Raw genomic sequence first — 267,249 nt, forward strand, 5'->3', positions numbered from 1 at the left:
ATCGGCGGATGTTTTGCTCGGTCGTCACTAAACTGCAGATGTTCAAACTTTACATGTTTGTGAGCACTTTCAGGAGGGTTTGTAGCTTGTTCTGCAGCTTTCTACCACATCACATGGTCTTCATGATGAGATGCAGTTTGCTCAGTTGTCATGGAGCTGTGGAAGTTCAAACTTTCCTTAAAGTGCTCACTAATATATAAAGTTTGAGCAGCTACAGTTTAGTGACAACTGAGCTAAACATCTGCTGATGAAGCCCATGAGAAATGGTAGAGAGCTGCAGAAGAAGCTCATAAGTGGACCTTGAGTTGAGATTTTTCTGTCTTGACTGTTTACAAATTTAAAAAAAAATCAACATGTGAAACAAAACATGAGGTCGAATGTGAGTAAAATCTTTTCTTTCTTGCTGACGACGATAAAATCGTCATAATTTTTAACGTCTGATACAAACAGATGAAAATAAACTGACAGGATGTTTCAGTTTATTCTCTGTCATGATGTTCACTAATTAACTGTGTCGCACTGACACACAAACATGATTCTTGATGTTCAGACGTGTCACAAACACAAACACACACACATGATGATGAAGAGGATCAGTTAAACCTGCTCCAGTTAATCCGGGTTTATTCTGATCGTGAGGTGATTAAATCTGCCGATCAGACTGCTGACGCTGGTGTGAGAGTCGCAGTGTTTGGGTGTCAGACGCTAAAACATCCCAAATAATCTGATTTATCATCAGACAGTCTGGACGACTCGTCTGAGCTTGTTGTTTTCCGCACGTGTCAGCAGTTTATAGAAGATTCGACTGTTTTTACTGCAGTTTGAGACATTAAAAGCAGGATTCCTTCTATTTATTTATTATTTTTATTTATTGTAATTCTGTTCATCTTGTATAAACTTTTAGCTTCTTACTTCCTTCTTCTGTTTGTTTAAATTCATGTACAACTGAATATATGGAAGTCAAAGTGTGACTTTGTGCACAAATATAATAATTTTAATGTGCAAACAAGTAAAATAAAAATTAAAAGGTTGTTTGTTGAAATTGATTAGTGTGATGCAAAAGTCAGACTCATTAATAATTAATAAGACTAAATTAATTGATCGCAGTTCAATAAGTGTACGTTTTTAACTCAATGACTTTCAAGGATTGCCTAAAAAATATCCCATAACCTCTTGACTTTCATCCCTGCAGATGTTTATAGGCTAAATCCAGGTTATCAATTTATTTATCAGTTTCTTATAGACCTGGAACCTCCTCAAGGATTCCTGGAACATCCTTAAAGACATCCAGAGACCTTCAAGGACCTGCAGAACTATTTCAAGGAACTTTGTAGAATTAAAATACTTTTGAAATTTCCTGGAATCTCCTGAAGATCCCATCAAGTTTTAGTTTTTTACAACTAACTGAATAATAAATCTGACATGTTGACTTAAACAGATATTGATTACTGGTTAACTGAACTTTTTGTTTTCTGATCAAAATGTTTAAAATGTTTTTACAGCAAAACATCAACATCTGAGGCAGGAAACCACAAATAACAGGTTAGTTTTTCTTATGTTGAAAGACTTAAAGATCAATAATATATATATATATATATATATATATATATATATATATATATATATATATTTATATTGAGTATATATAGACTTTTCAAGGACGGTCAGATGAACTCAATGACTCCTGACTGTTGAAGTAACGTTAAATAAAAGACCTTTAAGGCTCTTGTTCACTTCCAAAAACCTTTCCAGGATCTCATTTATCTCCATGGCAACTACTGACCTTTCCTCAGCACACCTGGACACAAGAGGCCCTCCAAGGACCTGTCCAATTGTCTCAAGGATCCTTGAAACAATTGGACAAAAACGTTAAAAGTTCACATAAAAGACCCTTGAAAATACTTAACAGATCCTGGAATCCAAGTTTCAATCTCAGTATTTAAACCAACGTGGACGAAGTTCTTAAAAATAAAGCTGCAAATAATCATAATAATCATTATTATCATTATTGTTAGAATTTCCCAGAGTGAAAGTGACGTTTTTATGTCTTATTTTGAAAGACCAATTTTATTTTGAAACCAACTAATTTTTTTGGCCTTTTTGCTTAAAATAACGACGCTGATCAACTAATTGTTGCAGCTCTGCTTCGACTTCATCTGCTGATGAAAGTTATTTGTATTCAGAGATTAAAGATCAATAATCAATGGGAGCAGTTGACCTGACTCAGTTCCAGCTGATTTATTCAGTCGTCAACATACAGACAAAAGTTTATCGCAGTTTCCCCTTCTGCTACAAAAAAACTTGGGGATGGTCCTTTATTTTTATTTTTTTCCTTTCTTTTCTTTTATATTGCACAAAAATAATGAGCAAAAAACAAATATGTGCCGCTGATGATACAAAAAAAAAATAATGTAACAGAAAATCCAGTTTCTCTCCTGCTATCAGGGACTCACTCACACCAAATATACATAAACTCCTAAATCTCAACTATTTTACACAACATATACAATCCTGCTCTGGTACCGTTTATCCCAAACTGTCTGTCTTACACTCCTTTAAAACAACAGCAAGGCATTAAAGCAAGGCAGGCGGCTGGGATCTGAACCCTCACATGCTCAGTAACAAATAATAATCTTCAAAACAGTCAGAATGAAAAGTGGTAGAAGAAGAAGAAGTGCCTGAAAACACCTTTGACATTCCCTTTGACTGTACAAAAATATGCCTGAAAATAGTTTTACTTCTTGATTTTTTTTTTTTAAAAAGATGAGGTATGTTTGGTTATGTAGATATCAAAACATGCTTCCTGTCATACCTGTGGGGTTCAGGGTTTTAAACTCAACATTTTATGATGTTTCCCCAAACCTGGAGGGAGCCAGAAATAATAAAATAATATAAAAAAGGGAGGTTAAAGGTGGGGTTTCACATAAAATAGTCCTGCAGTTATAGTCCTGGTGCTGGGGTGGGGGTGGGGGTTAACCATCCTGATATTAGTGTTATTTAAAGTCATTGTGGGTCTGGACGGGAATGCATAGTTCGGGTTCTGGTTCACACCCGAGCAACAGAAAACTAAATCCATAAAACCCTGTTGAGGTGATTTAAATTCATTCATTTTTGCAGAAACACCGCTGTGTTCAGTCCGGGGATCTCCCAAAGCAGCTCCCCGCCTCCCCCTCACTGAGCCCGAGCAGCACCTGCCCCACCCCCCCGGTCCCTGACTGGCTCTGGAGCTCCAGAACCGGCTCCGGAGCAGATGAGGCGGGTAATAATAATAAAAAAAAAGATAATCCTTCCATCTGCTCGGGTCTGGTATTGATAACCCTTCTGTGGATCAATAAGTGAACACCAGGTCGGAGAAGTTGGCCTCCAGCCAGTCCCCGGCGATCATCTCGCTGAGCTCCGGGGTGCAGTGATCCGGGAAGTCGAAGTGGGAGCCGAGGCTGCCTTCACTGCCGCACGAGTCCAGGTCTTTATCCACCAGCGACAGGCTCAGGTTCCCCGCGGCCGAGCTGCACGACGAGGTCCACGGCTCGGAGGAGGCGTGGAGGCCGGCCAGGAGGCTCAGGGAGAAGTCGGCGCCCTCCCCCGGGAGGAGATCATCCAGGTCCTCCCCGCAGCAGGAAGAACCGCAGCCGGAGCGGGAAGAGGATGCTGGGGAGAGGGACGCCGGGTAGGAGGTGGTTCCGGAGCCCTGCCGGGTGATGTTCTTGAAGCTGTAGAAGAGTCGACCGGACGGCTCGTACATGCCGGTTCCCTCCGGTTCGGCCGCCGGGACCTTAGCGAAGCTGTACCGGGCCGGCTCGTCCTCCTCCTCCACCTTAAACTCCTGCTCCTCCTCAGAACTCTCCTCGTCGTCGTCCTCCTCCTCCTCGGAGTCGGTAAAGTCCCGTTTAACGAGCTTGCTGGTTTCAAAGCTGGTGGTCAGCACGTACCGGTACCGGGGGTCCGGGTGCTGGGGGAGGTGGCTGCCCGCTCTACCGGGACCGAGCACCGGTTTAACGTTACTGGGTTTCAACTTCGAGAATTTCTTGGCGGCGGCGGGGTTTTTATTCCCGGGTCTGACTGTAGTTTTCTCCGGGGACTGAGCGGCTGGTTTCCCTGCAGCAAACGCGGCACAGCCCTCCGTCTTGGGCTTCTTTTTGGGCCGGTACTTGTAGTCCGGGTAGTCAGCCATGTGCTTGAGCCGGAGCCGCTCCGCCTCCCGGATAAACGGCGTCTTTTCGGCGTCTTTTAACATCTTCCACCGCTTCCCGAGCCGCTTGGAAATCTCGGCGTTGTGCATGTCCGGCGACTGCTCCATGATCTTCCTCCTCTCTATCTTGGACCACACCATGAACGCATTCATCGGCCGTTTGATGTGACCAGACGCTGTTTTACACCAGTCCGGCTTCAGCGGCACCGGGCTGCACGCTGAGGCCGCCAGAAGCTCTCTGTCGTCTGGGTCGGTCACCTCGCGGGACCCGGTGTTAATCCCCGCCCCGCCGTGCTCCGTCTGCTGAACCATGGTCCGAATTTATGTTTAAAACGGACTAAAACTTCCCCCCTAATACTTTCACCACTTTATTTCTCGTTTTTACTTCTTTAGTTCTCGCTTTTTCGTGTTTTCCAGCCTCTACTCGTCTTCACACCGAGAGCATCTCTCTCTATTCAAACTTCCAAACCGGCGTCTTATTAACCGGCTGATCATGCGCGCAACGTTACCGCCCTCAGCCAATCACCACTCCTCTTCTCCAAAACCTTCCCGCCTCCGCAGGACTCTCAGCCAATCACAGCTCTCATACTCTCCCGGCGCGCCCGCCCACCAACGTCTAGCCGTTACTTTAATTCGATTTCAATTGATAAATCATTACAGTGAAAGTAATGTGTTTTTATTGGTGTTTAGCGGTATTAAATCACAGGATCAATATTTAAAAGCCTCCGGCTCAAAGTAAACACGTTTAGACGGAATTTCCTCACTTCTTCCACGTTTTTTCACCCTGTTTGTGTGACAGTTTATAAGCAAATTCAGCCTGTGTGACATGAAAGATTAGATGGAGTGGAAATAATGTAAATATTCAAATTTTTATCATTTTTTTTATGTTGAGTGAAGACACAGAATGTATCTTAACAGCTGAGGAAAGGAAAAATAATACGATTAAATGCTGAATTAAACATAAAATCTGATATTTTGTGCAGTTTTTTAGGATATAGTTCACCAGTTGTTCCCAAAATGGCGTCCAGAGACTTCCAGGGATCTGTGAGCAGATTCCAGGAATTTAAATAAGCTTTAAGTCCTGCAATGATCCTTGAAAATGGTTGTAAGGGTCCTTGGGGCCCCTCCGAATGTTCTTAAGGATGTTTCAGGAGTCCTTGAGGAGGTTTTGGAGGTTTTGAAGGGGTTTTCTGTCAGCAGGTGTCTGAATAAAGCTTTACCAGACAGTTTATTCCCAGGCTGAATCCAGGACGTCCTGATGTGAATCAACCAGGTTTCCTCCAAAAACCTCCTGCAGCTTTCACCAACAGAGGGCGACTAGAGAGAGAGAGAGAGAGAGAGAGAGAGAGAGGTAGAAACAGATGCTTGTTTTACCTCCGTTAATGAGCTCATTAATGTCCTGCAGTGATATGATCTTTATCGTCTGGATGTTCTCATTCATCATCTATTTGCATGTCTGTGGATCATAAAACACAACTTTATTATAATCAGTCATTAACAGAAATCAGATATTACATTCAAACAGTGTTTGATGCTGTTTTCATGTTGTTACTTCATAGTTTCTGGTTTCTCTCTGGTCCTTTCTTGGTGTTTATTCATCTCTTCAAGACATAGGAGTGAAAAATATAAATCAGTAAATTTGAATCCGTTTGTGTCTTTCCACTGACTTGGTATTGTTTCATATCGACTTTAGTTTTTATTTTCTGTTAAGAGCGGTCTGAGCGGCCCTCACTGTCTGCTTCTGTTGTTTTGTGGATGAAGTGTGAAACCAACACTTCAATTATAACCACAGATAAATAAACCTGATAGGAGACAAATATGAGCTCCCTGATTCCTCCCATCTTCAGTTTATATACTGGAATAAAGGTTTGCAGTCTGATAAACTGATCAACCACACGTTCATTTAGGAATATGCAACTCAAAACTGTATCCTGACGCTCTTGAAGACAAGACCACAAACTCAGGATGCACCTTAACGTCCTTTAACAGCGTTTGCTTCCAAACAAATGCTCAGTTCATTTAGAACAAACCAGTCGACACACAGTAAGACTGAGGCCAGTTTGTAATCCACCAATTAACGTGTGCTCACAGCAATAAGCTTTACGAGCAGCAGTTAGCGCTCAGTGGACTTTGTTTTCCCGGGTTTTGTGTTTCAGGCTGCACACAGGATGTCACAACCCTCCGACTGCTTGAGATCTTTGTAGAAAAGATGGAAATAAGACATTATTTGTTGAGTTTAAAGCTTCATTGTTGACATTTCAAACAGTTGTTTGAATTTTTTTTGTATAAAATAATCAAATATAAAGCAATATAAACAATTTCATCCATAATTTGATCACATTGATCGTCCAGCAAAAGGGTTGAATTTGACTTAAATTTTGCTGCAACAACATGCAGCATCATTCAGCAACACATGGATCAATGCACTGGTCAAATACATGCAAACTTGTTCATTGTGATAATTCTGCAAGTTGCCTTGTTAGCATCAAAACAGAGGTTGAAATTGTTAGTTTTAATAACTTCCCATCAGTCCTCAGCTACAATAAACTTCTTTCATAATGTTTTTAGTGTCATTATTCCTGTTTGACATATTCTGATGTTCCACTAATATAACAGCAGTTTAATTCAAATACTTTATAACACAATACTTATTTTAAATGTTCTTGCATCTGTAGAACTGCAGAGAGACTTGTTCCTGTTGAAGCTTCTCCAGCAGTAAAATTAGATTTTTACATCTGAAAACAAACTGCAGAGCAGCTGCAGAGAGACAATCACTGCTGGTAATGTGGACTATTGATTAGAGAATGTGTGTGTGTGTGTGTGTGTGTGTGTGTGTGTGTGTGTGTGTGTGTGTCCATCCATTCACATAGATGAGCCGAGCCGTTACTGTGTTAATGGGGCTGTTGTTCTGTAAGCCGTCAGAGGTCAAAGGTCGAGCTGCTGCCAGCGGAGGTGAGAAACAGACTGGTTGTACTGAAAAACAGGACATGTTGAAAAAACTAATCAAATATATTTATACCACGACCACAGAGGATACTGTACTCTGATCGGCTGCACTTTATAGTACTTTTCAAAACAAAAGTTTAAAGAGTGACACAATAAAAGCATTGAGCACATGATATTGGATACGGAGATAACGTAAAACAAACATAAAAAATCCCAAAAAACATCAGTTAAGAAAATGAGCGAAGATAAATAAGTTTGCTGTAGATGTAGATGTAGATGCACGGAGAAGGAACGCGAGGGAAGTGTCCAAGAAGGGTCATGGGTGACACCATATTTGGTCCATTATCTGGAAAAGTGCAACTGAGGGGTGACACTTGGGTTTGTACAGAAGATGTCTTAATCCAAAATGCGCCTATTTGATATGGCATACTTTAAAAACACTTTAATTAATAATAATAATAATAATGATAATGATAATAATAGTATAAATAAGTAGCTTTATAAAGTGGTGTGTATAGAAAGAGTAGGAAGAGCAATAAGATACAACAATATAAAATAATACATCATAAAAACCACTACAGAACCACATAAATGAGAGATATTTAAGAACCACTATAGAAACTCATTAATTGAGAAATCCTCATTCCTGCCACCTGGAGATAAACTTTGGGAATAGAAAATCTCTCTTTTTCCTGATGATGACCTTGTTGAAGGCCACAAGCCCAAATATAAATAAGTTTGACAGATGAGTAAGGCTGAGACTTGTCTGCATGAAAGTGAAAAGATACATTAAATTTAAAAAAAAAAGCAAATTAAAAGCGTTGAGATAGAAAATGAAAGAGGACCGAGGACAGAGCCTTGAGGAACTCCACAGTAAAGTTTATTCAGAGGTTTCTGAGAGTTATGAGCAAAAATCTACTCTGAACTGTGTCAATAACAATAACACAAATAAAACTTTATTTATATAACATATTTCATACAAAAGATGCAACACAATTTGTTTCGATATCTCATAAGAAGACAGATGAAATAAATAGAAACATTGAAAATATAATTAATTACTTTCTTAAACCAAGTGAAAAACTCTTAATTAAATAGAATCAAGTGTCATTTTTCTACATTATAGTGTTTTAACTGTCTTTTGATTATTAAAACTGATACAACATTTGTAGAAAAATATTGAAAATACTGGAAACAGGTTGATATAATCTCCTGGCAGATTATTTTTAAATAAAACTCATAAGACTCAATTATTGACTGGTTTTGTTTGTTATTTTTGGCTCACTGCCAAAAAAACAACCTTTTTTAAAATCAATTTTACAAAGAAGCAATAATGTTGTAAAGTTGTAAACAGTAAAATCTCACATAACTGTCATTATTTATTTTATATTTTTAGTTATTTAGTTTATATTTTATATTATATATTTATATTTATTCATAAGTCAGTGAGAGTCTGAGCCTTTGGGCATTAGTTGTTGTTTTAATGTCGTATATTTTTCATTTAGAAATGTGATTATTGTGAATTATCACTTTTTGTTCCTGACAGGAAGTTACTTTTATTTTCACTTTGAGAATATTGTAGAAATGAGTGAAATGTTTCATCCTGCCGACTGATGTGTTCACTCTTTATTCAGATGGTTTGCAGTTAATGTCTGTTCATCACATGCAGCGTAAAAAACCCCACAACACCCCCCCCCCCCCTCACACACACACACACACATATTTATTTAACATGTGTATAAGAGGGGGGGGGGGGGGGGGGGGCTGTTGTCAACACCTAAACCCTCCTCAAACACACCGGCTGCATTTTAATGAGCTTTTACTGCGACAGTCTGACTGAAGAGCTTCAGATCATCTGCAGGAGACGTTTATGTTTAGTTGAGTGAATCTTTCTGGTTTTATTTAATCATAAAAAAATCATAATATTTAAAAAAAATGAAAATATAAACAGGCCAGTGAACACTGAAGAAGAATGTTTGAGCAGTATATGTGACAAAATAATCCCTAACTGACGTCCACTTTCTTGCTTTTTCAGATATTTCAACCACTTGTCATGAAGACTTTGAGATGTGGTTGAAAGCTCTGGAAAAGCTCAAGTGAGAAGTCGGACAAGCCAACTCCTCCCGCACACTAAAAACCACAGGGTTAAAATTTTGACCCAGTTTGAGTCAAAATAGCAACAAATGTCTTGTTTCTTGTACAAAACGATGTGCAAACGATGACATCCAGAAGATACAGTTATTATTATTAACAATCAATAACAAAATGTGACATGTAAGGTTAAAAACAGTGGAGTAGATTATAACAAGCTTTAGTTTGGGTAAATAACCCAACAGGACAATAAAACCCTAACTGGGTAAAATGTTAACCCAGTGATTTTAATGTGAACATAAATTGGTGAACCAGTTACAGTTTCCTGTAACCAGTTAAAGAGCTTCCTGGGTCCTCGTCATCATCTGGTATTTCTCCTGATACTCTGAACAAAGCTGCTGAAGTCTTTTAATAATAGTAAGACATTGAAAAATAACTGAAAGGATTCCAAACATTTGTTGATTCATAACGTCATATAACGGTCCGTTGAGAGTCTTCCATAAAAATCTGCTCCATCCATTAAAACATGCAGCTTTTATTGTCCCTCGTGTAATAAATAAAAAGATGATGTCAGAACAGTTTCAATAAAGACAGAAAATATCTATCCCATGGTGCACTGGGGCTGCTGAGGAAGCACTTGGCTCTCAGTTCTTCTTCTTCGTGTCTTCTTCAGATTAAAGTTCAGATCCTGAATCTGCCTGAGAGGATGTATGGAGGCTGAACTCCTTATCTCAACACTAAAGGACGGTGTATTTGTCATGAAGCTGCAGCGTCTTCAGCAGCAGAAAATAACTCTAATGATGATCTGATATCTGCTCAAACACCACAAATATCTCTGGACGTCTCCTCACTCCTCTCTTTAGAAAATCCCCAAAACACAACTTCACATCTTATTCTTTTAGTGTGTTTTATATTTTATAGTTAGTGTTTGTTTCCCCTCTCTGCTCCAAATCTCATTCCTCCCCCCTTAAAGATAAAATCTTTTATCTTTTACCATAATAACAGATTTCCTCCTGCAAACTGTTTTCCTCTGGTTTGAATCCTAACAAGATACAACATGTGAACCAGACACACTTGGAGCCTGATGATGGAGGCAGACAGTTTCCCCCTGCGTCCAGTCTCTGTGCTAAGCTAGGCTAACAGTTTCCACCTGCTTCCACTCTCTGTGCTAAGCTAGGCTAACAGTTTCCACCTGCTTCCAGTCTCTGTGCTAAGCTAGGCTAACAGTTTCCACCTGCTTCCAGTCTCTGTGCTAAGCTAGGCTAACAGTTTCCACCTGCTTCCAGTGTCTGTGCTAAGCTAGGCTAACAGTTTCCCTCTGCTTCCAGTCTCTGTGCTAAGCTAGGCTAACAGTTTCCCCCTGGTTCCAGTCTCTGTGCTAAGCTAGGCTAACAGTTTCCCCCTGCTTCCAGTGTCTGTGCTAAGCTAGGCTAACAGTTTCCCCCTGCTTCCAGTGTCTGTGCTAAGCTAGGCTAACAGTTTCCCCCTGGTTCCAGTCTCTGTGCTAAGCTAGGCTAACAGTTTCCACCTGCTTCCACTCTCTGTGCTAAGCTAGGCTAACAGTTTCCACCTGCTTCCAGTCTCTGTGCTAAGCTAGGCTAACAGTTTCCCCCTGCTTCCAGTCTCTGTGCTAAGCTAGGCTAACAGTTTCAACACTTTCCGCCTTAAAGACAGAATCCTCCACGTCCACCTTAAGAAAGGTTTTTCTAACCGTCTTGTTGTTATAAAATAAACTCAAACACACACAGAGAATAACATAATGGATAATAAACAGTGCAGTGGCTCAGGTCACAGGAAAAAGTGTAAACACTGAATAAATATGCCCATAGAGCATATATATATATGTATATATGTTATATACCATGTTAAAAGCAGTGTGGTGAGTTTATTTGTAATATTAATAATAATAATCCAGCAAAAATCAAATAATTTCTTTAACCAAGTGACAGTTTGTGTTTGATTATCTCACCACACTGGCAGCTCATCTTCTTCACTTGCTGAGAAAATAAGACTTTTACGACTCAGTAATTCACTCAGTAACTTGTTGGGATGAAGATGTTTTGCAGCAGAGGTGAAGATGAGACTCACGTTTCATCTCCTTCCTCCACAGGAGCCTCGTCCTCAACTGAAACACCTGCAGCGTTTCTCCTCCTCCACTTCATCAGGACAGCGAGAGAGAGAGAGAGAGAGAGAGAGAGAGAGAGCATGATGGATGGTGTGAGTCATGGTGAGGAAGAGGAGGAGGAGGAGGAGGAGGTGGTGATTTCCTGCAGGTCGTCGCTCTCTGCTCTGTTATTTTTCATGTGAGGAGGAACAAGAAGGAGACGCACAGCAGCAGGAGTCACTCACCAGGTCAACAACACATGAGCACAAGTTATTAATAACAATAACTGTTTATGCTATTAAGTTATAAGCTCTAATATTGTGTGTAAAGTGAATCAGTTCTAAGTTTTAATAACATACATGAAGGTCTGTAAAACAGTTTCAGCACTTTAAATAAATCAGGGAGCTCATCTTTGAATCTTGAAATGCATCTTTAAATACATAAATTATTATTTAAAACAGTTTTTTTTCATTTTAGGGTCTTATTTGACTTTTTCTTCTGGCTGAATCTTCCTCAGAGCTGACTGTTGAAACAGGAAGCGTCAGATGTTCAGAGTCAGACTGACTCTCTGCGACACAAGAAAAGGAATAAAACTGCTTTTCAAACCATCTTTTCTGTGTTTCTGCTGTTTGAAGCTGCTGCTCTCTGCAGCGATCGATACCAGGATCAATACAGAAGCAGAGAAGAGAGATGTTTACACTGTCGGCATGGACTGAATCTTAATGTGTCTTCACTTCTTACAGCAGCGGCAACACTACAGGAAACCACAGACACGAGCAGAGGTCAGAGGTCACACACTTCCTGTCTGGACCGTCCTGCAGGATCGAGAGCTGAGACGAGTTTTACTTTTAGAGGACGTTGTGGTGATAAAAGAGAAGAGTCGCTGGCCGACAACACCAGAGTCGACACGTTTTAGGTCATTCTTATCAAGCTGATTGATCATTTTTCTGATCAGTTTATTTTTAATCAGTTATTTGACGATATAAAAAGAAGGTGTGATGTCATGATGGCGGGATGGCTGAAGGGGGGGCGTGTCTCGCAGGCCGTCATCCTGCCGCCTGACCTCACTGCACAGACTCTGACTCCAAATGATGTCACACAAGCAAGATGGCCGCTCCTGGAAAGATAGAGATATTTTGGCTTCACTTTTGCTCGCTTAGAACTAGAGACGCGTCGTCCATATTTATATCCAGTCAGTGGTTCTCATCAACAGTCAGACGACAAACTGAAATATTGCTTCACCTGCAAAACCTTCAGACTGTTTGGGTCAGTTTTTATTAATCTTGTATGTTGTGTTGACTTGTGTTTATTGCATCTAAACACAATGTTGACAAAAAGAGAGAGGCAGGAGATATTTTTGGTGCCGCTGGTTCTGGAAGTAAAACTAATTTAAATACAGTTTGGATCAACATGAAACTCTCCTGGTTGAATCATCACAACAAAAGATGAACGAACGACTGTGTTAGAAAATATCTGGTTGAAGGTAAAAGACTGTGGACATAAAGATTTCAGGGTAGAAGTTCACTACGACTCTCGAGGTGCATTTCAGCAAGAAACAGCCAATCACTGAGCTGAAAATTCTGTCACGTGTGTCACTAACGGCGAGCGGAAGATTAATATTACGACGCTGAGAAAACTGATTCTTTACTTTTAGTTTCTGGGTCCCTTTGAGTGAACTCAGTAACCATGACGACATGTTTTGTTTAATACTTCAGCAACGAAGCATTTTGAATTCGTTACGCTCCGATTCACACCTCTGACCGGCTTCTTCTCCATAGCAACGGCAGCCGAGGCTCATGGGTAGTCATTGTAGTATTCTCACAGACAAAACGTGATTTCTGAGAAACAAAGTGTAAATAATGTAAACTGGTGTCAGAATATAAACCTGCAGGATCTTTACATCAACCAGGAGAGTCCTGAGACTCTGTGTTCAGTAACATCGAGGAGATTAAAGAAATATTTGAAATGAGAATTTTGATTTTGAGAACTAACAACTCTAAAACACGCACTAGCATTTTACTTCATGCTAACCAGCGTTAGCTCAGGATCAGAAGTTTAAGAGACTTCACACTGCTAGCTTAACTTATCAAGCTTTTAGTTTAGCACAGAAAAGAGTTCAGACACAGTTACTGTTAACCAGCTAACTAGAGATTAATATTGTCCCATAACTTGTTGGTATTCTTTTCAACAAACACTATCAAATGTTTACCAGCAGCTGACAGCTAGCTTCATCTCTCAGTCTTATTTACAGCTTGTGTTGTGTTTATTGAACAAGTGTCAAAAGTAAAAATGGAGGTTTTATCAGCAGTTTAAAGTTCTCTGTAACAGGATCAGTTTTCATCTGATTCAGCAGCTGAATGTTTCTGTGTTTCGGTTCATTTGTCGTCCACAATGAAGAGGAGCTGTTTCTTCTTTTGTGTTCCTGTTAACTGCAGCTTCATTTGCATCTGGATCCTCCTCAGAGCTGATTACGCATCACAAACCAGGAGTCGACAGGAGCTGCAGACGGATCAGAGCTGCTGTTGTTCAGGCCGGGACCTCGCTGACCTGCCAGGGAGGAAAAACGTGAAGACAGAACATGTTGCTGGAAACTTTAAAAAACTGTTTTTCATGTAGTCTGAGCTCTTAAATATTATGTTGACTCATACACTGTCCTGCTGCCAGAAATGTGGATTCATCCACCGCTGAAAATAGTCCCCAACAAATGAACTATTTCCTCTTGTTTTAGGAAATGACTGAAGTACGACAGGAAACTACCTGCCGCCTGGTTTCCCTTCAGGTTTGATCCAACAGGAAGTCTGTAAAGTGATAAATAAAGTGTGAGGGGTCGAGTTGGGGTCAGCGTTTCCCCTTCAGACACCGTGTTTAGTCTGAGAATCATTTCTGTGGGCTCACGGTCATTTCTTTAAATCTTTGTTTGTGTGTTTTTATTTGTTGTTCCTGGTTATTTGTTGTTATTTTTTTTACAACGTATACTGCAGCAGCTGGAACCAGTTTGACTCCAGTAAATCTGCAGGATCCAGTTATTTGCTCCCAGTTTACTTACAGGCACAAAATTACACTTTGGTTTTATGGACAGGACACACACACACATACACACACGCACACACACACACACACACACACAGAAGCTTAAAATAAGAGTTTTTAATATATTGACTTTAAATAATCAGCAGCTGTTACACAAAAAGAAAAAAGAAATCAACTGAAAGACACAAGAAACTAAAAGAAGAAACTTCTCATCTTCTTGTTTCTGTCTGTTCTCAAACTTCTAAGCTGTTAAATATTTTATATTGTTAAAGATTTAGTCGTTTTTTTTGTGGTTTCCTTCAAAAAAAACTGCACTTAAAATTAAATTAAAGCTACTTGGCTTCAATAATGTGACAGAAAAATGTAAAAAAAACAAAGACAAATAAATATCCTGCATACTGTTTATTCATTAATGGACATATTGTTTTGCTTTAACTTTGACTTTTGGTCCGTTTCTGTCGGACCAGTTGTTTGTTTGATTCCAGCTGTTTTCAGTGATTTTTTTTTTTCATCAGCAGGGTTAATTGGAGGCTCATTTCCTGTCTGAGACGCTTTTAACCTGCAGAGAAATTTAAATGGGAACCACATGCTGAAACACACACACACACACACACACACACACACACACACACACAGACTTACCCTCACACTAACCTTAAACCAAAGTCTTCACCCTAAAATGATTAATTTACGTTATAGTGACTTGATTTTGTGACTGTAAACAGAGTTAAGTGTCTTTAACATGAGGTTACCTGGTATCCTGCTGCTCCAACCTCAACACCAAACCTCACTAGTCCTCCCTCACTAAACTGTGATTCTAACTGTGTGTTCAGACGCAGCCTGGTTACACACAAACTCAAAGCAAAGAGGTGAAAATTTGTGTTCTGTCCAAACACACCTTTAAGTGTTCATATTCAGCTTTTTGTGGTTTCCTGTTATTTATATTTATGTTAAACATGGTCAAAGGTCCAAAACTTGAGGTGAACGTGTGTAGAAATGCTGCCTGCAAGTCAGAACTCAGGGCTTCAACCTGCTCTGATGCTTCATTTTTGATGTTTTTTTCTACCTTGCTGACGAGATGACATCAACTTGTCGCACGTGCTCATAAACAGCTGTCTGTTCTGTAGCCTTGGTTGCTAAGGTGGTTGCTAAGGTGGTTGCTAAGGTGTTTCCATGTGTTGTTCAGCTCCAACATGTATGGATGGATTTGAGAAGTTGACATTTGGAGTAAAGAAGGAGAAAAAGAAGTGAAATCCTGCTACTATAGTTTGTTTACGTAGCCTCCGGAGCCGGAGGAAGCTTCCTGAAAGCTGACCAATCAGAACAGAGTGGGCTCATCAGGAGGCGGGGCCTTAAAGAGACAGGAGCTAAAACGGCCTGTTTCAGACAGAGGCTGAACTGAGGGGCTGCATAAAGGACCAGTAGAAGATAAATAAGGAGTTTTTATTCCAGTAGAGCCCCAGAATATGAGTCCTTTAAAGTGAGGAGATTTTTTGCAAAAATGTAAACAACTTTACTGTCTAAAAGTCTAATAGGTCCTCAGTAAGATGACCACACAGCAGTGTTTGTGGATGTGAGTGTAAAGCTTACATACTGTTCGGGTCAAATTTGACCCATTTGTACATGTGAGAGCAGTAAAAACATCCTTCTAGTCTGACATATTATGACTTTTCTGACCCACAATATAAAAAAAAATAATTTTATTTTTATTTTTGTGCAGCTCATACACATTTTGTGAGTAGAGGATGTTCCAGGTTAAATCTGAAATTCCTTGAAACCATGATGGCCGTCATGTTTTAGGGAACATCGGATCAGAGTATAGTGTGACTGTGAAAGTTTTCTCTCTCTTAATCGTTAGTTTATTAATGACTGATGGTGTTGATGAGTAGAACAGATTTGTGATTCAGCAGTTTTGATATAGAGACTCGTTACTGTGAAGGTTCAGAGTATAAACAGGCTGTAAGAGTTAAACTTTAACTCGTCTTCCTCTCTGCAGAGTTCTTCCTCAGATGTAAATCTGACCTGGAGGTCTTTTCACATTCATGATGTGGTGATAAAAGCAGCTCCTCCCTCGGTGTCATTAACATACACTGACCTGACCTGAGATCAGATATCAGCCAGCTGCTCACAGGAAACACAAACAGTTACAATAATGCAGGAAACACGTCATGAAAATAAAATAAATATCATCAGTTCTTTTGGTTCAGATTAAAACAAACAAACAAAAACAGACGAGTCAGTTCAGGACTGAGTGTTAAAGTCAAACTACAGTTTATAATTTTCATATTTCTGTCAGTTAAACTAACAACATCACGCTGTTTATCATCATGTTTCATGTTTCATGTGGAAAAAACTGAATTTTCCTTTAAGTACATTTTCTGAAACAAGCTCCTGGTTTATTGAACCTGCAGGAATAAAAACGTTATTAAAACAGTTAAATCAGTCATTTCACCTGAACTACAAACCTGCAGACAGATTCAAGTTTTACTTCAGTAAAAGTTTTTATCAGAATATGTGAGTGATATGACCTGAAAGTTGATCTTTAACGCTGTTTGTGAACAAAAAAAGCTAAATTTTTGGAGTGTGTATGACAGAAAAAGCTGCTTTTCAACTGTATTTTCATCCGTGTGTTTTAACCTGATGATGAGTTTGGTCGACCTGAAGCCGAAACATCTGCCTGGAAACACGAGAAGCTTCAGCAGAGACGCTGCAGGCAACAGAAACCCTTCAGTCTGGAGAGAAAACACTCTGACAGATTCATTTATTAGTTTCATAATTTCACTCTTTCCTGAACAGCTTTGATATAAAAAATATTCAGGAAATTATAGATTGAGATACTAACTGATTAGAGAAAACTGATGTTTGGGACGGATGGGGGTGATGTTGGAGCCTCCTGCTCTGTAAAATTACTCACTTCTGTCTCCTCCGTCCTTTTAAGTTGTTTGCAATTTTGAAATTCATGGCTGCAGAGCGCCAGGAAGTCAAATCAGATCAGCAGGAAGCTTTATCAGGAGCCCAGCGCTACGTAACTTTACTGTAGTCACAGTTTGCGTCGCAGTCGGATGATGAGCAAAGCAGGACGCTGGAAGTGTGCTAAAGCTAAGCTAGCGACCTCCGGCTACTGTTAGACACGATCTCACTGTTCGGAAACATCCTGTTAAAATCTCAACAGTGCAGCAGCAGGTTCTTCCCTTCATTCAGGATCACACATCCGTCTTTGGTGATCCGATCACAATTCTGGACAACGACGGACAGTTCTAAGTACGACAGTTGTGCGTCTGCATGAGTCTCGTGTGACCACTTGTGATCGGATATCACTTCCCTGCTCTATATGCAAATAAACACGTACATCATTTCCGTTTGCAAAGACCCGACACGTTGTGTAGAGTTTACAGGATGTTTTTTACAGTTTTTCATTAAATAAACTAACGTAGAAAATCATCTGAAGTATTGAAGTATCCAGGAACTACAATTGTTTCTGCAAAGGCAAAACTCTTGTTTGAAGTGAAATGATCCTTTAAGGCAGTCAGTTTTTATTTAGGAAGTGCAGTAAAGTGTGATAATCCCAGTGTGTGTGTGTGTGTGTGTGTGTGTGTGTGTGTGTGAGATTCATTCATGTGCGCAGCAGCAGGGAAGCAGCTGAGGTGTTATCAGCTCGCATACGAAAAGACTGAGAGCTGATTGGCTGAACCTGATTGTGTGTGTGTGTGTGTGTGTGTGTGTGTGTGTGTGTGTGTGTGTGTGTGTGTGTGGTCAAGCCTTTAATGATGTATTCTGTGTGAATATCTGAGTGTTTGTGTTTGTTTTGAGAGGATAAAAGCCTCTTTCACACATGCACTGCAACCCTGACATTTACCTGGAGGAGCCGTATGTGTGAACGCAAACGTCTGAATCAGTCGGACGAGACGTTAAACAGACTTTAGAGAAGCAGAAGCAGAGAACTGCTCGCTGCTGTAAAGGCAACAAAGTCCATCAGTGAGGGAGACGGTACGAGAGATTCATCAAACAACTGTTGAACAAGCCGCTATGTTACACATGTGACTGGATGAACGCAGCGGGCTAGCTAAGCTGCGTTGTTTTGACTTCCTGTGATTTCTGGTAAAATAAAAGCCACGTTATTTCTGATGAAAAGCTTTAAAATGTTGAATTACAGCCGCAGCGTACTTTTCCCATCATTTCCTGCCTCCTGCACCGCTCATCTAAACCAAACGGAGTATTTCCGGCAGGTGAGAACGTCTCCTGCTGTTTGCTACATGTGTGAAAGGGCAACGCCGGAAAAATGTCCGGACCTGATTCTCCAGACATTGTCACATGTGAAAATGGCAGTTAAATTAATTAAATATACAGAATATACAGACCACTTCTCTGCTCTATAAGCAAATAAACACACATCGTTTCCGTTTGCAAAGAACAAACGCGTTGTTGTTGTTGTTAACCGGCGGGCCGAGTGTAAATCAGACGGTGTGTTTCGTGTGTACTCTATCCATGAGACTCCACTAACACCAACATATCAGCCTGTTTGAACTAATATTATAACAGAAACAATAAAATCATCAGATGTGCTGTTGTAACGTCAGCTGCTGTTCTCTTTCACACGTTTTTACACATCTTTGTTTACATTTAGTCAAATTTATTCTTAAAATATTAGAACTTGTCTGCATTAAAAGTCATGTGAATCCTGTTTGCAGTGTTAAATAATGTTCAGACAACTATCACTGATTACTCACTGATCTCTCTTTTCTCTGTTTCTAAGTGAATTTATTGGGGTTTATTGGTGATTGGTGACATCAGAGATAATGATCCTGGAGAAGTGTAAGTCACACTGAATGATATCAACATGTGTTTCTTGTGTTTCTGACTCTCAGAAACCTGGTTTATGTTGCTGAACTTGTTCACTCTCACAGCATGAACACTTCAGGTTCAATAAACCAGAAAGTTCAGTTACATAATTTTAGTCCAACGTGTTTTTATTCATTTATTGATCTCTGAGTCGAGTTCGTGGCTCAACAGAAAGTAAACAAACAGATTTCTGCTGTTCAGTCGATACAGATTTATCTCAAAACAAATAATTAGTCATTTATATTTATATTGAGTCCTGATCTGAAATGATGTGAGTTATTTTGTAAATTATACCTCCAGATGTCTGACACGGTGCTGACAGGTGAGCTCCAGGTGTTACCTTCTGCTCTGAAACACCTGGAGGAGCATCACAGCCGCCCGTCCTCAGGTCTGTTTACTGAAGAACTAATGAGGCTCTGACCTTTGACCCCTGCAGCAGACTGCAGGCAGGTCAGGGCATGAAACACCTCTACACATGATCAGGAGATGGACAAAGTAACAGGAACATCTGTTAACTTTGAACCGTGATGTTTCTGCAGAGACTGTTTTTATTTTCTGACAGATCGATCTGCAGGAGGGTCGGTGGGTTCAGTTCAGACCTGATCAATACTCCTGATCAGCACGACAGAGCAGCAGGTAACATGAACACACACAGTGAGGAGAGTCCAGGAGTTTGAGCTAAATAAATAAACTAAATATTCTTTTAGTGCAGAGTGAGACCAGAACCAGAACCAAACTCATTCAACATAACAAAAATCACTCCTACAACAGTACGTTGTGTGCTTCACTCTGTTTGTCCAGATAAAGATGATAAAGTTTAAAAAAAATAATGTTTGTTTAATAGTTCAGTTTTTAGCAACTTTTAACAAACTCCATTTCCCATGAGCCCACAGGTCACTGATGTCACAGAGTCTGTTAAAAGTGCTGACAGGGCAGATAATGAATGAACTCAATGACAGTTCTGTGATAATAATAATAATAATAATAGTTTATTTATATGGCACCTACCAGACCCACACACACACAGGTCACTGACAGCGTCTTCCTAACGTACTTGCTCACAGTAATTTGGAGCAAGAAAAACTGATATAAAACATATAAAACAAGCGATGTCGCAGCGCCGAGTCTGAGTGTGTGAGATGTTTCTAAATGACGGAGCAGAGGAGCAGACAGCTGCCGAGTGCCGGGAGCTCTGGAGGAGAGAACCTGGAACAGGAAATAACACCCACGAGTCACACCGGATTCTGCTCTGATCCGGAGCCGCTTACTGGCGGGAGGAGAGCTCAGAATTTATTTTTTAAACTTCGCGCAGCAGCAACAGCGAGTGCTCCGTCTGTGTGTCTGTTAGCGCCTTTAGCAGAGCAGCAGAAACAGTGAGTGCTCCGTCTGTGTGTCTGTTAGCACATTTAGCAGAGCAGCAGCAACAGTGAGTGCTTTGTCTGTGTGTCTGTTAGCACATTTAGCAGAGCAGCAACAGTGAGTGCTCCGTCTGTGTGTCTGTTAGCACATTTAGCAGAGCAGCAACAGTGAGTGCTCCGTCTGTGTGTCTGTTAGCACATTTAGCAGAGCAGCAGCAACAGTGAGTGCTCCGTCTGTGTGTCTGTTAGCACATTTAGCAGAGCAGCAACAGTGAGTGCTCCGTCTGTGTGTCTGTTAGCACATTTAGCAGAGCAGCAACAGTGAGTGCTCCGTCTGTGTGTCTGTTAGCACATTTAGCAGAGCAGCAGCAACAGTGAGTGCTCCGTCTGTGTGTCTGTTAGCACATTTAGCAGAGCAGCAACAGTGAGTGCTCCGTCTGTGTGTCTGTTAGCGCGTTTAGCAGAGCAGCAGCAACAGTGAGTGCTCCGTCTGTGTGTCTGTTAGCATGTTTAGCAGAGCAGCAACAGTGAGTGCTCTGTCTGTGTGTCTGTTAGCACGTTTAGCAGAGCAGCAGCAACAGTGAGTGCTCTGTCTGTGTGTCTGTTAGCGTGTTTAGCAGAGCAGCAGCAACAGTGAGTGCTCCGTCTGTGTGTCTGTTAGCACATTTAGCAGAGCAGCAACAGTGAGTGCTCCGTCTGTGTGTCTGTTAGCACATTTAGCAGAGCAGCAGCAACAGTGAGTGCTCCGTCTGTGTGTCTGTTAGCACATTTAGCAGAGCAGCAACAGTGAGTGCTCCGTCTGTGTGTCTGTTAGCACATTTAGCAGAGCAGCAACAGTGAGTGCTCCGTCTGTGTGTCTGTTAGCACATTTAGCAGAGCAGCAGCAACAGTGAGTGCTCCGTCTGTGTGTCTGTTAGCACATTTAGCAGAGCAGCAACAGTGAGTGCTCCGTCTGTGTGTCTGTTAGCGCGTTTAGCAGAGCAGCAGCAACAGTGAGTGCTCCGTCTGTGTGTCTGTTAGCATGTTTAGCAGAGCAGCAACAGTGAGTGCTCTGTCTGTGTGTCTGTTAGCACGTTTAGCAGAGCAGCAGCAACAGTGAGTGCTCTGTCTGTGTGTCTGTTAGCGTGTTTAGCAGAGCAGCAGCAACAGTGAGTGCTCCGTCTGTGTGTCTGTTAGCATGTTTAGCAGAGCAGCAACAGTGAGTGCTCTGTCTGTGTGTCTGTTAGCACGTTTAGCAGAGCAGCAGCAACAGTGAGTGCTCTGTCTGTGTGTCTGTTAGCACGTTTAGCAGAGCAGCAACAGTGAGTGCTCCGTCTGTCTCTGTGGCTACTGGCTAGGTGGGCTAAGGGGTTTATATCGGTTTATATGCAGAAATATCATCATCATCATGTCAGGTCATGTGGGAAAACGTTTTTAGAGGGGATATGGAAAATGACATTTTGACACTAAAACATATGTACTTCAAACAAAATTTGAATATTCGGATTTGAAAACAGATGAAACACTACTGGGAAGCTACAGAATAATATAAAAACCTCAAAAAAACAAACAATGAACACACCCTTTAAACAGCCTGGGAGGAGGGTGAGGAGGAGGTGAGGAGGAGGGTGAGGAGGAGGTGAGGGGTGTTGAGGGGATTTTGGTGTCCTGAGGGAGCTGCAGCCTCGTTACTGCAGGGCGCAGCGACTCTGGATGTTTACTGTGGAAACATGGAGGAGCAACAACAAATAAAAACCTCTTTTGTCTGCTGAACAGCAGGAAGAAGAAGAAGAAGAAAATCACTGAACACACATAACAGAGATTTTTCTGTGTCAGATCTCAACTGTAAGAAGATGAAGACATTAAAAAAATGATAGATTCATTTTTTTTTAATTTGGTAAAAGCATCTATAATCAAATCTAATTTCAGTCATGCTCAGTTTTCCATCTGGTGAATCCAAAGATAAAAAGTGCAGACCGACAGTTTCCTGCTTCACCCGCAGCAGATGAGATTTCAAGAATACAGTGGAAATGTTATCACACAAAAGTTGTAATTTCTATAAAAGTCATAATACTAGAGGAAGTTGTCATATTTAAAGAATTATGTCATAACTTTACAGGAAAAATACGATATAATATTAGAGGTTAAAATTGTAATAAGTGAAACAATTAACATTTTGAGATTGAAATTGTATTTTTTGGATTAAAATTGTAGTAAATTTTAGATATTTATTAAAATATTGTGAAATAATTTTTTAAAAAACATTTTGAGATAATGTTTAAAAAATATTTTAAGGATAACGTGTGATATTTGAGATAAAATGGTCATATTTTGGGATAGAAATTGTGATATTTTGAGGTTAAATGTGTAATATTTGGGGTTAAAATTGTAATATTTTGAAAATGAAATTGTAATAGAAAAAAGTCAAAATTTGGAGAATCAATTTTGTGAGTAAAATTGCATATAATTCAATCAATGATTTTTTAAACTTATTATTAATATTATTCTCTGAACACACTAACTGATTTCATCCCTCAGTTTAGGAACCAGTGGAAATATGTATATATGCATATTTAAGTATTTCATGTACTGATGTATTTCAGAGTGAGACGGCGTTCATAACCAGATGAGTAAAACACACTTTTCCAGCTCTTTTTTATCCTCCCAGTGTGATACTGGGAGTACTGGGCTGATTAGTGGGGGCTCTGATGGATGTCTCCCCTCCATGAGGAGAATTTAGAGCAGCGCTGTTTCCGCGGCGACCAATTATGCGTCGGGGAGCCCAGTAACCTTGGATTTATGTTGCCATGGCAGCAGACCCCACCATGCATTATGGATGATCATTGAAATTCAACACCAGCTACCTGACATGGTGACGGGGAGCCGCATGTCTTCATGTACATGTATGATTATGAATATATATCTTTATACTTGTATGTATATTTATAAATATGTATATGTATATGATTATCATTATGTACTATATACTGTATATGTATGTCTATTTGTAATTATATATATATATAAATATACAGTATATGTATGATTATATATATTATGTATATTTGTCTTTATATATGTAAGTGTATACATATATATGAATACAAATGTGTATGTATTATTATGATTATGTACTGTATGTATGTCTATTTGTAATTATATATATAAATATACAGTTTATATAAATGTATGACTATATTTTTAAGCATATTGATGATTATGTACATATATGTACACAGTAATGTGTATATATACATATATTTATTATATAATAGTAAACTTTATATTTATATTTTTATATTTTTTATTATATATTTATATTTATGATTATATGAATGTTTGCTATATATATATATACATACAGTATGTTGTTGTATATATGGGTGGAAGTATATAATACAGATTTATTGTTGCATATATCAACTTTTGGACCCCAATATATGTATATATATATATATATATATATATATATATATACATATATACACACACACACACACACACACACACACACACACACACATATATATATATATATCAAACAGCAGAGCTACAGATTGGAGGCACAATCTGGCAAATGATGACTGGACAGGTATGTCGGGGGAGGTAATGAGGAGCAGGTGTGCAGACAGGTAGACGATCAAGTTAAACACGATGAACTGAAACATTTCAATCTAAAATATTAAAATTTTATTTTCCTCAAATAAAGAGTCCTTTTCAAGTTACTTTTTAACATTTATCTTCCGTCTTCGGTCACATTCAGGTGGATGTTTCACCTGCGTCACTCCTCTGATGCTGCACTTTGGATTCCTCCGTCACCTTCAAAGGGTCACGTGACCACTTTCAATGGCATGCTGGGAGAGCTGCTGCCCCCCCCCCACAGTAGGAGAGCCCCCCGCTCCTCCCTCGACTCCCCGCTGAGCCGGGACCTTTAGCAGCAGCTTTGAAGCCTCTCTGTGTGTCCCACAGAACATACAGTATATTATATATAATCTCCATATTTAACAACACTGTGCAGGTGATGCACACGTCATCCTAACCGTCCTGATTACCTGCATGTCCTCAGATGTTCGTCTTCATCCACAGTTACTGAGTTCCAGACAGGAAGCTCGATTAACCGTCCGATCAATGCGTCTGTCTCCTCTCTCTCTCTCACCCTGCATCCTTTTCTCTCTTTTAATGGCTGTAAATCAAAAGTCGAGGCAGCGTGCAGAGAGAAAACTGAATCATTATTCTGTGATTATTCTGTTCTGCAATTCAGGTTTTTTTTAAACTTTCTAATTGTTTCCACCCAGTTTTAACAATGAAAGCTGCAAAGCTCCGTTTTCCCCGAACACACTACAACTGCCTCCGAAATAGGTCTGTTTCCAGTGACTCGCAAAATGTCATATATGAGTGTTTTCAGCGCCCTCTATAGGATGGATGGGGACCAGACCACATAGGTCAATTGTACCTGCACTTCAGAACGACCCATAGGAGCGTAATATGCTGCTTTTCCATAATAATTATGTTTTATGGTCTATTTACCATCTAGCCATCCACCCAACCCGCCTCCTCCTAATGAGGCAAAATCATCTTGTCTTTTTTTCCAGCTTGAATTTCAGACCTATACTGTTGTTTTTCTTGTGAAGACAAGAACACAACATTAGTAATTCATTTAGAAACTGAAGTTACCGATATTTAACAGCCCTGACTCTTCATTTACTAGTTTGCAAAAAACCTGAAATAGTCATAAAAAGGCTAGCACTTACCTGTGCTTCCAGTCTTTATGCTAAGCTAAGCTAAGCTAACCAAGATCTGATGGAACTGAAATCCATCTGAAACATGCGACTCTGCAGAGGTTTAAAACATTTCCTCCACACATTAAAAATGCGCATCCAGGCAACAATATTCCACCAAACCCTGGCGTCTCTGCTCTACAGATAATCAGAAAGGTGTCTGTTTAAATAAGATGGAGGACGGCGGTGGCGGTGTGTGATTGAGGGCAGAGCAATCGGCTCTGACAGCCTCCAAACAGAAGCTGTCAAAGCTGGAACGGCGTCCAGGTTTCCAGATGAGCCGCTGATGGATTCGGCTGTCTGAATCCATTTCTGCAGCCGGACGGACAGAAAAGCCTCATTCTGTTGTAATTAACCACCGACCACTGCGACACGCCGCCGTGCAGCCGCCGCCGCAATCACCACACACAAAGACGAAAGAAGAAGAAAATTATTTTCAGCAGCGAGATGGAATATTTTTGGAGGTGCACATGAGGAGATGACCCGTCCGCTCCGAGTGGAAGAAGAGGAGGAGGATGATAAACTGAGGGGAGGAGGGAGGTGTTTGTGTGATTTAAGTGTCTGGAAATGAAAATTATACTTTTGTGAAGAAGCTGGATGTAAAACTGTCACACTGACTCAGAAAGCTGACGTGTCTGAAGTGTTTTGGGAGAGTTCAGATATTCCAGTTTCTGTCCAACTACTGCAGAGTTTTAAACAAGTCGGTTTAAACATGTCAAAACAGGGATTAAAGCAAGACAAACCAGGACATATTATTGATTAACAGGAGATAAACCAAGCATTAACCTGGATTAACTAGAAAGGACCAGAGATTAGCCTAAAACAGACCAGAGATTAACAGGATACAGATTAAAGAGTAAAAGGGGACCAAGAATTAAAGCAGGACAGACCAGATACTGACCTGAGACAGACTAAGGATTAAAAAATAGACCCTGGATTAATAGAAGATAGGCAGAGGATTAAGATTAGACCTCGCTGGCATTAACCTGGAAAAGATTAGGGGTTAAAAGGAGACAGAACTGGGATTAACTTGAGTAAATCCAGAGATTAAAGCAACAAAGACCAGGAGTTAACCTGGAATAGAACCAGGACTAAACCAGGATAAACCAGGCACTAACCCAGGAATTACCAGGGATTCATTTGGAACATACCAGAGATTATTTTAGGATAAACCAGGGATTAACCCTAGACAGATTTTAAATGAACTGGAGATAGTCCAAGGATTAAATTGGGACAAAACCTAGGACAGACCAGAGAATATTTTGGGATAAATCAGAGATTAACCACAGACAGCCTGGGCGTTAATTAGAGGTAATCCGAGGAGTAAAGAGAGACAAACCAGACATTAACCTGGGACAGATTTTGTAATAACAGGAAATAGTCAAAGGATTAAAATGGGATGAACCAGGCATCGACCCATGAAATACCAGGATTAAAGTAGGATAGACTGGGGATAAAACTGGGAAAAAACCTGGGACAGATCAGAGATTATTTTGGGATAAACCAGGGATTAACTCTAGACGGCCTGGGGATTAACAGGTGGTAGAACAAGCATACCAGATTATCTCAGGTTACACCAGAGATTAATCCAAAACAGTCAGGAATCAATAGGCGGTAGGCCGAGGAGTAAAGTGAGACAAAACAGGGATTAACTCGGGACACATTTTCGGAATCGCAGGAGATAGTCCAAGTATTAAAGCAGTATAAACCAGGGATTAAAGAAGAATTGACCAGCGATTAACCTAAAATAGATCGATAGATTCTGAATCAGGAAAAAGTCAAAATGAAATAAATCAAACATTAAACCAGAAAAGTTCAAGAACTGATTTGGGACAGAGCAGAAACTATCTCAGAATAAATTTGAGATTAACCCTAAACAGTTTTGGGATTAACAGGAGGTTGACCAATGAGTAAACTGAGACAAACCAGGGATTATTCTAGATATAGATATAGTATTAACTCGGGAAAGGCAATGGATAAATACATGGGGCAAAACCTGTGACTAACCAGATATTATCTTGGGATAAACCAGGGTTTTACCCGACACAGAATGGGGATTATCAGGTTGTAGACCAGGGATTATCCTGATACAGATCAGGGATCAACCTGGGAAAGACCAGGGATTAATTTGGAGCAGATTTTGGATGTACAGTCCAAGGATTAACCCGGAATAAACCAGACATTAACCCGTTACAGGCTAAGGTCTAAACGGGTCAAATTACAATGAAATGAGGATATTTTTAATGATTTTATTGTCGCTGTGATTTTTTTTTCTCTTGCACCCCCATCAGGACAGATTTATGCGACTGATAATGGAGAGATGTTATGCTCAGATTAGTTTTGATTTAAATGTCCAGACTGAAGCTGCAGTCTTCAGCCTGAGAGCGGAGCAGCTGGTTTTTCTAAAAACCACAAACAGAGACCAAGCTGTCAGATTAACCCTTCCCCCGCTTTCCCATCACCGTCTCTCTGTGGGACTCAGGCGGGGGGGGGGGGTGGTGGTGGATGGGGGTCTGTGGATTTAGGCCAGTGAAGCCATCCTTCACCCTCCTCCTCCTCCTCAAGACCAAGAGTTCAGCTGAGATCCCACACTTTGATAATCTGTATTAAGAGTTAAATATCTGTCATGAACTATTTTATGATTCAGACTCACAGATAATACTTTTTATTATGTTTACTGAATCCTTTGAACCCTGTAGGGTTTTTTTTTAGCCCATTTAGCTAATAATAATAATAACAACAACAATAATAATAATAATAATAGTTGTAATAATACAATTTTTATTAATTTTAAGCGCCTTTCTCCTAACCCAACAACACTTTTCATGCAGCAAAAAAACTAACAAAAATAAATACATTTAAATACATTTTTAAAAATATAGGTTAATGAAAAACTTAAATTACCACAGGAATGTCTTAATGCCTGTATGCCTGTATTTAAAATTAAAAAAAATAGTTTCTGTTGGTTTTTACCAGATTTTAGAGTCTTTTATTGCTCCAGAGATGTTTTGCACTTTGTTATCTTGTGATTTTCAAGCGTTCCCCTAATTTATACTTTAAATATTGTGGATTACTGTATTTTATCTCCTCATGCGTCTAAAAGGTAAAATAAATCCTCTTTGGTTTGATGTGACGAAGAGTCCCAGATAGACTTTGCTTTATTTTAAGGGGTCAAAAGGCAAAACTAAATTGAAATTTAGTCATTTTTTGTCTTTATCTTTATAAGTTTTCAATCCTGCACACATATCTGAATGTACAGAGGAGATTGTCAGACTTCCAGGGATGTAAGATCCATGTTGATGAGACATTTTGATCACCCTGATTGATTTGCTGGTTGTAATTGTTCTGTATCGATTAATACGTTTAGTGACATCGTTCTGATTGATGTCATGTTATGATGTCACAGTTCTTGAGAAAGAAAACAAAGTTTCCACACAGTTTCAATCAGTGCATCAAATTTTCTCTCTTGTGACACAAAATAACCATTAAATGCTTCAAAAACTATAAATATGAACAGAAATCCATGTTGACCAAGAAGAATCCAGATTTACTTTAAAAAAAAAGGGGAAATGATCAAACCTCATTTCTCCGTCTCGTCTTGTTTAAAGAGAAATAAGACAGAACCCTGACAGACAGCGGTAAACAATGATTCTGTAACGCCGCTGAAGAGATGAAGCGAGGTTTGACGAGGGCTCAGATTGATCAGGTTTTGTGTTGAAGCAGCTGAGCGACAGCGCGGCCTCGAGCTGCGTTCACAAACAGCAGGCTGCTTCCAACATAAAGAAGAAGCCTGCAGGGGAAAAGAAAAGAGGCTTTTGGGAAACAAAACACCCTCCGTCCTCCAACCAAAACCCCCGACGGGCCGCGACACACGACACGCTTTTCTTCTTCTTCTTCTTTAGTTCAGACACAAACGGGAGGAGGACCGATCTGGATTTCTGTCCTTAAAGGACCAGTGTGTAAGATTTAAGGGGGATCTACTGGCAGACACGGAAGATAATAGTATGTTGTAAATGTATGTTGTAGTGTATAATCACCTGAAAATATGAATCGTTGTGTTTTGTTACCTTAAAACAAGTTGCCATGTTTCTACAGTAGCTCAGAACCAATCATTCTCTAGAGCAACTAACTAAACTAAACATGTTCTAGAGAGGGCCGTATGTCTCCAACAGGCTTGGGGGGGGGGGGGTCGCCGCTAGATGCTACTAAATCCTACACCTTTAAAACTTTTCTTAAAGTTGCTGAAAAGTTTTCTTCACTGTTTTAGACTTGATAAATATATCTGCTGATACTTCTTTTCACTCCTCGGGAACATTTCTGTGAATGAAACGGTGCAGAACACATCGCCAGCAGCTCATCGTGAACAGGAGACGTTCATCAGGCTGAAAACAGAGAAAGAGTTTGTTGGAACAAACCTCACAGAGAAAAGTCAAGAGAGGTTTAGGAGAAGATGTTCTTACATGAAGCTCGATGTGTTTAAAACACTTCCAATGAAGGCTGGGGAGCAGAAAACACCCTCTGAAACTCAACAGTAAGAACTGCAGTCGTAGTGAGTGTTTGTTCATCTATTGGCCACAAGGGGCAACAACGAGCACATTCAACACTCGAAAACAGACTTTAACAAGCCGATAAAACAAGATTTATTCTTCATCAGAGGTGTTTTCTAACAGAATGTGTTTGTCTTTGCAAGAAAAAAAAGACTTCAGTGGTGAAATAACATAATAACAATCTAATATAATCCGACACAACAGCTCTGCCATAAATTCTACAAAGCTTAGACATTTTCAGTTTTTGTTGACATTGTCAGAAAGGTTGTAATTTAACTTTATGTTTATTATTGAGGTCGTAGTGGTGCTGGTGGAGGACTGGAGCGCATTATATTGATGTCAACAAAAACTGAAAATGCATAGGCTTAATAAAAATATAATTTATGTCAGAGCTGTTGTATTGGATTACATTAGATTGGGCTGCAAATAAAGTGCTTGAGTGTATATTTGATTTATTTTTTTTAAGAAATTATCAATCATCACTTTTTCAAAAAAATTAAACTAATGCAGTCTGAATATTTCTCCTGATATCAATAAAAATCGACTTGTTTCAAGAATTTTCTAAAATATAAAACTGAAAAGTGTCTCATTCTTGATTCTGTTGCAGCAATTCGTTGTATACTCGTTGTGCATAACAATCAAAACACACACAAAGTAAGTGAAATATATATATTTTAAGTGAATGACAATATTATTTTATATTTAAATATATACATATAGCATAGATATTGATAGGGAATGTGCAAGTGTTCACAGTTTAAACTACATGAAACCTTCTAGAGAAGAATATAAAACTTAGCAGAATAAAAATAAATCTTTTTTTTTGCAGTGTTCATGTGTTCTTACAAATAGCTCATAGATGCAGCGGGCTGATAAAGCTGCTCTGCTTCTCTTAGAGGAAGACAAAAAAAAGAGAAAAGAGGAAGGATGTGAAGAAAGGAGAGAGGAAGAAAAGGAGGAGGAGAAAGAAAACGAGGAAACCACAAGGAGCCTTTTCTTTATCAGCGACTTTCTGTGACTGAACAAACAGTCGGAGTCCCTCTGCTCGGGGCGGGTTCACCTCTGAGGGTTACAGGCCAGCTCGCTAATAAGCACCAACACAAAACCCCCAGCAGGCCGAGGTGGAGGGTGGGTGGGTGGGGGGGGGGGGGGGGGTAAAGAGGAGGAGGAGGAGGAGGAGGCAGATGCCAGACTCGGGTCCCGGCAGATGGGGCCTGATGAATCCTGAAAGGGAGGAATTGAAACCCGGCGAAGTTGCCAAGCGGCCGGCTGTAATTATCGCCGCGCCTTTGGGTTCATTGTCAATTAAAGTGGCGGTTGGGGCGAGCGACAGCTGTGGCAGATGGCGGGGGTCCAGAGAGAGAGAGAGAGAGAGAGAGGTGGGGGGGGGGGGGGGGGGGGTCTGCTCCCTGAAGATTTAAACTAAACTCTCTCTGCTCCATGATGTGATTTATCAACACACTTTTTCACACTTTTTCCACATGAAATCTGATGTGGAAAAACTAAAATGATCATTTTGTGACCTTAAAAGTTTAAAGTTTCCCCCCAAAAAAGAAAAAAAAATATGAAAAAGCTTTTAAAAAACACTTGTTTTGATCGTCAGGTCACAAATTTCAGTATTTGGAGTTTGATTTAAGAAACAAGTGACGTTTCCATCCAAATTTAGTAAAAATTTTAACCAAATTACCGCAAAAAAAAGTGAATGAACGCTTGTTTCCATCCAAGATAGCAGGCGTTGGTTATAACATGTTACTTCCTATCATTTGGGTCCCAACAAGAAATCAGCTAACATAAACACAATGTCAACAAAATGGTAATTTAGTCTAATTATGTGGAAAAACTACACTAAATTTTGGACAGAAATTGATTAATTTAAACTGAACTGCTGCAATCAGTTTACCAAACCGTTGCAGAAGAAGAGGACACGAGTAGGTGACGTGATTAAAAGAGCGTCAGTCAAAGCTCAAACGATGGAAAACCGTGTCGGAAACGTGATGAAAACATGACGTTTCTGTTTGTTTCATGTATTGATGTGAGGAAGGTTACAGTCTCATCATCATCGCTCCGCACACATCTGATGTTTTCAGCTCTTCAGTGACGTTTAAATCACATGATTCAGGTCTGTTTACATTTGCTTTTTACCTACACAGCTACTTCAACAACTCAGAGAAGCACTGAGACTGTCTACAAGAGTGAAAACAGTGTTTTATGAATCTGTAACTTACCCTGTATCTCCCCTCTCTGGTTTCCTGCATGCTGATTGGCTAATGAATAGCGAACACCAGTATTTTGACCTTCCTTCACACATAGTCAAGTTGTAAATTTTGATGTTACATCAGTTTGCTGAGAGCAGCAGGAGGAAGAAATCCACCTCAAAACCTCAGATGAGGAACTCACAAGGCATCGTTTTGCTACAAAGGACTGGTATGTCCACAGCTGTTTGGAACATCATAATATTAATTTTGTTGTAGATCTCTTTCATGTGTCCCATTTGAAAGGTTGACATTGCATATAATCATAGGTAATCTCTTGAAATGTTGCCAACACATTTGTAGAGTTTGGTTTTTGCTTTGTCTCATGTTTTTAATTTAATGGTAGAAAACAATGTGGAATTCAGTGCACATGAGCGTCGTTTTATAAAAACACGTTTATCTGCAAGGTGTTACTTTCGACCCGGTTCCCCTCTATAAACTGCTCCACAACAGAGACGTTTACACACAGTTATGAGACAGAAGTCCAAGCTACAAATACGTCTTTTTAATAAACTGTGAAATTATCATCTCATTAGAGACGAAGCTAACAAGCTTTATTCACTCTTCAATTAAAGTCTTTACTAAATGAAAAGCTGAACAATCCTGAGAATAAACAGTCCGGTACAGAAAAAGTAAAAGCAGTGGTTGAAAGTAACTGAGTACATTAACTCAAGTACTGTACTTAAGTACAGTTAGAGGTACTTGTACTTTACTTGAGTATTTCCATGTGATGCTACTTTCTACATTTCAGAGGGAAATATTGTACTTTCTACTCCACTACATTTATTTGACAGCTTTAGTTACTTTTCAGATGAAGATTGTACAGAATGGATAATATAACAAGCTTTTAAAATACAACACATTGTTAAAGATGAAACCAGTGGTTTCCAACCTTTTTGGCTTTTGACGTCTTACAAAAAGCAGTGTGTAGTCGGGGTCACATTTCACATGTCTATGAGTTGTTAACAGCTCCACCAAATAGTGATTTTTCCCTCTAAACTTCTCACATGCTTTCATTTCAATAAATGTTCAAATGATCCAATATTTCAGCAAAAATCAAAGATTAGAGAAAAAGTCCAAAAACTGAAAACAGATTTGTGTATCAGAACTTTGTTTTTTCTTCTTTCCTCTCCCATTAATCATCTCACCACCCCTCAGATTTATCTGCTGACCCTTTGGAGGGGCCCGACCCCTAGGTTGGGAACCACTGGACTAAACTAGCTAACTGTTTATAAAGTAGTGTAAACTAGCTCCACCTCCAGCAGCTACAACAGTAACATGCTGCTCTAACACTGATGCTTCACTATTAATAATCTAATGATGTCATATATAATAATATATCAGTCAGAGGGACCAAACCACTACTTTTACTGCAATACTTTAACTACATCAAGCTCATAATACTTATGTACTTTTACTGCAATACTTTAACTACATCAAGCTCATAATACTTATGTACTTTTACTGCAATACTTTAACTACATCAAGCTCATAATAATTATGTACTTTTACTGCAATATTTTAACTACATCAAGCTCATAATACTTATGTACTTTTACTGCAATACTTTAACTACATCAAGCTCATAATACTTATGTACTTTTACTGCAATACTTTAATTACATCAAGCTCATAATGCAGTAAAAGTACATAAGTATTATGGAAGGTGCAATATATAGTATATAAATATATAGATGTTCTACATATATGATGTTAAAGAGCAGCTCTTGTCTTTTTCTGTGGTCTCACTTTATTTTAATGTCAGGAAATGTTTTCCATCTCATTATGTCTGAAAATCAAGTAGTTCCTCTCCTGCTGTTTCCACTCTCTCTTCAGTCTTCAAGTATTTAAGTATATCTTTGGCTCCGCCCACTGAGGTCAGACTCAGCCAATCAGAATGCTCCGTGTCTGAGGCAGCTCTGCGTCTGAACAAAACACTGAAGAACTACAAACTGTGAAAGCACTCAAGTGTGTGTGTTTGGGACCCATCTGCTGTGTGAAGGGCCACTACTGGGGGTCAAAGGTCACTGTTTCCAATAATAGCCATTAGCAATGCTAACAGGTTGCTGTTAGCCAGGTGGCTTGGTCACCATGGCGCCACCAGCATGACCTACTTCATCATCATCATCATTATTTTTACTGATTTAATCTATTTCATTCAATATATTTTTGTTTACACTGTCATATGATGATTTTCTAGACTCTCCTGCTTCTCAGAGGATAAATCCTGATAATTTTCCTTCTTCTATAGAAATGTTGTTGCTAATCTGACAGATGGAAACATGCTAACACCAACATATCAGCCTGTTTGAACCAATATGACGACAGAAACAATAAAAGAGCACATTAAATCTCATCGGATGTGCTGCTGTCATGTCAGTTGCTGTTCTCTATCAGACACATCACATTTGTTCACATTTTATCAAACAGTCTCCACTAAAAGTCTGCTGAATGTTCTCAGTTTCTTGTATTTTGAACAAGATTTTGTGTTTGGCTTATTTATTTAAATATTTGCCGCCTCATTAGTCATCTGTCTGTTTTGTTGATTAGGTCTCAATATGTAAATGATTTATGGTACAATGATTACTTTTAGTTATTTAGCTAATTTCAAATGGAAATTTGATCTATTGACTCCTGGAATGTAAATTTGTTTTGTTTAATTTCATTTTTATGTTTATGTATTTATTTATTGTTTACGGTTATTGTAGGCTTGCTGTTGTAATTTGTTTCTTTTCCCTGGGAATGCATTGTTGTTCCTACAATCATGTGTATCATACATAGACTGTATATAAATATGGACGTAGTCACCGTGACGTCACCCTTGGATTTGGTCGTCGCCATGTTTGATTTTTGGAGCCAGAAGTGTCCATATTTGGACGAGAGGGTGGAGCTGACCATAGCACTAGCTGCTAGCGTGGTTAGCACGGTGCATTTACAATCTATGGTTAACAGTGATCATGCTAATGCTGATGCTAATTTTCACTAGCGAAAAACAAGCCTAAAACCGTTAAAACAAAACGTACTCACCGGGAAAACTGATCATCCGACTCATTGATGGGTCTTTTATTACAACCAAACGCTGAACAAGACTGTTTTTAGGCGACAACAATGTTACAACTAACTTTACTGAACTGAAAACACTCTGTGAAACAGCAGCAGCTACGTCTGTACGCAGTGGTTACGTTACGTAAGCAATGTTATCGCCAGGGTAGCGATTTGTCAATCACAACGTAGTCACACCCTAAAGCATACAGTGCTTTATCGTCAAATTTAAATTAAATAGAACCATAATTTACAAAATGAACATCATGCTGTATTAAAGAAGACTTGAAAGTAGCGACTGAGACCATAAACTCATTAGGAAACAGTTCACTGAGGTAATAAATCAAGAGAGAAGTAGGGTCATTTTCTCATAGACTTCCATACAATCGGACTTCTTTTTGCAGCCAGTGGAGTCGCCCCCTGCTGGCCGTTAGAGAGAATGCAGGTTTTTAGCACCTCCGCATTGGCTTCATTTTTCAGCCCCAGAGGTTGCTGCTTGGTATCATACAATCACATAAAGTGTAAAAAAAAAAAAAAGTCATGAATCAGCTGTTAGCAGCTCCTGTTTGCAGTGTAACATGATGGACAGACAACTATCACTGGATTATATGATACTGAAGAAGACTTAAAAATGTGATGACTCTCAGACAAGTTCAGCAGCGTCTTTTTCTCTGGTTTCTAAGTGAATGTTTGCAGAGGTTTATTGGTGATGGACATCATAGATAATGATCCTCAGGAAGTGTAAGTCACACTGAATGATATCAGTATGTGTTTCATGTCTGAGTGTTCAGATCTGACCAAGAAGGTTTTTTGACTCTTTCTCTTTTGGCTTTGTCCTGCTGAACGTCCATGTCTATTGCAGACCAGATCCTGTCATTTACCTGTGGTTAAATGCTGTCTAGAACCACGAGTTCCGTTATTTCATTCCCCACCTCCCCCTGTGATGTTCATCCATACTGAATGGGACTGAAGAATAATTGTGAATAATTGATTGTTAAAGCTCTAGGTATTTGACATTTAAAGTTTTAAATATTAATTTTCCATTGTTGAAAGTACGTTTTAACACACAGGAATAGATTCACAGTACAGTTCAGTGTTTTTGGGAAACAGTCTGAAGTGTTTAGCAGCTGTTAATGGGTTTAATTGCAGACGAGTCAACAGACAGACGTGTGTTTGTCTTTAATTAGAGCTCTGGGTTTGTTTCATTAGTCATGTTACTACACAGATCCATCAGCTTCACAGTTAATCCAGACACAGTTAGTGCTGCTAACAAACATTTATCCCCCAGACAACACAGAGTAACTTCACTCGAAATCTATTTCAGGGGTTAGTAAATTACAAGACAGTCCTCCCAAGAAAAACAACAGCATCAGTCATTTCAGCCGATACCCAACAATGACATCTGTTTATGTTCTAACGATAGAGGAATTATGACTGGTTTACTTTAAGGGATTGCTGTTAACGCTCGCTGCCGATGTGTTCAAAGACACTTTGTCATCTCAGATCAGCTCCTCCGCTCAGGAAGACTTTCTCTATTGTAGATCTGCACGTGCAATTGATGAATGAATGTATTTGTTGTGGTTTTATTGTTGTTTTGCTGTGATTTTATACTGCAGACACTACGATGTCCAAGGCAAATTTCTTATGATATGAGAGTTGCTGCAGAACAACCATTCGAAAATTGTTGTTTGTATCAGTTTCATCAAATGAAACAGATGTGTAACATAAAGAAATAGTCACATTTAAGAGTTCATATAGATGGTGGATCTCTTCATAAGTTGTTTTGTTTTTTACTGTCTTCTGTATTGTTTTGTTTCTGTGAATTGTAAATGTTGTATTTATTGCACTTTAACAAATTTTCCCTCAGAGACGTTACAGTTTATTTAATTCTCCTGGCCCCGGTGTTATGGAAACCCTCGTCTCTTCTGTCTCCATCTGAACCTCTGTGCTGCACCATAAATAACATTAATTCAGTGTTATTGGTGTGAATATTGTGCTTCTTTATCTCAGCAACACACATGTGGACCCTGAGTGAAAGTGTTAATGATTCTCATTGAGTTAATTAAGCGTCTATTCAGAAGAAGCATTGTGTTCATTATCTTCTCTTCGACGGCCCCTCCTCCTCTCAGACTGCATCATTATTAAACATTCTTCCCGCACCAATAAAAATGAACAAACTAATTGTAAAATAATAACGTGTCTGACATGCTGCTGTCTGCTGGGCTGGTGTTTGTTAGCTCCGAGCCCCTCGGCCCGGGTTTGGTATAATTACACATTCAGAGAGTCATTTATAATGGAGAGGTGCTTTGTATGGCAGAGAGCAGCCGAGCGTTTAGGAATAATGTGTCTCGTCATTCATCAGAGACGCCTTCTGAGCATAATACAAAAGGTGAATAAAGTTTAAGCTTTGTTTGAGGATCAGCTCGTTATACTCTGGAGAGAAATGAGTTCAAACTCCATGCAGGTGGACGAAAGCTTTAAAAATTAGTATCAGCAGTTAAATTTAATCAACTAACGATTTGGTTTGTGATGAGAAAATGTTCTATTTCTTTTATTTTTTTTATTGTGTATGCGAGCATTTGCATATAAAAGTGCTAAACATGCTTTGACAGCGGCAGGTTTTGATGGGATATAAGCTGATATTTCAGAACAAAAACATCTCAGCCACGAGGAACAATCAGATCTCCCTCTCACACCATCCCCACTTCCATTAGCGTTAATTGTTTTTTTTTTTGCTGACTTCAAATGGGTTCGTGTTTACTGTGTTCATGAGAAGAGTCTATATGAACACCCCCCTCTTGTGGTATTCACTAATTTTCTGAAAGCTCAGAGTTCATGAGTTTTGTTGTTGACGTCTTCAGAAATGGTGGAGGCAATGAAAGTTAACTTTTTGGTGGATGGTAAGTTAATATATTGTAATTTTAGTCGTATAGAGTTTTTCGTAGTTATTATATGTCTGCGGCATAGGTCTAAGTGTGTGGAAATCTCTTTCATTAAGTTAGGACACATAATGTGTCTGAGGATAATGTTGATATTCCCAGCGGCCTCATTATACCTTTGCATTTCCTGCATTACGTTACCCACTCGCTAGCCAGCTAAATTGTTAGCCTCAGTGGCTTCTAGACGGTGACAGTAACATCAATATTAATGACGAGAACAACGAGGAGTCTTTTGGCGTCCATGTTGCCTAGCAGTCGTGTTCTCACAACTTAACCACTTGAACATCAAGCATGTCATGTACGTGACTTCCTGTGTCGTCATCACAAGGTCACGAGTTCCATCTGAAGGCAGCATTTGTCAGATTAACTAGCAAAATATTCTGTCTTGTAGCCTGTTAGATATAAAAGAAATACTAAATTATCTAAAAAATACAACCTGGTTGATGTTACATAACGTTCAGCTGATGTTAGCCTGTTGGAGAAGCTAATATTTATATGGAACAGATTGTCAGTATATCCACACCAATTAAACTAAAAACTGAAAACCTCCTGTGTTGTGAGTGACAGGGTTTGATTTTAGTGAATTATGTGCCTAAACTCACACTGCCTTCAAAACCTAAAAGAAATTAAAATTTAGATTTTTTACACGTTCCTGCTCAGGCTAAAAACGTAACAGTGTCGTAATTTCACTGACAAACACAAAATGACCAAATATAACAAGCTAATCTTTACAGCATATTAGCTGACTTTTTAATGTTAGCATAAAGTTACTCTATTTTTTCCACACTTTGTTAATGTAGAAATGCTAGTGTTGGCTACAAGTGTCTGTTAGCTTCTCATACTTAGCAAATAAAAGAGTTCAATTAACCATAAAAGAAACTCATTCTGCCTTTACTTCACTGACAAACACAAAACCACCAAATATAACAAGCTAATTTTAACTGCATATTAGCTGACTGCTGATAGCATAAAGTAAGGATTCAACTTCATGCTAACATTAAACATTAGTCAGCCAATGTGCTCTATTTTTTCCACAGCCAGTTATACTCTTTGTCAGCCTTTTTTGAATTTTTATTACACTTAGCAGATTTTTCACAGATACAGTTAGCTTCTCATTCTGATAGTAAAGGAGTGAAATTAACTGTAAAGCAGCCTTTGGTGTTATACTTATGTGGCACAAAAGAAAGTCTGAAAGCATGAAGTCCACAGTTAGATCCTTTTGCCTTTTTTAGATCCAGTTGCTGGTCGAAATAATGACGACCCACAGGTCTAGTTGATAACTATTGTAACTGCTGAGCTAACTGCTAACATGCTAGTGCTAGCATGACACAACAGCTCTCTCAGTTATCCTGAAAACAAAAGCCGACTGTTCCGAAGGCACATTGCTCCCAAAATATACACTCATGCAATCATTTTAACCCAAACCATGATCTTTCCCTAGCCAAGTGGTTTTTCTGCCTAAACCTCACCAGACTTAACCACAGCGTTGTCACACCATAAAACATTACTTTTTAACAAGCACGTCAAAATACAGTAATATATGAATGCCTAACCATAAATAATGGCAGTGCATCATTATTGGTTATCAGACACTGATAATGTTTATTGTAATAGGGGCAAGCCCCTTTACAGAAGTAGTGCAATTTGTACCTTTGGTAGAGCACCCCAGTAAGAGAAAGAGCAGACAGCACACCAGGATAAATTGTTAAAACAATTTATCTCTACAATTCTCTAACAAGGATCCATAATAAAATGCCCTGTTCTATACACAGTGAGCATTACTTAAAATAACACAGAATGAACAATAAAAAACAAAGAAAACATGCGATTAAAACTCACTAAACTCACTTCAGTCTTAAAACAGCAGAGTTCACATCACACACATCCAATGATAAAACAGCAGCATAGCTACTAAATGTTCCTTAATTAATAGGTTAATCCAAATAGAATAAAAATGGTAACCCAACAGAGTGGGGAAGTTGGGCTAGTTTTAAATTATCACAGTAAAAACACCAACAGTACATTAAAATGCGTGCATGCAGTTAAATGGGAAAGTGTCCCAGAGCGGTTCGGCCGAGAGACTAAATGCAGAAGGATTCTCTCTCTGCTACTTAGTATCCCCTAATTCACAGAATCACAAGCACAACAGTGCCCCACAACCGAATCAGAATTATGCCCAGGATTACACTATAGCCTCCGTCTCAGTCGCTCTGGAACTCCTGACTAAAACACTGGCAGTGTTTTTGTAGAAGACGCCGACTGGTCCGCTGATTATGCCAATTCACCACAGCTGTGCCGTTTGCGGCTCGCCAGCAGACTCAGGAGGCAGGAGAGAGAATGCAGGAGATTAGTACAAGCAGGTACTAAAATTAAACACTATCCAGCTGTACCCCTTATATTATTACCTGACAAAACAGACTTTTCATATATTACTGAGGTCTTCTGCTAAATTCGGTGTCATGTTTCACTCAGTGGAACGGCGATTTAATAAATCAGCAGTTACAAAAATGTGTAAACTGTGTAGTTAAGGCAGACGAGCATTATTTGGGAAACATCATGTTTATTCACTTTACATGGAGCTAAAATTAATACTGAATTATGTTAAATGTTTGCAGAATGAGTTAGTAGATGTTTACTAGTAAGCTCTATTCATTAACAATACGTTAACAGAGGTTTTCCTCCAACAGTAGGAAGCGGTTAAAGACGTTATTTGCCTCACCGTCAGTTATTTAAAATGTAAATTAACTTATCAAACAGACTTTTGACAGTTCACTCAGTTCTTCTGATAAATGCAGCGTCATGATTCACAAAGCAGAACTCTGATTTAATGAAATCACATTCTAATAATTGCGTTGACGTGCTGACTGACGGTGTTTCAGAATGTCAAACGTTACACGTCTTACTTTAGTTTATTTAACTTAGTTCACAGAAGAGCTGTTAAATATAAGCCGAAATGTAAAGTCTGACTTCAGGAGTCATACAAAGTCATTACGTTATGATTTACATCATGATGTATGTTATCTGTTAAATAGTGTAATATGTTAGAAAAGCACTGCATGATGGTTTGTAATACTCAGAGTGGGTTTTACTCTATAACTCTTGAAAGTTATCACGCTGCAGCCCTGTTTACAAGCTGGTAAATGTGGAATGTGTTTGTATCTGTGGACCTCCAAAAAAAGTATGAGTGGAATTGCAAGTGTGTGCGTAAGACCACAGCTGTCCGTGGACACAACAAACATGGATTGGCCTGTAAAAGAAATACAACAGCAGCACGATTACTTACATCACCGTCATGTGGTTTTGTCCATATCCATAAAACTCCCCTGTCATTGTTGTTGTAATCTGTGCTGCGTAAAGACCATCGACTGTATAAAAATATGGACGTAGTTACCGTGACGTCACCCGTTGGTTTCTGAAGAGCGGTTTTGAAGCTCAAAGTGAGCCGCTCCGGCCGTCGCCATCTTGGCAGTGTGTGACGCTGCCTAACTCCCAGCCAATCAAAAATGGGCAAAGAGGCGGGCCGAATGGCTGAAACAAGCCACCTAGCGGCTGGCGGACCTGTCACTCAAAGCAGCCATGTCCTTCATTATGCAGAACTTTACGGCTTAATAAAACTTAAACAGGTGAGTTATATAAAAATTCACCCCCCGTACAGTTGTCATGAAAGAGGAAATTAGCTACAGAGACCAAAACCGTTTTTTGTACCAGGCTGTAAACATGTTTATATCTGCTGTAAAGTTGGACATTTTAACATGGGGGTCTATGGGGATTGACTCGCTTTTGGAGCCTCACGTGGCCGTTCAAGGAACTGCAGTTTTTGGCACTTCCACATTGGCTTCATTTTTCAGCCCCGGAGGTTGCCGCTTGGTAAAGACTTGTACAGTGTTTGCTCCTCTCTGTCCTGCAGTTATTACAGACATGTCTGAACTCACTAGCCCACAAACCTCTAGGACTTCTGGGTAATGATGTTCATTAAAGGCTGCTAAAAAAACATGAATATTACATACAACGATATTACATGACATAATATTGAGAACGGTTCTGATCCAAAGCTGGATTTTTAGTTATTAGCACAGTTACACATTTTAATGAGATTTTCTTACTTCTGGAACAGAAAGTTCTGAAAGTTCTGGATTGACTCCAGCTCTCTATACGTGTTGTTAGCTGGCTTGCTAACGTTAGCTGGCTTGCTAACGTTAGCTGGCTTGCTAACGTTAGCCGCTGGTAAGGCGACATTCAGGAATCAGTTGTGTGCAGTCACCGGGGCCAAGCTAACGTTAGCTGGCTGCTTGTTAAACCACGTCTCCTTTTCTTCTTTTTTATTGTGTGTCTGATACAAGATCCAAACTAGACCAATTATTTATTTTTATTATTTCTTGACCTATTTTTTAATTTGAATTTTCATTTTCTCTTTAAAACACTTTGGTCAACAGAACAATGTGCTCTATAAATAATTTGTCTTTACTTTTGGGTGTGCGGGTTATGTAGGCTAAGTTGTAAGTTATATATATTGTCTCTGACATTAAGTATTTATAATAAAAAAGTTAATATTATCATTAAGAAAGGAGGGCAGGAGGAAAAGAGGAGGTTACAGAAAAGGACAAACAAAGGAAAGATGAAAGAAAGAGGAGAAAAGAAGGAATAATTAAAGCAGCAGCAGTGAATCCTCTCCGTGAAATTGCATTCTGGGTGCTGGCGGCCTCCTGTCAGCAGCAGCGGGGTCAGACTCCGGGGCCCCCGGTGGTCCATGGCTCTTTAACCTGATTATGGGGCCGACGGCTGCTGGCAAACAGAGGAGCTTGATGAGAGCAGCAGCGATAAAGCAGCAGGCAGCTGCAGCCGCTGCCCGAGCTCAGAGATTAACATGAGAAAGCAGCAGCACTCACTCTGCAAACACACCAAAGAAGAAGAAAGAAACGCACACACGAGGCATCGAGGCGTGGAGTGTGTTTATGGTCTCAAACATAAAAGAGACTCGACTGCTGAGAGAGAACAGATTCCTCATAATGATCCAGGTCAGGACATGTTTCTACCAACACTCTTAATCTTAGTTTCTTCAAGAAACTGCGAGAACATGTTAACATCAGCAGTATGTGGTGTGAAGAGAATGCTGGACACACATTAAAGGGACGTATTCTGCTCTCTGGTCATTTATATCCTGTTCTGATGTCAGATGTTGAACATGGTCAAAGTTCCAAAACTAGAGATCAGATCAGACACAGAAACAAACTTTTGAAGCAATTCGTGTAAAATTCGTGTTTATTTGGAGAGCTGTAGGAGTCTCAGCAGCTTGCCCCCCCCCTGAATCTCTATAACAGAGCTGGAGAGCGCAAAATCAGCATGACACAGAGCCACAATGGCTGCATTTATAGGAAATATGTTAGAAAAATTCCCTCTAAAGAGACAGGAGCTCAAATAGCCTGTTTCATACAGAGGCTGAACTGAGGAGCTGCACAAACAGCCAGTACAGTAGAAGTTAAATAAGGAGTTTTTAACTGTAAATCATGCAAAGATATTCCGGTAGAGCCCCAGAGTATAAATATACATGTGGAGATGTGCAGAATATGTCCACTTTAAAGTAGAGAGATATATTTCATAGGCCCTCATTTTACAGCAAAATATAAAACATAAAGAAGTTGCAGTGAAACAGAAAATACCATATTTGCCTGAGCATAAGACAACCTGTTTTTGAAAAAGACTTTAAAGGAAAAAAAAAAGGTACAACACACTTTGACGTTCGTCCTGTTGGGAAAGTTTCCCTGAGATACTTTTAATCCAAGAAGAAGAGAGTCCTCGTCCTCGTAAAAGTGAAACACTTCCATTAAAGCAGAAGGTAAATCCCACATTTATGTGTCTTGTCTATCAGTCTCTCGTGTCTGTGGCAGAGTAAAATATAATATAAAAAATAAAATAAATAAATAAAATAGAATATATAGACTAGACTAGAATAGAATAGAATAATAGAAATATTGTCGATCTTTCTATTACATTTGAACAGTGTTGTTGGACAGAATTCAGGGTGGAATTGATGAAGTTGTTAATTAAAATTTTGTGCAGCTGCTGCATCTGTTGCATCATGATCATCATTTTCTTATTAAAGGACGTATGTAATGCATTTAAAACTACACCATTACAGACATTACATACATTTTTGTTTAAATAACTTTCATAATGCCTTTGCAACATAGTAAATATGTTGACAGCATTACATGATGAACAATATGACTGTATGGAAACGAGTTAAAGGAAGTACTTTCATCATCAAGATAAATACACTGATAGCACAGAGTCTCATTTATGATAAAACCACAATAACAAACCAACACTGCTGCTGCTGCTGCTGCTGCTGCTGCTTGAAGCTGTTTGAATCCTGTCTGAACCTTCCTGCAACAACAGACTAACCAGCAGTATATGAAGCAGATAACTGACCCCGACCTTCACCAGCTGTGTTATTAGTGATGTTTACACATTAATGCATCAATAATTATTATTCTGCATAATGAGACAAGTAGTAAACACATCTCTGACACACCTGACATTTAAAACTTGTTAGAAAACAGTTGTTTATTTCCACATCCAGCAGTTACGGAGCAACATTATCATTCATGTGGAGTCGTGTTTCTGTCCACCTGGTGAATGTGAGTCCAATATTCACTCTCTTAGCTGTTTTTACTCTCTACCAACTCCTGAGGGAAATATCTGGCTCTTTAGCTGCTAAATGTTTGCCGTTTGGTGCTGAGCAGGTCGTGTTCAGCGGCTTTTTACAGCTTTTTCTCTGAAAACGACGCTATGAGATGCTGAGAGTGAACCAGAACAGTAAAGTTGCAGCCGGACAGATAAACAACGAGCTGAAACTCACTATAAAGCTCCGTAAAGCCGAGAGGAGCTGCAGAGTCACTGATGATTCTCTGTAGGTTCATCACTACGAGCCAATAACACATCACACACTGACATCATGAAGTCAAATCCTGCAGGATGATGATGTCATCGTGAATGACTCTTTGCTGCAGAGCTTTAATCTCATCACTCGTCCGCTGCGCTGACTCTCTTCTTCTGCAGTTTAATGAGGTTACAGTCTTCTTCTTCTACATCCACTCCTGCTGGGATTCAAATGACACATTCAAGTTGAAAAGAACAAGATGAATATTTAGTTTCTCCGCAGTGTTTTCAGCAGGAACGTGAACTCCAGGGTATTCTCTCCCACACACAATTACACTTCACAACATCTGCTCTGTGATTCTCTTTGTTCTGTCTGATTTAACGGCTCGCCTCCACGTCTCACTGATGCTCGTAATGAAGGTTTGGGTTGTTTGGAAATGGAGAAATGTCAGAGGAGGCTTTTGATAATGTGACTATGCTCAACATGACAGACACAGACCCCCGAAGCTACACATCTGCATGAGACGCTTATTAAAAGGCTGAAAATTACACTTCTGCACATCACATGAACCGTCGGTCTAAAAACTTTATATTTTCTGCCAGAAACAGGTGAATTCCTACTGTTAGGTTTAATGTGATTTACAGAAATTTCACAAGAAAATTAATTATAGGATATAATTAGGGAGAGGGTTAAATTTAATGTTTTAAACCCATTATTACAAAAACAGCAAAACCTTGATTAAATAATTGTAAAAACCTTGATATTAAAATCTTCATTCATTCCCCTGTAAACATCATGTAAACATTCAAGATGATAGAGCCAGAAAGTCTCTTTTTGTGTCCTGGGAAAGTCAAAGTCACCTCCTCTGGGTCCCATATTTATCTGATCAATGCCAGTAAAAAAGAAAAGTCAATCAAAAATCAATCTGGCCTCTGAAGAACGTCTGGCTGCCGGGTGTTTCATGTCTCTGCTTGTGATGGAGCTCCTGTGTTCACTGATCCGATCTTTTAGTGACGGTTTTTTGTTTTGCCATTCAGGATATCTGCTGCTGTTTGGTGACCAGCGGACTTCCTGGAGGGGCTGTTAGCCGAGCTGCTGCTAACGTTTGTCCAGTTTATTTCTCTGATAACTTAAGATCCAGACGTCCAATGACTAAAATCCTTCTTCCGGCTAAAAGATAAAGTTAAAAACCACCTAAATTTATATGAAAATGTGGCTTAAAACTGAATAAAAGTCCATTTATAACAGTTTGTGTGGAACAACCACAACGCCGATGTATTATCTTGTATGTGTGTAAGTTTCTCTTTGGTAGACGCCATTGTAGCGGACAAACACAGCGCCGCCGTATGCATCTGGTGCGTATTTACTCTTTGGTAGAGGAGGTATGACGCCATCGACAGGCGACCAAATGAAACGGTCCGTTACTTTGATTAAATGACAGATTTCTCTGGGTTTGAACATTGTTGTAAACATTTGGGATGATGTAAGTACACAACTCAACAACATATATAACATAGGTCTAGTTGTTTTTAGACATTTTAATGTGGAATAATTACATATTATAGCTTTTAAATGGCCAAATATGTTTATACATACAAGGGATTTGTCTCCAGTTTCTAGTGGCTTAAAGTCTCATTTTACCAGAAACAAAAAGCTTTGTCCGTCCGATCACAGGTGAGTGTATAAAAAGCTTCATCACCTGTAAAAAAGACAGTCGTGTCTTTTATGTTCCTTCCTTTGGTAAAATAAATCATTGGTTTGTTGTTATAAACATCTTCTAGCTGTGGGTCATTAAGTAAAATATGCCGACGCTTAAAAACATTCTTAATGCTACTTGTGGTGCAACATAAGGGAAGATCTGCTGCTCATGCTGTTGTTTTTTTGATTTACATGTTTGAAGAGTTCCTGATTGGGCCTTTAAAATAAAAATAAAAAGAATAAACCTACTGATGTTATAAACTGCAGAGAGTTATTAAAGGAAACGTTTTCATTTATTTGCAGGTATAAAGCATCCTGTCGACAGCCTCCCCCACATACAGAAAATAAATATTGGTTTTGTTATCGCTGTAATGATTATTTATGAAGTGTGAAGGATGAAGACAGCGGCGTTATCAGTTGATGATAATCTGGTTATATGGGTTTCCAGCGGGGCGATGCATCACTGGGATGTACTGTAGCAGAGACGGAGCCGCTGTCTGATTAATGAAGGGAGAATAAAACCATCTCAACACGTTAACTACCTGCTACACTCATCATCAGTTACACTCAGCAGGAGAACATTGTCCATAAATAGTTTTTATTCCTCAGATTATTTTTGGCTGTAGCACCTTCATCACAGTGATAAACGATGCCGGTTGGAATCAGTCATGTGACTTCACACATGAAGCTGATGGTCATGTCGTAGTTGTAGGTGAATTTTTTGTGGAGTCTGTTGCTGTTTGCGTATAAATCCTCTTTATGTGCAAACAGCTGTGACGGTGGGGCCTCCTGTGCTGTAACATTATTCCTTTTTAAAATTGATTTGAAATTTTGCTGCAGAGCAAGCGATGTTGAGGCAGAACCCGTTATTACGTCATACCAGAGAGTCAAATCAAAGCTTTATCATGAGCCCGCCGCCGCCCAGCGCTACACTGAGTGCGTACGTAACTTTATTGTATTGCAGTTTGCATTGAAGCTGGATGACGAGCAAAGCAGCACACTGGAAGTGTTGCTGGTTGTTCAGCAGCTAAAAGGTCCGAACAGCCTTCCACTGGATGGAAATTTACGTCAGGAATGGCTGGGATTCATTTTTAGAGACAATCTCCGTTATTGACGAGTGGTTGTGTGTGTGTGTGTTCGGCACATTTTACAGACTCGGCACACAACAGGATTCTCTACTGTTTCATCTTCAATCTTTGGATGAAGCTTTAAAACATGGCCTCTTTCTGTTCCCCAGCTGAAGGAATATATCTGTGCTAAGCTAAGCTAACGACTTCAAGCTACTTTGTGAGGAAACTTGGACGCTATCTCACCAAAACATCCTGCTGAGTCTCAACCGTGCTTCGTAGACACTATATACTGTCTTATGTCTCCAGCTGCAGACATTACTGCAGGTAAACATGCTGCTGCATCCATTAGGTCGTATTCTGATTGGCTGGGGGTTAAAGGTAGGGGCCACAGCGCCAGCCAGTTGGAGTAGGAGCTCATTAATAATGCAGATTTTATGTAAATAGCTTCAGAAACAGCCTGCTGGAGGACAGAGGGGAATCTGGGCTGTAAGGAAAGATGGATTTAGAGAAACTTAAACAACGTTTGGTGCATAAAATGTCACAGATATGATGAAAATACACTCAGGTACAGGACCATGATACCAGATCTGTAAGAGACATTCGTTTGTTCACATGAAACAGGTGCATCTAGAGGTTTGGTGATGTACTGACGCTCACAGAACTGGTTGATTAACTGCTGTAGCTGGAGAGCTAACTGCTAACATGCTCATAATAGCTTCTAAAGATTTTCTTTACTTTCTCTGTGCTGTTCTGTGCTCCTGTATCACTCTGGAGTCACATGGTCAAACCTAGAGGTTAATTTGGAAGACTGGACAAGGCAGACAACAGATAAATTGCAAATAGACAACATAAGGTGCTAAAACATAATTAAATAGTGTAACACAGCATATGTGTCGTAGTAAATTAAATGTAGTGGAGTAGAAGTATAAAGTAGCACACAATGGAGATACTCATATAGTTATCAATATGATGTAAAATGTGCCATAAGTTGGGTGAGTCATGGAAGTCCAGCATACAAATTCTCACCCAATGTTTGGCGCATTTTACTCTGTACCCATAAGTACTTGAGTATTTCCACTTTTCCTGCTCTGGTTTATAGACGTTGACATCAGCAGCAGCAGTAAACCTCTGACTCAACTCTGAGTTAGTAGAAGTGGAAGAAGCCAGAGTAGCAGCAGCAGTAACGGGGTGAAAGCAGTCGTGATTGGACGCTAGAGGAAATGGAGCGGAGCAGGAAGGAGGAGCTGCTGATGAGGCGTGAACAGGCTGATTTATTTAAATGGACACCCGAGGGAGCTCAACCAGCCGACTCCGCCCCCGTTAGAGCGGGTCATCGCCTCCGAAAATGAAAGCTGATGTCAGGACGGAGTGAGAGTCAGTCTTCTGGCAGGAGGCCAGGAAGTGATGTCATTAAAGCCAGCAGTGCACTCAGTGACACAGACGCTCTGCAGCACATACAGCAGGGTGTGTTCATTGTGTCTGACTGTTCAGGTGTTGAACCTCTGATTCACACTGATTCTCCTCCTGCCAGACACGAGCTTCACCTCATTTCTATGAGCAGCCGCTGGTTCCTGAACTGTTTTTCCTCATCCTGCATTCCCATTTCATATGTTTCTTTGATTGATCAAGTTTATTTGTCACATGTAATCATATAAAGGTACAATCACAGTGAAATGTAATCCCACCAGTTCCTTCAATTTGTGCATTAAAAAGAGATTAAATAGAATAGGAATAGTAAAAAATACACGTGTATGATTGGAGGGGGGGGGGGTTTGGCTCTTCCTGAGCCTCTCAGTGTTCTTCTTCCTGACCGCAGCAGGGAGAAAAGGCCGTTAACTGGGTTTCTGGGATCTTTAATGATTCTCCCAGCCTTATTCTCGCAGCGCCTGGTGTAAATATCCTTTAGGGAGGGTAGAGCACCACCTACTGTTTGTTCAGCTGGACAAACCCCTCTTTTTGAGGGCCTTGCAGTCCTGTTCGATGCTGTTTCCGTACCAGGCAGTGATGTTCTGCATCAGGACTCTCAGTGGTGCAGGAGTAGAAATTTCTCAGTATTTGAGAGGATACGTGGAATTTTCTCAAGCATCTGAGGTGAAACAGACTCTGCCTTGCCTTTCTCACCACTGAGTGAGTATGCTGCGCCCAGGCCAGGCCCTCAGTGATGTGGACACCAAGGTACTTGAAGCTGTCCACCCTCTCTGCCGAGGACCTGTTGATATTACGGGGGGTGTAGCTGCTTCTTCCCAAAGTCCACTATCAGCTCCTTAGTCGGCTGACATTCAGGAGTGGGTTGTTGTCCTGACACCAGCAGGTCAGGTCCTTTACTTCTACTTCTACTACTTCATTGTTGTGATCAGGCCCACCATAGCTGTGTCGTCAGTAAACTTGATGGTGTTGGAGTCGAAAGTCGCTACACAGTCGTGTGTGTACAGGGAGTACAGCAGGGGGCCCAAAACGCAGCCCTGGGGTGCTCCGTTGTTAGGGATGAGGGAGCGTATCCACCTACTGTCACCGACTGGTCTGCCTGTCAGGAAGTCAAGGATCCACATGCACAGCGAGGTGTTTAATCCCAGATCGTTGGGCTTTGTGACAAGCCTGAAGGGAACTATGGTGTTAAACGCTGAATTGTAGTCAATGAACAATTAGCTCACACTTCCTTTTCTTGTCCAGGTGAGATAGGTTGGTATGGAGGATGTGTGCTATGGCGTCTTCTGTTGATTGTCAATGTTACTGAAGATAGAAACTCAGGACTTTCCTCGATAATGTAACGATCCTACTTTATGTATGACGTCAGTTTACATTATTTACACTCCATCTCTGAGCAATCACGTTTTTTCTGTGATTTTGGCGGATGGCTTAGGATACTACAATACCCATGAGCTTCGACTGCTGTTGCTATGGAGAAGAAGCAATGGGCGCAAATCAGAGCGTAATGAATTTAAAACGCTTTTTTGCTAAACAAAACGTGTTGCCATGGTTACAGTTTTCACTGTACTTCACACTGGGAGTCATAGTTAACGTCTACCCCAACTTTTTACCAAAGCACCAGATATTTTATAATGCAGTTGTACATCTTTTGTGGAGAGTTTTATGTTGATCCAAGCCATAAAAGTGCTCATATTGTGAGTAACCTAAGAACAGGAATTTTACTTCTGGAACATAGGGTGCCAGAACTAGCGCCTCCCACTTCACAACTCTATTATAGTTGTAAAATCCAGTATATGTCCCCTGCTGAGGTGTTGAAGGACAGTCCAGATTATGTTAACATAAATGTTTTGTGGAATGAATGAAGCTACATTTATATATGGCTCTGCAGTGGGAGGGAGGAGGTTGAGCTGGACCGTACAAGATGCAGGACTCTTGACAGCAGAGACCCGGGTTCACATCCTGAGTCCTGTGTGTGTTCAGGTTCGGTTCAGGTTAATGAAAGATGCTGCTGTGGCTTCAATGTTCATAAACATGTTGAGCTTAAAGTCACTGCAGACTGTCTGTATCAAACAGAGACCAGGATCTTTCTCTGACCTTAACCAAGTGCTGCAGTCTGAACACAACCACAAACACTTTCATACTGCTGTAGTTTCTACTAGCTAATATTTTACTGCAAGAGCAAGTATTTTGGTGTAAAAAAAAACAAGCAGGTACATTGTCTCAAACCACTCAACCTAGGGGAAACACTGTTCAGTATCAACATTTTTGCAGTTTGCCATCTTTATGTTGAGACAAAATGTGATTCAGCAGTATTATTATAGTAACATATTTGCTGTTGCAATTTAGTCGTATATGAACATAATTTCTAGGAGACAGAGTTGCATGGAGTTCCAGAGCTGAGGTGTGCTGACTGCAAAAACCTTTAGTCATGAGCCAGGACTGAGTGTAAGAACAGAGAAGGAGCTAAAAGCATGACTACCAGACAGAGCAGGTAAGATAAAGGTTCATCTTTATTTGTAGTCAAAGGCAAGGGGTCATAACAGACTAGCAGAAAAATAGATGGTGACACAAAAGACAAACTGGCAAAGTATGAGTGGGAAATGGGCCAGTATAAATGCTACTGAGCAGATTGGTGAAGTGGAAACAGGTGTGTGGGAGAGTGAGGAAGAGTCAGTTGACAGGTTACTGCAGGGCAGGTGGGTGTGAAGGATCTGGAATGACAGGAGAGTTAGTTCATGGTGTGAGAGAAAGTAAATAAGATGAGGAATAAACTAAGACTCTCTCTGGTTTCTGGATGAAACAGGAGTGATATTATCTTGTCTTGTAGTATTTGTTGAAAGCTGTGTTTTGTACCAGCTGAAGGTGTGAATTTGTTTCTTGGCTTTAAACCCAGAATACAATGAATTACAATAATCCAACCGAGACAATATAAAAGCATGTATTACCTTCTTGAGATCAGGGCCTTGTTCCCCAAAAGCATCTTAAGGCTAAAATGATGAAGATGAAGAAATGTTTCCCAAAAGCATCGTAACTGAAGGCTCTTAGAAATTATGGTAGATTAACAAGTGACTCCTAAACACTCATTCTCAGTTAATCGTGTGGTCAATAAAACATCAGAAAGCACTGAAACATGTCCATCACAACACTTCAAAACACAAGGTGATGTCATTACATGTCATGTTTTGTCCAACAAACAGAAAACCTAAAAATATCAGTTTGGTAGTGTAGACAATACAAGCAGCAAATTCTCACATTGAAGAACCTGGAGTCATAAAATGTTGAAAAATGACTCAAATGGAAATAATTAACAATTTTTCTAGTCAATTAATTGACTAATTGTTGCTGCTGTAGCTCAAAGTGCGACTGTGTGTCAGTGCTGCTCACAGAGCTGCTAGCATGGCTGTGGAGTCTCAGTCTTGTTCAGGTGTTATCGATCTGAAGCATTGTTGTTGTTTCCTTCATTAACAAGCCGGATCTGTGTTCCTGTTTATTCCTCCCTGCTGCCTGCAGGACTGGAACTATTGATTCATTAAGATTTATTCAGCGTCCACATCGCAGAGACGTGTTTATTCAAATTGAGGTTGTGGTTAAACTGCAGTCACAATTTGCAGCTCAGCCTCTGAACTGATCTCAGAATAATTTCTCTAATCTAATCAGCTCTGGTTCATACGCGGCTCAGTGTCGGGTGATGATGTGATTAGAGAATATTTTACCCTCCGGATCGACCCACAGAGACCTGAGATGACCTGATTGATTTTACTGCTGAGTTGCAGACCTGCAGAGAGGACGTTACACCACATCAACCTGAGACCAGACACACACAGACAGACTCTTAACCCTGAAGTGTCACTTCCTGTCTGCGGCATCCCTGCTGTCTGATGGGCAGCTGTCGTCACCGATTTAAAGGAGCATACCACACATGTTTTCTTGATCATTTTCTAAACCTTCCAGCAGTTTGTACATTAATTTCTTCCACACAGTGAATGGTTTCACTTTACTTACACTCGTCACAGGTATTATATACTATTCTAGTTGACATTGTTGATATATGTGATGTGCTATTGTGTGTAGTTTTGTATTCTGTATAATGTTTTCTGTGTGTTTTTTGCTTTGTACTGTTTGTTGTTGTGCTGTTGTATGTTTTGATTGTGTGGGACTGCAGATGTAAATTAGCCTTGAGCTAACTCTGGTGCAGTGCATCATTTATGTTAAAAACTGTACACTGTCCGGATAAATAAATACAATACAATACAAAATGTGGTTAATACATTAACATCACCAGTTTTATAATCTTGCCAACAAGTCCTGAGATATAAACACCTCCAGAAACTGTCATAAACTGCAGTAACAGGCATTTTTAATCACAAAACAACACATTTTGGTGACATGAGGATATGTGTGAAGTGAAATCAGTTTACTTGTTGTGTTAGTTGGAATGAAAACTGAATCTTGTGTGACAAATAATAGTAATAATAATAATACATTTGATTTTAAGCACCTTTCATAATCCAAAGACACTTTACATACAGACAGGAAAATTAACTGCGTCAAGTGGTGTGTGCTCCAAAAACACACTCTTAACACTCCGTCCTGGGTTAATTGGCGTCTAATTGTGTCTTTTCATTGACTTTGTGTGCAATCACCCTAAAATTCCTCTAAAATTCACTTTCCGTTGTTTCTGAACTTGATCAGAACAGTTAAATCATGATGTTTGTTTGTTTGTTCTGCCCAATACTTTACTGTTATAAAGCGTAATAAACATTAGAGCTGCAAATAATGATTATTTTCATTATCGATTAATCTTTGTGTTTGTAAAATGTCACTAAATACTGAAAAATGGCCATTAAAATGTCCCACATCTTCAAATGTCTGGTTTTGTCTGATCAACAGTCCAAAACACAAAGACATTCAGTTTACTGTCATGTGGGACACAGAAAAGCTTAAAACCTTAACATTTAAGAAGCTGCAACAAGCAAATATTTAGCATTTTTGCCTTAAAAATGATTAAAAAGATTCATTATTAAAATAGTTGCCAATTAATTTTCTGTTGATTGATTAATCGACTAAATTGTCGCAGCTCTAATAAACATTACAGACTCTAGTAGATGTAAGCAGCCACCTGAAACAATGAAGCAGTGAAGACAGAGCCTGCAGACATGTGGAAGAAACACTTGTGTTAACAGAAGAAGATGATGATGAGGAGGAGGAGGAGGAAGAAGGTCTGGGCTTGTTACGCACACACTCTCACAGATGAATGAATGACACTGTGAAGCACAATCTGCCTCCATATAAAACAGCAGGAAGTCTCCTTTAATGTCTCTCTCTCTCTTTTTTTGTAATTGGCAGGAAGACAAAAAGTTAATTTCACCATCTGTTTCTTGCTTCTGAACTGTGTCTGTTTCTCGAGAAGGAAGAGGAGGAGCAGAGAGGAAGAGCAGAAGACGTCACCATCAGTGTCAGAAAACAGTTGTAAGAATTACAGCACACAATACAGCATGTTATTGAATGTTGTCTGAATGGGTTTTGGCTGATGGAAAATTGATCAGTAACCATTCTGATAATCAAATAATTATTTTTATTATTTATTATTTTTTATGCAAAAATACAAATATTTGCTGTTTGCAGCTTCTCATTTGAGGAATTGATGCTTTTCTTTGTCATACATGATAGAAAACATGACGACGTCACCCTGGCAATTATAGGAAGCATTTTTCACTATTGTTTGAAATTTTATAGATAAAACAATTAATCAGATAATCAAAAATGGAAAATAATCGTCAGTTGCAAGCTTATCAAATCTTTAATGTTCTGATTTGTTGGTGACGACTGATGGAGCGAGTCTGTTCAGTCTCAATCAGATGGTTTTGATAAAATCGTAGTGTGTGATTTGAAAAGTTTTTTAAACATGTTTGATATTTGAAACCAGTTACACCATTTGTATGTCGGTAAATAAACTGAAGAAGCAGAAAGGTTTGTGTTGTGAGAGAAAAGGAGGAAAAGCTAACTGAGCTGTAAAGAGAACGAAGAGCTGCACAGCCGACCATAACATGAAGTTAGCTTCGTTTTGTCTGGTTAGAGTCCACGTCAGAGTCTTTCCAAACAGATCTATCAGAACACATCCCTGACCAACAAAACCTTCTGCCATCAGAACTACCAGAAAAGTGAAATATATAAAAAACTAATTTGGTAGAAATTTGACATATAAAACAGAAACAGTGAATTTAAAATGAGTCTTTTTAACTGACAGATACGCTGAAAGCTTTTAGTTCTTATTTTACTGAATGAAGGTGTTTGGTTTGGTTTTGTCGACCCCGAGAGCTGAATCATGTCCTCAGCTGCTTGTTGTTGGATTAAAGCGCTGGAGGATGGATTGCCTGACCTTTGACCTCCTGTGTGACCCCCCCGGCCTCCTCACACTGCTCCCGGGGCATCACCGTGTTGATCTGAGAGCTGCACAGGTGCACTATGGGAGCTCAGACCGGGTCTTAATTAACATTTCCCATCTGGAAAGACTGTTAGCTCGATATCAGTTTAAACGAGCCAATCAGGTCGTTATCGCCGCACAGAGATTAAAAATACGTAACATTCAGTACAAACTAAAAATTTCAGTTATACTTTAATATTTTGTCTTCACTTAAATCAAAAGTCTACTTACAAGTAAATTTAAGTTAATTTATGTGAGTGAATTGAATTTATTTTTCTCAATTAATAAAATTTTGATAAGTACTTAAATATGTAATTTAGAAGAATTTAAACTTTATTATAATATTTAAGTCTATTTTTTACTCTGGACAAATTAAATTACTCAAATTTTGTGGCAGGTAATTTTTAAATTTTTTCTCAAGTTAAAATATGATTCAGTACAAACTAAAAAATTGAATTATACTTAAATTTAAAACTTTACTTACAAGTAAACCAAAAAGTTAATTAAATGACTCATTTTGTTAAAGGTCATTTTATAGATGTTTCTGAAGTTAGAAATATGAACATTTGTGATTTCATTAAAATGTTTCACTTTGATTAAATCTTAATATTTTTGTTTTTCCTCAATAAAAACTTTTACATGAACACAAACCAAAACGAGAACTTACCACAAAGACGCAAGTCATCACAAAATGTTTTTGCGGTTTGTGAGAACTTAAAGGTGCAGTGTGTAATACGGACTGGGCAGAAATGGAAAATAATATTCATAAGTATGTTTTAATGAATCTATAATCACCTGAAAATAAGAATCATTGTGCTTTCGTTACGTTAGAATGAGCCTTAATATCTACAGAGTCGCACGTTTTTCGTGACCGCCACTAGATGGCACTAAATCCTACAGACTGGTCCTTTTTTAACTTCAACTTTATTATAAATTTAAGATTACATTTAAGTATATTGCTTACTTTGCACAAAGCCAATTAAATTACTTTAATTTTGTTACTGGTAATTGTATCAATTTGTCTGAAGTTCAAGTTCAAAGTTCAATTATATTATTATATTAAATATTATATATTATATATTATATATTATATATTATTATATTATATGCTATTAATTAAATTATATTTGAATTGATATTTTGTCTTCAACCAAATCAAAACTCAATTTTCAAGTAAACTTAAAAGTTAATTTATACATTTTTGGTTAATTTATTTTTCTGCATTCTGGAAACTTAATTTTTTTTAACATTGTAAAAATCTAAAATGTAATGTAATAATAAAGTAGGTTTTTTTTAGGAAATTTTATTTCTTTCCCCTGAACCAATAAAAACAGATTTGGCTTCACTTAAAGAAACAAAGATGTTCACATTTATTGTGATGTTTTCGACACGTATACAACTTAATTCCAGTTGAGAGAAAATAAAATCAATCCTTAATAATAAAAACAATTAAGAATCACAAAGAATTTACATGTGATCAGCTGTTTTTCTCCATCAGATTGTTGTTAGAAACCAAAGCAGCGTCCCTCTCTCTCTCTGTAATGTAAATGTCTCCTCGTTCTTCCATGAAATAAATTATTTTTCCACTGACCTTTTTAAATTAACGACGTCATATAAAATATCACTTAATCTGCCATTTTCCACTTTTATTACAGCAATCATATATCTGTCATCACTGCAGCCGTTTGTGTCGTACAGGCTGAATGCTGATGCTGTAAAAAGAGCGTAATGTTTTATATACAGGACTGTGTGTGTGTGTGTGTGTGTGTGTGTGTGTGTGTGTGTGTGATCAGACGAGTGTGTAATTTGAGTTTATTGTTGTAAAACCGTAACGACAGCGACACAGAGACATACGGCCGGCAGAAAATATCTCTGAAGCCTGTTTCATTGCAGAGAGGTGAGCTTCACAGTTTTTTACTGTCTCACCTCTTATCAAAATACTTCTTCTGTGGTTTTCTGTCATTCACCTGCACGTCATCATCTTTGCTAGCGTGGTTTTAGCCAGCAGACTTAAATATCTGGACAATTATTGGATGTATTTTGATGAAACACATTCATGTTCCCTTCAGCATGAATCCTACTGACTCTGTTGATGCTCTGACTTTTCATCTAGCGCCACCATCTGGTCAAAATGTCAATTATTTATGACCAAATATCTGTAAAACTAGTGACATTCCCATCAGCCTCAGCTGTACTTGTACTGTGTTAAGCACTAATTAGCAACACCTAACAAGTGCTAATTAACACGCTTAAACCAAAGTGTTAAACATGGTAAACATTATACCTGCTAAACATCTGGTTACTGTAACTCTATGCAGATCAGTAACCAGATTTCTCTCCTGCACTGATAAATGAAGCTGTTTTCTGACTTTCTTTTGTTTGTTTTTTTGGTGTTTGCACAAATGTGTCTGAATTTAGCAGTCAAATGTTCAGCTGGAAACTAATTCAGACTCCTACAGATGACTTTGTGTTGGTAGAATCATTTTAAAGTGGAAATAGACAACTTTGTTGCTTTAACTTATCATTATGAAGTAGATGTTGACGGCACAGTGTAACGGCTACAGAATAACGACACCATCTGTGTTTAGATTGGTTCCTTATAAGCCTCACTTTCACTATGCGATTCTATCTGCCACCATGTATGATCTGCTGGGAAAATGACGGTTCCATTTATGGCACAAAAGAAGTGTGTCAACCACTGCGCAACCAAAAGATGAAGAGGATAACATTAGCCATGTCGCTAACGCTACCGCTAGCAGTCAGAAAATGATCCAGGAACTATAAGGAAGCCAGGACTAGATGGTTCTGACTAGATGTTTGTTTCTTCTAACTATGTTTGTCGGTTTCACTTTAAATACGATAACGCTGATTAAAAAGCTGATTAGAAACAACGTCTTACATGCAGAATCATGACAGTTAAGTATTCAGTTTACTACAGGAAGCCGACTGTAACCTGGTTACTGAAGTGCAGGAAAACACACCTGAGAGCATGTTAGCAAATAAGTCTAGAGCAGGTCTAGACTGACGCTTTAATCTACAGAGACCCAACGTTCCTCCAGGAGCAGCAGCAGGAAAATCTCCCCTTTAACGGAAAGAAACCTCAAGCAGAACCGGACTCTGGGTGGACACCATCTGCCTCGACCAGCAGGGTTGAGAGAGAAAGGAGGGAAGGAGACACAGGGAAGCATAATAACAACAATAATGACAATAATGAGAGTAATAATAGAGATATGACGAGTAATGATAACAGCAATAACAGCAGGAGACAGTGTCGAGGCAGGACCACGCCGTCATCACTCAGACTCTGGAGTTTCCTGTGAGATGAGAAAGCATCTGATATCAGGCTGTTGTAACATGTGTTGCTCATATGGAAACTAAAGTGTTTGCTGCTGAACTTTGAATCCTGGTTGAAGAGAACAAGTGACGATTTGAGATCTGATAATATCTTAATGATGTCAGCTCAACCAAAAGATCAGTGATTGAATCTGTTTTGAAACATCAAAACTTTACTAGATCATTGCTGTAGACATAAAATATCACCATCTACATAATAACTATAACTGGTTTCAGTCATATCACACTTTTATATACTTTAAACAGCTTTAGAAGACGTTACATCAGCCCAAACACACAGCTTTATTTAGTAAATAAGGACAAACACGATTTGGATGTTTAGTGCCTAAAATGTCCTGCTAACCCTTGTTGAGCCTTCTAAGTCTTCTAACTATTATATTTCTTTATACTGTATTACAAAAGGAGTCTTTTACTGTGTGACGTACACTTGTTAATGTAGTGAAATAAAGTGCTTGAAGATAGATTCATGATCTTTTATTTCACCTGTTCAACTCCTAAAGTTTAACTCAATCATCAAAGTGTCCAAAGATCCCAAATCTGTGCGGGTGAATTTTTGGGTAAATGTATGTAAAATGAAGCAGCAGACGTGTTGAATATTTCCATCTGATGTAATGAAGCAGACATAAAAACCATGGAGTCTGTTTGAATAATTCACTGTGTGCAAGCTTCATAGAGCTTCAATGAAGAGCTGCAACAACATGAATGATGGTGTTAATTTAAGAGAAGAAAACAGTGAAGATGTTCTGGGTTCTGAGTCTGAAGCGTCTCAGACTCTTTTCATCTCAATAAAAAAGAAGAACAAACAACTTCTCATCTCTCTGAGAATAAAAATCAGCTCTTATCCGATGTTTCAGTTGACTGAGCAGGGACATTCAAACTCACTGCACTTACATAACGAAGATAAACGAGGCGGCGCGGCGCGCTTCACACTTCACACAGTAACCAGATTAATTACTCTTAATCATGTTGGATGAAGAGCTGCTCGGCTGCTGATTGGCCTGTCGCTTTGATGCATTGCCTCTTCAGAGGAGTCAGAGAGCCGCCGAGGCCTCTGGGAAACCAGCATCATTAAACAGAGGAGCTGGACTCACGCAGACCGCTTCTTTAAGGGTCTGTAGAGAACCACGCAGAACCTCCTGAACCATGATTCCACCTTAAATTCCACCTTAAGTAGCTTTAAATGTTGAGGTAGCTTTCCTTCGGACAGCACTGTAGTGTTAGTTGGTGTTTTTATTCAACCCACAGTCTATTTTACAAGAGGAAGTTGTTGTTTGATGCTTCTGAACGAAGATACGGTCATTTTGTTAATTTTGTTGTCAATGGATGAATTGTAAATGTTTCAGGGAGTAATTAAACAGTCAGTCACTAAAATCACATCCATGTTGAGTTATTGTTAGCTGACTTCTTTATCAAAACTACATCTGTGAACAGAAACACCACCAGCTCTTCTGTTGTATTTATGACAGTAGCTGCTCAGCCAGAAACCACCTTAAAACTTTGAAAAAGACGTCGACACAGAAAAGTCTGAGCCTGATCGGAGCAGACAGCTGTTCTCTCTGAGCTCCTGCAGCAAGACACGTCATGAACACGTCTCTGCCTGTCGTGGATCGTCTTCAGATGAGCAGGTGAGGGTTTTAAAGGTGCTGCGTGAGTCAGCTGCTCTTCTCTTCTCTCTCCAAGTCAAAGCCTGCCATGACATCACAGAGGTCTGACTCACCTGCCCGAGGGGGAAGTCAGAGAGGTGAGTAAAGGCAAATCTATCAGGTGACATGAGTGTGTGACTCACCGATGATGTCACCAGTCTCATCTTTAAAAAGTGAACAAGTCAGTTTAAAGAGCTGCTAGCGCCCCCTACAGGCTGCAGAGGTCATTACACACACACACAACAGGAACAAACAAACATCATTGGGTCATTAAATCTGAGGGGTTCATCCTGTGTGGAGCAGGAATCAGGAATCATCTTCATACACATTCACACTTAATGCTCGATGGTGAATCTACAGGAAGATCATAAAAATCTTCCTTTGGAAACAATTAATATATACATAAACATTTATAGCAGTTTGTTGTTAATGGTTCATATATTTTATTCACACTCTTGCTGTTATTGTCTTGAAGTCCTGTCTGCCAACCAACCAACCAGACAGCAGCTTAAAAAACGACCTGTAACTAAACGTGTTTCCGTTGTTGTTGGTTCGGCTTTTGTTTCGACTCTTCTTTTAGTTCAGTTCAGAAACTAAATTTGATCTCTGTTCAGGGGTTGATACTAAATCCAAGTTCAGATAATTTCAGGAGGGAAAAATGCAACAGCTGTGTTTCAACATGTCAAATAATATGCAGGATATGTGTTTAGATAATAACTGTGAGGAGGTGTGTTTCAGTACGCAGGTGATTATATGATTCAGAATATCTGACGTGTGGTTTTCTCTCTTGTTCTGCATTTGTCCTGTAAACTGTAGCTTTATTTTCCTCAAGAGAAAAACAAGCTGAATGGGGGACGAGGAGGAGACATGAAGCGTAACATGCATCAAAACTCTTCCTCCTCCTTTAAGTCATAACTCTGAACTGAACATTAATCTGAATATACAGACATGAAACACGTTTCAGGATTCAGGATGAATGAAACCTGGTTCTGGACGGCAGTTTTAAGCACAAGGAAATTACAGTATCTGGTCTGTAATAGACATTCAGCAAAAGCCTCCGCAGGGGAAAACTCAACAAACTCAACTCAGAGATCAATATACAAATAAATATACACATTGAACAGAAATTATATAACATACTGTCTGGTTTATTGAACCTGAATGTTACTTGTCTTCCTTCACCGAGTCATAACTCAGTACAATCTGAACACAGACATGAAACACATACTGATATCATTCAGTATGACTCACACTTACTGAGGACATCATTATCTCTGATGTCCATCGCATAGACTGTATATAAATATGGACGTAGTTACCGTGATGTCACTCGTTGGTTTCTGAAGAGCGGTTTTGAAACTCAAAGTGAGCCGCTCCGGCCGTCACCATCTTGGCAGTGCGTGACGCTGCCTAACTCCCAGCCAATCAAAAATGGGCAAAGAGGCGGGCCGAATGGCTGAAACAAGCCACCTAGCGGCTGGCAGACCTGTCACTCAAAGCAGCCATGTCCTTCATTATGCAGAACTTTACGGCTTAATAAAACTTAAACGAGTGAGTTATAAAAAAATTCACCCCCCGTACAGTTGTCATGAAAGAGGAAATTAGCTACAGAGACCAAAACCGTTGTTTGTACCAGGCTGTAAACATGTTTATTTCTGCTGTAAAGTTTGGCATTTTAACATGGGGGTCTATGGGGATTGACTCGCTTTTGGAGCCTCAAGTGGTCGTTCAAGGAACTGCAGTTTTTGGCACTTCATTCATTGGCTTCATTTTTGGAGGAGGTTGCCGCTTGGTTCATCGCCAATAAACCTTCATAAATCCACTTAGAAACCAGAGAAAACAGAGGCTGCCGAACAGCCTGAGACTCATCACTGTTTCAGGTTGTCTGTACATCCATGTTACACTAGAAACAGGATCTGACAAACAAATATAGGAAAAAAAAATCCTCCAAATTGAAGTGAGACAGGAACGTTACGTGGGAATGTAATGGTGCATTGCCATAAAGAAAAGTTCAGCCTTGAGTCACATTCAAAGTGTTACAGAAATGTTTCAGGTCCGACGTTGTAACGCCTCGGACACACAGCCTACCTCTACCTGAGCAGCGCATCACTGAGCTGTGACGGCGTCTACACAGACAGTGTTGCTGTTCCAGTGCAGCTACTGCAACTCTGTCTTTCTACATAGAGTTTGGCTTTGATAATGGCCATCAATAACTGCATATTTCAAGTCATTTCATTATAAATTTCATTTTAGACATTAAAAGGTTAAGAAGCCATAATTTGAAAAATGCTAAAAAATTGGGCAAGGGACTGGGGGGGTTTGGGGGCAGGCATGTGTGGCAGAAGTTGCTCAGTGACATAATAATAATAATAATAATAATAATAATAATAATAAAAAACAAACAGTGCAACAAATGAAGTGTACAGCTTCAGCTGACGGACAGGACAGACATTTTCAGCGGAGCTCCAGGATTAATTAATCCACGATTTAATGTTTTTAAACAAGATTTTACCAGCTGGTAACCGCAGAAACAGACAGTCAGAGAGTTGAAGAGCTGCAGGGTGAGATGCCAGGAGGATTTCTGTTGTTTATGGTTGCCAGCAGGATGGAGAGACCCCCTCCAGCAGGGCAGCACCACTGTAGCTGCCGTTAGCTCCTGAAGCTAAAACTGTCTTTCTCGACCAGTATATTTTTGAAAATGAGCGCGGGGCTGGGGGAGGCGGGCGTTATAATTCTGCCATTTATATAAATTTCATGACGTAGAGAATTCCCAAACGGTCAACTCTACATTAGCATTGGCGCCACCTTTTCAGGGCTGATTTTAAACAGCAGTTGACATTTTTAACCCATGAAATGCAGATTTTTACTGATTTGGTGTCAATATTAACACCAGCGTTGACGGGTTTTATCACAGAACAGTCACATAATTTAGTCTACAGCTCAAAAAACACATTTTAGTGTGTAGTACTACCTCTTTAAATCTCTCTTATAAACACATAACCTCACTTGTTATTATTACTGTATCAGTTCTATTGTTTAATATTTATCTGGCAATATCTCCTTTTGCTTTTATGTGTAAATCACATTGTAACTTATTTTTGAAAAGTGCTATATCACTGTTATTGTTATTCAGACATGAGATGTGGGTGTAAAACTCGTTTTCAGCTGCTGACAATAAATTAGTTTCTCTAATGATGGCTTGAAAACATCTCAGAAAACCTTAAAAATCACCATATTTTCACGAGTGTTTTTCAGTGTGTTTGAAAGCGAGCCAGATTAGTAATCAGTGATGAACTTGATCAATAACGTTGCCACAGCAGCAGGTTCAGCCGCTCCATCAAACTGCGGTTAAACTGTGGCACCATGTGAACCAAAACTGAGCTGCTGGCGATGTATTGATCGGCTCATTGATCACTGGGTGCTCCTGTGGCCGGTGTGTCGGTCAGCAGCTGCGGCCTGGAGGTGGTGTGTTCATTATCCTGATATTAACCAAATGAACAGGCTGCACTGGGGGTTTCAGGGGGAGGGGGACATGATGGGAAATTAGCACCATCAGCCGGCCACACGCTCCTCAGTTCGTCTGCAGCTGCTCACTTTGTTAGGCAATTTGCTCCGGACGCCATTTTGGCAGGTAACCTGCCAACATTCAGACTCCTGTCACGTCCCTGCAGCCTCATGATGTCAACAAATATAACACGGAGACATTAGTTGTATCTGTCCTAAAAGGGTTTAAGACATAAGACTGCTTTAAATAATGTTTGTCACCTCAAACCCTCTTTTTAACGTCAGACAATAAATACACAAAAAATCTGACATTATCTGTACGTTTTTGAAACAATCTGTCAATCAGCAAGTAGCCGGGATCTGAATTTCTCTCTCAGTTTTTCTCTTCATGACTTTAGACATAGTCGACTAGTTTGTCTGAAGCATTTTTATGTAATAACTAAAGCTGGGCCAAATAGATAATATTCATATCTGTACCTATTGAAAAAACCAAAACAAACAAACAAAAAAAACCTAAAAAAAAAAACAAAGTTCAACTTTGGTCTACTTTAAACATGAATAGCAAACAGCCCTGACAGCTGACCTCTGAGGGCACGTAGAGCCAGAGAGTTCAAAATGGAGAAAGTTAACAACGCTTATTAGCTGTGTCAATGTTTTATAAGCTGCTCCCCAACAGAGACATGGTTTATGCTACAAATATGTTTTCATGACTCAAAAGGTGTCAACTTTTTGTCCTGTTAGCAACCGAGAGAAACAAGTCTGCTAACTAACAGTTAACTCTAGCTATGTAACTGCTACTTACTCTAAGTTTTTGAGCTAGCTCCGTTAGCTTTTTCCTCCTCCAGGAACTCCTGTAATAAACGAAATAATGAACAATATTGGGAACAAAATGTCAGAGGGAGTAAATGACCCAGTACAGAGAAAGAAAGAGAAGCCGTGCGAGATATTGAGACCGACTAGTGCTAGCATGATTTCAGGCAGGCTAGCAAGTTACTAGTTATTAGGTAATGTTAACCTTAGCATTTATAACGTTAGCATTAGTGTTCTTATTCGATTCATTTATACAATAATTAGTAGAATACTTGATTACTAAAATAATCAATAGCTGCAGCCCTAGTTAATACACTGTTAAGCTAACTGCTACATGTTTTTCGTTTTGTGACTTATTATGTCCGTATGTTTCGGTATGCAGGTTTCAGACCTGAACCGCTGTCATATACGTCTTTATTGATGCTGGATTATTTCCATCAGAGGAAGATCAAACATGAGTCTGCAGTCGACTCGCCTCATCATCTGGCTCGGAGCAGACTGCAGCATCTCAGTCAGGTGAAGTGTCTGTATGCAGGTGAAACCCAGCAGAAAGTTCATTCCAGGATAATGTGATGGATCCAGTTTCAGCCGGGACCCCCGGAGAGCAGGACTGTTCCTGTCCTGCCGCGGTGATGGATGACTGAGGGGGGGGGGGGGGGGGCGTGGGTACCTGGAATAAGGCCATTGCTGCTCCCCCAGGTGAGACGTGTCCTCCTGGAGATGAACGACCTCCTCCAGCAACAGAGTAAAGGTCATCCTGTCAGCGTCCTGCAGTGTTTCACACCGGATGAAGGTGAATCAGAGACTCAGCAGTTTGTAGACTGAAACCAAACCAACATCTTTTATTGGTGGAACATCAACTTTTTCTCCTTTCTAGTCTTTAGAGGCTCTGGGAGGCGTGTGGTAATGTTGTTCTAGCTGGATTAACCACTGTACATGGTAGTACACTAGAGCTGAGATTAAAGTTGATTAATCCATTCCTTGATTGACAGAAAATTAATTGGCAATTAATTGAAAACTGATTAATTATTTAAGTATTCTTTAAGTGATTAAGAGGTTATTTGTGTGTTTTTGTAAAATGTTTTATAGACTTTTTGATTAGAAATTAGACGCAGTGACAGAAATCTAACATCATTAATGTTAAAACTAACTAACTGTGTACAGACTCAGTTTTTCTGATGCTGACTGTCTCGTTAGCATCCCTCTCTCCTTCTCTATCATCATCTTCACCACCCTGAAATATACAACATTCAGCATCGTGGCAGCAGCACTTCAAACACTCTGCAGCCACGGGGCGCTCAGCCTGCCAATGCATTTTTAATTAGACAGGAACGGATCCCCTGCTGGGGCGGCGGAGTTCACCGGCAGGCCGTCGTTTGATGTTTCCTTGCCGCTGCCAGAGCTTCCTGTTTCCCTGAGCGAACGGAGGATCCCGCATCGACATGTCAGGGAGATCCTTGACTCTTCAGCCAACGTGTCTTTTGTCAGCCGTTTCCACCTCGTTAACTGAATCTGAGTCATTATTAACTCACTTGTGAGGTATGGAGGATAAAACATGACAAAAAGAAGATGAATGATTGAATGAAATGGTCAAATAATCTGAGGAGGAAATACAAACTGATGTGTGAATAAAATTGGACAACAAAGTGCTGCAGAGAAAAAATATTGGTATAATGAGATATGTTTGGAGCATTATCAGCAGTTATAGGCATTAAATCTGCAAAAAGTCATCAAATTTTGAGTAATTTTGAAAAATAAAAAGAGCATATCAGAAGAATGCAATCAGTTTTCAAGGAAAAGAGTTTTAATATTCACTCACGTAAATAATAAATAGTTTTGCCAGTATTGTAAGATTTCCTTGTGAAACTACCAGATATACTCAACATATTACTACTTGTTCTCATAACATGACTTATTTCCAAATTATTTTGACTGTATTCTTTATCTCGTGTTCTTTTCACTCTAACAGTGGCCCGTTGATCATTTTATAATTACAATGAATGAGATAATTCATTATATTGCTTTGTACTTTCTCATACCCCCATTGTAGACAATTCCGCACTAAGAGAAAAATAGAGAAAAGTAATTCTGTATATTTTATTCTATTCACAAATCAGGCCTGATCCATGAGGACAATCCTGCCTAAAAAAATAATTCAGCAAATCTAAAATATAATAAATTAATAACTAAACAAATCCTGGAGTGACAAAGATGAATAAAAATAGATATTTTGTCGTTATTGTAATTTACGAAGCATAAAAGTAAGTATAAAACACAACATTCAAATATGCAGAAATTGGTCAATTACGGTATTTAAAACTACAAAAGACTAATCCTTACATCCTACAATCCTTAATCAAAAGTAGGAGAAAGGTTTGCTGGATAAAAGTTAATAACTGCAGGCAAAATATAAAACTTTTAACTACACATGAAGTCAGATATTGTGTTTTATTTAAACAAAATTCTACAAAGGTAAAAGTAAAACATGGAAGTATTGATAAAATCGACCACAGTTTCTATATTGGTACATCCTGAATTTATTTTAGTTCCTTTGTGCATTTTAAATACTTTCATGACTTAACGTCTTTACAGTATTTTCCAACCGTTTCATATTGGTAGTTTTTTTTTTTTAATTGGTCAGCTTTGGTCTTCCATACAGCTGGTAGAATGAGCGTCTTTTCTGTGGGCTGAAAGCAGTTTCCCTCCTTCACATCAAAGCGAGGACGACTCGTCTCTGTGAGCAGAGACACATTTAACATGAGTCTGTCTTCTGCGTTTGCTGTGTGGAGTTTAATGAGCTCCTCCAGGGCTCCGCCATGAATAATGTATTCTTTATTCTGTTTCAGAGCCAACGAAATGGCATCTGTCTTCTGGATGGACCAGGACCGACGTGATGCAAAGGACTGGCTGGAGATGAAAAAAGGCCCGAGGCCGGATTCCAGGACGCCGCCGCCGCCATGTCAACAGACCGGATTACAGCCACGACAGGAAGAGACGATGATGTTAAGACTTCATTCCTCATCTGTCAGCTCACCTGAGGACACTTCTCATTTTATTCTGAAGAGAAAGATTTTCTGACTCCAAATAGTCAGAATTCAAAAATGTTTACTATGTACAACTAAGTTTAGAGTCTGAAACAAATTCAAACTCAACTCAAGTTAAAATTGTCAGCCTGCAGAGTGAAATAATATAAACCGTCACTGAGTTTCTTCAGCCAATCAGAGCACAGTGACATATTGATGGTGCATCTTAGATCAATTTCAGAACTAAAGATCCTGACAGATTAAAAGATGGTTCACAATTTTTCCAGTGAGTCTTAAACCAACAGTCAGGAGCCCAAATGAACAGTGAAACCTGTTTTTCTTGCTGTAATCATTCAACCCAGTCGCCAGAAGAAAACGTTGGCATTGAACGTTTTCAACACATGTAATACGTATCATATCAACATTTCTATAAACGTACCATACAAACATTTCTACCTGTTGAATAATGATGTTTTATGGTGTGACAACGCTGTGGTTAAGGTCTGGTTAGGTTTAGGCACAAAGACCGCTTGGTTAGGGTTAGGGGAAAGATCATGGTTTGGGTTAAAATAAAAAATAAAATAAAAACTCACTAAAAACACCCGCTTTTGTCGGGTGAAACGGGAAGCGGACATTGGTTTCGTGGTGGTCTTGAACCGTGTTCTCTGCTGATTTCCAACTTGCTGCCGTGAAACTTACTAACCACCCACCTGCCCCTCCTCCTCTTAACAGGAAAGATCAACTCATATAGATCTCGTGTGAACTACGTCACTTTAGAAATGTTGAGATGATGCGTATTTTGGAAATGTTAATATGTTACATATTTCACGTGTTGAAATGTTCACATTTAACGTTTCTGTGGTTTGCAGAAATGTAAACTGCCAATGTTTTATTCTGGCGACCAGGCTGAATCATTCCTCCTGTTCATACTGACCATTAGAAGATCCCTTCATAATGACCTTACAATGGAAGTGATGGAGGACAAAATCCACAGTCCTCCTTCTGTGCAAAAATCTATTTAAAAGTTTATCTGAAGCTAATATGAAGCTTCAGCGTCCAAATGAGTCAAATCAAGTAGATATCTTTCAACGTTACAGTCTTTTTAGTGCCAAAGTCCCTCTTTTTGTTACTATACTTCCACCTGCAGCTCAACAGGGAAACACTGTCCGAGGAAACACAAAGAGGGAATTTGATGCTAAAAAGACTGTAAATGTGTCAGATATCCACTTGATATGACTAACTCAGACTGATGAAGCTGAATAGAAGCTTCACACAGACTTTTAAATGACTGTGTGGACACACTGTGGATTTTGGCCTCCAACACTTCTGAAAACACATTTGAAGGATCCAGTATGAACAGGAGGAATGATTACAGACACCTGACTGCTGGTTTAACACACTGGAAATATTGTGAACCCGTCCTTCAAGCAGCTGAGCTGTCAGGTGTTTCTGAGCTCCAACAAAGGGTTTGTCAGTGTTCAGGTTGTAACCAGACGGAAGCCTTGAAGAAGCAGGTTTTTATTTAAGCTGTTGTGTCGAACACAAACTTTTCCCACACCGGGAATTGAACCCGGGCCGCCTGGGTGAAAACCAGGAATCCTGACCACTAGACCATGTGGGACACAGAATTTCAACCATTGTTGTCTTTAAATTACCAAAATTGCGAAATAGTCATTTTGTCTCTTTTTGGGGAACTGGAATCTGAACTCCAGTGGCCCGTTTCACCAAATTTACAACATGCAAGCTGCAACTTGTGACATGAGGAGATAATTTCCATTAGCATTAATTTTTTTTACACATTAAACTAATCAAAAGAAACACCATACTTGTGACCCGTGCATGAGCATGCAAGAGGACTGTAGGACTTGCAAATTTATGTGCAATTTGTGAGTGACAATCATTTGTGAAACAGGACACTGACAATGTAATCTGTATGTAAACAGTGCTCACAAATCACATTTGTGAAACAAACCACAGATCAAACTATTTTCTGTGTGAGAGCAGAAAGTCTTAATCGCTGGTTTGGTAACAAAGAGGTTCTGAGTTCAAACTTTGTCCTGATCTGATAGTGAGGATTTTTTTCCTCCTTACAAACAATAAAGATTACAAATTCTTTGCTCAGCAGATTTTTGATCTCCAACATTGATCACCAGAGCTGGATTCTGGTAACCAACAACCAGGGTCTTATTATTTGACCAATGATTAACCGAAACAAGCTGATTTCCCAGACCGGGAATTGAACCCGGGCCGCCTGGGTGAAAACCAGGAATCCTGACCACTAGACCATGTGGGAGAACAGAAAATGAAGACGTTACTGTTGGTTTGAAATCTAACAAGATATGTTAACTATACATCAACATTAAAATAACAGTGTGTTTGAGTCATTTTGTGTCTTTTTTTGTAGTGTGTGAAGTTTTTTCTCTCCAGATTGATGAAGTTGAATCTTTCCTCCTTCAGTCTGATCTTCTTTCTCTCTGGTTGTTTGTGTTCATCAGCGCTGAAGACCAGCAGTGTGGAGAACAGAAAGAAAATCTTCAAACTTAAAAAAAAACCCTCGAGGGAACGAAGAGTCAGTAAGTCCAGGTGAGGTTTTCATGTCTGGCTTCATTATTTACTATTGTTTGTATTTATTATTGTTTACTATTGTACTGGTTTATTAATTATTTACATCTAACAAAGGTATGTGACAAAGAAAAATGTGTAGTTTATGATGAAAGTATGTGATAAAAACCCAGAAACTAACAAACAATTCAGTTTTACTTTGTTGACCAGTGCGACTGAGCTAACTGACGAACTAACTGACGAGCTAACTGACAGGCTAACTGATAAGCTAACTGACGAGCTAACTGACGCGCTAACTGATAAGCTAACTGACTCTGTAAAAGCTGTCTGAGAAACTTGAAAGCAAAAACAAACCAGTCCGTCATCACTGTATGTGACCAAGCGAAGGAAGATCTTTTTCTTTATTTTATTATTATATTCATCATTTTTCAGACTGTCTCTTTGTCTGTTGCAGCTCCTCATCATCTCTGACAGCAGTAATTCTTGCTCATCTGTTTGACAGATGATTCAGTTCTCGCTGTGTTTCTGCTATAAAGACGTCGTTTTCACTTGTCATGAATTTATTTCCTCCGCTGCAGAAAAACACGTCACATGAGCTTCAGAAACTCCCGCAGGTTAAACTGAGCAAACCAATCATGATTCTAACAGACTCACTATAAACACAAAGGTAGAAACTTGCTAGCCTAGCAACACGAAGGCTACAAACAACCCATAATGCATCACTCTCTGTAGGAGCTGCTCTCCATTCAAAAAGATCTGATCCTGTGAAGAATAAAATATCTTCTCATATTCTGGACAATATGGTAATTTACTGGAAAATGACAAAGATGAGCGAAAGAAATATAATGTTTAGTAGCAGAAATATGTTTTTGATTTCTGGTTCCACTGGTGACTCCTCAGGTTTATCAGATTTAACTGCTCCTAACAACCTTCTAACACATCAACTTCTATGTCGACTGAAGACTGAAGAGAAATGAAATAGTTCAGCATCATTAACTTACAGCTGAATTTAACTCGTTTAATTCTATTTCAGTTTTTTAACCTCTTAGTGAACCAGCAGACAGGTCTTTATATGTACGAACCAAACCAGTTCCTTCAGTTCAGAAAAGCCCCTGATCACATTTCTGTTTGTTTTTACTGTGTTCTTGTCAGTAGTGTGGGGTCAAAGGTTGCTGAGAGCTGGCAGGGGGGGGCTAAGGAGGGTCAAGGCCACCAAGGGAGACGGCAAAACAAGTCTGACAGCAGGAAGACGCAGCGAGGTACGTGTTAGCGGCTGGTGACATCAGAGGGTGAAGTCACTTTTATGATAAGATAACAGTCTTTGGTCTCCTTGATTTAACAATTACAGACCTATATAAACATACCTTATGGATTTTTAATTTCCTATTTAATTTCCTCCTATAATTCATGTGTGTTTAAGTGTATACATTTAAAAGATGGACAAAGGTATCGATGAAGATGCTAAATCTGGTGATTTGGTCGATATTTTCAGAGATACATGAGATAAAGCAGACGTTTTCACTTTTGGAGACACCTACATTTTCACTATTTTCTGTTTTTGGAAGGATCAACCAAATAAACTAATGTTCCAGTAAAATAATTTTATACAACCATCCATTTCAAAAACTAAACATACTTACTTAGTCCCTCTACTGGTTAGTTTGTCTGTCTGGAGGATTTACTTCAGTAGAGACCACCACCAGTAACCGTTCTTCACCTTTTGATTTTCCTTTTAAAAGGTTTGCATTTTAATGTTTTATGCTGTTTTTCCTTCTTTATAGTAATGTAAAATCACAGAAGAAGAAAAGTCAAGGAGTATCGAGGCTCTGGTAAAGTCTGCAGGTAAATGCAGGTTTATTGACAGTCAGTCAGTCAGTGTGAGGCTGATCAGCTGCGGCAGGTGGATCCATATCTCTGAATTAAACGGTGTTCCCGCCAGACTTCTGTCTGCAGGCGGAGGTTTCCCTCTCAGATTACATGTAGCAGCAAACGCTAATTGTCAGCTGAATGAGCTGTAATTAGTGGAGACAAACGAGCCGGAGGGAGACAGATGTTTGCAGACGCTGCTGTTTGTTTAATGCTGCGTGTTTGTCCGACAGAAATCAGCTTCATTGTTTCTGCGTCTCACATCGATCCTCCTGAAGAGAAACACTCAGGAGAATAAACCGATGTCTAAACACCACAACACCAAAGACTTAGATTTATACTTTACACTAAAATTATTAACAACACTTCAGAGTTCAGTAAGTTACAGAAACCTGATTTTTCAATATTTCCACAACTTTATGAGCACTTTTATGAGCTTTATAGTGAGTTTCAGCTCATTGTTTATCCATCCGGCTGCAACTTTTACTGTTCTGGTTCACTCTCAGTGCTCTCATAGTGTCGTTTTCAGAGAAAAAAGCTGTTAAAAGCTGCTGTACACTACCTGCTCAGCACCAAACAGACACAGTTAGCTGTAGACTAGCTGGTGAACATAGTGGAGCATTTAGCAGCTAAAGAGCCAGATATTTCCCTCAGGAGTTGGTAGAGAGTAAAAACAGAGCTAAAAGAGAGTGAATATTGGACTCACATTCACCAGGTGGACAGAAACACTTCTATTATTATATATTACTATATTATTACCAGCATTCACTCTTCATCATAATAACCCACTTTTTACAGAAAACACACAAACCTGCAACTCTGCAGAGATCTAACCGCAGTTAAAACGGGTAAAGTACTGGTAGGGACATTTCCCTGCCATCCATATCCAAATCTATGCTTATGGTCCCTGCAGTGCGACACACACACACACACACACACACACACACACACACACATATACACTCTTTAATGAGTCCCTGTTCATGTTTGAGCAAAAAGACAAAAAGCTCTCACTGAGCCTTCTGTGAGATGTTTAATGGGCACAGATGTTCACAGCTTCATCCCCTCAATTAGTGTGTGTGTGTGTGTGTGTGTGTGTGTGTGTGTGTGTGTGTGTGTGTGTGTGTGTGTGTGTGTGTGTGTCTCACATTATAAGGACAGAAATCTGAGAACAGAAAAGTCAGTTTCCAACATCGAGACTTAAAGTGACATTTTACTGATATTCTATATTTTTCTTCATGTTTGGAAATGCACATTTCCTCTCGTTTGTTTGTTTGTTTGTTTGTTTGTTTGTTTGGTAAAAACTTCAGTGACATTTTTATGAAACCATATTTAAACATGAAACTGTATATTTGTGAGCTGTTTTTAAAGTCTTCAGTAGGAACCAATGGGCTTGGAGTTGAGAATGATTGACATGTAACAGTAACTAGGGGGGCGGGGCTTCATGTATAATCAATGATTTGATTGGCCAATATTCAAGGTTTTACCCAGATTTCTAAGAATGTTCCTAAATTTTAGGTTTTTACCTGAATTGTTGGTATTTCACCAGAATTTCTACACAAATTTAAAGTGTTTTCCCAAATTTGCTCAAATTTTTATGGTTTTACTGATTAATAACTACGTTTTCAGTGTTTTACCTAAATTTTTTACCCAAATATTCATGTATATTTCTGACTTGTAAAACATGTAACACTTTCACAACTTTTACATTTTTACATTGTTGGTGTTTTATCAGAGTTTCTAAACGAATTGAAAGTGCTTTCCTGAATTTTATGAATTATAATACATACATATATATATATATATATATATATATATATATATATATATATCCTCAGCTCTATTTCTACATTTACAGGGTTTACATGACCACATTTCAAGGAATATTCCCAACATTCAGGTTTGTACCTGAATTTTTCAGGATTTAAGCACAATTTTGACGTCAGCATTCATATCACCTCTAATCTTCACTGGCAGCATAATCCAGCATTAATTAAATTAATTATGGTATATAAACACAATATTATAAAATATTTACACATCATTCAAAAATAAACTTTATGATATTGTCGTGGTGTCTGATATCAACAGTGAGCTGAGAGGAAACATCGAAACTTTGGAACAAAATCTGAGGATTTTTAAGAATCAGCTTTGAGATGCTCCTGCTGATCCCTGACTGTGTGTGTGTGTGTGTGTGTGTGTGTGTGTGTGTGTGTGTGTGTGTGTGTGTGTGTGTGTGTGTGTGTGTGTGTGTGTGTGCCAGGCAAAGCTCAAACCTAAACAAACCCTACTTTGTATGTTGACCTCTTACGTCTCGGGGCTGAGACTCAGCAGGCCGAGTCGTCCGTCTGAACAGAAGATCTGAGCTTCACAGCCGCCAGCGTGTCCTGCCGCAGTTCCCCTGAGCAACACTCAGCTGCTCGGTACCTGAATGTCTCTGTGGATAGTGACCTCTGACCTTTGACCTTCTTACTTTTTGCTGCTTGTTACTTAAAGTCTCATTCGACAGCACTGTCAAGGAACAACAAACACACAAACACTTGTTTCTGAGTGGAGCGGACTTCAAAATCTTCCAATATTGTTATTTTTAAAAATGCTGCAATTGATTTACTGATATGACCATGAATGGGAAGAGATCTGTGCACCTTTTGCTCGCTTCTTCTTCTTTTTCATCACCTTCAGATGAGAAACTTTCCAGATTTACCTTTGCTGTTCTTCTGCACCTAGTGACTAAACAATCAATGAGTTCAGCTTTAAGTCTTTACTCTGATTATTGGTGGAATACCACAGAATTATTGTGTAATTGTATAAAAATGTGTATAATTATAGACGGCTTAATAAGATCACAGAGAGAGTTAACATCTACATGTTGTGATGAGAGAAATGTTTCTGTTTGGACTGTACAGTATGTGTCTCTGTGTTTGCGTGTTGAATCAATACACGCTGTCGTCATTTCTTTTAAAAATGTCAATCCCTGTGAACTTGTTGCCTCCACCTCTCTCTCTCTCTCTCTCTCTCTCTCTCTCTCTCTCTCTGTCCCGACGCTGCAGACCTGAGGGAGCGAGCGGGCAGCGAGCAACTGAGCGTGACGGGAAAATGAACTGAAGAGAGAGAAGTGGAGGTGTGATCGTGTGCTCTGCATACAGATCGACCGTCTGTAATGAAGCAGACGGAGGGAAAGATGTTCTTGCTGTTGATTGGCCGGCTCCCTGGTGGTGGTAACATCCAGACATTAAAACACCGACACTTTCTGCAGCAACTGCAGCAAAACGCGACCGTCTTTCAACAACATTTAAAGGTTGTGTTGTTCCAGTGTAGTCGCCCCTGTGAATGCAGACAAGCACACTGTATGAAGAGGTGTATCCGCTCTTATAGCTGATAACTCACTGAGCTGTCAATCAATCAATCAGTTTTCCAGCAGTTCATCACAAGATACTGGACATCTATGTCTGATATAGAAATACTTTGTTTTGAACAAAAAATGATGGTTTTCATACCAAAATACTGTTTAACAGGCTGTTAAAGTATATTCTGTTTTCATATTGTGTCATTATGTGCCTTATATGATTTTTTTAAATACAGGAAATAGAGACTCAATGTGTTTTATAATTAATTAACCTCTTAAACCTCTTAAAATCCACCGGGTCACCAGCGACCCTCTTAAGCCAGCTGTAAGCAGTAGCATCACGCAGTAATGAGTCAAAGCAGCTCGCACAATTTGGCCAATTGGAGATAACTGGAGAGGTTCGGGGAAACCAGTGACATCACAGACTAAAAACTCCCATAAGGTTAGTCCTAGAGGTCTGGAACTTTATACAGGTTGACAAGATGTAGAGGGTTTATGGTGTTCTGCATAGTTCTGTCATAAAGAATGTCTTAATTATTGTTATTCAAATATGACTCATTATAGATGAGGACCAAAAACACTTTTTTGAGCCTTATTTGAACTGATATAATTTTGTTTGTGTTTTAGCCACATGCTAAACAAACATTTACAAAAACTAGAAGATGTCACTTGTCAAATGAAGCCTAATACATGCATCATGGCCTTACAGTTCTTCTGTTATAAGCTTTTCCATTTGGGTATGCCACATAGGCAAAAATTCTATAAAAAGAGTGGATGTTAAGGGGTTTAAAATGTCAAAATGAAAGACTGCAGGTAGACATTTCCTCTGAAGCGTCGTGTGAAGCAACGTCGGTTTCTGATGACGGAGGCAGCTGATCACAGCTGATCAGTTGTCAGTCAGCTTTAACCACTGTAGAGACTTATGATGGAGTTTGTTTCTGCACACATGTGCACTGTGTTAACACTAATAAAGGTGCACAGTTATCACTGCCAGCAGCTGTTTCCTCTCTGAAACCTGTTACCTGTTGAACAAACACCTGCACAGAATAAAAACCTGCATCTGTATTTAAACTAACTGTGTCCTGCTCAGAAACACATGAACCATTTCTACTGCAGAATGTATTTATATTATTGATTCATTATTTGCGCCTGTATTTATTGATATTCTGATTGTGAATTCATTATTTAATAACCCAGAATATGATCAGAGTGTCTTTTGAACACTGGAAATTACTTATTAGGCTAAATGTTTCTGGGAAAATTGAAAAACGCGACACTCAGCCTAACATGTGACTGAATAAATGAGGACGAATGATGTAAAATATAAATGTGTTTAAAAGTGTTTCTGACTGACAGACTGACTTTAATTACTTTTAATTTTATCTATAATAAAAGTTAACATGGGAAATAATAAATGAAGAAAGTTGTTTATGTTTTTTTTTTTTTTGTTCAGACCAACAATTAACAGATTTTAACTTGATGGTGAATCAGAAAAGAAATAAAATATAAAACTGTGGAGTGATAAAGTTACAGTCTAATCTGTAATCTGCCTCCATTCAGTGTAGTTATGAAGTATCAGATCAGTAAGATCAGCTGTAGTATCCAATCAATAACTGATATCCAATAAGTGGTGTGTTGGCCGGTAAAAGACTTCCGTGACAGCCGCTCTTGTGTATCCTCGCTCCTCAGAGCGGAAATAAACACTTTGACGGCCTTCATGATGACCGGAATGACTTCCGCTTCAAGCGAGGATGGAGGAAAGGTCAAATTATGGACTTGGGACGTACCTTATAACTTTAATGTTGGTATGTTTAGTGGAAGGTGTTCAGGGAAATGTAGGAAAACACTACATGAAGCAGGCTGAAGGAAAGTAGAATAAAACAAAGTGAAGATGACAGAATAATTTCCAACAGAAAAAGAAAATCTTTTTAGCGATGAGACATTTTTTACAGCGTTCTCTTCATTGATTATAAACGAGCATCTGCACATGTCTCAGCTCCCGCTTCCTGTTTCCTCTGCAGACTCCTCAGACTGACAGTTATGAATAATAACTACGGGACACCAGAGGTAACAGAAACAATAAAAAATTCATACGACTGAAGCGCTTGTATCGATCTCTTCCAGGCGAGTGTTTTCTTTGATCGTTCAGCGGTGAAGCAAACAGGAATAATGAACGAACGGCAGTCTCTGTGTTGTGCTGACTCGGCCCTTTCTCAGGATAATCTGTTGTGTTGTGAGTTGAATCTGAGCCGTTTGTGCTAAAGGACGGCGTTTAGTCCAAGGTGAGAAGGATCAATAACCACAGTCTGAGCAGTGATGGGAAACTGATGAGAGCTCATCTTTGACCTTTAACTGGTAATGAGATGCAGATATCTGCAGAAGAAACTCACTTCAGTAAGTAGGTCTCCAGGTAAAAACAGAAAGAATGACTCCTGTAACTGAGAAAGTGCTTGTTGTGTCATTTTTTGTTGTTCTTGTGTTGTAAATACAACACATCCTCATAATGAAAGAACCACATAGGTTGATTGTACCTGCACTCCACAGCGTTTTCGTAAAAAATAAAGATGTTGATGTGACGACACTGGTTGAGGTCCAGTAAGGTTTAGGCACAAAAACCACTTGGTTGGCGTTGGGGAAATATCATGGTTTGGATTAAAATGATCACTTGAAACATGGTGTGGGTTAAAGTTGCTACATCCTTAAAGTTATGCAACCTTCATCGTCATGGCAACAGTAAAGATCAGGACAATTGTAGTTATGGTTTTTTTAAAAACTGTCCTGAAGTTGCGGTTGGAAATGTGAAGTGAACAGTCTCCACCTATTATGGAAATTTATCACCTCATATAGGCGCAGTGCACATAATTACTACAGCCACTAGATGGCGTCTGTCACTCAAGCGTAACCAGGTTACGCAGGTAAACAGGTCGTTCTTGCCGGCTGAATTTCTTGTGAGGATGTGAGGTGAGGGTGTGTAAATCCTGCAATCATTCTATTCTTTTTATGAGGTAACTTAACTTTTTTGTGGACAAATCAGAAACAAGTTATTTTTCATTATTCTTTTTTTTCTTTTTAGCACTTTGTCTTACAACATGTCTGGACGGAGTCTTTAAAGAAATAAGAGTCTGCATCTCTACTGTAGTATCAAGAAAAATTCACCTTGATTTTATAAAATTATTGAAACAGGTTGATTTTTATTGGAAACAAGCTGAAATAAAGATTTTTTCACATTTTAAGAAAAACTTTAAGGTCTGAATATTAGACAAAAATGACCTGATAATAATCAAAATTATTATTATTATTATTAAACATGCTGTAAGTAATATTATGATTATTTACAGCATCTTTTATTCACTCTGACAGATGGTTTGGCAGCACATCAGTCATTTTTTACTACAAATTCAGAATTTTCTGTTTATTTTCTGAAACTGCTGATTCTTGACGCAGTTTCCTTCTTTTTCGTCTTACTTTTATCTCTGAGATATTCTTTTTACTGTTGGGCTCTTCTCTGCAGGATGAGAGGACTTCCTGTTGGCGTTGAAAATCCCATTTTGGGGGGACGCTTTCAGTCTGACTGTGATGGAGAAGCAAAGCAGCTGTCAGCAGATTGGCAGGCGGGTGTTTTTGAATGAGAGCCAGTCGGGATGAAGGACTTATTTCTGTCACAGAGGATGATCCCACACAGCGAGGCTGAAGCTCTGAACCCTCAGCCTGACTCGTCCTCACTCAGCTGGGTTTTTGATCCGCGCTCTCAGGAGGATTCACACCGACACGGTTTTACCAAATTTCTCCAGCGAGAGTCGTTGCAAATGTGATTCAGGAGTCCCCGGGGAAATAAGCATGTAAGGTGCTGCTGCTGTTTGCCCGTCAGGCAAAGTAATATCCTCAGCCTGTTAGACGGAGCAATAATCTGCACAGGAGGGACGTCTGCACCCTCGGGACCATGAGCGACGCCCAGGGAGAGTCTGCCGGGGTTTATGAGGCCATTGTCACATTCAGTGTCAATGTCCTCATCACACAGATGGTGAAAAACAGAGAGAGAGCTTCCCTGCGGTAGAGACTGAGCTGAGGAGGAAACATAAACAGTCCTGGGTTCGCACCTAACATGTCTAAGAGCAGGAAATCACCCCTAAGTGGCCAAAAATTCTCAGACCATGTCCACATTGGTCTGAGAATGTCTTTCTCTCCATTTTGGCCTCCGTCCAGACTAAAACAGTGTTTTTCTCCCCCCAAAACAGAGCTTTTCCAAAACATCTCGCCTCACCGGCTTGGCGTTGCGGTGTGAACGAGGAAAATGGAGCTTTGTAGAAACGCTGTCATACCGCTGACAGCAAAAACATTTTTATCAGCTTTTTAAACATGCTGAAGGAAATCTTTCCAATCTGTGCTGATCTTTCGGAGCTGCATTCAGGCAGATATTCTGTGAGCAGAAGGCTTGATGAAAATAAGACTGTTGAAAGATTGTTTTGACAAAATAAAAAATAAAAACAAATAATATTTGAGACTGGCCTGGTGCACGATGCAGAGGAGGACACATATTGTCCCTGTAAACACTGACATCCTCACATTACACTTTATTATAACTGGGAACAGCTTTGTGACTATGATGATTCTGTTACGAACAACAACTTCAGCAGTCGTAAATCAAACTTTGATCACACTTAATACTCGTCATAAAAATAACATGGAGCAGGAGGAAGCTCCTCAGTGAGAGCGACTCAGACTGATACAAACACATTCGTGTTCTGCTGCTACTGTCTTTTCTCTTATTGTTATTTACTTATTTCAAATAATTGTGTGAACGTAGGTGTGACTTTGTTTCATTTCTATCTACATACCTGCAGAAATATGTGTGTTTTATTAGTAGTAGTATTCATGCAGTTTACAGTGAGAGGGAAATATCCCGTTACGCTAACCAACGTTGTTCGGTCATTATTAGTTTAGTCATTTGAGGTGATTGTGTTTTTTTTATGTAAAATGTAAAGTTTATTGTAGCATTTCCATCTGTAGTGTCTGAACAGAATAAAAAAGAGCAAAAGATTAAAGTCAGTTGTGTTGAATGAAAACCTTGAAAACAGAAACAGTAAATATTCAGTCTGAAGATAAATATCACGATTTCTGAAAAACACACATAGATGGACACAGTGGATCCTTCTCAGCTGAACTCACATGAGGTTCCTCCTCCTCCCCCTGCAGAGAGAAATCTAGTATCAGATCATATGAGAGCTCTTTTATGTAAGGCCTCCTCTGTACATGAACTTCCTCTCTGCAGGGAGCCACACTGTGTCTCTGCTGCCCCCTGCTGTTATAAAACATGACATTACAGCTTCATGTTTAACACACACACACACACACACACACACACACACACACACACACACACTGGCAGGTAGTGGCTGTGGTGAGGTTACAGGGAACAGCATGATGGATATGATCTCATTAGAGGAGGGAAGCCGAGCTTTAATTTCCTCTCTGTGCTTCATCTTTATTAACGTCAGCGGCCGTTGGATGATCCTCAAACACTGAAACCAAAAGAGGGAAATCAGATCCGATCACACTGGTTTAACAGGACACATCAAACCTGCAGGTCTGCACATCACTGTTAAACATGTAAATCAGTGTTTCTGCAGGGAGACTGTCTTGTTTACATGTCTCATTCTGATTTTATGGTTTCCTACATAATGATTTAAAAATGAATATTTTCTAAACAAAAAATCACTTTTTTACGTTTCATTAAGAATAAGGGGAAAAAAAGATCCAAGAGGTGTACGGACTTGCTTTTTATGATCCTGTGTGGCTCATCAATAATCCTGATAAATGTAATGATAAAATTATTGTTTTTATTTTTTGTGCTAACGTAACCAAAAAAAAAAATTGCCAATGTTACTTTTTTTAATGTTACTTTTTAGGTTTTATACTAACATTTGTTATTTTTCATGCCAACATTACTTTTAAATTTTTTTAGCATGTTAGCGTTATCACTGCTACTAGCTGCTTTCTCCTGCTGGAACATGTGTTACATGTTAGCATGTTAGCTAGCCTGAACTGACAGATGTCTATCAAAGGTTTTGTGTGCTGAAAACTAAATGTTTTGGAAATGCAAGGATGAGTGTCGCATACAAATTTACCTCTAAACAGTATTTTTGGCTTCCAGCAAGTTGTTTTATTTCTAAATACTGAAAGAATAAAAGAACAAACTGCAGATATTCTTATTTCAATTATTATTTTTACATCTCACATAGTTGCACCTTAAGTTTATTTTCAGTATTTTGGATTTGGGTCAAGCAGTCTCACACGCTCAGTGGAGGTCGGCCCACACAGGGTGGCTAATTGCCATAATTTCAGTCGGTCAACAGTAACGTCTGAGCGGCTGACACAAACGTCCGCCTCACCGCTGAGGCTGCCCAGGCGGGGTCAAAGGTCAGGTCCAAGCTCAGCGCTGTGAGTGAGGGGGGGGCGTCAGCAGGTCAACACATGCACACATGAACAGACTCTTTATTCAGGATGTCGTCACTGCAGCAACAACACGTCTGCATGCTGAGAGACAAAAACTGAGACAAATGGATTTGCACGTCAAGCAGGAGGACTCTCTTCTCTTTGAATTAATAATATCTCAGGGAAACTTTCCCAACAGGACAAGTGTGAACGTGTGTTGTATCTTTAAAAAGTCTTCTTACAATAAGTCTTCTTATAATAACAAGTTGTCTTATAATTGGGTCAATGCTATAATTTTTCTAAAAGACAACGTTGCATGTGAAGAGTTTCTCAGAGTCTATGTTTCTGTCTGGCGATAGAGATGAAATACAGTCACCGGCCAGCGGGGGAGGCGGGTGACAAAGCTGCCTGAGGTTGATTAAAGTTGACCTTGAGTGTGAGGAAGAGAGTGAAGAGTGAGGAGGAAAACACAGACAGACGGATGAGAACTAATGACGGCAGAGGAGACTAAAGGAAATCAATGAGCAGCAGATCGATGGCGATCTGATTTTTTTATCACTAATTTCCAAAGGTGGAGACGTCATTGATCGCTCCTCTGGATCGGTTATTTCAGGTCATTAATTGAGAAGAAATGTTCAGCTGACTGATGGAGCCCATAACCTTGAATCTAAATAAATGAGTGAGGAGAAGAAACACAGAGGCTTCTGGGTAAAAGACGATCAGTGCCACAGGAAGTGATTAACTCAGAGTCACATCCTGCAGTTAAACTATCAAAAACTAGAATATCTGCATTTCCTGAAGAAAATATGTGTAATCCCGACAGTAAAACATTTTTAAAAAGTCATTAAGTTTTACAGTATACCAGCCCAAAAATTCTGTGCTGATAGTTCTTTGTTAACATGGTCATTTAGAGTTATAAGTGTAGCATAGCGCCACCTACAGGTGAAAAACATTTCTCTGAACTGTTGGCTTTATATACCGCTCAAAATGGATGGCAATTTTATCACGAGATATGGCAGCCCCTTTATCAATGTGTATATAAGATGTAACAGCCTCAGATCATTTCTTTTCTCAGTTAATTGACCATTGTTGTGATTTTATTTATATACAGTATGATGCTATTTTTTTCAGTGATTTTGTGTTTATCTCCATAAATTCATTTATTCTCATTTATTCTTATATGTCACAATTTGCTGTTTTTCTTTGTTTTGCATCATAGTAAACTGAATATTTTGGAGGTTTTGGTCGCACAAAACAAGACATTTGAAGACGTTACTCTGGACTTTGGGATGGAAATTTTTTGCCATTCTTTCATTTTCTAGATTAAACAATGAACTGGGGGAATAACCAACAGTTTAGATGATAAAAAAATATTAGCTTCAGCCTTACTTCATGATTTTATTGTCACATTACAGAATAAATTACCATCAAATCCTGTTTTCAGACTCATATGTTCCTACACTGGTCAGAAACATCATTTAAACCAGAAGAAACATTAAATCCTCTGTGAGTTTGTAGTTCTGTGATGTAGGCCGAGCTCTCAGGTGTGTATCAGAGTTTGGACACTGGTCTCTGCTGATTGGCCGTTGCCTTGGAGACGGGCGTGGGTCGACCCCAGAGCCGGAGCCGACTGACTCCTCCGTCCGGAGCGATGACGAGGCGGATGTGACTGATGGGTTGACTCAGTGTCAGCTCCTCCACACTGTAGAGATGCCTGTGATGAGGACGAAGCTGCAGCAGAAACACAAACCCTCAGCATCCGATTTAAAAAGGAAATATTCTAATAACAGATAAATTAATTACGTAGCACAAAGTCAAGAGGAGTATGTAGCACAGCAAACTAGCGAAGATGTAAACAAAATTGTGTTCCTGCACATGCTCAGTAGTGTCTGCCTTACACAGAACTACTCTCTGGAGACTGAAAACGTGATCACGGTTATTAGTCTTTGGAGCCGTTTCTAAACAAACTAATGTGACCAAACTCTTCATGATGAAGGAACATGTGACTCAGTGCAGCCGTGTGACTCATTGACATGTTTTTAATAGTTTTTGGACAACAATCATTGTTGGTTTGGACCCAAACATGAGATTTGTTGACGGGCTGTGAATAATCACCAGAATTATCCTTTAAACATAAAACAGTTTTACCTGCTTTTCATTCCTTCATCATCAAGAAAAATAAAGTATTAACCAACGTCACAGACAAAATGTCTTCTTCATCGTTTTCAAACTTCCAGCTGACTGAATGCCCACAAAGAAGGAAAAATATATGAAATGATGTTAAATCAAGAGCATGAATTACTTCTTTTTTTCTCAATAACACCTCCACACATATTTATTAGGTGGTTGTTTTTAGTAGTGTAGTAACCAATGGAAAATATATTACAATTATTATATTCATTTTAATAAAAACCTACTTGATGATGAAGGAAACTACAGTCATATTTCAGGGATAATTGTTTCTTAGTCTTACATCTTATATTGAAAAGAAACTCCATAAGATTTATTTCATTTTCGCTGTGAGTCCTGAGGGTTTTGTTGCTGCTCTCTGGGAAGAAACAGAAGATGCTTTTGGCTTTGGGAGTTTCTATTGGCTGGCGGCCATCTTGGCAGACGACAGAGCTTTTTACAAACTTGGGTAAGATACAACTCAGTTACATGCCGACTCACAGCTCGCCATCTGCCAACACTTCCTCTGATTTATTCATCACACGCAGCTCTATATTTATGCAAAGTGACACTTTATGATTTATCCCCATCTGTCAAGAAGAGAAACATCTGAATATTGAATTAATTACACTATTTATTGTGTTTTATTTAAAACATAAAGACTGAGAAGATATTAATTGAACTTTATATTAAATATTTGTAAATCCAGACATCGCAAAGACTCAATATTATTCATTTTATACGTATGAACATTTTTCTTTTGATTTTAAACAAAACATGAGTCACTGATTTCCAAATATGATGAACAAAATCATCATACATCAAACAGACCCAATCCACAAATTTCACTCATGAAAGACGAGTACAGAAAAGTAAAAAAAAATTACAAGGAAGCAAATGAAAATGAACTTACTTTCTGTGGTGGAAGGAGGACCTTCCATTTCCTAGAATTCCACTTGGTCCTGATGCACTGAGCTTCCTCCTCAGCGGTCAAAGTGCACGCCTCGATCCTGCAGGAGTCCGGGAAGTTACCTTGGTGGAAAAACACTGTTACAGTTTTGTTCTGCTCTTAAATGGAAATATGAGATATTTTCTCAAGAGCAGCTGAGACGTCTGTTCACCTTTGAAGTGGTTGGTGTCGACCTCGATGCTGCTGATGACTCCGCGGTGACCAAGACGAAACACCGCCCACTCCCATCCGGGCACCTGCAGGATCCCCCGCTGGTCCACCTGCAGGGAGAAGAAACGAAAGAGGACACACATTCAGACTGCACTTTTATTTTTGTTCACGTGGACAGTGGGGACATTTCAGAAAAGTGAGAATATATTTGGAAAGCGTTGACATTTTTGAGAAGTCAGGAAATTTTGGATAGTGGGGATGTTTTAGAAAAATTAAGCCATTTTTTGAAAGTGTTACATTTTGGATAGTTTATTAAGACATTTTGGAGAGTTGGAACGTCTTTTGGGAAAGTGAGGGCATCTCAGGACATTTCGGAAGGTGAAGACATGTTTTGGAGCTGAGAAGAGTTATTGAAGACTGAGCAGGGTTTTAGAAAGAGGAAAACATTTAGAAAGTGGGAACATTTTTGGAAAGCGTACGAAGAGGACATTTGGGGAAAGGGTGAACATTTGTTGTTTGTTTTTATTTTGTTTGTTGGTTTTGTTTGTTTGTTGTCCTCACTTATTGAAAGGTCTGTTTGAGGATTTAGACTTTGTCTTATTGTTACAGTTAGAATTAGGTTAAGTTAGGTTCAGGTGTCTGTAAACCTTCAGTTTTTTTGGTCTGTCCAGTCTGCGCGCTGTTTCCCACCCGTCACCCATGTTGGCAGCCTGACCGAGACCTGTGAACACAACAGAGCAGAAGACAATATCATCTACCAAGATAATAAATGACAAAGTACAATTTATTAATACAGTGATTGTTTGTACTAATCATGTGAGCATTTTCTACCAATCATGTTGCGTGGATGTCCAAAGTGGGCATCGCTGTAGCCGAGACAGACTCCCCCATTGGTCAGAGCTACCAGGTCGATGTCCTGGTTGATGGAAACAGACGACCAGTCTCTCTGCCCGATGCCGAACACTCGCAGTCTGGCTATTCCCCCATCTGTAGACACACACATGTACTGTATGTACTATATGAGCATATTTATCTGACTGTGTGTGTGTGTGTGTGTGTTTACCTGGGTACATGTTGAGGCGCAGGTGTGTGACTCTGCGGTTGAAGTTGACCTGGAAGTAGTTATGGCAGGAATCTGAATATCCAGGCTGCAGCTCCGACATACACACCAGCTCCGGCCACGCCTCTGAACCCAGCTGCCAATCAAAACACGTCACTCACCAGCTGTCAATCAAACCACCCGTCACACACCAGCTGTCAATCAAACAGGTCACGCATTACACAAGATGACCATCTGTAACAGTATCACTATTGCTGACCAGCAGACTGTCAGTGTTACCATGGTGACAAACTCACTGTTACGTTACCATGGTGTCCATCTGATTGTCAGTGGTACCTTGTTGACCAACCTACTGCCAGTGTCCCCATGTTAACCAATTGATTGTCATGTTACCATGGTGACCAGCTGGTTGTCAGCAGTACGATAGCGCCTTGCTGACCTCCTACTGTGGCCTTGGTGACCACATGAATGTCAGTGTTACCTTGGCGACAGCAGCCAGCTGACTGTCGGAGGCGGCCATGCCAGTTCGGTCTCCTTCCAGTGTGAAGGTGGGTGGATGGTCTGTTGGACGACAGTTACATCATCAAATATGACGAGTAAATCAGTTTCATTCCACATTGAGCTTCACAATGTTCACAGTTCTTTAGTTGAAATATTTTTTGTTTTGATATTGCGTATGCCAAATTTAAGCTGTTTCCAGTATTGTCTAGAATTGTTTTGCCGACATTTTTTGTGATTTACACAAGAAATAAATTCTGTTTTTTGTGTCATACACTGTGTATTGCTTATATTCTGAAGATATTCTGAAGTGCCAGGCAAAGTCAATAACACATTAAATACATGTTCAAATATTAATTTAGTTCATTTTCAGTAAAAATCAACAGAATAGACTTAAATACATTCACAAATAAATGTCAGGCTTCAGAGATGTGAGCTCATGTAGAATGAACTGAGCCTAAGTATGATAGTCCTGGATAAAGGCGAGAGTAGGAGATAATAAATATGAGACAGAGCTGTTTGTACCCAGACAACCAGCCTGGATGGAGACATAAGGCGAGTGGTTTCCGGTGAAGAAGGACGTATTGACATCAAAGCCATAGATCAGCCCAGGTACTCCCAACTGGATGATGCACCAGTCATGACCTTAAAGAAAATGTTAGACAGTAAAACAGAATTAATGTTCTGAGATTAGTGACTGAGTTTTGGTGTTGGGGTGACCCCTTTGTTTACATTTGGATTACAGATTGATACAGCTTTTATTATTAAAGGGCCTGATCTTCTTAATGAACCCTTAAATTGGAAAGTAAGGCTTGATTGATAAATTGGCTGATTAGCTTATCACAGAGGTATCTGTGTATATGTTGTCTGAAGTTACAGGAAATGTCAAAGATATGTTTGAAACAGTAGAGAGGGCAGACATTTTTATACTGTAAAATGTCTCATTTACAACATCACAATTCTTTACTAAACAAATTTAAAGTATCCTTATCAAAAGTATGAATGTGTTCATGTAAAAAAAAAAAAAAAGATATATTGTACTGATTTTGAAAACTCAAATATCATAATATATATCTTTAAAATCCTGTATCGGTCACTAAGAAAGTAAACCGTTAAATGAAAAGATAGCAATCGTAAAAAACAGCGTGAAATAAATGTATTCTCCTCTTCCATTATTTAACTATTTTTAAGGAAGTCTGGAATTATTAAAGTGAGATTAAGAATATATCAGTCAAAAAGCCAGTTGTTGTTGAGTCACAGCTGTCTGGGTTGAGAAAAGGTGTCTCTGCTGCTCAGTATTCTGGTTTAATGGGGTTCCTGAAACTAACCAGGTATTCTCTTTCTTCTGGTCTCCCATCCGTCCATCCACTTTCCAAACTCAGTGAAGGCAGAAGCGATAAACTGCGGTGGCTCTCTCTGCACAAAAACATACAGTCATTACATGTTGAAGACATTTCAGAAATACTGAAATATATATATTTCCTCCTGTTTGTTTGATTCAAAACTACCAGCTGTTCTAGGAAATTACTGAGTATTTAATTACTGAGTAACATGAAACTATATATGTTTGAGGTGATTTTAAAAATTTACATCAATGGGCTTGGAGCTGATAAACAGACAGAGTAGGGAAGGAGGAAAGTGTTGATAGATGGACTCATCAACACATTGTTGGTTTGGGTTGTCTACACATGAGTTTTTGTTTTATAGAAAAAAAAAGATATATATACATATATATATATATATAGAATAAAACCAGACTTATACTTTAAAATCCACTCCCAACTATACTTTATATACAGCAGTTATTGAAATTAGAAGGGATAGAGCTAATTTATATAAAATGTCCCAAAACAACAAATGCTCCCAGTGTCCCAGTCAGCACAGGTGATGAGTCTTTGGTTTTGGGTTTTGTCGGGTGATTGGAACCCAGTAAACCTGCTTGCTGGTCTACTTCACGAAACTATATGTTTGTGAGCTGTTTTTAAAGATGTACGTCTTCAGAGTGGGGAAAGAGGACAGTGTGGAGAGACGACAACAACTAACATGTTGGTGGTTTTGTATTGACGATAACATAAATATTGAGTAAAATCAGACTTATCCTTTGAAGTGAAATAACTATGTAAATGACCAGAACACAGCCTTATTTTCCCCTGACAGTAACAGGAATGGTAACAGTGGTTATAATAATGTGTGCTGCTGAAGTCAAACATGACTGTGGGTTGACCTGAAGCTGATGTGATGGATCAGAGTTGTACCTTCAGCAGGTTGGCAGCAGGAGCGAACCATTCATCTGATGCAAAAATGACCTGAAAAAACAGCAGGAGAACACAAATACAAGACAAACCAACAAGGGTTTGTTTATTATGAACTGAAAACATGGACAAGACAGCATCTCCATTTAAAGTCAAAGCTGCACTAATGGGTATTTTTGAGTAATAGTTTGACATTTTGGGAAACACTCATTCTCTTTCTAGCTGAGAGTCAGATGTTCAGATTGATTCCTTTTTCATGTCTGTACGCTAAGTATGAAATTACAGCCAGCAAGATAAGACAACCTCACACACCCTAACCCTAAAACCACAACTTGTTATTACACTTTGGGTTTTTGATTAAGTGTAAAAACAACATGTTGTGGTTTTAGGGTGGTTGTGTGCAGGATTGTTTCCTGGAGTCTTACTGTGAGGTTGCCATATCTTGATCAAACAAGCGAGATATAACATGTTAATCAGTGAGCTTTAGAGGTGCTGCTTGGTGTATTTTGTTACCTCTAAACATAGCCAGGCTAACTCTGTGCAAGAAAGCGAACATTTTCCAAAATGATGAACTATTGTTGAATAATTCCTTTAATATTAACAATGGATCAAATGATTATTTGTAATGTGAAAGGCTTGCTTGTAGTGATGAACCGAATGACTCATCTCTGCAGCTCTGCTGAGCTTTTCAGCCTCTTTTAACTCCTAGTTTTAGTTTTGTAGCACATTTCCTGTCTGGTTCAATCTCAGTGTTTCCAGCAGCAGCAGCAGCATCTGTTCTTTTCCACCCTTCACACTTTTAGCTTTGATCCTCAAGGAGGCGTTATTAGTGAGTACGAGCCACCAAAAATGTGCATAGCAATTCTTTCTTGCCAAAAGCAATTAGGATGCTGAATGCATAACCGTCTTTGAATTTCATAAAAATCAAACTTTTCTCATGTTTTGTTTTATTTTGACTATATTTTTGTATTTTAAATCATGTTGTTTGTGGATACTGTGTCCCTGCCACTTGTTGTTATAAGGTTGTGTGGTGCAGCTAAAGATCATTTTACACAACTTTGGAGCTGAGGAGTTTGTGGAGCCCAAACCAGAGCTAAAAGCAGTGTGAATAGTGGACTTACATGCATCAGGTGGACACAAACACAACTCTGCTGGGATGATCATGTTGCTCTGTGTCTGCTGGTTGTGGAAGTAGGCAGCTGATTGCTAACATGTTAGCCACAACTACTTCATAAACTGATAATATGTCAGATGTTGTCTGTTAATGCAGGTTGGCATTGACTTAGTTGAGCATATAGTTGAATTTTCAGATTATAACTTATCACCGCTAATTGTCAGCCTGAAAACCTCTCAATGACTCACCTTCCCACCGACCGCCTCACAGGCCAAATCATTAAACTGCAAGAAGTTCGGCTCTGCTGCCATCTTCACGGCAGTTCTCCTCTCCGCCATGTTGTCTTTCAGTTGATTTTTTTACCGAAATTTGAACATAAATGTTGCAGCAGCTGCTCGTCCTGCTGAAGCCTGAAAACTGTTTTGTCAGCTTCTGTCCTGCAGGACAAAGTTCATCGGCTGCTCAGTCACAGGCAGCAGGTTGTTTATTTAAACAGAGTGGAGGTTACTGACTCCATGCACTCTTATATGAAGCCCACACTGCTGTTAATAAACAACAAACACTGTTTCATTATGTAAAGGTTTTAAGAAAAGGCGGACAGTGTTTTTAAAGACAAGCCAGCAAAATAAATAAGCAAAATAGTTCATAGTATTATTCTTTTAATTTCTTTGCAATATATGTGTTTAGACAGATTGATATTATTAATGTTGTTCTATTTTTTACATAGGACTATGTAATTTTGTTGTTCTTATGGCACTATAACTATTATTTACTGTATGTACTGTAAGTGCAAACATTGATTATATGTATTTTATTCTAAAATTGACCCCAGGAAGAGTAGCTGTTGCCAAGGCAGCAACTAATGGGGATCCAAGTAAAGATTATTCATATCGCGATGACCCCATTTCCACTCACAGTCACAGTAAAAGTTGTAATTCATTTACCACACTGTTTATAGCCTTTATCAATTTTATTGGCCAAGAAAGCAAACATACAGTTTTTATGTACAGGCATGTATGAACACACAAGCTATAAACAGGACATAAAGAAAAACAAGACAACATACATACACACATACAATATATATATATATATATATATATATATATATATATTATGAAACAATAAAAAAAGTAATGATAATAACACTGAGCAAGCAAATAACCAGAAACACAAGGAGACACACAGTCACTGCCCAATTAAAAACCCCAAAGATCTTTCAGTCCTTCACTCAGTTCTCGAAGAGTTCAAAACAAAATCTTCTATTTAACCTAAAAAAATGAGGTCAAACATCATATACAGCTGGACCAAGTATGAAACGCTAGAGGGCGTTTAATTTGTACATTGCCTGGTTACCATCAGACATCACAATATTTTTAAGATATTTGTTTTTATGTAAGTTTAAATTCATTTATTTGCATAGCACTTGTCATACAGTAGTTGTAACTCAAAGTGCTGTACATATAAGAAAAGCATTAAAAATGCTTAAAATACATTGCACCAGATTTTGGGTGTAGGCTATATGGTGCTGTTGTAAGAAGGGTTGAGTTTTTATATGTTGTATTCATTATTCTGAACCAGCAGCATAATACTGCCCCCATGTGTGATTTTAGACAGCATGCTGGTATTCTGGAATCAGAGGCATGACGTGTAACACAACAGTATCGGTGTTTAGTGTGTGTTGTCCCACCATGCATGCAATGTGACTACATCTAGTGCCAGCTTAATGGCGGAACAACAATGCCCTCCCATTACGTGTTCGTACATTTTATACGGAGTGGTGAGGCCGAGGAGTGGCATAACACTCCCGCCTTGAACAGGCTGTGTAAAAGGGGCCAGTGAGTGAGAGATGGACGGATACTGTTATAGGGTTTGCCCCGCTGTTGTGGTCAAGTCAAAAACATGCAGCACTTGCAAAGTGTTTAGCACAGTCAACAAAAACACCTGAGTAAAGCATGGCTGAGGATATTTAATATGAAATCATCTTTCTTAAAACATAGAGTCTTTCTCAAGTAATATTGAGCCATGTCATCCAATAAAGCACTCCAAAGTTGTGCATGCGTGTGTGTGTGTGTGTGTGTGTGTGCCATCTTGTACCATGAACATATAAATGGGATGAAGACAGGGTTATCAAACTGGCCTGTATTTCACATTTCTCATTTAATTCTTGCACTTGTCACTTTTATATAATTCATCAAACTAGACTTTAAATTGTGTATTGCATTCAGTCTCCACTGTTACATAATTTAATTATTTATGCATGTCACATTTAAGTTTTGCTCTTGTCACCTTCATATATTTTATACACTTCATTTCTTTGTCCATATAGATAGATAGATAGATAGATAGAGAGATAGATTCTTTAGATAGATAGATACTTTATTAATCCCATAATGAAATTAAAAAACATATAATCAATCAATCAATCAATCATTTATCAATCAGGAAACTGTTTTCTCTTCCAGTTTCTGTTGTTTACAGGGGAACAGAGTGAACAGTGATTTCAGCAGCTGTCATCAGTCAGTAGTGTGACTGCTTGTCTACACAGGAGGAGAGTCTTCCTCAGACAGAGGACACAGAGACACTGAGGAACCAGGCCAGACCCTAAACCCAGGATACAGAGGCTGAGTGAATGTGGTGTTGAAGGTGTGGAGGTGCATCAGTGTGTCATCGGAGACTCTGTAGAAGGACAGAGTGCCAGCAGGACAGTCCACATACACTGCTACTCTGTTAGAGACAGAGGAGGAGGAGGAGAAGCAGGAGGGAGAGGAGGAGGAGGAGGGTATGGGTGTTACTCTCTTATTGTGACGAACAGAGTAACCGTGATCATCAGAGCAGATCAGAGTCCAGGACTGATCATTCCATCCAAACACACAGTTATCACTGTCTCCTTTCCTGGTTATTCCTTTGTAAGTCACTGATATATCAACTCTTTTTCTCCACTTGACCTCCCAGTAACAGCGACCAGTCAGACCATTTCTACACAGCAGCTGAGGACAGAGGTCAAATCTCTCTGGATGATCAGGATATGGCTGATACTTTATCACCCATGTCACCTTCCTGTTGTTGTCAGACAGTTTGAGCTCTCGGTTTACTGTGTTTGTGTCCAGTGTGACTTCACAGAAATCTGATGAAGAGAAGAAGAAAGCAGCAGTTTATCATCTGACACATCTGATGGATTTGTTCTCTGTTTAAGTTCTGATCTGTTTAATGACACATTTTGTCAGTAATGTTTTAATGAATAAATACCACAAAGACCAACTTTGTATTTAAAGAGAAACTGACTGTGTGCTGTTTGGTTGTCATGTATCAAATTAAATCCACACTTACACTTCTTCAGATAAAGTCTTGACCTGTGCTCTCTACCATGGTCCAACCTGGAGGAAGAAACACAGTCAGAATGATTTTCTATCCAACATGAGTCCTAACTGCTGTTCAACATGCAGCAGTGCAACAGCAGTTTGTCAGAGTGACAGAGGGACAGGTTGCAACTCATCTTTCATTCATCTTATCATTCTTTCACTGAAGTCTGAGAGGAAAAGACATGAAGATGTGATGTACAAATCATGAGTGTACAATTACCTCTGATAGTGATCAGTTTTTATATTGATGTCAACTCACATGATAAATCAGAATAATAAATATTGACCTCTGCATGTTGTCCTTTAAAATGAACAGTCAGACACATTCAAACGTCACTTCACAACTACAGTTACTTCTTAACAGATCATTTAAAGCACTTAATTCAATTCGTAATATGTAATTTACAAAGAGGTTAGAGCGTGTCATACAGGAAATTTGTCATTTGGAGCTGTATAAATGAAACTGACTCATCTTAACTTGAGAATTCCAAATAAAAACATTTGTATTTCAAGTTGAAAATTAATGAGTTATCAGAGAATAAATTCATCTATAAGCAGCAAAACATGTTAATGCAATTATATGCATTTTCTTATTCGTCTGCTTTGAATCTATAATAAATCAGGATATAAACAAAAAGTTTGAAATATGAATATCTACATAATGTTTTTCAGGAAAAAAGCTTGAAATTGTTTATTGTTGGAAGGCACTGTAAGAGGCAACAATGACAAGTTATAAAGTTCTATACAGTTCTTGATACAAGTGAACTTCTTTATAATAAACAGTAAATATGTCAATAGTTAAAAAAAATACATGGACTCTCCTCCAGTGAGTTAAGAGACACCCGAAGAACATGAAAGTTGGGCAAAATAATCATAACTCAAGGTCCACATACTAGCTTTTTTCAGAGGTTTCACCACATAACATGATTACATGGAAATTATTATCTTCACGATCAAGAATGAACTATGTTCATCATGAGAGTTAAATATGCGAAAGATATTCAGCCTGAGTGTTCAATGGTATTAGTCCACATTGATACTTTGACTAAACTGCAGTGTTGTGGTGAAGTTCTTTCTAATGCAATCTGCAGTGTCCGTTCACTCTCCCATTTCTAATGACAGAGTGTGTCCATTCAATGAAAGATTTCTGAAGATCTACATGTTTCCTAACTCAGACCTACTCACACCTCAGAGTTAAGACAAATAAAACGTACTTCATGAGGACAGACCTGAGCACAGAGACATGGAATAATTAGACTCATCTACATGGTGTGAGCTCTTGTTGTCTGTCTTAACCTGAGTGTCCACCTGTCTGTCCATACCTGAGAGTGTCCAGTCTCCAGTGTGGATCCTCCAGTCCAGCAGACAGCTGCTTCTCTCCTGAGTCTCCTGGATGATTGTAGCTCAGGTCAAGCTCTCTCAGATGGGAGGGGTTGGAGCTCAGAGCTGAGGCCAGAGAAGTACAGCCTTCCTCTGTGATCAGACAGCCTGACAGACTGGAATTCAGGAAATAAAGTTAACTCACTGATTTAGAAAGTCATGTTAGCAAGAAAACCCTACATAGACCTAAAGCAGGATGAACTGTTTAATATCTGGATCCTGACCTGAGAGTTTCCAGTGTACAATGTGGACTCTCCAGTCCAGCAGACAGCAGCTTCACCTCTGAATCCTGCAGGTTGTTGTTACTCAGATTCAGCTCTCTCAGATTAGAGGACTGGGAGCTGAGAACGGAGGACAGAGCTGCACAGCTTCTCTGTGAGAAGTTACAGTCAGTCAGCCTGAAGAGGAATTTCAGTTTTAAAAGACCATATTTAGAATTACTCCAGTCATATTTGTCGTGTCATTATTCTGTATCTCTCTCTCTGGAGTTCATACAGGAACTCACAGCCAGCTATATCAGTGGAAATCAGAAAAAAATCATGAGAAAAAGAGGTCCATATTTGGTCCAAAACATTACTGTATGTACAGGTTAGGCATTGTATGCCATTAGTAGGTCCTATTTGCAGCATAAGCCATTAACATCTACAGTTTACTGTCTACCCAAGAAAGCTAAAAATAAAGTGGAGAGCCATCACTTGACCTGAACTGCAGCAGCCAGCTAAACTAGCCTTATATGCACTGCACAAGAAAATGCTGCTTACAGTATGCATCCACACTAAATGTGGAGAAAGACATGAATATACAGTATATACCCAACTTTACACAGTTACCTTGATATTAAATATTAAGCTCAGCAAAACCTTATCAATGATTCATGTTTGGCATCAGTAAAGATGTGTTTAGCTGCCTTAATGAAGTGCTAAATTGCTAAGAGCATTACACAAGTTCATATAAAAAGTAGCTGATCCAGAGGACATTGATATTTTAAATCAGTGTTTCAACTAGTTTTGCAGGTTTTCTTGTGTTTGTGGTAAAACAATGAAAACGACATAATAAAATAGCCTTCTTCTCTCATGTATCCACATTAAATTAAAAGTGCTTTCAGTCAGCAAGCGGTCGCAGCCCGGTGACATCAGTGTTTTATGTTTCGTTTATTGGTGCAGAACACATAATCAAAATTTGAAGCTGATTTTACTTGAACTTTCCTCTTCATTAATATGTTTTATCTTTGCTGGTGAAGAGGTATATATCAAGGAACTCAAATACCAGTAAAATCAGTTCCTGTATTGTTTCCCTTGCTGTCATTTCTGTGGTTGCTGTGGTAATAAGTTGTACCATGATGGCAAGTTGAAAAAGTTGAAGCAACATCAATTCTGACTCCAGGGTCACATAGCTGTGTAGTAGTAGTACATTCATTAGAGTGGCAGTTGCCCTCTCTTTCCTGCTGCTGCAGCTGAGTTGTTGTGCTAACATTGAAAACAAAAAAGGTAGCAGTGATAACCACTCTGTGTCTGAAAGCACCTGAAGAGAGTTTAATCTATCTTGGAGTCCATATGTTGTCAAAACGGGACTTATAATAATAGACTAGCTTTATAGCTGAATTTTAAACCTTTTACGAATATCTGAATCCTGACCTGAGAGATTTCAGTGTACAGCATGGACTCTCCAGCCCAGCAGACAGCAGCTGCACTCCTGAATCCTGCAAGTTGTTGTTACTCAGGTCAAGCTCTCTCAGAATAGAGGACTGGGAGCTGAGAACTGACGACAGAGCTGCACAGCTTCTCTCTGAGAGGTTACAGCCAGTCAGCCTGAAGAAGAAATGTGCACTATTAAAAACATTTCTCTTAATATTTAATGTGATTTCTACCCATGTTTTATCTGGCTAATTATATGCTTCTGTATGTGTGTATGAGAATAATTGTGTTTTTAAGCCTTAAAAGACATGTACATATTTCAAACTAGTGGTCTTAAAAGTGAATGTGATTGTGAGCTTGTTCTTTTTGAACACTTTCATAAAAAACAGGTTAATTGAAAAGATGACCGTTTTAATAAAACTGAATATTACTCATGGGAAATGGCTCAGTGAAACCAGTGTTACCCTATACAAACAGCTGAATACTGACCTGAGGGTTTCCAGTGTACAGTGTGGACTCTCCAGTCCAGCAGAGAGCAGCTTCAGTCCTGAATCCATTAGGTTGTTGTTACTCAGGTCAAGCTCTCTCAGACAAGAGGACTGGGAGCTGACAACTGAGGACAAAGCTGCACAGCTTCTCTCTGAGAGGTTACAGTCAGTCAGCCTGAAGGAGAATTTTAGTTTAAGTTATAATAAAAGACTACATTGAGAATTAATTCCATCATCATTTGTTATGTCATTCTTCTGTGTCTCTCTCTGGAATTCATAGCAACTCACAGCCAGTGGAAATCTTAACTTGTCCACTTTTTAAATTATGGTTCATTCTAACCTAATAAAACAACTTCTGTATGCAGATCAGGCGCCATATGTCATGAGTTAGTGCTACTTGCAGAGTAAACCATTAACAGATACAGTATCTACTCAAGACAGCTAAACATAAAAGGGAGAGCCATCACGGGTTGAAATTCCAGAAATTTAAACTAAGATGCAGCCAGCCGCTAAACTTGCCTTATATACAGTACATATCCATACTCAATGAACTTTTCTCTTCATTAAGATTTTTTGTTCTTGCTGGTGAAAAGGTGTATGTCACGGAACTCAGATATCAGTAAAATCTGCTCCTGTATTGTTTCTCTCGCCTTGGTTTCTGTGGTCACAAGGTGAGCTGAGGTGGCAGGTTGGAAAAGTTGAGCCAACATAGGATAGGATAGGATAGGATAGGATAGGATAGGATAGGATAGGATAGGATAGATTTTATTGTCCCAGTGGGAAATTTGTCTTGGACTTCACAGTGTCTGCAGTATAAATAAACACAGTAAAAAAACAACAGTAAAGCAATCAAATACATTTGTCCATCAATTGCACATGCCCTTCTGCATCATCATCATGAAAGTGCAGACATATTACAATAAATAAATAAATACGTGATGAACAACAACAAGAAGTAGTACAGCTATGACATATACACGTTACAGCCTAGGTGGTGTTGAGAGTTTTAATGGACAGGGGGACAAAGGACAGCAGCAGTACATAGCAATGTGCATTCATTAGAGCAGCAGCTGCCCTTTCTTTCCTGCTGCAGCTACAGAATTGTCATGTTTACATTGAAGATAATGGAGGTGGCAGCAACAACAGATCTCCATCTGAAAGCACTTGAAGAGGGATTAATCTATCCAGGAGTCCATATAGGGTCAGAAAAGGGACCTATAATTATGGACTGGTTATATAACAGACTTATAAACATTTTGCCAACAGCGGAATCCTAACCTGAGAGTTTCCAGTGTACAGTGAGGACTCTCCAGCCCAGCAGACAGCAGCTGCACTCCTGAATCCTGCAAGTTGTTGTTACTCAGGTCAAGCTCTCTCAGAATAGAGGACTGGGAGCTGAGAACTGACGACAGAGCTGCACAGCTTCTCTCTGAGAGGTTACAGCCAGTCAGCCTGAAGAGGAATTTCAGTTTAACTCGTATAATAAAAGACTACATTGAGAATTAATTCCATCACATTTGTCATGTCATTCTTCTGTATCTCTCTCTGGAATTCATAAAGGAACTCACAGCCAGCTGTATCAGTTTACTTGTTCACTTTTTTAAATTCTAGGCCATTTTAACTTTATGAGACAACTTCTATATGCAGGTCAAGCATCATATGAAATTACTTGGTCCTACCTGCAGAATAAGTCGTTAACATATGCAGTATCTACCCAAGAAATCTAAACATAAACTGGACAGCTATTAAAGGTTTAAATTCCAGAAATTTAAAGTTAAAATAGCCTTACATACAATACAATACAATGGATAAGAAAATGCTGATTACAGTACATATTCATAATACATGTGGAGAAACAGACTTGAACTGTATTGTAAGCAAATCAATACAAAGTTGTTCTGAGTCATCACCTTTATCCTATGATGAAACATTTCTATCATGATGGGAGTGGTCTCTTCCAGGATGAAAATGTCCCAATTCATAGGGCATGAGGGGTCACTCAATGGTTTGATGAGTGTGAAAATGATGTGAATCATATGCTATGGCCTTCACAGTCACCAAATCTCAACCGAATTGAACACCTATGGGAGATTTTGGACTGACGTGTGAGACAGTGCTCTCCACCACCATCATCAAAACACCAAATGGGGGAATATTTTTTTGAAGAATGGCTTTCCTCAGCCTTGGCATTGATTCTACAAGTCTCTGGAACTCTTCTGGAGGGATGCACACCATTCTTCAAAATGAATGAACTGGCTATATAACAGACTTATAAATATTTTACCAACAGCTGAATCCTAACCTGAGAGTTTCCAGTGTACAGTGTGGACTCTCCAGCCCAGCAGACAACAGCTTCACTTCTGAATCCTGCAGATTGTTGTTACTCAGGTCAAGCTCTCTCAGACTAGAGGACTGGGAGTTGAGAACTGCGGACAGAGCTGCACAGCTTCTCTCTGAGAGGTTGCAGCCAATCAGCCTGAAGAATTAATGATTAACACAAAGGTTTTTTATTTTTTAAATCATGTGTAATATTGAAAAAATTAGAAATTATTAATATACCCAGCCATTCATCCACCTACAGAGCTTTATTTGAAGCTTTGACCACTGGCAACAGCCTCAGAAGAGCCTCCTCTGAAGCAGAGTATTTCTTCAGGTCAAACACATCCAGTTCTTTTTCTGACGACAGTAATATGAAGACCAGAGCTGACCATTGAGCAGGAGACAGTTTATCTTTGGAGAGACTTCCTGAACTCACGTACCGTTGGATCTCCTCCACTAGAGAACAATCATGCAGTTCATTCAGACAGTGGAACAGATTGATGTGTCTTTCTGCACACAGATTCTCACTGATCTTCTTCTTGATGTACTCAACTGTTTTCTGATTGGTCTGTGAGCTGCATCTTGTCCTTTTCAGGAGGCCTCGCAAGAGAGTCTGATTTGTCTGCAGTGAAAGACCCAGGAGGAAGCGGAGGAACAAGTCTAGGTGTCCATTTGGACTCTGTAACACCTCGTCCACAGCACTCTGGTAGAGATGTGTTAGTTCAGGTTTCTTTTTAAAGACTTTAGACAAGCAAGATGTTGTCTTTGCTACTGCCAGCAGATTGACTCCAGAGTTGATGAATGTCAGATGGACATGAAGAGCAGCCAGAAACTCCTGAACACTCAGATGAATGAAGCAGAACACCTTGTCCTGGTACAGCCCTCTCTCCTCTTTAAAGATCTGTGTGAACACTCCTGAATATATTGAGGCTGCTCTGATATCGACGCCACACTCTATCAGGTCTGATTCATAGAAGATCAGGTTGCCTTTCTTCAGCTGCTCAAAAGCCAGTTTTCCCAGAGACTCAATCATCTTCCTGTTCTTTGGACTCCAGTGTGGATCTGTCTCAGCTCCTCCATCATACTTGAAATTCTTCAGTTTCAATTGAACCACCAGGAAGTGGATGTACATCTCAGTCAGGGTCTTAGGCAGCTGTCTTCCCTCTCTGCTTTTCAACACATCCTCTAGAACTGTAGCAGTGATCCAGCAGAAGACTGGCATGTGGCACATGATGTGGAGGCTTCGTGATGTCTTGATGTGGGAGATGATTGTGTTTGCCTGCTCCTCATCTCTGAATCTCTTCCTGAAGTACTCCTCCTTCTGTAGGTCAGTGAGCCCTCTGACCTCTGTCACCATGTCAACATACTCAGGAGGGATCTGATTGGCTGCTGCAGGTCGTGTGGTTATCCAGAGGTAAGCAGAGGGAAGCAGTTTCCCCCTGATGAGGTTTGTCAACAGCACATCCACTGAGGTGGACTCTGTAACATCAGTCAGGATCTGATTGTTGTGGAAGTCCAGAGGAAGTCGACACTCATCCAGACCGTCAAAGATGAACACAACTTGGAACTCTTCAAACCTGCAGATTCCTGCTTCTTTGGTTTCAGTAAAGAAGTGATGAACAAGTTCCACCAAGCTGTACTTTTTCTCTCTCAGCACATTCAGCTCTCTGAAAGTGAATGGAAATGTGAACTGTATGTCCTGGTTGGCTTTGTCTTCAGCCCAGTCCAGAGTGAACTTCTGTGTTAAGACTGTTTTCCCAATACCAGCCACTCCCTTTGTCATCACTGTTCTGATTGGTTCATCTCTTCCAGGTGAGGTTTTAAATATGTCTTCTTGTCTCATTGTTGTTTCTGTTCTGTCTGATTTCCTGGATGCTGTTTCAATCTGTCTGACCTCATGTTCATCATTGACTTCTGCAGTTCCTCCCTCTGCGATGTAGAGCTGTGTGTAGATCTGATTCAGAAGGGTTGGGTTTCCTGCTTTAGCAATCCCCTCAAACACACACTGGAACTTCTCCTTCAGGTTAGACTTGAGTTTATATTGACACTCTGCAGCAGGAGTTCCTGAAAGAAAAAATAACAAATGAAATTAAATGAATAAATCAGATGATTCTACCAACACGTCCTCATACCAAAACAACAGGTCTATTTCCAATGACTCACAACATATATGAGTTTTTTCAGTGCCCTCTATAGGACGGTTGGGGACCAAACAGAATGATCCATAGGAGCATTATATGCCACTTTCCAAAACAGTTACAAATCACTGTTAATAAATAATGATGTCTTATGATATGATGCTGTGGTTAAGGTCTGGTTAGGTTTAGGCACAAAAACCACTTGGAGAAAAGATCGTGGTTTGGGTTACAATGTTCACTTGAAACATGGTTTAAATATATGCAACCTTCATTGTCATGGCAACAGTTAACACCACAATAGTCGCTGTTGCAGTTTTTAAACAAATGTTTTGACTCATGGTTGGAAACATGACACTCGTGGTTGGAGGCAGGAAGCGAACAGCGGTCTCCAGCAGCAAAGGCTACATTTGTCATTTTGCCATCCAGCTAGCTATCTAGCCCTCCCACCATCCTGCCTCCTTCTGAAAAGGAAGTCACCTTATATTGATGTTAACTGAGCTGCGTCACTTCTCCAGGTCATCATTAATATGGCCACTAGATGGCGTAAATGTAACTATAAGTCATTTTTGCTTACCTGAATTTTAGATCTATACTGTAATGTTTCTTGTGAGTATGGGCTGTTTTCTACAGTAAATTGGTAGAATGTAAACATTGAACTGACTTTTTGCAGCTCAGAGAGGTTAGACTTGAGTTTATATTGACACTCTGCAGCACAAGTTCCTGACAACAGACAAATGAAATCAATCAATTTATTCAACAGTAAATTGGTAGAATGTAAACATTAAACTGCAGATGTTTATATTTTCCTCCACTATGAAATCTATTCAGCTCATCAGTTGAGGACAAACAGTTTCTCACTGTTTTCAGTCAGAAAAAATCATAGATCTGATGCAGATGTGTGTATCATATTAACAGCAGAGTTTGAAATATAAAGCTCTCCCATGTTGCCTACATTTCCTCTCCATCATGTTAAATCAGTTAAAATCCTCTTACTGCTCTGCAGACAATCAGCCAGCTCCTCCTGCTTCATTTTCCTCAGGAAGTGCAGTGTGATCTTCAGAAATGCCTCTCTGCTGCTCCTCCTTTGTTCTTCCTCCTCCCTGTCCAACACCTCCTCATTCTCACTCTGACTGTCTAAGCATTCTGGGTAATCTGGACTCAGAACCTTCTGGATCTTCTTCAGCTCTTTCTTCACAAAACTAATAACATTCTCCTCCAGCAGCTGGAACAGAATAATATATAGACGGAAGACACCTTTAGATATGTTTGAAAATCCACTGATCTAATGAAAGCAATCTGTGCTGTATTAGGACCAGAATTATATTTAAGCTTTACATTTATAGTTATTTTTCTTTGTAATATGAGATGAGCTTGTGGCAGCATCCAGTAGAGACACAGTGTAGGCAGAGTTCAACTCAAGCACAAGACAAGAATGTCAATATTGGACTTCTGACGATTACGTTCAATGATATTTGCTTTTATATTTCCATTTCCAACATTTTTTGAATTACTCACCTTCTATAATATCTCCACATCACTGCTACAGAAAGGTTACAATTATAGAAAATCATGGTTATAGAAAATAAACTATGGTCCAGGTAAATACGTTTATTAAAGATGCTGTAATCAATATTTTTATATTTTACAGTGGATGAAATGACTGTATATGAATGTATAATGTTAAAGTTTCTTGTAGTGATGAACCCACAGAGAATTATCAGCTAACTGTGTAATGTCACTGTGCTCTCCTGAGGGTTTTAGCATCAGTAAATCACAGATATTTTGCACATATGTTGTAGCACCTCCTGCTTCTCAGTTTTGTTTTATCTCTGGTATGTGTTTACTGTATATCAGTTGTATACCAAATATTAGGAAGCAATTCAGCAGTAGCAAAAGTTAAATCACACCTCTCTAAAAGACATTTAACAAAAACTGAACACTATAACCTTCATAAAGGTTAGAATTATATCAGGTCCTTCATTTGAATGAATGGACGTAATAAACTGGTCACTGAGTGTTTGTTTTATGTTGAATTTTATTAATGTTTTATACATATTCTTTTGCAATCATCACGTTGACATGGCAATAAAGTACTGAATCTTGAAATTTTGCTTACCATGAATATGGAGTCCAGATGTGTTTGATGCTGACATGTAGATTTACCACTGAGAACCTCTGAGCTCTTCTTCTCCACACTGTGAAAATATTCAATTTTAGGACATAGTTTATTAAACAGCATGTTATGTTCTTTCATGATGAATCCAGGTAGAAGCACAAAGTTATCTCTACTGTAAATCCTGATCTCCTTGTTGGATGTAACACTATCAAAGAAGAAACACAATCAACAGTTTACATTCTTACCATTTACGAACAGATTGGTGTGCATCTTTGAACTCATCTGGATTAAACATAGGCTGGTCACTCTTCATGGACACACAGCTGGGGACAGAAGAGTCTTGTCTTTGCTGATGAATCCTGTTGAAACAGGAGAAGACATCACCACACAAGTGTACATTAAAGGGATACTCCACTGGAGATCTTTTAATTAGTAAATACTCACTCTCTGTAGGGTTCGACTTTAGTTTCTAAATCTAAAAGATTTGTAACTCCTTCATAGAGGATGGCAGCTGTTGTCAGCTTGGATTCACAGGAGTTACAATGATTCTTATGAAAAGATTTCTTTAAAGTGCTCTGTTAATACTAATATTATACTGGTATATTATGTTAACTTACTCTGCCTTTTTTATTAATCCTTGTATGTACATTTAATGTACAACATATAACACACAGCATAGACAATTTAAAAAAACATACACCTACATAATTAACGTACCGTGTTTCAGAAGATTGTTGTCCTTTAAAGACAATAGGTTCTGTCATAGACCAGTCACTCTTGATGGACACATAGCTGACACAGTCCTGTCTCTGCTGCTGGATTCTGATAGACACAAACAGGTTGACAGAAGAAAAAAACATTGATCTGAGGATAATTAATTGACCACCAGAAAGACAAAGGAGTAATATTAATGTTTTACACTGTTGTTTATGACACTCTTAATAATGCTTAATGTTGACTTGCTGTGTTTTGGAAGAAGGTTGTCTTTTAAGTGAAAGCTCCTTTGATGCTTTATTCTTCAGTGACACACAGCTGGGTTGAGGTCCAGGTCCAGCAGAGTCTGGTCTGTACTGCAGCTCTGGGCTTCAATATAACACACACAAAGCTTTGAATGTGAATAATGATGGTGGAGTGATGTGAGTGGAGAACAGTGATGGACAGTTAGAGATCCTCATCTCACCTCTGAGCTTTGGTCTGGCTGTCATGTTCCCCACACAGAGAGCTTTTAGAGGGAGGGACTCCCTCCTTTCTGTCTTCACACTGATCCATAGCAGAGAAACACCTTCACACAAACACAAGTACATGCTCATTCATCACAAAAAGCTGCAAATCACAGAGCCATGCTGCTGTCTATGACACTGTCATTCTGTATTCTGCCACCAAGGTAAATTTTAAGATTGAAGTGCTGAACTGACGGAGTTTGTTACTCAGCCTCATACAAAATGACATAATGACTACATTTATGATTTTGAAACTTGTCATAGTACTCTCAAAAAATGTCATTGTTACATTTCCCAAAGCTGGAATTTATACTTCTAAAATGTATTTCTTACAATCCCCAAATTTACAACACCTGAAAATACATTTTTATAATGTCACTGTTTAGCATAGCCAGCCCCAAATGTATAATTCTAGTTTTTTCGTAAATGAAACATGAAAAATATGTCATTATATATTATAGTATATAATGTGTTAAAGCGACCCCACATTTCTTTTGTCACAGTCACCATGCCTCCAAATGTGTAACAGTATTTTTATCTTCAAAATTGTTATAATGTCCAAATTTGCTACAAAATTAGTTAGTGAGTGCCAAGAGAAATTTAAGGCCTGTGTTTTAAATCTTTACATTTGTCTTTAAATATTTAAATTATGACAAAAGTTGAACCAAGAAACCCAAGGAGAGTTCACATTTTCTGTTAGTTTGGGGCCCCTAATGGCTGAGGGGCCCTTAGCAGCTTCTAAGTAAGGGTCCCTTACAGCCTGGGCTGGCTCTGGTACATCTAGAAAGGATTCTGCAGCCTTTGGGACAGTTGAGACATGGACTGTGCAAAATAGGCGTCAGTTAAACAGAGTCAGTCTCAGTGTTGTAAGATGACTGAACATTTGGAGTATTAATAGTTTAGAAAAATGAACCTCAGTCAAGTTGATCTGACACTTCCCTCATTTTTTACATTTGTCGCATCCTCATTATGTCAGAGTCCAAGTCTAAAACAACACATCAAAAACAGCAACAAAACAACAACATCAGTGTGACGTGAAAACCAGTCTAACCAGTCAGAGAAATCACATATCCGATGATGTAGTTTGGCTATCTGTCCACTAGATGGTACCAACTGATCATCTAATAATCTATAGAGTTCAGCACAGACAGATGGAGCAGCAGCTTGCTTGATTAATACAGGCTCAGATGTGTCAAAATTATATTTAAATACATGAATAATATCAAGATTTAAATGATGACATCTTGACTGTTGACTGTTAACTGCAACTACTATTGTTTACTTACCAATATAGTAATACATGTACATACATGTACATACAACTAATGCTACTACTACTGATTGATTGATTGATTGATTGATTGATTGATTGATTGATTGATTGATTGATTGATTGATTGATTGTGACGACCCTCTCTGAACAGACTGAGTCCTCTGCATGCAGGAGCCTGGTGGGCGGAGTTGGGTCGTCAGGAGGATTCAGCTCACCTGGACTGCCCAGCTTCCATATAAGCTGTCGGCAGTCATTTTCCCTCTCCCCTCTGGCTTCCACTATGTTTATTTTGGTTGTGTTTAGTTTCATTTATCTTTAAGTACAATAAATCTATTTTTAGTTATAACTCATGTGTGGTCTCCCCTCCTTTGTCCAGCCATGAGCCGGGTTGTGACAACTGGTTGATTGATTTGAGTGTCCTGCACCTTTTTGGGTGCCCAGCCCATATAGGCTTTCAAGACAATAGACAGAAACACTAACCAAAAAATTATATTATAATATGTACATCTTGTATATGACTGTTCAGTACAATCCTTACATCATTGTCAGTCATTTTCTTAAAGCTGTCCAACCAGTTCTGACACTTCCTGCATTTTTCACTGATGATGCAAGATTAAAATCCATCTGCTGTTGACTTTACCTACTAATAACTAACAGTGATACAAGTCTTTCTAAAATAATTGTTTAATTTAGATACAAATCTTAGGAATATTTATATCTGTGAACAACAAACAAAATATTTAACAGCCAATCAGCATGAAGAAACATTGCAGCTGTAGTCAAACAGTGACAGTGACAACACAAGGTGATCAAAGTGATTGTGTTCATCAGACATTTACAGATTTCCCTTGTATGATTCTCACCTGCTGAAGTCACTTCAGGTCAACTTGCAGACACTTTCCACCTTCATGTGTAGAGGAAACATTGGGAGAGAAGAAGCTGCTCATTCTCCCTCATCGGTCCTGGTGTCTGTGTGCAATTAATCTGAGGACACTGTTACATCCTCATAACTTCACGGTCCAAGTCTCAAAAAACATCAGAGTGACGTAAAAACCAGTCTAACCAGTCAGGGTCAGAGAAATCGCACATCAGATGATGTAATTCTACTGTCTGTCCACTAGATAGTACTAACTGATCATCTAATGAATGAAAGATCAGCTCAGCACAGACAGATTTAATGGAGGAGCAGCAGTTTGGATCATATCTTAAGTCTCTGATTAAACACAGTCTAAGATTTAAAGTATTTTGGATGACTGTTAACAGTACTGATGTGGAAATGAAGTCTTTTTGAAGTACGGAGGTTAAATTCTCGAGACTCCATGTGTTTCTCAAGTCACACCTGCTGGTTGAAAGAAAGCGCAGCAGGCAATGATGAGCTCAGTCCAAACATAAAATAACCCTCCACACTCCTATGCACCAGCTTGTCTGAGGCTTAGTGGCTTGTGCTTCACTTTTGTTGTATTGCTAGAATATGGGTTTGTTTTTAATATTTACTGCATAAGTGTTCACATTGCATAATTGCACTGTAATTTACTATATCCATAAATCTCACACGTGCCTTTATTCTGTTCCATAGAGTGAAATTAAAACATAGAAAGAGCAAACAGTGTTAATGTTGTTTGAAATGGGAAATAAGTGGGTTGATAGTTAATATGTTTGTGTAAGTGAGCAGAAGACAGAGAGTTTTCCATGTGTGATGTATGTTATAATGTACATTAAGCATCCACAACCCGATCTCCTGACGTGAAAATCAGTATTAGCAGATTTTGAGAAATATGGTCATCTTAAGAGACAATCTTTACGTCAAATGCCAGCATTTTGAAAATGATAAGGTGCAGAATCATCCAATGTGAGCATACTTCCTGAGATAAAAATGATCACAGAGAAATTCCAACTAGAACAATGAGTAAAGGGCCCAACTAGGATTGTAAAATGCTCCAGCATGCAAATTGATCTGATATTTACTAACAAACTGGAAAGAATAACTAAAAGTTATGATTTAATCACTGGCTCATTAGATCATAACCTAACCCTATGTGTGAGAAAACTGACTAAAAGTAGATTTAAGACCACAGCAACAAAGACAATGATCCTTCAATGCATAGCCAGAGCTAAGCAAGACGAATTTATCAATGAAATTAACAGCTTGAACTGGGATGATGTTCTGTCCTTTGATGATCTGGACTATGGCTGTGATACTGTTACTCACAGAATCAACTCTGTGAGGGAAAGATTTAATGTGAGGATACAGATAAAATCTAAAAATAAAAACAATTACTGTGGTTTAATGAAAATTTGTGGAAACCAGTGAAATCTAGAGATGCTGCACTAAGGAAGGCAATGAAAACTAGAAGAGACATTGACATGCTGATTTATAAAGTTTTAAGGAGCAAAGTTATCCAAGAGCTAAGAGAAGCTAAATCTTGTTTTTATCTCAACATTTTGAATGAGGCAAAAGGTAACAGTAAATTGATCTGGAAAAACATCAATAATTTCACAGGGAGGGACCCAAAATTTTTAGGAGATTTTAAACTCAAAATACAGGGAAAATTAGTTGAAGATCATCTTGCCGTTGATTCTGTCTTTAATATTTTTTTTCTTGAGTCTGTATATGAGTTAGGAAAAAAATTCCAGAAAAGGAAAGAGGATATTGTTCCTATAGATGCCACAGGCCAGGTTTTTGAGCTGGTAGGGACTAATGAGTTACAAGTAAACAAAATCATCAGCTCCTTAAAAAGCTCCAAAAGTAGAGATGCTTTCCAATTTGACACCAAGTTTGTCAAATCACACAAAGATATTTTAACTCTCCTATTGCACATTTAATTAACTTGTCTATTAAACACAGCTCCTTTCCTGATGACTGGAAATGTGCCATTGTCACGCCTATATTTAAATCTGGAGACCTCCTTCAAGCCAGTAACTACAGACCAATAAGTATATTGCCAGTACTCTCAAAGGTCACTGAGAAAGTTGTTATTAAACAACTGACAACATTTCTTAATACAAACAATTTTGGTCTACATTGTATGCAATTTGGCTTTAGAGCAAATCATTCGACTGGGTCCATGCATGAAGTATAATTAATTTGCAGTTGTTCATGTTGTATAATGAAAAACCCAATTTTTGGGCTCTTTCCAGATTTCATTGTCTAAAGAAGAGCATTACAATTCAGCGTGCTAAAGTGTCCACTTGTCCCATTATCCAACTTGTTCAAAGAAAATTGAAACAGGATATCGAGAGCTGGAAACAGACAGCTCGCCTTCAAAGTAAAAGTTGCGCGTTTTGGAACGTGTTGACTGCAGCTCAATTTAAGGAGAGCTACACTAAATAAATAAATAAACAGATAGCCTAACTAATGAACAATTATTCACAACTTCTTGTACACACTTTGGAGATAAAACTATGTAAAAAAAAAAAAAAAATCATCATTCAGACAGTGACACATTTAAGTTGTTTTGAATGAATAAAAGTGCTGACTTGGTTTTAAGTAGTTTATTTTTTGTGCTTACATCCATATTTGGTGAACAGTGAAGCAACTATAGTCCCCCTTTTTTGGGTAGTCTGCCAACTGTAGGACAATGCAAAAGGGGGATAATCCTAAATATACAGCAAATGCTGTATATGTAATGTTCTCCACTGGCATTTTCATCACCTGACCTCAGTCCAGCTGAGTAGGTGTGTCACTCGCCAAAAATCAGACCAAAGGCAAAAGTCCAGTTTATAGTTTAGGTCCGACATAGAATCACCAGGTGAGATATAAGTGTCCTCTGGGATCACAGACTTCAGACAGTCAATGACTGAAAACAGTTTGACACCAAATGTTAGATATCATTATAAAGTTTGTTTCAATATAGTGCATACAGGAAGTAATATCTAACTCCTTCCTGCAATGTCCGATAAGAACCCAGTCCTGAACAGATCCCCATGCCCACAATAAAAGCCATTCAACTGCATTATGCCCAGACATGCAAAAGGTGTGAGGGCCCGATCATTGCTGCTTGCGGGTTTAATTTTTGTTTGTTGTTCAAAAGTTTTTGATTCCAAACAAGAAAAATAGTTTCATCAGTTAATTATTTCTTATTATTGCATTCAGAATGTATTTGTTATCTTACTATTGATTTTGAACTTGAAATGTTTCTTTAAATACAGAGAGGAACAAACAACTGGGGCTGAGCATAAAGAAAAATTAAAAATATCCAACCATCAGAACATTGTTGTAACTTTTGCTTTTATGTTCATGATTAAGGGGATTCATTTAATAAAACATTTTAAAGCAGCTTGTCCTATAATCTCACAAAGTAAATCATCACCTTATAAAACATACAGTAATAATTATTAGCTACTTTAACTCTTTAATATTAACTAACACCAAATGACTCATAAATAATATATTTTAGACAAGAAAAAATAAACTCCGTTTTTGTCTGAAAAACCTGTTATTGAACAAAATAGTGCAAACACCACAGTGATAAATGTATATGTCTCTGTTTATTTTGCCTAAATCTTTCATGTCTTGACACATCTCAAACATTATTACTAAATTACAAAAAATAATGTGTTTTTGAGAAGCTCTGAGTGCTTTGTTGACAATTTATAAAGACAGAAAGTAGAATGAAAACCACACAAGTGTTACACTTCCTCATTTTAACAAAGATTCCAGTTATAGAGCATGTGGCCCACAAAATATGAAGACACAAATATCATGTTGATCCTTTCAGTCATGTGCGATTATGAAACATAATGTACTGTGTTTTACTTTTTGATAACTGCATGACACGTTGTGGATTATCCCTTATGTACATGATAATGTGTCTATGTCCTGACCAATTAGCAGCCAGTATGACTGCTCAAACAAAACTCTAACTGTACTGAAGTGAATGGCAAACACAACTTTTCTCTGCAAATCCGAATACAGTTTTTAGAGCAAGCAAACTCTCAATACATAGTTTCTTGTCTTAATACCAAAAACAAAATTTAAATTTGAAATAGTAATCTAGATATGAACCAAAGTGTGGCCCCACCAACCACCAAAATTTTACACACAGGATTGGGATCTGCTTACCTCAATTTAATAACCTGAAAAGGTGTTAATACAACTAAACATAAACATAAACTAACAATAGATGAAAACTAAATCTGGGTTACTTATGTTTTCTCATGATAAGTCTGTTTACATAAGTAATGTTTGTAAATACTTCAGGAAACAGGCTAGGATTCATTGACAGCTTGAAGGACAGAACTTGAGCAACATATGACAAAGTAATGACATTGATAGTTGCTGACAGTCAAGAATTTCTGAAAGTTAAGATTCCTGTATTACTTCTAGACCAAAAACAGCTTGTTGATGCTGTTAGTTACCACAATTACTTGACTCAAAACTTTGTACTGGGATTTCAGCTCTCAGACAATTATTAGACTTACAGTGACTAAAGTTTGTTGTAAAGTTTGTAAACTTTTTTTTCCCTTTTTGGTTCTTTTGTTGACACTTTTGGTCTGTTGATTGTATGTGTATGAATGAGTGATGCCATCATATAAGCCTGTGCACTTGAAATTACATTTATATGGTACAATGTTTATTCCTAATTACATTGTAGTGACAAACATATTACGGTCACATTAGAGCTACACTGACAAATCTGCAAGGATGTTATATCAGTCAATATTAGATTTTTGCAGATACAGTATATTGGTGTGTATGTGGGCCAATATTTAACAAGTTTGCAGTACAGAAATACCATAATTTCGAAATGGTGTCACCGTTACACAGTTTGTCCACCAGAGCACTGATAAGTTGATTTCAACTGTGAAATGTTCCACTCAGTGTTTACCTTTGTCACAATAAAAATAAAAAATAAAAAAAATCTAAGGGATCCAAATCAAAATTGTTTGTATATGTTATTTCTTTATGTAAAAACAATAAATTACTGCTCATTTTTAAAATCCCCAAAAATTAATGTTTTATTTTGGTTTTTTTTTCAAATGAGGTGCTGCTTCTCTGTACCTCGCAGAACTTGTCAGGTTGTCGATACACTAGATTTTGGACTTCCAATTGAGTATTTTGGATATTTGAGTATTTTGAGTTTTTCAGTAGGCTACTGGATGTTGTGCGCCTCTTAGGCCATTATAATGCAGGACACTCTAACCAAATGTGTGTATCAAGTGGTAGTAAATATATTTATGCTTCATTATCCTCCCAAAATAAAACAATTCGTTTTTTTATTTACTTAATGTCGTAATTGCTTTGATGCTACATGTGTATTATTTTTTAAAGTAAATGAAGAAAAATCTACCAGCTCATATGTATTTTGTATCATGACCGAATAAAAATTGGCCTGGAGAAAAAGTAGTCTGTCATATCAACCAAACAGCAGCAGTGAATATCTCCAAACGTTGGCAGGCAGCACAAAGTATCTGCAGGCTAACAAACACTGTCTGACTCTGGTATATAAATAACTTTTTCTGTAATAAACCAAGACCATGATCTTTCTCTAACTTTGACCAAGTCCTGCAACTTCTGTCTAAATAGAACATAATTAATAATGCTGTAGTTACTGCAAGTGGATATTGTATTAAAAGGATATTTGGGCAGAAAATAAATGAAATGTGTTTTCTGTGAACATTTTGCAACCTACTAGATCACCATCACTTTAGATTTCCTCATTATTTACATTTCCAGGTGGCATTAAATGTCCCTCTAAAGGTGTTTGCTTTAGCAAATTAGTATATTTAAATGTAATTTCTAGAAGACAGGCCTACTTTAGTCAGCACTGTTTCTCTATTGGGAGACTTTCCCTCCTACAGAGAACACAGAGACACTGAGGAGTCCAGCGACAACATCAAAGACTCCACCCCAGACCTAAGCCCAAACCCAGGATACAGAGGTTGGGTAAATGTGGTGTTGAAGGTGTGGAGGTGGATCAGTGTGTCAGAGGAGACTCTGTAGAAGGACAGAGTGCCAGCAGGACAGTCCACATACACTGCTACTCTGTTAGAGACAGAGGAGGAGGAGGAGGAGGAGGAGGAGATGGATGTTACTCTGTCACTGTGACAGACAGAGTAATGACCATCAGCAGAGCACAACAGACTCCATGACTGATCATTCCCTCCAAACCTGCAGTCAGCCCCGTTTCCTTTCCTTGTGATTCCTCTGTAAGTCACTGCTATATCAACCATTCCTCTCCACTCGACCTCCCAGTAACAGCGACCAGTCAGACCATTTGTACACAGCAGCTGACTGCAGTCAAATCTGTCTGGATGACCCGGATATGGCTGCTCCTTCTCTCCCACCAGCTCCACCTTTCTATTGTTGTCAGACAGTTTGAGATCTCTGTTTGCTGTGTTTATGTCCAGTGTGAGTTCACAGGCATCTGATGAAGAGAACAAGACACATTCCAGCAATTAAGTATGATCTAACCTTTACTAATTGACATGATTGATATTTTCAAAAAGATTTAAAAATTGCCTAACAAAATGACAAAATTAACAAAATTATGTTACAGTAAGTAATGATGATTTAGAATGACTCATTTGGAGAGCCATCTCTTGTTGATATGATATGAATGAATAAATAAAAGCAAAGACCTGTAAGACAAAATGATGTTTTAATGTCATGATTCAAACTGAATCCACACTTACATTTTCTCAGGCCAGGTGTTAACCACTGTTTTCCAGCAGGTTCCACCCTGGAGGAAGATTATTATTATTATTGTTATTATTATTATTATGGAAACAGGACCATTTGATAACCTTCCCTGTAAATCATTTTCCATCCACTGTGAGTCGTATCTATTGTCAAACAAGTGAACAGGCTGCCTCTCATTTGTCTTAATTGTTCCCCTCATTTCTGTCACTTGTGTATACAAGGTAAAGAATAAGATAATCTGATGTACTGTCCAAATAACAATAGCCCAGGGTCACCACTGTTAGTGCTTTTACTTTCATTGCTGTCCTCTAACATGATAAAACACAATGTGAAATGGTGTATTATGCATCATATACTGTACCCTAAAATGAACAGTTAAACCAGCAAGCAGAAATAGCGTGTAGAAGATCAAGTAAAAAAGAGAAGAAGCAGAAAAGTTGATTGATAAGTTGAAAGGTTTACAAGAAATAAGTATGTGAAAATAAACTAGCATGAAACATTAGGAATGATAATTTATAACTCACTTTGCATTTGTTTCTTTATTGCTATATGTGTTTGTTGCTATACCTCAGAAGAAGTTGTGTTATCGTAATGTTGAATTGCTGTATGCAGGAGTTTTTCTATAGGTTGACTGTCTTTAGAAAAACACCAGGGAGGCAATCATGAAAGACTGAGCTCTTCTGTCCTTTGAGATCTTGTTGACCACTGTGTTGTCAAGGTGCCTCCATATTAGGGATGTGCAGAGAGCCCAGTATTTGTATTTGTATCTGTATTTGTTGAGGCAACAAAAATATTTGTATTTGTATTATTCAATAAACTCTTGAGAGGGAGGGTTCCCACGCCAGGTCTTAAACTCAAGTTTCCCAGATCATGGACATCTGTGCTGACCAGTCAGCTAAAACTCAGCTCCACCAGACAGAGAGATCTGCAGCTGTTTATAGAGACACAGAGACAGACAGCGATGTAACCTCACTACGCTATGAGTCTCAGCCTGCGCACTGTTATTTGATTTTTTTTTTGATTGATTTTAAAATAAATTAAATAAATATTCATAAAACCCCACTATTTGTGCTTTTCTGAATACCGTATTCGGGTTCAGCTCCATCCCTACTCCATATGTTGTGACAATATATTAATATTCATCTACATCAGAGTTTTATGTGTTAATTCACAAGTGCTGAGTGTTTGCAGGCAATTTCCACAACAATGCGCAAGTTCATAAAAAGAAATGTTTGAGTGTTGAAGAAGACTGCATGTAGAAAAGTAAGTAGTACTTAAAAAAGTATTTACCTTTACCTTAGAAATAACAGAATTCTAACTGAGAAAGAACTGAAAGGCAGGAGGAAGCACAACTGAGAGGGAAGCAAATTGGGATGATATTTAGGGATGAGAGAATAGAAATAATAAGAAAAAATAGAAGGTCTGGAAGAAGATTTAGATCAGGCCACTGCGGTTTCGCTGATGATAATGGTGACCAGAAGAGGTGAAATGGATGAGACTGGCACAGATGCATACAAAATAAGTAGGTCTAGGCCAAAGTTATAGGGTATAGACCATGGACCCTTTATGAGTTATGTACCATAGTTGCCCAGTTTCTAAAACCAGACAAGGATCTATTTGGTTTTGTGAATCAGGGACATCAATGTAGTCAATTAGAAGACATCCCAGAAGACATAATAATAGTCAAGTCAATATTATTTATATATCCCCTATCACAAATCACAAATTTGCTTCAAGGGGCTTTACAACATGCACAACACATGACACCCTCTATCTTAAGACCCTCAACCCTAATACAGAGAGTCCTGTGGTAAAAATCACTCATTGAAAATTTCAGGGAGGAACCAACAGTTAAATTAGGTAAAATATTATTATTATTATTATTATTATTATTATTGTTGTTGTTGTTGTTGTTGTTATTGTTGTTGTTATTGTTATTATAGATGCTATTGTGCTTTTCTGTGTGTCTCTCTCCCCTCCCTCCCTCTTCCTCTCTCAACCCAGCCAGTCAAGGCAGATGGCCGCCCACCTACAGCCCAGTTCTGCTTGAGGTTTCTCATGGGGCTATGCTGATCTCTGTAAAATAAAGAGTATGGTCTAGACATTCTCTATATGAAAAGTGTCCTGAGATAACTTCTGTTGTGATTTGGCGCTATATAAATAAAACTGAATTAAATTGATTTGAATAAGTAATTATAATTTATTACACATGAATTAGTTGTTTTTATGTAACGTAAGACTTCTAGGTCAGATGGTTGTGCCTTTCCTAACTCAAGTCTTTTCACCCCTTCAAGTAAATTTGAAAGGAATTGAGACATTGTGGATTCTTGGGTCACTGGGTGATGAAAGGCTGAGGAGACAGCGCATGATCTCTTTTTGTCTGTCCATACCTGAGAGTGTCCAGTCTCCAGTGAGGATCCTCCAGTCCAGCAGACAGCATTCTCTCTCCTGACCCTCCTGGATGATTGTAGCTCAGGTCCAGCTCTCTCAGATGGGAGGGGTTGGAACTCAGAGCCGAGGCCAGAGAAACACAGCCTTCCTCTGTGATTAGACAACCTGACAGACTGGAATTAAGAAAAGGTTGGTGCCACAATATTTTGGATAATCATGTAAGCATGTAAAAAAATATTAAAATGAGAATCTCTTTAACCAAATTTCTGACCTGAGTGTTTCCAGTGTACAGTCTGGACTCTCCAGTCCAGCAGACAGTTGCTTCACTCCTGAATCTTGCAAGTTGTTGTTACTCAAATCCAGCTTTCTCAGACTAGAGGAGTGGGAGCTGAGAACTGAGGACAGAGCTGCACAACCTCTCCATGATAGTTGACAAATACCCAGCCTATAAAGAGAGATCAATAAATTTGAAACAATTAATCTTAATATTTAATGTGTTTTGTGAAAGGCTCAAGACAAAGTTCATTCATCTATAAGATCGTAAAAATTCCAGTGCTGCCAACCCAATTAACCAAGACAAATTAGTTATGCACACTTATGCACTGATTTTCAGTTTTAAAGTAGAAATCCGTTTGAAAAGATTTTGTATCCAATTAAATTCTGCATTACTTGTGGAAAATGACTTTGAAATACCAATAGTACACTTTCAGTGCCTCACTTTAGGGATAGCTTAAACCTGACCTGAGAGATTCCAGTGTACAGTATGAACTCAATAGTCCATCAGAGAGATGTTGCAGTCCTGAATCCTGCAGGTCATTATTAGTCAGGTCCACCTCTCTCAGACTGGAGGATTGCGAGCTGAGAGCTGAGGACAGAGCTGCACAGCTTCTCCCGGAAAGATTACAACCACTCAGCCTAAGGAGGAATTAGTGATGAACAAAATTTTATTTTTTCTTGCTGTTTGTCCTCTATAAAATATGTAATATTTAAATATATATATTTAGTTATTTGTCCACCTACACAACTTTATTAGAGGCATTGACCACTGGCAGCATCCTCAGAAGAGCCTCCTCTGAAGCAGAGTATTTCTTCAGGTCAAACAGGTCCAGATCTTTTCCTGATGACAGTAAGATGAAGACCAGAGCTGACCACTGAGCAGGAGACAGTTTATCTTTGGAGAGACTTCCTGAACTCAGGTACTGTTGGATCTCCTCCACTAAAGAACGATCATTCAGTTCATTTAGACAGTGGAACAGACTGATGCTCCTCTCTAGAGACAGATCCTCACTGATCTTCTTCTTAATGTACTTGGTTGTTTTCTGATTGGTCCCTGTGTCTTTTCCTGTTTGTGTCAACAGACCTTGTAGGAGCTTCTGATTGGTCTGCATTGAAAGACCCAGGAGGAAGCGGAGGAACAAGTCCAGGTGTCCATTTGGACTCTGTAAGGCCTTGTCCACAGAGGTCCGATGGAGTTGTTTTAGTTTAGGTTTGTCTCTAAAAACTTTAGACTTCTTGGAGGTTGTCTTTGTTTCTTCCAGCAGATTGACTCCAGAGTTGATGAATGTCAGATGGACATGAAGAGCAGCCAGAAACTCCTGAACGCTCAGATGGATGAAGCAGAACACCTTGTCCTGGTACAGCCCTTTCTCCTCTCTAAAGACCTGTGTGAACACTCCTGAGTACACTGAGGCTGCTCTGATATCAATGCCACACTCTGTCAGGTCTGATTCATAGAAGATCAGGTTGCCTTTCTGCAGCTGTTCAAAAGCCAGTTTTCCCAGAGACTCAATCATCTTCCTGCTCTCTGGACTCCAGTGTGGATCTGTCTCAGCTCCTCCATCATACTTGACATTCTTCAGTTTGGACTGAACCACCAGAAAGTGGATGTACATCTCAGTCAGGGTCTTAGGCAGCTGTCTTCCCTCTTTCAACAAATGGTCCAGAACTGTAGCAGTGATCCAGCAGAAGACTGGGATGTGACACATGATGTGGAGGCTTCGTGATATCTTGATGTGGGAGATGATTGTGTTGGCCTGCTCCTCATCTCTGAATCTCTTCCTGAAGTACTCCTCCTTCTGTGGGTCAGTGAACCCTCTGACCTCTGTCACCATGCTGACACACTTAGGGGGAATCTGATTGGCTGCTGCAGGTCGTGTGGTTATCCAGAGGTGAGCAGAGGGAAGCAGGTGTCCCCCAATGAGGTTTGTCAGCAGCACATCCACTGAGGTGGACTTTGTAACATCAGTCAGGACCTCATTGTTTTGGAAGTCCAGAGGAAGTCGACACTCATCCAGACCATCAAAGATGAACACAACCTGGAACTCTTCAAATCTGCAGATTCCTGCTTCTTTGGTTTCAGTAAAGAAGTGATGAACAAGTTCCACCAAGCTGTACTTTTTCTCTTTCAGCACATTCAGCTCTCTGAAAGTGAATGGAAATGTGAACTGTATGTCCTGGTTGGCTTTGTCTTCAGCCCAGTCCAGAGTGAACTTCTGTGTTAAGACTGTTTTCCCAATGCCAGCTACTCCCTTTGTCATCACTGTTCTGATTGGTTTATCTCTTCTAGGTGAGGCTTTAAAGATGTCTTCTTGTCTGACTGTTGTCTCTGGTCTGTCTGGTTTCCAGGATGCTGTTTCAATCTGTCTGATCTCATGCTCATCATTGACTTCTGCAGTCCCTCCCTCAGTGATGTAGAGTTCTGTGTAGATCTGATTCAGAAAGGTTGGGTTTCCTGCTTTAGCAATCCCCTCAAACACACACTGGAACTTCTTTTGCAGGTTAGACTTGAGGTTACGCTGGCATGAGAGAGCATTTGAACTTCCTGAATGAACAAAAGACAAATAAAAATGTGTTGGCGCTAGTAAACCTGATATATGGAAACATTACAATTCGACCACAGATATTTTCCTCTATTTGGAAAACTGTTGAGCTCATCTGTTGCAGATAAACAGTTTCTGTTTCAGCTCAGAGGAATTCATAGATCTGATGCAGATGTGTACATCTTATTAACAGTAGAGTTTGAAATATAAAAATATAGAGCTCTCCCATATTGCCTCCATTTCCTCTCCATCATGTTAAATCTGTTAAAATTCTCTTACTGCTCTGCAGACAGTCAGCCAGCTCCTCCTGCTTCATTTTCCTCAGGAAGTGCAGTGTGATCTTCAGAAATGCCTCTCTGCTGCTCCTCCTCTGCTCTTCATCCTCACCATCCAACACCTCCTCATCTTCAGCCTGACTCTCACAGCATTCGGGGTAATTTGGACTCAGAACCTTCTGCATCTTCTTCAGCTCTTTCTTCACAAAACTGATTATGTTGTCCTCAAGTAGCTGGAACAGAATAGTATTCAAGTTTAAATTAGCAGAAATCATTGTCTGTGAAGATTCAGTTGTCTGGTCATGGTATATTAAGTATGGCTAAGTCAGAGGCAAGTCGACTTGTTTAGATTCTTGAAAATGTTTCGCCTTTCATCCAAGAGGCTTCTTCAGTTCTGACTGACAGTCATTCCATTTTGTGCTTTTTTCAGTTTGTGATTGTACATTAACACACCAAAAATATGGAGTTCAGGTCTTGTTGATGCTGCTTGGCAGGCTGATGACTGGGAACCTTTGAGCTCTGCTTCTGACGTCTGTGGAAAAATAAAAAGTTTTTAATAACAACAAAAAAACTTTGAATACATACAGTCTTTTGTGTTGTTTTAGACACAAAAGACTGATCAACACAATAAATGCAGCTCTGATTTGTTGAATGTGATGCTTTCATTGAACTGAACTAAATCAAGCATAAACACCTGAACACGACAGTCTACTCTTCTATATTGAATAATTATAAACAGATCTATGTTTATTCTTCCCTTAGATCATCATGGATCATCAGATTTATGTCCCTGTTTGAAGTCAAAAGGTTGACCCTCCGACCCTCCGGTCACTCTGCATGCAGTTATCAGATGGTATTGGGGGGGGGGGGGGGGGGGGGGCGCTAAGGTGGCCCCTACGCTATTGTCCAAAACCAACAAAAAAAAGATATTAAAATTAACAGTGAGGAAATACTGTGTCCTCTCCAGTTCACCCACTAGACTGGTAGAATTAATAAAGAAATAAAAACAGGGATAAAATCTGGTGATTAAATGTTGAGTGACGTAGCGGTTATAATTAAATATGAATAACCAATGTGAAAAAACAATACAGCCTCTGTGCTGCCAATTCCTGACTGACAGAAGAAAAAACCTACTTCCAATTGAAATACGTTAGTTTGAATGTCATGCTGACTGTCACAAAAAAATAGAAAAATCGTGTCCATGTACACGAATAGATAGATTAAATTTCGTGACTATTTCACAAATAGCCACGAGACTGGATTTTCACTGTTGCTGAACATGAACGTAAACGAGACGCTGCAGGTTTTCTGTGAATGATACACATCCAGTGCGTTTTGGAGTCAGTTTAACTCTGAATATTGAGGGTAACAGTATAGTTTTTCAGTATAGTCTTCATCTTCTTCCCTCCATTGCTGGGTGCAGTTTTGTCTTATCTGTGCATTTTGATCGTGGTGGAAATACTACACTGATACATGCAATTGTTCCATAAATTCTTTCTGGATGAAATACTGCTGAAATATATATATATAATTCCTGTTCCTCTTAGATTTGAATTCTTACCTTTGATCATCAGACTTCTGGCCGTGTTTGAACCCACCAGAATCTTAACAGAGGTTTTGCTCATATGCCGTTTGGGGCTCGCTAGAATAACATTAAACCCCTTTTTGACCACAAAGTTCCAAGAACTATGGAAACAGAGGAACTAACCTCAGGAACAAAATCGGGAAATATTAGTCCCAGTTGTGTATTCCTGTTTCTATTTCCACTACATCTGAAGAATCAAGTACATTAGGCAAATTTGACACATGATGAATTAAAAAAACATGGTGGTGTTTGAAATGCAGTATTAACATGTGGAAACAACAAAACAGAGTTGATCTGTTGTCCTTCATTCTTTTTTACTGTTGTTTGACTTTGATGTTTGAGTTAGATGGAGGCAAATGAATGAATGAATGAATGAATGAATGAATGAATGAAAAGGAAAAATGCAGACAAGGAAAAAGAGACTGAGAACTCCACACAAACCATCTGCTGAGTATTTGATGGTTATTTATTTCTGCTTTAGAATTTAACCACTATGAAACAACCAGAAAATTAAGTTTTATTTCTCTCATTCACTGGCTTTGTTCTCACTTGCACTCTCTTTGTCTTTCTCTCACTCCTTTTTAAAACAAGTTGGTAAGCCGACAACAAAGCAAAACTTTGTTTTTAACGTTAACAAGTAACAAGAAACGTCTTCCGTAGTTCCTCAAAAGGTTTGAGGAAATTTCCTGTAGTGGAAACCCTATTTTACTAAGCTAAATGTTTTTCTTATAGCTTAATATAGAGTTTTTGTAGTGCTCTTCATTGACAGTGTTGGATGCAGTGTTGTCTTATATTTGCATTTCAATCCTGACAGAAAAACTTATAAATGTATGTGCTCAATAAAATTCTTTTTGGATAAAATACTGAATTTTTACCTTTGATCATCACACCTCTGTCCACGTTTGAAGACAATAGGTTCATCTTTCGACACGTCACTCTTCATGGACACACAGCTGGATACAGAAGAGTCTGGTATCTGCTTCTGCTGCTCTGGGCTTCAACACAACACACACAGAGCTTTGAGTGTGAATAATGATGGTGGAGTGTTGTCTTATATTTGCATTTCAATCCTGACAGAAAAAAATGTATGTGTTCAATAAAATTCTTTTTGGATAAAATACTGAATTCTTATCTTTGATCATCAGACCTCTGTCCACCTTCGAAGACAATAGGTTCATCCTTCGACCGATCACTCTTCATGGACACACAGCTGGGTCCAGGTCCAGCAGAGTCTGGTCTGTCCTTCTTGTGCTTCTTCTTTGTTCTTCAACACAACACACACAGAGCTTTGAGTGTGAATAATGATGGTGGAGTGTTGTCTTATATTTGCATTTCAATCCTGACAGAAAAACTTATAAATGTACAGTACAGACCAAAAGTTTGGACACACCTTCTCATTCAATGAGTTTCCTTTCTTTTCATGACTATTGACATTGTAGATTCACACTGAAGGCATCAAAACTATGAGTTAACACATGTGGAAATATGTACTTAACAAAAAAGTGTAAAACAACTGAAAATACGCCTTATATTCTAGTTTCTTCAAAGTAGCCACCTTTTGCTCTGATTACTGCTTTGCACACACTCTGCATTCTCTTGATGAGCTTCAAGAGGTAGTCACCTGAAATGGTTTTCACTTCACAGGTGTGCCCTGTCAGGTTTAATAAGTGGGATTTCTTGCCTTATAAATGGGGTTGGGACCATCAGTTGTGTTGTGCAGAAGTCAGGTGGATACACAGCTGATAGTCCTACTGAATAGACTGTTAGAATTTGTATTATGGCAAGAAAAAAGCAGCTAAGTAAAGAAAAACGAGTGGCCATCATTACTTTAAGAACTGAAGGTCAGTCAGTCCGAAAAATTGGGAAAACTTTGAAAGTGTCCCCAAGTGCAGTCGCAAAAACCATCAAGCGCTACAAAGAAACTGGCTCACATGAGGACCGCCCCAGGAAAGGAAGACCAAGAGTCACCTCTGCTGCGGAGGATAAGTTCATCCGAGTCACCAGCCTCAGACATCGCAGGTTAACAGCAGCTCAGATTAGAGACCAGGTCAATGCCACACAGAGTTCTAGCAGCAGACACATCTCTAGAACAACTGTTAAGAGGAGACTGTGTGAATCAGGCCTTCATGGTAGAATAGCTGCTAGGAAACCACTGCTAAGGACAGGCAACAAGCAGAAGAGACTTGTTTGGGCTAAAGAACACAAGGAATGGACATTAAACCAGTGGAAATCTGTGCTTTGGTCTGATGAGTCCAAATTTGAGATCTTTGGTTCCAACCACCGTGTCTTTGTGCGACGCAGAAAAGGTGAACGGATGGACTCTACATGCCTGGTTCCCACCGTGAAGCATGGAGGAGGAGGTGTGATGGTGTGGGGGTGCTTTGCTGGTGACACTGTTGGGGATTTATTCCAAATTGAAGGCATACTGAACCAGCATGGCTACCACAGCATCTTGCAGCGGCATGCTATTCCATCCGGTTTGCGTTTAGTTGGACCATCATTTATTTTTCAACAGGACAATGACCCCAAACACACCTCCAGGCTGTGTAAGGGCTATTTGACCAAGAAGGAGAGTGACGGGGTGCTGCGCCAGATGACCTGGCCTCCACAGTCACCGGACCTGAACCCAATCGAGATGGTTTGGGGTGAGCTGGACCTCAGAGTGAAGGCAAAAGGGCCAACAAGTGCTAAGCATCTCTGGGAACTCCTTCAAGACTGTTGGAAGACCATTTCAGGTGACTACCTCTTGAAGCTCATCAAGAGAATGCCAAGAGTGTGCGAAGCAGTAATCAAAGCAAAAGGTGGCTACTTTGAAGAAACTAGAATATAAGACATATTTTCAGTTGTTTCACACTTTTTGTTAAGTATATAATTCCACATGTGTTAATTCATAGTTTTGATGCCTTCAGTGTGAATCTACAATTTTCATAGTCATGAAAATAAAGAAAACTCTTTGAATGAGAAGGTGTGTCCAAACTTTTGGTCTGTACTGTATGTGTTCAATAAAATTCTTTTTGGATAAAATACTGAATTCTTATCTTTGATCATCAGACCTCTGTCCACCTTCGAAGACAATAGGTTCATCCTTCGACCGATCACTCTTCATGGACACACAGCTGGGTCCAGGTCCAGCAGAGTCTGGTCTGTCCTTCTTGTGCTTCTTCTTTGTTCTTCAACACAACACACACAGAGCTTTGAGTGTGAATAATGATGGTGGAGTGATGTGAGTGGAGAACAGTGATGGACAGTTAAAGATCCTCATCTCACCTCTGAGCTTTGGTCTGGCTGTCATGTTCCCCACACAGAGCGCTTTTAGAGGGAGGGACTCCCTCCTCTCTGTCCTCACACTGATCCATAGCAGAGACACATCTTCACACAAACACAACAACATGCTCATTCATTACAACAAGCTGCACATCACTCAACATTATCCTCTCAATAATGTATCAGAAATATATATGTGTTTATCTTCAAAGTAAAGTTCTTTGAGGAAATATGATGACAGTGAAACTCTGAACTTTGGAATGAACAACTGAAGTCAAACATTAACAGTATAAATCTATAAAAGTATTATAAATCTCTGATACAGTTTAACTTCAGCGCATTTCAATTTTTAACAGTTTGAAAAGGCAGAGATATCCTTCTAAGATTTCAAACCATGCATCATCACCTGCTGTCAGTAAATTCCAAACCACAACAGGCCTCAACAGGCCAGAGCGAGCTGAAGATCATCAATACAGCTGCTATTTATTCCAGATAGTGTTTTTTTTTCAAAAAATTACTGTTAAGTTTTGCCTAGTCTCATTTATTTATTATTTTATATTATATTTGTATAATTGTTCATAATACTAGCAGTGGGTAGTAAACCCGTTGACATATTATTGTCTCTTACGTTTTGGCTAACAAAATAAACAGAGTGACCAGAAAAATTAAAATGCAGTCTAATACAACTGTAACAATAATAATAATAATAATAATAACAACAACAATAATAATAATACAATCAATTTTAAGTGCCTTCCTTGTAACCCAAGGACACTTTACATACAGCAAAAAACTATCAAAAGTAAAGAAATAAACATTTTAATGAATTCCATCGATGTTCAACAGAGTAATGCATCACTGCTACTATCATAGACTGCTACGTTTTATTTCTCTCATTTACTGGCTTTGTTCTCTCTAGCTCCACTCCCTCTCTTCATTCACTTTCTATAGCTCTCAGCTTGTTCGCACTCTCTCTTTCTCTTTCTGTCACTATTTTTTTTCAAAGAAGCTGGCCGACAACAAAACCTAACTTTGTATTTAACGTTAACAAATAACAAGAAATGTCCTCTTTCGTTCCTGTCCGGTCACTCTTGAATGACACACAGCTGGACACTGAGGCTGCTCTGATATCAATGCCACACTCTGTCAGGTCTGATTCATAGAAGATCAGGTTGCCTTTCTGCAGCTGCTCAAAAGCCAGTTTTCCCAGACACTCAATCATCTTTCTTCTTTTTTTTATTTCAGTGTGATTCTATCTCAGCTCCTCCATCATAATTGAAGTTCTTCAGTTTGGACTGAACTACCAGGAAGTGGATGTACATCTCAGTCAGGGTCTTGGGCAGCTCTCCTCCCTCTCTGCTTTTCAACACATCCTCCAGAACTGTAGCAGTGATCCAGCAGAAGACTGGGATGTGGCACATGATGTGGAGGCTTTGCGATCTCTTGATGTGGGAGATGATTGTGTTGGCCTGCTCCTCATCTCTGAATCTCTTCGTCCTCATAACAAAATGACAACAACTCTTTTCCCAGTCAAACAGTGATACAAAACAATGTGATCAAAGTGATTGTGTTCATCAGACATGTACAGATTTCTCTGGTAGGATTCTCACTTGCTGAACTAATTTCAGGTCAACTTTCAGACACTTTCCACCTTCATGTGTAGAGGAAATATCAGGAGAGAAGAAGCTGCTCATTCTCCCTCGTCAGTCCTGGTGTCTGTGTGAATTTGATCTGAGGACACTGTCACATAAGTCATAACTTCAGAGTCCAAGTCTAAAAAACATCAGAGTGACATGAAAACCAGTCTAACCAGTCAGTGTCAGAGAAACCACACATCAGATGATGTAGTTCTACTATCTGTCCACTAGATGCTGCTAATTGACCATCTAATGAATGAGAATGAATGAATGAGATTTATTCAGTAAAGACAAATATAATGGAGGAGGTGCAGATTGTATGTTAAGTCTTTGATGAAACACAGTCTGAGGTTTAAAGTACTTTGGGTGACTGTTAATAGTACTGATGTGGAGATGAAGTCTTTTTGAAGCATGGAGGTTAAATTCTCAAGACTTCATGTGTTTCACTAGTGGAACCTGCTGGTTGAAAGAAAGCGCAGCAGGCAGTGATGAGCTAAATCCAAACATAAAATAACCCTCCACTCTCCTATAGCACCCACTTGTCTGAGAACAAGTGTCTCGTGCTTCACTTTTGTTGTTTTGTTAGAATATGGGTTTGTAGTTAATGTTTACTGGACAATCCTTCACATCACTTTATTGCATTGTAATTTATTATATCCATAAATCTCACACATGCCTTTAGTCTGTTGGTTGGAGTCTTCCATAGAGTGACATTAAAAGCATAGAAAGAGCAAACAGTGTTAATGTCTGTTTGAAATGGGAAATAATTGGGTTGATAGTTAATATACTTGTTTAACTGGGCAGAGGACGTGAGTTTGCCATCTGTGATAAATGTTATACTGTACATTACGCATCCATAACCTGATCTCCTGACATGAAAGTCAATATCAAGATCTGTGAGTGTGATGGCGAACAGAGTAAACAATAATCACAGCAGTGGATTTCCGTTAGCAGTGTGATGTTTATGAGGACAGTATGTGAGTGTGGTGTTTGTTTATTTATATATTATTATTTTTAAACCTTTATTTATTCAGGGAAGTTCCACTGAGAGGAAGCCTCTCTTTTATAACAACAATATGAGTTCATATTTTATTCAGCTCAACTCAAAAGCTGCTACATGATGTATTATTTTTATTTAATTCCGAGTTTTAGATGTGGAATTCAGGCAGAGATAAATTATTTGGGTAGATTACAGCCCATAAAGTACAGTGTAAATATTTATACAGAATACCAATGAAATACCAACTGGACAGTAAAACAGTGTAGAAGCGACTGCTGTATTTTACATACCTCAGACTTACACTAATATTATACTGTATTAAAGGAGCTTTTCCCCACCTTTTCAGTGCTTTGTGCTGATGCTATACACTGTAAAAAAAAAAAATTAAAAAAAAAAGAAGTTATTTCACAGAAATTTACTGTATTATTTTACAGTTTTTGTTGTTTCTTCTACATTAAGTGTAAATGCCATAAAAACACAGTAAATTATTTTTATTAAAAATATTCACCATAAAATAAATGCAATCTGTATATTAATTAATGTAAATTAATATAATGGAATATTATAGTTTTTTAACAGGATTTTTACTATTACTGAATGTAAAATTAAGGCAACTTTCTGTTTTTTTACTTTAAATTTAATGTTTTTTTAAAAAAGTTTAAAAAAAAACACCATCAAATAACGGTAAAAAAAACCCTTTAGTTATTCTACAAAGATTTTTTTTTTAAATACAGATATTTACTGTAGACATTATCTGCATTTTTACAGTCCAACTGTTGTAAAATAAAAACAAAAAAAATATAAAAATTGCTAGAATGCTAAATAAATGTATAAATGTGCACAAAAAATGAAAAACATTGCAGAAATACCTTAAAATTACGTAATTTAAATAATTGCTTGTTTTATACAGTATTATTTTGTAAATTCATAGAATTATCCAATTTATCCTTAAGACTGCCCCATCAAAGCACAAATTTCTGGATGTAAAACACAAAAAAATTATGTAAATTATATTCAAATTATCCTCCTTTAACACCCATTAATGGTATCTTGAGAGCTTTGGGCTTTAATTGTATGTGATTATCTCATCTATTTACAGTAAATTCCTGGTAAAAATATTGGTTTGATATTGTACAAAAAAATAGGATCATGCGAAAATGGCTTACAAAAACATAATTTTAATAATCATTACCTTATACAAACATTATCTAAAAGTAATTACAAGCAACTATCCAATAGATCTACAGACTTTTCCAATTAATGTATGAGATTTACTGTATATAAATAGTATTTGACAATAATTACAAGCAACCATCCAATATATCCATCTGACACTCTTCTTCAGAGGGATATTTTTTATATATTGTGTGTATACTGCCATCATTCTTCAGAACCTGCCACAGCTGTGAGTACTGTAGCTCCCTCCATCTTTTTTTGTGCATTGCATTGTGGGAGAATATTAACTATCAATAGCACACACAAAAATAAACCAAAAGTCAATTTTGTCACTTTTCCATTATGAACACACTAAACATTTAAACCAGCTGTATACTGAATGAGTGATCCAACTTTGATGAGTGACGAATGAGCAGAATACGCTGAATGAAGACTCTTTTGTCCACTCTACTGCTGTGTTTTTTAGATATATATTGTATAGTCTGAATATACATTCATATTTCTATCTCCAGGGGACTGGAAATGTGTTTTACTTCTTTAGGGGAGATGTCAATCGAAGACAGTCTATACAGGCCCACACACTGCTAAGTAGAGGTCTAATCAAGCAAAATAGGCAAAAACATCTATGTGGGTCTATCATTAGGGTCCTTTAAACTGGGAGAAGCAGAAGAATTTAAAAATATATTGTTATGACCCGGCCTAAGAGAAACCCTGGCGCAACATGAAAATGACACTCCCTCTCCCTAGCTGCCAAAAAAAAAGTAACAAGCAACAAGGGATTTTGCAGCCTTTAAATGTTTATTTCATAGCTGTGGTTTCAGGGTGAGTTAACAGCAAAACAACAAACAAAAGGGAACTAAAGCTAATCAACCTAAAATTACCTATTTAAACATAAAGAAACAAAAATACAAATCACTGACATAACTCCTGACTTAACAGAAACAGGAGGAAAGATATTTTTAAAAATGCCACCATCCACCCCTACAGAAACTGGGCTGTTAAATATATTTACAAAGTTATTTACAATACTGTACACAGTGGGTCAGAGAAGCAGAACAACAACAGCAACAACAATAACAATAGATACATGACTAGCAACAGCAGAACAGTAGGAGAAGGACATCCCCACGTCAGTGCGGTTCATGGGGTTTCCTGCGGATGAGAAAGCACAAAGAACTCCGGAGAAGAAGTCAAGTTAGTAACATGCATTAATGGTAAATGAATACATACAGATGGAGAGGAGGAGAGAGGAGCTCAGTGCATCAATGGAAGTCCCCCTCAAAAAATAAATAAAAATATGGATATGTTGACAGCTAGACAAAAAACAGGCATCTATAGATAGGCATTTATGCAGTGACTAATCTACACAGACAGTGAACATCATATGAAGCATCAACTATTGTGCAGTAAATCAGTTTGGGACATCTCATCCAGGTAGCATCAGTTAGACTCAAGCTCTCACTGGACAGTGGCCTCCATCAGCTGTGATCATGTGGAGCCACTTGATAACTGGCAAAACACACTCAATGTAATGCTGCAGACCGGTTAGAGACTCATCCTACCTGATAGGAAGGGACTGCTTTACAGCTATTATGGAGATAGGACAAATAATTTCCGCCCACTAATAACTTTGTCGATATACATTTGACATTTGAATATTGTATTAAGATAGACTTGAAAAAGTCCAAACCTATCCTTGAATCTACTTAAATTTTGAGAATGCTACAGGAGGCGTTAAAGTTCGTTTCCCATACAATATGTTATGTCAACACTGTACTGATAGATGTTGACATTTCTGTGAGTGTACTGAGAAGTAACACTGCTGGTCTTGAAGAACTCAGAGACCCCTGGCGCTGATACACCGGAAGACTACGAAGGGCCAGAGTGCATCTCATTTTCATGAACATTTTTTTCCTAGACTGAAAATGAAAAAGTAATACTTATTACACAAATAATTATACATCACACAAACATCAAGCACAAAACAGTGTAACAGTTCAACTAATGTAATTTCCAAAAAATAATATAATTATGATGGTTCTATTTTTTTTAAACAACCATAGTTGCCCAAGCCAGTGTTTGAGAATTATATATATAAAAATGTTTGCGGTCATGTTTCCAGACTTTACAAACTTGCCAGGGTTGTAAAATACTGACTTGCAGTATTATAAAGTGCTATGCAGTGTTTTGGCATCTGAATAGTCTCCAAACGCATGGATCTATCCCTCAAACTGGACTTCTTGTATCACATTTCATCATCTCACTGCTACCTGAAGTAACATGCCAACACTAATACAGACCATTTCTGGTCTGAACAGGGTTCAGACAGATATTCAGTCTGGTAATAGCTCAGTACATAAAAAGCACTGAGTCTACATATTCTTGAATAATTCAATACAGATATACTACTCCTGATGCAGAGAAAATCAAATTTAAAACATACCTCTGATTGCTGTACAAGGGGCAATGTCACTCAGTCAATTTGATCCTGCGGGAACAGATTTATCAAAAAATATGAAATAATTTGTGTTAGTCATAATTGCTAATTATTCCAGTTAACAAGGACTTCACAATGAAATGCTTAAGTGACTTTTTAAATACAAAATGTACACAATGTGCACAAAACACATGAATATGAACTTTTGATTAGTTTACAAAATAACAGTCAAGTAAAAACTTCAAATGTAATATGGGCCGGGTTTGCTTCTCAAATATGCGGATTTGCTGCTTTTCTTTATGTTTCATCCCTGTGAATTGAATATCTCGGGGTTTGGGACTGTTGGTCGGACGAAACAAGACATTTGAAGAAGTTGGGCTTCTGCAAATGATACTAAAATTGATGTATTTTCTTACTTTGACAGTTTATAGACAACACAATTAATTGATGAGTCAAGAAATAATCATTGGAATAATTTAAGCAATACCAACAGTATTTCAGCATACATCATACCGAGATTTCTTTGAAGCTCAAGGAACCTCAGCATGCATGTTTCACTTGAGCCTAAGAGGAAAGAGAAATGACAACGGATGTTAACTTAAAATATATGAAGGACTTAGCATACAAACATACAGTATGTTCAATTGTAACACAGTTCAGTATTCACTGGTTGAGTCAAGCTATTTATATGCAAAACCAAATTATTTAGCTTAATTTTTCCTGGTTAAAAAAAAAGAGTTTTGACTATTTCAGTATCAAATATATCAAATCTTAAGATCAGAGGAGGAAAGTAGTTCTGGGATTGTTTTGTCTGAATAGTTTGTAGAGGCTATGAAAAAGTGGGTGAGACCTCCATTTTGTCTCCATTAAACTTTGTATTTCCTGCCATACTTGTCATGTGTTTGTTTAGCCAGTCACATTGCTGTCATTTATGGTTCAATCAAGACAGAAAAGTATTGAAGTTGATTATTTATTGTTTCTTGAGTTATAGAGTAGCTTAGGTTTTAACCTACCATACTCACCCACCATGCGGCCAGGAGACAAAATGGAGCCACTGAACCACTTCCTGATTTTAAGATCTTGCTGGAACAATGCTGTTGTTGATATATGTGTAAACAATGTTAACCGATAGAAGTGACATTGTCATTCATCAGTTGTTGGTCTAAGGGAAAGGACACCCCTGATAGAAATATGGTTCTGCCTAGACAGATTTCAGGGCCTATTTAAAGGGAGAGATCTTAGTTTGGGAGAGAGCAGAAACCAAAGAGGATGTCAGCGTAGCTGTGTGAAGGTAAGTTTGATTTTGCTTGTTTTCATTTGGTAGCCTCTGAGTCTGTCCCTTATCACCTTCCTTGACACTCTGGCAAAGCTTCCTCACAGGTAAAACTTTATTTCACAGTAAAACAGCAAATGATTGTACAAAGCCAGAAAGGGTTGCAGAAATGTTTCATTTTTCTTGTTTCCTATCTTGTCAATTGTCTTTTTGATCCAAAATCCTTTAGGATTTAATTTAACTTTTAAATTGTATTGCATGCAAATGAAGACATTTGCTTTTTGCCCATTATCTATTCATATAAGAAAATAAACAGAACACTAGTGGGTCAAAAAATGAGGGAGGGAAAGGGAGAGGAGGGGTGAGAGACAGACAGTGATCAGTAGATGCTGAGTAAAAGGGAACAGGCAGCTTTACATTACGGTGCTGTAATATCTCTTAACTTTTGGGGTTGTACTAAACAGTCTTTTCATCCCCATGTCCAAACTGTGTGAGTGTCAGCATGTGTGTATGTAATACTGTAGGTCAAGGCTGATAATTAGTGTGATTACTGCAAGCGATCACACTATTGTAGCAGCTCGCAACGGCAGTAGCAGCAGCCAGCAGCAGCTCTCAACAGTAGAGTTGGCACATGTGCACCTGGACAGCGGCGTATGACTTTGTTTTTTTTTTCTCACCCATCTTCATCCAGCAAATCACTAGGTGAGTTCCTTTTTGCTTTGCTTGGTAGCATTGTCAAAATACATTACATTTCCAATCAGTTTGAATTGTGCTATATGCCCTTGCTTTTGTCATGATGACGATTTGGTACCGTGTCATCCAATCACAACATCAAACAAAAGGCTATTTTACTGGTATATTTTTTTTTTCCTTAAGCCTGTGATCTATTCTTTGAGATTCTTTCCAACTTACTGACCAATCTTGACGATTTGGAGTTTTTGCTCAAATTGTTTTCCTGCAGCAATATCCCAGTCCTTCAGTGTTGCATTCCTGGATGGATGCAACACTGAAGTGTGCTATTCATACCACAGTTTATGATACAAACTGTTTTTTGTTTTTCAGGTGGTTCACAAGGATAAACACTGAGAGGCACCCCGTCCTTTCACTGAAGATGGAGAAAGATGACATCAGTCAACCCTTGTGTGTTCGGTCTCCTAAAGAAACTAATGGACTTTTGAATGGAACAGCAAACCCTCTCACCCACCCACACAATCAGTCTCTCAGCCACACTTTTCAGTTACTCACTGAGTTAGTCTTGGTTACTCATAGTGACTAAGTCACTTTCTCAGTCAGTCATTCGCTCATTTCAAACTTTTATAAACACACACTTGGACAGTCTGGTTACAACTTTCATTAGAGGGACATGGGTTTTTTAATGGGAAATACCAATTTTAAAAAAACAAACCGACACTGATATTAGATGCAGTTATTTGGTTACAATAATGTGGTGAGCATGGAATACATTTAACTATGGCTACTGGTGTCGCTAACTTCACATTGCTGACTATGGAGCTGCCAATAATCTGAGTTTGTTTCTCAGCGGGTGAGTGGGGAGAACGTGTTTGAAACGCGAACTGGTTGGTGTTGAACCGTGGGCTTCTGCTTAGGGCTATGCTTCCTTCGGACTGTCACCTAGCCACCATGCTCGGGAACTACCGGGGGAGTAGGAGCTACGCTAGGTTGGCCTGCACCGGCTACTGGGGGCTGGCTAACTACATTAGCTGCTGATTGTTTTTCAATGGTGCGGAGCTGCGCTTCCAATTCACTAAGCCTTGCCTCCAGTACTGCAAATAAACTACACTTATTACACGTACCACTATCACTAAAGGAGGCAGAGGAATAACTAAACATTTGACACACCGAGCAAGAGGGAGCAGGAGAACGAGAGGGAGAGAGAGAAGCCATCGCTAACTGCTTAGTTTAAGTTAGCTGCTAATGCTAGCTGCAGAGCTAAAATAACTAACAACTTGTGCGATTGGCGAGAAAAGCGCTGAGAGTGCTTGTGTAGAACTAGCGAAAGTTTAAATATACAGCAGGTATTACTCCACAGTAATGTGATATATAGGAAAATCAACAGAGTTGAGAGCAGCAACAACGCTATCAGTAGACACAGTCGGCGACCGGAAATGATACAAGACGCTCACCGTTGCACGTCAGCACGTTCACCTAGAGACAGCCAGAGTTATAGTTATGCACACCTTTCCTCCCTCAATGAGCATTAATAATGTCCCTCAACAATAATAATAACGTACACCACATTGATAAAACATGTATCTATATTTAAAAACCTTTAACAATGTAATTTCATAAAGAATACATTTAATACTGTACATTATATTATAATTTTAAAATACAGTAAACGATACCACAACTATTTTTTTTATCACAATCAACACTTTTAGCCTGTTCTCTCAATTCTTTCCTATCTTCATTATTTCAGTACATCATTTTATTAACATTTTCCCAAATTCAGCCACTTCAGAATCTGTCCCAAAAAGCATTTTCCCCATAGACCAGCATTACAAAAAAAAAGTCTGTAAAACTGTTGACAGGACGCCTCCAACTGCATATAACTAAAATTATGACTCTCTATTATGAATTTTTGATCCATGAAGGTTTTATATTTGTAAGACTTTCCTCAAGCCTAGAAAAGCTGTTTTTAAATTCGTAACGTCATAAAGTCTATGGGTCAGCGGGAGAAACTCTACTGCGCAAGTGCAGTGGGCCGCTCCCGTCCGAAGGTTGGAAACGTTTTTGGCTCAAACTTAAAGTGAGGAGGACTTCTTATTGAGTTTTTTTCCAGATGTTATAATATATCCATGTGCTACACTTCTGCTAAACTTCAAACCACCGGACCTTTACCACATCCACACAGTTCTTTTCCAGAGAAGACTGAGAGGAATTTATTGATCATCACTAATACAAGAGCGTAATGGTGGAGGAGAGCCAGAACCCGGAAAGCTAGACCAGCAACCCGGACTCATCCAGCGACATACAGGTCAGTGTAATCCAATCTGTCAGTAAACAGTGTTGGAGAAACTACTTCAAAACTGTAGTTTACCAAACTACAAGCTACTTAACAATGAGAAGTATTTAAACTACATCTTAACTATTCTCAAAAATATAGCTTGTTAAACTAAAACTACTTTTAAAAAGTAGTCCAACTAACATTCAAACTACATCAAGGGAAATTATCACAATCTGAGTCTGTAATCTCATAATTTTACACGGAGGCACAATTGAAACGACACTGAGTAAAATTAATGTGTGTTTGTTTAAGGGGCTGTCTGTTATTTATCAGAGGGAGGGGTGGCTTAGGTGTGACTTCGTTTTTTTCTTATGTTGACCTTCCCCGGAGCTACAAATATTTTTCCTTGAGCCTCCCTGAGTGACTGGGGGGACACTGCATGACCCTTCCTCCACCGTAATTAATCATATTTTATTATATTCTCACCAATGGCAGATAGTATTGGAGAAAATAAAAATAAAAAGCTGACATTTTCCAACCAGTACTTTTAATAGCGAGCTGTGACTCTTAAACCCGATTTACTGTGTCCATGAAACAATAAGACACTAACTTAGTCCAACCAATGTAACAAACAGCACGGTGGGAGAGAGAGTTATCACCAAACAAACAGCTAATTTCTCAAGCAAAATGCAAATCCCCCTTTCAAATAATCACATCATCACACAAATTGTGTGCACTTCAGCAGAATAAAGGTGCATGACAGCCACCCTCCTACTCAAACACACACACACACACACACATACATTGCGCTCACAGCCAACATTAGTAAATGTGCATATAACCATTTTTCCAAATGAAGTAACATAAACAACAGTGGCAGCAGCGGTCAGAATAATATCAGTTGGCTCAGCAGCCATTATTACATTTTAAAAACTTAATCTTTGATGATCACATTACGAAAGTTACCTTTAAATGAAATCCAGGAGTTGAAAAAAACCTTGGTTTTCTGCACCAAATTAGCTCTGGTGAAGGTCTTCCTTTGCAGATTACCTCCAACTTTTCATTATTATTAATTAATCTTGAAGAAGGCATAATCTGCACAAGCCATGGTTACTACTGGCTTGTTTGTCTGTTTTTTCCTGCTAGCTTGTGATTGTGTCTGCTCCATTTCAGTGCACCAGTTTACCGCCCAACAGTAACAGCGAAGACCAGGAAAACTGTTTAAACTATCTTTTTAAATGGAGTGTAATCTGCCTGTAATCTGTGTAATCTGTCAACCAGCAGCAGCAACCATGTAATTGTCAACTGACAAAACAAACAACAATGTCGGCCTACAGCGCAAAAGCCATGGTAGCTTCCCTAGCTGACAAATAGCTTAATTGCCAGCATGGACAGTAATGTTCACAATATTTTATGTAAACCTGAATGACAGTCATCAGATATCTGTCTTATCAGTCTTCTTTGACTTGTTTGTGTTTGTATCGGCCATGTAGTCATGGTGATGTAAACACCATTGTTGCCGCTGAAATTTGGCGGTGGATCTGCTGGCTACAATAACTGTCCAATGGTCTGCAGACTCTGCCTACATGGCGCAGCACAGGTGTACCAACGTGGTAATGATGCTGACTCATACACAGCGCACAGCAGGCTGAACTTGTCATAAATTAGCGACAACAAAGCGCACCCATTTAGAGGGAAAATATGGTTATGATTAGTCGATTTTACTGTCATTTGAATTGCTCAGCCCTCTTTAAAATTATAGCTGGACCACCAATCACAGAGCTGAAAGCAGCATTTTCTTCCCAGGAACTGTGGAGGCGCAAAATTCTGATGGGCTGATTTTATTTAACCCTTCACATTCCAACACAAACTGAATAAACAGGTTTGAATGGTTTATTTCCCCAGAAACGTTCTCTGAGTCGTGTCACCATACAGCGGTAAAACACGTAGTTTGAAAAGAAACATGACGGTGAATGTAAGCAGAGCAGAGGAAAAGGTTAGCAGTAAGGCCACATTCAGGGAGTAAAAAAGCCATGTGAATAGAAATTATATTGGGCCTCTGCATCCAGGTTGGACCGGTGTCTGTCAGTGACGAGCAGCAGTGGGTGCTCCTGACTCAGTCCCTCAGGCTGGACTTCAGCAGTCACTCAGGCTGGACTTCAGTGCCCCAAACTGTTTGGCCTCCTGCGTAGATGTGAGCTTGTCTGCTTCCACCTCCTCCCATAACCAGATCCATTGCCTCCAGGGTCCACTTCCTCGTCTTCCTCTCCTTTATCCTTGTTTGCCAGATGTTTGGATCTGTAAATTTATATACATTTTTTCAGACAGAAATAAACTTAAAATTAGGTCTAAAGATACATTTCAAGTGGTGAATGGGGTTGAAAATACAATACTATATATAAGTACAGAAAATACAGAAAATACAGTACTATACTATAAGTACTATAGTACTTAGTACTATAAATTGCCATATAACCATTCAAGGACACATACATTTACCTTAAACTAAGGAAGCTCCTTGATGCTCCTGTAAAGAAAAACTCTCTCTTTTACACACACACACCTTGACCTTCTTACTTTTTCTTAGCAGGCTCCTGGCTTTTACTGCTATGCTTCAGCCTCCTTTCTTTTGTATTTTCTTGTCTCCTTTCTCTCCTTTTGCCACTTTTTTCCTTCATCTGTCTCTTCTTCCTCTAATTTGAAAGTCAGGAGCAAAAACCACAAAAGAATGCAGTTGAATGTCAGATACATTAAATTTGAGTTTTATATGTAGTTCACTTATTTTAATCTAGAAATTATTGTAATATTGGAGGTTTATCTTTATTATAATTTTCTGCAACCATAAGAGCTGCTAGTGGCCAGCTTGAACACATGCACACAGACTCACAAACAAAAGTTATCATAAGTGATTATTTCTTACAACATGTTTGACTTTCTCTCGTCAAAGTTAATGTTGTGTAGTAATTGGACATGTAAATGTCCATCTACAAATATAAAATTTGATATGTATAAATTAATTTTAATTACACTCTGGTTTCAGTTGGCAACAATAAGCCCAGTGAAAAGACCGGAACATGTGTCAGATCAGACGTGTCCAACTCTAAACAATAGCAGAGGAGGGTGTCCGAATCAGGACACAGTTCCACTAAAGACTGAAGAACAAACTTAGAATTCACTCACGAACAAATGGGCGACCTCCAGAGAGACAATACTGAACTCATTCTGTGGAAATACTCTCTTCCCAGATGGACATAATCAAAAAAGAAAACCAAATACTGAAAGAGACATACAAACCAGAAACATACATGACATTCTCATTTTTTAAATAATATTTTTATCCTTAGTCAGTCAGTCAATTCCATTCATCTGTAGATTTCTACTCTTAAATGTTTTAACAATGTCAATAATTTCTGTTTCATCTGTTCCCCTTACTAACATGGATTGTTTATTTCCATTAATAGTTTAACTTTCCACATCATCTATTCTGCTAGTCTTAACAATCTCCTTATTACCAAAAGAATCATTAAATTCTACTGCAACTAAATCCATTTCATAAATAGTTGTCTTATCCTTTGTTAGGGAATAGGTTGGGTAACCTGCTTTTCCTGTTCAATTTTCAATAATATCATTCAATACTTCAGTGTTGGTAATCCACAACATTAACTGTGTAATTCTTTATCAAATACAGATTTTTGTCATATCTTTTAGATCTCAGCAGGACAAAAGATGGCAACGCTTAAAAAGGTCCTCTTGGAGTGTTTGGAGGATTTGGGATCTGAGGACTTTAAACAATTCAAATGGTACCTGTGTCAGCGGGGTATCCTTGAAGGCTTCAAAGCAATCCCAAAGTGTCGACTGGAGAATGCAGACAGAATGGACACAGTGGATAAAATGATCAAGAGCTACTGTATAAACACTATTAAAGTGACCAAAATAATTTTGGGGAAGATCAATAAGAATGATCTAGTGGAACATTTGTCACACACCATCTCTGAACCTACAGGTAAGTCATGGAAAGATTAAAACTGTGGTGTTACAAAGATATTTAGAAGTGCTCAGACAATGGCTGGGGGATTCTTCAAGGTGTTTCTCTTCTCATCCAAAGTCTTCTTTAGTTCTGGGTGACTGGTGGGACGTCACAGGTGTTCAACCTCTGCAGGGCTGTTTAAACTTTAAAGCTGTGTTAAGACAGAACGCAAAGCAAATTTTCACCTTGTGTTACTCGTACAAGTTTTACCGCTGGATCATTTGTGTTTATTTGGCCCAACAGTCAAAATACCAACTGTACTGTAGCTGTAAGCCAGCTAGCAATAGACACACCAACCGTGTTTGGGAGTGTGCATCTGTGTATTTGTTTTAGCTCAGCCTCTGACTGAACTCAGAACTTGACAGGAACTCTGGTTCTTTCTATTATTTCCCTCCAGTTTCTTTCCTTTTTCTCTCTCCTCTCTGTGCGTTCATGAAATACATTCATAAAGCTCAGCAATATGCACTGCACAAAAAATTCACTTTGTGTTCTGTCTGAACACTATTCAGTGACCCCTTGTGCCCTGTGAATTGGGGCATTGTCATCCTAGGAGAGACCACTCCCATCAGGATATAAATGTTTCATCATAGGATAAAGGTGATCACTCAGAACAACTTTGTTCTGATTTACAGTGACCCTTCCCTCTAAGGGGACAAGTGGACCCAAACAATACCAGCAAAATGCCCCCACATCATAACAGAGCCACCAGATCCCCTCACTGTAGGGGTCCAGAATTCAGACCTGTACCATTTGTCACCCGTCTGTATATGTACATATATATTCAGACACGGCACTAGAGCAAATCAATGGGATTTTCATGAGGGGGCACACATATTTGTTTATCCTATTATGAAACAAGTTGAACACAGCTTTGGACGGAAGGTACACGGACCCCCGGTCCTCCCAACAGATAAAAACAACAACGAATTTGGTCTTTGCAAACAGAAATGATGTACATGTTTATTTGCATATAGAATGGGGAAGCATGCATGTGGAGACGCATGTTAAAGCGAGGTGTGAATAGACATACTTAAGGCTGTCCACTTGTGATCGGATCACCCAAGATGTATGTTAATGCTGGATGTAAACAGGGCCATTGTTCCATCTACCTGTCAGCCATTACAGTCCCATGAGTCCAGGTGTTAATGGTTCTTAAGGCTTTAGTGTGCTCCGGTGAAGCACTTGTTGGATAGTCAAACCTCCTCTAGAGGGCGAAGTCCAACAATTTTTGTTGGATTGCTCCAAAATCAACAATTGAACCCACTTTATGCCTTGATTGGTCAACTGTATGGAGTTGTGAAAGTAGGCAGACTATACCATACACTGAAACTAACTTCCCTTCAATGTTTGTCTTAACTTATGTCCTGCATTATTAATTCCTGCATTTGTCATGTTGCAAACCAGCTGTTGCATTCCTTCCTCTGTGAGAACCTGGCCTTGGATTATGTATCATTTAGGTTCGGGATCTCATCCTCAAAATGAGGGTAGAATAGTAGAAACAAAAGCAGAAGAAGAACCAGTAACAATGGGTTACTGGTAGAAGTAGAAATGGCATATGTTACCTTTGGAAACCAACCTGGTTAGCTGTTCCCCCAAGTCTTTTCCATTTCCAGGCTTTGTGTCTTAGAGCAAGTGGGAGACATGATAACTGTTTAAAGGGGGACCTATTATGCTTTTCCTTATTTTCAGTCATATATATAATGTTACAATATTGGATATTCATATTAAACATGGCCAAAGTATAAAGAACACTGAATTCAGACTGCTCTGAATGCTCACTTTTAAATGTTTTTTTTCTCCTTTCAGCCTGAGCTGAGGTCAGCTCATGACGGAATTCTTTATATGGTTATCTGCTTCACGCACAACACTCGACACTGTTCCACTCCACTAACACTATGGCATTTTTCCATAGTTTTGGGGGAAGTCATGCTGAGCCATGACTCAAGTCCAGCTGGCATGCTGTTAGTTTCTACACAGCACTGCAGAGTAAAATAAGTAGTTCTGTTGGCAGTGTGCTGGTCGTCTACAGTTCTTCATCAAACATCATCATCACTGTGGCTGTGTCTGCTTTTACTATTCCTCCCTACATTATTTGGCAGTAACTTAACATGACTCTGATATGTGCTGACCCTCGGCAAGCTTCCAGAAAGCTGGCCAGTCAGGACAGAGTGGGCTCATCAGGAGGGGGACCTAAAACAGGCAGGAGCTAAAATGGCTTGTTTCAGACAGAGGCTGAACTTAGGGGCTGCAGGGACGACCTGTATAAGATAAATGAGGAGTTTTTTAAAACCGTGAATCATGCAAAGCTACTCTAGTGGAGTCCAAAAGTAAAAATATAGAGGTGAAAATTAGCATAATAGGTCCCTTTTAAATATTGGGATAAAGGTGCACATTCTCAGAAAGTCTCTCCTGGAGGGGATTTATGGTGTTGCACTCAGTTGCTCACATGAAAAGTGACAGAAGAAGCTGTGCAATGAATTTTAAAAAGAGAGCTTGAGAAAGAAGTTTCTCACCCACACAAACCTGTGCAATGCTTATTGAATATTTTTAAATTACCTTTCCATAATACTGTGAAACTCCAAATGAGGACATGAAATGCTGATGAGCTGAATAGATACCACACTTATATGAAAATGTTTTTATGATTCATATTTTCTGTCACATCTTCTCATTTATGTCATTTGCTGTGTATTCATTCAGAGATTCTTGTTGAGTACCAGCGCAAACTCAAGTCTAACCTGAAGGAGAAGTTCCAGTGTGTGTTTGAGGGGATTGCCAAAGCAGGGAACCCAACCCTTCTGAATCAGATCTACACAGAGCTCTACATCACAGAGGGAGGGACTGCAGAGGTCAGTGATGAACATGAGGTCAGACAGATTGAAACTGCATTCCGGAAACCAGACAAACCAGAAACAACAATCAGACATGAAGACATCCTTAAAGCCTCACCTGGAAGAAATGAACCAATCAGAACAGTGATGACAAAGGGAGTGGCTGGCATTGGGAAAACATTCTTAACACAGAAGTTCACTCTGGACTGGGCTGAAGACAAAGCCAACCAGGACATACAGTTCACATTTCCATTCACTTTCAGAGAGCTGAATGTGCTGAAAGAGAAAAAGCACAGCTTGGTGGAACTTGTTCATCACTTTTTTACTGAAACCGAAGAAGCTGGAATCTGCAGATTTGAAGACTTCCAGGTTTTGTTCATCTTTGACGGTCTTGATGAGTGTCGACTTCCTCTGGACTTCCACAACAATGAGATCTTGACTGATGTTACAGAGTCCACTTCAGTGGATGTGCTGCTGACAAACCTTATCAGGGGGAAACTGCTTCCCTCTGCTCGCCTCTGGATAACTACACGACCTGCAGCAGCCAATCAGATCCCTCCTTGGTACATTGATATGGTGACAGAGATCAGAGGTTTCACTAACACAAAGAAGGACGAGTACTTCAGGAAGAGATTCAGAGATGAGAAGCAGGCTAGCACAATCATTTCCCACATCAAGACATCACAAAGCCTCCACATCATGTGCCACATCCCAGTCTTATGCTGGATCACTGCTACAGTTCTGGAGGATGTGTTGAAAGGCAGAGAGGGAGGAGAGCTGCCCAAGACCATGATTGAGATGTACATCCACTTCCTGGTTCAGTCCAAACTGAAGACCGTCAAGTATGATGGAGGAGCTGAGACAGATCCATACTGGAGTCCAGAGAGCAGGAAGATGATTGAGTCTCTGGGAAAACTGGCTTTTGAGCAGCTGCAGGAAGGCAACCTAATTTTCTATGAATCAGACCTGATTAAGTGTGGCATCAGTGCCAGAGCAGCTATAGTGTACTCACAGATATTTAAAGAGGAGAGAGGGCTGTTCCAGAACAAGGTGTTCAGCTTTATCCATCTTAGCATTCAGGAGTTTCTGTCTGCTCTTCATGTCCATCTCACATTCATCAACTCTGGAGTCAATCTGCTATCAGAAGAACAGACAATGTCCCAGTCATCTAAAGTAACTCATCTCTACCAGAGTGCTGTGGACAAGGCTTTACAGAGTCCCAATGGACACCTGGACTTGTTCCTGCGCTTCCTCCTGGGTCTTTCACTGCAGACCAATCAGACTCTCATACAAGGTCTGCTGACAGGAAGTAGCTCACAGTCCAATCAGGAAATAGTTGAATACATGATGAGTAAGATTCTCAATGAGAATCTGTCTGCAGAGAGAAGCATCAGTCTGTTACACTGTCTGTCTGAACTGAATGGTCGGTCTCTTGTGGAGGAGATCCAATACTACCTGAGGTCTAAAAGTCTCCGCAGAATGAAACTGTCTCCTGCTCATTGGTCAGCTCTGGTCTCCATCTTACTGTCATCAGAAAAAGATCTGGATCTGTTTGACTTGAAGAAATACTCCACTTCAGATAATACTCTTCTGAGGCTGTTGCCAGTGGTCAAAGCTTCAAAGAAAGCTCTGTAGGTGGATTAGTAGTTAGTCACTATTTAATTATAAACAATATCAACAAAAGTTTAAAACATCTTTATTATGTTCATTAATTCTTCTCCAGGCTTAGTGGCTGTAACCTCTCAAAGGGAAGCTGTGAAGCTCTGTCCTCAGTTCTCAGCTCCGAGTCCTCCAGTCTGAAAGAGCTGGATCTTAGTAACAACAACCTGCAGGATTCAAGAGTGAAGCTGTTGTCTGCTGGACTGGAGAGTCCACACTGTACACTGGAAACTCTCAGGTTAGGATTCAAAAGTTTGTAAAAAAAAAAAAAGTGTATAAGTCAGTTATATAGCCAGTACAGTAGTAAAGGTCCTTGCTGACCTCAAATGGACTCCTGGATAAATTAAGACCTCTTCACGTGCTTTCCTGAGAGAGCAGATGTCGATGCCGCTCCATTATTTTTAGTGTAAACACAATGACTCAGCTGAAGCAGCAGCAAAGAAAGGACAGCTGCCACTCTAATGAATGCACACAGCTATAAGAGACTGTTGTCATCAACTTTTTCAGTTTGCCACTGTGGCTCGCCTTGTGACCATGGCAACCACAGTAACTACAGCAAGGGAAACAATATAAGGACTAATTTTACTGGTATCTGAGTTCCTTGCTATATACCTCTTTTCAAGCAAAAACAAAACATATAAATTAGTATTAATAGCATTAATTACTTAGTTTCAAGGTTTCATTATCCATTCTGCACACAAAGAAAATATGAAACATTGGGAAGTATGCTTTGGTAACCACTCACTGTCTGAAAGCACCTTTTATCTAATGTGCATACATGAGAGAAAAAGTTATATATCAGTTGTTTTTTATTTTATCACTAACACAGTGAATCCTCCAAAACTAGCTGAAACAGTAATTTTAAGTATCAATGTGCCCTGGATCAGCTGCTTTTTGATGAGCTTGTGTATTGCTGTTAGCAATTTAGCACTTCATTAGAGCAGCCAATCACATGTGTACTGATGCCAAATATGAATTATTAAGGGTTTGCTGGGCTTAAATTTAATAGCAGAGTATCAGTGTAAAGTTGGGTATATACTTTATATAGAAGTCTGTTTCTTCACATTTTAGTACTGTAGGATGAATTTTCTTGTGCATTGCATGTAAGGCTAGTTCAGCTGACATCTACATCACACTATAAGAATAATTACACACAAAATAATTTTTATGCTATACAAATAATCGCAAAGGCTTCCTTTCGCATACAACATTAATACAGGTGATATTTTTCAACAGTACACAAATTGTATGTAAAAATCTTTACATAGAGCCATGAATGTGCTTCTAGTGACTGTCAAAGTTCCAGCAGACTCTCTGTGTTTCCAGCACAGACACAGAGTGTCTGACAGCAGCTGCTTTATGGCTTGTTAGCTCCGACTACCAGCTCTACGTCGCTATTCATGTTACACTGAATGATGGTCAGTCCATGAACCCTGATGTTTTGCTTTCTTGGGTAGATACTGTATCTGTTGGTTGGTTTAGTAGTAACTAAGTCAAAATTTATTTAAAATAGCACTTTTTCAAACACAGGTTTCAAAGTGCTTTACATTAACATAGGCACACAAAGAAAAAAAACATTTTACCCTGCAAGTAGGGCCAACTAATGGCATGCGGTGCCTGACCTGTACATAGATGTTGTCTCATAAAGTTAGAATACATTAGAATTCGAAAAAGGGGTCAAGTATTCATGATTTCCAATGATATAGCTGGCTGTGAGTTCCTGTATGGATTCCAGAGAGAGATACAGGAGAATGACTGAATTAATTTATAATGTTCTTTTTAATATGTAATATGTTTAATATTAAACTAAAGTTCTTCTTCAGGTTTACTGGCTGTAACCTTTCAGAGACAAGCTGTGAAGCTCTGTCCTCAGTTCTCAGCTCCCAGTCATCTAGTCTGAGAGGGCTGGATTTGAGTAACAACAACCTTCAGGATTCAAGAGTGAAGCTGTTGTCTGCTGGACTGGAGAGTCCACACTGTACACTGGAAACTCTCAGGTAGGATTTAGCTGATTTTAAAGTGTGACACAGGTTTTGAGGAGCTGTTTTCTTTGAGTAATACGGTTTTATTAAAAATTATATTGCCAGTTCTTAAACACACTTATTAAAAGAGTGTGTCACAAAACAAGCTTATAATCACATTACATTTTAAATGTAGAAGTGTACCTTTCTTCTCTAGGCTGAGTGTCTGCAACCTCTCAGAGAGAAGCTGTGCAGTTCTGTCCTTAGTTCTCAGGTCCAAGTCCTCTAGTCTGAGAGAGCTAGACCTGAGTAACAATGACTTGCAGGATTCAGGAGTGAAGGTGCTGTGTGCTGGACTGGAGAGTACAGACTGTACACTGGAAACTCTCAGGTCAGGATTCTGATGTTGAAAAACAGTTCATTCTGCTTTAGTGAAGATGGTCAAAATTTGTTGGATTTTCCTGCGAGCACGATTTTCTGAAAGACTGACTTAACGTTATTTTCTGAATTCTAGTCTGTCAGGATGTCTGATCACAGAGAAAGGCTGTGTTTCTCTGGCCTCAGCTCTGAGCTCCAACCCCTCCCATCTGAGAGTGCTGGATCTGAGCTACAATAATCCAGGAGACTTAGGTGAGAAGCTGCTATCTGCTGGACTGGAGGATCCTAAATGGAGACTGGACACTCTCAGGTATGGACACACCTTGTGACATGGGAACCATAAAAACAACTTGAACATAAAAGTTCATTCTTGAACATAATAGTTTGAACACCATGTGATGTGGGTTCTACTAAATGCTACCTTAGTCAAGATTATTTTGTTTAACTTTTATGATTTTCTGGGGGCTCTTCACTCATCAGAGGAGAGTCCATCTATTTTATTCTTGATGTATTTACTGTTTATTATAAAGCAGTTAACTTGTATCACAAACTTTATTTAGAACTTTTTATCTTCTCATTGTTGCCTCTTATAGTGTCTTTCAAATATTACAACCCAATCTCACATCAAAATGTGTAATAGCTACGTTGGTCCACAGTTCAAAACGTATTAGTTACACAATAAAGGCTCTAAAATTGTGAGATGAATGCATTTCCTTGGCCTGTTCCTTTTTATTGGCCTGGGTCCACATTACATGACTATCAAATTTCTGTCTGCGAAAACAAAAAAATGTATGCCATTTCTTTTGTTCTCAGTGGAAGATACAATATTTTAAAATAGTTTTGGCAGTAAAATGCATTGTAAAAACATTTCTAGACAGAAATGTGCACTTTATTTTCATTATCTTCAGTGAATGTATATGACATTTAGTTTGTTTGTGATTATGAAGATTCTTGCAGGCTTCCAATTGTTGCTATGGTTGCTACTATCGCTGAAACCACGTAGTTGCATGGTTTCTGATTCATTGTCTTTGCATTGTGTAGTTATCTGAGCTGTTAAGTTATTTGTGTAATTTTATGTAACTGTTTTCAATTTTAAAAAATGTAGATTTTAGAACGCCCCAGGGATGAATTGAATTTGAAATCCAGAATTTGAAGCTTTGTGATTGGCTGACTGGAGGACCCGCTGCCTGGAAGTATTTACCTCACTAACACTGTGTTAAGGTTTTCTTTTAATGATATCTTTAACCATTGCCACATCAACACAAAAGCACAAAGTTTTCCTTGATAACTCAACAATACGATAGGTCAGTGTTAAGTCCATCAGTTTTAATTATTTCTCCTTCAATTCCGATAAAGTTTTTTTGTCAGTTTTTGATAGGGGAATACTACAGAAGGGCATTGTTTTGTGGGAGGACTTGGCGCATTCAACTCCAATACAAACACCACTATCTCTGTTAACAAAAGGCATTTATATGGCCTGTAATTGTAGAATGTGAAGTTGCTCATTTAATGTTACTAGCGCAGTGCCCACTCAAAATATGCCTGTTTGGAATGGGCCAATTGCTTGGCCTCCAGCCAGTACTTCAACACAAAGAGAAATTCATACAGTTGATGTGAGGTGTGAATGAACATTAAAGAAACTAACACTCTATTATACACAGATGTTTCAAGAATAAGAACCCTACTTGATTAGTAAATAATTGTTCTTTTCTCATTTCAAGTAGCCTAAAATAAGGGCTGCATCTAAAATTAAAATAATATACATCTTAAAATAAAGTGGATTGATAATATTCGGCTCTTAGATCAATTGTATTTTCTGTGCCTTCAGTTTGGATTTGAGTGGATTATGTTTGCTCAAAAGATTTGCGCTTTGTCTGTAGTGGCACTTCACAGTTGCCATGGTCTTGGAGAATATGAGACAAACTGGTTTTGAACTACCCATGGAAAGTATTTCCTTCGTTCTATGCACATAATCACAGTCATTGTGTATTGGGCTGCGCTTCCAAAATGTTGGTGACTTGCGCGTAACAATGTACCTGAACTCCTCCTGTGTAGTGACTCGCTGCTGCTGGTCTGCTAAACATGCCGCTCATGCTATTTTTGCGCACAAGACTTGTGCTTTGTCTGTAGTGGCTCTTCACAATGGCCATGATTTTGGAACATATGACACAAACTGACTTTGAACTGCCCATGGTATTTGCTCTGTTTTATGCACGTGACTATAGTCATTGTGTATTAGGCTCTGTGCACTTCCAAAATGCGGGTGAGCTACGCTCAACCATGTACCTAAACGCCTCCTTTGTAGTCACTGCTGCTGATCTGCTAAACGTCCTGCTAATGCTATGCGTTCTGTCTAGACATGGGCTAAGAGTGTAAAGAACTGCAGAGGTCAGTCTTTAATAGCCTGATTTTTCATGTTGGAGGACATCAGTATGAAAACTGATCACTTTTCACTGAGGTAACTGTGCTCTCATATTGTACATCACATCTTCTTCTTCACGTCTTTTCCTCTCAGACTTCAGTGAAAGAATCCGGCAGACAGTTCAGACAGATTAGCTGCAGCCTGTTCTGTATCACTCTGACAAACCGAGGAACACTGCTTCATGTTGAACAGCAGTTAGGACTTATGTTGGATAGAAAATCATTCTGACTGTATTTCTTCCTCCAGCGTGGACCATGGTGGAGAGCAAAGGTTAAAACCTGGTCTGAAGAAGTGTAAGTGTGCATTTAATTTGATTCATGACAACTAAACAGCACCCATTCAGTTTCTCTTTTTTTTTTTAAAAAAAGTTGGTCTTTGTGTTATTTATTTATTAAAACATTTCTGACAAAATGTGTCATCATTAGAAATGAACAACAGATCAGAACTTAAACAGAGAATAAATCCATCAGGTGTGTCAGATGATAAACTGCTGCTGTGTTGTTTCTTCTTCTCTTCATCAGATTTCTGTGAACTCACACTGGACACAAACACAGTAAACAGAAAACTCAAACTGTCTGACAACAACAGGAAGGTGACATGTGTGGAGGAGGATCAGTCATATCCTGATCATCCAGACAGATTTGACTTCTGGGGTCATTCGCTGTGTAGAGAAGGTCTGACTGGTCGCTGTTACTGGGAGGTGGAGTGGAGAGGAGATGTCGATATATCAGTGACTTACAGAGGAATCAGCAGGACAACACGCAATACTAACTGCATGTTTGGAAGAAATGATCAGTCCTGGAATCTGAGCTGCTTCAATAATGGTTACGATGTCTGGCACAAAAGCAGAAGAACAAACATCTGCTCCTCCTTCTCCTCTGTGTCTAACAGAGTAGCAGTGTATGTGGACTGTCCTGCTGGCACTCTGTCCTTCTACAGAGTCTCCTCTGACACACTGATCCACCTCCACACCTTTAACACCACATTCACTGAACCTCTGTATCCTGGGTTTGGGTTCTCGTTTTACTCCTCAGTGTCTCTGTGTCCCCTGTCTGAGGGAGAGTCTCCTCCTGTGTAGACAAACAGTCACAATGCTGACTGAAGACAGCTGCTGAAATCACTGTTCACTCTGTTCACCAGTGAACAATAGAATCTGGGAGTGACAGCAGCTTCCTGTATTTAAATGTTAAAGGTGGACGAGGTTTCACTCTGGTTTCATTTGGATCACTGACTGTGCTTTAATGTCAGAATATTGTTTCTATTAGCAGTAGTGAAATTATCTCCTCTGGGCTGAATTCATGTGTAAATGTGTTGTGTAAATTTATGTGTTGACTCTTATATTCACTTCAGTAAAGTTTTCTTGGAGCAGCATCTAGTAGCTGTTAGTGGCTGTAGTGTAGATCATTTAGTCATTTAGTTCAATAAAAGTTTAGAGACCAAAAACAGAGTCAGAGAGCATGTTTCCCACAAATATATTTGTTTCACCCTACGTGTTTTTACAAATGTAAATTTATTTCAGTTTGAAAAATACAATATGTTAAAACTGTGTTAGAGAGGTCTAACCCTGCTCTTATGAACAAACTGTTATAAAAATCCAATAACAGAAATTCTGGCAGAATTATTGTGGATTTTAGAGGTGTACTTATGTGAAAAAAGTCCTGTAAGCAGCGATCACAGATACAGAGTAGATGATTGTATTTAAGCAGGTTTTATAGCCGATGACCCCAAACAGAATGAATGAGTCATTTTACTTCTGAAACATGTCATCAGTTCGACACATAAGACATTTGTGACTTTTCTGAATCATCCTGATGTCTTTATGTTCTGTACAATCCCCTTAACCTCAGGGTCAAACATGACCCACCCTCACCACATCTGACGAAAATGCTTCATTAAACTTTTAACCAGAAATCAGTCTAGCACAAAGAAGTAAAAATAAATTGGTAAATAACTGTGTTTTCATACTTTACTGTTCAGAGAGGCATCATTATGTATTCAATGTACCCTTCTTGTTTTTACTACAAATCACATGATAAAAGATTTTTACTATAATTGTTGTGTGAGAGCTGTGTATAATACTACTACTTGATAAATAAAATATATCATGGCTTCTCTGTGAGGACTGTGTTTGTTTTGTTACTTTGTCCATCACTTCTTTTAACAAGAATTATGGTAGCAGCACACTTCTGAACATTGGATTTGACTCAGCTCTCCAGTTTTTCAATTTTTTGTGTGTAGATCTGATGTGGACATTGTTATTTTCCATTCAAGGAGTGTTACAAAGCTAATTCTTTCTCACCATTCGGTAAGTCAGATGTGTGTATAGAATAAACTGAAATACTGTAGCTAAATGACAGTATAATCATGATGACTAAAGTATATATTGCAAAACCTCTGAAGGCAAAGTTTATATGAGAGGCCCAAAAATGAGAGAATTACAATGCATTTTGACATTTTTCCTTTCTTTTACCATAACATCTGTACAGCAGAATGACTTTAAATTTCACGTGGTTTCAGTTTGTCATTCTAAAGAGGAATTCATGGGAATGGAGATTTTTATGAGACTCAGAGAATTTGAAAGGAGGAAACTACAGGAGAATGAGTTCAACTGTTTTATAGTTGGAGTCAAATTGTTTGTGTAGAGGAATCTGTTGGGACTGTTAGCAAACATGTTATGGAAAAGTCTAGGAGAAAAAAAATGATTTTTTTAGTGTGCTTTGAAAATGACAAAATAAAGCACATTGCAGTGTAAATATAAAAAAATCTATGTATAAAGTCTTCAAGATATATAATATTTACTATTTATTGTTATAAACAGCCTCAAGTTCCACTTCTTTCCCACACAGGCTGCAATGTGTAGTACACATCACACACAAACATGCATAAAAGTTTTTATTCACTGTCAACTGGACATTTTAGTCTTGACTCAGTCTGTTTCCCAAGTTTCTTTGTTTGCCTTTGAAGATGAGTTTTCCTCACGACCACTGTCCTCACTCAATGTCCTCTCAAACACAAAGTTCTCACAAACACTGTTGTCATAAACAAAAAGTCCTCACAAACATTATTATCAAACACACTGTCCTCACACACAGTGTCCGCACATATGCAAACACAGCAGCTAACATTAACTAGCTCCAACCAGGCCATGATCTCTCAGTAGTTCTCAGTCTCAGCAGTTGTTATTTTACTCATCAGAAGGAGTAGTAGCAGTATACGTAGTAGTAGCACTATTAGAAGTATTAATAACAAACTTTATCTGTATAAAGCTTTTTAAAACAAAGGCATTAAGTTGCCTCTTGGTTAGGAACCAGGACTGAGGAACAGAGTGAGGGGATCTCAGGCTGCACTCTGCCTCATAGCAAACTAACATGTCCAAGATATGGTCCTGTGTGCATGTGATCCAAACTTCTGCTCCTCCATTACATCTGTATGTATTGAGCTGATCTTTAGTTCATTAGATGGCCAATTAGCACCATCTAGTGGACAGATTGTAGAAGTAGATCATCTTATGTGTGATTTCTTTTTCACTGACTGGTTGACTGTTTTTCACGTCACACTGATGTTTTTTACACGCGGACTCTGAAGTTATGAGGATGTGACAGCGTCCTCAGATCAAATGCACACAGACACCAGGACTGATGAGGGAGAATTAGCAGCTTCTTCTCTACCAGTGTTTCTTCTTGTTCTAGATCCGCGTCTCTGAACCAAAATTAGGAGACCTCCGGTTCTGAGCTAATTTCCTTCACTTTAGCTTGGTTCATAGCTGGTAACTAGCTTTGTATTAGTCCAGTAAAACTCTGCAATGAAGAATAGCAGAAGAGCTGTTGTCACATTTCAGGAACAGAGACTTTATCAATGTACAGCTTCTCAGTAAAGTTCAAGCTGTGCCTTGAGCTTATCTAGACACTTTATAGCTGACTACAATGCCTTAACCACCTTTAACGGGATGCACTGCAGATAAGCATTGGTACTATTCCCACACACAGGAAAGACCTACTTCCCACAACAAGCCCACTATACTACATCACACACACAGGTTGCCCACAAAGCCACCTTCCTAAAGAGGAAAAACCTGGCTGGTAACTGTACACAAGGGGGTGGAAAGTGTCTGTAAGTTGACCTTAAGTGAGTTCAGCAGGTGAGAATCCTACCAGAGAAATATGTAAATGTCTGATGAACATGACCACTTTGACCACATTGTGACGTATGACTGTTTGACTGTATGTAAAAATGTTTCTTGATGCTGACTGTATCAAAATAACATTTCAATCTATTCAATAGAAGAACTTATATCCAAGTGTTCGGACAATAATTTGAGAATTATTTATATCTATTGTGAACCATTGAGTTAGAGGGTTTTTTGTGGAGTTTTTCCTTATCCAAATCAAGGGTCTAAGAATGGAGGCTGTCTTATGTTGTCCAGATTGTAAAGCCCTTTGAGGCAAATTTGTGATCTTGGGCTCTATGAATAAAAACTGACTTGATTTTAAATTTAAAGGCTGTCAAAAAAAAGTGAGTTACTGAGGGAAAATTGAATGGTTTGTTGAGTTTGTTAGTTGTTCTGATAAGACTCACTGGAAAAATTCAAAGGAAAACGTCACAAGACCACAACTTGATCATGAGTTCTGAAATGTTTTGATTAGTATACTTATACTTATGGTGTTGGTTTATTTATTAACTATGATGTTCAAGCCTAAATCAAATAGACATTGTGCAGGTTTTGAGCCCTTTTTCCCAAGTTTTACTGCCCTCCAATGCCCAGGTATTTTGTTTTTGTACATCTGTATGATCAGAGTAAATGAAATATGTCTAACTTTTTATAAAAGGCTTTTATTTGAGTTTAACTAAAAGTCTTGTTTCCACTTCCACTGTGTTTTATTTGTATATTTTCACTCTTTTTTTTATCTTATTCATTATATTTGGGTATTTTAGTTTATTCTTTTTTATGCTCCATACATTTAATTGTGGTGCTGAATTGTTTTTATTTTTGTTTTTCCTTTGTAAAGCACTTTGTAATGCTGTTCACATTGTTGATCTTGACCTTCATGATGCTGCCATGGTCAGAGCCACCCCAAGACTATTTGAATCTAATGGGACTGACTTAGAGATAAAGTACAGTTGAAAACAGTACAATGTGTTCCTTATTTGAAAATATTTTATCAACATGAATTTTTCTGTACTAATAACTAAAACTCATATAGTAACCAATCAAAGTGATTCAAAGTAGCATTTTTCATGATTTTCAAAAATCCTGTTACCCCAAAGTTATAAATGAATAATAAGACTTATTTCATAACATTTGTGACTATGTTTGAGTGATTTCATTATAATTTAAATTGTGTTCAAAGAGAGGAATGACAAACAGCCTTTATTTAAATTTCCATCTATGGATATGTTGTTGCAATAAAATATATTCCTGGCTTCAAGTGGATGGTTACAAATAAAAAATGTTTTAATAAAAATTATGTACTAAAACTTTTTAAAAAATCACCAACACACATCAGTACACTTGTCGTCCTCACAGTGAATCCAAACTCATAAGTAGCCCGATCCCACTTGTCATGGTGATGTTTGTTTTGGTGTTTGGTTTTGTGTTTGGGGTTGTTTTGTGTTTTCTTTTTCCCCCTCCCTCTTTCTGTTTTTCTCACTGGCAGTGTGTGGGCAGCCGAGGGTGTGGCTGGCTGAGCAGGGCCTTCACTATGAGGCACACCTGGTGCTTATCAGTAATCACTCCTGCCATAAAAGCCTGATCAAGACACCACTCCTGTGCTAGATTATCCCATTGCAGTTGTTTTCTAGTGTGCCTTGCCTGCAGTCTCCAGTGTTACTGTTTTTCTGGTGATCAGCCTTGGTGGATCTCCTGGCCTATTTGCCACATCACCTGCAACGCCAGCCAGCCCTCAGCCATCACCTCCAGTTTCCAAAACACCAAAACTTAAAACATAACACCACTCACATTAAATACAAGAAAGAATTATAACCTTGAACCAATCTACAGCACATAACACTGAGACATAAATAACTCATAATGAGTCTTTACTACTAAAAGCATATCTGGGAAAACAGGTCATTCAACATTAAAGGTCCATGGAGTACTTAGAAACAGAACAAAGATGGTTACAACACCACATAAAATAAATTACATCAAATTACAATATGTTCCATGTAAAAGTCAATAGACACTGATGGATGAACCACACTTATCTAATATTTGCTATAAGAAAGGCTACCTATCTAGTGTTGGGTGAAATTGCTTAATTTACCACTTAAACAACGCAGACAACAAATTAAAATGTCTGTTAATTTCTTTGAATGACCATGTATTTGCTCAGTCTTTATTTTTGTTTTGTATTCAGTCAGAAGACAAAGTCAGTCAGCAGTTGTTTGCTAACATATTGGCTTTCAGAAAATTACAAGCTGATATAATTTTACTATGAGATTGTTTTGAAGACTTCCTACAATCAAATGTTTAAGTCCTTCATGCAACTTTAGGGAGTGTGTCCTATAAAGTAACAATGTCTCCCAGAAATTACATTTATATACTACTAAATTGTTTTCCCAATAATATTGCATTGACAATCATGATCGCTGCCTGGATTATGTTCACAAGCAATGTTGTTTTGAATGTTTGAGGCATGACATTTATGTACTGCAGTGAAGTCATAGGGAGGAGGTTGGGATGGATTATGGATGTACAGAACGCAGGACAGTAGAAACCAAGGTTCACATCCTGACTGTCATAAGTTTAGGCAACAAAGGCACTTTGGTTAAGGTTAGTGAAAGATGGTGGTTTCAGTTAAATGTTAATAAATACATTGTGTCTCATGCTTCAAGTCACTGTAGACTTTTCTGTATTAAACCAAGACCATGATATTCCCCTAACCTTAACAAAATGCTGCCAGTGTCTAAACACAACCATAAAACAGTTTAATGATGCTTAAAATTTACTGATACATTGATTATATACAGTATACTTATCTTTTAGGAGACAATATTGTGTAAAGAGGACTTTCCTTCACTGAACTCCACTGAAACAGCTCTCCTTAAGGTCTCAAATGACATTTTAATGGCTGCAGATGCCAGAGACTGTTCTTTTCTACTACTATTGGACCTTAGCGCAGCGTTTGATACTGTGGACCATCACATTCTAATCCACAGGCTAAATCACCTGGTGGGCATTTCTGGGACTGCATTGGAGTGGTTCTCCTCATATCTCACAGATAGATCTTTGTCAGTCTCTGTGAATTTGGGTTGGACACCGCAGCTTTGTCATGTGGTGTCCCCCAGGGATCAGTCTTGGGACCCATTCTATTCTCCATATACATGCTGCCACAGGGACAGATCATCAGCAGTTTCAAGAACATCTCCTTCCATATGTACGCTGATGACATCCAGTTGTACTTTTCATTCAAACCTAATGAGCTTCACAAATTCTCTGTACTTAACAACTGTGTAAACGCAATTAGGAATTGGATGGCAAACAATTTTCTGCAGTTAAATGCAGACAAAACTGAAGTCCTGATCTTTGGCCCTGACAACCTTCAGTCAGCAATCAGGCAGAACCTTGGTGCTTTATCTTCATCTTCCCGGTCTTACCTGTGCAATCTTGGTGTAATTTTCGACTAATCCCTGAGTTTTGAACATGTTAAGATGCTAACTAAATCATGTTTCTTTCACCTGAGAAACATAGCCAAACTCCGATCTGTGGTATCAAGAAATGAAATGGAGATGTTAATACATGCTTTTATATCATCACGTTTGGACTACTGTAACTCTCTTTTCACCTTCATATTATAGTGGTATCAGAAAGTAGACTACATTAAAACATACTTTATATGCTTTAATGTGGCTTGATTTCCGATACCACTATAATATTATGTTAGCTTGCTGTAAAGTCACTAAGTAAATAAGTAAACCATGCTAATCATGTTGAGGTGAGTTATACAGAACCACTCCAGATCTTTTTACTTTTAGTTAATCAAGTCAATTTTTTTGTTGATAGTATTTTCTGCCTGCACACTGGCGTTAATTTGCCATGCAGAACTATTGAGTAATATAACACATCTGCTACAGTGTCTGTCTGAGTGTTGGTAAGATGGCTGCCTTTTACACATGTGGGTCTCAACAATGAACGAGTCAAGGTCATCCAACTAATCTGACAGTTCTGATACTCCCTGCATTGTGTTGTAATGATCTCAGCTGAGATTACAGTCAAACTGCGGTTGATTCAACCTGAAAACTAACAGTAATACATGAAAAATCATCCACAGAGCCCCAGTCATTCACTATCAAAAACATTTCAGCTGTACAGTCAAACAGTGATACAACACAATGTGATCAAATTGGTCGTGTTTATTAGACATTTACAGATTTCTCTGGTAGGATTCTCACCTGCTGAACTCACTTCACGTCAACTTACAGACACTTTCCACCTTCATGTGTCGAGGAAACATCAGGAGAGAAGAAGCTGCTCGTTCTCCCTCGTCAGTCCTGGTGTCTGTGTGGGCTTGAGCTGAGGATGCCGTCACATCCTCATAACTTCAGAGTCAAAGTTTAAAACAACATCAGACTGACGTGAAAACTAGTCTAACCAGTCAGTGTCAGACAAATCACACATCAGTTGGTGTAGTTCTGCTATCTGTCCACTAGATGGTCCTAACTGACCGTCCAATTATCTAAAGAGCCTCAGATCCCGGGCAGGGCCCTTCACTCTGTTCCTCTGTGTGCATTTGATCAGAGGATGACATCACATCCTCATAACTTCAGAGTCAGTCTCTAACTAGTTAATTAAAAGCAATCGTGTTGGATTACTGAAAAAATGTTGGAATCTGAATTGTTTTGATTCTACCAAGATTAAAGTTGCCCACAGGTGGGATCAAACTAATGAGCTGCTGTTTGATAGACAGCAGAGTTAAGCCTGAACTATCATGACTCATGACTGAGAAAAACATCAGCATGATCAGGCTTTCAGATGTTGAATTTAAATTGAACAGTAAGTAAGACTTGCACAACTGACATTTCCATAATATGAAAGGGAGCTGGAGGAGACAAGAAGACGGGGGGGGGGGGGGGGTGTTTTTGAGACAAAGACAGTTTTGAATTGTGAATGAAACCTGAAGGTTTGAGGTGACTAAAAACAGAGAAAGAGAGGGTCTTATCAGAAGGACAGTCTATGCAGCCTCAGTCAGCAGACTGGGAGCACCTGTATGTGTCTGCGTGAATGCTGCCCTTAACTGGGATCAAACTCACAACTTTGGGATCTAAAAGGGACAATAAAGTGGCAACATCTTAAATCATCATCTTAGTTCACTGGATTACTTGTATATACTGTTATCTGAAGAGACTGATGGCTCTTTTTTTAACGTCCATCTTCTTCATAGCTTGCATTGCTTTAATGTTGATCAGACAGAAAACCATTTGGCTCCTCTGAATCACATGTTTAAAATGACACACACATGTGCTCCATCATTTAACTTGTCCAGACAAAAGGGTTTTTGGACAGTTTTCTCACCCCTGCAATGCATGCCGGGAGGTATATTTAAATAAGCTAACAATGTTTGGTGAAGTGTTGATCAAACCCACAACCTTGTAATTTATTATTGCTGATCATGATTACAACTTAAACCACTGAGGCAGCTGACTACTGCTGCCTTTTGAGGTAAAAGTTCCCATTTTGTTGAGATATTGAGATTTGTACATCATTAGTGGCAGCAAGACTAGCTGAGTTTGAGAATATGATACATGTGCAAAGTGTTTGAAGAAAGACAGAATCTGCAAGTTTAAGAGTTGGGAGAGTGAGGAGACACACAGCCTGCTGAGTGAGATCTTGACAGCGCTCTCCCTATCAATTAAGCTCAAAAACTATAAGTCCTATGGGAAATGTATTTACATTGTGTGAGACAGGAGGCTTGCAGCAACATTTTGAGGTTTAATATATCCTTGAGGAGTTAAAACTGTAGTGACTTGTGTGGAATTTTTTTCTGCTCTAAAAAGAATCTCTGCTCTGCCTGATCACATGACCCACTGATGACATCTGAAAACTGCTGTCAAAGCCCTCACTGTAGACTTAAATAGCTCCAAAAGTATTGTAACTTTTGTATGTATTATCTGTGGGATAAGGGATGTCCAAGCAGTTGAGTTTCAAAGTGACTAAGGTTCCAGCTCAGTTGGAATCATTTCTTCCAAAGACTGCCATTAGAAATCTTGATGTTTAAAAAATTCATATTAAATCATTTGCACGTAACATGTCCTGTTTATACTGTTTTATTTTATACTGTGAACTCACTGCAAACAGATTTCCAGTCAATATCACCTACAAATCCATAGTTCCTCTCACTTAGAGTATATATTTTTTTTTACTACATTTATGATTATTTATATAGTTATATCATTTACTTTCATGGTAATGGTATTTCTCTCTTTACCTCCTATTTTTTTGACTGTTATGCACCACAACACCGAGGCAAATTCCTTGTATGCGTAAACCTACTTAGCAATAAACCTGTTTCTGGTGTTGATAAAAATCAATGAAGTGCTCCTTTAATTGCAGTTACTAAAGCAGTTGAGTAGTTTTGTTTCATTTAGAAAATGATGACAGAAAACCGTTTTGTTCGTCCTGTCTGGGCTGGTTTAACCCTGGAGGGACCGGTTTGACAGCTGCAGAGGTTGTAGCACAAGTACATTCCTGACTCAGACAGAACAAGCTTTACATAGAGACACCATAGATTTACAAGTCCCATTAAGCAAATCAGAGGTAATCAGGTAATAGTTTGGAGTAAAGCAATAGAAGAGGGGCAAGGGAAGTGGCACAGTGAAATAAAGGGAAGGTTTCTATAGCCTACAGCTTAAACAACAAAGTCAGTTCAACAGAAAGAAATATCAGTAGGGAGAGGTATGGAGGAGGATTAGGACCACATGTGAAACATTTATCTCACAAATTTTTCACCATTGGTCCTAACGCTCTTCTGTATCAAGGGAAGAAGATGTAATTTGCAGCAGAATAAGACGAGAGCAGCATCCTCAGTATGACAGGAAAACATCCAACCGGTTTATGTGAGCAGAGCTGAGGAGAATATTACACACGCAGTCATAGATTGTACTAAATATGATCCAGAAAGATGATATAGGAAAGGGAGAACTCAGGGAGAGTGGAGTTCAGGAGTTCAGCATTAAAACTTTTTTTTTGTTTTGTTTTTAATTAGTTTTTTTTTTTTAAACTTTATTGATAACAGTCAAATTCAATCAACAGTAACAAACAAGTTTACAGAACAAAAAGAGGAAAGAGTGCCAGGGAATTCAGTTATGACATTAAAAAGCATTGGGGAAAGGGATTGTGCAAGAAGCCTTTATATTCACTAAAAGCAAAATAATACATAGGGAAGTAAACAAATAAATAAAGGGGCACAGGTTAATAATTAAGTGATACAGTCGCTAATTTTATATGTTTCAAATATTGTTTGGGTCTTTGCTGCTTTTCTATTTGTCATCTTGACTATAGAGTTATAATAGAGGCTAATATCAATTAGAAATAAGGTAAAGCTTGGTTTTCTATTGGTCCATTTCATTTTATGTATGTGGAATTTGCCAAAAATCATAAAAAGTTGGATTAAAAAGCCAACATTGTTGTCTATTGAATTTTAAATGACACCTCTTTCATTTTATTGGTAATACAATATTTGTCTGTTTTCCAATTCACGTCACCATAAATAGAAGACCAGAACATTTGCATAGGGGGAATATTGTTCTCTACATGGATATTCCGGATTTGTTTATTACTACATTTTTTCTTAAGGACATCTAAATCCCCAATTAATATATTCGTTTTCCAGCCTTATCACTGAGTTGTATCATCATGAGAATTTTTCAAAACCTGTAAAGCACCTTTTGGAATAGTGTCAAATACCAATACATATTCTTTTGGTGTAAAAGGTAATTCAAACTTTTTAGCATTAAAACTTTAATGAACCTGCAGCAGAGTTTTCTTTGAGTTTCCCTGAGTCCAAACTCCGGAGCAGAAAGCGGCTGTAACGCACCCAACACGCCGGTTCCCAACCGCCGTTAAAACCCCAAGAAGAAGAAGAAGAACCAAGCGCAGCCGCAGAGCGTGTCGGGAAATGTAGTTTAAAGCGGTCTCTCGACTTGCAGCAGCTTCCGCTCTCTGACGTCACACATGTAGCACAACATGGCCCCTGCCAGCCGGGCTGTGGCGGCGGCTCTCTCTCTGCTCTACCTGAGTCGGGTTATCTTCTCCACCGAGTATTTCTCCGCCATCACGCTGTTCAACAACGACCTCCACAAACAGGGCTGCAGCTCGCTGTCCGAGTGGGAGGAGTACGCGGCCGACTGCGGTAAGGTGTCTTCTTCTTTCCCCCCCCCCCCCCCCCCTCCACCGATACAACTGTCACTTGTGCGGGTGAACCCGGACAGGAGAGCTAACGATCAGCTAAGAAGAGATTTAACTAACAGGCTGTTTCTGCTGCTGCACTGCGGCTCACAGGGGAGGTGAAACCCGGAGATCACAGAGACACAGTCGTAACCAGAAAGTGTCTTAATGTGTTCAGAACAGAGAGGAAAACTCAAACTCACAACACTGACTGCATGTTTTAGCTTTTCCTCCAGAGGTCAACACCAAACTCCATTCATAAAAACACGTCATTTTACTGTTGCATGACTGACGCACTGACTAACTCAAGTTTTTTATTTATGTGGCGCGTTTCAACAACAAGGCGCGTGATTTAATATAAAGAGCACACAATGCTGGATAAAAATACACATTTACATACAGTTAAATAGAAAATAACAATGAGCTCAAATTAGAATAAGAGATAAAACAAGAGAGTAAAAGTTACAGTGCAGTGTGAGATATGATGTAATTAAAGACAAACAGCTTTGATTTAAAGAAAATAGAAAAAGCTGCAGTTTTCTGTGAGTTTGTTCAGATGTGTGGAGAATCAAAACTGAACGCTGCTCCTCCAGGTTTAGTCTCTGTTTGTTGGTGTCTGTCATGTTTAGGACGTTATGAAGCATCCAGACTCTCAGGTGGTCTGGATCAGGTCTGGATCAGGTCCGGTTTCTGTCTCCAGAGTCCAAACTAAACCTGGAGAAGCAGCGTTCAGTTTTTATGATCCACATATCTGAACAAAGTCCCGGAAAACTGCAGGTCTGCTGCAACTCTCAGTTCCTTTAAAAAAAAACTGAAGACTTTTCTCTTTTCTTTTTATTAAATGAACTGTAACTTTTCTTCTTGTGTTTTTCTATTTTAGCTTATTTTTATATTCTAGTCTCTTAATTCTTTAATGACTGTTTCCTGTCATAGTGTGTCTTCTGCTCTCTGTCTGGATGCTGTTAATGTTTGATGTAAAGCACTTTAAGTTGCCTCGTTGCTGAAATGTTCTGTAGAAATAAAGTCGCCTAGTTTTGACTCTGGGGACAGAAAGTAGATCCGTCTCAGAGCGTCTGAGAAGTCTGGATGCTGAAACGGACAATCCACAAAATCAACTGTCAGTGTTTTTGATGAAATACCTCGATATCAATATTGCAGTAATATTGTACAGATGACTGTTGTTGCTTTCACAAAAGATTAACACAATGAGGTTTTTGATAAATAATCATCAGTAATGTGGATATAATGATGAAGTGAGTTCAGAAAATTACTGTCATGCAGCGTTTAAAACCAGGAAAACACTTAAACCATATCACAATGTCACAATATCCAAAATCTGAGATGATATCTAGTCTCATATCACGATATCGATATATTTCCCAGCTCTGTTTTGGACCATTCAGCATTTTATAAACCAACACTAACTGCATGTTTTAACTTTCCTCCAGAGGTCAAAAACCAAAAATCCATTCATAAACCCACAGTTCTGCTGTTGTGTGACCCGACAGCAGCAGCAGCAGCACATATTTAACAGACCATAATTGAACCTTCTTCTGTGGGGAAGGAGCTGCTGATCTGTAGCTTCCAGTTAATCTGTCAGGACACGCTGTTCCTCGACAGGGACGAAGAGGAGAACAGGTGAACTGGTTGTACAAGTTGACGTTCTGAACTGCAGATAGTCCAGACGTAACATAAATGAATGTTTTCTCTTGTTTTCCTGCCTGTCAGGCCGACTGTAGGTTGAATGTGATTCACAACAGTCAGACAGTCAGAGTTACATACTGTACCAAACAATGACAACAGACACACTGTTCTCTGTGTTGATATGTTTTAATCAGAGCTTTCTCTGGTTCTTAAATGTGAATACTTTCTATGACAGTAAACTGAACATCTTTGTGTTTTGGACAAAACGAGACGTTTGAGGACTTTAAGAAACACTGATCAACCTTTTACCTCATTATCTGACATTTTATGGAGCAAACAACTGATCGATTAATCTAGAAAATAATCAACAGATGGATCAATAATGACAATAATCCACCTCTAGATGGTTTTAATGAACTTTACACTGACAGGTTTTTAATGGAGTTTTTCCGCCGGCTGTAGAAACGGATCATAAAAACTGTCAGGAAGAGTTTTTGAGTTGAATCCATCAGCAGCTTTTTAACACATCAGACACATTTGTGACATGATTTACTGGTTTGGATCCACTTTGACGGCTCAGACCTGCTGGAGGTGTCACACGTTTCCTCTTTGAAATACGAGACTGTTGCAGACTAACGGGAGCAGTTAGTGACAGCTGTGTTTTAAACAAGGACACATATATTCACGTGCATATTATGGTCTGAAACACAAACAGATACGAACTAGTGAGCGAAGTTTCTGATGATAAATATAATATATATTATATAATATTTGTCTTTTCAGAGTCGTCGATCTTACAGCTGGAGGATCCAGACTGTGAGGAGGGAAGCAACCCGCCCTGCGAGTCTGTCTTCTCTCTCAACGCAGAGAAGATCCTGGTGAGAGAACACACACACACACACATAACACACACACACACACACATATCACACACACACACATAACACACACACACATAACACACACACACACACATAACACACACACGTATCACACACACATATAACACACACACACACACATATAACACACACTCACACACACACACACATATCACACACACACATCACACACACACACACACACACACACACACGTATCACACACACATATAACACACACTCACACACACATCACACACACACACACACTTATCACACGCACGCACACACACACACACTCGTATGCATTAATCAGATTTTCAGTGTTTCCTGTAGATCGGTGGTTTCTCTTCGTGAGATTAAACATGAGATTAAAAACAAGTTGTTTTTAATCTCATGTTTTACATTTTAGTTTGACGTTTTAATTCTTTCTCTTATTGTGTTTTAAGTTGAAAAGATTGACTTTGATTAATTGTAAAGCTGCAACGATTAGTCAATTAATCGATTAGTTACCATTAATTCAATGAATCGTCAACTATTTTAATAACCGATTAATCGCTTTGAGTCATTTTTTAAGAGGAAAATTGTTAAATTCTCTGATTCCAGCTGCTTAAATATGAATATTTTCTGGTTTCTTTAGTTTCTATGACAGTAAACTGAAGATCTTTGAGTTTAGGACTAAATGAGACATTTCAGGACGAACAATTAATCAATTAATTGAGAAAATAATGGGCAGATTAATCAATAATGAAAAATAATCATTAGTTGAAGCCCTAATTAATCGATGTAACATTACACTTTGCTCATATTTTGGTTTAATGCACATTTCTATCAAACCAAGACTCTGAAAAGCTTCAACAGCCAAAATATTCTGAGTCGGTGTTAAAAGACCGTTTTCACCACAACAAGAGTTCAAGTGTAGTTCACATATAAATGTTTTTAGTGAAATATCTTCATTCAAATCAGAGGAAGTGAATTCTATCTTCTAACATCTGACTGCATGTTTGTTGCTGTTTGTTTTTTTAAGGATCTGATAGTAAAGATGTGATAAGTCTTGACTCAGCTTTTGTCTTGTTGCTGTTTTGCAAACACAGAACGTTGCCGTAGCGACATTTGCATGCTGTTACATTTGCATTATGTAATCCTGCATGCATTACAGCACGCTGCCCTTCTGCAGTTGGGAAATTACACAACGTGACGCTTTTTGACGCAACACGCTGAAAGATTATTAGCACTCGGGTCTGTTGTGCACTTCTCCATTAAGTCTGGCTGTGTTTTATCTTCTGCGTTTCTTCTCGTTTCGGATAATTTGTCACTCAGTCACACAGGAAATGAAACGCGTCTCCTGCTTTCTCGCCGTTTGTGTTTTGCTTTGTGCGTCTTCGCTGTATCTTGATCTGTTTCCTTTTCTTCATCTCTCACAGAATCAAGCAAAGTTGTTTATAGAACAGAAAAAAATCCCCTTCCCCGTAGATAACCACAACACAAACGAAGAACTCGGTAAGTTGGCGTCCTGTTCAGATTACAAAAAATCTTGTTTACACTTTACTGATGTGTTTTGGTTTTTTGCTGAGTCACATGGTGCGTCCTTGTGGTTGCAGCTATAGGCTACGTTCTGATAGGCAACGGCCTTTATGATGAAGCCATCAAGCACTTCTCGCTCTTACTACAGGTGTGTTTACATCCATTAAACTTTTTACTCTTCTTATTCTTCTTCTTACAACCTACAAACAAAAACACAGACAGATTTTCCTGACGTGTTGTGTTGATACAGGGCGACCCAGAGCTGGTCAGCGCCATCTACGGGAGAGGGATCGCCTACGGAAAGAAAAGTCTACAGGTGAGTGATGGTTGTATAGTGTAACTGCACAGTAAAGCTTTAACATTAACCATTAATTGTTGTTATTAACCCTCCTGTTGTCCTCGGGTCAAATTTGACCTGTTTTATATCAGAAATATGGATTTCTTTCATCTAACTCCCTGAAAATCACACGGATGGTTCCATAACACACACTTTAAAGCAAGTAAAAGTAATGATCACTACTTTCACTGAATTTTGGATGTTTTATTAAAATTTACAGCATCTGTGGACTTTTGTCCTCCCGGGTCAAAATTGACCCGAGAGGACAACAGTTGCACGGTCGACGGGAAGACAGCAGGAGGGTTAAAACACGATATGTTTTACTTTATCAATCAGGGAATTACTGTTACTAAATATAAAATGTGAAAAAGCAAATTCAGAAAATTAAGTAAAAGTAAACTAAATTGAAATGAGGAGCATTATTAATGAGTTGAATATTAATGAGTAAATAGTTATTTAAGAGTTATAACCAAATGACAATTAGTGTTTTTTAAGTGTCGAAATGGGTTAATACGTTTTTATAAAAGTTAAACTTGTCGTCCCAAATAAGAGACAGTTACAGTCCTGTTGTCTTCGGGTCAAATTTGACCCGTTTTCAAATGTTTTTATATCAGAAATATGGATTTCTTTCATCTAATTGCCTGAAAATCACATGGATGGTTCCATAACACACACTTTGCAAGTAAAAGTAATGATCACTACTTTCATTGAATTTTGGGTGTTTTATTAAAATTTACAGCATCTCTGGACTTTTGTCCTCCTGAGTCAAAATTGACCCGACAGGACAACAGGAGGGTTAAAGTGTCTGCAGGTCCATTAAGATGTTTTCAGTGTCATAAATTGAGAAAAGAAATTAGGATTTAAGTAGAGCTGCAACAATTAATCGATCGACAGATATTTAATCACAACTATTTTGATAATTAATTATTTACATCATTTTTTTTAAGCAGGTTCCCGCCTCCTGAATGAGTTTAATATAATATGAATGAATATTTTCTGATATTAAACTGAGTATCTTTGGATTGTTAACTGTTGTCTGGACAAACTAAGACATCTGAGGAAGCAGCGATCGACATTTTTCACCATTTTCTGACATTTTTTAGACCAAAAAACGAATCGATTAATCAAGAAAGTAATCAATAAATTAACTCATAATAAAAATAATCATCTGTTGCAGCCCCTTGATTAAAGTTATAGTTATTAGCATAGAATATTAATGTGTTTGTTTCGGAATAATAATAATAATTAATAATCAGTGTGTTTCTGTAGTGAAGCAGATAAATTCAAACTTACACACTGTAATAATTCTTTTGTCTTTATTTGCATCAAACGTTTGAGTCACATTAAAACACATTTTCATCAGAACGTTTCTATTAATGTTGAACTTTGTGCCTTTTTAATATAAAACTGTCGGTCAGCTGAAGCTGTTGTCGGGCAGCAGAGATGCGTTCAGGTGCTTCGGGGAGTTTTGTTGACAGCAGCAGTTTCAGGTGAAGTCAGAATGACTCACTGTGACATTTAACCAATGCAAATCCAATCAAGCGTGACTCTGCGGTGGTGGAAGTCTGCCCTCGGAGAAGAAGTTGGACGGCAGTTTTTGTGTTTTTTTTTATCGTTTGTGGCTTCGTTCCCTGTTTTCTTCACCTTTTCATATATTAAAGCTTTATGTCAACAAACTGTAACGTCTCCTCCTCCTCTGCTCCCTCCGTGCCAGGACATAAAGAATGCTGACTTGGCGTTGTACGAGCTCAACAGAGTCATCACCCTCGAGCCCAACTGGCCCGAAGTCTACGAGCAGAGAGCAGAGGTGAGTCCGCTGCCAGATCTCATCCGTCACACGTCTTTAACGCTCCGGTAGAGAAGTTTTCAAGTGACAAAACTCTCCCGTTAAAGCCGGCAGCTCCTGGCAACGACCGATGTCATTTCATTGATTAAACCTCCGTAGTCGCCTCCGCTCTGTTAAGATCTCATTTCTGTCCCTTTTTTATAACGTGGAACAGATTCTTCATCATCATCATCAGCAGCAGCGTGTCTGATCAGTTTTCTGTTTAGACGTCTGATCAGCCGAACGCCGCCGCCGCCGTCGTCTTCATAACATGTGATTCACACACTTGATTTCTGATGCAGTTAGAAGCTGCTGTTGAGCAGCAAAATAGTAGAAAATAGTAGAAGATGCATCATGTTTGTGCAGCTGGAAAAGAAGAAGAGAAGAAGAGAAGAAGTGGCCAAATAAAGCAAATCCTGAAAGTTGTGTCAGTATTAATTCATGAGAACAGACTGAAACACACACACACATGGTTATAGATTGTAAATATTCACGTGTGTGGTGTCGTTCTGTGTTGTTGCTGCTTGTGGAGTCACATGAATCTGTTGTTGCATCTTCTCCTCTGAGGGTCTTTTATGGGCTGTTTTCCTCTTTGTGACCTTAAAAAAAAAAAAAAAGTCTCTGGTTTTTAATCAATCTGACATGCAAACCACAGAAAAACACAATCCTGTCTGAACACGTCACGGTTTGAAACGCTGAATCTCACGTCTATATCTAGCAAAGCCGACTGGACTTTATACTCCAGAGGAGACGTTTTATCTCTGACTGAAGATCTTCTAAATGTCCTCGTGAACATATGAAGTTCTGATTGATTTTAAAGCATCTTGTTGCTTTTAGATTTTAATGTTGATGTAGAAACACACCTGTAGTTTAATGTTTTGTTATTTAATGACATAATTATTGATTCCATTTATTATATTACAACTAGAAAATGACTTCAGAGAGCTCACAGCAGCCGCCTCCTCTCAATCATATTATTATACATCCTGTGTCTTTTATTTCCTTTAATTGAAGGACAGATAAAAAAAATGTTTCGGTTTGAAAAAGCTCACCACACCTTCTTCTGTAGAATAATAATCACCCTCTTTAAGAGGAAATACCAGAGAAACTGTGCATGAACGTGTAAAAATACATTTTTGCACCTTCCTGTATCGTCTCTGATGTTGTTTCAGTTCATCTTTAATCACTGAGGAAGACTCACAAACTTATTTCCATCTATAGTGAACAAAACAACTGAGTTTAATAAGAAAGAAATACACAGAAATGTGTGTGTTAATGTGTGTTAATGTGTTAATGTGTGTTAATGTGTGTTAATGTGTGTTAATGTGTGTGTGTGTGTGTGTGTGTTCAGATCTTGTCTCCTCTGGGTCGTATCAGTGAGGCTCTGGGTGATCTGACCAAAGCCATCCAGCTGCAGCCTTCAGCTCGTCTCTACAGACACAGAGGAACGCTGCTCTTCATCTCAGAGGTTCGATGCTCACATGTACTGTGTGTGTGTATGTGCGTGCGTGTGCGTGTGCGTGTGTGTGTGTGTGTGTCTCCTCATGCTGACCCTCTACTGTATCTTCCCTCCAGGACTATGTGGCAGCTATGGAGGACTTCCAGCAGTCTCTGGAGCTGAAGAAGAATCAGCCAATCGCTATGCTGTATAAAGGCCTCACCTTCTTCCACAGAGGGATGCTCAAGGTACAGAAATGTGTTTACAGCTCATTATTTTTGTTTGTTTTATTCTCTCTGGTTTTATTTTCTTCATGAAATTGTATAAAAATATTTTCCAAGTACTACTATCAGCACAAACACACTATAGTTTAACTGTTTATTGTTTGTTTACCTAGGAGGACTGTGGTAAATAATCAACACCTCATTTATGGTTCCTCCATATTTTTCTCTCCCATCAATATCACAAGAAACTTACGTTGAGTATAAACTGTCCTCTGGCTTCTGGAAACAAACAGCTTGTGTGAGCGAGAGGATCTGGATGAAAACTAAACATATAGACTGTATATATATACTGTATATATATATACTGTATATATATATATATACTGTATATATATATATACAGTATATATATATACTGTATATATATATACTGTATATATATATACTGTATATATATATACTGTATATATATATACTGTATATATATATACTGTATATATATATACAGTATATATATATATACTGTATATATATACTGTATGTTCAAATGGTTCCTGAGCAGCTGCAGGTTGATGGAGTCTCCTGCTTATGTAAAAACGTCTGTGTTTGGGTTGTGTTTTACATCAGACGTTATTTATTTCCTGTCAGGATGTCGGATGTTAAAGACGGTGAAAGTCCCAACATGTAAAGATGCTTCCTGCTGAGGTTTCAGTGGTTGTTTGTGTCGCATATTTCAGCTCCAACATGTACAGATGATATTTGAGAAGATTTAAAGCAGTAGAAGAAGAAGAAGTGAACTCCTACTACTACCGTCTGTTTATGTAACCTCATGAACCGCCGACCATGCAGCCTCTTGAAGCCGACCAATCAGAGCAGAGGCTGAACTGAGGCGCTGCATAAAGAGAGTATAAGATAAATAAAAAGTTTTGAACTGTCAATCATGCAGAAATATTGCAGAATAAGAACATGGAGCGGGAAACGGTGCGTCTCTCTTTGTAACCACATCGTACTGATACTCGTCTCCTGTCAGCTGACCTGTCAGAGGGAGGAGGCGGCGGCGGCTGAGTTTCCTGCAGCCGTTAGTTGGTGGGGCACGACAAACCTGCAAACTAAAACCTCAGACACCCGTCACGGCCATATTATATTCATACGTGCGCTGCCATTTTGTAGTTGTTTAGTTGAGCTGAGTGGCGGCGAGATAAACCGTCGAATGAACGCAGGTTTTTCTTTGCATCGTAACAATTCACATAATTAAAAAAAATGTTGCTGCGTGCATCATGAGGGGGAGTTAAAAGATGAAATATTAACATAATGTGTAACTGTCAGTTGACAGGTCTGCACACAGAGAGGTTTCACATTTATATAACGTGGTGTCAGATGACACGGAGTCCTGTTTGATGTGACTGTTGTCAGTTTGGGGTTTTTTTTTCAGTGGTCACCTCAGCTAACCATCTACTTCCTGGGGGGGAATCCCTGCGCAGCACCTACAGGCAGCTTCAACACAAACAACAGTACTGAACAGTAGTTAATACATGTAGGTGTTACTGAAGGAGGAGTGTGATGCACTCTGGGAGTGAAAAGTTGGATTTCACTTATTGTTTCATGGTAGTGGAATCTGCCGCAGTCAGTCCTCATGGAAACAAAGTCAACATTGCACAATCTGCTTTTTATCAGCACAATCTGCAGCTGAGGCAACGTCTTTTTCTGTTGGACAGAAAAATGTGTGTGAATGTGTCCCTTTGTCTCGCTCAGGCCGGCGGGCGCCACTTCCACGTTCACTTCATGAAAGCAGAGAACGTCACTATTGTTTTATTTACACTGAACCTTCTTTCATGTGGTTATCTGGAAATACTGATGTTTTAAGAAAGATAATTAACTTAGTCACTTTAGGACTAATATAAAAAACTGATAAACTGATTTATTGAACGTTTCTGGTTGCAGCTTCTCACATGTGATGATTCGCTGTTTTTCTTTGTCACATGTGACGGTGAGTTAATCAGTTTAAGGTTTTAGACGGTGAGTCGGCCTCTAATAAACTGTGACTGCAGTTTTTTTTGCCAATTTTTCAACAGCATCTCATAGACTAATTGATAAATTGAGAAAATAACTGACAGATTTATTGATTGTGAATAAGAATAATGAGTTGAGTCGCAGCCCTGATTGTTTGACGGTTTATTCAAACTGCATCTTTGAAGTCAAGAAACTCAGATTTTGAGGAAATTACACAAGATTTAACTGTGATGTCTGTTCATCAGTTTGACAACAGAGTTATAATAATATTAGAAAATCTCATGTTTACAAGTGCTGTGATCAATATAAGTCTCAGCAAACAAACAAATATGTGTTCCAAGATCCAACCTTTTCTTATTTCAGTCAAGGTGAAGTGTTTTTAATGTATTATTAATACATTTAAAACACTGGAGAGATTCTACTAGAAATCTTTTGTTCTGTGAGGTGAAACCAGTATGAGAACTGGTTGTGTCTGGAATCTCTCCTGTACTCCTGATGAAAATATCCCAAACTGTTGATTTGCATTTTCCAAACATTTTCAGACCACTTCCTGTTCAGGAGGTGGAAGCGGATCTGCACCACAAACGGTTATTTGTCTGTGCAGCAGCAGCAGCTTTCTGCTGGTTTCTAACAGATGATATCAAACATGAAAATAGAAGCAGAAGTTGTTGGTCGCTGGAGCCGCGTTAATGTCACGTTGTGATGACAGGTGTTGAAATACAGTTCGTAGAGAATATCTGAAAGTGTGAACCGAGTCCATTTGTTCCTTGTTGCAATTTCCTGTTGTGATTCTGTGTGAAAGGTTTTTTGTGTTTTTCTCTCCTCAGGAAGCTATTGAGACATTCAAAGAGGCACTGAAGTTAAAGTCTGACTTTATAGATGCCTATAAGAGTCTGGGACAAGCCTACAGGTAGCTCACTGTCTGTTTTACACCTTCTGACCTCACAGATGAACACAGTTAATTTTTTAAGGAAATGAGAGTCGTCGCCCCCCCTCCCCGTCTTACTAACAGAATGTCTTCTCTTCTCTTTCTTTCTCTCTCTTGTTTTCTGTGTGCTGCTCCCTTCCTCTTCCTCTTCGCAGAGAGCTGGGTGACTTTGAGTCAGCAATGGAGAGTTTCCAGAAAGCCCTCATGCTGAACCAGAACCACATCCAGTCTCTCCAGCTGCGAGGCATGATGCTGTACCACCACGGCTCGCTGCAGGAGGCCATAGGCAACTTCAAGGTAGAAGAGTTCAGATGATTCATCCTCCCCGACTCCTTTTTAAATCTACTGTTTGAATGCAGTTTGTCTTTTAAACTGTCTACATAACTCCTCATGTGTTGTCCCCTGTTTGTCCTCCAGAGGTGTCTGCAGCTGGAGCCCTACAACGAGGTGTGTCAGTACATGAAGGGCTTGAGTCACGTGGCCATGGGTCAGTTCTACGAAGGCATCAAAGCTCAGACTAAAGTCATGTTGAACGACCCGCTCCTGGGGCAGAAGGCCAGCTCTGAATACCTCAAAGTGAAATACCTCAGAGGTTGGTGTCCCTACAAACACACAAACAAACAAACAAACAAACGACTTGTAACGTTACGGAAATCCTCCGTCAGTGACGTCGTCGAGGGTTGTTGAGATAATCGATACGACAGATATGACAGGACAGCAGATGAAACATTCTGCAGCTACAAAATGTCTCTTTTCTTTTTAACTCCTAAAACTTATTTAGATAAAACAAACGGGGGGGAAAAACACGTCTTTGGCCCATAAAGACTCATCGACGGGAAACGGCTGACGAGAGTTCACAGTGTAGAAAGTTGCTTCATGTTCATGATCATCACTGAACCCTGCACATGTAAACAGCTGTTCAAACTGCTGAAATGCCTTTTTTAAAGAAGTTCATACAAGTTGGATTCACTGCATTTTACAGTGTAATTTTACACTGTAAAATGCAGTGAATTTACACTGTAAAATGCAGTAATTTTACACTGTAAATGCAGTGATACAGAGCTACAACCATTAATAAAGAAGTCGATCAACAGAAAATTAATAAGCAACTATTTTGACAATCAAATAATTGTTTCAGTCATTTTTAAAGCAAAGATCTCAAACATTTTCTTGTTCCAGCTTCTCATATGTGATGATTTACTGCTCATGTATCACAGTGAATTGATTTATCTTTGTGGCTGCAATTATTGAACATTTTATAGACGAAACAATTAATCAATAATGAGAATAATCGTTAGTTGCAGCCCTACAGTGTGTAAGTGTCATGTTTCAGTCAATAGATAACAATTTATTATCCAGAGTTGATCCGAGATGTCATCATACAGAAACCTGAATGTTTTTATTGTATTTATTGTGCAGTTTTCATTCATAAAAATGAAAATCTCAACATCATAACTTTGCATTTTGGAACTTAAAGAATCTGTAACGTATGTCCTGTTTAAGTTCACATGACTCAAGCAGTCATATTAAATATATTATATATATTACATCTCATTTTGTGCAGAGTACTCTCGCTACCTGCACTCCCACCTGGACATCCCAGTAGCAGAGTACAACGTGGACCAGGACTTACCGGGGAACTTCAAGAACCACTGGGCCAAGAACCTGCCGTTTCTAATAGAGGACTATGAAGAACAGCCGGGCCTGCAGCCACATATCAAGTAGGTCCATCACAGCTGAGTCACACTGGGAACCATAACTGTGAGCTGTAGTGATTTATACACGATTGTTTCTGTGCATTAACTCGCCGTCTTAAATATGATTGGTTGAAAGAATGTTTTCCTCCTTTATTCATATTATATTTAGCATATTATTACCAATCACAGAGCTATAAAACAAACATAGTAACATATAAGATTGATTCTTCTTTTGTGGTTTTAGTTTAAATGAACACAGACTGTCCTTCACTTCGCTACACGTCATCATTAGGAAATCTGAGGAATTAGATCCATCACCACCTCAATTTCCTGAACCACATTCTGCTGAGAGTAAACAGTGTTTTGTGGTTGAAAACTAACATCTGAAATCTTTTCCATATGAGATGGAAGCACCAGTCTTCCTCAGCCAGATGTTTTTAAGCCTCTTTTTTTTCTGTTTTTATAAAGACGAGTTTAATATCAGTCCAGAAAAAAAAAAAACGTGCTCTCCATGAAAGCTTTGACTACGTTCATCCATCCGTGTCTCGCAGGGACGTGCTGCCGCAGAACTTCGACAGCTACAGCAGTGAAGTTCAGAAGCTGATCTGCACGGCCGACCACCTGGGGGCGCTGATGCAATACGACACTCCCGGTTTCTTACCTAACAGGAGAATACACAGAGGTAACCCGCTCGTCAATGCTGTCGGTCTCCTCAAGATTATTAAAAGTATTCATTTAAGCAGTAAAAAAAATAATCATTCATACGTTTTTTTCAGCCATGGGATTAGCGACCCTGGAGGTGATGCAGGCCATGCATCGAACGTGGAGCAACTCCAAAGTGCGAGTCAACGGCAAGACCAGGCAGATGCAGTGGAGAGACATGTTCGACATAGCTGTCAAATGGAGGAGGTGAGGACTTTTCTTAAGCAGCAGATAAGTCCAGAATAGCTGAAGTGCAGCTCCCGGGGAGCAACTATGTAATCCTAATAATTTTCAGGAAATAACTGAGGGGATTATAGGAATAAGAAGGATTATAGGAATAAGAAGACAGATGTCGATATGAGATAGCTACCGGTTTCTCGTGCTTGAACTGTCTATCAGAAAATAAAGTCTAGACTGGAACTCATACTCAGCAATTTCCTCGTGTGTTTACAGCTGTATGAGTATCAGAAAGGTTCAATTACAGCAGAGAAGTCAATCTCTAAAGTCTCTAATCTACGGCTTTTCTTTACATGTCATAGAAACAAATCAAATGCAGCGATATGAAATAAACTCTTCCTCTGTCCTCCTGACAAACGACCGGTTGACAGCGCTGATAGACGGTCTCTTCCTGTGCTTTAGGATCGCAGATCCAGACCAGCCGGTTCTGTGGTTAGACCAGATGCCTGCCAGGAGTCTCAGCCGAGGCTTCAACAATCACATCAATCTCATCAGGTAACAAACTGGCCCTGAAGACGGTGTCGGATACTCTCTCATGAGTCCCTCGAGTGGGTTTGACTTTCCGCATTGGCCTCGTTTAGCACCGTTAGCTGCAGAAACATTTATATAAATTTCTTGTAATGTGACCCAGATTCTTCAGGTTTTTATCTACAGTAGCCTTGGTTCTGACAAGCTCACTGGAAGGACTAAAGGACTGGAGTAAAGTTTTGACAGCGTGTTGAAATCCTTTTTTCTTTTGTTTGTGCAGAGGGCAGATTATCAACATCAGATATCTGGCCTACTTCGACAACATCCTGGACTTCATCAAAGACAGAATATTAGTCTACCACAGGTACTAAACTCTATTCAGATATCATATTTCACATCTGAAAAACACATTTTATTTGAAGCAAAAAAAAAAAAAACAGCAATAACTCAGTGACAGCTGCATATTTGTGGCATCAGCATGTCTAATCAACTTTATCTGATAGCAGTTATGTTAATATTGTTACTGTGTGCTGCCTTCAAAACCAAATTATGTAAATTATTTGCCCTTTTTTCCCTCCAGGCTAAATTCATTTTGCATGAGAGTGCAGAAAAAGCTTCCTATGCATATATAAATGAATTATATTTTTGTTTTAACTAACATATTGTTATCTTCTCAGGGCGTACAACCCCAGAGGACTCTTAGAGGTCCACCAGGCACTCGAAAATGTGAATAAAGTAGAAGATCTTCTTCCTATAATGAAGGTAAGAGGATGAAGATGGGTGCTTGTTTAAATTAACTGAATAAAACATATATTTTATATGTCAAATTTAATCAACATTTAGTCACTAAACTCAACTCAAAGTCCACTTACTCGCCTGTTTTGGAGTTTTTGACACGTCACATGGTCTTCGTCAGCAGATTGTATTTGCTCAGTTGCCATGGAAATGAGGAAACAGACGTTGAGTTGAGTTTGTTTCTGTCAAACTCAACATTAGGTTCAGATGTTGGATTGTAAGAGATGTTTATAATATTTAGTCGTCTTTCTGAAACTCAGGATGTTTGTTTGTTGTGTTTATTTCTTGAAGCAGTTTAACAGTAAAACCAGAGATGGATTCACAGTCAACTCCAAGGTCCCGAGCATGAAGGATCCTGGGAAAGAGTACGACGGTTTCACCATCACCATCACCGGAGACAGGTGTGTTCAGTATATTACAGACGCCAGACAGTACGATACCAACAGAGGTTATTAATTATAAGTGAGATCAATAACTGATATTTGGAGATAACACTTTACCCAACACAACACTGTCTTTAAATGAATACATGTTAAATTACATGAATAATATTTATTTAAACATTATAAATAAGAAAATTAAGTGCATAGTGCTGCTAGAAGGTTCAGAAAGACGCCAAAATCTGTAAATGTAGCAGATAAACGCTGCGTTTATCATGTTAAACCTCATCGTTACAGTTACAATTCAACATGTTTTCAAAGGATGCACGATATTATCAGCACGTCATCGGTATCGGCTGATATAAGCTCTAAAATGAAATATCGGTATCGGCCCGAAGTGAACAATTTGTTGCCTTCTCCTCCGCCGCATAACTGTGCTTCCCTCCACGGACTGTTTCACCCCGACAGTCCCGGTGTTTCCTCCGCAGGCTGCACTTCACTCAGCTGCCCGTCAGATTTGCTAACGTTAACCTCAGCTCTCCATGTGGATCCAACCGGAGCACCAAGCCCCGGTTTGTTATTCAGGTTAAAGCAGGAAGAAGCAGCAGGTTTGACCGGCGGCTGAGTGAAGTGCAGCCTGCGGAGGAAACACCGGGACTGTCAGGGATGCTAAGTTCGGCTGCACAGATAGGAAACACCTCGGCTGGCAGGATGTACCACTCTGTTTGAAAAATAAAAAACTTCATCTTCTTCTTTTTGGTTTATAACGGCGGTTGGCGACCAGCGTATTAGGTGCATTAGCGCCACCTTCTGCTCCGGAGTGTGGACCAGAGATTAAATCCTCCACATTAATCCTGTCTGTCTAATAAACTCAATGAAAACTCTACTGCTGCTCCCACTTGGCAGGTTCATTAAAGTTTTAATGTTGAGCTCCTGAACTCCAGTCTTCCTAAGTTCTTCCTTCATATATTGTCTTTCTTGATCATAAATATGTGCATATATCGGTATCGGCAAACGGCCACAATGAGTTGGAAATATCGGATATCTGCAAAAAATCCAATATCGTGCATCCCTAATTTTTTCCCTGCAGCTCTAATTCTTCTGTTTTCTGTACGTCAGGGTGGGAAACATGTTGTTCTCAGTAGAGACTCAGACCACAGAGGAGCGGACGCAGCAGTACCAGTCAGAGATCGAGTCCATCTACAAAGACCTCACAGCCAAAGGAAAAGCTTTAATGCTGTCCACTGAACTGGGGGTGAGATTCATCTCCACTATTTACTGGAATATTTTTTTGGCACGGCTTCCTCATTCCAGACGTAATAGAGAGCAGGCGTTAGAGGACAATTTTTCAAATGAATATCCACAAATGATTCACTTTTATTGGCGCTGAACACTTCCTCAACCTCAAGCCAAGAGAGACAAACAGACAAATCATTTTCATCATTTGGCTTATAAGACAGCTCACATGAAGTTGAACTATGAGTGAACTGATCATTTCAATGATCTATGCAGTGACGTTCAGCACAGTCTCCTGGTTTCCTTCAGACAACGTCGATGAATCTCTGGAGAATATCAGGAGGATTTTACCAATCATACAATAACAGAACGTATCGTCCAGCTGATTGTATCACTGTAGATAGTTTTCAGTCTAACTGCACTTTATACAAAATATTACCAACCCATGAAAAGACGTTAGACACTGAGAAGCTTTTCTTCTTTGAGCTGCTGTTGTTGTAGAAACTAGACGAGCATATTCACCCTGAAACTGAAACCTGGAACAAAAAGAACTTTGGCTCTTTGTTATTTTGTTGTTATGTCTGCAGCCTTCTCTGCTTTCACTCTAGATTAGATCTAGATTGACTGAAAACGGAGACGATGATTTAAAAAAAAAAATGAGAGATCTGTGCTGCGGGCCAGTTTATGACTCTGTGATGACCTTTGTTCTTTCAGGATGCAGATGCTGTTTGTAACCTGATCCTCTCCTTGGTGTATTACTTTTGCAACCTCATGCCTCTCTCCAGAGGATCCAGGTAAACTGAAACAGCCTGCAGGTGTAACGTTAAATATTTCCACAGCTTAATAACCAAGAGAGTCATTTCAGATTATCAAGGGTGTGTTAAAGCAGCAGCAGTCAGGTGTCTGTAATCATTCCTCCTGTTCATACTGGATATTAAAAGATCCTTCAAATGTGTTTCAATGGAAGTGATGGAGGACAAAATCCACAGTGTGTCCACACAGTCATTTAAAAGTCTGTGTGAAGCTTCTATTCAGCTTCATCAGTCTGAGTTAGACATATCAAGTGGATATCTGACACATTTACAGTCTTTTTAGCATCAAATTCCCTCTTTGTGTTTCCTCGGACAGTGTTTCCCTGTTGAGCTGCAGGTGGAAGTATAGTAACAAAAAGAGGGACTTTGGCACTAAAAAGACTGTAACGTTGAAAGATATCTACTTGATTTGACTCATTTGGACGCTGAAGCTTCATATTAGCTTCAGATAAACTTTTAAATACATTTGATTGAACAGGAGGAATGATTACAGCAAGAAAAACATCTTTAATGTTCATCTGGGCTCCTGACTGTTGGTTTAAGACTCACTTGATAAGTTATGATCCCTCACATCAGATCCTTTTTGAGAGACGTTACAACATAACGAAATTCATCTGTTGTTGGTTTGTGATCTTCAAAACTTGCACATTGTGGGTCATAAATGTCAAACATGTTTTATATTTGAGTTTTTTGGGTTTTTTTTTTTACTTTCTCCAGATCAGCAGCTTGATTTATTCTCAAAGAATGTAACATGTCGTAGCTTTAGTGAGCTGTAGAGCTGTCTGATGGTTTACTGGGTGTAATGGTGATACTGGTGTCTCCTCAGTGTGGTGGCCTACTCGGTCGTGATGGGGGCTCTGATGGCCAGCGGGAAAGAGGTCATCGGTAGGATCCCTAAAGGAAAGGTAAAGTTTAAAGCTTTAGTTAAGAATATGCACATGGCGGGATGTTTCAGATACCAGTGAGGCGATAAAAATACGAACCAGTACGTCCAGTCTGACCAGCAGATTCATGAGTTTAAAGACTTATTTGATGGCAAAACCCTGCACAGCAGTTTATAAACTATCAGACAGGAGTCTACAGTTCTGGAAAGTTAATGTGATGAATAATTTAATCAGTTGGAGGCAGAACTAAAGTCAGTCTGAACACGACCTGAAAGATTAACAGAAGATCAATATCTCTTATTATTCCTGCGTTAGTTCAGGTTCATTGTTTCGAACACATTTATTCTACGAGTCTGAATGAAACTTGGCTTCAGTTCTCATCTGTTTCTGCTTCTGCCAAGCAGACGAAACCGTGTTGGAAGGAGAAACGGCAGATATCTGATCAGCTGTTTGTTCGCCAACATCTGTGAAAAGTTTTATCAAGACGGGAATCTTGTTGACTGTCCTCACGATAAAATCCAGCTTCCTGTTTGCTCGACTTAGAAATATGTGAAGATTTGTGGATATTTTTGTAGGAATGAAAGGATGAATGAAACCTTTGTCGTACGTAAAACAACATAAAAACTGCAGAGGATTATTATGTTCTTGCATAAAAACAGACATATTGCTGCACTGCAGCTTGTGACTCCTTCACAGTTCAACCAAAGAGAGATTTTCCTTTTTTATTTGTTTCATTTTAAAACATTTTAGAGACCTGAAGAGGAGAAAATATTCAGAATTTCATAAATAAGATACAGAAATTAGAGAAAAAGCAGAATATATTTATTATTTTGTGTAAGATACTGTAAGTATTTACTGGCTGCTTCATGTTCAACCATATACTGTATAAAAATATGGACGTAGTTACCATGACAACACCCGTTGGTTTCTGAAGAGCGGTTTTGAAGCTCAAAGCGAGCCGCTCCGGCCGTCGCCATCTTGGCAGTATGTGACGCTGTCTAACTCCCAGCCAATCAAAAACGGGCAAAGAGGCGGGGCCGAACGGCTGAAACAAGCCATCTAGCGGCTGACGGACCTGTCAGTCAAAGCAGCCATGTCCTTCATTATGCAGAACTTTACGGCTTAATAAAACCTAAACGGGTGAGTTATAAAAAAATTCACCCCCGTACAGTTGTCATGAAAGAGGAAATTAGCTACAGAGACCTAAACCGTTGTTTGTACCAGACTGTAAACATGTTTATTTCTGCTGTAAAGTTGGACATTTTAACATGGAGGTCTATGGGGATTGACTCGCTTTTGGAGCCTCAAGTGGTCGTTCAAGGAACTGCAGTTTTTGGCTTCATTTTACAGCCCCGGAGGTTGCTGCTTGTGTTCAACATGGATCTGTGTGGACCGGCTTCAAACGCAGTGAAATACTTTTACGTTACGTGTCTGAACTGTTTGTGTTTGTTTGATCCAGCTGGTGGATTTTGAAGCCATGACGACACCGAGTCCAGACAGCTTCAGTAAAACAGCAAAGAACTGGATGAATCTCAAGAGGTGAGAAGATGATAAAAAATACAGTTTTCATACAATCGACTCAGTTCTTCTTCTTCTTCTTCTTCTTATCTATAACTTTTCTTCCTCTACAGTTTACCAGGTTGGTACCAGAGTCTTCCATCTGTAGCAGAGACCTTCCCGTCCACCAGAACGATGATCGAGGTCCTCAACACAGACTCGTCCTCACACTGTCCCAAGAAGTCTTAACATCACTTCTACACAGGAGAGAAGTCTGTTTTAATAAAAAGTCTCAATGGAGCTTCTACACTGGGCAGACGAAGGGACTGTCTGCTTCTGCAACCCAAACCAACGTAGTCCTGAGTTTACTTAAAGCATCAGAAGATCATCCAAACAAAGAAAATCAGACGCTCGATAGAACCCAGAGGATTATTTGACCGTTATTTAGCTACGATTGGATCTTATTTTGGTATCGAATCACCTGTTTTGTTCTCTGTCATCCTCCTTTAATCTCTCACACTATTAAAAAAAACCACATTGTAGGCTGATTTCATCACAACATCCCTCATTTTTCATTTTCATACAAGCTCAACGATTAAAATCTTCAACATCACAGCAAATGTTTAGTTCACCATCGTCTCATCGATGATATCAACACGCGGCTGCTGGTTCCAGTTAACTCAACCAGTTATGTGATGGTTTGTCAACAGCCGGACCTCCATTCTGATGAATATTCATTCATTCTGCTGTTTAAATTTAGTCTCATATGACACAAAACAAGGTTTATAAAGCTCAGTATGAACAAAGAAATACTGAAATATGGGTGCTTGTTCTTCACACTCCAGCTGTGTTTTTAAGGAGACGTGACAGAGACGCAGGGAGTCGGACGGTAGTTTGTTTGTTTGGGCTGCAGAAGTGATCGTGTCCAACCCCCCCTCCCTCCTCCCTCTCCCCCCCCCTTCTCTCTTTCTCTGCTTCGTAGGCCTTCAGCTCATCACACTGAAAACACCCAAAGCACAAAGTTTATCCCATCAACCATCAGCATGAACAATCCTATGTTGCGTAGTTTAGATCATGGCTGAACCTTTTAGCTTTATCTCACCTAGACTTTTAAAAAAATCAGATGTTAATATTGTTTAGGACTGTCTGGTATCTAAAAGAAGAAGACAAAAAGTTTTTATTTAATATTCAAAGATTGTTAATTGGCACTTTAAACATTTCTTTTAACCACTGCTGGCCCAGCCTATCAGCAGAGAGAGAGGACAGGGATTTTAAAGATATGAAACAAACTTCAGGGCTATTGAATTCCACTTGCGATACTTGAACATATAAAGAAAAAAAAAAAAAGCTCTTTTTTTTTTTAAGTTTGTTTTCTTGACAGCTGTGGGGTTTTAATGTACTTTGAGCCCCGCGTTCTTTTAATGTGACCAACAAAGGGTTAATATAAAGGAGGGTTGACTGCTGAACCAGAATCAGAAGGACAGTCAGAGACTTTACAGCAGCAGAAACTCAGTTTAGATTATTTAAATATTCCCAAATATCTGCTGGTTTCAGCGTCTCAAATGTTTAGATTTTCTGCAGTTTTACGTCTTTATAAAGTGAAAGTTCATGTGAGATTATCACAATCTGATATTTATAGACTAAATGATAAGAAATCGATTGATTATAATCGTTAGTTGCAGCTCTCATCATGTCATTTCAAGACAAGTTCTGCAACTAATGTTTATTTTCATTGTTCAATTAATCTGTCAATCATGTTTTGATTGATCAATGAATCATTTAGCCGAAGTTGACATCTTCAAATTGCTCGTTTGACCAAAACAGCAGCTCATTAACGTCGAATCTGTTCAATTTATTAAGATTTAAAACGGAGAAAAGTAACAAATCTTCACATTTGAGAAGCTGGAAGAAGATGATTTGATTTATAAATGACATAAACAGTTAATAGATTAACAGATTCTACTGGATATTAATCCTCAGATTAGATGACTCAGCAGTAATAATAAGCTAAATTCAGTTTTATGTTTCATATCCAAATAAATAAAAACAGAACCTGGTTATTTGTCTTCATTAAATAAATATTAAATAGAAAGAAGCTTCTGTTTGCTTCTCAGTTAAACGTCTCTGACTGTCGGATCTGTTGGATTAATTATTAAACGGTGGGAAAAACGAACCACGTACTGTATTTCCATTGTTATCATTCCTTTCGCTTTGCATCGGATGCTGTCTGTTCTCACGTTGCTTTTCTTTTGGATTTCTTTTTCTTATTATCTCATGAAATAAGTTTGTGTTTGTGTGACAAACCTTTTGGAGCAACAGTTTGGGAGTCAGGAGGTCGAATCCTTCTAAACGTCTTAAATCTCCAGATAACGTCTGTATTTTTTTTATTTTGTCATTTTTTATGTCAGTTTCCTTCGTATGTGACTGAGATCATCTCACATCGCAGCGTCTCTTCGTCTCGTCCCGGCTCGCAGATCTCTGGAGAAAATCTTGTCTAACGAGTTTTAATTAGTTTGAATAAAATCAACCTTCACAATAAGACACAAACTCATCAAGAAAATAAAAGCACACAGATTCAAATCAACGTAAAACCAACTGTAAGAAGGATTTAAAACAAATAACATCGAAGCATTTAAAGGATAAAAACACTTAAAGTTCAAATAAAAAAAACTTTTATTTCCGTAATTAGCTTTAAATTAGCAAACATGTGACTGCAGGTTTTTCTCCAGACCGCTGCGACGTCGACGACGAGGCGGGAAACGTTGCTCAATAACATGAATGACTGAGTAGATTTCTGTGGAAGTTCAACGATGCAAAATATAAAACTGATGACGTGTAATTCCTGTTCATATTGTTATAATTTTTTGGAAAATGGGTTAAAGCTGTGAGGTTTGTTTTTTGTTTTGTTTTTTTTGGATGATTGGTGTAAATGGGAATGTGATGTTTACATGCAGCTGCTGCCGGTGTTTCATGACTCATCCCGGTGAGTTTAAGCACAAGGAGGAAAATTCATGGGAGCGAATCTGAAAGTATTCAGTTTATTGAACAAATTTCAGCAACTTTTTTTTTTTTTTTTGTCTATTTAATTTTGATTTCGAGGCCTTTTGATGCTAAAGTATCATCACTGAAAGTCATGTCAGTAGTTCTTCATTGAATGTCCACTTCATTGATTTAACGGTTTCATTTTATTTCCAGAACAAATCGACTCGCTTTAAATCTGATTTATTATTTCACATCATCACTGACAGACGAGGTCCCAGATTGTTTTGCTTTGCTTCGTCTTCGTCTTCATATCAATGATTGTGCCGACTGGTTGTCGTTTCCCCTTTTGCTGCGGCGGGCAGCAGAGCGAAGGAGCGAACAACTTCTCTTAAAGCTTAAAACTTGAAGGAGGGATTTTTTTTTTCTATTGAATGAATGAATGAATGTTCAGCAGTCAATAAAACAGGTTGACGATTTTAACAGACTCGAGTTCTTTTATTGTTTTTGAAGGTAAACTGATGCAAGAAAAGAAAATATATGAACAAATAAAGCAAATAAAGATGATGGATCAAAAGACATTTGGACTTTAAATTATGAAAATAATATTAATAACACTGAAATTATGAGATGCCATAAAAACAACAAGATACTGAATGTTTATACTGACGTAATGAGTCAGAATTATGATTTAGTATCTCAAACTTTTGACTTACCAAGCGTCATTTTTCATTTTTATTATACATAACTTTTAATCTATTTATTTATTTTCCTGGCAGAAGAGGGCTTCCATACGAAGCGGACTGATCATGTTTGAGCTTCATAACAGTGAAAATAAGTTTTACTGGTACTTTCATCTACACATTTATACTTTTATTACTTAATTAAATGTTTTTTTTATTATTATGTATCACATTTCATACAAAAAGATGTAAGACAATAGTTTAAATGTTTTCCACTTGACGTAATACTCTGCAACTCTTTAAATGTGAGGATATTATTTTCATATTAACTGATTTATTGTTGTGTTGATCTTGGGTCCAGTCAGACGTTTTGGACGATAGATATTAAACCAGGAAAAACAAATTTGAACCATTTGAAACTATTGACCGTCTGCTCAAACGTCCTCATCCACATTTTGTAGATTTTATGGTTGCATTGACCACCAATTACTGCAAATATGACAACACAGAGTAATAATAACTATTATATAAACTGTAAAGCTGCAGTAAAACCACAGCCGGTACAGGTGGCTCCAATAAATCATCCAATAATCTCAGCAGGTTACATCACCTCGTCTTTCTCCAGTAAAATTAACTGGTTGTTGACCTTCATCTGTTCTTACTCCCCAGTTTAGAGTCATCAGTGTAGAAGAAGACTTAACATACATGCAGTTCACTAAACTAGAAGTTATATAAATAAACATCATAAAGACAGAAACTCAGTATACAGGACATGAACAAGTACAGAATCTAAACTGCATTTACTCAAATACTGTATTTATGGACAGTTTTGAGGTTTACAGCCTACTTGAGTATTTCCATGACTTCTACTTCACTACATTTGTAGTCAAGTGAAAAATACTTGACTTCTTTTATTTGGCACCTTTAGTTATTTTGCAGATTAATATTATTTACATACATATGCAGTATTACAGGATTATTATTATTAATTATTATGTCATACATTCATCTTTTTTATGTACTTGAATAAACTTTTGGCTTCAGGATTTTTACTTTTAATGAAATGTTTTTTAAATGAACTTATTTTTTTAAAACAGTTAAAACTTTAAGTCTAAACAGTAAATTCTTCTCCCACCGTCTGAAAGTCACCACTAGATGCTGCATAAACACTGAATCACTCTGAAGGATCTCAGAGGAGACTCGAGCATCAGGAAGCAGGTAAGAAATGTTAAGATGAGAGATAAGAAGCTGAGGAGGAATCAGTCAGGAAGCACGCGGGGTCTTGATTTTATAAAGATCAGCTGAAGTTTTTGGCCTTTTTTTTTTGGAGATTAACTGCTGGAGGAGAAAATTGATATAAATGTAAATGCAGCCGGGAGATTTGTGGAGAAGATGTGCAGCAGCTGCTGAGAGAAGCTTTTAGTTTCTCTCAAACACCTGAAAGATAGAGATTATAGAGCAGAGAGAGCGCGGGAATTATTATTATTATTTAATTTAATGAGTGGAGACTCTGGTTTAGATCCAGTAGGTGGCGGTAAAGCGACATTTTGGATGCCAACCACCACTAAAACAAATAAAAAGAAGAAGAAGGGTTCAATACATCCATTGAGAGTTTGTTAAAGGTTTTACTGTGGCGCCACGTGACTTAGTCACATGATCAGGACGCATGTTTAACAAACAGCTGCGGGGTCGCTGACAGTAGTCGGTGTGTGTGTGTGAGGAAGGTGAGGAAGGTGATCATGGCTGAAGATGTGTCAGAGGAGACTCTAACAGGTGGTCTGAGTCTGCTGGTGAACCTGAGCAGAGCTCTGCTGCAGAAAGCCCAGCAGGATGCTGAAGGTAAGACCTGCAGGACCAGTGAAGTCCTCTACTGGCGGACTTCACTGGAAATGAGACGTTTTAATGGGATTTGTCTCCATTTAATTTAAAATTCCGTCGGAGGAAATAGTTTACTATCTTGTGTGATGTCGTTTGATCTTATGTGTAATTCGGCATAAAAAAGATTTAAACTAACAGTCAATTTACTGAAATATCAACTTTAATATTGATTTAATAGCTGTGCTGTTTGATTGGGCGTTTAAACGGAAGACAGCCGGAAAAACATGTGAACCAATAATAAAAAACAAAATTGTAGTTGAGTTCGTGTTTCTGGGTTGATTATATTTGCGCCGAATTGAAGAAAATATCAGATTATTTCGGATTTAGTGTTTATTTATGTTACACATCTTATGTTTTGTTCCAAATAGGCATGAAAAGCATAAAAATGGTGGAAAAGTGAGTGAAGTCTGGGATCGTATTTACACTATTTATTCTAACATTTTATTATTAGATCACAAGTGTCCTTTTTTATATTTCACATCTCGGCTGGACAACTTGCTTCTTGTGTATTTGTTAAAGTAGATCAGTGTGATCGAGTCTGTGGATTAAAAGGCCCACTGGCATGAAGGTGGTGTAATGTAATCCCTGTCATGCTCTTTGCCAACACAATGACATTGTTTAAATCTTTCTAACCAATAATACGTCTCTTTGTTCTCACACAGCCTCTCTGGAGAATTTCGTCCCGTATAAAATCACCACTTTATTCGGTCTGATCACAGCCGGAGCAAACTTCTATAAGAGGTGGGGGGCGGGCTCTCAGTGCACTGATGGCTTTAGTTTAATTAAGTTTATCTGCTGTTTCTGTCTAAATGTTTGTTTTTATACTGGATAGTCACTGTTTTATGTTCCTGTTGAGCAGCCTCGGAGTGAAAAAGAAGAGTGAAGCAGAAGCTATTTGGCAGAAGTCTTATCAGTGAGTATAATCATCATAATAATAATAATAATAATAATAATAATAATAATAATAATAATAATAATAATAATAATAAACAAAGTCACATCCTCATTCCCTCCAGTATTTGAATCATTCTCAGTTGTTATGTTTGTGATGGAGATGAGGTTATAAATTAATAATTATACATTAAACTAAAAAAACTGATCCCAGGTGTTATAATCATAAACATAAACCTGGATCTAGAGGATAAAAAAGGACTTTAACGCAGTCCAGGTTACGGCAGCCTGTAGAGCCTGTGAGGCAGAACTCAGGGCCGTAAAGCTCACAAGCTTCTTTCTTTTAAAGCTGCAACAGCTAATCAGTTAGTCAATCAACAGATAATCAATAGGAAACTCATTTTAATAATTGAATAATCAGTTCAGTCTGTTTTAAAAAAAAACAATAAAACTAAAGTTTTGATGGTTCCAGCTTCTAAAATGTGAGAATTTAATGCTTTTATTTGTCATACTTGGAAGTAAACAGAATATTTTGGGGTGTTAATTAGACAATGACGTCACACTGGGCTGTGGGGAATTATAACTGGGATTCTTCACTAATTACTGACATTATAAAGACAAAACAATGATTATCAGACTAATTAATGTAGGAAATAATCGTTGGTTGCAGCCTTGAAGTTAAACTGAAACTGTCGTGTCACATCACTGGATGAGCAGATAATTAATTAAATAATATTGTAGAATTAAGAGACGACCTGTTTGTTCTTCACTGGAAGCAGTTGTGTTTGAACAGACTCAACCATGAATCAGTTCCTGTTTTTATCATATTTATCTTCACTCATTGAAACACTTTCAACATGAAAACATCCAAATGTGATGTCATCATCAAAACACTCCTGAAAACAGACAGACAAAGATAAACATGGTTCCAGCTGGTAGATATTGGTCCTGAGTAACGTGATATATCTCTCTCTGTGTGTCTGATCAGTCATTGATGGAGATGAAAGCGCGTCTCACACCTTGTGTTGTATCTTGACAGCGTCGCGGCGGTTCGAGAGCAGGTGGAGGAGCTCCTGCAGCTGGAGGTCCGAACGCTACACCAGAACTTTTAGTTTGTATTGAGACGTAAAAATTCAGTTTCAAACACATGAAGAAGATGAGATATGAGCAAGAGTTTAACTGCACTGTACAAGTATATTTATTAGATTCACATTCTTCACAATCAACAGCTCATAAATCAACATAAAAACTGTTTGCATCCACTGCAAAACGATCTAAACAGTTTCTATGTGTTCTTGGTAACTGATTCATAGTTTAGAGTCATTTGTAACAAAAATATTCCACAATTCTCTTGTTCCTGCTTCTCAAATGTGAATATTTTCTGGTTTCTATGACAGTAACAAGATATTTTTCACCATTTTCTGACATTTTATGGACCAAACAACTAATCAATTAATCAATAATGAAAATAATCGATCGTTTTAGCCCTTGCTAAGATAAAAACATATTGGTCCGAACTTTGCTCTGTGCTCATTCAACAGATGTTTAGTTGTTTTTTAATCACGTGTTTAAGTTTTACTTTATTATAACTTATTTGTCTGCACTCATAACTTTAAATCCAAGAACATGATTGATTTGATTTAACTGGAACTTTTTGTTTTTACCCTCATGTGTGCGTGTGTGCGCGTGCGTGTGTGTGTGTGTGTGTGTGTGTGTGTGTGTGTGTGTGTGTGTGTGTGTGTGCGTGCGTGCGTGTGTGTGTGTGTGCGTGTGTGTGCGCGTGTGTGCGTGTGTGTGTGTGTGCGTGCATGCGTGCGTGCGTGTGTGTGCGCGTGTGTGTGTGTGTGTGCGCGTGTGTGTGTGTGTGCGTGTGCACGTGCGTGTCTGTGTGTGCGTGTGCATGCATGTGTGTGTGCGTGTGTGCGTGCGTGTAGAGTGAGTGGGACTCCTTCCTGGAGAGTGTGGACAGAGGTCTGCAGACGACAGACGGGCAGCTGTCAGGAGTAAAGACGGCAGACAGTCTGAGTCCTGATACTCAGCTGACTGATGGACGCAGCGGAGAGTGAGTCCTGATCAATATGAGACCGACAACAACACGAGAACAACCAGCTCAGACCATCAGCTAGTCTGAAGTGCTGTGTGTTGTGTGTTTTTATAGGAGTGTGAGTCTGGGTCGGTACCTGGATCAGAGACAGAAGCTGCTGCTGGTTCTCATCAGACATTTTGGATGACTACCGTGACGAGACCACGTCGCCGAGCTGGAGGCCAGTCAGGTCAGTTTGTCTTTAATCTGACGGTAGTTATTCATTCACAAAAACACATTTTAACCGTTTGAATCATCTCGCTGCTCTGCTTCGTGCAGAAATTTAAAACTGCATTTTGTGTTCATCATAAAAAGCTGTTTGTGTCCCTTTAGTGTATAAAACCTGCGTCCTGTAGGTAAAGTTAATACCGCGCTATAGACAAGCCAACCGCGCTATACTTTACTGAATGTTCCCGCTGCCGCATCTCGCTCATAACAGAGTCAGACTCGGTGCTTGTTAGTTTAAAACACGTCTGTATGGATATGTTGTCTCGGTTATATATTACTGTGTGTAAAGTGAAAGTGTTGCTGTGTGACGTCCTCCCTCCTGCTCTCTGCTGTAAACACACGCAGCTGTTAGCGAGCAGCTGCTCTCATGTCTCCGCGGGTGTCGTGCTTGTTTTCTCTTCCTGCTCTCTGATGGTTGGCGGGACGCTCTGGTAGCTGCAGCCTCACATCTTAAAATACATTTTTAAAAATAATCCCTGATGTTCAGGCCCGGCAGGGGATCAACTCAGGCCGAGCTCGCAGTACACTGGCGGAGTCCCTGCAGCCGTCCAGCCAGACTCCATTCATTTATCCCAGGTTTAAGGAGAAACCTGGGATTAAAAGAGGTGCTAATACTGCATAGACTACTTACTGCAGTGTTGAGCCTCCCTGGATCACTGCAGGGGAAATAACTCCACCCTGACAGCTCAACTGTTGGTCAATGTGCTGTTAATGTGTTGTAAATGAGTTGTGAAAGCTTCTTCTTTAACAGGGGAACTTCTCGTCGTTTGTTTTTATTCCAAATGATTTAACTTCACTATTTAAGTTTGATTTTGTTTTGTCAAAACAGACTTAAAGTGAATAAAGAGTTTATTCTGGTTTGTGGATCGTCTCTCTATTCATGATACTTCAGTCTCTACAACAGCCTGTAAGATGTTTAGATGCATGTTGACGATTTTCTGCAGCTGCTTGAAAAAACAATTTGCTAATGATAAATCTGGTTGGAGTCAGTTTAGTTTGACTTCATGTTCTTTACTTGAGTTTTTAAGATCTTGTATAAATGTAATTACGTTATGACGTCACATATGTGACTTTCTAAGCAGCTTTAGCTGAAAACAGCTGTAACACTGATAAACAGACACAGCTCAAAAACAAGAGGCAGTCGTTAGCATGCTAAGCTAGGCTAACTGCTAACTGATACCCACAGTTGTGTAACTGAGTCCAGGGACCAAAGCGTTAACTAACCATCAGTTCATGGGGGTTACTGGTTATGAAAAAAGCTCCATTTATGACTGGGGAAGTTTAGAGTTTCCATCTTTATCCTCCTGTAAAATTTGATCAAAGCAGCCAAACAACTGATTGAATGAAACATTCTGACATCTCACATTTGTCCTCATCAGACTTATTATAACAGCACTAATTAGCTGCAGTACAGGAACGGTGCTTGTTCTTTATTTAGCGTCAGATCAGCCACCATCTTCAGTTTTTATCATATAAAAACTATAACGTTAAAAAGGCAGAGACGTGTTTTCAACCGACTCACTGACACTTCACAGACCAACAATCTAAATTTAACAGGAAAACTATTATTAACTTCACTTGACATTTTCAAACTTCTTCTGAGGTATTTGTTCCATGTTTACATCAAAAAATGAACGTTTGGACTTTTTTTTCCTTCATTCTGGGTTCAAAAAAGGTTCCAACAAGTTTCCAAAGTGTCTTTCTTCACTCAGCCTCATTGACTCTGACATAAATAACTTCCTGGCAGTTGAGCAAAAATGTGGAGAAGTGAGTGTAACAGACCCTTAAGAAGTAAAAACAGGAAGGTTTTAGCTTGTAAATGTTATTTTCTTGCCCTCTGCAGGCTGCGCTGGAGGCTCGGTCGGTGCGGGTCTTGGTGGTTTCCTTCGGCGGCGTGGCGGGGGCTCGGCTGTGGCTGCAGCAGACCGGATGTACCTTCGACATGCTGCTGGATCCACAAAGAAAGGTTCATTACAAATCCTTTCCATTTAATACAGTTTAATTTAACACAAGAGGAATTAAACCGATTCATTTGACTGATCAGACTGTAATGAAAGGTCCATATTTAAGAACGAACTGCAACAAAAGTCACCACACCCTTCATTAGTGAGACTTTTTTCATATTTAGTACGCCTGCCTTCATATTTGATGACAGATTGGATCCTCCTGGTCATGGATGATACCAGTTCTGCCCAAATCTGCTGAGAGATGTTCTGTCGTCCTTCACACATGGTTCTTTTCAGCTGCTCTTTGCTGGAGGGGTTTTGTTGCTCTACCTTCCTCTTTAAAATACTCTAAAGGTGTTCTGTTGGATTCAGGTCAGGGACATATTTCCTCTCCTGCCAACCTTTCCTGAGACTAGGAGTATTTGGGTTTTACAACCTTGCTTTCATAGTGCCATCTATAAATGTCATCTCTACACCTTTTGCACTGCTGCAGCCCCGTATCAGCACGCTCCCACCTCCATGTTTCACGGTCGGCACCATGCAGTCACCATCTGATCCATTTATTTTGGTTTCATCTGAACAAAGAACATGCTGCTAATATTCATCTTCAGGCTTCTTTTCATGTTTAAGTTCAGTTTAATCTTGCAGCAGTTTTGTGCTGTTTTAGTGAGCAATGGTTTTCTTGTTGGACGTGGTCCGTAGAGGTTGACTTCCTGCAGTGTCCTTCACACTGTGTGAGGAGTCACTGAAACACCAGTTTCCACAGATAATCCTTGTGCCAAGTCAGAAGCACTTGCCCGTCTCTTTTTCAATGCAAGGCTGCGTAAATAGCGAATCGTGTGTGCCGTCATTTTCAGAGGACGGCAGCTGCACCTTCTGTTATTGGTAGTATGGGTCTTCCTGCAGCTGTGTTTTGGCTTCTGTTCAGCAGCCGACTGATGATCTTGTACCCTCTCCCGTAGGGGTGTAATGGTTCTGTGTGCTCCCTGACCCAAACAATTACTGTCAAAATAGTGGAACAATCTACGAACTCTGACGTATGGAACAATAATGCTAGCACTTTTTTTTGGCAGTGCACCACTTAGCTGTAGCATACGTGTAGCCTGCTCATGGATGTATGTTTGCCGACTTAGCCAAGTTACCCTGGTTACCCTGGTTACCCTGGTTACCCATGCTCATGTAGTGTTGCTGCCGTCATTGTTATTAAAATATGCACCGTTTTCTCCGTATTTAAACATCATGTCTCCTTATCCTCTCCCGTCTTTATGAAGTCTCACAATCTGGTTTCTTACGTGTTCAGGCAGTTCCTCATCATGTTGCATTAGACACAACCCAGGCCAGAAGTCAGAAAGTTGTTCACAGGTTCTTTTATAACCTTTTTCAGGCGATTAATCCTAATTGGAAGTCACAGGTAATTATTGTTGCACTGAGGTTTTACTTTGAGGCCTGTATTTTAATTTAGTCTGTCTAACCTGTTTGTTTTTAATTATAAATAAGATCAAATACTCAACATTTCACCCTAAAGATACTACAAGTATTATAAGATGATACAGTTTTGAATCATTTTAACATTTCAGTGATATTATAAAGGGGGTTTACTCAGTTTTATTATATACTGTTTATTCAACGCTGGTGGTTGGTCACGGTACATAAATATTAAAGAGGAAACCAACTTATGGAAACCAGAAATGAATCAGCACAAACAAAAAAAAAGCAGCAGCAGCTGAGGGAAGCAGAGGATTTAACAGCTGTTTGATGGTAGGTCAGAAAAGTAAAGCTTCCAAACCTCCAAACCATCTATTCTGAAAAGTCGACCACCAGATGTTAGCAGATGTGAGATGGAAACGAGGGCAGTCGACCAAATATGGAGACAGAGAAGATTTTCCACATGCAAAACAGAGCCGATTACTAATCAGGTCATCCAGCAAATACTTTTCATATTGGCGAATCCAGAGCGGATGTTTCAACTTTTACTTTTAATTCCATAAACCTGCCGAAAGAAATATGAGCCAACGGTGTCGTCTCTGGCGCAGGTCTACAGGAGCTTCGGCCTCGGCTCGTCCTACACCAAGGTGATGAGGTTCGGCTGCCTGCTGCAGTACGGAGAGTACGGAGCCGTGGACAGAGACTTCCCCGACGTCCCTCCTCACCTGCTGGAAGACATCTATCAGGTACAGACGGACGACACAGACGGACACAGGAAACAGATCAGATCGATCTGATCAGGCAGCATCAGGGGCAAAAAAATCAGCTGCTGGTTCTCTCTTCTTCCTCTTCTTCATGTGTTGTGTTTACTGGATTAGTACATGTGGCCACGTTTTAGAATCTGCACCATGTAAACTTAATATCAGTTGAATAAATGAAGGTCCTAAAATAAAAATAAAAAACTAGACTTTACAACTCAAGACCTTAAGATTTGTTGATAAAACAGGATTGTGTTAATCATGTCAGTTAATATTGTGCTTCAGTGCTGCATTTTACTCCCAAACAGTTAAAATTAATCAAATTTCCTCAAACCAGTTGCTGCACATTAAACCTGAGACTTTCTAACCCTAACATCCTGTTACATAGAAGCATCTTCATCTTAAATTCTGTTTCAATAATCTGTTAATTTTTCTTGATAACAGAGTTATGATCATCAAGATACGACTAAATTTCCAAACAAAAGACAAAGCAGATTCTTAGTAACAGTTTTAAGCACTAGAAGATTTTCTTAATTAGTTTTTCAGTAACAGACAGTTTGTGATTAAACTGGACTTATTTTCTCTGTGATAGCTTTGTGTTAGCTCTGTAATGTATCTTGTATCCTGTTACAAATGACCCAAAACAAAAGTAAAATGTTGGATAGTTAGGACTAGATATTCCTTATATACTTTAAAATTTAAATACTTAAATATGTTTTTGCCATTTTATACCTCTGTACTGAAGTCAACGTGCAGGACATAAAACAAAAACATTAAACCAAAAGAGGCTAAAAAGCTCTGAGGAGCAGCAGAGTTTAGTAATAATTCTTCTTCATTTATATCCATTTGATTCTGTGTTAATATGAAGTTTTAAATAATGCAGCTTGAACGTGTTTTACTGTTTCAGATGGGAGGAGACTTTCTGCTGGACGAAGCGGGGAACGTTCTCCTTTCTCACCGGCCTAAAAACCCTCTGGACAGACCGACCGTGCAGCTCATCCTGCAGGCGGCCGAACCTGCGGGCGGCGCCGACTCTGCGTAGAAACATCGATACGTAAAAAAAAACTGCGACAGACGCACTGAGCCCGGGTTACGTCAGGGATTAGAGAGGTTTCTATTTTAACAGCACTGACACCACAGAGGAAGAGCGGCTCTTTGACTCACGTTAATGACGTCACGTCTCACACTCATGACATCATGAAGAGGCGTGACCGATGCTAAACTGTGCGGAAAAGACGACTGCTCTTCTTTTGTTGTGCCGGTGTTGTAATGGCAGCATTTTAAAATAAATAGTACAACTGGAATACAATGTAATTCATTTTTTTTTAATTTTATATTATATAAATGTTTCACTGATTTGCAATTGTAACCAGATCTTGAATGTTCAGCATTTATCAAGGTTTACGTTAAAGGTGTTTCGGTGTCCTCATGTGTTTAAATTTAGGTACAAATGACTTTATTACTCATAAATTATGTAATATGGTGTCATCACTGCCAACTTCATGGCTTGTAGAAATGATGAGAAGAGAAATCTTTGCTGCTGCGTCCTCTGTTTTTAATGCAGGTTGGTTTGTAGACTGTACTTTAGGATTTTTACAGTACAAAGATATTGCTGCTCTGCTATAGATTTGATCTTTGAACCTTTAAATGCCTTTTTGTTACCGATCAAGTAGAAGAAGAACATCGAGTATCAAATTGTAATCGAACATCTGGTTAGATTGATCCTGATTTAAATCACAATTTAGCCAATTTTTAGACAAAGTTCTTGTACGGTTGCAGGTATTTAGACAACATCTAACTGAATGAAAGAGGAGTCCTTGGAAAAAAAAAGTAAGATATCAAAAAGGTATCATTTTATTATCAGCACCAGTATCAAAAAAATCATCGTTGCAAATCATTGTTTTACCCTTTTGAACATTTTTTTTTCAGAAAATGATGCTGTAAACTGTGTCAGTCTTTAGTAAAGATTTGTGAAAAACATTTACATTCAGCCTTTTATTTACAGTTTTCTCGTTTTTATATAATGGGAGAGTTAAAGCGGACTCAGCAATGAGATCGAAACGCTGGTCTGCACTGGCCAGATATGTTGAGGAATCAGCAGATTAACAGGAAAGTGGCACCCAGACTTTGTTCAAACAACAGTTTCATCAGATCAGAAGTATAAGAGAAGTGTTGCTTAATTCCTGTTAAACCCAAATACACGCTGATTTATATCTTCAGGAGGTCCGACGCGTGCTGAGTCTTCCAGACGTGCCTCCCGGCTTTTCATTTCCCTTTTTTGGAGACTTGAACAAATATTTTGAATTCCAAGTGTGAAATCACAGCTGAGTCCTGACTGGCTTACATTCATATCACTGCAGCTGCATCAATAATCCTCCCTAATCAAGATAAATAGCAGAGTAATAATTTGTGCGCATTTAAAAATATATATTTCATTGTAAAAACCTAACATTCTATTTAAATGTTTTTTTTATCATGCTGTAAACAATTCTGGTCCAACTGAAATTAAATCCTAACAGATATTTGTATTAAAAAAGTTTCTACTCTATGTAGAAATGAACACGGTTAGTCTCATGTCTGTACTTTAAAGAGGAACTTAAACCCTGAAAATCTTGTTTTTGCTGACCTCCGGTGGTTTGACCTTTCACCTTCCTGCAGTGATGTAGACGTGTACTCCAGGGTGTGTCGGTACACGGTGACATCACAGCAGGTCAGAGGTGACAAGATGAAACTTTCTATTCTTTAGGTTGAGGAAAGTGTCTTTAAAGCCAAATAAGTTATTTAAAAATATAAAGTGTAAGGTAGTAGTAAGGCAGTGAGAGAGTACAGCTATTTTGCAAAGAGTTCATTTTTTTAAAGTGCCACTCTGTCGTCAAACTCGCACAGATAGTTCATGGCCCGATCGCAGTAGTGGTCCCACCAGTCGCCGTCGTCCGACGACATCGCCACACAGTTCTCTCGCCTCCCTCCGTCCGGCTGGCTGGACAGGAAGTGCTTGCGCCACTGGAAGTATGAGACCCGCGTCCCGTCCTCGAAGACGTACATGCCGTCAGATCGCAGGTCGTTAATGCCCAGCCAGACGGGCCAGTTCCCCGGGTGGAAGAAGGATTTGACGTAGTCGGCCAGCGCCTCCTGCTCTTTGCGGTCGCGGGGCATCGCCATGCGGCCGCCACGCTCCATGCACTTCCTGGACGCTCCGGCGTAGTCCTCGTAGCTATTGTAGACCAGATAACATTTGTATCCCACCCTGCGTCCCTTCTGGCAACCTAAAAATCAGAGAAAACAAGACAGATGCTTTATCACAATTACGTAGAAGCTTTATTGTGGGAGTTTAAAGCCACTGTCATAGATTTTTAAACTTTCAGACTTTGGGGCCCCCTAGTGGTAGTTTCAGAGAAGACACTGTGGCAGACAGCATCTCATTAGGTCTTTAAAAAAGTCATAATTGATTTTTTTTTTCCCTCTTTTTTGCTATATTGGAGCAGCACAAAGAGCTGTGAACACAATATTGAACTATTATAAAGTAGTTGTAGTGAATATGTCAGTAAATGTTGCTTATTTACACTCAGAGTAACATCAGCATTAACTTATCTGTTGTTGGCGACCTGATGAATATAAATCCAATATTCACCCTCCTGTTTTAGACAAAAGATTTTTTAAAAACAATTTGCAACTCCACTTAAATCAAACACAGAGCGTAATACTGACTGATGCTGTGGTTTATTTCATCACTGTGATAAATGATCTTGAATACTGTCCCTCTGTAACAATCACAGATATATAGTCCGTTAGATAAAGTGAAGTCTGATCATTTTTCAACCATGTGCTCAGCAGTAATTGGGGTGTAAGAAAGAGATCTGAGGGAAAATAACTCAGTTTGATACCTTCCAGTCTTCCCATCTCCTTGCGGTTGTCCTTGCTGTGCTGATAGACCTCCCGGATGCTGTCCTCCAGCTCCCCGACTTTAGCTGCCACGTTAGTGACGAGAAACAACAGAAACGAGAAGAAAACATGAGACAGTACAGGACAGCTATTCCTCTCATGACTTTTCCTTGAACTCTAAGCTGAATGTTGTTATGGAACTTTCCATCTTTAGAGGTCACATCGGGTCAAGCTTGGCTCTGACGTCACACTGTAATTCTTAATCAGAGATGAAGATATCTTCTCCTTGAGACTTCAACTGTCTGTGATGTTTTGGGGAAGGCAGAAACCTCTCTGTTAGAGAGGTTTCCATGGTTACCAAGGTCAGAGGAGGCTTCGCTAAATTACACAAATGGGTGGATGACAGACGCTCAAACCAAAACTGCTGAAATTACAACAGTCACAGGTAAAGTGCAGTCCCTTGTTTAGAAACTAGTGAACCAATCAGACTAATTTTTCATATTGTAGGCTGATAAAGACGAGGACTCGGACCTTCAGAGGACAGAACAGAAAGAGACGGCATCGGAGCAGAACACTCTGGTGTTTACTGTTACTGATCTTGGCCGAGTGCTTTCAGTAAGCATTTTCAGCATTAAGACATCAAAAGTCTTGTGTGCGTCTTTCTCCACTGCTGACCGTCGCTCAAAATATCCACAACAAATGTCTTCAGTGGCAAATGACACTGCTTTCTTAACTTGATCGCATCATCACCGACTACTATAATTAAACCCATGATGGATTTAGTGATAATTATGGAGTTTCATCCTTCATTCATCTGTTTAATTCATTCTGTACAATGTCTTACACTTCACATCAGAACTGCATATTAAGTTTTGATAAAATCTGGAAGACTAATGCATTTTTAAAAAACTTTTTGTCTCAAGGGGGCGACACAACAATCCTTTATTTGTACACTTGAAAGTTATACTGACTGACTCATAGGGAACGCCAGACATGTATAATTTATGAACAGGGTAAAATATAACAAATAATCTGTAAATATGGATGTAATCAGTGTTAATGTGCGATGATGTGACTGTCTTACAATCCATCCTGGACAGACGGTCCATCAGCTGGCTGACTTTAACATCCAGGGTGTAGTGACCAACATTCAGCTTATGGATTGCCTGGTCCATACCTGCTAGTCTGGACACTGTAGGGTAGAATATAGATAGAATATAATATATATATATAATAGAATATAACACGGTATGAGAGAACAGAAAGGAGGAAAAAAACAAGAAAGAGAGCATAAGAGAGTGTATATTACTGTTCGACGTTAAAGTAAAGAGCTAGTAGTAAGTTTAAAGGGTTTAAATTTGAATTGGATGTGAATATGAAGACGTACAGACGTAGTTGTATGAGTTCTCAAAGTCTGACACCGGGTTGGTCGGTTCTGGTTCAGGCTCTGGAAGAATGTCCGGAACATCGCCCCTCGTCTTCTTCACCTCTGACACAAGTGCCTGACACACACACACATACATAGAGATTTAAAAAAATCACAATTATGTCCACATTTATCAGGTACTGATTCTGTCACATTTAAAGGGGTATTCCATGAAGTTGCAGCATCTCACAAGAGGCAGATTATTAAAAAAAAAAGAACGGACAAAGTCAAAGCAGCAAAGGTCAAGATATCCTGACTATTAGTCCTTAGTATGGGTCAAAAACACTGGATCCTACATTTCCCATCATGCAACCCTTAGCAGCTCCCTGCCTGGTAAACACCTACATTTCCCTCCATCCACACCCCCATTTTATTACATAGACTGTGTAAATGTGCAGTCTCCATCCTGTAGACTGTATATAAAGATGGACGTAGTGAGGTGTGACATCACCTGCTGGTTTCATTGAAGCTCAGAGTTGCAGCTTCTGGTCGGCGCCATCTTCCAAATAAGGAGTGCGGTTGTTGCCTTTCATGCTCTTGAAACACCCCCGCTACCTCAGACCTCGGACCAATTTAGCTACTTTAGCTAATTTTTGCTACCAGGGCAGGTAACGTAATCCAGTAACATTAATTTTGTGTTAGCAGGTGAGCCAACTGTCAATTAGCGCCCACACAGCAGACATCAAAGCTACTATAAGTCTTCAAATCTTATTAACAGAGAAATAATTCCACAATGAACACCAGCACACTTATTAGAGGGCCTGAATTTAGACATTGAGACCAGAATGACTCTGGTCAAAAACTGATTTAGTGTTTCCAGAGAAGTTGACGCTATTTGATTGGGAGCAAGTTGGAGCATCTAGCAGACGTCAGTAGAACTTCAGCCTCAAGATAACCCTGATGACATCACCATGATGGCATCAGGGTTGTTTTACCAGGCTTGACTGAGAACAACTCCTTATGATGAGTAAACTAAACCTCATATGTTAATCAAACCCATCTTAGTTTGGCACCATGTAAGTAAGAGCAAAGCCATCATCATCATCATACAGTATCACAGTATCACTGGGATCATTTTCACTCAGATGTCTGACACACATGTTCAACCTGAAGAGAAGAAAAACCTGCCGGGTGGAGCAGCTTCTCTGTTCTGGGTGTGTCATCATTAATACCAGACTTAAACCGCTGTTGTACCGTTATTATCTTCAACATGTCTGTCAATCCATGATGTCATTGTGTACAGTAGATCAGCCAACAAATACCATTCACATGACAATGATGACATCCTTTAATTGAACTTTTAGCATCATTTTTCACAAAATTAATCTGATTGTCTTGTGATTCTGCATGAGTCCCTCCTACATACACAGTTACATTTAGAGGGTATTACATCAGTTTATATTAATTTCCTGGAGACTTACCCAAACCCTAATCCTACCCTTAACCTCAAACCAAGTCTTCACCCTAAAATCTAATGATTTACATTGTGGGACTTTTTATCCGAGTCCCATCATGTGACTGACAGATTTATGTCAGAAAAAAGTGTCACACACTCGGCTCCATGTGCATTCCTCTTTTATTTAGATGACGTTTCGGCCTTCTGGTGTTATTCAAGATCAACAATAACAGTAGGACTCAGTCACTGGTATGTTATGTAGGACACACCCTAGTAACACATCTGATGGTGGTTAGATAATCATGTTCCAACATCAGGGTGAGAAAAAACAATCAGGAGGCCTTCAGCCAATCAGAACTCTTAACAAACAGTGACAGGAACCATTATGTCTAATACCACATATAGACATTTAAATTTTACATTATCTTTTTTTTTGGTTAAGTGAATTCAAAAATCCATTTATTTAGAATAGATTTCTAATAGATATACAGAAAAAGATCAACCTCAGCTCTACACGAACATCATGAACAACTTCATCTAAATATCCAATCAATAGAGGAACATTACAGAAACATTTCAAGTCATAATCTATAATCAATCCATGAGGTGACAAGAGTTCTCAGACGGTGGATCCAACAGTGATACCTTCTCAATACCAATATATCTCAGAGAGGAAACAGAATGTGCTGCTACTGAATAATTCATGTTGTTGCATCTAATAGTTCTTCTATGTTCAGCAATACGAGTTTTCAGTCTTTCCAACGTATGAAAGGCAAGTGATGAGATAAATGACTCCTTTTATAGGGATGTTTTTACCTGTGTGAGGATGTTTAAAACTGTTACAACAGTAAGTATAATTACACTGACTACAACAACCACAGCGACGGTTGTTGTCAAGGATTCGTGTTAGCTCGGACTGGTACTGATTGAAGAGGAGGTAAATATGAGTGAACCAGGTGGTCTCTCAGGTTTTTACCTCTTTTATAAACCATGAGAGGTCGTTCTTTGTTTTGTTATTATTCCCTTTATCTGTTCTGCATCGTTAGAATACTCTGTTGTAAATATTATACGGTCATTTGATCTCACTGTAGATTTATTGTTTAGAGATCTGACCTAGATCTGTCTTTTATTTTAATGGCAGCATTATTTAGGACAGCTTTCTTGTATCCTCTTTGTTTTTCATGTCATTCGTGTTTCTGTGAAAATCATCAGTTTTCTGGCAAAACTGACTTAAAGGGAGACTATTTTTAATGGTAAGGGATGATTTTATTTATTGTCTTCCACATACTGCACCCAAAAGTAAAAGAGCTCCACAGGATGTCGTCTATACAGTCAACAGAGCTGTCAGATCCCGACCGGTTACGCCAAGGATCATTTGAACTCAGCCAACAGCAAAGAGAACGTATCATCTGCAGTGAATCTTTGTTCGACCAGTCACTGCTACAGTCTACTGAAGTCTCCAATGAACTATTAAACTTGTCTGACTGACTCATAGAGAACGCCGGGTCTAAATCCACCTACATGCAATTACTCGATTACATCAGACAAGGAGTCACTCCCTGAGGTCTTAGCTGGCAGAGGGAACCCATGCTGAGCAAAAAAACAGAAGATTTCTGTGGACGCTGGTGTGATCTTATGACTCAACTTAAAAAAGACACAAATGAATTGGACAAATCAATTGATGAGAAAAAAGCCATCTCTACCCCAAATAATCAGAAATGAAGAAAAGTTCAATGACATTTTCAAGGCTAATCAAGACATGCAAGAGAAGCTCTGTAGAGATATCAAATAAATTAAAATCAAAAAGGTCAAAAGAGACAGAGAGGATGCAGTGAAGGCAGCGTCTATTTCTGGAGGAATCTTGAACGGACCACATAAACAAACTGATCTTCGCTCATCAGCCTCAAGTTCTAGTTTTTTATCCAAACAAACCATAAGCAGTCAGAAGAAGAGGTCAAGGCTGAGGAAAAAGGCTGTACGCAACGTTGGACCTGCTCCAGGGTCAAAGGTCTTTCTATGGACGGACCTCAGAGAACTGTCCTCTGGAGTTGGCTGAGTTGATTTTAAAACACAACTATTGGATGCTCTGATACCTTTTATATTCATAAATGTGGAGTATTGATGGGTGGTTCCTTTAACCATCATGTTCTAACTTGTTTGAAGTTTATTGACTCTAATCATGGCTTCAAGGAGAATATATTCTTATGGTAGAGGTACTCGGATCACGTGTTTTGTCATTTTTTACATACCTCAACTGTTGACAATGTAAATGTAAATGACAACAATGTTCTGAATTTCTGTCATTTACTATGGATCATGACCACAAATGCATCAGTTTTCTTGATTTATGGATCATTAGAGAGAATAATTACTTGTATACAGATCTGATCAGAAAACCTACTGCCAGAAATACTTTACTAAGTATACTATAAGATCATCCTTTAACATTAAAAAATAGTCTCTTAGTCAGTTTTGCAGATTAAAAGGGAAAAAAATGATGATTGAGAGGATTACAAGTAGCTCTCTGGAGCTCTTTTACTTTTGGGTGCAGTATATGGAAGACAATAAATAAAAAGACTCGGATCATCTCTTACCATTAAAAAATAGTTTCCCCTTAAGTCTTTAAAGGGAGACTATTTTTGTCTGATGTAATCGAGTAATTGCATGTAGGTGGATTTGGACCCGGCGTTCTCTATGAGTCAGTCAGAAAAGTTGAATAGTTCATTGGAGACTTCAGTAGACTGTAGCAGTGACTGGTCGAACAAAGATTCACTGCAGATGATACTTTCTCTTTGCTGTTGGCTGAGTTCAAATGATCCTTGGCGTAACCGGTCGGGATCTGACAGCTCTGTTGACTGTATAGACGACATCCTGTGGAGCTCTTTTACTTTTGGGTGCAGTATGTGGAAGACAATAAATAAAATCATCCCTTACCATTAAAAATAGTCTCCCTTTAAGTCAGTTTTGCCAGAAAACTGATGATTTTCACAGAAACATGAGTGACATGAGAAACAAGGAGGATACAAGAAAGCTGTCCTAAATAATGCTGCCATTAAAATAAAAGACAGATCTAGGTCAGATCTCTAAACAATAAATCTACAGTGAGATCAAATGACTGAATAATATTTACAACAGAGTATTCTAACGATGCAGAACAGATAAAGGGAATAATAACAAAACAAAGAACAACCTCTCATGGTTTATAAAAGAGGTAAAAACCTGAGAGACCACCTGGTTCACTCATATTTACCTCCTCTTCAATCAGTACCAGTCCGAGCTAACACGTATCCCTGACAACAACCGTCGCTGTGGTTGTTGTAGTCAGTGTAATTATACTTACTGTTGTAACAGTTTTAAACATCTTCACACAGGTAAAAACATCCCTATAAAAGGAGTCATTTATCTCATCACTTGCCTTTCATACGTTGGAAAGACTGAAAACTCGTATTGCTGAACATAGAAGAACTATTAGATGCAACAACATGAATTATTCAGTAGCAGCACATTCTGTTTCCTCTCTGAGATATATTGGTATTGAGAAGGTATCACTGTTGGATCCACCGTCTGAGAACTCTGTCACCTCATGGATTGATTATAGATTATGACTTGAAATGTTTCTGTAATGTTCCTCTATTGATTGGATATTTAGATGAAGTTGTTCATGATGTTCGTGTAGATCTGAGGTTGATCTTTTTCTGTATATCTATTAGAAATCTATTCTAAATAAATGGATTTTTGAATTCACTTAACCAAAAAAAAGATAATGTAAAATTTAAATGTCTATATGTGGTATTAGACATAATGGTTCCTGTCACTGTTTGTTAAGAGTTCTGATTGGCTGAAGGCCTCCTGATTGTTTTTTCTCACCCTGATGTTGGAACATGATTATCTAACCACCATCAGATGTGTTACTAGGGTGTGTCCTACATAACATACCAGTGACTGAGTCCTATTGTTATTGTTGATCTTGAAGGACGTCAGAGGGCCGAAACGTCATCTAAATAAAAGAGGAATGCACATGGAGCTGAGTGTGACATTCTTTTCCTCTTCTCAAGTCCACGTCCAGTGATCAGCGCCTCATTAAACCCTCGCTGTGCGTTAGTTTTCCATTATATATGACGGATTTATAGCTCAACAGCATACCTGGTACACACACACACACACACACATGTACATACACTGTGTGAATGGGTTCAGTGTTTCACCCAAAACAAACAGCCTGACTGAGAATGTAAAACACAAACAGTAACAGCAACATCTCCAATAAAAAAAAAAAAAAAAAAAAAAGTCATATTTATAAAGAACACATTCACACGAGCAGAAACATACAGTTCTTACCTGTGTCGGTGCAGCGTCGGCCGTCCCAGTAGGAACACACACACCCAGAGAGCACAAACACAGCAGAGCGAGCGAGGTGGCGGCCGGTCCCATTTCTGCTTCCAAACTTCTGCTTTTTCCCTTCAGCAGCAAGAAACTGCACCTCCGAGTCTCTCTCTCTCTCTCTCTCTCTCTCCCTCCCTCTCTGTCCACCACCGTCTGACTTCTGTACTCTCCTCCTCCGGCCTTCCTCACTCCTTTCACTCCTCTTCCCCTCCTGACCCTCCTTGCTTCCCTCAGAGATGTGGTCCAGCAGCAGCAGCAGCAGCAGCAGCAGCAGCAGGATTCTCTCCGCTTAGAAACAGAGAAGATTAAATCTCAGTTTTTTAAGACATCCCTGCTGTCTGCTGGGTGTCTGTCGTCTCTCTGCCTCGTTCGGGACAAACAACAGGAAAGCTCTTTGTTTTTACTCCCACCCTCCATTTCCAGTCTTTGTGTGAACACTGCAGGTCTCTGTCCTGTGGAAAACTTGTATCTCCATAATGTAAATAAACAGGCTGGTTTTAAGCTTTCTGATGCATGATGGTTCTGTTGGCTAAGACGCAGAATCATTTCTTTATATACTTTACATATAAACATCTAAGTGTGTCCAAAGCTTTGTGCATCTTATTCTCACAACCTGAATCACTTTGATACTCACAGCGATGATCAACTCAAGCTCCACTTACCAGCTTTTTCCAGCCTTTAACCGTTTCATACAGTCTTCTTCAGCACAGACAGACAGACAGGTTTTTGATTTGGCTTAAATATTGTGAATAAAAGTTCAACCTTTTACCTTTGAAATGTTTGTTAGACTCAGTTTGATGTCTAGTTATATTATTTATATATTTTTTTCTTTTTTTTTTTTTTTACCTCTTTGAACATTAATTTCTGGTTTATATTTCTGTTCCAAATAAAACCAAACTACATACCTGTACACATGCTGTAGTCATTAAGTCTCTCATACACACACACACACGCACACACACACACACACACACACACACACGCACACACACACACGCACACACACCCGCAGCCCTTTAATTAATTTTGCCAAATATAAGACCTGCTTGCCAAGTTTCTCTGGTACAATGAAATGAATCAGCGCTGTGAGACTTGTGTGGTCGTGAATCTGCTCAGAGGAAATGATGACATAAAAAGAAGCGAGACAGACCTTATGTAAAAGCCTGTGCATGCATGTGTGTGTGTGTGTGTGTGTGTGTATGAGACATGTGTGTGTGTGTGTGGCTGTAACAGGAGGCATGCCAGTTAAAATGCCACAAGAATCCAGCAGAGAGTTTCCAGGGGAAGCGACCGAGGCAGGGCTCTGGGATCTGGAGACTGGGACTGAGAGCGTCTGGCTTGTGTTTTAGTGGGCAGGACGGCTGCTTCTTGGACACAGCTGTTCAACTACAAACTGGATTCCAAAAAGTCCAAAGACTTTTTTCCAGACTTCAGTTTGGATTCAAACAGAAGACGTCTGGAAAAAGACACAGTGACCCCAGAAAAACGGTTCTATCCTTGTTTTGACCTTGTTGTTTTCTCTCTGTGCCAGAAAATAACAGCGAACATGATTCAACTTTGATATGATTTGATCATTTAACAGAAACAGAAATGTGACAATTTGTTGCTTTTTTTATGTGATATTAATGACCGGACGTCCGGTACGGGCTGTTAGCCGAGCTGCTGCTAACACTTGTTCGGTTTATTTCTCTTATAACTTTAGATCCAGACGTTTGGTCGGTTTCTCCCGGGAGCCGAATTATCCGCAGAGGTCTCCTCCTTTACAAAAACAAATGTACACGCAGATTAAAATCGTTAACATACTAATTAAAGCTGTTTCACCTGAAAAATCAATATTTCTCCGACGATGTTTGGTGACCACCGGACTTCCTGGAGGGGCTGTTAGCCGAGCTGCTGCTAACGTTTGTCCAGTTTATTTCTCTGATAACTTAAGATCCAGACGTCCAATGACTAAAATCCTTCTTCCTGCTAAAAGATATAGTTAAAAACCACCTAAATTTATCATGAAAATGTGACTTAAAACTGAATAAAAGTCCATTTATAACAGTTTGTGTGGAACAACCACAACGCCGATGTATTATCTTGTATGTGTGTAAGTTACTCTTTGGTAGACGCCATTGTAGCGGACAAACACAGCGCCGCCGTATGCATCTGGTGCGTGTTTACTCTTTGGTAGAGGAGGTATGACGTCATCGACAGGCGACCAAATGAAACGGTCCGTTACTTTGATTAAATTACAGATTTCTCTGAGTTTGAACATTGTTGGAAACATTTGGGATAATGTAAGTACACAACTCAACAACATATATAACATAGGTCTAGTTGTTTTTAGACATTTTAATGTAGAATAATTACATTATAGCTTTAAAATGAATATTTTAGGATTCTGGACAGCTGATTGGACAATACAAACATTTTATAAAGCAGTTCATTGAGAAAATAATCAAAACATCACAATAATCACAAGAGTCCAACACATGAAGGTAACATGAGTCTTCAACTGTGCAGTCATTCAACATTTAAACACTGTATATTACACATTTCCACTTCTATCCAGATGTACGATGCTTCTAAACCAGTAAAACCGTCAGTCTGGGACACAACAGACCAGTCTCATGTGGAGATATTTCAGTTTGAACAGCGTCATGTCTGAGGAGCACAGGCTGCCTCTCATACTGTAATTAGACATAAGGTAACGTACTGTTAGACAATAACAGTCCTGTCTCTGTTTCCGTCGTAAATTCAATACTGCGCAATGATTTTCACTCACCAAAACATTTGTTGCAATAAATAGCAGAGAGAGAGCAAAAACACAAAGCAGCCATTGAGAGCAGAGGTGCAGAGAGCTGCTGCTGCTGCTGCAGGACGGACAGAGAGGCCTCAGTTCAGCTACGATCAACACAAACACAAAGTCAAGACCAACGCTGATAGATGACATGTTTACTTTTAAGCTGCTTGTAGATATTCTGTTCTGATAGGAAAATATCTCCTTTCAGTTCCAAAAATTAAACTCTTAAGTTGCCAGTTTAGCTGTATTTGGTTATAAAGAGACATGTGTTCATAATACTTTATCTCCTCCGACAGACTCAGAGTAGAAACACAAGTTCAACAGCAACTGAAGTTTTGACAAGATATGAACGTTCCTTCATGCAGGAAGCATTTACTGCAGGATTAGACGTCTGGGGTAGAAAAGCTGCTGAACTTGATGTTAAGATAATTGTTGGACATGTATGTGTGTGACAATTAAATCAAAACATTTTATTAGAATCAATTCATGACGATTAACTCACCTTTTTACTCTTGATTGGACCCAGAATCCTTTATTATGACTCCACTGCTGTTCTGTAGATCAGTTATCAAGATGATGATGATGGTGGACGTGGTTACAGTCATGAAAATATATATATAATTATATATATATTTAACTCTCCATTATTGTACTTGCCTCGTTTTTTAACCCTTTCATGCATGGCGTCAGATATTTGGAAGCCATTTTGAACCATTTAAGTTGTATCATCATGTCCCAACTACCAGGTGTTGAACCTCCAAAGTGTCGTCTACAGTTTCATCTGAATATTATTTTCTCTCTGTTTGTCTCTTTGTGATATTGAATCATAAATTTAAAACGGCGTAACGTGGAGGAAACGCAGCACGTAGCTCAGGAATATCTGTTAAATACTTTTATTCTCAGAGAAAAAAAAACAGGTAAAAAGTATATTTTTCAACTAAATAAGATGTTTGAAATACTTTTATCAAGTTTTTAATCATATTTTTCTTGACTGAAGATACATCCGTCCGCTCCAGTGGAACAAACATTCTGTCTGTTGGGCCTCGGTCTAGTTTTTCAAATATCTTCTCTATTGTTGTTGTTATTTAATGTTCCTATGTGTTTTCATACCATCTGCTCTTAGTAATATAATATATATATAAACATATATATATATATTTTACCTATATTGATTTCCATAAATCACGTTTTACTCCGTTGATGCATGATGTCCACTACACTGGACACATTTCAACATTTTTTTCACTTGTTTAAGAGTAAAAATAAACAATAAAAACATTTTTTTTACTCTGTGATTTAATCATTCATGCATGAAAGGGTTAAATTTAGTGTCTGCTGTTTTTGTCAGTATTGATCCAGACTGAAGCATCTTGACTTTTGTACATGAACTCATGTTTCCCAGAGGATGAACCCTGCTGACGTCTCCTCTGGCGCCACCATGAGGCCGAAAGATGTGAAGTTTAAAGTCTTTAGAAGATGAAACGCTGCTTAAACATCAGCTGTATGTTACTCTTCACATTATATATTTTGCTTCTTAACTAAACTGCAGACTGTGTTGCAACCGACTGAGGTCTGATGATCCTGAACATGTTGTTTAGTTTTAAGATGAACAGCATGAAGTTTCCTCAGAACTGCGGACGTCCCTCCTCCTCCTCTTCCTCCTCCTTCTTCCCTCCATGACATCTTGGATCCACTAGAAGTAACAGCTGGAGGATTTGATTGAGATCAACAAGAATGCAAACAAGCAGGAAAACACTTTTCAACACGACTGTTTCAACAACCCAGAGAGAAAAAAAACGTTGAGTTACTTCAATCATTGTTCTTCTATGATAAAAATCAACCTCACCAGTGACTGATGTTTGTAACCATGACAACTCTTGTGGTGAACTCTTCATGCAGAGGCTGGTCTCTTTAAAGTTTGGAAAAATAAAAATTTGTGGGTGTGATGGAGAACTATAAAAGGAATGGAAAACAGTACTTGCCATTACAGAGGAATGGGCTCCGAGTCCAAAAAACACTTTCACACAAAGACAAAGAAGCAGGTTTGACTTTCATTTATTTACTTCCTTCTGATCCGTGACTCTCAAAATGCATGAGTGCAATATACATGTATAGCATAAGATACAATCAGCGGATAAATATAAAATTCAGTAAAATAGTACTCTAGTCATGTAAACTGGATTTTTCATCTATGACACAAGTGGTAGAAATCACTACAAGCCTAAAAACACAACGTCCGTTAGAAACGCACACTAGCTCTGCTCAGCACTAGTTTCAGGTCAGAAGTGACGTTTGGGGAGGAGAGTTGAGTGAGTGATGGTGAGGAAGTGTCGGCGGGGGGAGCTGAAGCCATACAGGACATCTGTAACAGGTTCCCACGGCAACCCAGACACACACAGACTGAGACTTTTCCATGACTCAAGTTGGAGCGTTTGCATCACCACAGAACACAAGAGTCTGTTTTCCTACTTCAGCCGCGCTGGAAACCAGCAGCTCATTCAATGAACGTTGTGCAGTTTACCTGTAATTCCATGACTTTCTCCCATCTGAGCAACAAAACCAGTAGGACCAGTAGGACCAGTAGGAACTGTAGCACTACTTTCAATCTAGAAGTTTATAGGAATATAAATAAAAAGCACATGAAAGAGTAAAAATAATGGATAAAGGTTTGAGTGATTTGCACAGATGAAGCTTATTGTACATGAGTGTCTGCAGTCTCACCGTTACTGTGCAAACACACTTAACTGGACCAGTAACGAGACTGGTTGAGAATATATGAAGCCCGTCTGAACTGGTCTCTACTTTATTCTCCTGCCAGTTATAATACGTTTTTGTGAATCCACAGACGGGTGAACAGTCTGTAACGGTCATTTAAAACGTTCCCATTGTTTCCCAATTTTCATTTGAAACTTTGCAACATAAAGAGATGAAACTTGGAAAGCAGCTGCTGTTGCTGCTTTGCTCTCAAGTTCATTATTATTATTTATTTATTTTTTTCCCAAATTCTACGTTATTGTGGCTCATTAACCACGTTAACAAAACACTGTACCGTCATGAGAGAGAGAGAGAACTACTAAACTAGCAGCGTGGACCCCGTTTACATTCATCACCTCCATGTGTCTTTTAATCAACGACGTCACTGATCTGGTTTCTGATCCACTTTGGTTTTCGGGGTTTAATCCTGATGCTGAAGCTGTTTGTTAACTGACAACAAGAAGAAAAAAGCAACTTTACAGTTTTACAGTTTAGTTGCAACAATAATAACTTTGTTCTAACTAGCAAACATGTTAGAATATCAATCTGGTTGCATTTAAACTGATGTTTGTGATGTTTGTGACTGTTGGGATCATAGACGGGTCAGTGTGAATGCACAGTGAGGGACGACACACACATGCAGCAGCTGGTTGGCAAGAAACTAAAGATTCAACCCTAATCACTCATCTAGAGGAGGGGGGGGGCAGAGGGGGGGGATGTGGGGGTGATGATGCCTTAACAAGCCACTGAAGATAATTACAAAGACATTAATGTGGTTTCATTTCAAAGGTTGGTGTTTCTTAAATCTAGACGTGGAATACTGTCGTCATGGCAGTGTGGTCCTTCTTCAGAGTGATGATGATGATGATTCATTCAGAGCGGTGACTGGTCTCCGCTGTGGTTACCAGTTGTCTAAGAAGTCGAATCCAGTCTTCAGGATGCTGCTGCTTGTGTTGAACTGGGGGGAGGAAGAGGAGGAGGAGGAGGAAGAGGAGGAGGAGGAGGAGGAGGAAGAGGAGGAGGAGGAGGGTTAAACACGGTCAGAGTTCAGATCTTATTCAGTTCACTGCTGCCTCATTTTCTGAACAATGTGAATAATTGATATTTGGATTTACTTTAACTTGCTACGACAGATTTATTATTTTACTATATATATTATTATATATTTATTACATCACTATCAGTTATATTTATTTTTACAGTCTTCATTAGAACTGCAGCAGAAGATTAATTAGCAACTGTTTTGATTATTAATAATCATTTTGAGTCATTTGATGTCATTCAGCTGGTTTATTTACTCTTCAGTCATAATAAACTGAATATATTTAGCTCGGTCGGCACAAAACAAAACATTTTGGGATTTTACCATTTTCTGATGTTTTATGGACCAAACAATAAATCCATTGATCTATAAAATAATCTACACATTAATCAATAGTTGCAGCATTAATCAGTATTAACTTCCTGTCACCTGCAGCTCTTCTATCCCAGTAAACTAAATCTCTGAACTGCATCTTTCCTCTCATTTATTTTACATCATGAGCTTTTGTCTTCGTAGCGAGCTAACTGCTAACCGCTAACGTTAGCATGTACAGAAATCATGTTTCATACTGAACTAAACAAATATGTCTGACTTGACTTTTACATTAAGTTATAAATATGACTTCTAAACCATTTTATTACTATTAAAGCTTTGCATATTATCTGCAGCAGCATTCAGTGTATTTACATTCATAAATTACTTCTCCACATCATTAGCTTCCACCGTTAGCAGCAGAGTCTGTTGTTGACTGGACTCAAACAGGAAGAAGGATTCATGGTTGTAATTTCACCTCATTGATTAAAGCCTCTCGATCAATGAAACCTCTCTACAGCTTCACCAGGTGTGTTATTAGCAAACTGGAAACTTCCTGCTTCTGCTGCTTCACATTAAAAGCTTCCAACTGGCAAACGAGCCGATGCTTTTAATTGTGAAGCAAATGAACGACTGCTGCTGTTCACAACAACAACAACAACAACAACAACAACAGAAACAGCTCCAGATCTGATCCTAGTTAAACTACACAGCAGCAGCAGCAGCAGTAGTGAGAGCAGCTGGTCCAGGCGTGAACCGGGCCTGAACTCTTACGTGTTATGATCTGGTGTCCTGATGAAGACATATGGAATATAAATCACTGACTGTTGTAACACGTAAAGAATGTTCTGTATCTGTTTCACGGCTCACCTGGGAGAAGGTGGGGCTGTTGGGCGAAGCCTCTTCCTCTTTCTCCTTCTCCACGCCGGCCGAGACGTTGGGGGACTTGGACATCATGCCGGAGGAGAACATCTCGTCGTGGGCGTTGCCGGCCGACGGCAGCGTGCTCTGAGATCGCTCCCAGCCCGCCACCGACGAGGACACGCTGACGGGCGGGGCCGGGCTCGGCGAGATGGAGATGGACGCCGGCGTCGCGCTGACAGCCACCGGGACCGGGACCGGGACCGGGGGCTGCGGGGCCGGAGGTTTGGGTGCTCGCTGCTTGGTGGACCTGCTGGGAGCCGGAGGGGGGGGGTCTGCTGGCTCGGGCTCCTTCGGGGTCACAGACGTCTCCTAGAGACAAAATATGAGCATCATCAGTGTCATTGAGACAGTTAATATTAGATTTTTATTGCACATAAATATATTTATAGTTCTCCAAGTTAAAAGTTACAAAAAGAACAAATATTAAAGATGTTCAGAAGCTAATTTAAGCTGTTTGTTTGAGCTGCACGGTGACGACAGACAGGAAAGAACTAAAGCAGAATATTCAGAAACAGATGAAACATCATCGTTGCTCCTCTGACTCTGTTGAAGCTTCACTTAAGATTCTATTTCAGGATTCGCAGCTCGATGACGAGTGACGAGTGTTCGGGAGGGAACTCGCTGAATTAATTTGTGATCGATACACATGAAACTCAGCGCTCACCTGTCGCAGGTAGGAGGGCAGCGACTTCTCTCCTTTCTCCAGGGATTTGATCTGGCTCGGGGTCAGAGACTGGAAGTCGGCTTGTTCTCCCTCCAGTCTGGATCTCTCGGCGCTGATCTTCCAGAAAGACGACTCCTCCTCCGGCCTGCGGCCCTCGCTGACAGACACCTTCACAATAAAAACGACACAACAACTCTTCATTTACACTGAGTAGCTGAGTTCACAAAACATGAACTTGCATGTTTTTTCATGATAAATGAATCATAATTAAGAAAGCCTGCTTTACGATGTGACTTAAGTTAAAGGTTATTAACAGAGTAAGATTTAACAGGCTGCTGTTGGTTCAAATATTGTAATCGTCACACATAAAACTCCATTTATACTTTAATTTATTTATTACTAAACTTAATTCATGTGTGTAGAAACACACAGAACACTGCAGGAAGTGATCAGGTTGATCCTGACAACTGAACTGTATCAAGACCTGATTGATCAGCTGTGATCGATCACATGGTCCAATACAACTATGCATCAATATAATAAGTGTATAAAACAGGATCCACAGTAGATCCACAGTAGATCCAGGGGATCCATCATACCTTGGGTCCTGGTGTGTTCTTGCCCAGCTGGCCGGGATGAGGAACCTTCGCGGTCTTTGAGTCCGACTGAGACGCCAGCAGACCCTGATCCACAGATCCTGACGTCAGACTGAAGTCCAGCTGACTCTGAAGACGTCAACACAAGTCAACTTCAGGCCTTCAATTTACATCAATTAATTAATTACAGATGTTTTAGGAAAGTTAATTTGTAATTACAATAATGATTAGTTGATTAATTGACTAGAGGATTGTCAGAAAATAAATCACTTTGATTGTTAATTATCAGGAAAAACGTCAAAAACGTTCTGATTCTCAAACGTGAGATTTGCTGATTTTCTATTTTGATTATTGATTAATTGTTTTGAGTCATTTTGAAGAAGAAAAAGTCAAAATTCTCTGATTTCAGCTTCTTAAATGTGAATATTTGCTGGTTTCTTTAGTCTCTGTGACAGTAAACTGAAGATCTTTGTTGTGGACAAAACAAGACGTTTGATGACGTCGTCTTGGACTTTGGGAAAAATGATTGTTAGTTGCAGCTGTTTTAGACTGTTGGTCAGATAAGAGAAGCACTTTGAGGACCTCACATTGTTCTCTGGGAAATACTGATGAACATTTCTACCATTTTTTTTAACATTTTAAAGACTAAAACACATGTGAGAGTAATCATCAGATTAATCCATAATCATAACAGCTGCAGCAACATTTGCCTGATTTGAGTCACTGGTGTCACTGGTGTAACTGGATCATTGTTCTTACCTTGGTTTCCCAGGAGAACGGAGCAGAATGCTCATCTTGCCAAGTTATATCCTGAACACAAACACACACAGTTACAGTCACATCTCACAATATCACAACTTTATTTAAAGGTCACGTTCACTATTATTCCAATTGTGTGTTAAAGCAGCAGTCAGGTGTCTGTAATCATTCCTCCTGTTCATACTGGATATTCAAAGATCCTTCAAATGTGCTTTCAATGGAAGTATTGCAGGCCAAAATCCACAGTGTGTCCACACAGTCATTTAAAAGTCTGTGTGAAGCTTCTATTCAGCTTCAGCAGTCTGAGTTAGTCACATCAAGTGGATATCTGACACATTTACAGTCTTTTTAGCATCAAATTCCCTCTTTGTGTTTCCTCGGACAGTGTTTCCCTGTTGAGCTGCAGGTGGAAGTATAGTAACAAAAAGAGGAACTTTGGCACTAAAAAGACTGTAACGTTGAAAGATATCTACTTGATTTGACTCATTTGAACGCTGAAGCTTCATATTAGCTTCAGATACACTTTTAAATACATGTTTGTCCTCCATCACTTCCATTGTAAGGTCATTATGAAGGGATCTTCTAATGGTCAGTATGGACAGGAGGAATGATTACAGCAAGAATGTGGTCAGTTTATCCAGATAACGCCTGTTTGTAAAGCTGCTCAGATGCTGTTGACCTGATGAACTGATCTTTGTTCTCGTTGCTAATCTACCGCTAATATCTCCGTAACATTATGATATCTTGATGACACCAAAGCTCAGAATCACTGTAAACAATAAGCTTTATGATATATTCAGTGAGGGATAATTCTATGATAATGTTGGTGTCTGGTGAGACACTGCCCTGTTTGTTTGGTGCACATAGTGCTCCTTTAAAGTGTTTAAGGTTTTAGCAGATGTTTTTGTTTGTACTTTCGTAAACTGAAGAAATGTATTGTTTGATATAAGCTCTGAGAAGTTTGGCTTTTTGCTTAAGAATCTAAGTATTATGAGCATTTAAATTTGGTTAAAACAGTAAAGCAAATAGTTGAATTGATCTACCAGCAGAGATTGACGTCACACTCAGTGAATATAAACAATCCATTTAATCATGTAAAGTGATGATAAATATGATCAGCAATAAATCCAGACAATTTAAATCTCCACCGTTGTTTTGAACGCGGTGTTATGATTTAACGAGTGACCGTGTTAACTGGTGACTTTCAGCCATGAAGTCACCAGTTAACACGGTCGCTCGTTACACCGAAACACCGGGACGGGTTTCAGAAAAACACTGTGACGTAAACCAACATATTTCAACGGCTACGTGGCTGCTCCCGCCTCTACGTACGTTAACAAATATACTAATATGAATTCAAAAACGGTCTCGGTACCTCTTCCCCGAAATGGACCATCTTCTGCCCGGTCTGGATGAGCAGTTTGGGGTAACAAACCACCTCTTGTCGCTCCAGTCTGTGCGCTGCGTACCGGGCTCGGATGTGCGGGTCCATCATCCAGCTGTCGATGGCGGTGTCCTGCTCCTGCGGCGTCATCTTGTCCCAGGCCGAGCCGTGCTTGCTTTTGATTTTCTCCCTCTCCTGCATGATCTTCTTGGCCATTGAGTTGATGGAGGAGAAGTACTCGAGCTTCTTCTCCTCCATCCTGTGGGCGTCGAGCCCCGCGACGGTCGCGGCCGCCATCTTCAGCTGCACCCAGCTTTTCTTCTTCTTTTGTTGTTTATTGGCAGTTGGCAAACAGCTCGCCCAGCTCTTCTTCTTCTTCTTTGGTTTTATTGGTGCTTTACCGCCACCAACTGATCTGAAGTGTGCACTAAAGATTTATCCTCTAATATTTCTACCAAACAAAGACAATCAACAAAACAAAAAACAAAATGCTCATAATTAAATAAACAAAAAGCAACCGAATGAAAATAAAATAGATACATAATTAATACTAATGTTTATCGGATTCTATTTATTAATCTTGTTGATCCTAAATATTCTAGAAGGAGTTTCCAACACTTGTCACTCGATGATTTTTTTTAGGATATAACTTTATAGATATTTTTCTCTTCAGTTTTTCTTACTCTATTCTTTAAAACTTCTCTCTATGAAACAAACTTCTGGCAATATAATAAAACATTCACTGTTTCTTCACACTTTCCATCATTATTTCCAGTCACATAGAGACAACTGTTCAGACCAGTATGATCATCCCTTCATCTTTTTATAACTTGCATCCTCATAGTGCATCCTAAATTAACGGTTTATTTTTTAAAAAAGATATCTTCCTTTAATTTCTTTGTTTCATCCATTCTGCTGCCTCTCTTTGATTAGTCCCTTAATAACATCTAACTTACTAATAACTATATTAATGTGACTACTCCGACTCTTCAAAGCCCTTTTTCCTTCTCATTCCCATCAATTCCATCATGAGCAGGGACACAAAGGTGCTCTCTACACCTGGAGTTACCGTATTTTAAACTCTTTAATGCTGCACATGAATCTGATGTAGTTACGGTTCTCTCTGACCTGATGTAATAATCATCATTTCACATGTAAAAACAGATACATCATCGGTAAATCTCGTCCCACACTCAGCATTAAACTCAGGGATGAATGGGATTACTGCTGCTGTCTATCTGTATAAATCTGTACGTAACCGTAATAATTCCTCCTGATATATAAATTAAAGATCTCATTATTTCCCCCACGTTCATCTCTGCTCCCAGCTGTTTTTTATTGTAACTTTATTAACAGCACAGTAATATTACAATACAAATAACAGAGCAGGATGTATTGAAGAAAAAAGTAAAATAATCACAAAAACACGAGCAAAAATAAAATTGTACAACGTAAAAAGATGCATAATACATCTCTCTGAGCTGCACAGCTGTGTGACAAACATGTAAATGAGATTTATGGTATAATTGGATCAGCAATTATTTACAGTAAATACATTCTGGTGACATTATTCCATATTTTATCTGATTATTTTGTGTATATTTCTAATCTAATTTGATTAGATGTTGACAGAATTGATGTTTTACTGTTTCTGAATCAGTGATTTAAAGTAGAGCTGCAACGATTAGTCGATTTAGTCGGCTGAATTCTCATTTTTCATCAGACTGTCACCGTTTAGAGCAATAGCAGCTGCTGCCTTAGACTTTCTCCTGGATAAGCGAGACCATATCAGGTAGAAGATCTCCATGACGTTGAGCAGAAGAGAGACGCATGACACTACAAGCATGAAGATGATGAAGATGGTCTTCTCGGTGGGTCGAGACATGTAACACTCTACAGTGAAGGGACAGGGAGCTTTGGAGCAAACGATTTTCGGATCCATGATGAACCCGTATAGATAATACTGCCCCACGATGAACGCCACCTCCAAAATGATACTAAAAAAGATGGCAGTCATGTAGTATCCCAGCAGTCTGCCTTTAATCTTCACGTGGCCTTTTTCGTCAGAGTACTTGGGAACTTTGTACTCTTTATGCTTTTTCTCTTTATGGACGACATGGGCGACATGACCGAGGTAGATCAGTGTCGGCGTTGAGACGAAGATAATCTGGAGAACCCAGAATCGAATGTGTGAGATCGGGAAGGCGTGGTCATAGCAGACGTTCTCGCAGCCAGGCTGTATGGTGTTGCAGATCATTTTGGACTGTTCATCATCCCACACCTGTAATGTTCACATGAGAAATTAAGATCCAGCACAAACATCCACCTACTGGTGTCATTATGGAGGTCTACTGGAAAATTGTGCAACTGATGGATAAATATTACACAACCAGGCTACTGAACAAACATTCAGTAACATTTAGAAATGACTTTTTTAACCCTTACATATTGTTCAGAGACAAATTTGACCCATTTTTTACATTTGAGAGCAGTAACCCTAACCCTAACCCCTAACTTTAACCCTAACCCTACCCTAACCCCTAACCTAACCCTAAACCCTAACCCCACCCTAACCCTAACCCCTAACCCCACCCTAACCCTAACCCTAACCCTACCCTAACCCCTAACCTAACCCTAACCCCACCCTAACCCTAACCCCTAACCCTAACCCCTAACTCTAACCCTAACCCTAACCCCTAACCTAACCCTAACCCCACCCTAACCCCTAACCTAACCCTAACTCTAAACCCTAACCCTACCCTAACCCAACCCTAACCCCTAACCTAACCCTAACCCTAACCCTAACCCCTAACCCTAATCTTAACACTAACCCAAACCCTAACCCTAACCCCTAACCTAACCCTAAACCCTAACCCTAACCCTACCCTAACCCCACCCTAACCCCTAACCCCTAACTCTAACCCTAACCCTACCCTAACCCTAAACCCTACCCTAACCCTAACCCCTAACCCTACTCCTAACCCCTAACCCTAACCCTACCCTAACCCTAATCCTAACCCCTAACCCTAACCCTAAACCCTACCCTAACCCTAACCCTTAACCCTAACCCTAACCCTAACCCTACCCTAACCCTACCCTAACCCTAACCCTAACCCTACCCTAACCCTAACCCTAACCCTAACCCTAAAGATCTTTAATAATGTTTAAATATAATATAAAAAGTCTTGTTATAAATTAAAAACCTGATGATTTGTACCATCAGAGCACTCTCTGGTTTCCACAGCGACTGTTACCCAGCAGCTGTAGACCTACATTATGTCCACCAGATGGCGTCATATCATCTAAAGGTCTTGAGCTCACAGAGCTAATGTAGTGATGCACCAGTTATGTATAAGATGGAAATATAGAAGCAGACCTTCTCTGCTCCGGTTATAAGGATCGTGATCCTGAAGATAAACAGCACACTGAGCCAGACATTCCCGATGACGGTGGACTGGGACTGGACCTTATCCAGCAGTTTAGACAGGAAATCCCAGTCACCCATTGTCTGATCTGATGAGGAAAAGCAAATGGAAAAGTATATTGATTAATAATTTGGACAAAACAAACTGCATGATTTCAGTAAATGTAAATAATCTGTCTGACGTTTCCAGAGAGAGTCATGATACTGAAGGTTTACTTAAGAGTCCAGACGAACGGAGATAAAGAGACGCGTCTTTATTGAGAAAATAGAATCATTTTTCTATTACTAATACATACAGACCCTCCCCTTAAAACAATATTATTCATATAACTACATCCAGCTGTATCATACATCCAACTATTCATACAACCAGAGTTCAATGGAGGCAAAACCAATAAAATATCAAGTTGTATTTAAAGTAGTTTGTAAATTTATTTGCTGTTCTTTGTGACGTCTTGATGAAGTTCAACTGTAATAATGGACAGTATGTTTGCATATTTATTATATGTAAGTATAATGTTTTGAAAATGTAATTAATTTTTAAAACCAATTTTAGTATATATTTACGTAATTACCTTTTTCTAATTAACCAGTAATATTATTCAATCAATCAGTCAACCAAGTTTATTCATCACCTACAATCACAGTGAAATGTAATAATATTTTTTTATTATATAAATTAGTAATGATATAATAATAATATTCTCCTTTAATTACCTACATATATCACAAAAGCATAGGTTATATCATCCTATTCTATGTGAGATAAATAGCTGCTGTAACTGATGATAACTGATAATTAGTAAAACATCGTTATCGCAGCAGAAAGTGTGTTTTCTTTAGGAGACACATGACATGTTGTAAAAACTGCTAATCTATAGAAAGTTCAGAATTTAAAGACAGAACTATAAAACCTGTTACACAAGGAAGATTTATCTCATGTTATGTTATGAATAATCGACCATAATAAGAATATATACACATAATGATAATATCAATCTTTATATACATTACCTTAATGGTTGATATAACAATATTATGTGTGTATCTTATTCCAAAAATAATGCCATGAAATTTAATTTTGAATATATTACATTTTGTTTATATATATATATATATATACACACACACATACACACTCATATATATATATATATATATGTATATATTGTTATAAAGTAACACTTACCTTTGAATCTAAACAGCCTCCTGTCAGACAAACACACTGGTGAGAATGACAGAGAGTCCAAACCAAACCCGTCTCAGATGAACTTTAGATGACAACAGTGTGAGCTCTTATGTTGCCATGACATCTGGAAATGATTTTGGGGCTGATGAGATTGAGCGGGTTAATGATTGGAAGAGCCTTAAACTCAATTTTTATACTCGTGAAATTTACATATAACAAACAAACCTAAAAACTGAGTGGAAAAAATACTCTGAACTAGTCCTTTTTCTGTTATATTGTCAGTTATGTTTATGATTCGTGTTGTATTTTGGGGGAATAAGCTGAGAGTCACAGGTGCAATAACAGGAACACCTGTACAGTCTAATGCAATCTAGTTCCATAACCCTGGAACGACACCCTCATTTTTTGTCTCGACTGTGTCAACAAAAACTTTTTTTTGTTCAGATTATGTGAACAAATATAATATTATAAGCTGCACAAAGATGCTTTTGTTGGAGGAGTTTTGTACTGAACTGAAATATGTCGAGCAGGATCTCTTGATAATATGAGCAGCTCCAGACGTTTTTGTGAATGTTTATTTCATTTGTTCCCCTTAATATGTTACTACCGAATATTTCATTATCGATTAATCTGTTGATTATTTTCTCAATTAATCAATTCATTGTTTCCTTAAGTCCAAGCTGACTTCCTCAAAGATATTCAGTTTACTTTCATACAGGACTAAAGAAACCAGAAAATATTCACATTTAAGAAGCAGGAATCAGAATTTTTATCTTAAAAAATGACTCAAAACAATTAATCAGTTATCAAAATAGTTGTCAATCGATTAGCTGCCAACTAATCAATTAATAGTTGCAGCTCTAGTTCTGTATTTATATTTAATTATTTAATGTCTTGAGCTTTACATGAACTAATGCAAATTATTATTGAACTGGTTGTAATTTCTATCAATCTGAAAACAAAACAGAATAAAAAACAGAGCAGAGACAGACTCTTCATCATCATCATCATCATTATTATAATTAAGGAGGCAAATTATTTCAAGTCCTACATAATGAACACGGTAATAAGTTAAAAGACAAATTCAGTTACTGTTCATTGTTACAGATTTACAAGTGAGTACATATTAACATAAATACAACAAACGTATTGCACACTTTCCATTATTAGATTTCCATTTAAAAATACAAAATAAGTGTAAAATTACAACAATATGGCTTAGCTAGAATATCACATTATTACACAATGACAAAACTTTTCCTTGATATTCTGACATCATGTGTCCACTGATTGTAAAACATGTTCAGTGTCTGAGATGAACCTCAGAAACCACGAGGGAGCATTTAATAAATTATAACGATTATTAATGATCACTCAGTAGCCGTTTCTCCTCTTTGGCCCCGTCCAGGCCTCCCCCGGTACTCTGGCTCCTCTCTTGCTCCAGATTCATCTTGTTCTGCTTGAACGGGTCGTCTGTAGTGGGCCATCTGGGAGCTGACAGGCTGGCAGGGTTCTCAGGTGAAGTAATCTTGTGAGAGTTAGGTCTGGACCCGCATCTGACCCTCCTACAAATCAGGTAGAACATCTCAATGACGTTGAGAAACAGAGAGACGCAGGCCACCACCAGCATGAATATAATAAAGATGGTCTTCTCCGTGGGCCGGGACATGTAGCACTCCACGGTGAAGGGGCAGGGCGACCGAGAGCAGGGGAACATGGGGACCATGACGAAGCCGTACAGGTAGTACTGGCCCACTATGAAGGCAGCCTCAATGATGATCTTGACCACGAGCTGGGTCAGGTAGCTCCCCAGCAAGTCCCCCTTGATCTCCACCTGTCCCTTTTCGTTTGTGTATTTGGGCTGTTTGTACAGCCGGGTCCCGCCGGGGCTCGACAGCTTCTCCCTCAGTTTGTTCTCTTTGTGGATGATGTGCATGGCGTGGCCCAGGTAGACTACAGTGGCGTGGAGACGAATGACTGTAGAGTGGGACTGGACCTTATCCAGCAAGGTTGACAAGAACCCCCAGTCTCCCATCTTTTGTGCTGATGTTCAATTACTGATCTGTGATTAAACAAACAAAAAAAAAGATATAAGGAAACGCATTAAACAGATGAGTTGCCTTCAACACACCTTATTAACCACAACTTATTATTCCATCAATATGCTGCTGCTGAGAGGAAAATGGCTCATTGTTCTGTTTATTTAGAATAAATATTTTTTCTTGAACCTGGCTCTATGAGACAGAAGAAGACATCAGAGCTGCCTGAACCATGAGCTAAATTTTCCCAAAACAATCATTAGCCAGAATTTTTAAAGTGGAAAATCCTCTGCCATGAAACTACCGAGGTAGAGTAAAAGCCGGCTGGTATAGAAATAAAACTATGAAAGAAGAGAAGAAGAAAAAGAAAAAGGAGAAATAAAACCTTTTCCTCTGTACATGAAAAGAAAAAGCTAAAAGCTACATCAATATTCTGTAGAACACAATTGTAGTAAAACATGTTTTTTGTGGGTAAAACAAGAAATTCTTCCACAGACGGAGTAATGTAATTAACATTCAAAAGTAAATTAATAACCTATCACTCTCTCTTACCTGGTGACCTGGTCAAAAAGGCCTGACTCTGGACAGATCGCTAACTGAGGTTGGACCTTGGAGTTTTTCTGTGTGAGGACGGCGGGACTGATGAGAAATCATGTTGCACAATACATATCTGGCTGGCGTTAACGTCACGTTGTACCCGTTAGAAAAAGTTGTAGAAAGACAAGATGAGATGTGTAATAATTGACAGGTGTTCAGAGCCACGTTAGGAAGCCCAGATCTTTCTCTGGAAAACAGACAGAAATGTGGTGTGATAATTAAATCAGGGGGCACATTAATCTACTGCTCTCATTTAGGTTTTCTACATGTATTTGAAAGAGGTTTTGATCAGGGACCAATTAATACAGACACAGTTAATAATTTTGGTGTAAATTCAAATCAATATTTTGAGACCATGCTGAAAAACTTTGTCATTCATTGACAAGTAGTCATAAATAAATCATCTCTGGGTGAAAGCAGCAACCTTCATCTATGTGATTCACAGTGACGTTCACCATCATTTCCCCTCAAAAATCCCAAATCACACATTTTCTCACAGTTTGTGAAATAAATGCACTGGGAAATACACCTATTCACTTTTTTTTTACAGTTTTTTTTACTTTCTGTATATGATGATGTGTAAATACTGTGTATTCATTATAGCGGTTATAGATCTTTACATATAATAGATTAATGACTTGATTTAGACATAAAAAGCTAAAAAAGGGTCAGATAGATGAGGCTGTCTGGTGTCAAAATTACTTTAATGACATAAATGTTAAACGGACAATCTGTAAAAACATTTGGTATTCCAACTGAATTAAAACAGATCTGAATCTTGAATATAAAATGTTTATTGAATCAAAACTGTGAAATTTACATTGTCTAAAATTATGCCGAGAACTCAAGAAAACAAGGTTTGTTTTTTTATTGTATTAAGTCACAAAGGTCACCTGAAGTCGTTTTAATCAGCATTTTACATGTGACTGATTCCTGTTTACAGAAGCTGGTTACCATCACCATCACCCCAAAGCACACAAACACAGGAACTCAGGTGAAGCGGACACGCGGAACTATCACTGCCGCCATGTTTCAGATGTGAACCTCCCCCATGTTGTTGTTCTCAGATGATACGTTTTTAGCGACCTCGTTCACCCCCAACTTTCTACCCTGCAGCTCCAGCTCCAGGTTGACACAATTCTGGGTGATCTCGTCTAGACTTTTATAAGCTTTCCTCTCTGAAAGCGGAGGCGTCACCGGGGTTGTTTAAGTTGATTTTTATTTATTTTTCTTTCTGCATTATGTATCTTTCAAACTGTACATTTATATTTGTGCTTGTGTTTTTTGTGATCAGTTTATTTTTTACCCATACTGTTGTTTGTCTTGTTATAGTGAAAAAATAAACCAGAACCTTGATTTGAAGTAACAGTTATCAGCTGATCAGATCTCCACACGTTACTTCTTGATTCAGAGCACTGAGGTCAAAGGTCGGGTTTGTCGTTACTGTTGGTAAGTTATTTAGGTTACTTATTACGGTCCTTTTAGAGCAGTGGCTCTCAAACTTTTTCATTTTAAGGACCCTAAACTGACACAAATGAGACCACAGACCCCCGTTAGATAGGATTTATTACAGGAAGTGTATGAAACCCAGGACCAAAATATTCATACATTCTGTCATTGTGTTACTTATGGATGGAATTATAGTGAAAATAAATTATTCCCCTTTTTGCTGGAGACACCCTAAAGGACCCTTGGGGGTCCCCGCACCACACTTTGAGAACCACTGTATTAGACAATACATTAAACATCACATAAGGAACAAACTACATTCAGTTATTTTATTTTGTTCGACCACTCGGGGGCAGAGCAGCTCCACCACCAGGAAACACAAACACTTCACTCACATGACATGAAAACATGTTAACATCCAGAAAACACATAAACATTCATGTGTCTGTTCGGTCGAGGAATTGAGGTCCAATATTTTCCCTCCTTTAGTTGTGTTGTGTATATATGGGTATATAATATGTGGGTATATTGTTTATGTGAGATGTTGTTTCTCATTAGCTGATAACTTTGACACCATCACACATTCTGTTAATTATACTTTTTATACAAACATATCTTTTCTTTAATGTTTCTGGCTGTATTACCACTGTGGACAATGTTAGCAAATAAATTTACAGGACTTTTGCATCAATACCTGGATTTTTCAGGTATTTAATTTACTGAATTAACCAAGTCAAAAACAAATTTCTCAATTGAATTTCCAAAAATTAAATGGTATGTGTTATACTTTATACTACTATTGCAATATATAATTACTATATATTACTGTGATAGAAGATTTGATCTCTACATCTCTACTCTGAGCTGCACAGCTGTGTGACAAACATGTAAATGAGATTTATGGTGTAATTGGATCAGCAATTATTTACAGTAAATGCGTAAAATACATTCTGGTGACATTATTCCATATTTTATCTGATTATTTTGTGTATATTTCTAATCTAATTTGATTAGATGTTGATAGAATTGATGTTTTACTGTTTCTGAATCAGTGATTTAAAGTAGAACTGCAACGATTAGTCGATTAATTGATTAACTTTTAAATTTACAACCAGCTATTTTCATAATTGATTAATTGTTTTGAGTAATTTTTTATAAGAAAAAAAAAAGTCCAAATTCTCTGATTCCAGCTTCTTTGATGTGAATATTTTCTGGTTTCTTTAGTCTCTGACAGTAAACTGAATATCTTTGAGTTGAGAACAAAATAAAACATTTGAAGACGTCATGTTGGACTTTGGGAAACACTGATCGGCATTTTTCATCATTTTCTGGCATTTTATGGACCAAACAACTAATTGAGAAAATAATCAACTAATCAACTGATAATAAAAATGATTGTTAGTTAATTTAAAGTAATTTTCAGGATACCAGGATACAGAGATGAAGGCTGTGATAATGTTATGATGGAACAAGATGCAGCAGTTCAAACTTCAAGCATATGTAATATTTTCTTAATAAATTTATTATGTTGTCAGTGAATTACAAACACAAGGCACATACAGTTATTTGAAAATATAAAACATGGAAAAACTTAATTGTTTTATAATCAAAATATTTACAGTTATAAAAGCCATGCTGTCAATTTTTTTAAAAAGTGATTTAAAAAGTAGCCCAGTCCTTAAACACATTTAAGAACAAAAAAGCTCTACCAAATGGCTTTTTGCAAATTCTTACAAAGATAACAAAGATATCTGCAGTCAAGACAAGTTGTGCATCACGGCCACAACACAGTGACCAATGTGAATGTTAACTATCACAATTACTAATCTGCCACTTGGGGGCGCCAATATTTCAAAAGTGGCTCATGTGGTATTAAAGCTGCAGTGCAGGACTTTTACATATAGATGAATGTCCGTAACATTCAAGCTAAACGACTTCATTTTTGTCCTTAACAAATTTTAGGTTTGCTTCAGTGACACTGTGCCATATGTTGTATTCATCTTGTGCATTTTTAAATATTTGATATTCATAAATACGTGTACGTCTCCAAATTTGTGTAATTTTCAGGAATGTTGTAAACATCAAATAAATAAATAAATCTTAGTTTTACACATGTGGGCCACGGTCTAACGGAATAGTAAGTTCTTTTTATTTAAAGTGTCCCTCAGGCTGTACTGTGACTGGCATCATGGAGGCTGAACTTCTCATTTTTCATCAGACTGTCACCGTTTATACGGGGATGAAGAGCAATAGCAGCTGCCGGCACCGTCTTAGACTTTCTCCTGGATGAGCGAGAGCACATCAGGTAGAAGATCTCCATGACGTTGAGCAGAAGAGAGACGCATGACACTACAAGCATGAAGATGATGAAGATGGTCTTCTCGGTGGGTCGAGACATGAAACACTCTACAGTGAAGGGACAGGGAGCTTTGGAGCAAACGATTCTCGGATCCATGACGAACCCGTATAGATAATACTGCCCCACGATGAACGCCACCTCCAAAACGATCCTAAAAAAGATGGAGGTCATGTAGTTTCCCAGCAGTCTGCCTTTAATCTTCACGTGGCCTTTTTCGTCAGAGTACTTGGGAACTTTGACGACTTCACTCGAGTGCGTCTGCATATATTCTCTTAGCTTATTCTCTTTATGGACGACATGGGCGACATGACCGAGGTAGATCAGTGTCGGCGTTGAGACGAAGATAATCTGGAGAACCCAGAATCGAATGTGTGAGATCGGGAAGGCGTGGTCATAGCAGACGTTCTTGCAGCCAGGCTGTTTGGTGTTGCAGATCATTTTGGACTGTTCATCACCCCACACCTGTAATGTTCACATGAGAAATTAAGATCCAGCACAAACATCCACCTACTGGTGTCATTATGGAGGTCTACTGGAAAATTGTGCAACTGATGGATAAATATTACACAACCAGGCTACTGAACAAACATTCAGTAACATTTAAAAAGGACTTTTTTTTTTAACCCTTACATACTGTTCAGAGACAAATTTGACCAATTTTTTTACATTTGAGAGCAGTAAAAACACTAAATACTTTTCTCTTTTAGTCTGAAATTTGATGACATCCAATGTGACCCAGAATATACAGAAATATATTATTATAGTTTTATTATATTTGTGTCATATTTATTCAAAAATTCAAAAAAACACTGTTGCATTCTTCACATTTAATATAATTGATTGAACTCGTTATGTTCTCCTGTGTTATGTAATGTAGAACCATTATATAATGTGATTGTAAATGTTTTTTCTCCATAAACAAAAAGCACAAAAACTAAAGAATAAACTCTTTCTGCTCTCTGAAAGCTTCAGTACGGAATAATCACATTTATCTGTGACTCATTAGGTATTCATGAATGATTTGTTGTGCAGAAATTTGGTACAGAGAGATAATTATGGAAGGATACTGTGAAGGGTCTGAATATAAACCGTATTTGAGAGTTAATAAGCTAACCCTACCCTAACCCTACCCTGACCCTAACCCTTATAACAAGATAAAGAAGATCTTTAATAACGTTTGAAAATAATATAAAAACAGTCTTGTTATAAATTAAAAACCTGATGATTTGTACCATCAGAGCACTCTCTGGTTTCCACAGCGACTGTTACCCAGCAGCTGTAGACCTACATTATGTCCACCAGATGGCGTCATATCATCTAAAGGTCTTGAGCTCACAGAGCTAATGTAGTGATGCACCAGTTATGTATAAGATGGAAATATAGAAGCAGACCTTCTCTGCTCCGGCTCCAAGGATCATGATCCTGAAGATAAACAGCACACTGAGCCAGACCTTCCCGATGACGGTGGACTGGGACTGGACCTTATCCAGCAGTTTAGACAGGAAACCCCAGTCACCCATTGTCTCTGATCTGATGAGGAAAAGCAAATGGAAAAGTATATTGATTAATAATTTGGACAAAACAAACTGCATGATTTCATTAAATGTAAATAATCTGTCTGACGTTTCCAGAGAGAGTCATGATACTGAAGGTTTACTTAAGAGTCCAGACGAACGGAGATAAAGAGACACGTCTTTATTGAGAAAATAGAATCATTTTGCTATTACTAATACATACAGACCCTCCCCTTAAAACAATATTATTCATATAACTACATATTATTCAATATTATTCAATATTATTCAATATCATTCATATAACTACATCCAGCTGTATCATACATCCAACTATTCATACAACCAGAGTTCAATGGAGGCAAAACCAATAAAATATCAAGTTGTATTTAAAGTAGTTTGTAAATTTATTTGCTGTTCTTTGTGACGTGTTGATGAAGTTAAACTGTAGTAATGGACAGTATGTTTGCATATTTATTATATGTAAGTATAACGTTGTGAAAATGTAATTAATTTTTAAAACCAATTTTAGTATATATTTACGTAATTACCTTTTTCTAATTAACCAGTAATATTATTCAATCAATCAGTCAACCAAGTTCATTCATCACCTACAATCACAGTGAAATGTAATAATATTTTTTTATTATATAAATTAGTAATGATATAATAATAATATTCTCATTTAATTACCTACATATATCACAAAAGCATAGGTTATATCATCCTATTCTATGTGAGATAAATAGCTGCTGTAACTGATGATAACTGATAATTGGTAAAACATCGTTATCGCGGCAGAAAGTGTGTTTTCTTTAGGAGACACATGACATGTTGTAAAAACCTCTAATCTATAGAAAGTTCAGAATTTAAAGACAGAACTATAAAACCTGTTACATAAGGAAGATTTATCTCATGTTATCTCACTGAATGTGACTGGAGAGGAATTTATACTCAGAAGATGTTTGTATCTATCTATCTATAGACTATCAAATCTTTTATTATCATGTTTTATAAGATTAAGAAGCACTTATTGTGTCTACAGCGTCTTAATTACACATCATAACTTCATCCAGTGGCAGTTATAGTAAAATCTGGTATATAGTATGTAAACATTATCAAGAACTGTAAAAAAAAAAAAAAAAAAAAAAGTGAAAATACTGCATACTTGAGATATTTATTACCACTGATTATTGACAATACATCATCCTGAATAATCGACCATAATAAGAATATATACACATAATGATAATATCAATCTTTATATACATTACCTTAATGGTTGATATAACAATATTATGTGTGTATCTTATTCCAAAAATAATGCCATGAAATTTAATTTTGAATATATTACATTTTGTATATATATATATATATATATATATATACACACACACATACACACTCATATATATATATATGTATATATTGTTATAAAGTAACACTTACCTTTGAATCTAAACAGCCTCCTGTCAGACAAACACACTGGTGAGCAGCTGTGGAGCAGAATGACAGAGAGTCCAAACCAAACCCGTCTCAATACCTTGAACTTTAGATGAAGTTTCACAACTGTGTGAGCTGTCACGTTGCCATGACATCTGGAAGTGATTTGGGGGCTGATGAGATTGAGCAGGTTAATGATTGGCAGAGCCCTAAACTCAATTCTTATACTCATGAAATTTACATATAACAAACAAACCTAAAAACTGAATGGAAAAAATACTCTGAACTAGTCCTTTTTCTGTTATATTGTCAGTTATGTTTATGATTCGTGTTGTATTTTGGGGGAATAAGCTGAGAGTCACAGGTGCAATAACAGGAACACCTGTACAGTCTAATGCAATCTAGTTCCATAACCCTGAAACGACACCCTCATTTTTTGTCTCGACTGTGTCAACAAAAGCTTTTTTTTGTTCAGATTATGTGAACAAATATAATATTATAAGCTGCACAAAGATGCTTTTGTTGGAGGACTTTTGTGCTGAACTGAAATATATCGAGCAGGATCTCTTGATAATATGAGCAGCTCCAGACGTTTTTTGTGAATGTTTATTTCATTTGTTCCCCTTAATATGTTACTACCGAATATTTCATTATCGATTAATCTGTTGATTATTTTCTCAATTAATCAATTCATTGTTTCCTTAAGTCCAAGCTGACTTCCTCAAAGATATTCAGTTTACTTTCATACAGGACTAAAGAAACCAGAAAATATTCACATTTAAGAAGCAGGAATCAGAAATTTTATCTTAAAAAATGACTCAAAACAATTAATCAGTTATCAAAATAGTCACCAACTAATCAATTAATAGTTGCAGCTCTAGTTCTGTATTTATATTTAATTATTTAATGTCTTAAGCTTTACATGAACTCATGCAAATTATTATTGAACTGGTTGTAATTTCTATCAATCTGTCAATCACTCTCTATTCTGAACTCATAGCAAGCATGAACTCTTCTATAGCAGCAATGATCAGCTGATAAATTGATCAGTTGATCACCAGAAAATTATTCACCAGCAGTTTTGATCATTTTTAAGCAAAATTAATGTCATATTTACTGGTTTTATTACACTAAATATCTTTGTACTGCTGACTGGAGATATTATTATTATAACATCACTCAGCACTCTGAGAAGCTGTGATGGACATTTTATATACCAAACTATTGCTAGACTAATCAATCATTTAAAACAATCATAATTATTACACTGTAATTAAATAAATGTAAATCTTTGAAAGTAAGTTTTTGACTTTCAAGTGTAAATAATTCATGAAACAGTGTTTTTATCCAAACTTGAATCATTTATTGAAAACAAAACAGAATAAAAAACAGAGCAGAGACAGACTCTTCATCATCATCATCATCACTATTATAATTAAGGAGGCAAATTATTTCAAGTCCTACATAATGAACACGGCAATAAGTTAAAAGACAAATTCAGTTACTGTTCATTGTTACAGATTTACAAGTGAGTACATATTAACATAAATACAACAAACGTATTGCACACTTTCCATTATTAGATTTCCATTTAAAAATACAAAATAAGTGTAAAATTACAACAATATGGCTTAGCAAGAATATCACATTATTACACAATGACAAAACTTTTCCTTGATATTCTGACATCATGTGACCACTGATTGTAAAACATGTTCAGCGTCGTTATAATAAATTATAACGATTATTAATGATCACTCAGTAGCCGTTTCTCCTCTTTGGCCCCGTCCAGGCCTCCCCCGGTACTCTGGCTCCTCTCTTGCTCCAGATTCATCTTGTTCTGCTTGAACGGGTCGTCTGTAGTGGGCAATCTGGGAGCTGACAGGCTGGCAGGGTTCTCAGGTGAAGTAATCTTGTGAGAGTTAGGTCTGGACCTGCATCTGACCCTCTTACAAATCAGGTAGAACATCTCAATGACGTTGAGAAACAGAGAGACGCAGGCCACCACCAGCATGAAGATAATAAAGATGGTCTTCTCCGTGGGCCGGGACATGTAGCACTCCACGGTGAAGGGGCAGGGCGACTGAGAGCAGGGGAACATGGGGACCATGACGAAGCCGTACAGGTAGTACTGGCCCACTATGAAGGCAGCCTCAATGATGATCTTGACCACGAGCTGGGTCAGGTAGCTCCCCAGCAAGTCCCCCTTGATCTCCACCTGTCCCTTTTCGTTTGTGTATTTGGGCTGTTTGTACAGCCGGGTCCCGCCGGGGCTCGACAGCTTCTCCCTCAGTTTGTTCTCTTTGTGGATGATGTGCATGGCGTGGCCCAGGTAGATCAGCGTTGGCGTGGAGACGAAGATGATCTGAAGGACCCAGAAGCGGATGTGTGAGATGGGGAAAGTCCAGTCGTAGCAGACGTTCTCACAACCGGGTTGCTGAGTGTTACATATGAAATCCGACTGCTCGTCGCCCCAGACGCTCTCAGCGCCGGCGCCCAGAACCATGATCCTGAACAGGAAAAGGACGCTCATCCAGATCTTTCCAATGACTGTAGAGTGGGACTGGACCTTATCCAGCAAGGTTGACAAGAACCCCCAGTCTCCCATCTTTTGTGCTGATGTTCAATTACTGATCTGTGATTAAACAAACAAAAAAAAAGATATAAGGAAACACAGTAAACGGATGAGTTGCCTTCAACACACCTTATTAACCACAACTTATTATTCCATCAATATGCTGCTGCTGAGAGGAAAATGGCTCATTGTTCTGTTTATTTAGAATAAATATTTTTTCTTGAACCTGGCTATATGAGACAGAAGAAGACATCAGAGCTGCCTGAACCATGAGCTAAATTTTCCCAAAACAATCATTAGTCAGAATTTTTAAAGTGGAAAATCCTCTGCCATGAAACTACCGAGGTAGAGTAAAAGCCAGCTGGTATAGAAATAAAACTATGAAAGAAGAGAAGAAGAAAAAGAACAAGAAGGAGAAATAAAACCTTTTCCTCTGTAAATGAAAAGAAAAAGCTAAAAGCTACATCAATATTCTCTAGAACACAGTTGTAGTAAAACATGTTTTTTGTGGGTAAAACAAGAAATTCTTCCACAGACGGAGTAATGTAATTAACATTCAGAAGTAATTTAACAACCTATCACTCTTACAAAAAGATGTGTATAATCATTTCAATATTTTACTCTACATTTCCGTTCTGTCACATTCACTCACAATATATTGATTTAATTTGTTAAATGATAATTTATCGGTAGCGGAGAGCAGAAACCGTTGCATCTTACCTGGTGACCTGGTCAGAAAGGACTGACTCTGGCTGGGACGGATCGCTATCTGAGGTTGGACCTTGGAGTTTTTCTGTGTGAGGACTGATGAGAAATCATGTTGCACAATACATATCTGGCTGGCGTTAACGTCACGTTGTATACGTTAGAAAAAGTTGTAGAAAGACAAGATGAGATGTGTAATAATTGACAGGTGTTCAGAGCCACGTTAGGAAGCCCAGATCTTTCTCTGCAAAATAGACAGAAATGTGGTGTAGTAATTAAATCAGGGGGCACATTAATCTACTGCTCTCATTTAGGTTTTCTACATGTATTTGAAAGAGGTTTTGATCAGGGACCAATTAATACAGACACATTTAATAATTTTGGTGTAAATTCAAATCAATATTTTGAGACCATGCTGAAACACTTTGTCATTCATTGACAAGTAGTCATAAATAAATCATCTCTGGGTGAAAGCAGCAACCTTCATCTATGTGATTCACAGTGACGTTCACCATCATTTCACCTCAAAAATCCCAAATCACACATTTTCTCACAGTTTGTGAAATAAATGAACTGTAGGAGTTAAACAGCTCTTAAAGGAATAGTTAAACATTTAAGGGAACTACACCTATTCACTTTTTTTTACAGCGTTAAACGAGGAGTTTCATATCTGTACGCTAAATATAGCTACAGCCAGGAGACAGTTAGTTTAATTTGGCAGAAAGATCCATCCAGCACAGACTCCAGGAGGTCACTGCACCCGGCCAAAAAAAAAAAAAAAGTCCAGAAAAAGCTTAAAGCTGCTTTTAAACGTCAGTCTTTCTGTATATGATGATGTGTAAATACTGTGTATTCATTATAGCGGTTATAGATCTTTACATATAATAGATTAATGACTTCATTTAGACATAAAAAGCTAAAAAAGGGTCAGATAGATGAGGCTGTCTGGTGTCAAAATTACTTTAATGACATAAATGTTAAACGGACAATCTGTAAAAACATTTGGTATTCCAACTGAATTAAAACAGATCTGAATCTTGAATATAAAATGTTTATTGAATCAAAACTGTGAAATTTACATTGTCTAAAATTATGCCGAGAACTCAAGAAAACAAGGTTTGTTTTTTTATTGTATTAAGTCACAAAAGTCACCTGAAGTCGTTTTAATCAGCATTTTACATGTGACTGATTCCTGTTTACAGAAGCTGGTTACCATCACCATCACCCCAAAGCACACACACACAGGAACTCAGGTGAAGCGGACACGCGGAACTATCACTGCCGCCATGTTTCAGATGTGAACCTCCCCCATGTTGTTGTTCTCAGATGATACGTTTTTAGCGACCTCGTTCACGCTGCCGGCGACCCCGTTCACCCCCAACTTTCTACCCTGCAGCTCCAGCTCCAAGTTGACACAATTCTGGGTGATCTCGTCTAGACTTTTATAAGCTTTCCTCTCCGAAAGCGGAGGCGTCACCGGGGTCACGGTGTAGTCCTGCCTCCTCGCCATGCACTCCTTCACAGCTTTCACGCACAGATAGACCAGTTCGACCACACCGAGGACGAGGGAGACGATCGCAGACACCAGCATGAACCAGATGATGACAGATTTCTCTGTAGGCCTGGACAGGAAGCAGTCCACCGTGTGAGGGCAAGGGAAGCGGGCGCAGACGTAGCGAGTCTGGAGGGTGAAACCGTAAAGAAAGTACTGACCCACGATGAATAAAGCCTCCAGGATGATCTTGGCCACAAGATGGAGGACATAACTGCGAAGGAGACGGCCTCGGATGCTGACCTTGCCGCTGCTTTTGGTGTACTTGGGGACTTTGTACGCCCTCCTAAGGAACAGAGTGGCTTGGTCATCCAGCTCCGCCTGCTTCTTCATTCTCTCTTTCACCTTTGGTTTAAAGGACCAGAAAACAGACTCAGTCATTATACAATAATCCCAAAACCCTCACATTTACCTTATGGATTACGATAACATTAAACATTGTCCTGAATTGAAGGCTGATTGTAGATATAGTTGATACAGTTGCCCTCGATTCAGCTCTCCTTGGATAACCATTAACCTGGATGACTGACTATCTTCACAGATAACATTAAACAGATATGGAGACAATGAAATTGTGAGGAAAGACAGATGCAACTTTACTCCAGACAGTGCGGGGGAAACTGAGAAGCAGGCTCACTTTGTTAAACACTTTGTTAAATTATGGCTGAACACTGCATGCTGCAATTTTCCTTTAAGCTTCGAAGCTCCACCAGAAGTTGTGTTTTAGTTATATTTTGGGAAATAATAAGTGTGGATGTGTTTATACTTCTTTTCCACAGTGAAAACTTGTCATAAATCACTAAGGAAACTACAAACTTTTTACTGCCACCACAGGGAGTCAGATTTCACTGCAACACGTTAGCAAACATAGCCTGTTTATGTTACATTAGCATTTACATTACATGCCTTCATTTGGTGTCTGGCAACATGTTAAATTTAAGTTCAGTACTAACTTTACTTTTAGCTCTGTTTTGTTCTCCACTAATTCCTGTGAAAAATACATGAGTCTTAAGCTACTAGATGTTCCTCTTTCATCACCAGATAGATGCTAACGTTATCTGTCTGCTAACGTTATACGGGAAACATACAGCGCAGCAGGTTTAACACAGCTCTGGGATTAGCTGCCTGTGGGTTAAATGAAGGGCCTTACACAGACTCAAGCACACATTAAATGCTCTATAAAACTAAAGCGGTGAGCTAAAAGATGCTAAAAAGCTAATTTGACCGGCACTATGAGTGACACGTTTGCATTACACAGCAATTTCATTGAATGTTAATGTCATAAATATTGATTCTTGCAGTCTGAAGTCTGTGCAGAGCCACATTTTATACTTCAAGTCCCACAAATTTATTCTGAACTTGAAAATCTGCCTTTAGTTTTTGTTCACCAAACACATGGAATTATTTTCAACTCATCTACCCTTGGATGATGATCTCAAACCACTTCATTGTTTTCTTCTTTGATTTGTTGAACTCTGTGTATTTCTCTGTATTTCAACATCATTGCAAACGAGGGAAACCTCAATGATTGTTGAGGTTTAAATAAAGGTTTTGAACAACCCAGCGGAGTTTGATGAGGCAAACAAATAGGGGAACAAACATCTAGGCTGCACGATGACAAAATATCATTAATGTCCCATTCTATGTTTGAGTTATACACACTGATGCCAAGCAGAACACAATATTGTTCACAGACCTTAAACTAAATGTTCTATCAGTGTTTTGGAAACTAGGAGACCTGTTCTTCTGTCACCACAGGAGCAGCGTCCTTCACAAACCGAACATTTATCAGTCAGACTATCATAATACCACCGCTGCTGCTGCTGCTGCTTACCTTCTTCTCAACGTGGATCACATGAAGGACGTGACCGAGATAAAGCAGCTTCGGGGTCGCTACAGCGATGATCTGAAAAACCCAAAAGCGGACGTGAGAGATGGGGAAGGCGAGGTCGTAGCAGACGTTCTCACAGCCGGGCTGCCTGGTGTTGCAGATGAAGTCAGACTGCTCATCGCTCCACACCTGCATGACATGACAAGGAAGAGATGATACATATTACTTTGTAGTTTGGAGACATTTCCAATCCAGATATCTGCTGGTATTGTTTAAACTATTTTCCCCCTTTAATACTGCTACTAATACTTGTTCTCTACATTGGAGCTACTGCTGTGTTCTCCAGGAAGTGTGTTTGGTGAATATATATGAGCAGACCCTCTCAGCGCCGGCGGTCAGGACCAGGATCCGGAAGACAAACAGCACTGTGAGCCAGACCTTGCCGATGACTGTGGAGTGACTCTGCACTTTATCCAGCAGGCGGCCCAGTAGATCCCATTCGCCCATTTCATTCGCCAGCGGTCCTGCTTTCTGTGTGCGGAAACGAACATGACAATAATCCACTATGACTCCCAGACAAACAGCCCAGTCTAGTACAGAGATCTCTGAAGATGTACTTCTGTTTGAGAATATTAAAGTTGTATACACTTTTATTGGCGACCAAAGGAGAATATTTTATAAAAATGTAAAAAAACAATACAATTATAGGATTTATAGGACGTGCATGTGTATGAATAAAGCTGCTTAGAAGAGGATCATCCAGTTTGTGAGGGTTACATTTGTAATTTAGATTTTAGGATTCAGAGACACCACTTATAATGCACAGAATGCTTTACATTAAACAGCATAATAAAAAAAACCCATGTTTTTATTAATATATATACAGTGGTCCTCTTATTTTCCATTTGCAGTTATAACAAAGGTTCCTTTCAGAGATGTAAAAGTCAGAACAGACTTGAAATGATAAACTTTATAATTTTTTTTTGCAGTCTTGAGAGTTTGCTGATAGAAGCCACAGCTGCTGATTCCAAAAGTCTCCTAAACATACTTATCTGCTAGAAAGCAAGACCTTCACCTTGGTTGATACCAACTACTGCAAACAGTGTTTCAGAAAAAATGTGAGACATTGAACTGAACCACTGATGTACAAAAATAGACCGACCTGCCTGAGCAGATAAGACTGTTCAGTCTCGGTAGAAACCAAAGATATAAAATCAGTTGTAATGTTCTATTTTATGAGGTTTTATGGTTCATTCACTCAGCATCTGTTGTTCTGTATTTTATCATTATAACATGTATTATCTGCATGGAACTGTATTGTTTTTGTTGTTTTTTATTGGAACAGATGAACCATTCGTAAAGCATTTTATAACTACATAGTTTTAAAAAGTCCAGTTTTACCTTTACAAACTGTTTGTTTGGTGTCTGTTAGACGTCAATCACATGTTCTGGTCATTTCTAACTATGTGCATTAACATGTTTAAGTATAAATAGAGTACGTATTTATCCTTTTCTTTTATGTGCATGCTATAAGCATCGCATGTCAGATGTTATATCAACATATATCAACATAAATCAACATAAATCCACAGATCTACAAGCGTTTCAAGTATATTTACATCATTTAACTTTTTGTCAATATAAAATCAGAAAGACTAAATCAAAACATGTCAATTAATTTAACATTAATACTGTTTCCATAAGAAGCACATTTCACTATGTGTATTGAAAATCAACTTACTGGTTGAACAAACCTACAGAGAAAAAAAAAGGGTAGATGAAGAGAGCGATGCCTCCGGAGGACGGCGGGAAGAGAAAGTGAAGAAGAAGAAGAAGAAGCTGTTCTTTCATTGTTCTTTTGGCATCTTATCAGGAAGGAGACCATCCTAACCACAACAAACCTTCCAACGCTGAATGTGACTGGCTGCGATAAAACCCTGACAGATGATGATGCTGGCGTCTGATGAACCGTCCTGCTTTGTCTCGCTGTTACTTTTATTTTATACACTGGACAGAAAAAAGGTCAGAGGTCAGAGGGAAGAAGAAACCCTCGACTTAAGTCACCTACATTTCATATTTCAGTCCCACGTTGCATCAAAATACTGAGCTTTAGCAGCTGTTCTGGAGATTTTGACTTCTTGTCAACTTTGACTTAAAAGCAGAGATTAAAAGTTTATTCTTGACGTTGGAAACAATCATCACAACTACGAAGCCTCCAAATAATCAGCAGCTGTTTGAAAAGTGAAGCACAATGGATTCATGTCCTTCGTTCGGCCACAATAACATCATATATCCTGAAATACCGTCTCTTAGTTAGTTTGCTTCTGCATCTTTTGCACTTTATATATTTAATGTTAAAAAACAGATGCATTCATGTTATTTATCTAAAAGAATCAGTTTAAACATGTTCTACAGGTAGAAGATCCAGACCTGTGCTTTATGAATCCACCTCACTGACACTTTGTTGGGTTTTCCTTTTATTTTTCATCCATCTGTATAATTCATGCAGCGTCTTTCATCTCCCACACTGTCGAATACAGTTTCCACGGAAACCTCAGTTTGCTCAACAGCTTATAAACTGCTGAATCGACAGTATTTAACTTTCAACGTGTTTTAATTTGCATTTTTTTTTTTACCACTGAATGGAATATTGTATCATTTTACTGCCATTACTGATTATTTTTATTGCTTTTCCTTAAATGTTTAAATCTCATTTTAAAGCATTTTTGGCCTCATTCATTGTATGATGAGGATCAATATAAATGGTTATAATTCTTACAAATTTAGACGCTTCCTCATTAAAAACAAAGCAGCTTTAATGAGGAGTTCTAATGTTTTTCTCAGCCTTTACTGTGAAAAGCTCCAGGTGTGTGCTTGTTTACTGGACCTCACGTGTGTCCATCATGGTTTCCAGTCTTTGACCTGCTGATCTGAGGGGGTCACAGGATAAACTCTGGCAGTCAGCACGGCGACCGTTCACAGACGCAAATGATTAACAGCATCTTTATGTTTCAAGAGAAAAAAAAACAAGAGCGTGGCCTTCAGCACGGATCAACAGAACCTAAACACCTGCAGCCGTGATGTTATATGTAGCAGTAACACACAGAACAGACAGTAACGCTGGAATGGAAGAAGAGTTTTATTGGTTTAGTTTTGTGTTATGATGATACATACGTTATATTCCAGCAGCAGTCTGTAGTTATGGTGAGTAACAGGTCACGGAGTGTTTAATAGTGTTCTGTATGTTTAGCAGTCGGTCACAGGAAGCACAATCATTTATCAGAATCTGTTCAAATATACAAACACTATTAATCATATATATTCAATGTAAATGTATCACAATCTCACTCTTCATTGCATTTTAAATTCACTCCTGCAGCATTCATCTGCAGCTACTGGCTGTAAACACTCCAGTTAGAGAGAAGGATCCTCTTTACTGGTTCACTCTGAACTACATCTCTGATCAGATTAAAGGAGGCAAAGTTTCAAGAATGTGTTCAGGACTGAGTTTATTTAGCAAAGTTACTACTGATGCTACTGCTGCACAGATGCTTTCAGTCTGATGTTGGCTTTAGTTAGTGTAGGTGTGACCAGTGCTGCTAGAAGCAGTAAAACCTGTAAGAACAGGGAAGCTAAATATGCAGAGTTAAAGGTGAATTTAATACCTAAAGCAGGTTGGTGTGTTTTTGTACTGAATTCCTGATATTTTACTCGTCTGTTTGGAATTTGTCTTCTATTATTGCTTTCTTCTGTCTTGCTTGTGTTTAAATGTGCAACTGTTGTTTTTTTTAAATACATATAAAAATATAATAATTATAAGTACATTCAGTTTGGCCAGAACTGAAGCATGTTTGCAGGCTACTGATTTATTTCTTGTCCACTTCAAAGGCTTGACGCTGATGTTTTACTGGCAGCGAATCAGATAATGTAATAATTTTATGCTCCAATAAAAATTAAGTTTACAACCAGGACTCGACATCAAAGCCAGCTGATATCTATTGTTCTATTGTCTAACGTTGTGCACACACAATGTGTCGCTACTTGCAGAAGAAACTGAACTCTACAGATGAAAAGCAGACGATGGTGCAGCAACGTGACGTCTTCAGTGAAAGAAGCTCTTAACTTGAACTGATCAACATCCGCGATCCCAGAACCCAGATCCACTCTGGAACACACCTGATCAGTCCGTACTGCAGAGAAACAACAAGGCAACAAGGAATTAAAACACACGTTTATGTGTTTTGGGTCGTCTTGTTCTGAGACTGAACTGGTTTTTATAACTGACCTGCAGCGTGTGAGGCCAGTAGCCGGTGGTCCGGTGAGAGACGCCCAGCGTGGAGACGGCGTGACGAGCGTAAACATCCGGCTTCGGTACAAACCAGCCTTCTGTTGACGATAGTTGTCTCCTGCTGGAAGCAATCTAGACACACGTTTCACCATCATGTCATGACAATAAACTTATACGCTATATTTATTATATATTAATTTATATCTTTATATTGCACATTTCATATGGATAAAATATAAAGAGTTTCATAAATGTAACTGAGACATTGAAAAGGAAATGATGCTGTAAACAAGTACCAGCAGGTAAAAGTAATAAAGTAAATAAATAATAATAATAATAATAATAAAGTATGAGGACTGTTAATATGTTTCCTCCCAAATTTAATCCCACGACTTTAATTTTGAGGATTTTATTTTGAAATTAGAAATAAGAGAATACAATAATATTTATTAATATGAGTTATGTTGGTTTATTCTGCCGTGTGTGACCACGAGCACTTCCTGTATGTTCTAATACATATTCAGTTTATAGGATTATTATCTAAAGGTTAAAAAATGTAAATTAAAATGATATGCTGAGGATATCATTACTGGGTTTTAGACTTTAATATTATAGTTTCAGTACTGATTCCAAATTATTTTGATACCTTAAATAAACAAATAAAATAGGTTTTATTTGGTTTTAGAACTATTTTAATAAATAAGTAAAGGAGATGATGAATCTGACAGTTATGATGCTCTGTGCTATGAGTTGTATGAAGGTCTAATATTAATATTAATATTAATATTGATCAGGTTTCTACCTGGAATGGCATCAGACTTTGAACGAAGATCCCTCTGCTGCTGTACTCCAGGTGAAGAGCTCTGGAGAAATGATCCAAGTAGCCCTGAAAGAAAAAAGATGTTTTTATTAAGTTAGAAAATGTGTTAAAGTTGATATTTACTGGACAGAAGAAGAAGAAGACCTGACTGATTACACCTGCAGAGTTTTTCTTTTAACAGCTGATCTGCTCGCTGACATTAATCAGACTTATTGATCTGTGTGTGTGTGTGTGTGTGTGTGTACGTGCGTGTGCGTGTCTATGTGTGTGTGTGTGTGTGTATGTGTGTGCGTGTATGTGTGTGCATGTGTGTGCATGTGTATGTGTGTGCGTGCATGTGTATGTGTGTGTGTGTGTATGTGTGTGTATGTATGTGTGTGCATGTGTATGTGTGTGCGTGCATGTGTGTGTGTGTGTGTGTGTATGTGTGTGTATGTGTGTGTGCGTGTATGTGTGTGCATGTGTGTGTGCGTTTGTGTGTGTATGTGTGTGTATGTGTGTATATATGTGTGTGTGTGTGTGTATGTGTGTGCGTGTGTGTGCGTGTATGTGTGTGTGTATGTGTGTGCGTGTGTGTGTGTATGTGTATATGTGTGTGTGGGTGTGTGTGTGTGTGTGTGTGTGTATGTATGTGTGTGTGTGTGTGTGTGTATGTATGTGTGTGTGTGTGTGTGTATGTGTGTTCTCACAGTGGAGGCGGTGAGCGTCACTCTTCCAGGCAGCGGTCTGCAGCAGGCGCCCGGTGATATATTGACGACGGCTCCTCTGCTGCGCTCCACCATCCCCGGCAGCACCAACCGGGTCAGCAGGGTCGCCACGGCAACGTTCTTATTCACCACATCCAGCAGACTCTGTTCAGGCGTCTCAATCAGGTTCCGGGGTGAAGCCGAGGACTCGTCCACACAGTTGACCAGGAAGCCGATATCTTTACCCCTCACGGCCTCCATGACGGGTTTACTGGCCGTCTGGTCCAGAGAGAAGTCAGCGAGCACCACGACGGTTTCCACGCCGTAGCTCTGAGAGAGAGACGTGGCCAAGTCTCTTAAGGCCGTGTGGTCCTGAGTGATGAAGAGGATGCTGATGCCCTGCCTGGCCAGCTCCTCAGCGTAGGCTGCAGCCACAGGCTCCGACGCACCTGCAGCACAGACGACGGTCATCAGTCAGAGACGTGTCAGGAGGAAACACAGAGGTACTCAACAACAACAACGTCACAACGGCCTCGAAAGTTTCATCTGCTGCTGGAATGATGAGCTGAATAATAAACCAACTGACGGCAGTTTTGATCATCATTTAAACAGTAACTTTTACTAATTTTGGGCATTTTTGCTTAAAGATTTAAGGCGAGAACAGAGAAACTTTATGAAAACCGTCTTCTAACGTCAAACTCTGCATCAGAGCTGCAACGATTAGTCGATTCATTGATCGACAGAAACTGTTTTGATAACCAAACAATCGTTTTTATTCATCTTTTTAAACCAAAATGACAAATATTTGTTCGTCGTTGCTTCTCAAATGTGAGAATTTGAAGCTTTTCTGTGTCAAACATGATAATAAACTGAGTATCTTTGGACTGTAGATCAAACAAAGTGAGATATTTGAGCTTTAAGAAATTATAACAAGCATTTTAATCTATTTTCTGACATTTTGTAAACAAAACGATCAATTTGATTGATTGAGAAAATAATCAGCAGGTTAATCGATGATGAAAACGAGCGTCGGCTGCATCGTTCTGCAGCGAGACGCTCAAACATCTGAGTGAAGGAACATCCTCATCCTCACTCCATCACTGGCTCTCCTCCTTTGCACCATGTTTTCTTTTGTTTGTTTGTTTGTTTGTTTGTTTGTGTTGCACTTCCCTTTAGTTTACACCAGTCAACACATCCACTGACCTGCTGACTCACCATTTCACACATTAGACACTTGTTGCTTCTTAAATATAATTGATTGATTGATGATTGATTGATTGATGATCCCTCATGGCCTGACACTCACCGTACATCACCGCCCAGTCGCCGTATCTGCGCGCCAGTTGCTTACTGGGAACGATCCTGGGCAGGAAATGCACCCTGAGCACCGTGCAGCAGTCGGCCAGCAGGACCACCGCCCTGCTGGCCGCGTACAGCCCGCCGACCAGCGCTAGAGTGTCCCAGTACGAGCTGCATGACCGACAGATCTCCGCGTACAGAAACTGGAAGCTGTCCACTGCCGCCATGCTGCAACGACGACGACGATGATGATGATGACGAAGCTGATGAAGAGTCAGCGATGTGACGTCACCCCGCAGGTCAGTCAAGCATGTCTGCTGCAGATTAAACTCCTGATGTTTTTATTATTTATCTGTCAGCTGAAGTTTGACAGAAGCTTCAGCTGCAGGCAGGAACCCGGAACTACCAGCAAAACACGGAGTCATGTGACAACCTACGTCACAGAAGACGTTCAGGAAGTGACATTTACAAAACTCAGCATTTTACAAAACTCTTAATATATATTTATAAATTGTATAATTGTCTGAACTGCTGAAACTTTTCTTCTCTTTTTGTTCGTTTTTTAAAATAATTTATTTATCCTTTAAGCCTTTGCATAAATGCTTATTGGTGTTTATTATTGTTCAATTTTGCGATAAAAAAATAAAAATAAAATAAAATGGTCGGTGCTAGATTGGAGCAGCTGGAGCATATTAAGACAGTATTATATTATTTATTACAGTATATTATTTATGCATTTATTTATCCTCCTGTACTCTATTATTTTGCTTGTATTGAATGTTAAAAGCTTCGTGCACAATCCCTTTACCAAATGTTTTTTCATTAGGGCCTGAGCCCAAAGGGCGAAGACCCTATTGTTTTTCGTGTGTTTGTTTCTTTCTTATTATTATTCTTTATTAATCCGCCACTTTAACTCTAAATTTGACCCCCTAAACATGCTCAAAAACTCACCAAATTTGGCACGCACATCAGGTCTGGTGAAAAATTTGATAAAATGTAAAAATTAACCCCCGAAGTGCCAAAATGTGCTCTCTAGCGCCACCTATGTATCGAAAACGGCCGCCACGGCCCGTAGGAATGTCGTAGAGAGATCGAACCAAAACTCAATTATTCGTCTCATCAAGACCTACAAATCATACGCTGACACCCCTGACCTAAATCCAACAGGAAGTCTGCAATCAGCTTTTCAAAATAAGACTTTGCCCCAATTTTGGCCCCCGAACAAACGCTATCTCCTCCGAGGGCGTTAATGGTATCGGCTTCAAACTTTAATACATGACTTATCACACTGTGTTGAGCAAAAGTTATTAAAAACTTTGTAATAACTCGAACGGTTTAGATCTAATAAGCCCTGAAAGTTGGAGTGCGACATTACACCTTACAATGTAAACCAATGGGGAGGCAATCTCTGGGCATGGACTTTGTGCCAAACTGGGGCATCTGGCGTCTAAACTATAAGTCCGACCACTTTCAAACCTGTATCAATGGATTCGCGACGAAAATTCCTACAAAAAAATGTGATTTTTATGTATGATTTGGCCAAAGTCATGGGATTTATGAGGATATTTCACGAGAAGCGTTCTCTAAAATCCTCCTCTCCAACTGCTCCTGGTGATGTCACTCCTTCAGTGCTGTGAAACATTCCGCAATACACACTCATTATAAAATCACAGGAGGAGCAAGAAAAGACTTTAAAACTCACACTCTAATATCTCAAAAACAATAAAAGATAGAAAACACATGTAAATTCAGGATTTGTAGGTCAAAGTCTCGTGGCTCATTTAAAGTTCAAATGAAGTTTGTATCTAAAACTATGTGGAAGCAGTAAATGTTCAAAAAGGTGTGGGTTCGCTCACACTCTCCATTCAAATATATGAGTATTTTTCTGTGTCCAGCTGCAGTTACTTATTGTCTCTACACACCTGACAGTACACATGTCAATCAAACTTTCAAAATAAAAGCACACCACACTTGTAAGAAATATCCCTCATTTTTAAAAAGCGTGATCTGATCCCGACGGGCCAGAGTGCAACAGGAAGTATCATGCGTCGTTCTTTGTTGTATTACTCCTAGGAAATTTGGCCGATGCACCTGAAATTCACTCAGCTAAGATGTAAGACCTTGGTGATGCTACATTGGGCAGGTCATGACCCATGACCAAACGCCGTTGCCATGGCGACACATCCTTCGCCATGAAATACGATGCTGTATTTTAGGGATAAGGGATGGGTCTACAGTCACGAAACTTGGCACACATGTCTGGAGCGACACCAGTTAAAATCCTGGATAGGTCATTTGCATAGACGTGACAATATGGCTCAACAGCGCCCCCTTGAAAATTTCAAAATTGTAGCCCCGCCTTCCAGATTAACCTAGGAAAATGAAATTCGGGAGGCTTATGTATCATGTCAAGACGCACAAAAAAGCCTCTTGGAGCCATATCGTAAGTCCTACAGGAAGTCGGCCATCTTGATAAAAGTGGTCATTTTTCGCGTTTTTTTGACCATTTGGCATACCTTGTATTTTAACGAACTCCTCCTACAGAATTCATGGTAACAACTTCAAAATCAGTGTGTGTCATCTACAGTAGTGTGTGATCAAAAGTTATCAAAACATTTACTTAGCATTGAAGCGTGTGGCCGTGGCGTGGCGTTGAGTTTTGATGTTTCGCCATGACAGGTGAAAGTCCTATAAGTTTAGTGTAAATGCTCGAGTCTACACCAAACTTTTCATGTTTGATAAGACTCCCAGCCTGAACATGTCTAAATAGCAATATTCAGTCAGTGATGAAAACTGGCTCCATAGCGCCCCCTACGAAATTTCAATGCAGCAGCCCCTGCAGCATGCAGAGTAGGTCATTGAGGATGCGACGTTAATCTCCCCTTGCAATGTCTGAAAACAGACCAGGTCTGGGGACATCTATATGCCCGTGACAGAAGCCCTTCACCAGCGCCGAGCCCCGACATACGCAAGGACGCGAGGGCCCGATCATCGCTGCTTGCAGCTTTAATTTAATTTTATTTTTTTTATGTCATTGAATTACTTAGTTTCCTCTTTTTGTCCCTCAAACCTGCCCGCATGTTACTGCTGGAACAGCTTTAAAACGAAGTGTGGAGACACTGTAGATCTGACTATAGGAGACTAATATGTTGCTGTTTTGAGTTTGTTTTCAATAAAGTTGAGGGAAAAAACAAACTAAAAAAAGGACCTGATGATGAGTAAATAGCGTGCATGCTACCTGACACACTGGAAACACTGAATTATGAAACATGCTGACGGTTTTTTATTCTTGAAGTTGTAAATGAACTAAAACATGCTGGAATATTCTGTTCAAAGACACATCATCAGATGACAGTTTGACACGGTTTTTAGTTTATGGTTTAATCGATCAACAGAATATTAATCAGCGACTATTTTGATGAGCAAATAATTGTTTTAGTATGTTTTTAATAAAGGAAAGGTGACATAAAGTTGTTGTTAATAAAAAGACCTAAATCAAAACAATATATATTTACTGTGTGTCCTAACTATGCTTTAAGGAAGTGCTCCTTCTATTTAAATAAAAGCTCTAAATATTTCCTCCACACTGATTATATTCAGTCAATATATAGTACAGTGTTGTTCAGGTTTTTACACTGTATGTATTTTACGTGTGAAGCTGAAATGTCCGACGGCGTCTGAAGGCAGCAGTGAGTTTCTACATCCCACAATGCACCGCGCTTAGTGAACGTTTCCATAGAGACGCAGCTGGTAAGTGCTACCGAAATGTCACCTGGATCAAAAAATGTTTAACTTTAATGCAAAAAATGCAAGCAGAAGGATTCAAACCGGACTGGAGACGGTCTGTAGCTGCTGCTGCGGGACTCTGCGGGACTCTGAGGGACTCTGCGGGGTTCTGCGGGACTCTCAGCTCTCTCACATTTGCGGTTGAAGCTAAATTTGAGCAGTTTTTTTGTTCATCTTCGCTGTTATTCTGCTGCATTAACCACACAATCACGTGGTTTCTAAATAACAACAAACATTAAACACTGAAGCTGCTGCTGTAAGTTACAGCTCAGGTTATCTGTTGTTTAGATGTTACATTAATGTTATAATGAAAAACTCAAACAACAACATGACGACATAATAAGAAACGTTGCTGCTGTAATTGAGCCTCAGAAGGTTTTTACAGCTGCAACGATGAGTCGATTAATCAGTCGGTCGATCGACAGAAAATTAATCACAATCAAATAATCGCTTCAATCATATCTTAATAAGGAAAAACATTTGTCTGTTGCAGCTTTTTGAAGCTTTTATGTGTCAAACACAATAATAATAAGTTGAATATTTGTGGAGATTATAGAGATTATAACTGATATTTTTCTCTATTTTCTCAAAAGACTTAAAGGTTTTCAATAAGCCTGTTGATGAAGATGAGAGAAGACTGAACGTTTCACTATGAAGACGATGGAGCTGTTTTACTCCTGAATATAGAAGCTCAGATATAGAATGAAAAGAGCATCTTAATAAACTAGAGAGTCTGAACTTTGCTGTTGAACTCTCAATTTATATGTTTCTGCATATACTGTAATGTATAATTGTTATTTCTTGCACAACAGTTTTTTTTTTTAAATATCCAACAACCATAAAGAAAACAAAGTAAAATACACAACTTCATCATCAGCTTTTATTTGCATGTTGTTAAGTTATAAAATGGTTCTTTTCTATTTCAGCGATGTCTCAGCTGACGGCTGAAGACGAGCTGGAGTTACAGTCTCTGCTCAAGCAGCTTCTGAGAAGCGTCAGCGACAGGATCTCTGGAGCTCCGTCCACCGAATGTGCTGAAGAGATTCTTCTTCACCTGGAGGAGACTGACAAGAACTTCCACAAGTAAAACCCATCAGACTCCAGACGGAGCAGCTAGAGGCCTCGTGTGAAAGAATTTCCTCTTTTAATATGACATGTTGGTCTAATCTGTTCTCTGCTATTCTTCCCAGTTATGAGTTTGTAAAGTACCTCCGTCACTATGTGGAGAATTCACTGGGAACTGTGGTGGAAGAGGAGACGAAGAACTTGACCAGAGGAGATGGACAACATGCGATCGGTTCAGGTCACGACACCCTGATCCACGCCGTGACCCGCAGGACCAGAGAGTCGGCTGAGTGAGTTCAGACCAAACGCTGGCGTCGTCATCCTCACTTCTCTCTAAATGTTCATGACTTCTTCTGGGGAAAAAAACTCACAGATAATCATTCAGTTTAGTGTCTAATCGTCTGTATAAAACCATTTAATGCCCCTGAAAACCAACAGGAATCACACACTTCAAACTTTTACGGAATGAGTTTAATGAAATGAACGATGATACTTTTCTGTCTTTGTCAGGTACCAGCAGATGATGCACACTCTGAAAAACAGCATGATCATGGTGGTGGAGTCTCTGATCAATAAATTTGAGGAGGACCAGCTGAGGAAGGAGGAGATGCACCGAGAGAAGCAGCACAGTCAGTCCAACAGTCAGTACACAGACAACTGCTCTGACAGCGACTCCTCCTTCAACCAGGTAGACATACAGTAGCTCTCTATTCATTTATTGCCTAAAATTCTTGTTAATGAGGGTTGTATCTCTGTCATTCTCTGGATGGCTTTGTTCTTTCAGTGTTGATTCAGGCTATGGTGACAGCGTACAATAAATCCATCCAGTGACCTCTGAACCTGCTGCTGCCAGACAATAGGAGCTCTTTTAAGTTTGTTTTATGGTTTATTTTGATTGTTTTTTTTTTTCTTTTCCAGAGTTACGCGTTCATCAGACAAGAGCAGCTGCAAGCTTTGGCTGAAAAACTTGACTCCAGCAGACCCAAAGAGGTAGAAAGAGTCATTTATACACAGATGTTATGATGTGCACATGTTAAACACGCTGTGAACACAATGATCAGTTCCTGATCTTCATCGTCAAGACAAGAGGAAATTATTATGAAAACACAAAACCATGAAAACCATAAAAACACATCAAGACAATAAAAGACAAGTGCAAAAAAGAAAAAATTTGAACTTTAAATGAGTCACAAGACTTTGACCTACAAATCTTGAATTTACATGTTTTTTCTATATTTTATTGTTTTTGAGATATTAGAGTGTGAGTTTTAAAGTCTTTTCTTGCTCCTCCTGTGATTTTATAATGAGTGTGTATTGCGGAATGTTTCACAGCACTGAGGGAGTGACATCACCAGGAGCAGTTGGAGAGGAGGATTTTAGAGTACGCTTCTGGTGAAATCTCCTCATAAATCCCATGGCTTTGGCCAAATCTAACATTAAAAATTATATTTTAGTAGGAAATTTCATGGCGAATCCATTGATACAGGTTTGAAAGTGGTCAGACTTATAGTTTAGACGTCAGAAGCCTCTGTTTGACACAAAGTTCATGCCTCCTCATTCCTTTACATTGTAAGGTGTGATGTGGCACTGCAACTTTCAGGGCTTATAAAATCCAAACCGTTCAAGTTATTACAAAGTTTTTAACAACTTTTTTACAACACATAAGTCACCTATTAAAGTTTGAAGTCGATACGATGGAGAGCACATTTTGGCACTTTGGGGATAATTTTAATGATGTGTGTGTCAAATTTGGTGAGTTTTTGAGCATGTTTAGGGGGTCAAATTTAGGGTTTAAGTGGCGTAATAATAAAGAAAGAAACAAACACATGAAAAACAACAGGCTTTTGGGCTCTGTCCCTAAAAAGAAAAGCAGTGCTGATGTGGGACGATGTTGTGTACCTGAATGATGCAGGTGTGTGTGTGCGTGTGTGTGTGCAGGTGCGTTGGGAGGCCCTGCAGGTGCTCTGCTGCGCTCCTCCGTCTGACGTGCTGAGCTGTGAGAGCTGGAGCGGCCTGCGCAGGAACCTCTGTGCAGCTCTGACCGAACCCGACCTCAGCGTGAGTCCTCACGTACCGACAACGCCGCAGCCACATCCTGTAACGCCGTCCCGCAAATTCATGTTTAATTTATTCATTTTTCCACAGCGGATTGGCAGACGGATAGTGATAAACCGGCTAATTAAGGAGATAACAGATAATAATAATCCTGGTGATTGATGAACTAGTTGGTAACTAATATGTAATCTGGTCTCTCAGTTCAGGCTGCACCTTATTTTTGTGAAAATCTAGTTTAATTTCCTTGTTTAATTTTCCTCCTGATTAAAAATTGTGTTATTATATATGAAGTTGAAGTTTATTTTAATTAAACTTCCATGTTTAATGAGTCATTACTTGACAAACAAGTAATGAGTCATTAAACGAGTACAGATGATCAGAGTGTGTCGTCTCTCTTCAGGACAACGTGCTTCAGTTCTTTGCTAAAAGCTTCTCGTCTTCTCCGCTGAACGTGACCCGAGAGATCTACACCAGCCTGGGTACGACCCTTTATTATATATATTATATATATATATATATATGTATGTATATATGTATATATGTATGTACAGAACCCCCAAATTTGAGTTTGAAACATTTTTCATCAGTAGAAATGACATTTTAAAGTGTCAGCTCCAGTTTTTACTGTAGAGTCTTCTTCTAGTCGTGATGGTTCTAGTTTTAAGTGGTTTTCATTGGCACCGTATAGTTTTACAGTTTTGAATTGTTGTAATATATTGTAAAATGTCTTTAATTCATACTGTACTATGTAGTATAATATATAATATACGCTGCTATTATCTTGCATTAAAGTGTGTTTTGACTCTTGATGTGCAGCTAAAAGTGTGGAGTCGACTTTTCTGTCTCACAAGCTGAACTTTCCGAGCGGCTCAGCCGTCGTCGACATCAACAGACCTGAGATCAGCCGACCGCTCAAACAGGCACTTTTTTTATTTTTTTTTAATTGAACCTTTATTCAACCAGGAAGTCTCTTGAGATACATCATCTCCTTTTAACAGCGAGACAGAACGACAGCGTACAATAAATGTCACATAGTTGCATCTCACATCTTCCAGCTAACACGGTGAGTCGTCAGCCAAACGTTTGATATATTTCTCTCTCCCGACTTTCTTCCCTCAGATTCGATTGATGAACGACTTTCAGAAGGAGGTGACGACCTTTTGGATCCGACATCCGGAGAAGTGAGTTATCAGCAGACCATCAGTCACAACCTCAGACGTAAACTAAGTGAAATGTGACAAAATGTGATGCAGACGGTGCACATGTGTAGCTACCTGAGCTCTACAAGTATAACACTACAGGACACCACTAATTCTGAGAGTTTTTTGAGTTTATTCCAGTTGAAGTTGTAAAAGAAAACTGAATAATAGGTTATCATTTGATGTATTTCTTCAATATATCATACATGTTTCAGACAGTGTTTAAGTTCAGTTTAGTGTTAGTTTGTGTGTGCTATGTCTATTCTAAACTTAGTTCTTTGCTGTGTAAGATGAGGCAGTTGTGTGTCTAACAGTTAAGTTTATTTTGTTATACCCTTACCTGAGCCAGTGATAAGATAAACTGTAGTTATGTAGATGTTTATGTGTAAAACTGATAAGCTTTAGAGGATAGTGTGGTTTGTCCTTAATTTAATATAGTAGTAATGTTATTTTGTGATGTTACTTGGTGCATGCTTATGTACTGTCATATATGGTCGTGAAGAAAGTCTGTTCCTAGGTTAGCTGAACTTTTGACTTATGTTTCTATCTGAGGGTTGCTGACCTGTAAGGTTAGTAAACAGATGTCTTAAATTCTGTACGAGCAGTATTTAAGGGACTGGTTAAGTGCCAACCTTTCAGACAAAGAAAAGATAGCTAGGTGGTATCTCTGTCTCCAGAACTATGATGCATTATACTTCTGATTGTGTTATTTGATTACACTATTTCATAACCTGACAATGCTCTCTTTGTGTGTTTATTGAGTGATCAGCAATTTCCCATTACAAAGTGTACTTTACTTATCTATAATAATAATAATAATAATAATAATAATAATAATAATAATAATAATATGTATATTTGGTCTCATTCTTCCTTTCCTGCTTTAGGTACATGGAGGAAGTTATAGAGAGCACTTTCTCCCTTCTGTCCTTCCATCATGAACTTGGTTCAGCTTCACCTCGGACAGAGAAGATCTTGGAACCTGTTCACTTATTGGCCTTACTGGATATTAAAGCCACCTGGTTCAAAAAATGGATGGTGTGTATTATAACTTAACATGCGTTTCTGACTTGTGCAGGATGCATTTTTGTACATGTTATCATGTAGATTTATTGCACATAAGGATTTATTTGTGTATTTTTATGTCTTGTTCATATTCAGCACGGCTTCTACAGTCGGACTGTGGTTCTCAGACTCCTGGAGAGAAAATACAAGTCTCTGGTGAGTGTTTCACATAATAATCAATATCTCTAAGCAACCAAATGATCAAACGTCTTTCCAGAAGGTTTTCAAACCCTCGCCCCCCCCCGCTGAGGCATCTGAAACTGCAGCGTTATAGAAAGAGTGCAGAATGATTTAGAAAAAGGTAGAAAGCAGGAGCGAACTGAGTTCTGCTCGCAGGGAACAAACACAGTTCCTCTGAGAGGCTGATGGACGACCTGTTTCCAGCTGCAAATACACATTTCCTGGTTTCATCCTCCAGCCTATTAGAGAAGCTGAATTTGCTCTTTCAGTTTTTTCGCCTGAACCGACTCTTCCGAGGTGTTGAAATTGGAAATAGATGTATTTGTTGGGTTATGTGTAATTCACTCAGCCGAACGCTTGCAGGTCAACGCGGGAGCATCAGAGACAAGAGGCCGCAAGAGCCGAGAACCACTTTGTCATTTTAAGAATTGATTCTTTAATCCTGCCTCTTAAAGCTCCTTCTGAACTCTGGCTGTGACTGCAGGGAGGATTACTGTGGAATCACTTCTACAACTTTCTCTAAAGTAACTGTCAATAACTTTTTTTTTTTAAAGCGCTGGAAGCCTGAACTACTCCTGCATTGCAGTGCATTGAAATTCCCGAAGGTTCCTGGATTTATATAAACACTAAGAATGATTCTCGTCCCAATAGAAGAAGCTGCATTGATCATCTGTTCCTCAGTGAGCTTGTTGTTTTCAGCCTGTTCACAGCAGCAGATTAGTAGACGTCGTCTCATTCAGCCAGTTGTTGTAATATATTTTTTTTCCCAGATCGTAGCAGCTCTCCAGCAGTGTATCCATTACAGTGAATCCTGTGAACGTTTCACAAACGAGTCATCTGATCCTCAGTCGGCGGAGCAGCAGCAGAACGCTGGTGAGTAACAACAGTCTGAAGTCTCTCAGGCGTAAATACCAATCTGCACTCCGCGTCTCACTCTGTGTGCTAAACATCAGCACATTCACAGTAAAGCTGCATTAATGCGTCCTGTGAAACAAAGCAAAAAATAAAACACTCAGGCTGAACTACTGCGGACGTCTAATGAGAACGTGATGCTTCATTTGAAAGCTGCGGGTGTTAAATGTATTTGTACTCAGACTCTGCCGTCGTCGTGCAGCCGCTGCTGACATTAAAAAACAGAGGAAACAACATTAAAATGAAGAAAGAAAAGAAACAACAGACAGAAAACTATCAGCATTCAGGAAGAGACACCAAATAAATAATAAATAAACTGAAGTTCAAGCAGAAAAGACAAACAGATATTTAAGAACCACAAGTATAAAAATAATACTGATACAATCTGAGGCAAAATGTTGCTGGATGTACTTCAGTCTCACAGGTTAAAAACAGGAGGAGTGAGGGTTTTAATTGTCACTTCAGCTGGTTTTATAGATAACAGAAGAGGTTAACGGGAGGCAGATTTCACTTGTTGATGTGTTATTTAGCTCCTACAGTCGGAGGAAGTAACGCAGGAAGAAGAGTAGCAACGCGCCAAGAAAGGCAGGTGAGAAGAAGAACGCAAGCTAGCAAACACAGATAAACGATGCAGGATTTAAAATATTTAAGATGCAGATGTTTTATGAGGAAGGAAATGCAGGTTTGTTAGATATTAGATAAGATAAACTCCATGTTGTACCTAATTAGACTCTATAAGGAATTCAAAAAGCTTCAGATAATAAAATGTTATTGATCCTCATCAGCTGAAGAAGGCCGTGAGATGCATGTGAAAGCTCAGGAAAACTTGGATTTTTGAGTGAAGATTATTTAGCCACACAACTGCTCTCAAAGTCAAAACAGCTCTGAAATAATCAGGATAATTATCATTAATTATTATTATTCACTCTAATATCTTAAAACTACATCATCACTGTGGAGAGAATCTGTATCCATAAACTGCTGCACTCTGATGGTTTATTTACGGTAATTAACCTAATTTTGCAAAATGAACATGGTAAATTGAGGATTTATGATAAAACGCTGCACATCCAGTCACATATTTAAGTGTGAAAATGCAGTAAATGAGAGTGAAGGAGGCGGGAGACGGGGCGTAAGGGTGTCGGTGCGTTATCTGCTGGGAGCCAGCTGCCTCCTGCAGACACAGAACATTTTGACCTTGTCTCGGATGAGCAGAGATACGTCGACTTCCTGCCACCTGATACGCTGCTCATAAAAGAATAAGAGTTCTCTGAGATGTGCTTCTTTCAGATTCCTGAGGCTCTTCAAGGATGACACTTTTCAGGCTCATTTTATTATAGAAGCTTTAAATATTGTGGAATATTAATGAAATATCTGCACATCACAACTAGGACACTCATCATGGTTTATTTATTTAGCATATTAGTTCATTTGAACATGCACATTTATGTTTTTTTTTTGTCGTGCAACACTTGAATATTTGGGCCTTTGGATAGTAACAGCTTGCAAACAGTATCAACAATATTTGGAGAAGATGGAAATATTATGAGACTGTTTGTTTAAATTTTAAATAGTTATTTTGTGTTTCAGGCTCCGTCCAGCGGAGCGTCTATACAGGAAAGGAGCTCGAATACGTCTTCTTCGTCCACTCGCTTTGTGTTTTGGGGAAACTCCTCATCTACACTAACGGGAGAAAACTGTTTCCTGTCAAAGTGAAGAACCGTAAAGGTGAAACTCTTCTGTTCTCTTCACAGCAGTGTTTGTGCTGTGTTGTTTTTTTTTAAATTTCTTACATAACTTCACTAAAAGAAATGAACATTTTTTACTGTAGTTAATGTCTAAACCCTGTAAAGAGCTGAATAATCTATATTGTCCTTTTACTGGCAGCTGCAGGAGAAGAAGAATTCACTAATGGTTCGACTTAAAGGGACGAATAGATGATGAGGTGCAGGTCATATCTCTCTTTTAGTGGTTTTACTGGGAAAGTTATCCCTCTGATCTTTACAGCAGATAATCTCATTTTACACTGGTACCACTCCCTGTTAGGCTGTGCAGTGATGGTCTACCTCCAACCTCGTTTAAATCACTGATAACGTTACGTAACAGCGTGAATGATACACTGGCAGACCTTTAAAACAGAGTCATTGTTTGCTGTTGCTGCACTGAGCCCTTTTTATTCAACCTTCCTCTTAGTCATTCTATCAAATCAGTCAAATCATTAATGTTGGGATGGTTTTTTATTCGGGTCACTCTGTGGACTCTGTGAGTCCGTCCGCACCCTGAGGTGACACCAACACCAGTTTCTCAACCACATGAGTCATGTGGATGTTTTCCTCGATACAAATGTAATGGCAAATAATTATCATCATTAAAGTCATCGTCGTTAGTACGGGCTGTGAATGGGACTGTGACTAACAATTATTTTTATTATAAATCGATCTGTGGATTCTTTTTCTGATTGGACGTATCATTTAGTCTGAAAAAGTCAGAAAATATCACAATAATCACAGTTTCTGAGAGCCCAAAGAGTCTTCTTATCGCTTATTGTTTGGGCGGCTGTGGCTCAGGAGGTAGAGCGGGTCGTCCACTAATCGGAAGATCAGCGGTTCGATTCCCGGCTCCTCCAGTCCACATGCCGATGTGTCCTTGGGCAAGATACTGAACCCCACATTGCTCCTGATGGCTGAACCATCAGTGTATGAATGTGTATGAATGGTTAGTTTCCTCTGATGGGCAGGTTGGTAGCCCCTGTACCATTCAGCCTATGAATGCGTGTGAATGGGTGAGTGTGTGATTTGTAGTGTAAAAGCGTTTTGAGTGGTTGGAAGACTAGAAAGGCGCTATACAAGTACAGACCAGTTACCATTTATTTTGATCAACCAACAGTCCAAAACCCAAATATAGTCAATAAAGAATGATATAAAACAAAAAAGCAACACATTTTCATATTTAAGAAAATTCAATTGGCAAATGTTGTGTGATTTTATTTGATGAATGATGATCAATAACATTGTTGTTGATTAATTTTAAGGTGATCGACCAATCAGTTAATCAACAAGCTCCTTCAGCTCTGATATGTGTATGTGTTATGGTGTATAATATGAAATATGAAGACATGCTTGTAAAATGTAATATAGATATATTTGACTTGTTCCAGACACATCTGTTTTAAAATTCACCAGATCCTAAAACTCATCCTGGAAACAAAACTGCAGCCGCTGTTAATGTCCCCATCTAGACACTCAGTAACCAGACTGATTTACTTATTCATCATGTGTTTCAGATCCAGTCAGCCTGACAGACCTGGTTGTCATCCTGATTAACATCATGTACCAACACCCCAAACCCCCGCACAGTGATGCGTCACACACAGGTGAGTCCCCCCACAAAGATATAACCTGCGTCAATGAGTTTCAGCCTCCTCCCTGGTGACAGTCCAGACAGTGAGTCTGGGATCAGGGACCGTTCCTCAGACCATATCTTTAATCTCTTAACCTTGCACTGAGTTATGCAGCACTACTTTCTCCTGAGACCTTCCTTAATGCTCCATTCATTCTCATGAATTACACCGACCGCAGCAGTGATCGGTGATCAATGATCCACCTTGACTTTGTCAAAGGATCGTCACCAACTGCAGAGTCATGCTGAGTGAGTCATAGATTCATATTAATATTTTACCTGCAGTCTGATAAGATAAGAGTTTATTCAGAGCAGCGTCATGATGCTGCAGAATGCAATCCCTAAAATATTATTAAGAATGAAGTATCAACAGTAACTTCATCTTATCTTAGATTGATCCACCTTTAAGTTCCTCATAGACACATGTATAAACTTATGTAGAGGGTTCTTAGATTTATTATTAACATAAAACAAAAAAAGCACACCACATCTACATATAAAACCTACAAAAATGGAAATGAACCGTGAATGCACATGCAGAATGCAGTTTTTACTGTCTGTTTTAAAAAATAGATGAATTGACACGCGTGTAATTCAGCTTAATAAAATGTAGACACGATATAAACAGAAAGTGCTTTTAAGTTCTGTTGGAAAAGGGTCATAATTCACTGGTTGTTTTTTTTTTTTCAGACTCATTGTCGCCAAGCAGTCTGGTGATGGAGCTGCTGTGGATGTTGTGTGAGAGGACAGAATGTGCTGCAGAGTGTCTCCATCACACCGCTGTGATAGAGACGCTGCTGGCTCCTGTTATAGCTCTGCTCAATGGACAGCAGGTAAAACACAACCACACCGACTCAATAAAGCTTCTTTATTACAGTAAAATAGACAAGCTGAAATTCTAGTGTTTCTCCTGCCATGTAAGTTAGATCATCTTCCCTCAAACAACCACTAACCCAAAACTGAGCTTCGTAATGGTCTCAATGTTATTTACGGGTCTTTCACAACCTGAGGATTATAATTCTGAGGAAGATGCTGAATGTTTAATAGAGACTTAATCTTTTGGTGTTTCAAGATTTCTGACTGTGGCACAAAATGTCAGAATAGAGCAGCTTCAGGTGTCATAAATACATCAACCTGTAACCGGTCTTTCATTAACCTTCCCCCAATCTACATATCTTCCTGACTCTAAATGTGAATCCTACAACTAAAAACATATCCTAAACTTATCCTAAACGTATCTTAAACGTATCCTAAACATATCCTAAATATATCCTAAACTTATCCTAAATGTATCTTAAACGTATCCTAAACATATCCTAAACGTATCCTAAATGTATCTTAAACGTATCCTAAACATATCCTAAACATATCCTAAACTTATCCTAAATGTATCTTAAACATATCCTAAACATATCCTAAACATATCCTAAACTTATCCTAAACATATCCTAAACATATCCTAAACATATCCTAAACATATCCTAAACATATCCTAAATGTATCCTAAACATATCCTAAACATATCCTAAACATATCCTAAACTTATCCTAAACATATCCTAAACATATCCTAAACATATCCTAAACATATCCTAAACATATCCTAAACATATCCTAAACATATCCTAAATGTATCCTAAACATATCCTAAACATATCCTAAACATATCCTAAACATATCCTAAACATATCCTAAACTTATCCTAAATGTATCCTAAACATATCCTAAACATATCCTAAACATATCCTAAACATATCCTAAACTTATCCTAAATGTATCCTAAACATATCCTAAACATATCCTAAACATATCCTAAACATATCCTAAATGTATCCTGAATGTATCCAAACTGACAGTTTTTTAACCTTGATTCCAACACGAAGTCTGAATCCTGAAGTGTTTGTTATAATCAAGCTGCAACAAGCAGCTGTTCTTTATTTTTTTAAGCACTTTGTCTCAGCAGGACAGTTTTTTTATCATCAGTCAGCGTTTCACAAACTGTTTGGAATAATTGAAGCTCGCTTCTGAAAATATAACAGCTTTTTCATATTTCCATCATCATTGAAGTTAATGATGTAATTTCAATTTTCAATATCAGCTCATCCCTCTCGGGGATTTCGCTCGTGTCTGACACTGTTGGGTAATGTTGTCTGTTTATTTCTATGTGGTTTTCAGGTCAAATTAAAGTCTCCTGCAGCAACACTGACGCTCATCGCTGACGTTCTGGCTCGCATCGCAAACACTGACAGAGGATTAGCTCTCTTCTTGTATGAGAAGAATCTGGTTATAGCCCACAGTGAGAGGTGAGACGCTGTGATTGAAGTATGATCAAATACAAAGTGCAATTTTGTATTCTTGATGGTAATGAATAAATTACATTTCCCAGACTCGGCTAGAAGACTTCAGTGTAGAGTTAAGTTTGCATAACAAATCCTTCTGCTTCTGCACAGAGAGCAGATTAGACCTGAGGATATAACTGCTTTGTCAATCACTGGGATTATATCTTTGATCCATTCAAGTGTCATTATAGCAAAAAACTCTTAAATAAATAGGTTTTGTTAATGGCTCCGGGTTAGTTTAGTATTCTGTCGGCTGGCTCTGACCTCAGCTGGGTCAATCTGTCCAACCTGAAACAACATCCTGAACAGTGACACTTTCACCAAGGCTTGTTTTGACTAAAGTGCTCTAGTCTGGCATTTATTTCTCTGTATGAACGCTGCCTCCTTTGAGAAATATGTTGAGCTAATGAGAGTTTATGAAAGTGCTCTAGAGATCTTAATCTGTCTTCTTACCCAAAAAATGTAGAGATGTTGCACAGACAAGGAAATCCTGTCAGTTTGATGAATTAAAACTCAGGAAACTTAACAAATGCATCACTTACAGTAATAAAGGAAAGTACCTGAATGTAATTAACTGGAGAAAACAACCAGGAACAACAAAGCACCTCGCTGCTAGATGCTACTAAAAATCCTTCACACTGGTCCTTTAACTTCTCCACCATCAGTCACCTTGAGGCTCTGAACCCTTTGTACATTTTTCCAAACATTATTACACACGAACATGTGTCTATCTTGGATCTCAGTATCTTCTCTCTTTATCTGTTTTCTGTCTCGTCTCCAGAACCTTTGCTGCTCATGTGATAGTACAGTTCACCCTGAAGCTGCTGGATAAGGAGCTTTCATCGCCGAGTCAATCCGACGTGTCTCATACATTATGTGGAGCCTTTATCTTCGTCTGTAGGCAGATATACAACACCTGTGAGGGTTTACAGGTCCTCCGACTGTACGGCCTGCACAAGGCTGTAGCTGCTGCATGGAAAAAGGTACCTGCACCTTATTTCTGGATATCACACTGATCAGACTGGAAACAACCTGCATGACTCATAGTTGCAGATGCTTAGTGAATGATCTGATCTTGAGTGTTTAAAGAATAGACTGAAAAAGACCATAGTTATTTTTAGGGGAATGTATCAGATAATAATATATAAGATAAGATTATAAAGTGCTTTGACAGTAAATCATCTCTGGAGAAACAGGATGCGATAAAATAAAATCAGGTAAAAACCAACAGAAACAGACAAAAAGTGGAGTCATGCAGGCGTCAGCTGAAACCAGGATGTGCTGAAGGGTAAAAGTGTGTTTTAAGGAGAAAAGAGGAAAGAGACTCTGAGCCTAATCTCTTCAGGCAGATTGTTGTTTTTGTTTCAAAAAAAATCTGCTTCTGCACAAAATCTCCCAGTCTGCCTTGAATGGAGGTTTGCTCGGCTGACTCAAAAGTGTTTTTAAGTACTTTATGCAACAAAAAAAACTCAAATATATTAAAAATCATCATGAATAGACAGATACTGTAAATGCAAGAAGTGAGACCCTTTCTTGGAGAGCCCTGCTTGACTAATCCCCCCCATAAAAACATTGTAAGAAGAATATCTAATGGAGGGGTGTCCACCTCTAATGATCACTTTTACTCCTGTCATGTTTCATTTGCTTGATGAATGCAGCGTCGTCTCTTCATTCATTCACCGTAGCAAGAAAAGCACCGCCGCCGCTCACACATGGAGGGCGTTAACTGAGCCTTTTTAATTTGCTTCATTTAGTTTTTAGAATACCGGGACTGTCAGGATTAAGCATCAAAATCAGAATCCCTTTAACTGATACGGTACGTACCGAGAAACAAAACTGAAAATCAAAACTTGAAAATTGAATGTGCAACCAAAACCAAACGTGTCAACCATTCCTGCTACAAGATGTAATTATTTTAGAAAAGACTTGTTGTGAAACTGCTGCTACAAGGAAGGAGACGATCCCACCTAATGTCTTAACTTTATTATCCAAAACTTTCATGTCAAAAATTAACTTGTATGAGACAGCGTGGCTTCAATCTGCAGCCTTTTTTCCTGCTGACTTCCTCCTGACTTCACCCAGTCTGTGTTAAATATTAATCACCAGCCTGCACGTACAGGACAGCATGTACTGCATGATGTCTCAAATCCAAGTCCACATCTACTCTGCTGATGTCACGTAGTGTCATTACAACCTACTGTTGACTTCAGTCCCCCCGATACAGTAGAAACACACATCAACATGCCCCTAAAGTTTAAAGGAAGCATGTGATTTGAAGTAGTTCATAAAGCAAATAACAGTTAAAGGTTTGATTGACTATATCCACAGTTTTTTCCTCAGATGTGAATGTTGGTTTATGAACTATTTTAGTATTTATTCACAGTGAATTTACAATAATGGAGATTAAATCCATCTGCTAGATTAATTTTCAATGCTCAGTGCATTTCTAGGATGTTTTTTTTTAATTTGTTGGTTTCCTTAAGATTTAAGATGGTTTTCAAGTGTGACTTAACCAAGAAAGCATCATTAAGACAAACATGATAGGTACAACACTTAACAGAATATCATGAAAGACACACAAACACATGTAAAAACACTAAAATAAAACCATTTATGAAACCAAAAATACAAATAAAATCACAAACAAATCATCAGGTTTCTGAAATTGTCTTCACACTCCAGTAATCTGATATCAGTCTGTAGACTGTTCTCACACTGTGATGTGGATTAAAAACTAGTCTCAACTAAAACCTTTTTATTTCTAGACCAGTTCCTTGTCAGAAAGGGTTCTGACCCCGGTACCTGGAACCGACGCTGGAACATCCACTCAGGAACTTCAGAACATGTAAGAATCTCTACATACACACATAAATACATCTGAAGACCTGGAATTAAAGCAAAGATTAACCATAATTCAGTAATTACACAGGCTCATCTCTGCTCCAGTGAGCTGTTACTGCAGGATCATCAAAGAAGAATTTTGAATGATTATTAACTTGTTTTGTATTTTTTTGGATTTGTAATTTACAGCCTCTAACATGAAGCTATTCCTCTTGTCCAATATGACTGTAAACGTACAAACATGAACAGCTGTACTGGCGTGTGTGCATTAGGTAACACTGTAGTGACAGCTGTTTGACTCAAACCAACTAAACAATAATAACAGGCCCGAACGTCCACTGCATCCAGTGACGCTACGTCCAGCAGGTTCAAGATGTTAGACCATGATGCCAGGATACCATAAAGGTTTTTGACATCACCATTAATTTATCTCAGAGTAATATGTGATACAGCCTGTCATACTGTAGCTTAGCAACACAAACCGATCTGACAACTAAATAGCTCTGTTTTATTTCACCTCCTGTCAAGAAGGTTTCACTCAAAGCCAGCACAGGCCATGTGAGCTGTGTGCAATGTCGATATCAATCACTCTAAAGGTGTGTTAGTTTAGATTTTTATTAAATAAGGCCATCCTTAGAAACATAGACAATAAAATGAGATTCTGTAGACTCGCCCTTTTTGCTCAGATGTTCTGATGATGTGTATGTACACATCTCCACCCACAAGAAACGACACATCGACGCTCAAGAGCGTCTTCCAGATTAGATTTGGCAATCTTTATATATGTTATTTCTGATAAAAAAAAAGTTATGTAAACTGGCCTGGTTGGTAAATATGTGTGCTGGGTGGAGTTACATTAATGGGAACAAAGGTTTAAACCTGCAGTGTTGAACTTTTACATAAAAATGAACGTCTGTTACAGTGAAGTCAAACGAGTTCACACAATGCTGATTAAGCTTTTCACCACCAGATAAATCTCTCTGTGTTTCACAGTACACAGAGTTTTTAATCTGGAGTCGACATTCCTGCGCTGGCTGGATGAATCTTCCAGTTTCCAGTAGAAGCTGCTCTTCTAGACTGTCCTAATGTTAATGGACTGAATGGATCAAAGCAGGTGTCAACAGTGTTTTTGTAATACTGTCACTGCCAGAAGGGGAGACAAAAGTCCTGCACTGCAGCTTTAAAGTATTATATTATATTAACAGTTAACTTTCACTGCCAAGCAGGAAAGTTGGTGCAAACTCGCTTTGTGCAGCTTTCTTTAATATCCAGATGCAGAGAAAACCTGACATAGCTTCTGCAAATCCCCGCTGGGATCAATCAAGTTCTCCATCTATCTGTCAGCAGCAGTAACTGACGACGTGATGTGATCGCTGGGGCTTTTTGTCACTACTGAGCTTGTTCAGACTTTGCTTTGTTTTTACATTTCACATGCATTAGTGTCCCATCTGCTGCATCATTGTGATGATTTAACGTCACAGTGAACAAGAAAAAAGAAACTCTGAAGCTTTGAATCAATGTAAGGAAGCTGGTTTTTATGCTGAGCTATTGTTAAACAGAGCAAAGAACACAACAAACACTCCTGTCATGGTCACCTGTACGTTTCCCAGATTGATCACCTGTGTAAGGGATTGATGTCCTGTGACTTGTAGAAAACATAATAAAGCTGCTGTCTGTGTCTCATGTCTGAATGTGTAAAAGGCTCATCTGGGAGGAGACGCTGTTGGACAGCCTGCTGAACTTTGCTGCAACTCCTAAAGGTCTGCAGCTGCTCCAGCAGACAGGAGCCATCAATGAGTGCGTCTCCTACATGTTCTCACGCTTTACCAAGAAACTACAGGTAATAAAATATTTACGCTTCACCGTGCCTGAGCTGCATAATCTTCACTCATTCTTGTCTTTTACTTCACCAGTTTATATTTATGAAACCCAGTTTTCCAGCTGCACTGCTCTCCAGTACAAACATTTAGAAGGTTTGCAGTAATGTCGAGGCCCGTCAGACGTCCCAGTGGAGCAGTTTGCAGGATAAGTGACTCAACGTTACCTCAGCAGCCGTGCACGTAGAGTCCAACACCGCAAAAAAAAAACTACTAGCAAGGAAATCCAGATGTTGCTACAGTCATTTAGGCGTAAATTGCACCGGCAGTAGATTTAAGTTAAAAAGTGTGACTTTAAAGTTGGATGGAAGTTTTTCGTCAACTCTATGAAAGTCCTGGAAGAAATAACTTAGGCAGTGGCTCAGTTTTAATCCTTCTCACCAAAGTAATATTATGAAGTTCAAGGGAATATTTGCCATATCGATGGCCAAAGTGCAAAACCTCGTATCTGCAGAACTTTCTGATTGGTGGATTTCACTTTGGATGATGAGAACAAGGAAGGCTGATCATATTCAGTCTGTCTGCAAGATAATCAAGATAATCAAGATAATTAAGATAATTAAGATAATCCCGCCCTTCATTGTGACAGAAAAGTCACACAACAAAACAAAAACACAACGCAGAGTCTCTGGATGTGTAGAGAGGCTACAGCACGAATCACTGAACATTTATCTCCAGTGGAAGGAATTCTGACCCGAGTATCCTACAATGTAGTAACTTACATTTACTATATATTTTTACCTGAAAACAAACTTAACTTTATTTTTAATTTAATTTTAATTATTAACTTAATTTAGAGCATTGTTTTGTAGAACCTCTTCCAACTTGCACCAAGCGCAAAAGCTCCTATCTGCACTTTGCGAGGCATTAATATCTATAACACATAATATAATGATATAGTCCAAAAACAGTGTATTATGTATTTAGTGTCCTTAACAAATAGCATTCTGCAAGAAAACAAGTTGTTTTTAGTTTTCTCAAAAAAGTGCATTTTTCAAATCGGAGGTTTTGCTCTTCGGCCGTCGATATTATTGACTATTGATACGTACAGAAAGTCAACACTTAGAGCCACAGCAGAGTCTTCTGTTACATTAAATACACATTTAAAGTTACTGAAAAACATCAGCGGTGAGAGATCATCTTAAAGAGATAAACAGATATTAGATTTAAAGTTGTGCAAATTCATTATTTAATCACTGATAATAAGGCTTGAGGAAAAAAGACATTTATAACTAAAAACTGAATTATGAAAACGAGTAATTTAGTTTTTTTAGTTTATTTATGCACAGTGCTTTTAAAGCTTGTTTCCTGCACAAACTAAACCTTTTCTATATATAATAAAACATGCATGTATACAGTATTTCCAACATAATCTGTCTTAAAAACCTTCGTTCATTCTGTCGGCCCGTCGTCATCTCTAATTAATTCTGCAGACGTGGTAATTCGTCGCTGCTCCTCCTCGAGAGCGCCGTCATGTTTCCTGGAGACTGTTCAGTATTCAGCAGCAGCCTGGAGGCTGAGACACGCTGCTGCTGCTCCCACGCTGGCTTTCATTTATTAATCTCCGGACTCTACGTATGCCGTACATACGTAGTATTGTCCGTCATTCATATTGTAGACTCATTCTTACTACAAACCTTAGTTAATCCCCCCCCGGGCTTAATTTACTGCCATTGTTTACTCACTCTTGTAATTGCTTCTCTCATTTGGCATTTCACTTTAATTATAGAATGTAATCATATTTAGTTTATTTTTAGTTGTGACATTATGTTGTAATTAATGAATCAATTTACAGTTTGACTTCTCCTCAGCGCACTAAACTACATTATGTAGAAGCCTTTTCAGGACTCCAAAGTCTCACTACTTTTTATTTGATATAAGTAAAATATACCACATTACAATATTTCATATATTATATTATATATTATAAACATTAAGGGGGTTTGTGTGTTTTTTCTGAAGGTGAGCCGCTGTGAGAAGTTTGGATACGGGGTGATGGTGACTCAGGTGGCAGCGACTGCTCCCGGCGTGGCGGCTTTGCACAGTTCAGGTACTAAAGCACTAACACACACACTCTTACACACACACACACACACACACCAGCTCTTACCAGCTGTGATGCTTCAGGCTCGTATGGTAAGTTGTGTTTTTCTAGCCGTCGTGCAGCCGAGGGAGCAACGTCTTCGTCAAAGTGTTTCCCAGGATTAGTGGATGGAGGAAGGAACAAGAGGAGGTGTTACTGTACATGTCAGTCTTTCAAGATTAACAATGGAGGTGATATGAGCAGCTGTTTGAAGAGAAATATATGTCAGATTTCAATGTCTTCTTATCTTAGAAATGCTTTTTTTTCCCCAGATGTACATGTAGCATAGCTAAGTCTTATCTGTATGCATTTCACATAATGCTTGGTGACAGTGTGAAGGTGTAAAATTACACAAATATTTGAGGAGTCTAATGATTAAGACGTACATCGATCAGCCGTAACATTAAAACCATTAAATCAGCTGTGACCAGTGGATGCAGGACTCCACCAGACCTCTGAAGGTTCCTCTGGTATCTGGCACCAAGACCTCAGCCTGTCAGCTGTGAGGTGGAGCCTCCGTGGATCAGACTTGTTTTTCCAGAACATCCCACAGATGCTCGATCAGATTGAGATCTGAGGAACACCTTGAACTCTTCGTCATGTTCCTCAAACCATCCCAGTGTTTGCAGTGTGTCAGGATGTATTATCCTGCTGGAAGAGGCCGCTGCCATCAGGGAGAACTGTTGCTATGAAGGAGTGAAATTGTGTGACAGTGCTGAGGCAGGTGGTTTCCCAGCAGAACATCACTCAGAGCATCACACTGCCTCCGCTGGCCGGCATTCTTCCCATAATGCATTCTGGTGCCATCTCTCCACCGGGAAAATGATGCATTCATCAGACCAGGCCACCGTCTTCCATTGCTCCAGGGTCCAGGTCTGATGCCGGTTGTGGACAGTGGTCAGCATGGACAGTCTGACTGGTCTGCAGCTCCTCTGAGGGACCAGACAGTCTAGCCTTCACTCCCCACCTGCATCAATGATCCAGGACCCTGTCTCAGGTTCACCGCTTGTCCTTCTTTGGACCACTTTTAGTAGGCACTGACTGCACACCAGGAAGACCCCACCAGACCTGCTGTTGTGGAGATGCTGTCGTCTAGCCTTCACAGTTTGGCTCTTTGTCAAAGTTTCCAACACATCAACTTGAAGAACTGACTGTTCACTCGCTGCCTAATATATCAAACTACCTGACAGGTGCTATTTTAACAAGATAATCAATGTTATTCACTTCATCTGTCAGTGGGTTTAATGTTTTGGCTGATCGGTTTATGTTATATAATTGTCCACAGTTTAAATCTGGCAGCAGATCTTTATTTCATTTCTCTCTCCGTGTTTCCTGTTTCAAAAAAACGACCTGCTGTAACCTTTGAGTTTTCCTAATATTTTAAATCCTTGAATGCTGCTCCATTAAAATATTCAAAGCATTTTGGAACTCCACAAACTCACAAGTCAATATTTCTGCATATGAATCCAGCTGTGACCTTCTGGCTGGACGCCGTTGTGTTGCAGGTTTCGTGCGGGCGCTGGTGCTCGAGCTCTGGTCGGCTCTGGAGTGCGGCAGCGAAGACGTCAGGGTGGT

General features: G+C 38.9%; 16 protein-coding genes, 2 long non-coding RNA genes and 2 other non-coding genes across 32 annotated transcripts in view; 5 read left to right on the forward strand and 15 right to left on the reverse strand.

Annotated features, from left to right (window-relative positions):
- Positions 1-2,223: 2,223 nt before the first annotated feature.
- Positions 2,224-4,706, reverse strand: sox11b (SRY-box transcription factor 11b). Its single transcript, XM_042389749.1, has one exon. The coding sequence runs from the start codon at positions 4,499-4,501 to the stop codon at positions 3,329-3,331; it is 1,173 nt and encodes a 390-aa protein (XP_042245683.1). The 5' UTR covers positions 4,502-4,706; the 3' UTR covers positions 2,224-3,328.
- Positions 4,707-39,672: 34,966 nt separating this feature from the next.
- On the reverse strand, positions 39,673-41,530 carry LOC121881958. The gene is made up of 2 exons (XR_006091961.1): positions 41,378-41,530; positions 39,673-40,411 (listed from the first exon to the last, which is right to left on the reverse strand). It is a non-coding gene; the product is annotated as an uncharacterized LOC121881958 (long non-coding RNA).
- A 27,947-nt stretch (positions 41,531-69,477) lies between these two features.
- trnae-uuc lies at positions 69,478-69,549 on the reverse strand. Its single transcript has one exon. It is a non-coding gene; the product is annotated as a tRNA-Glu (tRNA).
- Positions 69,550-70,149: 600 nt separating this feature from the next.
- trnae-uuc lies at positions 70,150-70,221 on the reverse strand. The gene has a single exon. It is a non-coding gene; the product is annotated as a tRNA-Glu (tRNA).
- A 7,265-nt stretch (positions 70,222-77,486) lies between these two features.
- LOC121881973 lies at positions 77,487-80,744 on the forward strand. 2 transcript variants are annotated; one of them, XR_006091980.1, is made up of 2 exons: positions 77,487-78,096; positions 79,214-80,744. It is a non-coding gene; the product is annotated as an uncharacterized LOC121881973 (long non-coding RNA). The 2 variants fall into 2 exon arrangements; XR_006091979.1 differs by lacking the exon at positions 77,487-78,096 and adding an exon at positions 78,461-78,707.
- Positions 80,745-83,543: 2,799 nt separating this feature from the next.
- On the reverse strand, positions 83,544-90,685 carry allc (allantoicase). Its single transcript, XM_042389750.1, has 11 exons — positions 90,596-90,685; positions 89,237-89,287; positions 88,310-88,397; positions 87,504-87,626; positions 86,965-87,053; positions 86,487-86,619; positions 86,255-86,410; positions 86,071-86,144; positions 85,425-85,533; positions 85,217-85,335; positions 83,544-83,865 (listed from the first exon to the last, which is right to left on the reverse strand). Exons 1-11 carry the CDS (start codon positions 90,683-90,685, stop codon positions 83,686-83,688), a joined length of 1,212 nt encoding a protein of 403 aa, XP_042245684.1. The 3' UTR covers positions 83,544-83,685.
- A 4,354-nt stretch (positions 90,686-95,039) lies between these two features.
- Positions 95,040-106,512, reverse strand: LOC121882756 (NACHT, LRR and PYD domains-containing protein 3-like; the record flags this gene model as incomplete). The annotated part of the gene is made up of 12 exons (XM_042391199.1): positions 106,493-106,512; positions 104,502-104,606; positions 104,030-104,143; positions 103,785-103,863; positions 102,662-102,890; positions 99,791-101,594; positions 99,514-99,687; positions 98,490-98,663; positions 97,213-97,386; positions 96,724-96,897; positions 95,314-95,487; positions 95,040-95,205 (listed from the first exon to the last, which is right to left on the reverse strand). Coding segments are annotated over exons 1-12 (3,387 nt in total), but the record flags the coding sequence as incomplete, so codon positions are not given.
- Positions 106,513-112,512: 6,000 nt separating this feature from the next.
- Positions 112,513-121,943, reverse strand: LOC121881893 (NLR family CARD domain-containing protein 3-like). Its single transcript, XM_042389701.1, has 9 exons — positions 121,865-121,943; positions 119,858-119,936; positions 119,409-119,637; positions 117,331-119,131; positions 117,052-117,225; positions 116,582-116,755; positions 116,310-116,483; positions 113,913-113,959; positions 112,513-113,644 (listed from the first exon to the last, which is right to left on the reverse strand). Exons 1-9 carry the CDS (start codon positions 121,930-121,932, stop codon positions 113,073-113,075), a joined length of 3,318 nt encoding a protein of 1,105 aa, XP_042245635.1. The 5' UTR covers positions 121,933-121,943; the 3' UTR covers positions 112,513-113,072.
- An 11,716-nt stretch (positions 121,944-133,659) lies between these two features.
- LOC121881891 (NACHT, LRR and PYD domains-containing protein 12-like) lies at positions 133,660-150,166 on the forward strand. Of its 2 annotated transcripts, XM_042389696.1 has the most exons (10): positions 133,660-134,546; positions 134,652-134,774; positions 138,453-138,747; positions 141,472-143,233; positions 143,326-143,499; positions 145,085-145,258; positions 145,440-145,613; positions 145,737-145,910; positions 148,269-148,315; positions 148,544-150,165. In XM_042389696.1, the coding sequence occupies exons 3-10, from the start codon at positions 138,471-138,473 to the stop codon at positions 149,098-149,100; spliced, it is 3,339 nt and encodes a 1,112-aa protein (XP_042245630.1). In that variant the 5' UTR covers positions 133,660-134,546; positions 134,652-134,774; positions 138,453-138,470; the 3' UTR covers positions 149,101-150,165. The 2 variants fall into 2 exon arrangements, with proteins under 2 accessions (XP_042245630.1, XP_042245631.1); XM_042389697.1 differs by having other exon boundaries at positions 133,660-134,774; positions 138,433-138,747; positions 148,544-150,166.
- A 10,017-nt stretch (positions 150,167-160,183) lies between these two features.
- ttc13 (tetratricopeptide repeat domain 13) lies at positions 160,184-183,385 on the forward strand. Of its 2 annotated transcripts, none has more exons than XM_042389710.1 (23): positions 160,184-160,369; positions 162,832-162,926; positions 164,354-164,429; positions 164,531-164,601; positions 164,704-164,769; positions 166,505-166,597; positions 167,967-168,083; positions 168,191-168,301; positions 171,115-171,197; positions 171,371-171,512; positions 171,633-171,807; positions 172,780-172,936; positions 173,464-173,594; positions 173,689-173,821; positions 174,254-174,346; positions 174,600-174,683; positions 174,997-175,081; positions 175,406-175,515; positions 176,614-176,749; positions 177,445-177,524; positions 178,369-178,447; positions 179,886-179,965; positions 180,058-183,385. In XM_042389710.1, exons 1-23 carry the CDS (start codon positions 160,204-160,206, stop codon positions 180,170-180,172), a joined length of 2,478 nt encoding a protein of 825 aa, XP_042245644.1. In that variant the 5' UTR covers positions 160,184-160,203; the 3' UTR covers positions 180,173-183,385. The 2 variants fall into 2 exon arrangements, with proteins under 2 accessions (XP_042245644.1, XP_042245645.1); XM_042389711.1 differs by having other exon boundaries at positions 175,409-175,515.
- Positions 183,386-185,137: 1,752 nt separating this feature from the next.
- On the forward strand, positions 185,138-194,778 carry selenol (selenoprotein L). 2 transcript variants are annotated; one of them, XM_042389775.1, is made up of 9 exons: positions 185,138-185,424; positions 186,126-186,204; positions 186,296-186,376; positions 187,394-187,439; positions 188,289-188,416; positions 188,513-188,627; positions 190,509-190,631; positions 192,645-192,782; positions 193,702-194,778. In XM_042389775.1, exons 1-9 carry the CDS (start codon positions 185,325-185,327, stop codon positions 193,834-193,836), a joined length of 945 nt encoding a protein of 314 aa, XP_042245709.1. In that variant the 5' UTR covers positions 185,138-185,324; the 3' UTR covers positions 193,837-194,778. The 2 variants fall into 2 exon arrangements, with proteins under 2 accessions (XP_042245709.1, XP_042245710.1); XM_042389776.1 differs by having other exon boundaries at positions 185,151-185,424; positions 186,323-186,376.
- Positions 193,859-204,132, reverse strand: clec11a (C-type lectin domain containing 11A). The gene is made up of 5 exons (XM_042389803.1): positions 203,837-204,132; positions 198,064-198,178; positions 197,761-197,868; positions 196,679-196,762; positions 193,859-196,060 (listed from the first exon to the last, which is right to left on the reverse strand). The coding sequence occupies exons 1-5, from the start codon at positions 203,927-203,929 to the stop codon at positions 195,648-195,650; spliced, it is 813 nt and encodes a 270-aa protein (XP_042245737.1). The 5' UTR covers positions 203,930-204,132; the 3' UTR covers positions 193,859-195,647.
- A 4,576-nt stretch (positions 204,133-208,708) lies between these two features.
- Positions 208,709-215,444, reverse strand: c17h1orf198 (chromosome 17 C1orf198 homolog). The gene is made up of 6 exons (XM_042389751.1): positions 215,096-215,444; positions 213,721-213,771; positions 212,965-213,090; positions 212,366-212,533; positions 211,648-212,010; positions 208,709-210,381 (listed from the first exon to the last, which is right to left on the reverse strand). The coding sequence occupies exons 1-6, from the start codon at positions 215,399-215,401 to the stop codon at positions 210,325-210,327; spliced, it is 1,071 nt and encodes a 356-aa protein (XP_042245685.1). The 5' UTR covers positions 215,402-215,444; the 3' UTR covers positions 208,709-210,324.
- A 248-nt stretch (positions 215,445-215,692) lies between these two features.
- LOC121881937 (gap junction Cx32.2 protein-like) lies at positions 215,693-218,609 on the reverse strand. Of its 2 annotated transcripts, none has more exons than XM_042389793.1 (3): positions 218,481-218,609; positions 216,868-217,385; positions 215,693-216,232 (listed from the first exon to the last, which is right to left on the reverse strand). In XM_042389793.1, exons 1-3 carry the CDS (start codon positions 218,607-218,609, stop codon positions 216,094-216,096), a joined length of 786 nt encoding a protein of 261 aa, XP_042245727.1. In that variant the 3' UTR covers positions 215,693-216,093. The 2 variants fall into 2 exon arrangements, with proteins under 2 accessions (XP_042245727.1, XP_042245726.1); XM_042389792.1 differs by having other exon boundaries at positions 215,693-216,225; positions 216,858-217,385.
- Positions 218,610-221,045: 2,436 nt separating this feature from the next.
- Positions 221,046-222,355, reverse strand: LOC121881941 (gap junction Cx32.2 protein-like). Its single transcript, XM_042389798.1, has one exon. It carries the CDS (start codon positions 221,750-221,752, stop codon positions 221,081-221,083), a length of 672 nt encoding a protein of 223 aa, XP_042245732.1. The 5' UTR covers positions 221,753-222,355; the 3' UTR covers positions 221,046-221,080.
- A 683-nt stretch (positions 222,356-223,038) lies between these two features.
- Positions 223,039-238,701, reverse strand: gja11 (gap junction protein, alpha 11). 4 transcript variants are annotated; one of them, XM_042389754.1, is made up of 5 exons: positions 237,540-237,667; positions 236,160-236,312; positions 235,785-235,970; positions 233,744-234,295; positions 223,039-223,439 (listed from the first exon to the last, which is right to left on the reverse strand). In XM_042389754.1, exons 1-5 carry the CDS (start codon positions 237,630-237,632, stop codon positions 223,386-223,388), a joined length of 1,038 nt encoding a protein of 345 aa, XP_042245688.1. In that variant the 5' UTR covers positions 237,633-237,667; the 3' UTR covers positions 223,039-223,385. The 4 variants fall into 4 exon arrangements, with proteins under 4 accessions (XP_042245688.1, XP_042245689.1, XP_042245686.1 ...); XM_042389755.1 differs by lacking the exons at positions 223,039-223,439; positions 237,540-237,667 and adding an exon at positions 238,669-238,701 and having other exon boundaries at positions 233,343-234,295; XM_042389752.1 differs by lacking the exon at positions 223,039-223,439 and having other exon boundaries at positions 233,343-234,295.
- On the reverse strand, positions 225,261-229,895 carry LOC121881934 (gap junction Cx32.2 protein-like). 2 transcript variants are annotated; one of them, XM_042389787.1, is made up of 3 exons: positions 229,125-229,895; positions 227,553-227,691; positions 225,261-226,623 (listed from the first exon to the last, which is right to left on the reverse strand). In XM_042389787.1, the coding sequence occupies exons 2-3, from the start codon at positions 227,679-227,681 to the stop codon at positions 225,967-225,969; spliced, it is 786 nt and encodes a 261-aa protein (XP_042245721.1). In that variant the 5' UTR covers positions 227,682-227,691; positions 229,125-229,895; the 3' UTR covers positions 225,261-225,966. The 2 variants fall into 2 exon arrangements, with proteins under 2 accessions (XP_042245721.1, XP_042245720.1); XM_042389786.1 differs by lacking the exon at positions 229,125-229,895 and having other exon boundaries at positions 227,553-227,824.
- Positions 230,499-233,184, reverse strand: LOC121881933 (gap junction Cx32.2 protein). Its single transcript, XM_042389784.1, has 2 exons — positions 232,414-233,184; positions 230,499-231,753 (listed from the first exon to the last, which is right to left on the reverse strand). The coding sequence occupies exon 2, from the start codon at positions 231,724-231,726 to the stop codon at positions 230,866-230,868; it is 861 nt and encodes a 286-aa protein (XP_042245718.1). The 5' UTR covers positions 231,727-231,753; positions 232,414-233,184; the 3' UTR covers positions 230,499-230,865.
- Positions 238,702-238,902: 201 nt separating the features above from the next.
- hsdl1 (hydroxysteroid dehydrogenase like 1) lies at positions 238,903-243,320 on the reverse strand. Its single transcript, XM_042389774.1, has 5 exons — positions 242,882-243,320; positions 241,579-242,024; positions 240,872-240,955; positions 240,067-240,201; positions 238,903-239,971 (listed from the first exon to the last, which is right to left on the reverse strand). Exons 1-5 carry the CDS (start codon positions 243,099-243,101, stop codon positions 239,900-239,902), a joined length of 957 nt encoding a protein of 318 aa, XP_042245708.1. The 5' UTR covers positions 243,102-243,320; the 3' UTR covers positions 238,903-239,899.
- Positions 243,321-245,918: 2,598 nt separating this feature from the next.
- tbc1d32 (TBC1 domain family, member 32) overlaps positions 245,919-267,249 on the forward strand; it is an 83,948-nt gene continuing 62,617 nt past the window's right edge. For 2 of the 4 annotated variants that reach the window (XM_042389675.1, XM_042389678.1), the window contains exons 1-21: positions 245,920-246,624; positions 247,587-247,743; positions 247,851-248,015; positions 248,236-248,413; positions 248,644-248,715; positions 249,664-249,783; positions 250,181-250,259; positions 250,597-250,700; positions 250,900-250,961; positions 251,867-252,017; positions 252,141-252,200; positions 252,995-253,097; positions 254,727-254,864; positions 256,420-256,509; positions 257,226-257,368; positions 258,710-258,837; positions 259,655-259,856; positions 261,639-261,718; positions 263,416-263,554; positions 265,554-265,641; positions 267,180-267,249. The exon at positions 267,180-267,249 is cut by the window's right edge and continues 49 nt beyond it. In XM_042389675.1, coding sequence (XP_042245609.1) covers positions 247,589-247,743; positions 247,851-248,015; positions 248,236-248,413; positions 248,644-248,715; positions 249,664-249,783; positions 250,181-250,259; positions 250,597-250,700; positions 250,900-250,961; positions 251,867-252,017; positions 252,141-252,200; positions 252,995-253,097; positions 254,727-254,864; positions 256,420-256,509; positions 257,226-257,368; positions 258,710-258,837; positions 259,655-259,856; positions 261,639-261,718; positions 263,416-263,554; positions 265,554-265,641; positions 267,180-267,249 — 2,327 coding nt within the window. In that variant the 5' untranslated portion in view covers positions 245,920-246,624; positions 247,587-247,588. Of the gene's footprint in view, positions 246,625-247,586; positions 247,744-247,850; positions 248,016-248,235; positions 248,414-248,643; positions 248,716-249,663; positions 249,784-250,180; positions 250,260-250,596; positions 250,701-250,899; positions 250,962-251,866; positions 252,018-252,140; positions 252,201-252,994; positions 253,098-254,726; positions 254,865-256,419; positions 256,510-257,225; positions 257,369-258,709; positions 258,838-259,654; positions 259,857-261,638; positions 261,719-263,415; positions 263,555-265,553; positions 265,642-267,179 lie in introns of all 4 variants that reach the window. The other 2 variants (XM_042389677.1, XM_042389676.1) reach the window with 2 other exon arrangements.

This window comes from Thunnus maccoyii, chromosome 17 (assembly GCF_910596095.1).
Source record: "Thunnus maccoyii chromosome 17, fThuMac1.1, whole genome shotgun sequence".
NCBI lineage: Eukaryota > Metazoa > Chordata > Actinopteri > Scombriformes > Scombridae > Thunnus > Thunnus maccoyii.

What these genes read in the sequence shown, in the direction of transcription:
- c17h1orf198 (XM_042389751.1), bottom strand. Translation starts at nt 215,401, where the DNA reads ATGGCGGCCGCGACCGTCGCGGGGCTCGACGCCCACAGGATGGAGGAG. An exon ending in CGTTCTCCTGGGAAACCAAG is followed by an intron (nt 213,091 to 213,720) that starts GTAAGAACAATG and finishes TGACGTCTTCAG; the next exon opens with AGTCAGCTGGACTTCAGTCT. An exon ending in TGCCCTCCTACCTGCGACAG is followed by an intron (nt 212,011 to 212,365) that starts GTGAGCGCTGAG and finishes TTTTGTCTCTAG; the next exon opens with GAGACGTCTGTGACCCCGAA.
- allc (XM_042389750.1), bottom strand. Translation starts at nt 90,685, where the DNA reads ATGGCGGAGAGGAGAACTGCCGTGAAGATGGCAGCAGAGCCGAACTTC. An exon ending in GTGAGGCGGTCGGTGGGAAG is followed by an intron (nt 89,288 to 90,595) that starts GTGAGTCATTGA and finishes CTGTTTTTTCAG; the next exon opens with GTCATTTTTGCATCAGATGA. An exon ending in CCAGGCTGGTTGTCTGGGTA is followed by an intron (nt 87,054 to 87,503) that starts CAAACAGCTCTG and finishes GATGTAACTGTC; the next exon opens with GTCCAACAGACCATCCACCC.
- LOC121881933 (XM_042389784.1), bottom strand. Translation starts at nt 231,726, where the DNA reads ATGGGAGACTGGGGGTTCTTGTCAACCTTGCTGGATAAGGTCCAGTCC.
- clec11a (XM_042389803.1), bottom strand. Translation starts at nt 203,929, where the DNA reads ATGGGACCGGCCGCCACCTCGCTCGCTCTGCTGTGTTTGTGCTCTCTG. An exon ending in CCGACGCTGCACCGACACAG is followed by an intron (nt 198,179 to 203,836) that starts GTAAGAACTGTA and finishes TGTGTGTGTCAG; the next exon opens with GCACTTGTGTCAGAGGTGAA. An exon ending in GGAGATGGGAAGACTGGAAG is followed by an intron (nt 196,061 to 196,678) that starts GTATCAAACTGA and finishes TCTGATTTTTAG; the next exon opens with GTTGCCAGAAGGGACGCAGG.
- gja11 (XM_042389754.1), bottom strand. Translation starts at nt 237,632, where the DNA reads ATGAAAGAACAGCTTCTTCTTCTTCTTCTTCACTTTCTCTTCCCGCCG. An exon ending in TCTACCCTTTTTTTTTCTCT is followed by an intron (nt 236,313 to 237,539) that starts GTAGGTTTGTTC and finishes TTCCGCACACAG; the next exon opens with AAAGCAGGACCGCTGGCGAA. An exon ending in TGACCGCCGGCGCTGAGAGG is followed by an intron (nt 235,971 to 236,159) that starts GTCTGCTCATAT and finishes CATGTCATGCAG; the next exon opens with GTGTGGAGCGATGAGCAGTC.
- LOC121881893 (XM_042389701.1), bottom strand. Translation starts at nt 121,932, where the DNA reads ATGAAGAGTGACGTGTCGAAAGATGAACCTATTGTCTTCAAACGTGGA. An exon ending in ACCTGAACTCCATATTTTTG is followed by an intron (nt 119,638 to 119,857) that starts GTGTGTTAATGT and finishes ATTCTGTTCCAG; the next exon opens with CTACTTGAGGACAACATAAT. An exon ending in TGTACACTGGAAACACTCAG is followed by an intron (nt 116,484 to 116,581) that starts GTCAGAAATTTG and finishes TCTTAATTCCAG; the next exon opens with TCTGTCAGGTTGTCTAATCA.
- LOC121881937 (XM_042389792.1), bottom strand. Translation starts at nt 218,609, where the DNA reads ATGGGTGACTGGGATTTCCTGTCTAAACTGCTGGATAAGGTCCAGTCC. An exon ending in TTATAACCGGAGCAGAGAAG is followed by an intron (nt 217,386 to 218,480) that starts GTCTGCTTCTAT and finishes TGAACATTACAG; the next exon opens with GTGTGGGATGATGAACAGTC. An exon ending in CCAGGAGAAAGTCTAAGGCA is followed by an intron (nt 216,226 to 216,857) that starts GCAGCTGCTATT and finishes ATCAGGTCAGAG; the next exon opens with AGAACCGTAACTACATCAGA.
- sox11b (XM_042389749.1), bottom strand. Translation starts at nt 4,501, where the DNA reads ATGGTTCAGCAGACGGAGCACGGCGGGGCGGGGATTAACACCGGGTCC.
- ttc13 (XM_042389710.1), top strand. Translation starts at nt 160,204, where the DNA reads ATGGCCCCTGCCAGCCGGGCTGTGGCGGCGGCTCTCTCTCTGCTCTAC. An exon ending in GGAGTACGCGGCCGACTGCG is followed by an intron (nt 160,370 to 162,831) that starts GTAAGGTGTCTT and finishes TTGTCTTTTCAG; the next exon opens with AGTCGTCGATCTTACAGCTG. An exon ending in GTAGGATCCCTAAAGGAAAG is followed by an intron (nt 178,448 to 179,885) that starts GTAAAGTTTAAA and finishes TGTTTGATCCAG; the next exon opens with CTGGTGGATTTTGAAGCCAT.
- hsdl1 (XM_042389774.1), bottom strand. Translation starts at nt 243,101, where the DNA reads ATGGCGGCAGTGGACAGCTTCCAGTTTCTGTACGCGGAGATCTGTCGG. An exon ending in CGACTGGGCGGTGATGTACG is followed by an intron (nt 242,025 to 242,881) that starts GTGAGTGTCAGG and finishes TCTGTGCTGCAG; the next exon opens with GTGCGTCGGAGCCTGTGGCT. An exon ending in AAAGTCTGATGCCATTCCAG is followed by an intron (nt 240,202 to 240,871) that starts GTAGAAACCTGA and finishes ACGTGTGTCTAG; the next exon opens with ATTGCTTCCAGCAGGAGACA.
- LOC121881941 (XM_042389798.1), bottom strand. Translation starts at nt 221,752, where the DNA reads ATGGGAGACTGGGGGTTCTTGTCAACCTTGCTGGATAAGGTCCAGTCC.
- LOC121881934 (XM_042389786.1), bottom strand. Translation starts at nt 227,753, where the DNA reads ATGCAGTTTGTTTTGTCCAAATTATTAATCAATATACTTTTCCATTTG. An exon ending in TTGGAGCCGGAGCAGAGAAG is followed by an intron (nt 226,624 to 227,552) that starts GTCTGCTTCTAT and finishes TGAACATTACAG; the next exon opens with GTGTGGGGTGATGAACAGTC.
- LOC121881891 (XM_042389697.1), top strand. Translation starts at nt 138,471, where the DNA reads ATGGCAACGCTTAAAAAGGTCCTCTTGGAGTGTTTGGAGGATTTGGGA. An exon ending in TGGAGACTGGACACTCTCAG is followed by an intron (nt 145,911 to 148,268) that starts GTATGGACACAC and finishes TTCTTCCTCCAG; the next exon opens with CGTGGACCATGGTGGAGAGC. An exon ending in AAAACCTGGTCTGAAGAAGT is followed by an intron (nt 148,316 to 148,543) that starts GTAAGTGTGCAT and finishes TCTCTTCATCAG; the next exon opens with ATTTCTGTGAACTCACACTG.